The 240,004-nt window shown below is 41.1% G+C and overlaps 7 protein-coding genes across 20 annotated transcripts; 4 read left to right on the top strand and 3 right to left on the bottom strand.

Moving 5' to 3' along the window:
- Positions 1-2,780: 2,780 nt before the first annotated feature.
- LOC124119630 (ras-related protein Rab-3) lies at positions 2,781-74,998 on the top strand. 8 transcript variants are annotated; one of them, XM_046482208.2, is made up of 5 exons: positions 2,781-2,890; positions 46,690-46,914; positions 62,885-63,003; positions 66,624-66,748; positions 71,339-74,998. In XM_046482208.2, the coding sequence occupies exons 2-5, from the start codon at positions 46,690-46,692 to the stop codon at positions 71,527-71,529; spliced, it is 660 nt and encodes a 219-aa protein (XP_046338164.1). In that variant the 5' UTR covers positions 2,781-2,890; the 3' UTR covers positions 71,530-74,998. The 8 variants fall into 8 exon arrangements, with proteins under 8 accessions (XP_046338164.1, XP_046338160.1, XP_046338161.1 ...); XM_046482204.2 differs by lacking the exon at positions 2,781-2,890 and adding an exon at positions 3,696-3,730; XM_046482205.2 differs by lacking the exon at positions 2,781-2,890 and adding an exon at positions 17,276-17,442.
- Positions 74,999-79,030: 4,032 nt separating this feature from the next.
- LOC124119638 lies at positions 79,031-101,254 on the bottom strand. The gene is made up of 10 exons (XM_046482230.2): positions 101,187-101,254; positions 99,380-100,771; positions 98,502-98,687; positions 97,293-97,439; positions 96,880-96,984; positions 93,055-93,170; positions 92,183-92,253; positions 89,971-90,140; positions 83,714-83,860; positions 79,031-81,954 (listed from the first exon to the last, which is right to left on the bottom strand). Exons 2-10 carry the CDS (start codon positions 100,728-100,730, stop codon positions 81,755-81,757), a joined length of 2,493 nt encoding a protein of 830 aa, XP_046338186.2. The 5' UTR covers positions 100,731-100,771; positions 101,187-101,254; the 3' UTR covers positions 79,031-81,754.
- A 21-nt stretch (positions 101,255-101,275) lies between these two features.
- On the top strand, positions 101,276-108,084 carry LOC124119639 (putative hydroxypyruvate isomerase). Of its 2 annotated transcripts, XM_046482231.2 has the most exons (8): positions 101,277-101,574; positions 101,963-102,074; positions 102,496-102,595; positions 103,122-103,200; positions 103,570-103,619; positions 104,791-104,860; positions 105,920-106,054; positions 107,226-108,084. In XM_046482231.2, the coding sequence occupies exons 1-8, from the start codon at positions 101,307-101,309 to the stop codon at positions 107,273-107,275; spliced, it is 864 nt and encodes a 287-aa protein (XP_046338187.1). In that variant the 5' UTR covers positions 101,277-101,306; the 3' UTR covers positions 107,276-108,084. The 2 variants fall into 2 exon arrangements, with proteins under 2 accessions (XP_046338188.1, XP_046338187.1); XM_046482232.2 differs by lacking the exons at positions 105,920-106,054; positions 107,226-108,084 and adding an exon at positions 105,467-105,913 and having other exon boundaries at positions 101,276-101,574.
- A 3,740-nt stretch (positions 108,085-111,824) lies between these two features.
- Positions 111,825-113,369, top strand: LOC124119625 (uncharacterized protein K02A2.6-like). The gene has a single exon (XM_046482195.2). It carries the CDS (start codon positions 111,825-111,827, stop codon positions 113,367-113,369), a length of 1,545 nt encoding a protein of 514 aa, XP_046338151.2.
- A 4,113-nt stretch (positions 113,370-117,482) lies between these two features.
- Positions 117,483-146,868, bottom strand: LOC124119641 (E3 ubiquitin-protein ligase UHRF1-like). Its single transcript, XM_048399452.1, has 17 exons — positions 146,614-146,868; positions 145,096-145,269; positions 140,907-140,984; positions 138,994-139,508; positions 136,288-136,500; positions 135,195-135,322; positions 133,736-133,922; positions 131,420-131,543; positions 131,022-131,129; positions 129,648-129,752; positions 128,495-128,601; positions 126,224-126,389; positions 125,375-125,512; positions 124,801-124,906; positions 121,537-121,676; positions 120,929-121,027; positions 117,483-119,794 (listed from the first exon to the last, which is right to left on the bottom strand). The coding sequence occupies exons 1-17, from the start codon at positions 146,764-146,766 to the stop codon at positions 119,648-119,650; spliced, it is 2,688 nt and encodes an 895-aa protein (XP_048255409.1). The 5' UTR covers positions 146,767-146,868; the 3' UTR covers positions 117,483-119,647.
- A 7,200-nt stretch (positions 146,869-154,068) lies between these two features.
- Positions 154,069-201,697, top strand: LOC124119621 (delta(24)-sterol reductase-like). Of its 6 annotated transcripts, none has more exons than XM_048399450.1 (10): positions 154,075-154,391; positions 174,657-174,918; positions 186,482-186,600; positions 188,817-189,083; positions 191,233-191,373; positions 192,389-192,586; positions 195,365-195,543; positions 197,104-199,370; positions 200,723-200,845; positions 200,900-201,697. In XM_048399450.1, the coding sequence occupies exons 1-8, from the start codon at positions 154,149-154,151 to the stop codon at positions 197,255-197,257; spliced, it is 1,563 nt and encodes a 520-aa protein (XP_048255407.1). In that variant the 5' UTR covers positions 154,075-154,148; the 3' UTR covers positions 197,258-199,370; positions 200,723-200,845; positions 200,900-201,697. The 6 variants fall into 6 exon arrangements, with proteins under 6 accessions (XP_048255408.1, XP_048255407.1, XP_048255406.1 ...); XM_048399449.1 differs by having other exon boundaries at positions 197,104-200,467; positions 200,711-200,845; XM_046482184.2 differs by having other exon boundaries at positions 200,723-201,697.
- LOC125381853 (proline-rich protein 36-like) lies at positions 198,531-204,701 on the bottom strand. Its single transcript, XM_048399170.1, has 4 exons — positions 204,681-204,701; positions 204,063-204,084; positions 199,313-200,950; positions 198,531-198,535 (listed from the first exon to the last, which is right to left on the bottom strand). Exons 1-4 carry the CDS (start codon positions 204,699-204,701, stop codon positions 198,531-198,533), a joined length of 1,686 nt encoding a protein of 561 aa, XP_048255127.1.
- Positions 204,702-240,004: the final 35,303 nt, after the last annotated feature.

Genomic DNA, 240,004 nt, shown 5'->3' with positions numbered 1-240,004 from the left:
TGTACTTCACTTGCTTGATAACGGTGTTAGAACCTACACCGAAGCCATCGCTCTTAATTGTAATAAAAAAGTTGTTCGTCCATATGTCTCATCCTTACTCATTACAAATACAATTACATATTCTATCATAAACTGCAGATAGCAAAACAACACCAGTAATAACTTTTTTTAGTGCTGCAATTAGGCCATTTACAAAAAGGCCAAGTGAACTTAGTTGACAGGAGCTAATGCATTGCACACAACCGGACATGTCATATTGGCGGGGGATATGAGTATTTCATGCTTGTTATGTTTGTTTATTGGTATTTCATATGAGCTATTCTTGTAATGAATACAGATGAGCTATTTGTAGACTGCCATGGCGCTGTAACCCAAAACCTTAACTAAGCTTAACAGTAACCACTAAGGATAGAATTAAAGTTAACATAGTCTGGGGTTAGCCTGAAGGCAACGGAAGCTAGATATCAATACGGTGTGCTAATTTTGCGCTCGTAAGTCTATGGCATCACCTTCTGAAAACGTTACTCAATATGATGTTACAAACACAACAGTTTGGGGTTTCTCTCCCTATTTCCAAGAAATTCAGAGTGCCAATGTTTTAGACCGATAATCTTCAAATGTAATATCTAACCATGAACAGAATATTGCTAACATCCACGTCATTGTCACCTACCTTCCTTAATTGCATAATATAGGACTATATTATTCAGCCGTGTGAAACAATACTCACTCACTCGGACCGTTGACTGGAGGTTCACAGATCCAGCTCTACCTCAATTAACGGGTCTGCCATAATGACAAGACCCGCTAATGACGATTGAGGAATCCCTTGCATAAATCTCCTGCCGTAGCAGTTCCAAACAAAGCAATGGATAATATCATACAGTCCAAAAGAAATTATCAGAAATATGACGCAACCCTAAGTTAACATGTAAAATCTTCACGAAACACCTCCTCGGAGGTTCATAAACACACTCTACAGCTGTTCCTGTACAGCTGGTGTCGGTAGTACAGTTGTGACAGAGTGATCTCCCTCTATTTTAACCTGACCATGACCTTTGAAAACTGGAATCTTGACTGATTGGACTGGCTGGCGAACTCAACTTTCTTTTACGAGAAACTGATAATCTTAATTTGTACGGGTAAACAGCCCGAGGCTAGTACTATTCATCATCCTCTGACCTTTGAACCGATAATTATTGATTAATTTGACTGATTATCGAACTTAACCTAGAAGATATGACTACAGATCCATCAGTACTTTCGCCTCTTCAAGTAATAACCCGGAAACCACTCTCGCGTAAAATTATAATGCTTTAAATCACGTGTGATCAAATTTGAACTGCAATCTGGCGTGAAGGACTGTTCAGACACGTTTTGTTGTTGAATTACATCCACATTTGTTAAAGTTATACTGAGACAAGTAGTATGCCAGTTTAAGGCTTTATCAAGTGACCCTTGACCTCTTTAAGTTCGATTGATATGACTGACAATGTAACCTGGCCTGTGTTTATCTATATGACTTCATCTAAAATTAGCTTCAATTCCGCCAATACTGTTCGAAGTTGTTACAAACCACTTTTAGACTTTCTCTCTTGGCCTGCACATGATCATGTGACCCGACCTTTTCTAAATAGTGATTCAGCTTACTATCGACATAATTATGTCTTTCATCAAGCTTACTATATCTGTGTCATTGCATTTGCGTTTACCTGACATATGGCGTTTGTTTAATACCCTGGATTTAATGTGCACCCATTAAAAAACAACAGTTCTACACGTCATGAACATGATAAAGTTCACTTGCTCAAACACGTCGTTTCCTGGCTGGACATGTTCCAATAAAAAGGGGAAAGGCCCTTTAAATAATGGACCACTGGAAATGTTGAATTGGAAACTTACAGAAAACTTTGTAAGAAGGGTGTGCACTTTATCAGACATGTCCGAATGGTTGACCACTTTAGACTGTTTTATTTCTTACATTGTAATATAGTTGAACTGTTGGCGAGTTCAAGAAAGGTCAATGTTTCAATTGTCAGAGAAAAACTGTCAGCAAGTCCGTGACCCAAGACCTTTTAACCATATGTTTGTACTGTCTTATCTACAGCTCGGACGAAAATCGGCTTGAGTTAAAGACTTTCTCGTGTTCAAATATTTATATGAAATAAAAGCGACAAGAACCATTCCATTATAAGAAATCTCTGGTAAATGCAGAGTCGATTGTACAATTCCGACTGTCATTAGCATGTGTTTATGAATAATTATATCGTGATGATTATTATTATATTATACCAGGTGTTCGTGAAAATGTGGGCGTAATCAGCCCCACCTGTGGCACGTGGCACAAACACATGCAAAGACGTTTACATACATGCATGCATCCATCCATCCATGCATGCATGCATGCATGCACGCATGCACGCATGCACGCACGCACGCACGCACGCACATACATACATACATACATACATACATACATACATACATACATACATACATACATACATACATACATACATACATACATAAGAGAGGTCTTCAGCAACCCATGCTTGTCGTAAGAGGCAGCTTATGAATTTAAAATACCATAAGTCTGATCTGCACATAAAATAATTTATTGTACACGCTAATTGTTTTTTGTTAGCAACTGCATTTTCCTACAGCTAAATACTTCATAGATATGCACAGAATATTACCCACACTTCGTATGCATTAATTTAGTTGTTATAACAGATACTTTGATACATTGTCAGCTCCGATTCCCGATAGTTGTTTACAGACACTATCAACATTCAAAACACGTGGGCTGGACTTGAGAGAAGACCACGCCTACTTGCCACGATCATCCGGGTACCTGCTCGTGCAATCGATAAGCGACCAACTGCAGAAGGTAAGATGGCGTGGAAGTTATTAGATTTCGTAAATTATTAAACGTAATTCAATCATAATTGTACATTTCAGAGTTCCAGATCACATACCTGTTGCTTCATGCCACAAGGAACTATATATCAGTGAAAAGTTCGTCTCTCTGCCTTGTCGAATCGTCCCACACGCGTTATTGTTTACATTCGTAAAACTGCGTGGCAGAGTGAAATTATCAAAACAAACACGACTCTTGTCAAACACGATCAGTAGTGTTGTTAGCAAAACGACACACTAATTAAAACTGTTTATGTCCAAGTTACTTACAAGGAGTGTACTCGCATGCACGTATCCTGTATGTAATCACTTATTAATCTGTGAAGCATGCGAATATTGACGAACTGGCGAAGTCGACGAAGAGAAGTGTGACATGGACGATAAAATGTAGCCTAATATGTCGGTATCCTACGATGAGAAAAAACATGAATGGATGTTTCAAATCACAAATGAACAACGCGTTGTAGATCTGAATATATGTTGTGATGATTCGACTACCTTCTGGCCCCCTGAGTGAGAGATGCCCGAGTGAACAGATGTAGGCCTAGATCAAATTCACACATTTGCAATTACCCTACCGGCTTTCTATGAATATATTCGACACCTATCCACAAATTAACCAGCATAGTGAAATTGCAATAAACTTCATATTAGCTGGATAGTGATTCATTATTAGGCTTAACACACAGTTATTCTGGATCTTTGTCCAAGCAGACTCAAAGAATACTGCTGGATACAGTAACATCAAATTTTGGGAGTCTGTGTATTATTTTCAGCCACCACTGCTATGAGACAGGACGGTTTAATGCAGGTATTTAGCTGTTGTACATGTACAGCTTTATGTGTATTGTTTTGTTACCACACTACCACACACGCATGACTCTAGAGCCATTTTTTCACATCTGTGTTGTGATGTCGATACTTTTTGTGTGGATATTTAGTCACTTTTTAAACTTTCACGTTCCATTACAAAGTTCTACAACTAAATTGTTTGTGGACTCTTGTTAAGGTATCATAATGTTTAACTCTTAGATTGCAAAGTGTATCAGATTGTTGGTAATGGCATTTGCCAGTACATGACAAATGAAGTGTGTGTCCTAAAGTGTATGGTAAAAGTGGCTTTAGAAATGGGAAAACCATATTTATGTTTTATAATGCAGTGATAATTAACCCATTTTTGCTCTTAACCATCCCAATTCAAGTCAAAGGTTAATGTTCTAAATGTAAATGGACACTGGAGATAGGCTGCCAATCATCAGTTAAAATGTTTTGTATGATCTGTAAAGTGAAAAAGTTCAGTTTAATATCTTAAACTTTAAGCATGAGGAAACCAAGGTACCTATGATCAAGATAATTTTGAGAATGCAAAGAAATTGATATATTTTGAAAACAGTGGTATTGGGGAACAGAGTTTGTTCCAAGTACTGAAGTAGGCAGTATATCATGCTTGCATTTGAGCCAACTCAAACAGCTTACATTGTGTGAACACACTGATTGTGTGATATCATGTCCTGACACTGAGGTTATGATCTTTCCTTATGCTATCAACCACTACTTTGGCCAGTAGACTGAGTTATTTACAAGATTGAGCCCCAGTTATATCAATCTTCACTTTATCACTAATGCTCCTTATACTACTAATGCTTACTTGTATCTACACTCTGACTCTAACCCATGAAGATCCAGGTTAGATTCGATCGTCACGCCGAAGACCTGGGTTTGATTCCCGACACGGGTACAATGTGTGAAGCCCATTTCTGGTGTCCCCCGCAGTGATATTGCTAAAAGCGGCCTAAAACCAAACTCACTCACTCACTCCAGGTTAGAAATGGTCTTCAGCAACCCATGCTTGTAGTACGCGGCGACTTTGCTTGTCAGAAGACGTAACTAACAGGATAGGTTGATCAGACTCACTGACTTTATTGATGCATGTCATCATATTCCAAATGCTGTTTTAGCGTGTATGGTAAGAACTGTTAATAGATGCACATGAAAGAACAAGATAGCATTCAACCAGACATAATACATCTAAAATTGAACTGGTGAAGTTATACCCCCTGTTGATGGGGTATCAGTAGGAAACGCTCCGTGGCATACAAATTGTATGTATTTGTGATTATGGCCTGCTAATAGCAAGTTTAGTTTGCTATTGTTTGGGTCTGTTTGAAGATAAAGCATGTTGTGAATCTTTACTGTGGGTGTCCAGTTTTTTATCCAATTGATTTATTGCAGTGTTTTTATGTGATGTATTGCAATATAGAACTTTTTGTTTCTGCCAACCCATATTTCCAATGTCAAATTGATTCTGAATGAACTAACATCATTTGTATGTTGCACAAATATTGCTTGCAATGTTTTTATCTCTGCACATTCTTTCATGTCAAAGTTTAAAGGAGAGAACCATTATATACCATATTTGCCATATCTTATCACCCTGGGTGCTTACAAAATTAATAAAAGGGGTCACTTATTGAAACATAGCGAGTTGAAGTGTCAGAGATTCAGGTAGAACCAATGTATTCACACAAGGATGTAACAAAAAAATAACAGGCATTTTTGACATCCGTATGAGATGTATGGGCTATTTAAGGCTATTTAAGGCTATTTATCAGCCGTTGTTTTTCAAAATATATTGACATTTTTCATTGGTGTAGTTAGCACATCTAGTCATAATATATATGTTCCAATGTTTTGCAGTATTATGAAGTTTAGAAGTGATTCAACCTCTACAGCATAAGAGTTGTGTCACTAAAGTGACACTGGACAACAGTGTCGTAGTAGACCCCACACGTGTGTACGTTGAGGAGCAATGGCAAGAAGTAGGTTTTTGGATACTAGCCATGGAAACCAAATTTGACTTTGAAAATAAATGGTTCTAGCAACATTAGGACAGACTGTTGTTAGGATGATCGTGGTAGAGTTTCCAGACCCTACACCTTTTGATATCGGAGAAAAGTCAAACAGACTTCAAAGAGGGGTGACAGGCTACAATATCTTTTGACTGACTATTTATATTCTAAATGACTGTGTAACCCCTAGTAACCCTGACCCTATCCTTTACAGTTGAAAGATCTGTGCACTTTAACCATGCTCTTAAATGTCTTCACCTTTGAACCAGCTTACACTAAACTTAAACTTTGTGTGAACAGACATGACCATAAGAAGATCGTTTGTTCAAGACAACACTATTTGCACTCAACATTATTGTCCTAAACAATGTTGCATTTTCTCCCCTTTTCCCAGAATCTTTTAAACCAATTTTCCTTTAATGCACTATATGTTTTTGTACCCAAATAAGGTTGAAGTGTAATAAAAAATGTACTTCTTATGTCAGGTGAGCTACAAAGCCTTGAGTTTTGAAAGGCATAACAATTGTCATCGTATGTGATTTTCTCTTTGATAACCCGGAAATAGTGATCAGATTGTTTTACCTCTGCTTCCTGGATCTGTGGTGAGCTGGAATATTGCTGAGTGCTGCGTTAAACAACAAACAAACAAACAAAGTTAGCAATGCTCTTTATCATTACTTTATTGACTTTAAGCGTAAATAAGATTTTAAAGAAATCAAATCTGTAACTATAATTGTGCCATTGGCTGTTACAGGATGTCATCAAGAATTGCAGGATAAGTACAGAGCTCTGATAAACATTATTTTTATTTTCATGTAGTTGGTGAGGGCCTGGTTATTGCTTTAGGGTGCTTATTCAGCGATCATGGTCCTGATGCCATAGAGCATTCAGAATTAAGCCTTAAGATCCCTGTAATGACCATAATGGTTAATGATAACTCTGGGCTGCTGGTCAGAGTCTAGTGTATTTTCCCAAAGACCAATAAAACTAAATAAATGTTGGTCTGTTGGTCTAGTGTTATTTTGCTGACGAACAAAGTAATTATAGTTTGTACGACTTTTGAAATCAGTGATAGATCGAGTCTAAACTCTTAAGCACCATTGTGTCTAGTAGACATCCAAGAGGACCAGTAAAGTTTTTTGGGAGCTGGTCCTTTGGATCACTGACAAATTTTGGTCAGTGCTAAGCACTTAAACGCTGGATGCACACACTACTTACTGTGCTTGCTACACATATCCCCATTAACATGAGTGAAATATTCATTTATGACGAGGCTGGTGTATTTTGGTCTGGATGGTTTAAAGATTCAGGTATGAGGAAAGCTTCAGGAAAAGGACACTGTTGAGATATCTTTGATCACTGATAACATACCAATGCTTAAAAACATTAAACATTGACTAGGTTTGTGTGGCCACAGTATGTGGCCTGTCTGAGTGGCTCTAAACGTACCCTGATAGAGTGGATCGTTTCAGATGCACTCAGCCACTGGTTTGACTGGCCAAGACTTCATTATTTACAGAACGATGTGATATGGCCAACATATTCCTGACTGCAGCATCAAACAGCATTCGTTCCACTATTCATTAAACATGTGGAAATTGATACCTACTAACTAGCAACCTTCTACTTGAATACATCACACAGACTGGTAGCATTAGTGGTGGTACCATTTTTCTTTGCACAGGTTTCATATGATAAAACGTAATCTATAATTCTATGTGTCACCGATTTCAAAATGCAGAAAATCTGCAACCCTGCAATTTCTGTGCATAATTACAATGTGTTATTGTGTTAGTGTGTGTGTGTTTTTGTCAAGCAGGTCATTGTTTTTTTTATACAGTTGTGTATGGTCAGACTGTTAAATCGGAGTTGATACATCGTAGGACTTAACAGTTTAGGCCAGCATGACTCCCAGCTTTTGTTGTTACAATGATTTCCATGCAGGCGTGAACATCTGGCAGCATACTGGCCTCCCTTGTGTTATTAGCGGCTGTATTGGTAACACAAATGAAGGACAGCTGGCCTTGGGATTAGCATACTGTGAAAGTTAGGACCTAATCATGTCATAGATTTACAAGATGTTGTCATGTTTCATGCTTTGGTAACAGTCAATGTTTGTTAAGATGTTTGGACTGAGAAAGTGTACAAGGTGTTCAATGTACTTAGCAGGTTGTTAATTTGACCTTTTCTCCCAAATGTATGATTTTCCAACAGTGCAATGTTAGAAAACATAAATAAACTGAAAAATAAACATGTTAGGGCCCATATCTTTTTGTGTTATGATGTTGTTGTTCAGACACTTGATGATACTAGTCCCATGGTTGTCCGGGATTAGTCTGGGCTTCTTTTTTTGTCCAAAGGCCTTAATTCTTTAGCTTGAAGATATTGGATCGGACCCCTCAACTTTGGCTGAGTTTCAAATGCAATATAATGTATGGTCTCTGTTTTAATTGTAAAGGTATTGTCTAACATACAATTTTGTTCATTCAAATTTACTCAAGTTGAAAGGATCCCTTCAGTAGTTTAGCCAAACGCAATATTGAGTTTTCTTCGTATAGGCTATATTTCCCAGAGATAGAATTGACACTATCCAGCTGTCCAAGAGCCCTCTGGGGATTATGGAGAAGGATGGGTTCCAAGTAGTCCATGCTTGATGCAAGAGCCAACAAAAGAAAATTGAGTGGTGAGGTTTGATGAATTTGGTGGGAAGACTTGGTGGATTGGGTGGTGAGGTTTGATGGACTGGGTGGGAAGACTTGGTGGATTGGGTGGTGAGACTTGATGGACTGGTGGGAAGACTTGGTGGATTGGGTGGTGAGATTTGATGGACTGGGTGGGAAGACTTGGTGGATTGGGTGGTGAAACTTGGTGGATTGGGGAGTGAGGTTTGATGGACTGGGTGGTGAGACTTGGTGGATTGGGTGGTAAGACTTGATGGATTGGGTGGTGAGACTTGGTGGATTGGGTGGTTAGACTTGATGGATTGGGTGGTGAGACTTGGTGGATTGGGTGGTGAGACTTGGTGGATTGTATGGTGTGACTTGGTGGATTGGGTGGTGAGACTTGCTGGATTAGGTGGGAAGACTTGGTGGATTGGGTTGGAAGACTTGGTAGATTGGTTAGTGAGATTTTGTGGTTTGTATGGTGTGACTTGGTAGATTGGGTAGTAAGATTTTGTGGATTGTATGGTGTGGCTTAGTGGACTTGGTAGATTGAGTAGTGAGACTTGGTGGATTGTCTGGTGTGACTTGGTGGATTGTATTGTGTGACTTGGTGGATTGGGTGGTGGGACTTGGTGGATTGTATGGTGTGACTTGGTGGATTGTATTGTGTGACTTGGTGGATTGGGTGGTGGAACTTGGTGGATTGTATGGTGTGGCTTAGTGGACTTGGTAGATTGAGTAGTGAGACTTGGTGGATTGTATGGTGTGACTTGGTGGATTGGGTGGTGAGACTTGCTGGATTAGGTGGGAAGACTTGGTGGATTGGGTTGGAAGACTTGGTAGATCGGTTAGTGAGATTTTGTGGTTTGTATGGTGTGACTTGGTGGATTGGGTGGTGAGACTTGGTGGATTGGGTGGGAAGACTTGGTGGATTGTGTGGTGAGACTTGGTGGATTGGGTAGTGAGACTTGGTGGATTGTATGGTGTGACTTGGTGGATTGGGTGGGAAGACTTGGTGGATTGTATGGTGGGACTTGGTGGATTGTATTGCGTGACATGGTGGATTGGGTAGTGAGACTTGGTTGATTGGGTGGGAAGACTTGGTGGATTGTCTGGTGTGACTTGGTGGATTGTATTGTGTGACTTGGTGGATTGGGTGGTGGGACTTGGTGGATTGTATGGTGTGACTTGGTGGATTGTATTGTGTGACTTGGTGGATTGGGTGGTGGAACTTGGTGGATTGTATGGTGTGGCTTAGTGGACTTGGTAGATTGAGTAGTGAGACTTGGTGGATTGTATGGTGTGACTTGGTGGATTGGGTGGTGAGACTTGCTGGATTAGGTGGGAAGACTTGGTGGATTGGGTTGGAAGACTTGGTAGATCGGTTAGTGAGATTTTGTGGTTTGTATGGTGTGACTTGGTGGATTGGGTGGTGAGACTTGGTGGATTGGGTGGGAAGACTTGGTGGATTGTGTGGTGAGACTTGGTGGATTGGGTAGTGAGACTTGGTGGATTGTATGGTGTGACTTGGTGGATTGGGTGGGAAGACTTGGTGGATTGTATGGTGGGACTTGGTGGATTGTATTGCGTGACATGGTGGATTGGGTAGTGAGACTTGGTTGATTGGGTGGGAAGACTTGGTGGATTGTATGGTGTGACTTGGCGGATTGTATTGTGTGACTTGGTGGATTGGGTAATGAGACTTGGTGGATTGTATGGTGTGACTTGGTTGATTGTATTGTGTGACTTGGTGGATTGGGTGGTGTGACTTGGTGGATTGTATGGTGTGACTTGGTGGATTGTATGGTGTGACTTGGTGGATTGGGTAGTGGGACTTGGTGGATTGTATGGTGTGACTTGGTGGATTGGGTAGTGGGACTTGGTGGATTGTATGGTGTGACTTGGTGGATTGGGTGGTGTGACTTGGTGGATTGGGTGGTGAGACTTGGTGGATTGGGTGGTGAGACTTAGTGGATTGTATGGTGTGACTTGGTGGATTGTATGGTGTGACTTGGTGGATTGGGTAGTGGGACTTGGTGGATTGTATGGTGTGACTTGGTGGATTGGGTGGTGGGACTTGGTGGATTGTATTGTGTGACTTGGTGGATTGGGTGGTGGGACTTGTCATGTCATTGTAACATACCCAGTCACATTGATGATTGCTCGTACTTTATGTGCATAGCTTGCCCGTCCAGACCAGGACTACTTACGAAAATGAAATATCTCATAAACTTGGAGACATTCATGAGTGGCTTAGAGTAGAGTAAGAGGTCCAGGTTTATCCTAGTCTATTCCTATTATGTCAGAAAGAAGATTTTAGCTCATGTTTTTTATGGGGTTGGATCATCACGTGATTTATTAGTACATGTAACTGATATTATTGATTTGCAGAGCACCAAAATGTTTTGCTTCGCAACTCAGACCACTCACCAATTGCATTATAATGTTCAAGAGGTGATACATCAGATTCATTTACTCATTAATAATCTGAGACAAAATAACAAAACAAAAGTCATTTCTCATTATCTAGTAATACTGGACTTTTCATTGTTACTAGTTCGTAAGCCCACACATTGGTTGATTTCAATGTTGTTTCATAAATGCCACACAAACTGCAGCTTAGGAAAAATGTTTCACCCTTATTTTTTCCATTCCGTGGTTGTATATTTACTAACACCGGTTTGTCATTTTTTTCTGTCCGTGCACATTGTCAATAACTTCTGTCAAAATAGCATATTTTGTTCTTGCTACCAGTATGTAGAAAGCTTACCGTATTTGACGTAATAAGCGCTCAGGGTGCTCTCAAAATTAGAAATAGGGGGCTCTTATTAAATAATAATTTGGGTGATAAAAAAAACCCCAGAGTTGAAAGATTTTGTTTGTGCTGACAGCCTGAAATGTTCCAAAAGAAACATCAGTGCGTATTATACACGACAGATATATTTTCCAGAATTGAATTGCCCATAATTAAGGGTGTGTATAACACACAAGTGCGTATTATATAGAATAAATAAGTCTTGTGTACATTGATCAATCAGAAGGGGTGATAATTGGGATTGTTCACTAGCCAATATATTAGCAAATATTGCCGTGAGCACTTATTAGAGCGAGCCGCTTTTTAAGTTGAATACGGTAATTTGTAACCTCATATTTTGGCGCCTGTTTCTGAAAAAAAAATCACTGTCTGAGATTCTGAAAAGCATGAAAATTATTTGTTAAAGCCTTAATACTGGTCAGTGAGGCTTATCATAAGTAGCTGCAAGGCTGCTGATGTGACATCTAAGAAACACGAAGATGGAGAAGGCATAAAGTACATAAATAAACATCATTATATTTATATTTATTATAAGCTTCATAGTTAATTTTTCTCACAGTCACCTGGCTCCTGTTGTTTGTTTTTTTGGTAGCCAAAGCAGTATTGTAGCACCTGTTCTATCTCTCAACAGCTCAAGGTGCCAATTTCAAAATGAAAAATAACCCAGTATAAATCATTCCTCCGATTCATGCTTCACTCATACAAGTGACCTGTGCACCCTAGTCATACTTGTTATTTTGTTGGTCATAAGACCCGTGAACATCCGGGTAGAGAATAGGTCTTCAGCAACCCATGTTTGCCGTAATTATGCAACTATGCTTGTCGTAGAAGGCGACTTTTGGGATCGTGTGGTCAGGCTCACTGACTCGGTTTATGCATGTCATCGTATTCCAATTGCGTAGATCGATGCTCATGATGTCAATCACTACAGGATTGATTATCTATAGACTGCCGGCATATAGCTGGAATATTGCTGAGTGTAGCGTTAAACAATAAACATACAAACAAACAAATATTGGTCATAAGTAAAGTTTTGAAGACTAAATTCCAAAGTTGAGTTTGTATGGTCAGACTCACAATTATTCCAGCCTTATGATGGTGGCCTGAAAAAAATCATGTCTAGAGTTCGCATTTTATTTAGTTATGGTAGAAACGAGATAAACATGCTGTTTTTCAATGTAGAGCTAAGTTACCTGTAGACAATGGTAGATTTAACAGTCCTAAAATTAACATATGAAACCTTTCACTGCGTGTTCGGTTAAATCAACAGCAAACATAGCTCTATATTGAAAACACAGTACCATATGTGTAACGCCTAATTACTAAAAACACCATGTATGGCATCAATTTCAGATGAGCCCTGTGAGATAATACCACATGAATACATGAATTCTCAACAATGAGGAATTTGCTAATGTGTAATTTGTGTCAATCCATTCTGAAAAGGAGCTTCCTAGCTTTCTTTACAATGTGTCCTTTCACCATGACTAAACTGGTTCAACTGATTCATATGTAGATGTGTGTGATAGGCAAATGTGTGGAAGAACATTTGTTTTGGGATTGCAGCAAAGTAAGAACGATCTGGACAGTGCTGGAACTTTGGCTAAATACCAGCGCTCAAATCAAAGGAAATATCACCAAACGACATGTTTGGCTTTGATACCAATTCAGAAGTAATGACCCATTAAATCTTATAATTATTCTTTGCAAAATACTTATTTTCTCATATAAAGCCACAAAGCATATTCCATCATTCCAGATCTTCCAGAATGAACTGAAGCAGTAGTAGTTCATCTCCAAATGTACAGCACTTATGAGTGGGAATTTAGACAGATTCTATAAATATTGGTCATCATGCCATACACATTTTTTGTAACATGGAAGTCATTGTTTTCTGTTTTGTAAAAACAATATGAAATGCAACAAATAAAAATATATGTAGAAGAATTTGGCTTGAAATATTGACAAGTTCTAAAGCTGTTGCATATGTTTTCAACCTGTTGACAGATTTGACAGTTCATACTTCCTGAATGAGTCACAAACACACACTATACATTCCAGAGCTCAAACCATTTTCACCTATGAATTAAGAGCCTAGGATTGAGTGATTGCAATGTGTGACCAGAGTTGACTGTGTGTCATTGTAACCCAGTGATGTGGATCATTGCCCTTGCTGTCAACCAGTGGTGCCAGACTGGAATATTCAGACAAGAGGCCATGATGATATTGATATACTGGAATATTGCTGACTGCAGAATACAGGAATATTCATTCACTCACTACTTCTAACCCATTTGTATCCATGTTTTACCAAGGCATTACCCAGTTTCTGATCTACACATTTCATTTAGATTAGAAAACACAAGAGAGCCTTAGAGTTAGAAAACAACTAACAATGATGTTTTTCATTCAAAGTTAAACCAGTGTTCAGACTCTCGGAGTCCTCTCCTGTTCATCTGTCTGTTGTCTGCCAACACTTCATTTTCATGCTTTACCGAGTCTAGCCTTTTTTGTGCATTGAACTGGGCAATAAAGTTCATTTATTAATGGGGTCAGAAGGAGGCAATATACAAATCATCTAAATTATATGAACGTAAAGAGGGACTGAAATCGTGGCAATTGGCTTAAGGTCAAATCCTGTTTACTCCTTTATAGAAACCTCAGTAGTATGTGCTCTACTTTACTTTGTGAACTGATTCAGCAGCAGCACTATGCTGTTAACAAGGACGGGAACGGTTGACAAATCAGGATCATTTGTCTTCCCATTTACCCACTTGCTTTAAAGAGTTATGTCCCTTGGTGCTGTTAGCTGCAGGATGGACTGTCACATATTCACGCTGTCAAGATGCTTGGCTTGACAAGACACTGCCAAAGCTCAAGTGTTTCACATAGATAGCTTACATCAAAGACCTTCAGCACTTACCTCCGTCGTTTAACAAGTGACCATCATTATATAACTGTGATTTGGTTAATTACAATTTGAAGCTTCCCAAACTTCCTATACTTCAAATATTTGCATTTTTCCTAAACAACTCATATAAGTCTAGTCTCTTGTGAGTTTGTTTGTGAAGCTTCAATGAAAATGTATCACATAGAGGTATCAACAAAACAATTATGATCAATTTCTTTCTTTGTAAATTAGTAATTATTTTGCACATCTACCCAGCAAGGTTGAATCCCCCTGCTATCAGCTGAGGATATTGATGTCCACATTCTATCCACTCAACCTTACTTACTATTTCTGGAATCATTACTTATTGACCAACACCTCTAATTACCCACAGCAAATAACAGATACAGATTGCTAAAGAAACAAAATAATTGATCGGTTTTGCACGTGATCTCCCCCCACCTTCAGCCTCCCCCAATCCTGCGGCTGCCCGAGCAACTTATTCTAAATAGTGGTTGTCAGTATCCTTACATTCAATGCAGGATCCTCTAATTGGTTTGATTTATTCTGTGGGTGTTATTGATTTTTTAAAGTTAGAATTTCTCCTGTAGCACACCACCTTGCTGTAGGTTCCAATTACGGTGGAAGTGCGGACGGGGAATTATCATGGTTATCATTAAAAATGCCAGTGAACAATGATCAAGTAGGTTCAGTTTCATTATGTATGAAAATAGTGGTGATTAAAGAACAGGTTTCCCCTGGGATTTGGTTGCGAGGGCAAAGTGGATGTTTGTGGAGAGGGAGGTTGGTAGTTGTGGCCAGGGAGTTACTCAATGACATGTGCGTTAAGTTAAACTTCCTGTGATCCTGAACACTTGATAATAAAGAGACCATTACTGGAATAGAGATAGTAATGTTTGTAATTGAGAAGCAACATAAGGAATTATGTCTATGTCCAAACTGTGTAGGTCCCAAAGGCCGAACTTGCCATTTTGAATCTCATGGACTTGTATATGCGGATCTTACTAGAAAAGAAGAAATAATACTAAACTCTGTATTTGGACTCATGAGTACCGTATTTTCTTGAGTATAGTGTGCACCCAAGTATAATGCACACACCCCTCTAGCGGAGTCAGTATTTTGGAAAAATCTTTTTTTCAAATATTATGCGCAGAAAACAATTACACTGCACCACTTCAGCGAATTCTAGTAAAGGCATGGGTGATAATAAACTTGGTCAGTACAAATTTGAAATTTGAGATAAAAAATCACCAGACATGTCTATTTACCGTTTAAATTGTATTTTTTGTTCTGCTAGGGATTGTTTTACAACCAGGGATTAAGATTACCTTGTATATTTTCTCATAAACTAAGCTGGAAACAGCAATCAGCTGTACACATTTTCTTGGAATCTACCGGTGATTCAGTAAAAACTTTCCCAATGATATAACTTTTACAGGATTTTAATGCAAGGATCGGAAAAAATTGTATCTGAAACTATTTTTTTCTCAGGAATAATATATTCCAATATCTTGTTATTTTAGTTGCAGCTTTTATTAAATATATTTAAAATGATAATAACCCGAAGTGGAGCAAATATTGCCGGTTATTTGTTTTTCACATGGAACAATTTGACCAGTCACCGTCAAGGCTCCCGCGCATGTGATTGCGAGAACTACGTGTTGACATAGAATCATCGAATTGCAACAAATATGACTTTTAACGAGTCAAAGTATGGCATTTATGATATATGTATCCATGATCTGTCATGTTTCAAGGCGTCAATAACGGTAATCTGACCATGGTTGCTGTTAATAACGGCGAGTTGTGCCTTCTTCTGATCGCTTCACACATGATTTCACAATATTAAAAGGAATTTTAAATAAAATTATTGAAATAAGTTACATATTCAATGAACACTTTTTATAGCCAGACAGTGTGATTACATGATTAATTTACATATTTTAGTGTGCATTTGTTGATATGTTTTTTCCGGTGTTACCGGTGTTACGTGCTCACGGTAATGTCTTTGCGTTGGGGGGAAAAAACATCAAAATTCATTATGGCGTGTATAATGCGCACTTCCTTCTACACAGCTGTGTTTTGGGGAAAAAAAGTGAGCACAATACTCAAGAAAATACGGTAGATTGACAATTGAGGTGATTTCTATTTGAGAATCATTTTAATTAATTCCTGCATTAAGAGGGGTTTAGTGCATAAAGCAAGATTTGTGCCATGATTGAAACCCAATACAACATTGACCTTCATTAGTTGAAGATCAAATAACTCTTTGTGCAACAGTACTTCATGTGCCTGCAGTCAATTTTTTCAACAAGGTGAGATGTAAAGCTACAACCTGAGTTCTTTCAGAAGCATGTATTTCCATATATTGCATGGGATATCTTGCATCTAGGTTATGATTGATCATTAGATTATTTGTAACTGTTAATAATTCTGTAAATCAGATCTTGTGCCTGTGTATCTTGATCTGTCAGTAAAACCACTGAAAACTCTAGCCTCTAGTTGCATGCATCAGTGTCCTCCACCACCAGTTTATTGAAGAAGATGAATGGCTGAGAATCATTAGGAAGTAAGACCTACAGGAAATGCTTCCCTCATTTTCTGTCATTGCCCATTATACTCACTGGTTCCTTCATCATGGCAATGGAGAGCAACACCCACAGCCATGTTGACTTGCACCGACATGGCCTGGCCGGCACAAGGGGTAGGCAGCAGTGCCGGGCTGGGACCAGAATACACCATGAATGGTGTCAGAGGATCAATACTCTCATGAATTGCCCAGCTATTTAGATAAAAGCCATCCTCAGATCCATTAATCACATTCTATACTGACACACCTCTAAATGCCTCTATTTACTATATCTCTTTCAGGCTATTTTAAAATTCATTTAGTTAATAACTTCATGTTTGAACTTTTATTCTTCGCATCCTAACTATGGTCTGTTGTCGCATTGGCCCCTTCTGGTCCCTAGTCCTTTCTCATATGTGCCATTCTTTTACCATGTTATGGAATTCAGCCTGAAGAGAAGCTGCGTTAACGTTCCCATGGCAACACCCTCCTTCCAATGAAGGAAATTGATCAGCATTTGCTTCTCTGAGCGTGCTCAGTACCACACGGCTCTCTGGCAGCGCACTTCTCCCTATTCCTCCACCATCCAATAATGCTGGTAGTAGTGCTGCAGTGAAGTTGGGAGTCTTGTCGGCCAATGAGCAGTGGTGTCGCCAGCTTCAGGAGTCCCCATATTCTACCCTCACTGACGTGTATTTCCTTTGCTCTACAGAATGGTAAACATTTTCTAATCGTTTTTTTTGACTACTTGTTTCTGTGATTTTCAGCAATTGTATCTTGATTTTCTCCAAGTTGCCGTTATTGATTAGCTCAAGCGACTTGGAGTCTCCAACCATCCTAGTGTTTTCTTCTCATCAATGGGGTCTCCGTTGCCAATCTTGATAAGTAGCTCTGGGACGGATTTCGAATCTCATCTTCAAGACAAGATTATGGTGTGAATTGTATGAGTATGTGCTATGGAAAATAAGATTATCTGACTTTCCCTCACAGGAATACTATGGATTTAGGATTTTAAACCATTACACTGGAATATTTGAGAGAGTGAAAATGTAATAAATTATGAATCTTGGCTCTTTGGCTTCAAAAGCTTTCAAGATGACTTACATGTTTCAACTCTGGTATGTGGGCTGTTCAAAAATCTGTGGGGAGTTGTTACTTGAATACGTATTTGATGTTGAAAATATCGGAATGGATTATTCATTTTTTTTATCTTGTAGTTTGTGTGCTTGAATTATAACAGGGGCAGTGGTTATTGTCTGGAACCCTGTATAGCATAATGAAGTCAGGAAATCATTACATTTTCATTCTTTTCAGGTCATAACCATAGAGATATTGACAGATGTGCATGTAATGTTTGCTGGTTGACAGGTGGGGTATTTATGGGATCAATTGATCTGATTGTAACAGTAGGAAGCAAACTCCAATGTAGAAATGTTGAGGCAGGAATGTGATTTCATGTGTGTCATGGTCATAATTAGGCACGAATAGCAAGGGGTCCTTTTCCCAACCACAATGTTTAAAGCTTAAGGATCAAGTGGGTCCCTAGATTCAACTACCATAGAAGACTTCAAGGACCCTGGGACCCCCTTCATTTCGAACATTTCGATTTCATTGGAGAAACTCCATATGATATGGTATAGAATACGACCAACGCAAAGGCATGTATAGGTGTGCAAGAACCTTCATGGCTAATAATATGGTGAAGTAAGAACAAGGGCCAATGGAACTGAAATGAATTCTGTGTGTTTCAAATTTAGAATAATCCTTGGTCTTGCAAAAAGTGTTCAAGTGTTAAATGCACTAGTTATTGGGAAAAGTGCACTATAGAGTGGTCTTGCTGCTCAGAGTAGAGGCTTCGAACAGTGGTGCGAAGGGATGATGTACTTTTCATAGCAAAGCTGTCTGTTCATTACTAGAAGTGTTTATTGTATAATTGTGGTTTATTTCTACAACAAAGTAGCTATGGCAATGTCCTGATAGTAAATATCCATAGCAGGGAACAGATACCATCTAAATGCGAAAATGGATGATTGGTTATCAGAAAGATCTATAATATATCCGGCTGGTAGCCACTCGCTCTTGGTGTACACAGAGTCCAGGAATCAATGGAGGCCTCAAGCCTGGTCCATGGGTAATCATGGCTGCTTGCTGGAGCGAAACCATTAATCACATAATACACAGCAGCCGTTCAGTTGCTATTGATTTGTGTTTGATTGAGCCCAGTGCAGCTTCTATCACTCAATGCTATGTGATGTCCACTGATGTTTCACTTGACCAGGCTTCGCATTGAAAATTGCTGCTGACATTCTGTTTGTGTTGTTAAATGTCTGAGCATCACACACAGTTGAGCAGGAGAGTGGTAAATCCTGAGAGAGCTTTTGCCCTTGTGTTTACTATTGTGTTTGTGTTCTCTCTCTGACATTGACTGACAGACCAGTATAGGTTAAATCTTTTCCAGTGTTGCAGCAGCAACAAGCCTGAATGACTGCTTCTATCCTAAACAATGTATCCACTTCGCTAGCTCTGACTACCAATAGTGACTCAAAAAGATATTGAATATACAGACTTTGCCAAAAACTTAGTCTGCTAGCCCCAATTTCTATTTTGGCATTATTTTACGGATGTTATAGTAGGGTAACTAGTGTAGGCTGTTCTTACTAGCTAAAGAACTGTGCTAGACCAGGGCTTCATACTAGTGCCTCAAGTAGCAGACTAGATATATGTTTGTGTCACAATATTCTGATACTGATTTGTCTTTGTTTAACTTGTATAAGACCATTATGATGATGTCACGCTATTGTTCTTGCAGTTGCCTCTGTGCCAGGAATCTATTGGCCATTGTGAACCTGTAGTTTGTGCGAGTAAAACTGACACAACAATAGGTCAATGTGCAATATTATTGAGAAACTATATTTCAAGATGGTCAACCATAACATGGTTCAAGTCAGAGAAGTTGTTTGAATGTGTTGATTTTGCTCCTGGAATAAACAGTTTCTCACAATTTCTCCATTAAGATACATTATACGTGATAACATTTAAGTCTGAATACCTTTTATTAGACACAGCCTTTGAAGTAGTGGTTATAGATGCAGACTGATGACAAGATCTGTACATGAGTGGAAGACCATAAACATTTGGTTTGTGTCTTGGATATCAATGTGAATATTCCTCCTTCCTTCCAAGTTCATGTTCACAAGCAGCATGTAGTGACTCTTGTACATGACCATAGCAATATGTAGGGTTGTTGTCACTGTTCTTTGGTCTGGTGTTCGATTCTGCAGAGAATAGCCAAATATTACAAGTAATATTGTTGTTTTATTGTCATATTCATTACTTAGAAATAATGCAAGATTTAGGGTTTAATTTTCTTAGATCTGTGCCAGTGTATTGTGAAAACATGAATAGAAAGTGAATCCTTCATCTGTAAGTAATGCCTATCAAACAATTCACCCTTCATCTGATAGTCGGAAATATTGAACATAATCAGTTATCTTGTTTGTGTGGCAGGTTTTATGGAGAACAAGTTTATTTTAATTTGATTATATTCATTGGATTTTGTAGAATCCCACAAGTTCGGTTATATGTTTTGGTGAAGCAGCTGCACGTGTTGTAGTTCGTCTTCTTGGCAGTGCTATAATAAAGGCAGTCATCAATCCGTACATTTCAATTCTTCAATGCAGGGTAGACAGGAAACAATTGTTTGGCTAATTGAGGCTTTACTTGATCTGCAAGTGATGTTTGGAGCAGGCTGCCTGCAAGGGATGAAGGCTGGGCACAATCAATACCTGCTGTCTGAGACGTCCTTAGTCAGGTACCAGTCTCCCTTATCCACTGCTGCATCCATGGTGGATATTAATATGGCTTGGACCAACTTAGTATTAGTCAGGGAGTCCCAATCGGGACAGACATCACAGAGGGAGACATAATTGCTGAATCCTTTAGCTGACTTTTACAGGTATTATACTTACAGTAATTCCTATTAGATCTCAAAGGTACCATTACATAGACTTTGTTAGAGACGTATTTAGGACATGAAAGTTATTTCTATGTATCATTGGAGCTGGTAATTTAATGTTTTCATGACAAGAGGGTGGTACATAAACTACAAGTGAACTATATGTCATGAGACCCGTGAAGATCCAGGTTGAGAATAGGTCTTCAGCAACCAATGCTTGCTGAAAGAGGCGACTATGTTTATCGTAGGAGGCGACTAACAGGATCGGGTAGTCAGGAACTCTGACTAGGATGATGCATGTCATCGTATCCAATTTGCGTAGATCTATGCTCATGATGTCAATAACTGAATTGTCTGGTCCAGACTCGAATATTTACAGACCACCGTCATATAGCTGGAATAGAGCTGAATGCAGTGTTAAGCAACAAACAAATATGTCATGAATAAATAAATATGTTTACTGAACAGTCATGTCAAGTTAAGTTATTTTGACAGAGACTGCTTCTGTGGTCTAGTGGTCGAGAGTCCGCCCAGACAGTGAAAGGTCCAGGGTTCCTTCCCCGGACGTGTCATACCAAAAGAAGTTAAAAGATGGTACTTGTAGTTACCCTGTCTGGCCCTCAGCATTAAGGGACCAAAACAAGGACTGGTCGGCGCAGAGTCGGCATACTGTGTCTGAGTGGGGTATTCATGTTAAACTGAGGCATGGTATCTAAGTGGGCTAGCGCTATAAATGGGCATCAGTCCGAATTAGTACCAGCAGCCACACACACACACATGGGCATGCACGTCGCTATATAAGTGCAATAATCTTGGACGCGACGTTTAACCCCATTTCACCTCACCTATTTTGACAGAAATTCTGCTACATGCAAGTTGAGTTAAAGTGGGATGACTCTTCATTTTCAAAGAGTCACTTTGAGCATGCACCGCTTTCACAAGTTTCAGAGTATAAAGCATGGGCTGCAAACTGATTATGGGATACACTTTTCTTAAATTTTAGCCTTAAATGAGCAAATATGAGGTACACCTAATTTTATCTCAACATTTGATACCAGTTGCTAAGCTAGTCCAATATTCAGACTTTCCCCAAAAATCTATAAACAGGGTTGTGCTCCACTGTTTTTAGTCCAAGTTTTGTCTGGAGTCATGTTTGATACTGAGACATTGAAGTTTTGTAAAAAAAAGTATTGTTAAAATTGAGTAAACAGACACCGAAAGTGGTGTCAGAACAACTTTGGACTGCCAATTTGCCCAAGCATGTTTGTTATAAGGGGCAAAAGTGGAGCAATGTATTGATATAGTTCATCAATGGCATAAAGCTGTTTAATAAAGATGAACAATTTACTAAGTGATGAATGTAGAATCTTTGGTACCCAGATGTTTTTTTTACGGTTGTCTTGCATGTGGACAAGTGACTTGCCCAGATGAAGCTTGCACTAACGGTGCTATTTTTAGTGTCATGTGATTTCTCCACTCATCACTCGTACATGTCATTGCACAAGCTAATTGTGACGAGCATCCCAGTAATTTGCTCCATCATTTCAGTTACAAGCTGAGTAAATGATGGTTGGCACACACAGCGTGCTGATCAGTCAAGACAAGGATGGAAGCTGAGAAAGTAGAGCCTGCTTATGTAAATGGAATGGCACCATTGTTTGGTTTGTGCATTTGTTGACATTGTACTATCCAGCGTTAGAAATTGGCACTACAGTCATTGCCAAACTGCCTAATTGTTATGGTATCATAAAGACTAGTAGAAACTTGCCATTTTTAAGGGTTTAGCTGTATGGTACCATTATAAGGATTTCTTATCGCTTCTATCGTTCCAATTTACTGGTAGATCTGTGTATTGCAATATATGAAAATGTGATGTTTGTACGTAAATAGTTCAGTTGCCAATGGTATCTTCTAAAATGTGTGTGGGCTGTTGTGTTCACCCGAATTTCATTGTTATGTGTTTAGTTGTGATACTTTACGTTGTGAAGCTTTTTATGGCACCGATGACCTTTCAGTGCTCAGCGATACCTGGTGATTTGTTTCATTCCTGGTTTCTTAAGTGTTGGTTATGTTTTTATCAATTTTCTTGATGAGACAATAAACTTGGTATTGGTTTAATATCGTGTTTCATACAGATATTGGCAGCATTTGTATTTCTTGGTGTAGAAAGTAAAGGCTCTTAGAGACTAGACTACTGCAAGGTTATGGTGTTTCCGCTAATAACAGCGATAGAAACTAACAGTTTTAGTCCACTTGTCCTTATAATGATAACATATAGCCAAACCCTTAAAAATGGCAAATTGCTACTGGTCCTTATGATACCTTAACTTTTGGACAGTTTGGCAAGGACTAGTGACAATTTCTGATGCTGGTAGACATGCTGACACTAAAAGACTAAATGTTATTTTAATACTGTGGTGAAAACTGAAATGTTTTGCAAATGTTCATGATAAGTCTTCAAAATGACATCCGTTCTGCCCTGTGAGACATTGGCTGTACTCCAGTTGCAATTCCCTTCTTTGAAAGTTGATCAGATAACGGTGCCAGGAAATATTCATACAAGATGCTATCTCCCTCCCTGCTGGTTTTGTAAGAGGGGACTGGTGCAAATGGTCTTCTGCTGAGCAGACTTTGAATAATGAATAAATGTTGATGATTACTGCTGTGGAGCTGAGGCTCTCCGTCACTTCTAGTTCATGTCTATTTTAGTGTTGTCTGAATGATTAAATTGTGCAGACTGTGGAGTGGTACTCTTGTTGGCCCTGAGTTTTGATCTTGAATGTACTGTTTGAAATTGAGTCTGCCTGCTAGTCCGAGACTGGCAACAAAACTGGCTGTTTTGTAAATATAAGTTTTATTGCCAAGTACTAATATTAAAATGTCATTGCAGAGGTTTTGAAAGATGTGTGCAGGCATTATTCACTGTGATATTAGTTTATGGCCAAAGATGGTAGCATCACACATTCGTTGTCACTTTTTCGGTTTTTCTTGTAATTTAAAAATTCCACTCAGTCTATCTCGCTTTAGTGGACATCTTTTTTTTTGTGCCAGCATTGATTGGAGTTGTGCAAAACATAGTACCGGGTAATTATTTTGCATGAAGTAATTTTGAATATTGTTATGAAAGACAAGTTGAATATTCAAGACATAAAGTATTACATTTGTGTTGACTGGTTTTATCAAATATTTCAATACATCTCTTCAATTCAGTTCAATTTTGATCTACAATTGACTTGTCTGTTTGAAAGTAATATGTTGGTAAATTATTTTTTTAAATGAAAATCCACAGATTATATTTGTGCTTGTGGTGTGAACAAGTTCAGAGAGAAACTGCCAAGACAGCTTCTGACCGATACTGTCTGTGCCCAAAACAGCCTACTGGCCCTAACTGGCTCTTAACATCATTAGATGTTAGTGCTGTATGGACTATTATTAGCTGGACTAACTAGACCAAACAGAATTTTACTATACTCGGGCTTCGGTTTAGGCAGTACTGGCTGATGGACCTCAGACTATGCAATACTGACTGATGGACCTCAGACTAGGCAATACTGACTGATGGACCTCAGACTAGGCAATACCGACTGTTGGACCTCAGACTAGGCTATACTGACTGATGGACCTCAGACTAGGCAATACTGACTGATGGACCTCAGACTAGGCAATACCAACTGATGGACCTCAGACTAGGCAATACTGACTGATGGACCTCAGACTATGCAATACTGACTGATGGACCTCAGACTATGCAATACCGACTGATGGACCTCAGGCTATGCAATACCGACTGATGGACCTCAGACTAGGCAGTTCTGGCTGATGGACCTCAGATTATGCAGTACTGACTGATGACCTCAGACTAGGCAGTACTGGCTGATGGACCTCAGACTATGCAATACCGACTGATGGACCTCAGACTATGCAATACCGACTGATGGACCTCAGACTAGGCAGTTCTGGCTGATGGACCTCAGATTATGCAGTACTGACTGATGACCTCAGACTAGGCAGTACTGACTGATGGACCTCAGACTATGCAATACCGACTGATGGACCTCAGACTATGCAATACCAACTGATGGACCTCAGACTAGGCAGTACTGGCTGATGGACCTCAGACTATGCAGTACCGACTGATGGACCTCAGACTATGCAATACCGACTGATGGACCTCAGACTAGGCAGTACTGACTGATGGACCTCAGACTAGGCAGTACTGACTGATGGACCTCAGACTATGCAGTACTGACTGATGGACCTCAGACTAGGCAGTACTGACTGATGACTTCAGACTATGCAGTACTGACTGATGACCTCAGACTAGGCAGTACTTGCTGATGGACCTCAGACTATGCAGTACTGGCTGATGGACCTCAGACTATGCAGTACTGACTGATGACTTCAGACTATGCAGTACTGACTGATGGACCTCAGACTATGCAATACTGACTGATGGACCTCAGACTATGCAATACTGACTGATGGACCTCAGACTATGCAGTACTGACTGATGACTTCAGACTATGCAGTACTGACTGATGGACCTCAGACTATGCAGTACTGACTGATGACTTCAGACTATGCAGTACTGATTGATGGACCTCAGACTAGGCAGTACTGGTTGATAGCCCTAAGACTAGGCAATACCGACTGATGGACCTAATATACTGAAAAACATGACATGTACTGTTAAAGTATAGTTGTTCAAACTATATTTGAAACAATTGATAAAACTGGATTAGTGTTTAGATAAGGTCACAATATTAATAAGATCAGTTATGTTTATTCATATATTCTGTGAAACCTTCTGGAACTTTGGAAAGATATATTTGCTAAGGACATTAATAATTGGTTATGGCCGCAATTAACTGAAACTGATGTGGATTGCTGTTTAATCATTAAACCAATGTTTGTGTCAAACAGTCGTATCATTCTACATTCAGTCCATTAGGACATTAGACCTGTTATAGATACTCAATAAATTTGTCATGCCCATTCACGTCTGTTTTCTGGAACATTTTATGGGGCTGTTATTATGGTGAGACTCACTGATATAGATTTATTCCAGCAGAGTAAATGGAAGTGCATGAATATCAAATATATAAATGATTGATTAGCCCAAACTACAACTAATATTAGATGCAGACCTTAGGTTGATTATCAGAAAGGATTTCCAGCCTGTTTCATACAGAAATGTTGGCATATCACTGGCCCAGGATATAAAAGTTTTGTTCTATTTTGGGGAAGAAATGTTGCTATATTTAAACACTATTGGGATTTCAGGTTAGAATAGGTCCCCAGCAACCAATGCTGGTTTGCAAGAGGTGACCAAATGGATTATGGCGTAGTGACTTGGTTGCTAGGGCGTCATTGTACCCCATAGACGTGGATCATTGCTCACAATATCAACACTGGATAATCACTGGATTGTCTGGTCAAGATTTGATACATTACAGGCCACTGGGATATAGCTAGACTATTGCTGAGTGCGCTGTTAACCAACAAACATTACGTCCGCCTGACAAGAAATAGATAGATTCATAGTTCCCTACCATATTGTTTGACCCCACTGATTACTACATCTACACTTGAAGTAATATATATATATGTATAATATCTGTGACATACTTGGTCAAGAGGTCGAAGGCCAAGATCCAGGTCATAGTGTGGAGTTGCGTCCCTTAATCATGCATGGATCTGCTTATCATGGTGTTAATCCCAGATTCACCTGGATGATGATCTTTTCAGCAGCATCTCTGGCTTTTCAAGTTGAACATGTTGAAATAGTTTATCTTTGTCGCTTTTTTTTTTTGCCTGCATTAAACTAACAAATATAAATGAAAGATTTAACAATATTAACAAGCAGTAGTATAACTTATAACCTTTTATCATTACTATATTACTTGAAGTGAAGATTAACATGCCTAAGTTCCATGCCCAAATGGCATCCTATTCTTATACCAACATCTCCCCAATTGCGTGGATCGATGCTCATGATTTCAATCTCTGGATTGTCGTGTCCAGACTCGATTATTTACAGACCGCTGTCATATAGCTGGAATATTGCTGAGTGTGGCGTAAAACAACAAACAAACATCTCCAAACATCCAGTCAGATTTATACCTCATCTGGACACTCGGAATATCGCTATCAAATGTTTAGTAGTATGTGATATCACGATATTAAACAACTTAACATACCTAAAACCTCTTGTATGTACTCAGATATGTCGTATAAAAATAAGATGTACATGCTTCAAAGTTAATGATTAAAATTGATTTCTGTCAACTGACCATTCCCTGAAAAATTTGAATCTAAAGTATCCTGATAAATGATCAGTAGAATCTAGTAGATTTTATGGTACATCAGTTAGGCAATGTGAATTGGATAATACTATGAGAATGATAGGACCCGTCGTCATCCCAATCTGCTCATAAATAGAGTTGATGTCTATCCTGGTCTTTGTGGGAAGAGTCGGAGGAACAGTGATGTATTTGTGTGGGCTGAGTGGGAGTTATGACGAACAAGTCTTTGGGAGTGAACTGGCCATTCCGGGACACCAGCTACACGTGACCAGGCAGAGTCAATTTACTATCGATAAGGGAATTGATCAGTTTCGTATAAGCACATTGTTCTATATTGATCTTGTGAGGTGTTGAACATAAAAATAAACTGTAGAATGAATTGCTAAGGTAGCTATTGTGTAATTTCATCTCTTACTTATGTATTACTGTAGTTGAGTAAGTTCAGAATTGCAGTTCCTTTGCTGCTGTTATCAGAGGTGTTGTTTGCTGTCAGTAGACAGGACAAAAACACTCAAAATATTTATTCCATAAAGTACATGGAATGTCTGATTCTTTTTGCTGTTATGTTTGACAGTATCATGGTTATTATAAGAAATATAATTAGGGAATTGTTGAGAGTGTGAAGAAACTGTTGATCTTTTTGAACTCTCCATTTCTGCATAACAGTTCATCATACAAAAGGTTAGAAATAATAATCAAATTGGTGTTTTGCATAATTCAGTGAAAACATTTGATATTGCTCACTATCCTTGAAGTAGATTTTTCACAAGCTGTATTTCAAATCAATTGACATCACTAACCACCTTTCTCCTACCAATGTCAAGGATACTTTATGAATGTGATACCACAAGTATGAATATCTTGAATCTCATTGAGTATTTTGTGATGTGGGCGGGCGGGGGCCTTGTCTTTTTGTGGGAAAATCTTTTACCCAGTTACCATGTTTCTGTCGTTAACGTTGTGTCGGATGCGTTCATGCAGCTGGGGTCCTGGTGAAAATGAGTTGATTTTCTCAGCGCTCACCTGAATAATTATAAACAAAGCAAACTGTTCAAACACGAACTGTCTACAAAGTTACAGGAATAGATATGCACTAGCTTCCTAGTACCATCTGTTGTTAAAGGTGTGCTAAGTTCTGGTTGAGTTTCAGGCTTCTTAGAGGGTGTCCTAAGATCTTATCACTATTTGGGCCAGAATATGTTTTAGGTTAATGCCTACTGTTGCTCTACATGGGGAAGAATGCTTTAGCAATTGGGTGAGAGGTAATATTCTCCCAGGAAATAGTACATGCAATTTTTATCATGTTATGTCCTAAAGTACCATTGTACTAATTTATAATAGATACTATTGGTGAAAGAGTTTTCAATGTAGAATGTAAATTCATAATGACAAGGATGACTTGTGATCAGAAACCTGTTTTCTATCATGATTATTCAAATCTTGGACCCCAAGGCACAACTGTAAACTGCAGTCTGTTTGACTTTTTGTGAAGTGATTAGGATTGACGAGGTGGTTGTTTTCATTGATTTTCTTGTTGTGAGGCAGGTGCTGGACCCCAGGTACCGTTATTTAACATTAGATGTTGAATAAGATCTTCACTGTGGCCTAATTTAGCCATGGATTTAATACGGATATAGAAGAGAGCGAGGTCTTTAGCTGGGCATCATTATGCAGACAGGAATAGAGTTGATTGTACAGCATGGAAGTCTGTAGTTGACATGTTTTGTACAGGAGCATTGTGCTATAGGATTACTGTTTTTAATAAGAGTCTTAGTGATGTACGAGTAAGTTCAGCTTTACCAATTGTCACATCAGGGATGACATTTCTGTGAAAAATATTTTAAGTATCTTTTCAGGATTTGGTTTTATCAAAGGAGGATAATGAAGGAAAGAAGCTTACTTGTCAGCTGAAGGTCAGGGCTTGTGTTGAGGGCAGAGCATGTAGCTTCACCCTTCAGACATGTACGAGGGATTGGAAGATTATGAACATGATGAAAAAGAATTTTTTATAAAAGTCCACATAAATGTTTGTGTGGGTTTATGTCCTTACTTTAGCCATAATATATGTTAATAAGTTTAAAACAGTTTGCTTGTTTAAGTATTAAGAATTATTCATGAGTCAAGAACCCATCCTGGCTATAAGTCCCTCGTGTTCACTGTAATTGAACATGAAAAATCTGGACATAGTGTCTTAATACTACCCATAGGAAGTGAAAATTCAGATGCTGAAGCAGCATGCTCTTCAACATGTAATACCTTGTGTTAATAATAAATGAAGCCTAGAGTAAGCTGTTAATTAGGCTCCACTGTGAGCAAGGTTGCAGGTGTGATTTCCCATTTCTGCAAGGCAGTAACACAAAAGACTATTACTTATGGTAAATGCAGTGTTTGATGAACACAATATCCACTGATTAAAGCCTAGGGGAGTGCGAGATGTCAATTAGGTCAGGAGTTACCTCCCTTGTTTCTCCAGCCATCTCTGATACACATGGATCAATATCTGGTATAGATTCAACCAGTTTCTGCCAAGCCTCCCTACATTCTATGAATATTGAATGCAACCTCAGCCTCATTGTAATGGCGGCCATGTTTAATTAACTGACATTGGTGCGTTGGTGGAAGTCAGGTTTTCAGCCATTTGTGACAGATCGACATCCAGTGCTACAGACTGAAGGATTCTAACATATTTCACCTACTCTAACATATTTCAGAGGTGCCAAACTAAAGAGGAAAGCAAGCTTAAAGGTATGGACATAATTTATTCCTGACTATAGCCAGGAGGGAGATATATATGATGTGTTTGCTGTATTGCCATATGTCTGTATATTATTTGGCATGGTGGCAATGTGTCTAGATCTTGTATATGTATTAAATATGGCACTGAAGTAAGTCTGAATGTTCAGTCACTATTATAATATGATTGTGTTATAGGTATGTTTCAAAGTGATACTTGATTCAAGAATTTCAAATATGTAGACAAGGTGATTGAAAGTAAGTAGTTATTAAAAATGAAATATGACATTTGATTCAGTATGTAGTATGTATAGAATATGCTTTGACATTTTTGGTCATGTATGTACAAGTTGTTTTCTAGACCCATGGTTTTAGTTAATAAATACATGTAATTGAGCAACAAATTGAGTGTTAAATGTTCTCTGAAATTGATACTTAATGTTATATCTGTGGAAAGTCACTGTCAAATGGGGGCAGTGGGGTAGCCAAGTGGTTAAAGCATATGCTTGTCCCACCGAAAGGCTGGGTTTGATTCCCGACATGGGTACAATGTGTAAAGCCCATTTGGGTAGTCTCCGGCCATGATATTGCTGAAAGCGACAAGAAAACAACATTCACTACCCACTCACTCATTCACTACTGCCAAATAAACACTAAGATATTCCAGAATTGGCTCCTGGTTCCTTCTGCTTGTTTGAGGAGCTAACCTTAGGATCACAGGGTTATTATGTGTATCCTGGCTGCCTTTGTGTCATCATAAATATCATCGAGTCCTAAATACCCTCAAAATAGACCCCGAACCCTGTGTACCCAAAGGGTATTGTCAGCCTCAGTAAAGAAACTATGAAACCATAGTACCATGAATGTTTGAGTGAATGCGTTTGGTACAATGCTACTTTGAACAGTATTTCAGTTATGTCATGGTGTGTCAGCTTGATGTGTAAAGAAAAGCCTAAAGTGATGCAGGTCTTATATGTTTATATGTGTTTGGGTGAAACCCACAGACTGGGAATAGTGGATGACAAACGTAGAAACAAACTCGCGGAAAGTCTGGGATGACTAGGGGACTCAGCTATGGTGAATGTGAGGGGACCTGAGAATGTATATAGGCCTTAAAAAATATTTATCATGACACCAGAAGTAGTGTGAAAAACACTACACAGAACTGCTGTGATGAGTTGACTCACCAAAGTTGTGAGAAAAGGTGCGGTAAACAAGCTAGTATGGAATTTCCTTTTACTAGCTTGTCTTATGATGAGTAAACTGTAAGTTTGACAGGATGTTCCTATAGTTTTACCAGCATCATACAACCAATATCGTGTAACCAGAGAAGTGGATGGCTTGAAGCAAAGATCCAGGACACAGTTCAGGTTTAAACATATTTTATTCACAAAGCGAAATTATAATAGAAAAACCTCTATAAGAATTTACAAAATATAACTTACATAGTTAGAAATGTTGATTGAAATAGATAAGGGATGGGAAAGGACAGACAAGATGTATGTATGATATAGTGTAAAGCGGGGACCATCTACCACTTTCACATTTATCTTCTGTGGTGCCAAGTTGGAAAACATGTTCACTGTGAGGACACTGTTTATTCCATCTGGATTTTGTTAGGTACAGGAGTTCTACATAACATATTACTACACTGAAGGAGTATTTAACCTTTATACAATATATAAGCCCTAGATTATAACATGGGATTACCTCAGATTATTGCAAGTAATTGAGGTGAAGTTATTTTACAGTGAACATCAAATTATGATGTGTGCAATTAGCACAACAGGTGTTCTGAAAATAATACAAGTTATTGTATTTTTCAATTTCTGATTACAATGTGAAAAGGAAAAACAAACTCATGAAAGGATTGTTTTTTTGTCCATAATCCACTTCACATGAGAAAACGTTCTAGATAAGAAAACAATGCCTGTCGTCTGATCCCATATGTTGGCTTGACCAAGGTATTGACTCTGAGAAACTATTTCCCATGAGAAAGTCTTGATGAGCCGGTTGTGAACATGTCTGCACTTCAAAGTGGAACATTTTACATCATCTATCAATTAACACTAAAACCTCTATAATCACACATGTTGGACTGTAAAGTCTGTATCTGGAACTGTCCCTACACCAAGTAATGACTTTGCTTCTCTGAGGGGACAGAAATATGGTTTCAGCTGGTTGAGATATGTGACTACTTGTCATGGTCAGCTATCAGAGAGTACGTGTTTTTCTAAACTTGTCAGATCGTTGATTTATTCGTAAAATGGTTCGAGATTACTCAAGGAAGATTATTCAATATCTATTTCAAGAGTGTATTAGTTAAAGAGTATGTTGTACCTCATGTCTCTTACATATGTTATTGAAGGTCCACTGATTATTTTTCTACAGGAGCATCTACTGCTTATGCTGTTCCAGGTGTTTTACATGGATACTGTCTGCTCTTGATGTGCAGGTGCCCCTTGTTTAATACTCTACATGGGCACCTTTTAACTGCTCTTGATGTGCAGGACCTCCCCCGTCTCAGTACTCAACAGCAGCGATAGAAACTGACAGTTTCAGTCAACAAATCTGTATAATGATATATATATATATTTAATGATAATGCATTTATAACTACATTAAGTTAGTTTTAAATAAAAAGTGTAAGCTAGAGCACTCATTGCATCCAGATTATGCACCAAGGATACTGGGAAATACCTCTCTTTTTTTAAGCTTTGCATAAAAAATGTGTTGATTCTTTCGACTTCAATAATATGACAGTAACCTCCCCAGAACTATTTTCGTAGCTGTAACATGTGATTTTATTGGATAGAAATTGGTTTCTAATGACGCTTTCTTGTCGAAATCTGCTACAAGGATCGTGATTTGTCAAATTCAAGCACATCACGTAAGGCAGCCAATCAAATTAATGGATACCGTCCTTGTATAGGATACATTCAGAATAAGACAAAATATTTGGGTTAAATCGTGTTAAATGATCTCTCATGCATATATTTTGCCGAGCCTAGAAATTGAGGTGATGAAAGCCGAGATGTAATTTGACTTACAATACACCCATTCGCACAAAAAGATTGAAATAATAAGCTTGGGTGTAAGTTTGATAACTTTCAGATATATTTTTGTTCATTTTATTTAGTACTTTATATAATTTATTTAAAGATTTGCATTAAACGTTGTTGTTTTTACTCTTTGATATGTTCGATACGGACCAGTTGTTAAGCATGTGTCTGGGATTATTATTTTTCAATTGATAAAAGATAATAAACTGAAATATATATACGTACTTCAGTGCCAATTTCTAACACTGAACAGGGTCTTTTCTTATGTGCAGGTACCACCTTTTTAGTTCTCAAAAAGGTCACCTTCAGCTCTTCACTCCATGAAGATTCTGGGTTTGAATTAGTATCAACTTTTGCTTCTCACAAGAGGCGCCTTTATGAATTGAGTACGCTGATTTGACTTATTGCATATCATCTTGCCCAAACAGTATGGATCATTGCTCCCAATATCAATCACTGTTTTGTCTCGTTAAGACTTGACTAATGGGTCACCTGCCAGTCTTCATGTCCCCAGATCTGCCCTCTACAGGGTCATTCCTAGCCTCCTTATACATAGGATGTCAGAGTTCAGTATGTCACATGTGTGTAGGACAAGTTTTCCATATCAGATGACATCATATGAAATTCCTATATCATGGAGACATCATGTCATGTATATGTAATGACATAATTCAGTCGTCACTGATTTTGTAATAACTGCATATTCTGCAAATCTGCAGGTTCTGTTAACTGTAGTTATTTGTTGACTTCAAAAATTATTTGTGTGTTTGTGCTTGCAGAGGTAAATTGTCAAAATTTGGGATGTCCCATGTTTGAAACTATACATGGAAAGGATCAAAGTAAGGCTTAGATATATTCAAGATATGTTTAGTTCATGTGTTTCATTAGTGTTTGTATGTAAAAGTACCTTCAGGTTCTTATGTACTAATCCCCCGCTGAGTTATGACAGCTGAAGGTAACAATTACAATGTAGGCTGCACCTACTCTTCTCATAACCCCAACCCTCCCACATTAGTCGGTGCTATCATATCCTTGACGCCATTTGAGGTCCTACCTGTGCTGAACTCACTCCTGTATCCTCCAATGTAACAAAGGGCTCAGAAAGCGAATCAAAACATTGACTTTTGTGCCGAGGTACAGTATGTCCCAATGAAGTGACTTCAGTTCAGGTGCCAACTGTCTGTCAATGTAACTACATGCCTTTTACCTTCTCAATATGGAAAGACAATTGTGATAGACACTTTGACATGCTATTATGGCTGTTCAAGACCAAATCCCTGCATGAATAGGTTAATATAATGAAACTTTCTATCATGAATGAATACAGTATATTTAAGTTTTATTCCTTCTATTACTGGATAAAATGTAACTTTGATTTCTCCAGTGCAGTCATGAATGGTTAAGACCACAAGTGATGTGTGTCATGATGAGTCATTGGTGTTAGACAATAGCCTCCCAACAAGAGGAGGTCAATCATTTTTTTTCATGGCACGCATGACTAGAGAGGTTTTTGGTGACTGAATTACAACAGGAGTGTGTTCAGTATTGGGATATTTTTTAGGTGCTCTGAATTCATTTTTCAAATGTGTTTTATAGTGACTTAACTTGTTACTTCTGTTTTGTTGATGTTAATCTTGCACATAATCTTGACAGAAAAGGTTAAGAGCGATCCGTTGTTGGCACTACATAAGAATTATGACCTGATAAAATTAACATAGCGGAAGACATCAACACAGTCCTACAAGCTAAGCATTTTTGATAAACGCTCACTTTACTTTAAATGAAAAATCAATGGTTAAGTTCTTCATGGATGATAAATTGTCCGAGTTCTGACGTTTAAAACCACATTAATCTGGCATACAGGCTTAGTGTTATCTTTCTATGTGTCTACAAGATGAAAAGCTGGCGCTGTTTGGGGCAACAGCTGGTGAACTTATATACAGCAACTCTCACATGATGGTGACCATAAACGGGGAAAATCAATGGTTTGTCATTGCCCTGCTATTTCAGAATACCTATGTGGTATCTACATACTGTATTGGAGTTGCGAGCTAACCTCGTTCCCAGATCGTGCAGTGAGCTCACTCCACCTGGGACTGCCCATGCATAGCTTCACAGTTTTCCCTCCACCTGCATAGCTGGCAGTCTGGGATTGGTATCATTGTAATTTGTATTGAGATATTTGGATCATAATTTCCACAATTGAGGTAAGCTACGATTATTCATGTATTGGAATATCACTTTGACATCTTGTAGCTCCATTTTTTTCATGTTGTTGATGACTATATCAGATTGTTGTAGTTGTGTTGAGATATTTGATCCATATTATACGGGATATTTTAAGGGTTGTTCATGCATCCAAATGTACATGTTATCGTGTACTGACATTCCAGTGTGAATATTGTGTACTGACACTCCAGTGTGAATAGAGATCTGTCTTGTTGGATAATATTTGTAGGTTGTCCCACTGTTCATTCTTCACACTGTATAGTTTTACTGTAATCAATTGGTCAGGTGTGATTGAGTTGTTATTTATGCTGATTTTATTTGAAAAATTATAAAACTTGATTTAAGGTAATCTGATAGTACGATACTTTAAATGATCCAAATAAACATTACAGAACAAGCTGTTAAGAGTCAGACCTGTAGGTGGTTGATTTATTATTGAAGCAATTTTGCTACATTGTTTTTGATCTCCTCCCATGAGTAGTAATACATAGTGAAGTTCATCTTGTCAAGCAGCTGTTGTTTATCACAGTTACAACTATGTGTGAAAAAATGTGTAGGTGTAGACTATGGAAACCGCATTGAGTGGGAGTTCACCCTTTACATGTGGAAAGAATAACCGTTACCTTTCAACCGTTTCCATTCATCTGGAGTATGTCTAACATTTTTCGAAAGATTTACTTTAATCATGGGTTATGATGCCATGTTTATTTAGCCATGTGGATGTTTCAAAATGATTCCATTAGTATACAGTAACTTGCAAACCTTATTACATATTTCCTATGTTCCTTAAATATAAGGGGGCCGCTGGGTAGCCTAGTGGTTAAAGCGTTCACTCTTCACGCCGAAGACCCAGGTTCGATTCCCGACATGGGTACAATGTGTGAAGCCCATTTCTGGGGTCCCCCTTCATGATATTGCTGGAATAGTGCTAAAAACAGCGTAAAATCAAACACACACTCACTCACCTTAAATATGACTTCTGTACCTTGCTGAACAATGAGATGACAGGTCTTACAACTTACAAGCAGCATTTGGTTAGATCCGCGCCCTTGACACTTGATTTACTTTAAAGTAAGCAATATAGGCCAGGATTATTTATAAACAAATGTTTCTATGTCTTGTCATCAAAAGGGACATGATGTAAGATGTAATGTGGCAGCCATGTAAGACGACAGACTGTAGGCAAGTTGGCATGTTCTTCACTAATCTGTAGACTAAACAGTTTCTTTGTTCCTTCAATCACGTCAATTCAAGGTATTTGGATAAAAGTTTATGTTTCACTTTGACCCCATTGTCCACAATAACTTCAGTAAGTCATGCATGGATGCAACAGCTGAAAAGGAAATGGGGAAGCTGAGTCCGAGAAGTTAGGCTTGTTACCCAAATACCATGCATTCACCCATGGGGATTCAGGGTAAGAATATATGCTCGTTAGAGGCAACTAAATGAGGTGCCATGACTTGGTTGATATCATATCATCATATCTCAATTACATGGATCAATGCTTATGATGTCAATCAGTGGTATGTCTGGTCCAGACTTGATTACAGACTGCCCTCATATAGCTGGAATATTTCTTCATGTGATGTTTAACAAAAGCCATAAACCAAACTAAACCACAGAATAATGCTGGACTATTTACTGTATATTTGAGAAATTATTGCTAACATAAGACATTTTGATTTACCTGTTATTGTACAAGTGTTCATTATTATATTTCAAATCCATCCAAAATAGGGCTATTTTGCAAATAAATATAAAATGAAAATATTTCAGATTTAATATATTTGTTGCTTTTTAGATAAGATAACACTTTATTGTCCAAGGGTAACATCAGAACAAGGTCTCAACTTGATAAACACTTGACGAAATGAATAAAAACATTAAAATTGTAACTAACATAAGATGACACACTGCTAGCAAGTAAAATAACGCTCAACAATTATTTGTCGGTACAGACTTGTGTTGCCACTGAGCAGCGCCACCTCAGCTGCTCTGTTAACATGCCTTGTCATGCCTACTGACACCTGCAGATGGACATTTTTCATATCTAGTTATAGTTTGAATAGTTAGGTGATCATTGTGTTTTCCGTTAGCTTCTGAGTAAGGCACTGGCCATTTGTACTCATCCCTGTGATATTTCATTTGCTGTAAGCATGTTGTGTACTTAATGACATATGTTGCACTTTATTGAATATTTAGATTTTTGACCCTACCGTGGTCTTTCACCTTCATGTGCTCTCATAAATCTAGTAATATTGAATTTGTGACATGTCCTCAGAAAATACTAATACAATTTTAGAAATGTCATTTTGGCCCATTATTTAATCATGCATCAGTGTTTAATTCAGTATGAGGTGAGCATGTCTATTGTGCTAACCTAAATGGTTTGACATTTTGTTGTGTATTTTGATGTTTGCCCTATTATGTCCTCTGGCCTTTATGTAGGCCTTGACTCTAGTGATGACGCATGTTTTTCATCTCCCTATATATATACTGGTATGTTAATATATTTGATAAAATGAGTTTAGCTTGCTAGACAGGTTTTTTTTATAGACTCCGGATTACTAGTCACTAAGTTTGCAGATTGTAGATGATCTTAGTTTCAAATGTTTTGTCAGGCCAAAATTTCAGAACATTCAGGGTAGTTGTGCTTTTTATCATGATACAGTCATTTGAAGCCTCATAATGCAGTCATCAGATAATCCTTTCCTTGTTATACCTCAACCTGAGGTAACCTTGTATTTTCAGTATTTTGTAATCAAAATACAAGTGCTTGTTATCAACATGCTTGTTTGACATGTTGACGTGTCGCTGATTTGGGTCATCAATCTCATTGACCCTGTCTGCAAAGACAGTTATTGAGTTGCCTACTATTTCATTGCAGATGACCAAATTTGTGAGATAAGTAGATTTGGGGACATTCTCCATGCTCAGTGGAGATTGAATTTGTAGCAACAGGGTCTGTTGCCATGGCATCTAACAAAGTTCCACCACTCACAACAACTGGCTGCCAGATGAGCATTTCTTCTGCCATTTCTGCCACTGAGAAAACAAGTCAGCTTGGGAAGTGTGAACAAATTTGTCTGTCTTGGATACCGTGGATTTTTTGAGGGGGCAGACTTTAGATGATCTGCATCAGGCTGCATGTAATGCTATCAACTGAACAGGGATGAATATGTTGCTTCCAAGTTTGCGCGTAAGTGTAGCCCAATAGTCTTCCATTACAAGAGCCAAAACTGCAACAACTGACAGAGCATTATCTTGAAGGAGGTTCTCAAGATGCCTAACATATTTGTATGATGACTTCAAATGCAGCCCACCTTGTGTTGTTACGCTATATGACTTAGCCCTAGGTATGTTATCCAAGCGTGTAGGTTAAGCACAGGACGTGTTGCTGAAGCTGGGCGGGTGGGTCGCCTGTGTTGATAGGTTTGGCTTGAATGTTCTTATCCTCCGCTCTAGGACAGTGTCCTGAGATGCCATTGCAGGAATGTAGCTTTGATCATATTTGCCTCACTTTACGTAGTACTATTAAAGAGGGGACTGATAGAAAATGGTTTTTGACTCTTGGTGCCGTTTTGTTTCACTGGCTAAGGCACTGTCAGGTCACTGGTTTGCATATGCAACTTGTGACCAAAAGATTGGAATCTACTGGTACTAGCATGAATTTGAAGATTTAAGTGTTAGCTGAGGTTGCTACACCAAGCACAATTTTACTAGGCTCAACTCTTGGTAGAGTGGATACTGGCATGAACAGTGTTACAACAGTGTTTCTGTTTACTGATAATGACTGTTCTTGTATCAGTAAGATATGATGTAGATTTGGAATGTCAGATGCTGGCATAAATGGTGCTGAAGTAATTATGATTTCAATATAGCTGAGTATTCTCATAACATTACGCCAGAAAACATGATGACAGAAGTACAAACAACTTTCATGATGTTTGGTGTCTTTTCCTTAAAAGATATGGGAGCTACTTCCTGTTTCTGTTTTTAGCTTATTCATCCCTCTCTGAATATACACTTTTGTTTCACTGGCTATGGAACTATCAGGTCATTTATGAGATCTGGTTTGCATATGCAACCTGTGACAAAAAGGTTGGAATCTACTATCATGGACTTGGCCTTTCTAATCTTTTTCATTTTTTTAGTGTTTTATCACATGTTTCATAGCTGAGGTTGCTAGACCAAGCACAATTTTACAAGATTCAGGGCTTTGGACTCATTGCAAAACCCACAGACTGCACATGAATGCAAAATGTGACCTTGTGACTTTGAAAACAAAAAACAACAAAAATTGTCGATCTTGAAAAAAAAGAATGCAATCCAGGGGTTCAATCCAGTTAGTCCTCAATTGTGTCCGGAGTTGTGCATATAACATGACTGTATTTAAAAATCTAACAACCTTTTTCTACCATTTGGGTCGCCAAGGAACAATGTTTGTAGGCAGTCTGATAAATCAGTGTTTGAATCTTGGCCATCAAGGACATTTGCTCCTTTTATTTCAGTAGTTTGTTACTAGATGTCTGCCACTGAAGCCTGAAAGATACCAGATTTGGCTAATTATATCTTGGCCACAAGCATAGCCCTGTTGTTAAGCAGGCTTAGAGAGACTGCCATTTTCACAACAACGGAGGATAGGCTTTCTTGCTCTGCACGGTCACATTCCTTCAAAGGAAATTTCAAAGAATTAGACGTTCAAGAAAACATTTGGCACCTTATCAGTCACTAAGTATCGCCATCAATACTGCATATGGTTAATTGCTTCTTTGTTGCCTTTCAGGCAAGGATGATAAATCACGTTCAGATGAATCTGTGTTCTTTATGGATGGTATTTAATGTATTAAGAACAGTATATTATGCATATCAAGTTTATGTGCAGTTTAGAATAGGATGTGTGTTAATGGTGTAATGTCAGCTGTGGAAGTTCAGTGATATGGAAGGAGGAAGATAAAACACGACCACTATAACATGATAAATGGTGATTGTACTGAAAAGAGAATTACAGCTTGATCAGGCCTACAGGGACTGGTGTGGTTATTTAAGTAGGCAGTATCTTGTTGTTGAGACATGAGTCTATTTCTTGGGTCACTGAAGTGGGAAGCTGGTACGGCAATGCCTCAGGGTAATGGTTTCACAGAAGCTTCACACTTTCAGAGCATAAGTTGATTAACACTCTCGACACTGACATACATATCAGCTGTTGTCCTTGACTTGTTCATTGAAACCCATATTTTCTCAAAGTGTTTTTTTCCTAGGGTGTTATCTTGTTGTGTAGTAAACTTTTTGTTCACATTTTGTGGTTTTATGTTATTAGTGAAGCTGATGCATTGGAGATACCGTAAGAATGAAAGTGATAGAATTTCTCAAATGAGTTGATGAGTTGTTTTGTATTTACATAATATTTTTAACAAGTTAAATATAATCATTATGCAGCAGTACTAATATGTACGTGTCAACTTTTGAAGGGCATATCCAAGACTTGCTTGGAGAATACTTTTCAATATTGCCATGTTTGGCTAATTTTTGTATTAAGATAAACATGAGTACACTCTGCAATAAGTGGAGTTTCATAACAATATTTATATTTTTATTTTAAGAAGTGGGGCACGGGATATAGGAAAGGAGTTCGTCCGTCGTTCTTTCTTACATCTTTTAGTTTTTCCATCTGTCAGTCCGCTTCTCAAGGGGGACAAATTTACTCAAAATGGCAAATTCAATTCAAGACTAGGCTTTTTATACTGTAGTGACAAAGTTCTCATTTCAAAATTTGAAAACTGAACAAAAAGAATGTCTAAAAGATGGCCCAGATTGTAGGGCAGTACTTCCCAAGTGTTATGGAATGCTTCTTCTGTTTCAAATGTTTGTTCCATTGAAGTGAGAGATAGACAATGATTTGACGGAATCAGTTGTACAGCCCGTAATTATCATTCAGAATGGATCGTGTTCACCTTTTCGAAAAACATTCCAACTGTCACTTCCCAATCTGGTAAGCAACGCTCTGATTGCTCAGATGAAAGGTCGTTCTGATGTGACCTGTAATGGGATGTCCTCAGATTTTTGTTTAGCTGTAGCAAGAATCAAGATTTGATTTTAATGAGATTGATTTTGACCTTGATTCAACCATTACAACATTAGCTGCTTTCATCTAAGTGATAAGGTCGACGTTGACAATAATAATCAAAGTAGGTGTATAATTTTAAAACCATATCTTTGTCCGCCACTGCACACAAGCCTGCCACCATATTTCATCAAATTATCTTCATACATTGGGGATCAATGGCATGTTGTAGCCATGGAAACCAAACTTGACTTTGAAAGAAAAAGTTCGAAATTTTTCTAGCAACATTGAGGGAGACTGTCTGGAAGATAGTTTTACCATCCTACACCCATCGAAAAAGGAAAAAATAGTGAAACAAGTTCAAGCAGCCCCAAAATGGCAACAGCAGGCCAGTGCTTTTGCAAATTTGACTATTCCTTGCTTAGGCTACCTAGGCTAGATCTATGGACCTACTGTATTTCAGACTTCTTAAAAGGGTACATGATCCTGTTAACACTGACACTGAACCTTTTAGTGAAACTTGGGGATTTCAGCATGCTCTTAAATTCCTATATGATACTGCTTGACTGATAAATTTGGCAGCTTTTCTGTATGAAAACGTCTTATCTTGTTTAGATTCGGTGTGATTTGGTTGTATTTTGTTTTAGTATTTAAAAAATCCAATTTTACAAAAGGATTAGAATTTAGGTTCTTACGGACTCCTGGCCGCAGGACTTAAACTTTGTGTGAATGTAATGACCATATCAGATCCAAGGTCATCATAATATCACTATTTGCACTCAACATCCAGAATCTTTGCACCAATTTTACTCGAAGATATTTGTACGAGAATATGGATGAAGTGTTACCAGATAATAGCTTCATAAGTCAGGTGAGCTGCAGGGCATTGTGGTGCTGAGCTGTGCATTATGCAGTTTAGTTTAAACATATTTTATTCACAAATAGAAAAGGGTTAGGAACATGTTATCCAACTTAGGACACCCTCTCCTCAGTATTTGGATACATTATTTACAAATGTACGAAAGATGACTAAGGATGACAAGTACAATGAGGATTAGTGAGCAGTTTCACAGACCTCACAGAATATGGTAGCAGGCAGTGATCATACTGTTCACCCATGTGTTATTTATTTTGATTTCATTACCTGTAGCGTTATTTATGTTTCAATTACACAGAAATATGCTGAATTTATGGAGATATCTTAAAATAATAATTGTTTCCAATATTTCAATGTTCAACGCATTGAAAAACCATCTGGATAATTGCCTAGGTCACCAGACCATTGCTTTTTCAATTACCATAGTATTCCGCCATTGTGATCATGATAATCGTTGCGTTAGAATGACCTTCACATTTTTCAAGGTTATATTGTATGTGAATATTCTGATCCATTATCACTTAGCCATGTTAACTGTGTCTGCCCCTGTTCAAGTTTCTCATCATCTACTCACATTAGCTGTAGTCGCATAGTCTGAAAGCCATGTTTGGACTCTGATCTGTGGATCTCATGTGTGGCTTGCTTCATTTCTATGGTACATTGATAGATCTTACTATGGCTTAGCCATAAATGTAATGGAACTGTTATGTTTGTTTGTTGTTTTACGCTTCAGTATTCCAGCTATATCCCAGGTGCCTGTAAATAAAGTGAGTCTGGACCCGACAATCCAGTGGTTAATATGATAAATGTCCAACGGCATCAGGGCATATTGACAGTCAATCAACCAAGTCACAGGGCCTTATAACCTGATCCATTTTAATCACCTCTTACAACAAGCATAGGTTACTGTAGAGCTATTAAGTAATGTTTTATTTGTTTGTTTGTTGTTTGAAGCCACACTCAGTAATATTCCAGCTATACGATGCCGGTCTGTTAATAATTGAGTCTGGACCAGACAATCCAGTGATTGATATCATGAGCATTGATCTTAGCATTTAGGATACAATGACACACATCAACCAAGTCAACGAGCCTCAGTACCCGAAACGGTTTGTCACCTCTGACGGCAAGCATGTCATATGACAATTTTACATTTCTTCCATAAATTTGACAATAAGACCTGCCATAGATTTTGAAACCATCATTATGTGCTGACTAAAGATTGTTTCTACCCATCTGTGGGGATTATCTAACCAGAATATACCTGGAATACTGTTCAAAGCTGTGTTAAACCCAACTCACTCACTCACTGAAGGGATTACCATTTGGGTTATATGTGAGAGATATTTCCCCATTTTTAAAACACTTGCTATTGTCATGATTGTGTAGAACATAAAATGAAATTTCCATCCCCTTTTTCTTCTTCAGATGATCGCACATTTTTTTATAATTATGAGTAAACATGAAATATCAAGTTCTGATTATGTACATTATTACATTTGGCAGTTTTTGATGAAGATGCAAGCTGTTAATAGGTGGTGACACTAAATAGGCCTTCATCGTAAACTAAGTCATGCCACCTCAAACATGTGTCATGTTTTATTGACAAGTAAATAATTTACTGCCTTTATTGAAGTATTTTTTATTTCACCAGATTTATTTTAGTCAGAATATTCCTCCTGTTAGAGTGAACACTACGTAATACTGCATTAGTAATATTGTGGTCATTTATGGCAAGTTAAGATATTTTAGGAATGAAAAAGGAATTTGTGAAAAATCATCTGAAACTGGCTGCTGTGCCTTCTATTATGTTGGACGGCCTCTGTGGTCTAGTGGATAGAGCATCTGACCGTAGAGTGGAAGATTGGTGGTTTGACAGAAAACTCATTCCACCCTCTTTGACTGACTTTGTATGACACAATTTAACATCAAGGATGTATGTGTCTGACTCTGGTATAATGTCAAGGCTTCAGTAGACAGTTGTGAGCCTCATTGGGGATCAGTTACCTGATTTCAGTGCTGATGTCTACATGCCACTCCTTTTATATGGAACGATAAATAGAACATAGGGTTTGCAGCTGAAAAGACAGTGTGTTGTTGGGGTACATTCTAGTGGAGCAGGTTTGAGAAATGATGAAATGTTTCTCGTCTCAGACACGTGGCCTGTTAATCAGTGTTAACTCTTTCATATCTTAAATCTTTCCTGCTAAGTATGGATGTATTGTTGAGATTGAAAATACGAAAGTCAAGTTTCTTCTGCATCAGAAGTACAACCTCTATTATGGTATTGAAAATAAATATGTTATAAATGTTGTTTTTTTTCATTCTTCTGTTATTAGCTCAACTGCTCAATTTTGCAGGGACGTAAACATTTGCAGTTTCCAGGCAACCTTGATAAATATGGTTGAATCTTTGCCAAATTGTCTATTTGAATATTCCCTCATGAAAGAGAGGTCAGGTGCAATAGCTACCGGTACACTGATTTAGTAGGTCAAATATCGTTACTTTTGTGATTTTTTTTTCTGTGGATATTTTGTCAGAAATTTAAACTTAAACAGAGATGAAATTCCATATTCAGACAAATTGTTCAATTTTATGAAGTTAAGTGTCCAATTATCGTGACTAAAATGATAATCTCAGCAAACAAGGATAGACTTCAACCAAATTCAGTTTTCACATATAAACTTAAGTTAAGCTTGATAGCTCCAACACTTAACTCTATTATATAAAGTGGAAATAAATCCAAAGGATTTCTTGTTGAAAAGTGTATAGTAGTAAACATTTTTTGTCCATGATTGTGATCTTTAAGTTTATTAAGAAAGGATGATACAATACAACTCACATCTGTCGTTACTAATCTTAGTTATCTTTGTTTTCAACCAAATAAAAATTTGACATTAATATTTTTGACAACTTTGTAAATCCAGATAGTGTACTAAAATGCTGTAGTGCCTCATATCTGTATGGTATTGTACCAAGCCCTCCCTATTGTCCATGCTTCAGTGTGACTGGTGAGTAATGTGCTGATTGTAGTGTACAGACACTTGGATCAGAGCAGTCTGTGGAGGCGTATATTATTACTTCCCCAGCTTGCTCACCGACTGATGACCATTCAGGCTCGGGACTTGGAGCTGTGCCAGTTTTCTTAACGATGTTACCATTGACTTCACTTAGATAGGGTTAAAGTGGGCACAGAGAGAATTCAAGACATTCACACTACATATGTGACATCAAGTTTTAAAAACAAACCTTGTTACTATATTTAAGAGATTATATTCCTGATTTTGTTTTTGAGGTAGTTCATTCCTGGCTATGAAGAGAAATTGCTGCATTAAGTTCCCCATCATGGTTTGTGGTTGACATAAGATGAGATGACAGTACATCAAGTTTCATTAGTGTTCTCCATTGGTTTTCTCTTAATCAGATATGTGAAGTAATTCCTCCATAGCAGGACTTTCTTGACTAAAACAAACATATTTGATTAAGAAACTGACACTTGTTGTGCTGTTGGGATGGTAGGACATCAACATCAGGGAAAAGTGTAGTGAAATAGTGTAGGTAGGTTGTGATGACGCCAGCCCTGCGGTGTCATTTCCTCCTCTAGCAGCAGGGCACAAGTCAGTGCTGCAATAGCAGTCAAAGCTCTGTATGAAGTTCCAGCCAATTTACAAATGATCCAGCAATCATTTTCTGTGCCAAAGTGTTTTCACATGGTCATTTCTAAAACAAGCAGATGTTGTGATGAACATGTAAGCCTGAGTGACAAGTTCAGGTTTTATTTAATGGACATTTAGAATACATACGTGACAAAACAGACTTCAGATCTTAGTCATTTCATTATTATTTTCTATTTCTTTGATGGCTTTTGGTGTAATATTTTAATGCATTGTTCATGTTTATACCATTTTGTGAGAAACACTACATTAAATATTCAGATGCATTAGCGTCAGAAAATAAAAGGGCTCCTTTTCCTCAGTATTTGTGAAGTTAGTGACAACAAATATGTACTCTGTTAAAAAAAAACACATTTTTACTCTCTTTTGATTAGTCGGATTGCTTCAGGCAAACAAGCAAATGCTAATTTCAGAATGCTGATACGAACATCACTCTCTACTTTTCAAGCATGTAACCTTGATGTGCACAAGTGGCCAATAATGGTATTTATGGAATAATGACAACGTGGCATATGGGCCATGTATAAATCAGGTGGTAGAATAGTCAAGCAGGTACCATAGTGGCGAGTCCCAGATGGATGACCGCAGAATAACATATTGGGAAACTGATTCTGTGCATGGTGTTAGCATTTCTCACATGAATCATCAATAATTCTCTGTCGTGTTATGTGTGAGTTGAGGCTACACTCTGTTTCCTGCATCTGTATCACAGGATAGGCCTGTAAGCATGTTAGTTTCTTGTAAGAAGTGACAGAAAAGATGGGGTTCGTGTAGATGTTATTTGGAGGGGATGGGATGTTCCTTTCTTAGTTTTGTTTATAAGCTGATGTGATGTGTTATCAGTGAGGATGGGTACGGTAGAGCAGTTTCCTTCCAACTTACACAGTTGCATTTTCCTGGTCTTCAATTGGGTACACAGATGCCATGGCCACTATGACCCTTTCACACTGCCTAACACATGGCATTCTTGACCTCTGTACAACTGATCATTGTTTTGTAAAACTTGGTTTAGTCCATTGAAGTCACTCTGAGTATGTCATTAATGTGTAACATTTCAATTTCAGATGGCCTCAGCAAATGACTCCAAGTGGCAGAAAGATGCAGCCGATCAGAACTTTGATTATATGTTTAAATTGTTAATCATCGGCAACAGTTCTGTTGGAAAAACCTCCTTCCTCTTCCGATATGCAGACGACTCCTTTACGTCTGCCTTTGTCAGTACAGTCGGAATTGACTTCAAAGTCAAGACAGTATTCAGACAAGACAAGAGGGTCAAATTACAAATATGGGTAAGTTTTAGAACAGTAGAATCTTGTACTGAGTATTACATCGTCTACGTCATCCTGGGAACATATGACACTTCATTCTGTTCCACACCTACCTGTAGGAAATGAGTTCCATGACGCCTAGAATAATACAATGGCTGCCAGTTGGGGAATCGTACAGATATTGGACTCAGGGACACAGATTGGACGCAGCATGGGATGTATGTTCTCATGTGAATCTACCAGACTGTTTGCAGCGAAGCGGGGGATATAGTATTCACGACCGTCCGTACGTCCGTCCGTCCGTCCGTCCGTACGTCCCACCTGTTTGTTGCCGCGATATCTCAAGAACTAAACACTGGATTGTCTTCATATTTGGAACTATGGTGTATATACAGACTCCGCAGACACCAGTCGGTTTTGGTGACCTTGATCCCATTTTCAAGGTCACAGCAGACAAATCTGCTTTTAGAGTTGGAAAACGGTGTTGCCGCGATATCTCAAGAACTAAACACTGGATTGTCTTCATATTTGGAACTATGGTGTATATACAGACTCTGCAGACACCAGTCGGTTTTGGTGACCTTGATCCCATTTTCAAGGTCACAGCAGACAAATCTGCTTTTAGAGTTGGAAAACGGTGTGGCCGCGATATCTCAAGAACTAAACACTGGATTGTCTTCATATTTGGAACTATGGTGTATATACAGACACCGCAGACACCAGTCGGTTTTGGTGACCTTGACCCCATTTTCAAGGTCACAGCAGGCAAATCTGCTTTTGGAGTTGGAAAACGGTGTTGCCGCGATATCTCAAGAACTAAACACTGGATTGTCTTCATATTTGGAACTATAGTGTATATACAGACACCGCATACACCTGTCAGATTTGGTGACCTTGACCCCATTTTCAAGGTCACAGCAGGCAAATCTGTTTTTAGAGTTGGAAAACGGTGTTGCCACAATATCTCAAGAACTAATCGCTGGATTGTCTTCATATTTGGTACTATGGTGTATATGGCGGGGGATATTTCGTCACTCTGTGACAAATACTTGTTAGCATTTGTGTTCATATACTCCTGGGTGCCGCTGTACAAAACAACCTTAGCACTACGACTGTCGTAAGTCTGTGTTAAGGTTTGGGAGCCACGACCACTTAAGTTCTACGATCGCTTCATACAACTGAACCCCGAACTGTTGCATGCCTCACCACACAAACACAATCAATAGTACCTGACTGAGTTGGCTTGATGCGGCGGTCCAAGTTGTCTGTGTAGGAGTGCATCCCTTTGTTTTCCCCTTTTCATAGGTTCAAATCCCAGGCTGCTTGGCTTGTCAGCACCAAATTTGTAGTAAATATCTACAACCTAACACAGGATTTTTTCCCTACATTTTAAAAACCTTTAACAGAATAACACTGAAATACTATTCAAGGTAACAATGAACCCAGCTCAATCACTAGGTTTGATGAAATATATTTACACTGTATATTCGAAACAAGACCTATTTAATCATGAGCAGTTATTTCAGGACAAGACCGATATCACTGTTGATGCATTAAAAGGATCAGGTTGGATACTTTTTGGCTCACTGGAAATGTGGAATTGTGGAAAGCCTTAAAATATGGTATGAAAATTATCCGGCCTGGGTTTGATTCCCCACATGGGTACAATGTGTGAAGCCCATTTGGGGTGTCCCTTCCATGATGTTGCTGGAATATTGCTAAAAGCGGTGTAAAACTATACTTACCCACTCACTTTTAGATTACACTGACCAAAAAAGGGCTTTTGTCCCACCATGTCCTTAGTTCCTCTGAAATGGAAATGGAAATTTTGAATCACTATCCATCTTTTGATCTAATCTGGTCATGGGGCCAAAGATGTGTAAGTTTGTGAAAGGGTGTGGCTGCAGCAACCAAAATCAAGGGCAACAAATTGGAAAAGGAAGTCATGTATTTTACAGCTCCCTGACTTTTCCCATTACGTTACTTACTGTCCAAGTGAGGTAGTGGATCTGAGATCAACAGAGTGGAGGGAAATGGATGCCAGAAAGTAGATGCATGGATTTTCCTGTTTCTTCCTTAGATAGATATTGACTATTCCTACTGAAGTTTCTGTGCCTACATGTCACTAAATTATTGATGACACGGTCTCTGTAACCTTACCAGGGTGTGTTATGAGTTTAATTCAGTATTGATTAATGTCAGTGGATAGGACTTTTATCAGTGTAATGCTCCCACACACAGTAAACGTGGTGAGTAGCATCTGGCCTAGCCACATACACTGGGGAATACTACAAGCCGTTACAGGTTTATTGTAATCAGGATATAGATCTTTCCAATTCTCGCAGAGGGAGGAAATAGAATAAGTGGAATCATTTTTGGAACCAATCTTTGCCCAGAAGATTCTGTGAGACTAAAGACATATTTTTGGAAAGATTGTCAGTGACAAATAGATCCAATGGTTATTATGAGCAGAAATAGATCCCCAGTACCCTTTGAAAATAGGGACGATGATTCACGTTATAGAAGGATTTTTAAGGGTATCAAATGAGCCAATCAGCCGAGGATGTGGGCAGATAGGGGGCAGGGAGGGGGTTTGTTGGAGGCAATGTGGGGGTTTGTTGGGGGCAGGGTGGGGGTCTGCTGGGGACAGGGTGGGGGTTTGTTGGGGGCAGGGTGGGGGTTTGCTTGGAGCAGGGTGGGGGGTTTGCTGGGGACAGGGCAGAGGCAGGGCAGGGTGGGGATTCTAGTCTTTTATTCATGTCGTTGGGTGCAAAGGTTCAAAACTGCCCTTCTTCCCCCTCCCCCCCCCTTCTTCAACACATTTTATTGGGTTATTTTTTTTAAATTTCAGAAGCCTCTTTGTGTAAGATAGTCATCCTGTCCAATATTGTGCAACATCATGTAATGTTGACGAGGTCATACATTTTAATGGAAGTAAGATCTTTGTTTAGAATTCTAAATGTGTTAACTGGATGATCACAACCGTTTTTAGTGTCATTAGTGTCAGGGATGTTAGAGATGTCACCAAAATCAATAATTAGCTCATTAAATCGATGCAGTATTCATAACTTTGGCTGAGCCAATTGACGTCAATGGTGTAGTATTCATGTGATATGAGAAGGTTTCTAAAAAAGGAATCTTTAATTCATGATAAATATATGAACATGTACGGTAAAAGCAATATATTTCATCTTGGGTGTTTCTGGAATATGATGTGGGTGGAGGTACCAGTTTTTCATTACTTAAATGCCTATGATGATAGTGGAATAACGATTTAGATATTGATTTCAGCTCACCATGAGCCTACATAGCTCCAGGGTACACTAGGAGATTAAACTAAGAGAAATTAACTCTGTAAAATCTGATTAGTTTTAATGCAGCCAAATCCTAGTTATTCAGAGATATTGATTTCAACAAGTGGGAAGGGAAGGGCAGCTTCTGATTTTGTGGCTGCTTGAAGGTGCATGATAACACACTTTGTCTTCACCATTTTATTCCAGTTAAACACCACTGTTTCTGTCAAACTATGTAGCATAACAAGCCATTACCAATGTCATCTTTGATTAGGAATATAAGCTGAATTAGATAAAGGAAAGTCAGTGTATGACTTCATAATCGTAACGATCTGCTTTATGGCATCGAAATATAGCTGGCATCATTCACCTGATGAAGGAGTAAGCCTGACTCCGAAACGTTGTGTTCCTCATAATAAAGAAGTTGACATCCATATATTCTCTTCCTTAAAATATTGCTGCTAATGCTAATATAATATGCTAACATGGTCAGGAAATTGTATTATGTTGCGGCATGTATATTGATTGGGATAATTTCTTGACATGTATTTGTAGCATTCAGATCGTAATCCATAGTGGCAAATCTTCTAGCTCCAAATGAGATGATTAAGTGTCTTATTAATGGATACATTACAAGAACAGTGCTCGGTAACACTAATAAGTACCATAATTGAGTTGGCATGGCAACATGGCCACCTTTGTCATTTATACTCAATTAATGAAATCAATGTTGGTTCTTTCTCATCCAGTGTTGTAGACTTGTTTATGATAGGCTGGATCATGTGTAATGGAAGATGTAGATAATTGTGTTAACTGAAAACAAGATCAGTTACTATCAAATACCATAAAGACAATTGAGTCCCTATTTGTCAATAACTGTCATGTTAACCTTAGTTTATATCACTGAAGCAAGGTCGGAAATGTAGGTCTTCGTGTTCATTTAGAAGAGTCTGCAGAAAGAATGTCTTTTTTGTAGATGTTGCAATTGGGTTGCGACTTTTGTTTCTTTGTTGCAGTCTTGTTTATTTCATGATAATTGTTTTCCGTGCTTGTTTAGTGTCACTGTTGAATAATTTTCTTCAAGACACAGTATTAACCATGTGAATTCTGTTTCATATTGAATCAGTCCTTGCCTTGTGAGAAAAACATGGTGGGAAATGATTCAGAGTTAGACACTTAATTACTCAGCAAGTCTTCTTGTTAGGTTTGTCATGAGTCTTTCCTGATTAGTAATACTGTATGGTCTATTTATGTTGCCTGGTTAGGAATAGGTACATTTGACTAGTCATTCCTGGCTAGTTATTATTAACATTCTGCTCGTCTACCCAGGCCCTGTTCCATAAAGCGATCTTAACACTACAACTGTCGTAAGCCTATGTTAACTCTTTCATCACTGGCTGCCCCAGAGTTATGTCCCTTGAGACCCTGCAGTCCCTGACACTGACAAGGCCTGTACACTGGCCTCCCTGGCAGTATTATTGGAAAATCACACTATCATTTTTGATGCACTTTTTCTACCAGAAACTTGCTTTTAATATACATTTATCATATACCATTGTAAAGAGGATTAAGTATACTTTAATATTCTTTGTTGTTATTGTCTCTAACCTTTGTTATTTTCTAATTACAGGTGTTTACAAGTGAAATAAAACTTGAAAACACTGAAAAAATGAAAACAGACAATGAATTTTGGCTCAAATTGTATTACAAATCACAAAAATAAATCACAGATACAAGGTAAACATAACACAGTGGTCTTGTCATCTTGGACGGCACAGGTAATCCCAGGTGTTACAGGTAAATTCTCTTCATGCACATCTGTAAACAAATAAACAAGTTTACAACTCTTGGTACTGACTTTGTTTTCTATACTGATGTCACATATTACTTATGATACACTTACAGCCTCTTAGGTAAACTCGTTAACACAGGTAAACTTGTTAACGCAGGTAAACTCGTTAACACAGGTAAAAACACAAATATTTGATTTATTTTGTTCTTTTTCAGGATTTGAAACAAAAATTAAGTATTTAAGTTTTTAAAAAGTTATTTATCACATTATCTGAACATTGAACCACAGCTACTATAAGAATGACATCACAGGGAAGATAACACAGATTGATCTGAAGAGGGAAACATTGTAAAAGGACGGAAAGATCGTAAATTCAAGTTCTGCAAATATACAAGTTGTGATAACATATTTACAATACACTGCTATTTACAATTGCATAATAAATTAAATCAGTACTTTATTAAATCAATTAATAAATAAATAATCATTACAGTTACTAAAATTTAAATTAAGATGTAAAAAACAAGAAAACAAACATGAATATGGAAATAAATTTTATTCAAATTGAGCGAAATATAAGGACATACGACAAACCGGCAAACTACATTTCGGATTGCGATCAGAAAAATAAATTTTTAAAAAAAGAAACAGATACGTCATGCCACTCACCTTTGTTGTTGTTGTGATCGCTCGTTCACGTGTAGGCTGCATTCTCATTCGTCGCACTGATAATCTGTTCAAACACAGAATCATTGTAAAACAGTTGGAAAAAATCAATAGCACGACTCTTCACTCACCGTGTCAATATATATTCTTGAATCCGGTCGCCTCTTCAAAATCCCTCATGTCTCCACTGTCGTGTGTCCCTCTGCCACTCCCATTCTCGAAAGTTGGCAGGGGGGGGACACCTCGTCGAAACCGTCAAAATCTTCACGAAAATATTCGCGAAATTCCCTCTCCCCTTCGCGTAAATTATTCAATTCAAACACATTATTATTCCCGATATAGTCGTTGTTAATCATCTGATCGCTATCCGAATCGTAGTTGGCCGCCATTACGCATGATTTACGATTCAAGCGAGAAAAATACCTGTCGCGAAAACAGGTGACATACCCGCGATTTTCGCGCCAAAAAGACGGGGAAATTCCATCGAATGACGTGTCAATACGTGTAGATCTCGTTTCCATATTTAGAACGAGATTACACACGAGAAAGGAAGTAGAAAGAGCGATTTTGTAAACACGCTCGCGCCGCCCGATTTATCGGGCAGCCGGGTTCTGGGCCTCGGCTTATGCTGCCCGATTTTTCGGGCAGCCGGGTCCTGGGACACGGTTTATCCTGCCCGATAAATCGGGCAGTCGGGGCGAAAGGGTTAAAGTATGGGAGTTACGATCATCTTAACACAACAACTGTCGTAAGCCTATGTTGAAATATGGGAGTTACGATCATCTTAACACTACAACTGTCGTAAGCCTATGTTGAAATATGGGAGTTACGATCATCTTAGCACTACAACTGTCGTAAGCCTATGTTGAAATATGGGAGTTACGATCATCTAAGCACTACGATTGTTTTGTGGAATGGGGCCCAGGCTTAGTAAAAATTAGTTTTCTGCTAGTCTTCCCTGGTGTGTTATGTTGTGTCTTCTACTAGATTTTCCCATAATCACTGTTAGAAATTAGTGGCCCTATATGGTATTCTAATCTAAAATCCCCTAAATGTATTTTCTGTTCCGTGAAACTTTTACAAGGACTATTCATTTTCATATTTAGTTTTAAAATCCTGCTTTTTTGTGAGGTAGACAATCTAACTTTTTATCATGGTGATTCCTAAAGAAAGCTAAACCTAAGTTATTCACATCCAACTTGCTTCTTTGCTTATCACACTGAGGCAAGATTACTGATGAGTGCATGCATAAAACCGAAAGGCCAACTTTTGAATGAAGGCTAACGGTATTAAAACCTATATGACAATCGAGTGATAAATCATCCAAACTTGATATGGCAGTGGAGGGAGCTGTGTATTGATTCTGTCTGCCTGTGTGGGAATGGTGGGGAGAGGCACATCAATGTCTGCCTGGCAAGATACACCACCGAGCACACTCCTGCATGACAACCTGGTTCTTGCAGCAGGGAAGCAGATCTTGATCATGACAGGGAAATGAAATTAACAGTCTATAGCACACACTTTATCACTGGACTGAAAGTGACATAGGATTCGCATTGCGAAAGTTTCTACTGGACATGTTACTGAAAGACTCTTACACTCAGAGTTGTCATGAAAAAATCTAACTGCTGAATCTATCTGAGGGCAAAATTGTGTTTTCATTCAGAATATTCATTTTGGGTACAGTTTGTAATACAGCACTATTCAGTGATGTAGTCAACGCATTATCTAATGTCATTCTGGGGAAGAAAATATTCCAAATACCCCAAATGTGCCATGAGAAGAGACTAAAGAGGAGATTTTCTGCAAACAATGGCTGCTGAATATGGGTATCCCTTGGAAGGGGGACCACCAATCAGATATGTCATGTTGTATGAAGAATATAATTTCATATCTATGGACTTCCTATAACGATAGTTCTCATTTTCAAGTCATCAGAAACAAGGATGCATCAGTTACCATGTTCTTTGAGCACTTACCAAGTATAAATCAGATATGACATGAAAGTGCTGGTTCTTGTATATTTGTCTGGTCAGGGTATAATACCTCTTATGTGTTGCTCTACATGGCGAGATGAGATATCGATCTGCCTCCACAGAACTGACAAGATGAAACACGAGGAAGCCATATTTAGAGTAAAGGAAAATGTTATTACTGAACTCCAACTTAGATTGTCACTTTTACTCTATGCACATTTCTTGATGAATGGATGTTGATTGCTCGAAATTGTATGGTTATATAAATTTAAATTTGGTTGAAAAACCAAGGAATTCAGTGATTAGGTGAATCCCTAGTGTCAATGTATATTTTCAACAACACAGGATGATTACTTGATCTGAGACAACTTTTGAATTTTATTATTAATGTAAACCTCAAATCTGTGTTGCATTTTTCATTGCAAATAAGTTTGACTATATTGATGTCATTGATCTTGCACCTGGTGTCAATCATTTTTGTCAAATACAAGAAGATAGCAGAGTTGGCCCATTTTGATATGAAATACTTCACCTTGGAACTTCAACACCACATCTACTTGTGTCTGCTACAAACAGATTCCCTAATGATGTTAGTGAGATGATGGTGAGTTGACGTCTGCTGCTTGGCTTAACTCTTCTGATTGGTTATCTTCTCAACCAACAATTCCTCTACAAGTAATTGCTGACATGTATCTCACCATAGTCTAACCACGATTCCAGGCCGCTCGAGCCAGTTTAAACATCCAAACACTTTGCTTCTAAATAATGGCAATCAGTCCTATGAAGGAATCTCCAGTCATACAGTTGGCTCCAGCTATTGATTTTCATGTCTCAGAATATCACATAAATTCTTGTTCATTGCCAGATAAATTTTTGTTCATTGCTGCCGATGTAATATGTCAGATAGGTTTTCGTATTCTGTGGAATCGATCATTGGTGTATAGAATTGTCCTTATGGGTCATATCCATGCAAACAGTGTGTGGCATGAGTGTCTTGACAGGATGCTCCGTCATAAGCGGAAGTACTGTTTTTCATCTTGTCAGCTCTTCACAATCCTTGAGCCACCTCACAAGCCTGGTTAATTTTAGCTGGTTCCTATCTGTACATGTCTGACGAGTATGGTGGCTAGCAGAGAGAACTGGAAGGTGCAGTACCACAACCGGAGACTTGCATGTCGTCATTTAATTTCCTGAGGGCTCGATATTCAAAGGTTCCTCATTAAATATTCACTGTAGCTATTTTCATTAAAAGTGCATGACATCTTCCCAGAGAATATATTCTAGTTTGGGTCACAAGACAGGAGCAAGAATATTTCGATTGATTCGAGACAACCATGGTGTATTTGTAGACAATGTCTTTCAAGGGCATCAGGGGCAGTGGGGGCCAAGTGGTTAAAGTGTTTGTTCATTATACAATCTTACATTGTCTGAAGTCAATTTTGGGTCAACTGCTGAAATATTGATGTAAGTGGCATAAAACAATAATCACTCTGATGGACACTCAAGGGCATCACATTTTGTTTGCACACATTTGTTTAATACCGTTTTCACTTTGAGAGACAAGAGGAATCTCTCACCCCATTTGTGCATCAATGGTAATGGTCACTTTGCATTCAGTTAAATTGTCTGGCTCTATCAAGGCATATTCTCAAAGAACAAAAAAACAAAACAAGTTTTTACTCAAAGGTTTAAAAAGCATTTAAAAATAATGTATCCAGAAAGGCGGAGACAAAACATATTTATTTACTAGTTAGCAGTTAGTTTACACCTACAACATGAAATCTATATCTAAAACCTGATTCTAATTTTTTAGAAGCAAGACAATGTGATTTAAATAACTGTCAACTGATCAATGCAATCAATGTAGAGATCAGTAGGTATACATCTAAGGTGAACAAGTACACATGATGGTTTCGCTTGTGGAAGTCTCTGGTATTGTATGTTCCTGAGTACACTAGAACAAGTGCACATGATGATTCCATTGTGTCCAGGCGTACAGGAGAACATTTCAGTGACTGTCCTCGAGATGAATGGCTCTCCTGGGACGGTGATACAACCCTGAATGCCAAGTATTGATGTGAGTGTTAGTTCAGTGTCAGCCAGGCGTTCAGGGGGCTCTGGAGAGCATTGTAGATTAAGTGCTTGTGTTAAAAATGTTAAAGAGATTTGATGAGAAATAGATTATTATCTCTTTCAATTTAGAATTCAAACAACATCTGATGCCAGTTTTAAAATTGACTGGTTAAAAGGTTTTGTGGAAAACATTTTTTCAACAGTTTGAGGACATTTTCAAGACATTCTCCCTGTTTATGACTTTACAATACATGTTAAGCCTAACAGTGTTAGAAATTGGTACTATTCCTGTAGTCCTTGGCGAAGTGCCCAATGATTAAAGTATCATAAGGACTAGTAGAAATTTGCCAGTTTTAAGGGTTTTACTGTATGTTATCATTTTAAGGACTAGTGGACTAAAATTAATTGTTTCTACCGCTGCCTTACTTGATGTAGGATGTTACCAGTGCTAATCACTGACATTCTCAGTAACCATTCTAAAATATGTCCTTCTGGCATGTTAGAAATATCAAGTTGAAATTAGAGCTGTGCTGTGTAAATCAATAAAGATTAACACGCATTATGACAGTGACTGCCTGCCATGAGCCTAAAGTAAACATTAAGAAGTACACAAATTTCTTTTGTTGGCAAAACAGTGTTTGACCTGGATTGACAAGCCTGAGAAGTCATCATCTAGATAAATACTTACAGGTATTTTAGGGAAAGTCTGATTTGTCAAGCATCACAGTGAAAGACATGTGGTATCCATGGTGATACAATGATAAAATCAATTTCCTGGATTCAGCAGGAGATGTCTAGATTGATCATGTTGATTTGCTTTGAGGGATCCTTTTGGACAAGGAGCTGCTGTAGGGGCTGGAGAGTATAGGTGGGTGGGGCGAGGAGGAGGGTATCGATACACGTGGAGACATGCAAATATTTCAGTGAAGTGAGAGTAGTTTCATATTGTATACATACACTAGTATATTGAGAGGCAAAGGCCAGAAGATACCAATTTGTTCATATATAAGTATTCAAAATCTTTAATATATGCAGTCTGTGACTTTAGCCACTAGTCCTAAGCCTGAGTTGTGTAAAATCCTGTTCGTTCTAGTGCATTGCATTAAGCTCAGCTACAAATAGTCCATGTAGGAACACTTAATTCTTCTCAAATGAAGCTCAGAGTCATATTCTTGCTAGTATACTCAAATGTTTTTGGTACAGACTGTGAATGTCTATATGGCCAATCTTCAACCCAAATAAACTCAGTTAAAGCTTTAAGGACAAAATGAGGTTTGAGTTGTATTCTTTTGATAAGCAAAGACAGTTGCTCACTTGGTTGCTGCTAGTTTAATGCAAATCGTTTTAAAACATTTCGAAATAGATGCTGCAGTGTTATAGTTTGTTTACATGAATAAATAATCTGATCAATAATTAAGACACAGTAGACTCAAAATCAGCTATTCTGTTGTACTGGAAGTGTTACAAGAAGAATTAGCATGAACCAAATTAATAATTTCATTATATTGAGTCCTTAGTTTATACTTTTTCAAAGATAACTGTTTGCAAGTTAATTCAACTATGTAATGTATTAGGAAATAAATTGACCTTTAAGTTACTATTATTTGCAAATGTTCATGTAATTTCTTGAGTGACCCTGTTGCAACTGTGCATCACTTGCACCATAAGAATGCCTAACTGGCATCACTTGCACCATGAGAATGCCTAATTGGCATCACTTGCACCATGAGAATGCCTAACTGGCATCACTTGCACCATGAGAATGCCTTATTGGCATCCCTCCACAACATAGGAAATCTGTGGCTTGATTCTGCTTTGGATGCCATCCTAGTCCAAGGTCCACAGGGCCGGCATTGACCCTCAGCCTGATATTGACCACCAACTGTGCAGAGTGTCCAGAAGTCAATTAGTCTAGCCTCCCAGCCTTTCTGCTAACAGACTCATCTGAGGTGTTGAGTGATGGATACAGACAGACAAAGTATTAGATTGACCTTCTTTTGTCTGTGCCATGTCTCCTCCAGGCAACACTTCAATATCATCTGTAGTTCCTTGTCGAAGAAGCTAGGGCATTCTCTGGAATTTCAATTTTTTACATGGTTGTATCGGGTGATAATGTCTTAAAGTTATGATTTTGTGTACTGATAATGTGACAGAAGCAATACCATTGGCCGACCTAGTATCAATTCCTACAAATGTGAACTTCCGACAGACTTTTCCATTTTGATTGAAGAGATAATTTCTTCCATTATCATCATGTGTTATCTGTAATGGGGTCAGATTTAGGTTAGTGTTTCCATCAAGCAAGGAAGTTTTCTGGGGGAAATCCCAACTGTAGCATGGCATTCCATGCTCAATAATACCATCTCTTTGAATCAATAATAGGAATTGTGCATTTTTGTATGCAGAACAAAATGGAATTCATTTCATATTTCTGGTATAAAGTTTTGCTATGGTTATTCATTAACATCGTGAAGTAATAAATTGCAGAATTCTTTCACAATGCTGCTTGTCTGCTGACAATATGCGGCAAAAGGTTAAAGGTAGCCATTTCAGGAAATTGCACCCTGTCTGTGTCCAAATCACTATCTAATACCCAGTAAGCGTCTTGCATTGATGTAGATGACACGTTGATGTCCGTGTAAATAAGGCAAAGGTTACCGGTATGTGAGAAGGACTGAAGGTGTTGTCAGTCCAGAAAGTCAGTCAAGCAGACTGATAAAACAAATGATGACACCAGTACAGATTACAAGTCGATGAGATCTCACTTGCACGCATTGCTGCAATAATCTGTCTTTGGATGCCGATTATGCAGGGGAGAGATGAGAGCACATGTAAAATATCACCTGGAATAAAAATTGTGGAAATTGTTGACTATCCAGTGAAATATTTATTTACATGACACAGTGCTTTACACAAACTGCCATTTGGAAGACGTGGTATAGAATTGCTGTTTGAATTTTCCAGATGCCAGATGAATTATGTTACTTTTTCATCATACGCTACAAATGGATATGTCTGATTCCTTCCAAATGAAGAGCTGGACAGGTATTATCAATATCCCCATCATTGTCCCCTCCCATTGTCTGTTTTAGTCCCTCTTTAAAGCATAGGCAGCTGGAGCTCACTTCTTTTTTGGAATATCATGGGGTCTATATTTCTTTGAATAAATACAACCTTGATTGTTTGCATAAAGTCAGCATGACATATACTGGTATAAGTGGACTGTCCCCAATACCACATCCAATACATTTTATAAGTATGACAGTAGTATGATAGAGCCAAGTCATTGTTATCTAGACATTTTTGGTAATGTTAATTGGTGCTATTCTCACCAGTCATTTATAACATCTGGGACCCGTGAAGATCAGGGATAAAATAGGTCTTCCGCAACCCATGCTTGGTGTAAAAAGCGAAAAACGGGATCGGGTGGTCAGGCTCGCTGACTTGGTTGATGCATGTCATCGTATCCCAATTGCGTGGATCGATGCTCGTGATGTCAATCACTGGATTGTCTGGTCCAGGCTCAATTATTTACAGACCGCCATCATATAGCTGGAATATTGCTGAGTGCAGTGTTAAACAACAAACAAACAAAATATAACATCTGGTCCTCTTTCTGTTAAGAAGCCTGGTACTTCTGATAATAATAACAACATCCCGAGGAGATTCTGGGTAAACTTGTTGCCCAGCAACCTATGCATGCTGTTAGGGGCAACTTAATGGATTAGTTGGTCAAGCTCTGTGCCTGTGTGCCATCGTCCAGACTTGATTATATACAGATCAACGTCATATAGCTTGCATTGAGCTGAGTGTGGTATTGACAACAAACAAACAAATTATGATAAGCAAGTAATCAGTTTGTAGTGGCCTTAGCACATATGTACATACATTTAGGTAATATAGATTGGAAGAAAGTTCGCCTCATGCAAACAGATTAATGTCTCATGCATTGCTATCTATCTTGAAAGCTGTGGATGTATCATTGTCTGTTTAATATTTCACACATGGAGCTAAGCATTCCTGTGATGCTATTAGAGGTATAAATGATTCTCTCTGATCCTAGTGGGGATTCCATAACAATTGCTAGCCAGTGTTTTGTACAAGAATCCGGATGTGTTATGTTCCTGTATGAAATTAATCAGTGTGCAGGGATGATCCATCTTGGTACTGAAGAAATCTGGGAAAATTCTCTGACATATAGTGCATCAGCGCAATGCCACATTCTTAATTATGCAAATAGATAATTATATATAAAGCACAATGATGTTTCATCCTAATTTTCAAGTTTGTAATCCAAAGGTTGATTGGAGATTTGAACAGCCATCTTAAAGAGCAGGTTAAGCAGGAACTTAGCTGACTTTCTGAAACTACAACTCAATACTCTTCAGTCAAATAATCCAAAGAAACTAGAAACTGCTGACACAGCACAATTTTTGTACGTGTGACTGTGTAACTGAATATTTATGTATATGCTCTTCTATACTGTCAGAGATGAGTATTGATTACCAATCCAGCGGGCATTACAGGCTAGAATTGATTCCGAGTAGCCTGTGCTTGTTGTAAAATGTATCGGGTGGTCAAGTTCAGTGGGTTGGTCGTTATAACACATTACTTCTAATGTCAGTCACTGGTTTTCTGGTCTAGACATGATTCTTTACAGGCTGATGGGATATTGCTGGAATATTTCTAACTGGCTTTTACTAACAACACATTATTGGTAACCATCAGTGACCTAGTAGTGGAGGTTTGGAATTCAAATGATTAATCCATCCCAAATCCATGAATGTGATGATATATGTTTCAGATTCTGAATTGTAAAATTATGATATATTGCTTCATGTAGTTTGAGAATGATTATACTATTCAGGCGAGTGAGTGACTCATTTATCATTTATGAAGTTTTTAACTCGTGTGTTTACTCTCTTCCGATATGAAATGATGATACAGATCATCTAAAGCATTTGTTAATGTTTCTAGTGGTCTTGGAGATGGTGATTGAATTTCTGGTAATATTAAACAGGAAATAGTAATGGAAGACCAGAAAATCAATTTCAACTCAGATCTTTTAAGTGGAGTGTGAGTGAAGTGCTAGTTTGAGCTGCCCCTTGTTAGGACATAAGAAATTGTCAGCTATTTTCTTTCAGCCAAACAAACAGTTTGCTTTCTTCATGAGCCATTTTTTACACCATTAGGTTCTTGCAAGACACCGAAAGAAGTCAAAATATTTCACACTTGCAGTTTTGACAATGCTACAAGACACATTAGTTTTGTCCATGGTCTAATAGAATTGTTTACCACTGAGAATAGAATCGATTCTTGCCTGTAATTGTTGAGTGTGCTGTCCTGTATTAAGTGGAAAGGTGTTTGTACAAAGTCAGCACATGCTGACTATGGTGCTGAAACTTGGAAAACTGACTGAAGTGTTGATATTTACGTGTCAGCTTATACAGCACAATACATTGACAAAACCTTTTATTGGTTTGAATGCAGAAACTACTTAAGACATGTTGGTAATAAACGTTTTAGGACCGACTGTTTCTTAATGTCATACTCATAGTCAGCATTGTTGCAGCTATATTATGGTAGCTTGTACCGGGTATACGATCCTCCAGAAAAGATCTGGGTTAGCATTGTTCTTCAGCAACCCAAGATGGTCTTATGAGACAACTAAGGGAATAGGGTGATAAGACTCACTGACTTGGTTGATGTATGTCATCGTATCCCAATTGCATAGACTTGATGGTTCAGACTCAGTTATTTACAGTCCACTGTCATGTAGCTGGAATATTGCTGAGTGTGGCGTTAAACAACAAACAAGCAAAACTGTATATGATCAAGTCTGGGACAGGGAGAGATCAACGCCACCAGGTTTCGATGATACACAGTCAGCCAGCTCAGACAGTTTAGTTGGCACTTGTGTCAAGGATTGGGGTCTTTCTGCATCCGGTTCCCAAAGGAAAATATTGAAAGAAGCAATGTTTTTAAAACTTTTATAAATTGTTTAAAATTTAGCATTTGAATGTTAATAACTGTTTCTCAAGTGTGCCCACATTGACAGATATGAATATACAGGGTAGATATGTCCTATACTTTGTAGCTGCCACAGAGTTAGTGACCTGATCACTGGCAAATTTTAACCATTTGTTATATATATATTTCATTGTTTTTAACATACATTCTTTGTATTCCAGGACACAGCAGGTCAGGAGAGATATAGAACAATAACAACAGCTTATTACCGTGGTGCTATGGGATTTATACTCATGTATGATGTCACCAATGAAGAGTCCTTCAATGCAGTACAAGATTGGTGAGTACTTACACTGTACTGATGATGTACATGTCATGCCACCTATGCAGTCTGTGCCAGAACCTTAAGGCCTATGAGGCTGACATTATCATTGGTAGATTTAAATCATAAATATGGATAATTATTAGCTGATCGTACTTGACTCAGACTTAGCTGTCCAGTGTTGCAGACTGTTACTGATATGTTGGATACAGACTATAATGTATATAGCAGCTATATCATACCAGACGGTGTAATTGTGTTCCAGCGATCCACGTTGATCAATATCACAGTCAAACCAAGACTCAAATCCCCAATGGTCAGTTACATAATTACAATCATGTTCGGCTTCTAAATCATTGGGATGTTCTTAACAAAACGTCTGTACTACAGATCTATTTCCCTCAAAATCGATACAAAATGGAAATAAAATGAATCTTCTCTTGGATATTATGGTTGAAATGGTATCATTTGTTGTTGATGCTATCAAGTAGTAGTACACAGAAAAATCTCTCTGAATGAAATAAATTCGGTCCAATCTTCCAGACACTTTGGCAAGTTGGCTCACAAGAAGACGTGCAACTTTATGAATAACAACTTCTGTTGTGCTATATGTCATGGGCTTTCTGCTACCCTGGGCAGAAGCCCATTTTATGTAACAGGTACTTCTTTTCATAAACAATAAAAGAAAAAACAACAACAAAACAACCAATAATAAAAATGCATTATTATGGATAATTGCATTTAGCAATGTTTCCGTGTAGATTCTTACACTTTGGCAAGTAAACTCATGTTTGATTATGAACAATTCTTCAGTAAAACTGACCTGGATGTAAACAATGTTGAACTATGGTGGGAGCTTGTGAACCTGCATGGACCACAGCACAAGTATGACCATGCGCAGTACAGTATGACCATGCGCAGTACAGTATGACCATGCGCAGTACAGTATGACCATGTGCAGTACAGTATGACCATGCGCAGTACAGTATGACCATGCGCAGTACAGTATGACCATGCGCAGTACAGTATGACCATGTGCAGTACAGTATGACCATGCGCAGTACAGTATGACCATGCGCAGTACAGTATGACCATGCGCAGTACAGTATGACCATGCGCAGTACAGTATGACCATGCGCAGTACAGTATGACCATGTGCAGTACAGTATGACCATGCGCAGTACAGTATGACCATGCGCAGTACAGTATGACCATGTGCAGTACAGTATGACCATGTGCAGTACAGTATGACCATGCGCAGTACAGTATGACCATGCGCAGTACAGTATGACCATGTGCAGTACAGTATGACCATGCGCAGTACAGTATGACCATGTGCAGTACAGTATGACCATGCGCAGTACAGTATGACCATGCGCAGTACAGTATGACCATGCGCAGTACAGTATGACCATGCGCAGTACAGTATAGTATGACCATGCGCAGTACAGTATGACCATGCGCAGTACAGTATGACCATGTGCAGTACAGTATGACCATGTGCAGTACAGTATGACCATGTGCAGTACAGTATGACCATGCACAGTACAGTATGACCATGCGCAGTACAGTATGACCATGCGCAGTACAGTATGACCATGCGCAGTACAGTATGACCATGTGCAGTACAGTATGACCATGTGCAGTATAGTATGACCATGCGCAGTACAGTATGACCATGCGCAGTACAGTATGACCATGCGCAGTACAGTATGACCATGCGCAGTACAGTATGACCATGTGCAGTACAGTATAGCCATGCGCAGTACAGTATGACCATGCGCAGTACAGTATGACCATGTGCAGTACAGTATGACAGTCTATTGCAGCCAGCCGTGGCATGAACATCTGTGTTGAGTAACAGATCAGGATAAATACTAACTAAAAACCTGGTCCATCTTCCATTAGCTCAAATAGGAATGGAGAAAATTGCCTTCATTATGATCATATCAATGACAAATGATATCCATTTCTGATTATTGTGCACATTCTTGCCAGAACAGTACTAATTACTTGTAATTGTATTTAACATTTTGATTGTGTGGTACAATACTGGTCTCATTCATCTAAGTAATTCAAGTATGATATTTCATTTAATGAGACAAGGTGTGGATTTTGAGAATTGGTTTGTTCTTTATGTACCGGACACATACAAGTATAATATGTCTGGAAAAAAGTTCACCATTCTAGATAAAACAGATGTAGCCTAGAATCTCTAATGTATGTGTTGTATTTACATGTTGATGTAGTGAGAGTCTAAAGTAAACATGCTTTTCATCACCATGTGACCCCATTATTCTGGTTACTATTGTATAATGTCAATATCTATGTCATAATACATGCTACACTTTCATCATATATATTCCTCTAGTTGTATGATTCAGTTGATCTTGTAGATTTTTGTTTTGTTTTATTGTCTTTCCATCATAATCTTGTCAGCTGAAGAAATTATTTCATATATATTTAAAGGACAATTTGACTTTCCTATTGGTTTGGGATATACCAGTTGAAAAATATGTTGAAGTTAAGATAGGTAGAATGGTAAAAAATGTTACTGGACTTGTTTTTCTGCAACTGTCTGGATGCAACCCATGCAGCTTCTAATGGGATAATGGGTTTGATGGAAAAACTTGATTTGATTATCAGCAAGTAATCAACACAAACATTTTGTATAACAGGGGCTATAGGTGTAATTAACATGGCTATTTCTTCAGCTGACTCTATACTTCCACTATGTTTAGTTCTCCTTTCCGTTTCCTGCATGCCTGGTCTGTCTCAATTCACAGGTGCACACAAATCAAGACACACGCGTGGAGTAATGCTTGTGTATTACTAGTAGGTAACAAATGTGACCTCGAGGAGTCCCGGGTTGTCGATAGTAAGGAAGGGGAGGACTTGTCCAAAGACCTAGGTAGGACTCAATTCCTATCGCCTGACTGCTGGGTTTGGGTTTGGGTTTGTGTTCTGTTTTTGTTTTGTTTGCTTTCCTTTGTTTCACTAATTTCTGAACGTGACGTTTGGCAGTGCAGCAATGTCATGTTCAGATATAGCCAGACCCTGAAGCAGCATCTCTGTAACTCAAAAGGTCAAGGGCATTGATCTTCTTCTGAACCAATCATATGGTCCACCCTGAATCCACTTGTCCCAGAGATTGTTAAGTTGACACTCATCTGGAGCACATTAGAAAACCTGTATTTCCTGCCAGGAGGCAAAGTTGATCAGTGAACCTGGGAAAGAAATCAAAAATGTAAATATCACGTCAACATGGATCATCATGGTTAATCGTGCCTGTTGGCTACAACTAAAGACTGCACGTTCCTAAGTACGTCGAGCCTTTGATGGTACATGAGATGTTACTTCCTCCCTGCCTTGTGTATATTCTGGGTGAGGTAGGTACCGTCCTGGTGCCCAAATGCTGACACTGCTCTTTGTGTCACCATGGCATCATAACTCAATATCTCCCCCATTTTCCAGGTGTACTCAAATCAAGATGTACTCTTGGGATAACAGTCAGGTAATTTTAGTTGGTAACAAATGTGACCAAGAGGACCAGCGTGTTGTCTCCGAGCAGAGAGGCCAGCAGCTAGCAGATAACCTAGGTATGTTTTAACGCAGACACATTTCTTGCTTTCTTCCAGGTGCACCCAGATCAAGACATATTCCTGGGACAATGCTCAGGTTGTTTTAGTTGGCAACAAGTGTGACTTGGAGGATGAACGGGTGGTTTCAACTGAGAGGGGAAAACAGCTAGCAGACCAATTAGGTACCCAGAGCATGACTTGTAGTGTTTCATCACTCCATGTTGCCGTCATCAGTGCCTGAAGGCCTGACACTTTGTGTGTAGAGTAACTCGTGTAGCAAGATTGTGACTGCACCCTGTCCATGATGTAACTCTGTTTAGTGAAATTATATGTTACTTAATCAAACTGTGTGTTGTAGTCTAGATTCCTGATATAGTGTTTATTCGTTCTCACGCTAAACAAGCATGTCCTTGTATTTGTCTCCGGTATGTAGACAGTGTAACTTGCACATTGTTGGGATAATTGACATTTGTACCCAATGTTTCATAAGAGTTGCTGGGAAATGAAGATTGGGTGGTCATGTCATTCCTAGCTGTTTGTGTGTCATCGTATCCTATCTACCACTTGGGAGTGAGTGAGTGAATGTTGTTTAATGCCACAGTCAGTGATCTGCCATATTCATGGCAGCCTGTAAACAATCGAGTCTGGACCAGACATGTTTATTTACAGGCCGATGTAAATATTGCTGATTGTGGCATGCAAAATTGACTGACTAAAATAATCTAATAACATTCAGTCAAGTCTACCATATAAGCACTGTATGTATGACACTGCACATTAATCACTAGACGAAGCCAGTATTTCCTCTTGGAATGCAAGGTAGCCAGTGTCAAGGCCTTACAGTGGATGAATAGATTAATCCAAAACCTTTTGTCATGAGTGAATACCATACCTTAATTACATGAGTGAATACCGTACCTCTATTACATGATTGCCTTAATCCTGTATTTTGGATGTCATCATGCCATAAAAATTCCAACAGAAGTCCTCCTCTAGCATCAGCTGACCCTAATTAGTTGTGTGGATAATAGTCATTAGCCATATTCTTAATGGGAACTGATCAAGGTTCACAATGAAGTTTTGAATGTGCAGTAAAACAAAAGACGAACTACAAAACACCTTAACTTAATGACCAGCTGTTCAGCCTAACACTTATTTGTTAATCTCACAACATTACAAATTATCAGACCTATGATAATGCTGAAAAGAAAAAGGGCATATGAATTTTGTCCACATTTATCATATAATGTCTTACTGTCACACTAGGACATGCAACAAATTAATGCATTGTGAGACACATCAGCATCTTGACCTATTATCCTTTTAGTTGCATTGTAACCATATTTGAACTACTCAAGGTTCTTCAATAAGCACCAGATTTTCTTTATTGTGGAAGATAATTCGACCCATGTATTTTTAAGCATGCAGGTTTTTTCAGTTGTTTCCAATGAATCTTCTAAATGTTTTGCAAGTGTCAAAGGGGCAGATCAAAAGTTTTTGGGGTTTTTTTTTCAATAAAACGTAAATCCTTTTAGTCATTTCGCCCCGCCCACATTAAAACTTAATGCCTTTCATTTATGTGAGGCAGGCATTTGTTTCCTTCGGTGTGTCGATTGACAGTGTTTATTTAAGGCGGGCATTTATTGAATTTTTACAGTATATAACATCCTGCCTGGCCCTTCATGCAGAGGGACCAAGGTTGTTAGTACAGCTCAGTACTTTGGTGTCAAGAGACATTTTGCACTGGAGAAAATAGGCAAATGGCTGTCGTTAGCTTTTGACAGTTTACCCAACTCTGTTTCAAGCATCAATTATGAACATTTTTATTTTTCTGTTCCCTAACCTGCATTTCCAAAGCTACTACATGCAGTGTGCAGTCTGTACATAGATTAGTGACCAATGGCTCTTTTCCTGATTAGCCATGTATTTGCCAGGAGGTAATTAGCTGTGTGTATATGTACGTGGGATGATATGTGTAGAGTTCATGACAATCAAGCTAACTGTGGATGACAGACAAGGCTAACGTACTTAGGGCATACCACAGTCAGAGCTTAAGCTCTTCTCTAGTATTTTCCTGTCTCTAAGTATGAGGCTATACAATAACTGTTTTATATGCCCTTGACAAGGATGGATTTGGAGGAAGGATCTTTATGAAATAAATAAAAATAAACTGTTCATCTTAAATGATGGATTCCCATTCTTTCCCAACTCAACTTCAAGATAACAAATTTGGTTTGCAAGTTAAAAGATGGATCAGTTTGGATATTTGAAACATGTGGACAATAACCTACATGCTATGGGGGAGATATGGACTGCCTGTCCCTAGTGAGTTAATGCCAAAAGTCTGACGCCTTGGGAACATTACTTCTTGAATGCAGATAATTGATAATTCAGTTGTAGTGAACTAGTCAATCATTGTAATAACCTCACTATTGCTATATGGGTAATGTTACTATTTAGGGGAGGGGCCCAATCACATACATGATTGTAAACAAGATCAACGAAAGTACAACATTAAACTAGTGTGTGGATAGTGTTCTTATACCTCACATTGGAGTGACTGGGCTATGAGTTTTGCACACATTGGAGTGTGTTTGTTTCACTGTATGATAGCTACGTGAGATAGAGGTACAGCCATGGTTGTTGTTTTGTGAAGCAGTCTGGTGGAGACTATTATTGAGTGGATGGTGGACATCTGCACAGGGATGTCCTGCAACACAATTATAATGTTATATTTATGTATTACTGTAATGTATTATGCACAGTACTAACCAGCTGTATGTTGCCTATATATCTGCTTGCTAGTCCCAGTGTTCCTTGTCACAGCCTGTGTACTAACTCATGTTCCTACTAACATCGTGTCTCCCTCCTGTGATTTATCCTATTACCATTGTGATGTGTAATTTCCACCCAGCTTGCAACATACTGCATTGATGCAACATTTATTGCCTTCTGTTCCAGGTTTTCAGCACATGTTATTACAGATGTGATACATTATGAATGTAAATTTTTTATTTCTATGTGACAGATATTTCTTTTCAAATGAGTAAAACTAAAAGTAAAATTGCTGGGTATTAACTAAAATGGTAACATCTTGATGCCAGAATAAATCATACTCATGTTTTGCAGTAAATCAGGACATTATTTTGTTGTACATGTGCCTAAAACAATTTAACAGTGTCAGATATTTGTAATGAATCACAATGCATTAATGCCAGGAAATAATGTTTTAATAGAGAGAAATAGATGGAATATGTATTGTATTTCCAACCATGGTTGCAGTGCCATTAAGGAGAGTTCATGCTGACCTTATCCAGTGTGCTGAATATGTTATCATGTAATAAAAGCAAATATCCACATCTTCAGATGACCACATTAAATATCCATGCCATTTGCATGTCACCTGACTTTACCAGTCAGATTCATGTGTGTGAGTTAAGTGCTTAGGTTTCAACGGTAATGTCAGAGCTAATGTGACCTTCAAGTGGATAAGGACATCTCGCAGTGGAGACTCCATTTTAACAACACATTAAGCCACAAGCTGTCCTATCATTGAAAGTTGTTTTAACATGTGAAATCATTGCTGTTGCCATTAGTGTTAGTGCTAGCACATCAAACTCAGAAGCTCTTGTAACTTACTGTGGAAATATATTGATGAAATGGTAGAAAAACTTAAGAGGATTGTCTTTCTCAGCGTGTCCAAAAAAGGATTTCAGTGAAATGTTATTGGGATTTATTGCATGTTGCGAGAATAGTATTACATTGGAGACCTGTTTATAAAAGTTTCAGTAGATCACCCTTTCCCAGCCAGACACAAAACACATTATTGTGGCTAGTTATAGGAGCAATGAAATTTGTCACTTGTATGTTTGTGGATTATGACACTTGTTTTATTCAGTAGGGAAAGCTTCACTCCTGTCCCATTAATCAGATCAACAACTGGAAATAACTCAAGGGATATGCCCCTGTTTAAAACATTTAGGATTTTTTCTCCTTAGAAACAGGACAGTGTGTGCGACTTACATTTACTGAGGAAATCATCAAAGCACTCATCAGTTCCATGTGTATGAGTCCCAAAATATTTCAAACTCATACCATATCACCCATCTGGTAGAAAACTGTTTGTATTTTCCAGTATAGATATGATTTGGAAAAAACATATACAGTGTTAACTACAGTCACACACACACAGGCACACACACGCACATTATGTGTGGCAGCGGTGCTCTGTTAGCAAGGTCAATAAGTTTAGGTTTTGTAGTCTCTGTAACACCATTATACCTCATGATTGAACATCTTGGGTTGTGGAGAGTCTTACAAGGTTGGTCAGATCAAGGGGACTGTTGTTAAACTTCAACATCAACATAATTTGACAAAGCTTTGCCCTTTAGCATTTCCTCAGTTTTGCCAATATATTGTTAACCTTTGATCGTTGCTGTATTCCATCTTATATAGTCTTGCTCTGTTGAGAATAGTCCATAAAAATATTTAGTTTCTTTCCAATACAAGAAGAGGATGTAGGCATGATACCAGTAATAAATTAATTCTATCACTCACATTAAGAATTTATGACCAAAATTGTTTTGGAAGGCATATCATGTAACTTTCTTTTATGTTTGCTTTTCTGGTTTTTTTCTATTTGAGTAGAAATATGATAACAAAGTTTCAATTGAAACCGTTTGGTAGGCAAAATGTTTCAATCCATGTCAATAGAATGTTTCATGTCAACTAGCCACTTTTCCTGTTATCGGTACCCTACTTGTTTGTTTCAGGTTTGGAATTTTTCGAGACATCAGCAAAAGAAAACATCAATGTGAAAGCTGTATTCGAGCGCCTGGTTGACATTATCTGTGACAAGATGTCGGAGAGCCTCGATTCTGATCCCACTCTCGCCAACAGCCAGACAAAGGCCACCAGGCTGACGGAGAACACAAACCCACAAGGCAGTGGCTGCCAGTGCTGATCAGCGACACCTACCAACAAATGGTTGTATCAAGGGGAATAACTCAAGTCTCACATCTGGCTTGTAGTGGTTTTAGACTGCTGATTGATGCATTCATCTTTCTATAAATTCTGTGACTATTATGGGAGATATTTAAATCCAAATGAAAAGGACAAGAATGTCTTTGGATTTTGTATGTACAGGGAATGGTTGGAAATCTATACCTCCTTTGAGGATTTATGTCGGTTTGGGCATACTTCAGCTTAATGTTTTCTATTCCATTTTGACCTCATTGGGAGTAGAGACTCAATATTCACTTTTTCCCCTTTGATACAGTTATTTGGTATGCGAACCAACTTGCCCGACAATTAACATACTTGGGTCAGTCTGTCATTAATGACAAGTCCAGGAATGAGGATTCAAGATATTCACTAAACTATTCAGTCCTGTAGAGAATGTCTGTTGATCAATACTTTAACATCTGCAATTCCATGTATTTAGACAGCTCAAGTAGGGCATCTTCTGTTTTCATTGTTAACATAGCTGGATATGGGACCAAGTATTCTGACCAGGACTGTCCGAGTGTTTATTGCTCATACTTAGTGGTTAGGAAAACATTGTATAGACAAACGAAGTGGGGATTCTTGCGGCAGGTCCAGCTCACGCCCACTGTTCAGACAAGCAAGTATTAACAGTGACGATGAAAACATCACTTGTAATCAGTTTGTCTGGAAGTAGCCAGAGTGGCAGCCATATTAGATTGATCTAGCTTAGAATCTCAGGAACAGTCAGCAAGAAAGACGACGTCAGGGATGTAACATCATGCCAAAATAGCGTGAACGTAACATTGTTTCATGCTTTTATGCTGTTGTGATCCGTTAACATGTTATTGCTTGACAGCACATTCTGCTAATTCCTATTTAGCTGTATGTATATAAAGCCAGCTCAAGTTTTCTGTGGCAGGATGATCCCGTACCGTTTTTCTTGCCGATTGTTATCTAGAGGAGTGTACTTCAAATAGAAATCCACTTACATTTTATGACTTTTGTGTGGTTAACCTTCCTGTTCCTTTTTATATTGAAGATATTTATTTCTACTTTGGCATATCTGCCAATATTTATATTTGGTTTCGGTAATATTTGACATTTTGTTATTTGTTCATTTTGTTCTTCTCTGGAGGATTCTTAATATCAACATACGAATGGAATGACATTGAATGATCTCCTTCTGTCTCATCTGTCTTTAGTTTCAACAGTCTAGCACATTCCAGTCTGTCATCAACAGCATGTACATTCATTCAGTTCTCGGACATTCCATTTCTGGTTTCTGTAATCTGGGGTGAAATGGGATGACTTTCATTGTAGAAGATCTTGACATGTGATATGTATCAACCACAATGATCTGGCGTATAACTGTAATATGCAACATGAGGAGTTAAGCATGTTAACACCTTGTTGTTATGAATGGTGAGTTGCCATGGTAACCAAACCTTGTGTAGTGTTGTGTGTAAGGATTTCTCAGATGTAAGGTTTAGCTAGGACCAATTCTTCTACATACAGTTACGAAAAATGTATCATCACTCTTGAAGTGGTTTCTGTTCACATAAAACTGTCAAGTTTCTGATTCACTGCCCAAAGAGTACTCTGGTATACTAGAAAAAAAGAGGTTCTTGGTAATTGTCGTTTCAATCATTTCTGTAAGGGTTTCTAAATTGTAACAGTTTGTCAACCTGGTTGACAGAGCAAGTATCACAGTTTACTAAAACGGCAACTCTCTTGTCCCTTTCATTGCATTACTCACCATTAACACCCAGTTTCTAAGTCTATCTTGATAAATTTGTGTATAGTGTAGAAAATTTGTGAGACATTAACTCTTGTTGTTGTAAAAATTACTTGAATATACATCTGTTAGAAATGTTGGAGAGCACATTGTTGATATACCTAGTCATCAGCATGCCATTACCAACTCTATCACCATGGCAGCCTACTGTATCTCATGGCAACTGTTGCCTTGGTGAGAGAGTAGGCTGTTGTTTCTGAGAGCATTTTATCTGTACATAGCTCTAGCTTATTGTTGCTGGATGTACAGTGTGTCCCACTGCCTGAATGAGTCTGATTACCTGTCTGTTTAGTTTACGATGAGTAGACAGTGTAGTGATGATAATTCCCACAGTTTGAGACAAAGCGGCAACACACTCATTTGACCAAAGTACGGTGTTAACAGACCTACTGAAGGCATACACAACCAACTTACCCTTTGAAACCACAGAATCTAGGATTCAAAATGCAGTAAGTTTTGAGGCTTTAAACTTCTCCAAATACACACACATATATTTAGTTTCCTCTAATTCGATTAAAGGTAATTTGGCTTTTGATGGAGGAACTATAACAGATATATCAAGAGTGAACATTTACCAAACAATATTGCTGCTTTGCCCCAATGTGTGGAATGGTTGTTAAAGTGCAAGATTTGTGTATTAACAATCACTTTGATGTGCAATCATTCTGACTTAATATCTCAAGGAGCTTGACCGCCCCCAACATGTGCAATTTCCTGCTGTGTTGAGTTAGCTGTGTATCTCTGCTCAGTGCTAGGTTCTTCTCGGCATGCAGTACTGGAGTCTAACAGTTGGTTGATGTACATGTGGGTTCCCTACAATCATAATACTTGTTTTACCCTTGTAATAATAAGCTTTTTGTGAGAGACAAACATATATGCTGTGATTTTCTTGTTAATTGTTAAAATCTGTAGACTTTTATTTGTCCTGTAGTATCATAATGATTTCTGTACATGTGTATGATACAAGAACCACTCTAGACTTGTCTAGCTCTCCTTCAGTCATTGCCAGCAATAATGCCCTCGTTCTACAGTAGCCACTGCATGTTGGCATTGCAGGCTCATTGCATCATGTATTCAACACCTACAGCGTCACATCACCCAGTGTTGTCATGACAATCGAGCAGCGAAAAAGGGTATTCCACAAAAAGTGATTTTGATGAGATTTGTTTGAATTGTTTACATTTCAAGAACCATGCTGGAAAATGCTTTTCATGAGATTAATGTTGAATGTCCAAGACTGGTATGAAAAATTAAGTTAGGAGCTATTTAACAGAAAATACCCAGAGTTTCATGTGAACATAGGAAGGTTTAAACACGTTTACTTACTGGCGTGAGTAACCTAAACATTTTAAGCATTTTCTCTCATATTATACCTACATAACCATCATGCTTGGCGTTCCTAGGAACACATGCGATCCTCTGGGTATGATGGGTGATGTGATGGCTACACTGGACAGGATCCTGTGGAGGGGGGACCTCGGGGACTAGTAGACTAGTCATCGCATGGAAGTACTCCCCCCCCACAGTATCACAGTCTTCATCTTGTATCATCTGTTGGTCTCTCCCTGATGAAGCTAGTCTAGTAACTCCACGGTAGCAACTGTCCACTGTCAGTTATAGCTGCAAGTACAAATAAAGTCATTAACATCAACTACTTTTGCTGTTATCTTTTACCACCTTGAAAAGTTTGTTGTTGAATGCCACAGTCAGCAATAATCCTTGTATAGAACAGGGGGATGTCGGGACAGACCAGTGATTGATATTTGTGCAATATCCCATGCCTTTGGGGTATGACGCCACGCTATCAACCAAGTCACTGAGCCTGTCCAACCAATCCATTCAGACACCTCTTACGACAAGCACAGGTTGCTCGTGACCAGGGCCCCATTTCTCAAAGCAATCATAGGGCTTCGACTATCGTAACTCCCATAGCTTAGCGTTGCCTTTACAACAGTCTTAACGGTACACTCGCTTTGTGAAACGGGGCCCTGTTGTAACCTGGGATACCCACAGGTTCCCGGGGTATGTGGATTGTGGAAACATTGACATGAGTAGATCGCTAAAAGGTCTACTAGTAACTTGACATGAACTTACTGCTTTGTCATACATACTCTAACACAGACTACAATATACTTCATGCTAAGATCTTTCTTGTATTAAGTCCCTGGTTATCAAATTTTGTAGTCAATCAGTCATGACTATTGCTTTAAATAAAAATATACATTTTCAAGATATTTTAGCCTGAGTGACCCAACTTTTAACATCACAGCTATATCCTAACTGGGAACACTTGGGTTATAGTCTATTAGTTGATGATGGGATTTGACCAACAGGAGCATCAACCATAGGCCTATTTCATCACCCTAATTTTTTATTCAGAATCTATGTCCAGAAATTCATAGAAATTTAATATTCAAACACTAAAGAACAGAAATAATATTGCTCATGTTTATGTCAGATATACATAAACAAATATAACCAAAACCAAATTATATATGTATCTTGAATTCCTTCACACGCATTCTCATTATGTGATCGTGAGGAAATCAATGTATGCAGCAACCTGTCAGTGGCTGTTATTGTCAACATGCTATTGTCCACACCACCTGTCACAAGGTAGACATTGCAGAATTTATGGCCGATATTCTAGGAAAATAGTTTTTAATGTTTGCGTACATCACACTTACCTGCACTTGTTAGTGGTCCCGCCTACTCTTGTGATCAATAGCCTTTGTTGACACTTGAGAAAGTGTGGTACATTCCAACTTACACCATAACAGGCAATTTGATTGGTTGACTGGGATCGTGAGGCTATCGCTCGACCCAAGCAGTGCAGCTGTGTCAAACGTAAACATGATAATGTTCCGATGGAATTTGTGCATCCCACACCTGTGGAATGTCATCCTGACTGGCACCAAACCCCAACTGGGTGAGGTTGTTGAACTTTTCATTCAGATTTATTGCTGGAGAGTTTGCGAAAATTATTGTATTCCCAAACCAGATTGTTCAGGTTCAGGAGTTTGCCATGCAGCTTATGAATATATATAATTCAGATAATTAAAGGAAAAATAGAACATTCTCGTCTTTCTACTCTCAGTAATAGATGGGATGAAGTTTCCTTGTATTTGAGCATGAATTTCGCCCAAAAAAAGTCCACATGACAAAATCAAAAACAGAAATGTAAAAGAAAAACATCTGTCTCGGTAAAAGCATGTATTTGGATGTGGCACCAACAGACATATCACCAGTACCCCTAGAGGTAGGATATATTTAGTCACCCACACAATCAAACCTGGAAGATGAAGCAGATGGCTGACAGAAATTCTGCAGTTTACAAAATAAAACACGGCCACAATGCTTAGTGGCTCACCTGACTTATGAAGTAATAATTTGATGACAATTCAACCTCATTTTGGTACAGATATATAGATTCTTAGAAAAAGTGAGTGAGTGAGTATGGTTTTATGCTGCTTTTAGCAATATTTCAGCAATATCACGGCAGGGGACACCAGATTTGGCTTCACACATTGTACCCATGTGGGGAATCAAACCAGGGTCATTGGCGTGATGGGTGAATGCTTTAACCACTAGGCTATCCAACCACCCTTCCTGGGAAAAAGAACAAAAATGTTTTGTTTCGATGTTGAGTACACATAGTGATGCTATAAACAAACTTTGATCTGACGGTCATTACATTCACACAAAGTTTGAGCCCTGGGCCAAGTGGTTCTAAAGATAACGATTTTTAAACCTTTTTGTGCAATGTCATTTTTTCAATATTTAGAAAAGAAAACAAAAAGAATCACTGATTTGAACAAGATAAGATACCATCCTAAGAAGGCTGCACGCCAAATATAAGCTTCATTACTCAATTGGTTTCGGGGAAAAGATATTTAGAAATTGCTAAAGGTCAAAGGTCTTTCCACTGAAGAGGTCAGTGTCAGGGTTTCCAGGGATCACAGGATATTTCGAAGTCAAATTTGGTTTCCATGGCAACCATATGCGAAAAACTACTTTTGACATTGTTCCCCTATGCACACATGTGTGCAGATAATTTGATGAAATATGGTAGCTACGTTTTTTCCAATTTTGCACCAACGTTGATGTTTATTGCCCATGACAGCATTTAGCTTTGTTGACAAGCTATTATGCTGTAAAGGTAAAACTTCTTCATAAAATGGAACAACCATGTTAGGCTCCACTACTAACTACACCTATACCAAATTTCAATACATTTTGAAGAAAAATGTCAGATTAATAGCCCTTAACAGGTTTCTTAATATGGCCACTTCTTACAGTTTCCTCTTCATAAGTCCAGTAACACCAGCACAAAGGGGGGAAGTGAAAGTCAAAGGTTGTAACTGGATAAAAAAATCCCCCTAAAAAACGTGCGAAAAAAACCCTGCAATAGTGATATAAGATGTATATTTATATATCATATAAATAATCAACAGATTGAAATTATTTCTTCATAATTGGCACACATCATTGACATTGATCCAGGCTCTATATGGCACACATGGCACAAAAGATGTTCAAGGTGAAGGTCATCTGTTCTAAAGATCTTCTATGGCAGCGTTGTTGTCAAAATGACATTTGACATGTTTAATATTGCATTGGAATTCTGGTAGAACTTTTAGAGACACCATATATCATTAATAGTTTCAGACAGATAAGCGGAAATTTGGAGGAATCTGAAATGATACATGAAATCCCATGTACTACTTGTCGACATTATCTCTCGTAGTTGGCACGGACTAACTTTACAAGGCTAGTCTTGCTCCATCATTAAATAAAAGGAGAGTCCATTGAACAATTCCGACTGTTATAAGCATGTGTTTATGAATCATTATCAAATAGTGATGACACCAGGTGTCGTGAAAAGGTGAGCTGTCACAAACACATGGAAAGGCAAGACAATTGTTCACCTGAAAAAACATGGTATTAGAATTTTGTAGTTGAAGCCGAGACATCACATTATGCACTCTGGAAAATCTACTGGTGGCATTAGGGACAATGGGGTAGTGTAGTGGTCAAGTACCGGCTAATGCCAATCACTGTGCTGGTATATGTCAATGTCATTGTGCACTGTGGACTTTCCTCCAATATGTGGGTCTCTTGTTTACGGTAGTCAACAACAGTCCAGCTATATCACTGGGCCTGTGAATCAAGTCCGGTCCAGGCAAACCAGTGTTTGATAACATGATTAATCTCCCTCAAAATCAGTCAAGACTCACGCAGATCCTCATTTTAGTAAGCTTCCACAACAACAAGAAGTACTCAGGACGTATTATGCCCTGGAATCCCAACTCGGCCCTCCTAACAAGAATGATGTACTGAGGACGTATTCCGCCCTGGAATCCCAACTCGGCCCTCCTAACAAGAATGATGTACTGAGGATGTATTCCGCCCTGGAATCCCAACATATCCCTCCTTACAAGAATGATGTACTGAGGACGTATTCCGCCCTGGAATCCCAACACGGCCCTCCTAACAAGAATGATGTACTGAGGATGTATTCCGCCCTGGAATCCCAACACGGCCCTCCTAACAAGAATGATGTACTGAGGACGTATTCCGCCCTGGAATCCCAACATGGCCCTCCAACAAGACGCAGATGTGACTTAAGTTGTTTAAACCTTTCGTAACAATCCCAAATAAAATAAAACAAAACACAGTTACATGAGTGTAAAAGATGTATAAATTTTATTTCACATGCTGATAATTTTGTGAATGATCCAGCTGATCAACTGATCTTGGAATACTAGATGTAACATGTACCATGTGCCTGTGACTGCTCCTGTAGCAAGTATGAAGCCAGACTCTGCCAGAGCTCCAGGTAGGCTGTACATTTGTGTAAAACACACAAAATATACCACCATTACCCAATTACTTTTGAGCTGATTGCACAATGAAAATTTAGAAAAAGCCAATAGTGTAAAAAAAACTGTATTATATATATTGAATTATTCAGTATAGCCTTTTCAGTATTTCTTTACAGATCTAGTAAAATCCCCAGATAATGTTTATATTTGTGAACTTAACTTACATTACTACTGATTATTTACATTATTATTTACTCCCTCAATGCAGGTGTCACCCATAGCAACTCTACTGCATAATGCAAAACAAAATTGCTACGTCTAGCTTAAAGTTAATTACACATGTTGTTCCCTGTTGTAAGTTTCTATGACTTGTGACACACTTGGGGCAGCAAAGAAACAGACCAATGTCTGGAGCCCTGTCTGAGGCCGGCGCCCACACTGACAACAGTCTTGTGCACGACGACTCTTGGGGTTATGAAACTTTCCAGTGGAAAACTTTGGACAAATACAAAACCTTGGTACAAATTACATCAATTGCATAAATGCCAATTATCACATAAGTATGAAATGCTGTCTTGTAAAAGTCGTATAAATTGCATATATTCAAAGCATAAAAAATATTAATGATAAAAAGGGTGAATGACTTAAGCCTGTGGAAGAAAACCAGTTTTCCCAAAGTAACAAAAAACAAAACACTAAACATACATTTAAAACAAGTGTGAAACAAAGTGAAGATCCTGCTTCGACTGAAACCACAACCATTCCTTGTTCTACTGCACGTCAACTTTAGATGTCCCTGGTATACCAAAGATGGGAACCTCTGTCTGACTAACCTGTCTTCATTCACCTGGAACTGTGTGTGAAACTGGAGATGTTTATCCGGACAGGGAAACATTCCCTCAGAATATCCAGGCCCAAGGTCATGTGACTTTGTCGATGTCTTTGTCTGATATAACCGCTTGTTTTAACCGCTATGTACGCTACATAATGTAACATGACATAAAGGAATATTAATCTATTTTTGATTAATGTGTTTAATTAGGAATACTACACCATCAAAGTAAACATTAGAACCTTCAATCAACAACGCATTACCGAGTCACCACCGTAGGCAAACATCTCTGGTTCTGAATTAATCTTAACATTATAATATTGCCAAGAAAATCCTGCAAACATGTTCTGCTTTGTCTGGCATCCATCCTTGCAGGTCTCACAAACCACAACCAAGCTGCAGTTATGACTTAAAATTAACAAATGAAATATCAGCCCTCCAGAAATGATGTGTTCCAGTTGTCATGACTACCCGACCAACCTAACTTGAAGGTGCAGACCGTAACTGTCCAGTGGCACTAAATGACAAAACCACAGAGAACACATGGCACAATGGCACCAAAAACAGCAGAACATTAAGGTGCCGTATATCGCTGTGCATAAGGCGAGTTTTTCGTACCTAGAATGAGGAGGTTAAGAAGGGGGGTCGTCTTATACACGGAGTCGAAGATCTCACATTTTTTTCCCAGTTGTTTCACTTTAGTTCAGCTTCCACTGGCGATGTCAACCGGCGTTCGATAGCCAGCCCAGCATTCGACAATAAAGCTTCGCATTTCGTCCTAAATAACTGTTCCAATAACTATTTCCATACATAAACATGATTTGTATCTGTTTTCCTTGAATAAAGTTGAATATTTTCTGCAAATAAAGTTGAAACGACCCTCGCCTCAATCCAGCTGACACGGTAAAACAATCAACATCCGTGAGTAGAGAGTCGGAGACATTTAAAGAAGAATGGCACAAGAGGAAGAAACAAAAGACCTCCTACCTACCCTATCATGAGTGAACCCCATTATCACGATTAGGCCTGCTCTATTGCTATAGCTATCAGAGTTTTTGTCACACCGACTGAATCAAACGTCCACAGTTTTACCTGATAATTTCACACACTGGGTGATCAGATACAACATTTAACTTGATCAACTTTCATAAAACATCATGAAAACTATTTCAAGTACAATGCCAGAATATATAAATGTTTGTTTCTTTATATTCTACATTAAGTTCAGAACATGCATACACGATTAAGTTGAAGGATGTCATTGTCAGTGTTAAGATATACATACACAACCGATCTTAAATAAGCTAATATGACAAAATGTACAAAGACAATCCCTTGTAACCAAATGAAAGATGAAAATACTGCATGGAAACAATAGCATCACAGCTGCATCCGTCTACATAAAAAACCCACTGCCTCTAGTATGTGTATAGCTGGACTGTTTCCTACTTGTGTGTGCATCTAACACGGCTACTAATCATTGCTAATGAGCCAGACGTCGAAGTGTTTCCACTCCTGGGAGGAAGGTAAACCATTTATATTTTGATCTGTAATGTAAAAGTTACCAATAAAGTTTTGATTTTGATTTTGATTTCATAAGCAACAAGCTTCCGCTGTTTGAGACATGAAGTAGAAGCTAATGTTCCATTTGTTTAATGTTGACATTTGCACTTCTAAATAAACTGGATCTTATTGGATGCTCGTTAGATGGACGGATTGTCAACAATAATAACACCAAGAGACGAGGTGTCTAGTAGTCGGTACTGTCGCCTGGGTCTTCCGTGCTCCACTTCTTCCTCGACAACTTCTTCTTCTTCTTCAGTTTTTTCTCCTTTACTGGCAGCTTCTGGTCCGGACTGGTTGTGACCACTGGTAAACTGGTGGAGACAGGCTGTAACTGGGACTGACTGGTTGTGTATGTGTTGTCCTCAGATTCAGGTCCTGCTGAGTCTACAGAAAGAAACACAGATGTAGAAACCTTGAAGATGGTTGAAGAAAAAGGTTATAAACACTCTCATCGTCTATGTTAATCACATGCAATCTGTCTGACTAGACACAGGAAGGAACACACCAGTAATGTGTGTCATGCTGTTCCCCCATCCCTCCCACCCCCAACTAGACACTGTGAGGCACTCACCAGTTATGTGTGTCATGCTTTTCCCCCATCCCTCCCACCCCCAACTAGACACTGTGAGGCACTCACCAGTAATGTGTGTCATGCTTTTCCCCCATCCCTCCCACCCCCAACTAGACACTGTGAGGCACTCACCAGTAATGTGTGTCATGCTTTTCCCCCATCCCTCCCACCCCCAACTAGACACTGTGAGGCACTCACCAGTAATGTGTGTCATGCTTTTCCCCCATCCCTCCCACCCCCAACTAGACACTGTGAGGCACTCACCAGTTATGTGTGTCATGCTTTTCCCCCATCCCTCCCACCCCCAACTAGACACTGTGAGGCACTCACCAGTAATGTGTGTCATGCTTTTCCCCCATCCCTCCCACCCCCAACTAGACACTGTGAGGCACTCACCAGTAATGTGTGTCATGCTTTTCCCCCATCCCTCCCACCCCCAACTAGACACTGTGAGGCACTCACCAGTAATGTGTGTCATGCTTTTCCCCCATCCCTCCCACCCCCAACTAGACACTGTGAGGCACTCACCAGTAATGTGTGTCATGCTTTTCCCCCATCCCTCCCACCCCCAACTAGACACTGTGAGGCACTCACCAGTAATGTGTGTCATGCTTTTCCTCCATCCCTCCCACCCCCAACTAGACACTGTGAGGCACTCACCAGTAATGTGTGTCATGCTTTTCCCCCATCCCTCCCACCCCCAACTAGACACTGTGAGGCACTCACCAGTTATGTGTGTCATGCTTTTCCCCCATCCCTCCCACCCCCAACTAGACACTGTGAGGCACTCACCAGTAATGTGTGGCATGCTGTTCCCCCATCCTAACTAGACACTGTGAGGCACTCACCAGTAATGTGTGTCATGCTGTTCCCCCATCCTAACTAGACACTGTGAGGCACTCACCAATAAGGTGTGTCATGCTGTTCCCCCATCCTAACTAGACACTGTGAGTCACTCACCAGTAATGTGTGTCAAGCTTTTCCCCCATCCCTCCCACCCCCAACTAGACACTGTGAGTCACTCACCAGTAATGTGTGTCATGCCGTTCCCCTCCACCCCACCCCACCACCAGTAATGTGACATGCCATTCCCACCCCCAACTAGACACTATGAGGCACTCACCAGTAATGTGTTTCATGCCGTTCCCCTCCACCCCACCCGACCACCAGTAATGTGACATGCCATTCCCACCCCAACTAGACACTATGAGGCACTCACCAGTAATGTGTGTCATGCCGTTCCATTCCACCCCACCCCACCACCAGTAATGTGACATGCCATTCCCACCCCCAACTAGACACTGTGAGGCACTCACCAGTAATGTGGGTTATGCCGTTCCCCTCCACCCCACCCTACCACCAGTAATGTGACATGCCATTCCCACCCCCAACTAGACACTGTGAGTCACTCACCAGTAATGTGTGTCATGCCGTTCCCCTCCACCCCACCCTACCACCAGTAATGTGACATGCCATTCCCACCCCCAACTAGACACTGTGAGTCACTCACCAGTAATGTGTGTCATGCCGTTCCCCTCCCCCTACCCCAACTAGACACTGTGAGGCACTCACCAGTAATATGCGTTGTGCTAACTGTTCTCTTCAGGTGCCCCTTCTGTTCAGACATGTCCTTGTCCCGTGTGGCTTTGTCCAGGTCATCAGATATAGTTGTGCCACTGGCCTTAGATGGGCTTGAATCTCGGCTGTGTTCACCAGGATCTGTTTTAACCAATGAGACATATTTGTAGAATTTTCCTATTCGGAATATTCTATAAGTAATACGTTACCACTGTTATACCGAGGCTGTTGTCTCCCACAACTGCTGCTATAGCGAAATCTACCACAGAGATCTCAATTACCTCATGCAGCACGTGCGTAGCCACCTAGCTGCCATGTGACACCCTTCACTCTTGTCTCCTGCGAGAGCAAGTGCTCGGGGGACGGACGGGCGGGCAGCAGCCCAGTGGTAACGTATTACTTATAGAATATTCCGAATAGGAAAATTCTACAAATTACATTAAGTTATACGTTACCACTGTTATACCGAGGCTGACTACCACAGTAGGTGGTGGGGAGCACCTACAACCCGAATCCTGACTGCTAGCGTTCCTTCTGACCAGCGGAAGTAAACACCAAGGCGGAAGCACTCGATGCGCATGCACCTAGCTAGGCGTTACCCTATAGGAATACCAAAGCACTGTCAAGCGCATACCGTAAGGCTCAATCGTCATTGCCAAAACGATTGGTGACTCCAAACGGCCCCACTGGATAGGTATTTCATCGCCGCAGCGGATGAGAACACTGTATCCGCGTGAGCTTAATCTTAGATCAGGTTAAACAGTCGAAAAGAGGGAAATTAATTTCATTCAGACCGTATATCCCAGAGCAAGCCTACTTAAAGTATGCATTAGGCGCGTGACCTAATTCCAGTATTTGTAAGCATGCATCACAAGGTTGGGATACACGACAGACAATTAAAGACATAATTGTCAAAATACAAATAAGGACAAAGCACACAAAAAGCCGCCCTCACCTGTGGTGTGAGTGCGCTGGTTTGCGGGACCCCAACTCCTGTACCCACGGCAGTGGGAACATTGGAGTCGACCCAGATTGACCACCGTGCAAGGTCAGACGCCTGAGGAGTTCGGAATTGCGCTGGGCACACCCCTTAGGTGCCCGCTTGCGCCGCGATCCGCGGGCCAAGACGGTGCACACGCTCCACGACGGCATCAGCGACCTGTTTGAGGTAATGATTGGCAAAAACCGAGTCAGAACGCCAGTAACAACCTCGTAATATTCTGCGAACAGAGATATTCGAGTGTAGGGCAAATGTTGCCACTAGCGCCCTGATCTCGTGCGGGTTTGACCCCGCTACCGGTAACCCCCGAGACCGGTACGCCAGATTGATGACAGAACGAAGCCACAACGCAATCGAGTTGCGAGTTATGTCAACCGTGCGATTAGGGTTACACGATATGAACAGACGGTCACGCCCTTGTCTACGTTCATTTGAAGCCTTAAGATAATACTTAAGGGCCCTAACCGGACACAGCGCTCTGTCCTCAGTATCAGCAGGATGTAAGATTTCTTTGAGTGATCTTACAGTGAATTCTCTCTCCGTTTGCCCGACTCTCTGATTCTTGGCGACGAAGCCCATGAGCAGGCCCAGGCGGACCGCTCCTTCGTCACCCCTATCGAATCGTACCGTGGCGACATCGAGTGCATGAATTTCGGATACACGTGCCGCCGTGGCAAAGGAGAGGAGAAATGCTGTTTTCCAAGTCACATGCCGGAATGAAGCACTATGCAAGGGTTCATACAGAGCTTCCGTAAGTGATTGCAACACTAGGGAAAGATCCCAGGCCGGTGCCCGAAGGCGGCCCTTCTTAAGATCGTGCTGTTTGAAACCCTTGATAATACCCCGTATCACCGGCTCTTTGGAGAGACTGGTACCCATAGCAACGTCCCGTACCGTAGCAACGGACGAGACATAGTTGGCAATGGAACCCCCGGAGAGTTTCCGGGTCTCTCGCAAGTGAGACATGAAACGAGCAATATCCTGCACAGATACCTTATCTGGCGAATGAATGTGATGTTTACAACACCACTTCGTGAAAATAACCCAACGTGCATTATACACCTTCTGGGTAGAATCACGATGCATACTAACGTATGCCCGAGACGCCCGGCGAGAAAAACCTTTACTCCTCAGACGCTCGGTGACAACATCCACGCGTGCAGATTGAACTGCCCTGCGTTTGGATGAAGCTGACGGGTGTGAGGGTGGATCAAGAGATCCGGTCTCACAGGCAGTGGAAGTGGCGACTGCGTGACCTGGGTCAGCAAGTCGGGGTACCACGATCTGTTCGGCCACATGGGCGCGATCAGTAACATTCGACAGCGAACTCCTCGGAGCCGGCTTAGAATGTGTGGTATCAACGCTGTCGGCGGGTAAGCATAAGCGACCAAGCCCGTCCAGTCTAACGCGAGAGCATCGTGATCGATGGCCCTCGGGTCCGGGACTGGTGATACAAACAACGGGAGTTGATTGTTGAACCGCGTTGCGAACAGGTTGACCATCGGACGACCCAAACGTTCGCACAGCCACTGAAACACTACTGGGTTCAGCATCCACTCTGTGGGGCTTGGATCCTGAGGCCTCGATAGAGCATCGGCCAGTACGTTCCGCACACCTGGGATGTGACGGGCGCGTATCTGGCACGGGACACTGTCCACCAGAGCGTAAAACTCGAACGTGAGATCGAGTAGCGAGTGACTGTGGGTTCCCCCCAGTTTGTTCACATAGGACACTACCGTCGTGTTGTCGGTTGCCAGCATGAGCCGGGCGTCGACGAGACGATGCTTCCAGTGATTGACTGCGTTGATCACTGCCTTGAACTCGAGCCAAGTGATGTGAAGACCTAGTTCGTCTACGCACCACAGCCCCGAGCTCACCTCCCCCTTTAGATGGGCGCCCCAGCCCACTAGAGAGGCGTCTGTATACAGGGTCAACGTGGCCCGGTAGGGCCGCATAGAGACTCCTGATAAGACAAAGTAAGGGACCGTCCACCACTCCAGATGCGGTCGGAGCCGATCCGGGAGGGCGACGGTCGCACTGTTCACCTCCGTTGCTAACAACTGGATTAAAAACCGTTGCAGCGGGCGGAGTTGGAGACGACCCCGTGCGGTGCAGTCCTGGGCTGATACAAGTAGCCCTAACAGCTGTTCCCAAAAGTGAACAGTCTGTTACACCGCTAAGACTTTGGCAATCATCGCCTGAATTTTGTGCCACCGGTCTGGGGGGACAAAGAGGCGATGGGACACCGTGTTGAACCGACCTCCGATGAACAGCAAGTTCTGAGAAGGGGTTAACTCGCTCTTGGGGAGATTGATAATCCACCCAAATTGCTCCAAGAGCCGACGTGCGAAATCGAGATGGCGTGACAGGGTGTCCGTCATTCGATTTGCTACTAGCGAGTCGTCCAGGTACGCGAGGTACCGGACACCCCTCCTGTGGAGGAACCCCACTATGGGGGTGGTTAACCGGGTGAACAGCCAGGGAGCGGACGTGTGAATCATTCTGAGTTCGGCACTGTCCTACTTGGGAACGAGAAATATCCTGGAGTAAAACCCCGGTGTTATTTCTGGTAGAGCTAACTCCCGTACTGCCCCTTCTCCACCAACCTGCCGATGGCATCGGCGAGGATGGGAAGATCGGTTTCCGAATCGAAACCTGCCAACGGGGCAACGGTGAGCGGCGGATTCGCTTTGAGATCAAGCCGATAGCCGTACCGAATCGTGTTGACCACCCACGGGTCGTCGAACACTTGTTCCCAATTCTCCCAGTAAGTCTGGAGTCTGGCTCCCACTGGGGAAGGAGAGGGGGCCCTGACAGGTTGCGGCAGGCACAACTGTCCAGGGCCAAGTGACTCGGGTTCGCCTAAGGGCCAACCGAAGTTGGCGCTGTCGGCATACGAACCCCTCCAATGAGAGTCACCTGGAGGGGCCCTTGCCGTCCGTCGACGACTTGGGCTTCCCCCAGTTCCCCGTCTTCCCGCGAAAGGGCAGCTGATTGCCCATACCGGAGCCCTCAGGGCGGGGCTACTTCCCAGAGGAAGAAGAACCCGACCCCTTAGACCTACCGGCCGCAGCAGCCTGGGGCGCGCTCCGGTTAGGAGCGGCACCCAGGCGCCTATGCAGGGACCCAACAAGAGCAAGTGTGTGCCGAGAGTCCTCGGCAACGTACTCCAGGGAAGCATTTAAACTGAGCAGGCAGTTGTAAATGCGCTGGTCACGGTCCGTGGGAGAACCTTCGACCAGACGGGCCGCTTCAGCCAAGTAAGTGTCTCCGTGAGACATGGAGTGCCGAGCGAGGGCGTCCAGCTGGTGCAAGGTAGCTTGCGTTACCGTAGCAGCCGGTGGGGCACGGACACCCAACCGCTCAACATGGGCCTCCGCGGTAGGACCAGCCTCGGGAAAGGCAAGGTCATGTACCGGGAAGAAACCCTTTCTCCACGACGTCGGAGGCAACGGGAGACCCCGACCGGAGGCCGCCGCGAAGGCGTTCTCCAAGGAAGGCTTGAAACCGCGCAGCAAGGTTGATGCGGGGAAAGCCGTGTCGGAAGACTCATCGTATACCTCGGAGGAACCCACAGTCGTGGATTCCCCGCGGTACCGGCCGGGGCATGTCCTCAAAGAGGTCATAAACCATGGCCACGCGGTCCTAAACCGATAGCGGGAGCAACGGTTCGGGGGAAGGACCGGTGACCACGGGAGCCGCCGCCGTACCGGTGGACCCCGCGTCCGACCCCGCGGCCACCGAAGTGGCCGGGGACGGAACAGCCAGCGGCCTATCCTGAGATAAGGCCGCCAGCTTGGAGTCCACAAGTTATGCAAGTAATGCAGCGACGGAATCCCCGGACAGCACACGGGCCGCCAAGAGATCCGCCGCTTTACCGGTGGACCCCGCGTCCGACCCCGCGGCCACCGAAGAGGCCGGGGACGGAACAGCCAGCGGCCTATCTTGCGATAAGGCCTCCAGCTTGGAGACCACAAGTTTCGACAACAATGCGGCGACGGAATCCCCAGACAGCCCGAGGGCCGCAAGGGGATCCGCCGCAGCCGAGGAGGTGGTACCCGCACGGGGACCCCGACCGGACGAACCGGCCACCACAGGGGTGGAGACGGACTGTACGTACAGCCGGTACCGCTCAAACTCCGCAGGCCCCAGACCTTCGCACAGGATGCACCGGGTGTCCCCGCAAGGAACCCTGCACCGCGGGCAACGATCGTGGGGATCCCGGGACGACAAAAACTTTCTGCACACCCCACAACTCCGAGGAGCAGGGGTAGAGGGGGTGGATACTGGGGACATATCCATGTCAGACATTGATTGTTTGCTATAAACAAAGAACAAAACATGGTTACAACGCACGCACCACAATGATTCACAAACGAACATTTTCACAAGAAAATAAACGAGCAATGTGAACATATAACATACACATATAACTTTTATTAAAGAAATAAGTGATGTTAACCCCCAAAACATACAAGAACAGGGGAAACGTAAAACACAACGTGCATACGCGAACCCCGCAAGTATATAGAAAAAAGGGCGGAAAAATTTTCCGTTTGGCGGGAAAATTATAACCAAGCGTAGCTACCGCAACGCCCCATAAAAGCACAGTTTATTAGAGAATGAACTATAATACATATCAACAAATCTTCAAGGAGCGCTTCAGCAGGAGAAAACACGTCTTGCTAAGCAGACGAAGGAGACAAGAGTGAAGGGTGTCACATGGCAGCTAGGTGGCTACGCACGTGCTGCATGAGGTAATTGAGATCTCTGTGGTAGATTTCGCTATAGCAGCAGTTGTGGGAGACAACAGCCTCGGTATAACAGTGGTAACGTATTACTTAATGTAATTATATCACACAACATGAAAAACATTACCAAATTAGAATAATTAGTAAACACTTGAATTGGAAGGTAGAAATATATATACCTCCATCATCAAGTTAGTTTGGTTTATGGTAAAAGGAAAATGTATCAGAATCATGCTTTTTTATATGTATCTATTAAGGTGTATTTATAATTCACATAGATATTTTGTGCTTGGGGCTCATTTACCTTGAATTAAGTTCAAGATCAAAATATTTCATGATTCAATGGTCTAAAAAACACCCAAAAATCTCTATCTGGTTCTTTGAAGAAATTCTTTAAAAACGTGATATTTGTAGGAATGTTGGCCTACTTCTCAGCAGCAATACAACAAAGACCTACATCATCATTTTAATTGAACAGATGTTGGGGATGTCAGCCAAACCTTGTTTACTGGTGTGCAGCTGAATCAAGTCCTCCGTGGTTGTCTCCCCTGGATTGTAGTCCTCCAGATCCACGACCGTGTCAGTCTGACCTCCAGAGTCACCTTCAAAGCCTGGATTGTCCTCTCCTCTCAAAGTCACTCGGCTGTGGCGGGACAGACTCAAACTTGGCCTGACGTGTTAATTCAAACAAATATTGATCATAATTACTCAATTCAATAATTCAGTAAATCACATTGTTGAAAATGAATACAAGCCTCCATGTACATTTCAAATCAATATTTAATGTAATAGCTTGTAGATAATGAACAGAGATAAACTATGTCAGTGTTTTACATATGTCACATATTTTTACAGCATGCAGTCATGCAATTATTTAGTAAAATGTAATTTTTTTTCCATTTGTATACTTATCCTGCATTACTCCTTAATGCATTCACTGCTTACCTTGAGACAAAAAAACTGGGACAGCGTACTGGCGATGGTCCTGGGTGAAGATAAATATACTGTTCCTGAGTCCCACTTTTATACCACTCCATCCACGTCCCACCTCCTCACATCACTGCCTGTCGCCAGAGCTTAAAAAACATACTTTTGAGGTTTCTGAAGCCAAAGTGGGGACGGGTGGGGCTTAAACGTAGTAATGCAGGATAAGTATACAAATGTAAAAAATATTTAGATTTTACTAAATTGTTTACTTATCCTGCATTACTCCTTAATGCATCTGTATCGGACGGTTTGGAGGTGGGTAAACCTTCAGAATACAGAAACCTCAATAATTCACACCCTGAAAGTACGACACTGATTGGTCGATAAACCGTGAAGCGGAAAAGTTCAGAAAAATGCTGTTACAGTAGGGTTCTATCAATGTGAAAAAAACATTGAACATCGGAATTAAAGAGTAGTTCCCTATACAGCTATAGTAATAAAGACAAATAGCTCATCAGCCAAATCTTTACTTACTAGAAAAATGGAGCCCTGTGGACAATTGCTTGTCTAATATTCTTCCATTGGCGAAATTTGATCGACTGCACCGGAAAGAGAACGGCTCTGTGAGTTCATTATTTGCATCGAGGGTTGGTAACTTGCTGAGCTACAACCAACAGCCCAAAACTCAATACACCTTCGACGTCCTCGAGTCACACCACGACGATAATGACTAGCGAAAACTGTTTCGGACCTCCAAAAACATCCTTCCATGAATGTCTTAATAGTACAATTGCTGTGTAAGGCCATGGTAGAGGCTAGTGCCCTGATCTCATGAGGATTATTCACTCTTGGCGGATCCAAATCGGCAATCGAATAGGCCTGAAGGATGACTGTGCGTAACCAAAGAGATATGGTGTTGCGACTGACTTCAGTCGTGGACGTAGTAGATACGGGTATAAATAACTGGTTCCTCGAACCATGCCTAGTCTTGGAACGGCGGATGAAAATTCACAGTGCCCGTACAGGACATAATAGAAGTTCACCCTCATCTTCACTACCCACAATGGTTGATATTGGTGGAATGGTGAAGGAACGATCGGGTTGGCCTGGTAATTGATTCTTAGCAATGAAATCCCAGCACAACCCGAGATGCACCGCTCCGTGCGTCCCATGCTCAAAACGGACCCGGGTGAAGAACCGCCAAAGCTAGTAGTATTGAAACACACATAAAATATGTTATACATACATAGCTGAGAATTGTAATCACATTGACTACCCTGGAAGGCAAACAATTGTAACACAATTCAAAATGGCGGGGAACAGATAGCATATGGAGGGAAAAAAAGACAAAGTCTTTTTACGCCTAAATAAATCATATACAACTTCACAACATGTTGAAAGTAATATGAAAGGAATACATCACCCATCACAGATGAATTTTAGAATAGTAGACAAAACCTGAAGGTCTAAATAAATCCAAAACGAGAGCTCCGCTGGTACACGCCCTAGCTGAAGCACAACAGGCAGTGATGTGAAGAGGTGACCTAGGTCACGTGAGGTCACAGGGACGGCGAAAGTGTGGTATAACAGTGGGACTCAGGAACAGTATATTTATCTTCACCCAGGACCATCGCCGGTAGCTGTCCCAGTTTTTTTTGTCTCAAGGTAAGCAGTGAATGCATTAAGGAGAAATGCAGGATAAGTAACAAATTGAACTTTTTATGTGGTCAATAATGGACTCCCGGCAGAAACAGATGATACAGCGAGACATGCACTGAGCCGAACCTGGAGGGCGGTGGGGACAAGAGCTGAATCTCAGGAGCTCCCTTCAAAATGGAGGACACACTCTTCTCATCCTAAAACACAGATGTTGTGGATTTATGCCAAGCAGACACACCGGTTTCACATTTATATGTCCATAAACACACAAAAAAACATATTGAAGTCACAGTCAAGGTGCATCTGATTCAGAGGAACTGACAGATGTAACATCTAGGCATCTTGGGAGCAATGAGGTCAAAGGTGCCAATGGAAGATGTTCTCAAAGACTACAGTTGTTGTACACAGGGACAATACTGACAGGCATACCAAGACCTAATGTTTCTATTGTGTATGGCTTCAGTCAGCAGTATAACAGTTATATCATGACACTGTGTTATACACCAAGACCTAATGTTTCTATTGTGTATGGCTTCAGTCAGCAGTATAACAGTTATATCATGACACTGTGTTATACACCAAGACCTAATGTTTCTATTGTGTATGGCTTCAGTCAGCAATATAACAGTTATATCATGACACTGTGTTATACACCATGTCTGGACCAGACAACCAATGGTCGACAGCATGAGCACCTGCCAGTCAAACAGGACACAGTGACATATGATAAGCCAGATAACATATTATAGCTTGTTGCCACAATCGGCAATTTTCCAGCAATAGCACAACAGCTTGTAAATAATCAGGTCTGGACCAGACAAACCAATGGTTGATAATATGAGCAGCGTTGTGTGCCATCAGGGTACTTGGTCCCACAATCAGCCAGGTCAGAGCCTGACCACCAGATACTGCACGTATTGTCTAATGACAAGCATAGGTTGCTGGGGAACTTTTTACACCAGGAAACATGAACTCTTGAGAACTGTTATCAATAGTACCTCATCAATATCGACCAGTTGAAGTGGGAAGCAGAGAGACTCAGACAGGTACATCTGCTCCTGCTCTGGGCCCTGGGGTGGGGAGGGCATCAGGTCCTCGTAATACTCCATCTTGTCTGGGGACACAAATATATACATTGTAGCATTGTTCCACCTGTATGTACATTGAAGCATGTTGTAAGTAACAGTGTTCCACCTGTATGTACATTGAAGCATGTTGTTAGTAACAGTGTTCCACCTGTATGTACATTGAAGCATGTTGTAAGTAACAGTGTTCCACCTGTATGTACATTGAAGCATGTTGTAAGTAACAGTGTTCCACCTGTACATACATTGTAGCATGTTGTAAGTAACAGTGTTCCACCTGTACATACATTGTAGCATGTTGTAAGTAACAGTGTTCCACCTGTACATACATTGTAGCATGTTGTAAGTAACAGTGTTCCACCTGTATGTACATTGAAGCATGTTGTAAGTAACAGTGTTCCACCTGTATGTACATTGAAGCATGTTGTAAGTAACAGTGTTCCACCTGTACATACATTGTAGCATGTTGTAAGTAACAGTGTTCCACCGGACATACATTGTAGCATGTTGTATGTAACAGTGTTCCACCTGTATGTACATTGTAGCATGTTGTAAGTAACAGTGTTCCACCTGTACATACATTGTAGCATGTTGTATGTAACAGTGTTCCACTTGTATGTACATTGTAGCATGTTGTAAGTAACAGTGTTCCACCTGTACATACATTGTAGCATGTTGTAAGTAACAGTGTTCCACCGGTATGTACATTGTAGCATGTTGTAAGTAACAGTGTTCCACCTGTATGTACATTGTAGCATGTTGTAAGTAACAGTGTTCCACCTGTACATACATTGTAGCATGTTGTAAGTAACAGTGTTCCACCTGTACATACATTGTAGCATGTTGTAAGTAACAGTGTTCCACCGGTATGTACATTGTAGCATGTTGTAAGTAACAGTGTTCCACCTGTATGTACATTGTAGCATGTTGTAAGTAACAGTGTTCCACCTGTACATACATTGTAGCATGTTGTAAGTAACAGTGTTCCACCTGTATGTACATTGAATTATGTTGTAAGTAACAGTGTTCCACCTGTATGTACATTGTAGCATGTTGTAAGTAACAGTGTTCCACCTGTATGTACATTGTAGCATGTTGTAAGTAACAGTGTTCCACCTGTATGTACATTGTAGCATGTTGTTAGTAACAGTGTTCCACCTGTACATACATTGTAGCATGTTGTAAGTAACAGTGTTCCACCTGTACATACATTGTAGCATGTTGTAAGTAACAGTGTTCCACCTGTATGTACATTGTAGCATGTTGTAAGTAACAGTGTTCCACCTGTATGTACATTGTAGCATGTTGTTAGTAACAGTGTTCCACCTGTATGTACATTAGAGCATGTTGTAAGTAACAGTGTTCCACCTGTACATACATTGTAGCATGTTGTATGTAACAGTGTTCCACCTGTATGTACATTGTAGCATGTTGTAAGTAACAGTGTTCCACCTGTATGTACATTGTAGCATGTTGTATGTAACAGTGTTCCACCTGTACATACATTGTAGCATGTTGTAAGTAACAGTGTTCCACCTGTACATACATTGTAGCATGTTGTATGTAACAGTGTTCCACCTGTATGTACATTGTAGCATGTTGTAAGTAACAGTGTTCCACCTGTATGTACATTGTAGCATGTTGTATGTAACAGTGTTCCACCTGTACATACATTGTAGCATGTTGTAAGTAACAGTGTTCCACCTGTATGTACATTGTAGCATGTTGTTAGTAACAGTGTTCCACCTGTACATACATTGTAGCATGTTGTAAGTAACAGTGTTCCAACTGTACATACATTGTAGCATGTTGTAAGTAACAGTGTTCCACCTGTACATACATTGTAGCATGTTGTAAGTAACAGTGTTCCACCTGTATGTACATTGTAGCATGTTGTTAGTAACAGTGTTCCACCTGTACATACATTGTAGCATGTTGTAAGTAACAGTGTTCCACCTGTACATACATTGTAGCATGTTGTAAGTAACAGTGTTCCACCTGTACATACATTGTAGCATGTTGTAAGTAACAGTGTTCCACCTGTACATACATTGTAGCATGTTGTAAGTAACAGTGTTCCACCTGTACATACATTGTAGCATGTTGTAAGTAACAGTGTTCCACCTGTACATACATTGTAGCATGTTGTAAGTAACAGTGTTCCACCTGTACATACATTGTAGCATGTTGTAAGTAACAGTGTTCCACCTGTATGTACATTGTAGCATGTTGTTAGTAACAGTGTTCCACCTGTACATACATTGTAGCATGTTGTAAGTAACAGTGTTCCACCTGTACATACATTGTAGCATGTTGTAAGTAACAGTGTTCCACCTGTACATACATTGTAGCATGTTGTAAGTAACAGTGTTCCACCTGTACATACATTGTAGCATGTTGTAAGTAACAGTGTTCCACCTGTATGTACATTGTAGCATGTTGTAAGTAACAGTGTTCCACCTGTACATACATTGTAGCATGTTGTAAGTAACAGTGTTCCACCTGTATGTACATTGTAGCATGTTGTAAGTAACAGTGTTCCACCGGTATGTACATTGTAGCATGTTGTAAGTAACAGTGTTCCACCTTTACATACATTGTAGCATGTTGTAAGTAACAGTGTTCCACCTGTATGTACATTGTAGCATGTTGTAAGTAACAGTGTTCCACCTGTATGTACATTGTAGCATGTTGTTAGTAACAGTGTTCCACCTGTACATACATTGTAGCATGTTGTAAGTAACAGTGTTCCACCTGTATGTACATTGTAGCATGTTGTAAGTAACAGTGTTCCACCTGTACATACATTGTAGCATGTTGTAAGTAACAGTGTTCCACCTGTATGTACATTGTAGCATGTTGTTAGTAACAGTGTTCCACCTGTACATACATTGTAGCATGTTGTAAGTAACAGTGTTCCACCTGTACATACATTGTAGCATGTTGTAAGTAACAGTGTTCCACCTGTACATACATTGTAGCATGTTGTAAGTAACAGTGTTCCACCTGTATGTACATTGTAGCATGTTGTTAGTAACAGTGTTCCACCTGTACATACATTGTAGCATGTTGTAAGTAACAGTGTTCCACCTGTACATACATTGTAGCATGTTGTAAGTAACAGTGTTCCACCTGTACATACATTGTAGCATGTTGTAAGTAACAGTGTTCCACCTGTACATACATTGTAGCATGTTGTAAGTAACAGTGTTCCACCTGTACATACATTGTAGCATGTTGTAAGTAACAGTGTTCCACCTGTACATACATTGTAGCATGTTGTAAGTAACAGTGTTCCACCTGTATGTACATTGTAGCATGTTGTAAGTAACAGTGTTCCACCTGTACATACATTGTAGCATGTTGTAAGTAACAGTGTTCCACCTGTATGTACATTGTAGCATGTTGTAAGTAACAGTGTTCCACCTGTATGTACATTGTAGCATGTTGTAAGTAACAGTGTTCCACCTTTACATACATTGTAGCATGTTGTAAGTAACAGTGTTCCACCTGTATGTACATTGTAGCATGTTGTAAGTAACAGTGTTCCACCTGTATGTACATTGTAGCATGTTGTTAGTAACAGTGTTCCACCTGTACATACATTGTAGCATGTTGTAAGTAACAGTGTTCCACCTGTATGTACATTGTAGCATGTTGTAAGTAACAGTGTTCCACCTGTACATACATTGTAGCATGTTGTAAGTAACAGTGTTCCATTGCTTCACCAAAACTGACCTTCAACTCGAGGGTTGGTCTCTGACTCAGGCCAGATTCTCGTCATCTCTGGTCCAGTTATCTGTTTCTTAGCAACACCACTTGATCGTCCATTTAGTAAAAAGCCTGTTTATGATGAAAAACAAACAATTAATGAACACATCCATTGGGCATAAAGCATTGATAGTGTATTGAACAGAGGCATGCGACGATGTTAATGTTTTGAATTAATTTCTTTTCCCCTTGGATTCAGTGAGTGAGTGAGTGAGTATGGTTTTACGCCACTTTTAGCAATATTCCAGCAACATCACGGCAGGGGACACCAGACATATACTTCACACATTGTACCCATGTCGGGAATCGAACCCGACTTTAACCACTAGGCTACCCGACCATGAATGCTTCAAGAATGAAGCACCGCCTGATGAACCTACCCATGACGGTCATCTTCAGCAACATCCTACGTTTGAGCGGAGAGACGAGGATCAAGTCGTAGTCTCTCTGAGCAAGTCGACGTGTGAACATCGGCATCAGCTTCATCAACTCCTCTGCTGTCTCACGGATTGAGTCCTTCACGCTATCTATATACAAATAGAGACTGTTGTGGGATAAACTGTTATTTATTTCTACAAGTATAAAAACCACAGTTCTATTAACATCAATGACACAGAGATCTTATTGGCACAAGATATGTGTGATTTCTTCTCTCAGAAAAGTATTTTCTGGGAGAGGAAATGTCACTATATCAATAAATTTGTTTGTTTGTCTGTTGTTTTATACCGCACTCAGCAATATTCCTGTAAATAATTGAGTCTGGACTGGACAATCCAGTGATTGATATTGTGAGCATCGATCCACGCAATTGTGATACAATTTCATGCATCAACCAAGTCAGCGAGCCTGACCACTTGATCCTGCTAGTCGCCTCTTACGACAAGCAACTGATGGACAGCACACACAAGAGATCACCCATGAATTCAACACACAAAGCTTAGAAGAGGTGACCCTGGAAGCTATGACAGAGCTTTCTGACGCATCATTATTCAACATTCTTTGCCTCATTGTGATCACTGTGTTTCAGTCTGGACTCAAAATGTACCTTTTTGAACACTGCAACTGAATGTATATATTTTTCTTATCTTACTGCCCCCTCTCTGTTGTATATATATATGTACATATGCTGTGTTTGCACATTGAGCATGTCCCTAAGTGAGGTAAAATGTTGCACTATTGAAATAGCCTTATTATGATTATGTACAGATTAAAATAAAAAATGCACCAAAGAGGGTTTGGTTGATCCTGGCACAGTCAGGCTGATTAGGCTCATCATCAGCTCAGGGCCCTTGCCCCCTCTACACGCAGCCTAGACAGCGAATGGGACTTCTCCCAGGTAGCGCTGCCTAGTCAAACCCACCCAGAACTTTTCAGAGAATGTAAATACTCCCCAACACTGCAGCCTTCTGCATTACCCAGATTGTCAGAAGGGCTGTATTCCTGGTAGCAAACCCAGGTACTCTCCCACAGTCAGTCAACAGACTGGGAGGTACCAAACCTAAGGCACCGAGATCATTGGGAGTCAGACAACTTATTATTGTTATTACTGTATTATTATTATTAACAGCATATATCTGCATAAACCTCACCTCCGAAAAGTGACTTCGGCTCAAGCTTCTCGTGTAGCTGAATCATCTCATCCAGGAGATCCCACAGAGTGTCATGGAGACCGTCTCCCAGTTTCTCCGCCTCCCGGAAGTAGGCATTGATCACCTGGATATGCTGGGACAGCTCATGAACCGGGGCAAACATGGGGGTGGTGCTGCGGCACTTCTCTACAGCAACGCAATCAAACAAAGTCCGTCAGAAATATTTTGCAATGGCAGAGATAGTATTCAAATAATGATAGAGAGAAATTATCTTTCTGCTGCTACCTCAAACCAGTTTGTATGTTGACAATACCCCAAGGGTGTTTTGCTCTGAGAATTTCATTTGTGAAATTTGTGGTATTTGAAACAAAACAAACATAGTAATGACCATGCATTGTTTCATCACGTAACAGATGCACACAAAGAAGTAAGTCATGGGTGGACAATAGTAAATACTGGATGATCTAAACAATATCAGTTTTGTAAACCATTTTTGGGCATCAAGTGGGATTTTATCATCAGTCATTGTTCATAATAGGTTTGTTCCAACCAGTCATAATAATAATAATAGATTTCTGTATTTCTTTTGCCATGATCTTAGAATCATTTTCAATAATTAAAATACTTGATTGTCTGTGTATTCATAATGAATATTTTTCTGTGTAATCATATACAGATCAAAGGAAGGGTCCAACATCTTGAATAAAAGTTTGATAGAAAATAGCATTTTCTCCAAACTGATCATTGCAGCAGAAAAGGGAACCAGTCATAATGGGCAATAATCATACATTGGAACATAGCTACTGTAAACATTGTTCAGTCTAAATATTAACTCGCCAAGAACTTATCTTCTGTAAACATTCTATGTATTAACTCACCAAGTATAGCTCTAGCCTTGAGCACAGACACCATGTACTTCTTGGTCTCCATGCTGACTCTCTCCGCTCCATGGTTGGCCATGTCTGGCCAGAGTGGTGAGTGTCCCTTCTGCCGGTGCCAGTAGAAGTTATACACCAGCAGGTGCACCAGGAACACAAGCATACCCAGGAACAAGGCGCCATTGACCCCCACCAGGATCCATGTGGAGTACGGCTGCACCAGCCAGGGAGACAGGACTTCAGACGGGGGCACACTAGCCACGCAGCTTCCCATGATGCAATCTCCCAACAGGCACAGGTAACCAAATATCAGGAACACATTGAAGCTGGTAATTCGGAACGGCCTGATGATGGCGACAGCGAGCAACAGAATTAACAGGGTTCCAGTTGTGGCTAAAGCCTGAGCAAATATGTCCTGGACTGCAGCCGCATATATGCACAGCAAGGCAAACTTAAAGAAGTGTAGGAAAGGTCTGAAGTAAGCTGATCTCAGTCTAAAGGATGAAAATATGTGAAACCCCTTTACAATCCAGAGGACATCAAGGCCAGACATGTACTCCATTTCTTTGAGCTGGAGGTAGGACTCATGGTGTTGAGGTGTCGCTGCCAGGATTTCCTGCCGGGTTCTATAGATCATCCAAGCAGGAACTAGGAAGTAGAACCCAATGATGACAAATATCGCCAGTGTTACATATGCCCAGTGTAAATCAGTGAAGCAGGTAAGGTCATTCAAAGGGTCAACCCTGGAAAATATGCTTGTGCACTGAAATAGCTTGGCAATGGCTATTCCAATTGGAATGGCTATGACCTGTGCGATGATGATTCCAGCTCTCTCCATCCTGGCAACATGGACCAACAGGTATGGTCGCTTCCTGTATCGAAGGATGGCATAAGTTCCTACAAATCCTCCAATCAAACACAACAAGAGAAGGACCCATCCCAAAACAATGTAGTTATAGCTGAATGGTAGGAAGGAACTTGGTGTGAAATAGTCCTGCACTCCATAGAATGCTCCACTTGAAACCTTAACCAGCTCCCAGATGTCAAGGTTGAAGATAAATAGAAAATAGGCGTAGTTAATCCATGTCTTGGGCCACACCCACCGAAGTGACATCGCCTGGATCAGAGCCAAGATCTGTAACATCTCCAGAATGACAATGAACACATCAAACCAGATGAGGGATGTTTTTCGTTTTCTCTTCATCATGAAGATTGGTCCATCCTCTGTATCCAGTGGTGAAGGACCTGGTTGTGTACGCAGGTAGTACTTCCCGGTCTTCACTCGGCCTTGTGACAGCAGAGGCTTGGATGCCTTCTGTCGCCACAGATTAGTAGTTTCACGGCGCATCATCTTTGCGTAAAGTTGTTACAGCTCTTAAAAATAATAATAGTCTGGAACAGAAATTAAAAGAATGTAATTAATCTAAGAAGGATTTTGAAAGTAAAATTTATTGTTTACAAATGATATTTTCACGTCTAAAGATTATATTGATTTGGAGTAGATATAACTTTCACAATACATACACTATATTATGCGTCAATTGAATTGTGTCCATAATAGATATAACGTCATTACCATTTCCGAATTCTTGGCTTGTTAGAAACCAGCAACACATTATTTACGACTGTCTAGACCATAGAACTAGTTCGATCTGTTATCTAATTTATCGACGAAGATTTGACAGTCCAAGATTCACGTCGTTATTCATGTCTTAGATTTTAATATTCATTAAACCTTTTGTAAACGAGGTGTGACAGTCAAACTGTCATGCAATGTACTGTTTTTAACTTGTTTACAAACACGCACCTGCTATGTTTCCGCCATCTTGTTTAAGTACGTCACACACGTTACCATGACAACAAACGAATCTCGCGAGAAGTTAAGCGTCCTTGACCTATATGAATACAACCTTTGACCCAGAAACACATGCTGCCTGCTAAGATTACGTTTGGCTTTGCCGTGGCTGCAGTAAGAACATTGCACCGTACGACAAGCAGTATGCCGCTGAAAATCGCAGCCAATGTTTCCCTCATGTTTAAGGAAACGCCAAATTTAGCTGACAGGTATCAGGTTGCAAAAGATGCAGGTTTCAAGTTTGTGGAGTGCACGTTCCCGTATGACGTCCCAGCAGATCAGATGGCGGCTGCTAGAAAAGGGGCGGGGCTAGAGCAAGTGCTTATCAATGCCTACCCAGGTAGATCCATTTGTGACAATTAATATGTCAACATTCTCAACTGGGATTTGGAACAGATTTGTCTTTCAAATTTATGAAGTGCTTATTAATGAATGAAAATATATATGAATAATCATATATAAATGTTACATTGATATTAGTTAATATTGCTTATATTTTAAAAATTGGCAAACCAAAAGTTTCATATTCTTATTGAAACTAACGTAAATGGAAGATTTGAGAGTAATGAACAGTTGAGATGGTTTTTAAAAGAGAGTATTTAAGACAAGTTAAAAAATACAACTAATGAGCTTAATTCTCACAGCCATTGGCAAAACTCTAAACGAACTGTCAGGGACTTTTCCAATGACTTGACATTTATTCTGTATGTGAATGTTTTCTCCTGCAGGTGACTTAGCAAAGGGTGACCTTGGAATAGCTGCACTTCCAAGCAGAAAAGAAGAATTCAGAGAGAAACTGGAATTATCAATACAATATGCAAATGCTTTGGAGTGTAAAAGGTATATATATATATATAGTTGACTTTTGAGTATTGTACGTACAAGAAGACTTTATGGACATTCTAATACTAGATTTCAGTTGCTCCAGTGAAGTTATTGTAGAGCCTCATCTATCTGTACTGTTCTGATACGTCAGATCACACTTTCATCTGTTGAAATATTGGATTGTGATCTTCAATTAGTTAACTACCAGTTTTTACTGGAAAAAGGGTAGTAAATTTAGACTCATCCCAGCCCTACATTGATATTATTTTCAGTATAAAGAACTTTGGCAGTATTGTATCCTCGAGGAGGGCCATGAAAGAAGACGCACCCGGGGAGTGCCATCTTGAATTTAAGAGTTTTGTCAGAGATATTTGAACATTAAGAATAATAATTTGAGATCTGATAACAAGATGGCATGGTTTGTGTGTTTTTACAGAATGCACTTGATGGCTGGCAAGAGAGGTCAAGTTGATGATAAGGTCATGGAGGAGACATTCCTAGACAATCTCCAATATGCAGCGGACAGGTTACAGAAGGTAGGTGTCGTAGTCAGCACTAAGCTGTAAAGCTGAACACCCATAGTTGATACCAGATGCTGCATGTGTCACTGTATGTGCTGCATGTGTCACTGTATGTGCTGCATGTGTCACTGTATGTGCTGCATGTGTCAATGTATGTGCTGCATGTGTCACTGTATGTGCTGCATGTGTCACTGTATGTGCTGCATGTGTCACTGTATGTGCTGGATGTGTCACTGTATGTGCTGCATGTGTCACTGTCTGTGCTGCATGTGTCACTGTATGTGCTGCATGTGTCACTGTATGTGCTGCATGTGTCACTGTATGTGCTGCATGTGTCACTGTATGTGCTGCATGTGTCACTGTATGTGCTGCATGTGTCACTGTATGTGCTGCATGTGTCACTGTCTGTGCTGCTTGTTTACAGTGTATGTTGTTGAATGTACAACCAGGTAAAGACAGTGCACTGTTCGTATCATCACCTCATCGTACGCCCAAGTCTAGCCACTCAACTCGTCTATGCTCAGTTGTCTTGTGTTTCCAGGAAGGAATCCTGGCTGTGATAGAGCCGGTCAACAACAGAATCTCGGTCCCCGACTACTTCCTGTACGACCCTCACAAAGGTGTGTTGACACAACCCTCTTGTTGACAAAACTCTCTTGTTGACACAACTCTCTTGTTGACACAACTCTCTTGTTGACACCAGGACATATCTGCAACATCAGCTGCAAAAGTAGTGGGATATTTTGGCAGTTAGGTTTAGAAGTCAGTGGTAAAAAATAGTTGCTGAATAATAATAATAACAACAATAATAAAAGTAGTAACAACAACAATAATAAAAGTAATAGTGATGATGATGATGATAAAAAATAATAATAATTTGAATAGAGTTTACAAGTTGCACATTAAACAGTTTTGTGTCAATATTGTTAGACTGCATGATATGTTGAGAACCTGAATGAAATGCTGTAAACCTGATCTTCGCTCCCTAGGGCTGGAATACGTGAAGCGACTAAACCACCCCAACTTAAAACTTCAGTTTGTAAGTATCTAAGTGCGTCCTGGAACATCTTCCCGAGGCAAGTGAACTAACTGACTATAAAAGTCCAGTTTCCACCCTTGCTGAACTAGGCTGTATTGTGGAGTTACTGACGAGTCTATGCATAGTCCAATCAAAATCGAGCAACGAAATCGAAATCCGGTTCGTAAACTGTCATGTAGCTTCTGATCGATTGCAGGATTTGCAAACCATTTGTACCACCAACTCGTTTTAACAGATATTTTCCAAATCTTTTCATGTTTTTAATCAAGGTGCTCATGTGATTTGATGCACTTTGCGATGTAATACTCGTTTTATCACAATATAGATCTTGATTATCGATCAGATCATCTTGACTGGACGCAGCCATTTTGTTTGAAGCAAATGCAAGTGATACGAGAGGTGGAATCTGATTTGTCCATAGGAGAGGCATAGAAGGGACATAACTCGTAATAGCCACTGGTGGCGCTACGATCGAGCCCAGGAATTCTTGCCTTGTTCTGCAAGGGTGGAAACTGGACTTTTAAAGTTAGTTAACTCTCTTGCCTCGGGAAGGTGGTCCTGGGAGTACTACTTTAAAGTCATGTGGCCAGCATAGTACAACTCATAGTATGGATAATTCAATATATATACAACTCAAAACAAGTTAAGGAACAACCGTCTCTTTCACATAACTAAAGTAATATAAAAGAGTTGGGTGTTCTTAACTTCTTTTGAATAGTATGTATCAATGGTGGTCAGGAATTAACTTCTCCTTATGTTTCAATGCTTTCATGCTGCATTAATTGATTGAGTATGGTTTTACGCCGCTTTTAGCGATATTCCAGCAATATCACGGTGGGGGACACCAGAAATGGGCTTCACACATTGTACCCATGTGGGGAGTCAAACCTAGGTCTTCGGCGAGATGAGTGAACGCTTTAACCACTAGGCTACCCCACTTTCACTCTGCATCAGTGTACAGGCATAACAAGTCTGAACAAAAAGTAATTTGGCACAGAGTAACAAGCAGGTAGCATGTTCAAACAGGTGTTAATTTTGTCATTTGTTCAGCAATCAGTATTCCAAGGTCTCTTCCCAATTCTTGATCACATATTGTCCTGTCTTCTGTCTTGCATGGCATTTAGTTGTTTGGGAAAAGCAGGATCGTTATGTTTTTTCACTTTCTGTCCAGGACGTGTTTCATGTACAGATCATGGACGGAAACCTGACGAAGAACCTGCAGGAAATGTTCCCATACATCGGTAAGTGGGTCTACCTATGGAGGACTGGTGATCTGTGTGAGGATCATCTGGTTATAGAGAAGAACTGGTGATCTGTGTGAGGATCACACTGGCTTAACTTGAATGTGAATGTTGTTTAAAAGGGATGGAAATTAGCCCGGACCAGTTCTGTTCATGTTAGAGGTATCATAAAGGCTAGTATAATTTCAAACATTTTCGGCTAAATGTTATCACTCTTCGGGCTAGTAGATGTTCTTTTGTTAGTTTCCATCCCACAATATTCCAGCTCCATCACAGAAACTGAGTCTGAGTGAGTCAGTAATCTTGTTTACCTGTAGCATCAGTACATGGAGTTATATTTTGGCTAGACTAACGAGTCTGTGCAAAGTCCAATCAAAATCGCGTAACAAAATCGACATCCGCTTTGTAAACTGCATGTAGATTTCGGTAGATTGCAGGATCTGCAAAGCATGTGTACCGTGTCAACAGATATTTTCCCAATCTTTTCATGTTTTTAATCACGGTGATCATAATTTGATGCACGACATGAAGTAAGACCTGTTTTATTACAAAATAGATCTTGATCGATCAGATCGTCTTCACTCAGTGCCGCTGTTTTGTTTGAAGCAAGTGCAAGTGATATGAGAGGTGGAATCTGATTGGTCAATAGGAGGGACAAAGAAGGGCCATAACTCGTTTAAGCCACAAAGATCGAGCCCAGAAATTCCAGCCTCGTTCGGCAAGGGTGGAAACAGGACTTTTACAGCCAGTTAAGTCTCTTGCCTGGGGAAGATTGCATGTGCATGTCATGGGTTCGACTCCCTGATTCTGTCTGCACCATACCTGTGCTCATCAGGTTCACCAGTGAGTTCAACGTTCAAGGCCATCTCTTTGGTTTCCTTCCACATTGAACTGACATGCCAATATACGAAATACTGTTGAAAGCGGCATCAAACACAACTCTGATCAATCCATGTTACCATGACAACTGACACGCCAATATACGAAATACTGTTGAAGGCGGCATCAAACACAACTCTGATCAATCCATGTTACCATGACAACTGACATGGTTTCCAGGTCACATACAGATCTCCCAGGTGCCGGACCGCCATGAGCCGGACAGTCCGGGCGAGATCAACTACCCATATGTGTTCCAAGTCCTGGAGAGTCTCGGATACCAGGGCTACATCGGCTTAGAGTACAATCCTAAAGGTAGATACTGTACACTGTGAGATGTATACCACCGATTAGCTTGTGTCAGCAGCAGCTTTTAAGTTGATCCGTCACTGCTTGTCTATGTCCAAATCATTGGATTGCTGGGAACAGTGAGATCGGTCTTCAGGTATCTGTAGACCTCATCTAGGGTACCCTGGGCAGTTAAAATTTGTTTGTTTTTTGTTTAACACCGCACTCAGCAATATTCCATCTAAATGACGCAGTCCGTTAATAAATAATCGAGTCTGGACCATGTGGACCAGACAATCCAGTGATTGACATCATGAGCATCGACCCACACAATTGGGATACAATGACATGCATCAAGCAAGTCAGCGAACCTGACCACCCGATTCCGTTAGTCACCCCTTCTGGCAGCTCTTGTTAATGATGTGATGAGGTAGTGCAGACCAAAGACGTATATAGATAGGATGGGAAGCCTGCAGCGGTAGCCTTTGGTGATGTGGGCTGCACAAGCAGGCCGAGTCAATCGACAACACATGTGAAAGACGCCCTGCCTTGAGGAGAGAGTGGTCGATGTTTGGCCATCTGGCGCTTGCGCAATGCCTAGTTTATCGACTTCTTTAGTTACCCAAACACCTGGAAAATAGCGCGTGTCAGAATTTTACTCCACGAGAACGTCATGTGCATTTCATGTTCCGCTGATGTATTGCCGATTTTATCATGTATGTAATAAAAACACGACCGTTCTAATTGTCTACTATGTGTATATACGTCTTTGCATTGACAGATCTCCATTATATGCACTTGGAGCACAAGATGTTTGTAGTTGTGTTTATTGTTTTCATGTTTGATGAGTTACTGGGTTGGAATTGAATATGTTTACAAAAAAAAATGTATCTGTAATATTTCCTTGTTAGTTTCATAATGATTTCGGTTTCTATAGATCAAATGTATCAGCAAATTATTTTTCCGCCAGTAAGTAGTGATACTTCTAATTAGTGATAGCTGAAGTTATTTACATTAATTTTCACTGTACGATGGCCCAGGTGGTCTTAGGAAGTGAAAGAAAAGGTCTGATCGTCTCTATTAGTGGATTGTAAGTCCTTATTTGATTGTCACTTTGTTTTACAACTCAGGGGATGGATTCAGATTGGTGTACATCTGTAACTGTATACTCCAGTTACCTTACTTCCGGTGTTTACAGGCGACACACTGGCTGGACTCGAGGGCTTGCGGAAACTTGGTCTCCTGTAACACCTCAAGTCTTCGTGAAGATGTTCACCAAACACAGGAAGTGGGCTCTGGGACGTTATTCTGGTTGTCATAGAAACCTGGAAATATTGTGTTTTGCAATATGGAAGAGACAGATGTGTCCTGTGTTAAATCGATCAGATAAAACACAGGGAAAATGTAGGTGTTATAAAGATTTTCTGTGACCTTACCATAAAGGTCGGCCAATCAAATGCTGGAAAATATTTCAAGAGGCTTTCATTTCTTGGGTTAGCTTGCTGGGGGTTTGGAATAAACCAGACTGAGGTCCTTGGTCTTGTCCGGGCTTCACTGAAATTGTCAACATAGATACCCTACATTATACTTTCAGCTTTCTCCATTGAACTGTTGCGAAATAAACTCAATAAGTTTACTCATTTTGGTCATAGAAATTAGCAAGAGATCCATGCATTAAAACTTAATGAATATTGTTGAAACTGATTGATGGAAGTAAGAGGACTTTGAATCTGGCCAGGAAGGTTTTGATCACTCTTTGACCTCCACTGAGAGATTCACACCAGGAACAAGCTGGGGGAAGGAAGATGGGTCAGGGGACTTCTGTGAGCAATTCAAATAAAGTGACCTTGACATTCAGTCAGCCAATCATAGGCCAGTATATTTCCCCAGAGTGATTCGATGCATCAACTGGTGTAGTAGTGAATCTGGTGTATGTTAAGCAGAAACAGATATATATAATTTGATTCACCATGACCATGTGCAATCAATACAGAATGAAATCCTTGCGTTTTGCACTTGTAAAATGTATGTTCAACCAAATACAAATATTTTGTTAACTGTTGTTCCTTCCTCTATCAGTAGTCCATCTGTAGACAGTGTGCGACTCATTCTACTTAAGACTCAAGTCTACTACTCTCAAATTGACCCTTGAAGATCCGGGGTAGGTCTTCAGCAACCTATGTTTGCCATAAAAGCAACTATGCTTGTCGTAAGAGGCGACTAATGGGATCGGGTGGTCAGGCTCGTTGACTTTGTTGATGCATGTCATCGTATCTGTAATATCTGTAATTGAAACGCAGTAGTTTTAAACTAGCTAGTGTATAATATTATGACAGGCCAACAGATGTCCGCTCTTGTAATGCGATTAGTTGCAGGTAAGCGCAATCACGTGCTGTTCTGTAACATGCGACAGTCTGAACAAGTATTTGTCACAGAGTGACGAAATATCCCCCGCCTGTACACCATAGTATAGTTGAGATATTGTGGCAACACCGTTTTCCAACTCCAAAAGCAGATTTGTCTGCTGTGACCTTGAACACAGAGTGACGAAATATCCCCCGCCTGTACACCATAGTACCAAATATGAAGACAATCCAGCGATTAGTTCTTGAGATATTGTGGCAACACCGTTTTCCAACTCTAAAAGCAGATTTGCCTGCTTTGACCTTGAAAATGGGGTCAAGGTCACCAAATCTGACAGGTGTATGCGGTGTCTGTATATACACTATAGTTCCAAATATGAAGACAATCCAGCAATTAGTTCTTGAGATATCGTGGCAACACCGTTTTCTAACTCCAAAAGCAGATTTGCCTGCTGTGACCTTGACAATAGGGTCAAGGTCACCAAAACCGACTGGTGTCTGCGGTGTCTGTATATACACCATAGTTCCAAATATGAAGACAATCCAGTGTTTAGTTCTTGAGATATCGCGGCAACACCGTTTTCCAACTCCAAAAGCAGATTTGCCTGCTGTGACCTTGAAAATGGGATCAAGGTCACCAAAACCGACTGGTGTCTGCGGAGTCTGTATATACACCATAGTTCCAAATATGAAGACAATCCAGTGTTTAGTTCTTGAGATATCGCGGCAACACCGTTTTCCAACTCTAAAAGCAGATTTGTCTGCTGTGACCTTGAACACAGAGTGACGAAATATCCCCCGCCTGTACACCATAGTACCAAATATGAAGACAATCCAGCGATTAGTTCTTGAGATATTGTGGCAACACCGTTTTCCAACTCCAAAAACAGATTTGCCTGCTGTGACCTTGAAAATGGGGTCAAGGTCACCAAAACCGACTGGTGTATGCGGTGTCTGTATATACACTATAGTTCCAAATATGAAGACAATCCAGCAATTAGTTTTTGAGATATCGTGGCAACACCGTTTTCTAACTCCAAAAGCAGATTTGCCTGCTGTGACCTTGACAATGGGGTCAAGGTCACCAAAACCGACTGGTGTCTGCGGTGTCTGTATATACACCATAGTTCCAAATATGAAGACAATCCAGTGTTTAGTTCTTGAGATATCGCGGCAACACCGTTTTCCAACTCCAAAAGCAGATTTGCCTGCTGTGACCTTGAAAATGGGATCAAGGTCACCAAAACCGACTGGTGTCTGCGGAGTCTGTATATACACCATAGTTCCAAATATGAAGACAATCCAGTGTTTAGTTCTTGAGATATCGCGGCAACACCGTTTTCCAACTCTAAAAGCAGATTTGTCTGCTGTGACCTTGAACACAGAGTGACGAAATATCCCCCGCCTGTACACCATAGTACCAAATATGAAGACAATCCAGCGATTAGTTCTTGAGATATTGTGGCAACACCGTTTTCCAACTCCAAAAACAGATTTGCCTGCTGTGACCTTGAAAATGGGGTCAAGGTCACCAAAACCGACTGGTGTATGCGGTGTCTGTATATACACTATAGTTCCAAATATGAAGACAATCCAGCAATTAGTTTTTGAGATATCGTGGCAACACCGTTTTCTAACTCCAAAAGCAGATTTGCCTGCTGTGACCTTGACAATGGGGTCAAGGTCACCAAAACCGACTGGTGTCTGCGGTGTCTGTATATACACCATAGTTCCAAATATGAAGACAATCCAGTGTTTAGTTCTTGAGATATCGCGGCAACACCGTTTTCCAACTCCAAAAGCAGATTTGCCTGCTGTGACCTTGACAATGGGGTCAAGGTCACCAAAACCGACTGGTGTCTGCGGTGTCTGTATATACACCATAGTTTCAAATATGAAGACAATCCAGCGATTAGTTCTTGAGATATCGCGGCACACCGTTTTCCAACTCCAAAAGCAGATTTGCCTGCTGTGACCTTGAAAATGGGATCAAGGTCACCAAAACCGACTGGTGTCTGTGGTGTCTGTATATACACCATAGTTCCAAATATGAAGACAATCCAGTGTTTAGTTCTTGAGATATCGCGGCAACACCGTTTTCCAACTCCAAAAGCAGATTTGCCTGCTGTGACCTTGACAATGGGGTCAAGGTCACCAAAACCGACTGGTGTCTGCGGTGTCTGTATATACACCATAGTTTCAAATATGAAGACAATCCAGTGTTTAGTTCTTGAGATATCGCGGCAACACCGTTTTCCAACTCCAAAAGCAGATTTGCCTGCTGTGACCTTGAAAATGGGATCAAGGTCACCAAAACTGACTGGTGTCTGCGGAGTCTGTATATACACCATAGTTCCAAATATGAAGACAATCCAGTGTTTAGTTCTTGAGATATCGCAGCAACAAACAGGTGGGATGTACGGACGGACGTACGGACGTACGTACGGACGGTCGTGAATACTATATCCCCCGCTTCGCGCTTTCGCGCGGCGGGGGATAATAAACAGACAGTCAAGTGGCAGGCTCGTCTCCCTGCTCCCGCGTTTGTCGTTCCTCCCTGAGAACCCAACATTTTGGCGACGAGGATGGGATCCCAGGTAGCTATGAAGAATATGTAAAGGAATATTAGTACGTTTATCTGGCTGTTTGACGGTACATTGACGAGGTGTGTTCGTTGCGACGAGTGTGTTAGCCAAGAGCATGTGGTCTGCTGAACTTTGTTTCACCCGTCAGTGTGAAGTAGGAGAAGCGGTATAGATGAACATTGACTTTTGTTTCGCTCTTCTTGAGGCATTATAACCGTCACTATCTTCAGCTCAGAGATTATGGCTACCACGGTTTTGTTTGTGGATTGTTTGAATTTAATCCAAAGAAGTCGACATGGGAGGAATGGTGTGAGATACTGACACATGTTTTCGTGGCAAATGGAATTACAGACGAAGACAAACAGAAAAGCATACTGTTAGCGTCATGTGGAACTGAAACTTACCAGTTGATAAGAGCATTGGTTCAGCCCGTGAAACCTAGCGAGAAAACGTTTGACCAGCTGGTGGTTTTATTGAAAGAACATTTCACGCCTAAACCATCGGAAATTGTACAGAGATTTAAATTTCATTCACGGAATAGGAAGGCTGGTGAAAGTGTAGCTGCTTATGTTGCCGAATTGAGAAAGTTGACTGACGGGTGTGATTTTGGAACGTCTTTACAGGCCATGTTGAGAGACAGGTTAGTGTGTGGTATTTGTGATGACAATATTCAGAAAAAGTTGTTGTCAGAGACTGCTCTAACATTTAGTAGTGCATTGAAAATTGCTAACGCAATTGAGGCGGCAGACAAGAATCTACAGGATCTTCAGGGTGATAAAACTGTGGGACATTCAGTACACAAGTTTCGCAGTAAACCATCAGCGCAATCTACAAAAGACCAGAGGCCTCATGTTGGATCTGGAAATAACAAACCTTGTTTTAGATGTGGAAAAACTACTCATGCTCCACACGTGTTTTTATAAGAATGAGAAGTGTCATAAGTGTGGAAAACGTGGCCATATTGTGAGAGTCTGCAGGTCAGAAGAATCAATTCCGCAGAAACAGAATTCTAAGGCTAAATTTAAGAGAAGAGGGAAAGTGAATGCTGTAGTGAGTGAGGTGAACTCGTGTGGCCCAGGTAACAGCAGTGCTAGTGTGGAAGACTTGTTTGAGAACTCACTATTTCATGTTAGTACTCAGCCTTCAGCTAAAGGTGATCCAAACTACCCAAACCCCTACTACATTACAGTGGATGTTAATGGCACACCAGTGACGTTTGAGGTTGACACGGGTTGCCCAGTGACCATTGTGAATGAGCAGACGGCTCAAAGAATTGGCCTTCAGTCATCGACATTGTACACGTCACAAGTACCCCTGCGAAGTTATACAGGACAGGAAGTAGATTTGAACGGTTATACTACTGTGGAAGTATCTTACGAGGAGAGATCTTACTCCTTACCGATTTCCATAGCCAAGGGTAACGGTTCCAATCTTCTAGCTCGTACATGGGTACAGCCTTTGAACTTTGACCTGAGGGATGTTTCGGTGAACCTTATGAAATCTACAGATTTGACACTTAATTATGTTCTTGAACGACACTCAGCTGTTTTTGAGGAAGGTCTTGGAACACTTAAGGGATTCCAAGCTCACATCTACGTGGATAAAGATGCAACTCCGAAGTTTTTCAAACCTAGATCTGTGCCGTATGCATTACGTCAGAAGATAGAAGTTGAACTTGATCGCTTGCTGAGTGAAGGCATTATTGAGCCAGTCAAGCATTCTGAGTGGGCGTGTCCCATTGTGCCAGTCATTAAACCTGATTCTTCTGTCAGGATTTGTGGAGATTTTAAACTGACAGTGAATCAGTTTTCAAAATTGGAGCAATATCCAATACCGACGTTGGAAGATTTGTGCACGAAGCTATCTGGGGGTGTAAAGTTCACCAAACTTGACATGAGTCATGCGTATCAACAGTTAGTCTTGGATGAAGAATCGCAAAAATTTATCGTGATTAACACCCACAAAGGACTCTTTAGGTACACAAGATTGCCATTTGGAGTATCTTCGGCACCCGCTATCTTTCAACGGATGATTGAAAGTATTCTACAGGGACTCGATTACTCAGCGGGTTATCTCGACGATATCATAAACTCTGGAATTGACGACCGTGAGCATCTTCGTATTCTGGATGAAGTACTTCATCGATTGTCAGAAGCAGGATTACGTTTGAGAAGAAACAAGTGTGTCTTTATGGCTGATGAAGTTGAATATCTTGGATATAGACTTGACAGTGAAGGTTTGCATCCAGTGGATAAAAAGATTGCTGCAATTCAGGAAGCTAAGGTCCCTGAAAATGTGAAAGAATTGAGAGCTTATCTTGGTATTCTGAACTACTACCATAGAGTTCTACCAAATCTGCCTGACACTCTCTCCCCCTTGTACAAGTTGCTATAAAATGAAGTGAAATGGTCATGGAGTACATCTCAACAACAAGCGTTTGAGAAGTCGAAGAACTTGCTTCAGTCTTCGGATGTCTTGATTCATTTTGACAGCTCCAAACCACTTTTACTGCAGTGTGATGCATCCCCCTACGGAGTAGGTGTTGTGTTGGCTCACCAACTGCCTGATGGTTTGGAGAGACCTATAAGTTTTGCTTCAAGGACACTGACTAAGGCGGAGCAGAATTATTCTCAACTTGATCGTGAAGGACTGAGTGTGATCTTTGGACTGCGAAAGTTTCATAAGTATGTTTATGGACGTCATTTCAAGATCGTGACAGATCACAAGCCGTTGGTGTCATTATTCAATGAGAATAATCCAGTGCCACAGATGGTGTCTCCAAGAGTTCAGAGATGGTCAGTGTTGTTGACTGCATATGACTATAAAATTGTACACAGGAAAGGTACACAGCATACCAATGCAGACGCATTGAGCAGGTTGCCACCGCCTCAGGGAAGCCTATGGAAGACATGACAGTCTTAATGCTTCAGGAATTGGACACATGCCCTCTGAAGTCGACAGACATAAGTATCCAGACTGGCAAGGACCGAACATTGTCTATTGTTCGAGAATTTGTGATCCGAGGTTGGCCGCAGCGTGACAAGTTGGATGACCACTATGAGCCGTACTACAGAGTTCGTTCTGAACTCAGTGTGATGGGTGGATGCTTATTGAGAGGTTCGAGGGTCATCATTCCATTGAAACTCAGATCTGTCATATTGTCAGAGTTGCATCAGTCCCACCCAGGAATCACCAGGATGAAGGGCTTGGCCCGAAGCTATGTTTGGTGGCCGCATCTAGATGCTGACATAGAAACAACAGTAAACAGTTGTGATTCCTGCCAGGAAGACAGGAATTGTCCGAGTGTAGCTCCCCTACACCCTTGGGAGTATCCTTCTCAACCTTGGCAAAGACTGCATATGGATTATGCTGGTCCATTCATGGGTAACATGTTTCTTATAGTGATTGACGCCTACTCCAAGTGGATCGAATGTGCACCTATGTCGTCGTCAAATGCAAAGGCTACCATAAACCAGCTGCGTTGGATGTTTGCAGCTTATGGCATACCAGAAATTATTGTAACCGATAATGCTACAGCTTTTGTTGGGGAAGAATTTGCTACATTTATGTCCAGAAATGGAGTTGAACATGTGACAACATCCCCTCATCACCCGGCTGGGAATGGCTTAGCAGAAAGGGCGGTTCAAATAATAAAAGATGGATTAAAGAAGACAACTGGTGACACAGTTGCAACTCAACTACATAGGTTACTATTTTCTTATAGAATTACACCACAGTCTACAACTGGTGTATCACCTTCAATGTTGTTTCTTGGACGCAGATTGCGTTCGCGATTGGACTTGATGTTTCCAAACCTTGCCTCAAAGGTGAAAAAGAACCAGAGAAAACTTGTGGATCAGTCAGCTCTAACGAAATGTAGGGCATTCCAAGTGAATGACTCGGTGTGGGTTAAGAACTTTGCTTCAGGTCCAAAGTGGATTAGTGGACAAGTTGATAGTGTAACTGGTCCATTGTCGTACATCATCAAGTTAACGGATGGAAGATTGGTCAGAAGGCATGTGGATCATGTCAGACGCAGGATGTCTTTATCTTCACCCCAATGGGACGTGACTCAATGTTCAGACACTCCTTCTTCACGAAGGAAGGAGTATGAATCAGACTTACCTGACACATCACAGGTAGATTCCCATGAGGAAAGTGTCCAAGGGGATGTTTCAAGTGTACCAGATATGTCTGAACCGGGGGAGGAAACGCCAGTAGTGACATCGCCTGTAGCACCCATACTTCGTCGTTCAACAAGAGTGAAGCAGCAACCGTCTTATCTGAGGGACTTTGTGTCAAAGTGACATTTGAGTGAACTGTGATTGTCATTTGCAGTGAACTATGTGTCAAGGTGGCATTTGATTTAGCTGTGAATTACAGTTACTTGTATCAGGACTATAATACTTCAGCAGGTTTTCAGTATTATTATGTGTCGAAAAAAAGCTCAGTTTAGTTGAATTTCACTTTCTACTTTAACAATGTTTTCATTATGACTGACTTGTCAAGTTCTCAGGGTTATTAGTACTTTACAAGAGTCAGTGTACATTGTTAAGTTACTTATACTTTATGAAGTTCCTTATTTTGGTTTCAAAGTAACTTAAATTTAGGAGGGGCGGATGTAATATCTGTAATTGAAACGCAGTAGTTTTAAACTAGCTAGTGTATAATATAATATAAGATGTCCGCTCTTGTAATGCGATTAGTTGCAGGTAAGCGCAATCACGTGCTGTTATGTAACATGCGACAGTCTGAATAAACAGACGGTCAAGTGGCAGGCTCGTCTCCCGACTCCCGCGTTTGTCGTTCCTCCCTGAGAACCCAACAGTATCCCAATTGTGTAGATCGATGCTCATGATGTTAATCACTGGATTGTCTGGTCCAGACTTGATTATGGACCGCCGTCATATAGCTTGAATATTGCTGAGTGCGGCGTTAAACAACAAACAAACAAAACTCTGATATATTCCTGGATTGGCAGCACAACACCCCACTGTTGGTCTCACCCAAGTGGTAAACGTCCAGCACTTGCTTCCTATAGGGCTTCCTCCACATGAAGCTGACACACACTGACATCACTGTAATAGTCTCCAAAGCTTTATCTAGCCCTACCTATTGTTTCACTTTTCAAGATCCATCTCCCGGTCTGCTACCTGCGGTCTTGGCACAGCGCTGACAACTGGGTGTCATGGTATTTCCCATCTCCATGACTTGATCTTAAGATCGCCATGATTATTTTTAGATCGAAGTCACAACTGATAATGAATTCTACAGTACAGGATTGTCAAAATACGCAACCATATTCTGCTTCAGTAATTCGTGCCGTGCCCTTCACCTGAGGCATCCTGAATACCTGAACGGTAATGAGTGAGTGTGTTTGTTCTTTAATGCATTGCTCCGCAATATTCCATCTGTACAATGGCAGCCTGCAAATAATCTAGACCGGACAGACCATAGACTGATATTCCAGGGAACTATCCCGCCCTCTGTGGGGCAATGACACATCAGCAAAGTCACCAAGCCTGACCACCTGATCTATTCAGTCGTCCCTGGCAACCAGCATAGGTTGCTGGGCATCAATTCAAAGGCCACACTTTTTCTTAAACTTGCTCTAAGGATATTTACTGGACAATACCCGTTGTAGGTTTGAAAAAAAGAGAAAAAAATCGTTAAATTTTTATTTTAGTTTTCTCCTCCACTTCAGGTGAGGTGGTAAAAGAAATGGTTTACTGTGGGAGGAGAGCCTACAACACGGCTGTATCTTTATCAAGCGGAAATACTGTTGTGATCTATACATACTATCAGTTCCCTAACAAAAATGACTTGACTTCCATGCTTAATTTGGGGTCACAGGTGGCCCGCTTGTCTTAGGTGTCGCGATTCCCTGTGCAGAGTTGTGTCCCTTGGGCACGCCAGAAACCTATGATTGTGGGTTCGAATCCTGATTCACCTGTTTTCTTGTTTCTGGCTTTGTCAGCACCATACATGTGCTTGTGCGTTTCACCGAAGTGGTAAACGTCCAAGACCTGCATCACTTCGGGCTTTCCTCCCACTTTAAGCTGACATGCCGCAATATAACTGGAATGTTAAAATTGGCATTAAACCCAACTCACTCACTAACTCACCCTATGCTTAATATATGTTAACTTATATGGGTCCTTGCTTAGAAAATATTTATTGGTGCAATATGCTATCAGTGGGATAAACTAGACAGCAAATTAAGAAGAAAAAAATATATCCCATTTCAACAAAATTTACAGTTGGTGGATCTTTTAAGAAAGTTAAAAAAGAAGAGTGACCTCACCTAACAGCAACACTTCCTGTTGGAGATAATGGGATGCAATGGTGGACGAGATTGTCCTGGAAATGCAATTTTATACATAGTAACAGACTTCAAGTTCACAGTGAAAAGTACTTATTCAGCAATTCAGCGCATAGAGTACTCCCAAAACGAGCCACAAGTATGGAAAATTCAACAGCAAACCTGATGAAAACAGAGATGTGACAGCTGTTTGAAGAGTTTATTTAACACAAACTAGCATAAAAAATATGCACTTTTAATTAAAGGATCATACATTCCATATACCTCTATAAAATGTTGAGCACATCATCACCAAGACTTGACCTGAAAACCCCACAAACACAAGGCATGTGATGTCAGAAGCAGGAACGTGGTTCACAAAACTCAAAATAAATGAGGTCAAAATTGGGAAATAATAATAACTAACAGCTTCATGATCCAGATTTGAGATTCAAGACGCAAAAATAGCTTCTCCGAACTTCAAGTTTACCTTTAAGCATAGGAAAACATACGACGTAATAGATAACAGTTTCTGGTTCACAACATTTAGCAATGTTTCGCTATGTATTCCACCATTGTCAAGCTGGAGTGCCAGATAACGGTGAAACAATCTACATCGAAACATTGCTAAATGCAATAAACAAGAGGTTGTTATCCTTTTAGTTGTACGTTTTCTTATTTACTCACCAACTTCTAGAATGCCAATACCTTTAAGTACCCGATTCAAGAAATATATATTGGTTGAATACAAAATAAACCATGCTCCTCTGAAAATGCTATCACCTGTTTAGAAGTATTTATTAAAGAAATTGATTCAAAACGATTTGAACAAAAAGCACCAGATACTTGTCAAAAATTCAATCTCCTTCATAGCAATATCTAATGTGACAAATTGATTCTAATAGTTCTAAAAATACTCTCAAGATGACATAAACCAAAACCAACCAAAAACATGTAGCAGGTGTATATATTTGTATTTTATTAATCCAGACATTAATTTTCCTATTTTTAATTCATACATTTGTAGTGGTACAGAATATTACTCAACAGAGTTTAGGGACATGTTCACCATGGCAATATGAACGAAACAGGTGGCCCTTAACTTCTTTTGAGTAGAATATCTAAAGAAGTCAATTGTAATTCTACTAGAACTCCCTGACAAAAAGAATGATACATTTGTAGTATACAATGAGAAAGTCATGTAAATGCTATTGAACATTACCGGCCATTACGCTCAAGGGAGACAACTCAGTAAAAACACTACAGATGAAACCACCGAGTATGAGACTAATTTGAATATATGTACTATTATATAGAATGAAAAATAATGGGATAAAAGTTACAAAATACAGAAATTATGTACATCTGTGCGTTTCAGGAATAAAATCAATGCATGCAAATGAAAGTGAATTCTATAAACAAAAAACATGAGGAGTTTCCCACTTGATATGGAGGTTCCTTTATCTGAATAAAACAGGTATAAGTTTATGGACTAGTTGACAAGCACCATCTTTTAACTTCATTAGTACTGTTCACGAACATTTAACATTTCACATTTCAACTCTTGAAAGATCAATTCAATTCCTCACAGCAAACAACCCGTCATTATCGGAGGTTGTAGGTTCCATACTTAGATGTCAATAAAAATTCCATTTAATAAATCAAGTTTGTGAATTTATCTCTTTCCTAGATGGCTACTTTCAAGATATATGCCTTAAACATGTCAATAAAAACATAAAACACATAAACTTTGGAGGTAAATATGGCATGTGATCCAATAGGAATGTCAATAAAATCTAAATTCAATACAACGTGATAAAACCAGGATTATGTAAATATATACATTCTTCCATTTCATTCTTAATTTAAGCTGCCTAACTATTCTAAAACATGGAACTAATAAGCACTTTTGACTGACACGACTACCACAATACTTCAACCAATGAATACCATTATTTAATTCATTCATTAGAACAAAACAGATGAGGAATAACATTCGGAATATCATTGGATACTATTGTTTATCTGAAATAAGACCTATATAAATGTAGATATATTTGACTTCAGTTTGTATTATTAATAAATGCATCTCTAAGCTTGACACAAATTGTGTAAAACAATATAGTTATAGCAGCTGTATAGCAGCTGTATACTACCAGTAAGGGATGGACACCATCATGTTCAATAGGCCTGTAAATGCTGCATGATTAAGTGCAATATATTGGCACGGTGCTATGACTCCTGATCAGCTGAAAACACCTTACTCCACCATATAATGCCTAATTCTACTCCATTCTTCCTGATCAGTTGGGTTCTGACATAGAGAGGGTTCACATGTTCGTGTTCATCCTTAAAAGGGTTAACCCTGATCTCATCGTCCAGCTTCGTAGCCAGGGAAGTAGTGGTTGAGGACGGTGGAGAGGCTGGTGTTGATGGGCATGTTGTATTTCTGAGGGAGCTCGAAGCGACACGCGGGGCAGGAGTAGACCTCCGCCTTGAATGATCTCTGAAGACAGGACTGGAAGAGAGGACAGCAGAAGGCATCAACACCCACAATGGCAGCGCAAGACAAACCTAACACCCTAGAAGTGGCCTCTTAGTTGAAATACAATGACCTATATTATAGCCTTGTAAGACGGAGACAAAGAATGAAATAATGGCTTTGCAATTGAATGATGCCCTGATAATTTCCACTAAATTTGTCACATGTTGGCAAGACTTCAAATAATTACGACCTTCTCTCGTAGCAGCTGCCCCCTTTACAACACCAGAATATATATAGGGAGGGCCTTTACAACGTCCACTAACCAGTATCATGGTAGGTGCATGATTCAACCGCGACCACCAGCCAGTGTCATGGTAGGGGCATGATTCAACCGCGACCACCAGCCAGTGTCATGGTAGGGGCATGATTCAACCGCGACCACCAGCCAGTGTCATGGTAGGGGCATGATTCAACCGCGACCACCAGCCAGTGTCATGGTAGGTGCATGATTCAACAGCGACCACCAGCCAGTGTCATGGCAGGGGCATGATTCAACCGCGACCACCAGCCAGTGTCATGGCAGGGGCATGATTCAACCGCGACCACCAGCCAGTGTCATGATTCAACCGCGACCACCAGCCAGTGTCATGATTCAACCGCGACCACCAGCCAGTGTCATGCTTGATAACCAGCCACCTACCTTAAAGACATTATGACAGCACTCGAGCGTGACAGGGACGTTGACGACCTACCTTGCAGACATTGTGACAGCACTCGAGCGTGACAGGGACGTTGACAACCTACCTTACAGACATTGTGACAGCACTCGAGCGTGACAGGGACGTTGACGACCTACCTTACAGTCATTGTGACAGCACTCGAGCGTGACAGGGACGTTGACGACCTACCTTGCAGACATTGTGACAGCACTCGAGCGTGACAGGGACGTTGACAACCTACCTTACAGTCATTGTGACAGCACTCGAGCGTGACAGGGACGTTGACAACCTACCTTACAGACATTATGACAGCACTCGAGCGTGACAGGGACGTTGACAACCTACCTTGCAGACATTGTGACAGCACTCCGAGTGACAGGGACGTTGACAACCTACCTTACAGACATTGTGACAGCACTCAAGCGTGACAGGGACGTTGACGACCTACCTTACAGACATTGTGACAGCACTCGAGCGTGACAGGTTTGACAACCACGTCCTGGCAGCAGATGCAAATGAAGGTCTCTTCAATTTTCTGGATGAATTTCTGGAAGAACATGTCGTGAGTGAGAGAAGGGTTTCACACCTCTTTTTTCAATATGATGGCACTGGACACTAAAGCTTCACACACTCTCTACCTGTGGGGAATGTAAATGTTCTAACCACCAGCATAGTCTCCACTCATCTTTCCCCAGAATTCAGAACAGATAACACCCACCCTAAGTGGACAGATGTCCACAAGCTCTCAGGACACATTCAACATGAAGCAGTGAGTATGGTCTTACTGTAATACACCGCTCTTAGCAATATTCCAGCAATGTCACAGAGGAACATTCAGGAAACTTCTTCAGGTAACTAATCTCCCTTCCTGGGCCTAGTTGCACAAAGCGATCTTAGCTCTATGATTATCAAAAGTCTTGGTTAAAGTATGGGAGTTACAAAGGACTTAATGCTAAGATTGCCTTGTGGAACGGGGCCCTGGTCCTATGGCCGTGTTATACAGTATGGAGTTTGGGCTGTAAGTGTTGGCTGTGTGCCAAGATGTGACCAACGTACCGGCCGCCCCTCCTTGGCGGACTCCATCACTTCTTTCCACAGCTTCTCGTTGAGCTTGTCCTCCTTGATGTGGTCCATCTGCTCCGACTCGATCTTGAACTCTGACACCTTCGACTTCTTAGGAGTATTGACAGGGGAGTCTAAAAATAGATCAGCTGTTTAATACAGGGAGTCGAAACATAGATCAGCTGTTTAATACAGGGAGTCTAAACATAGATCAGCTGTTTAATAGAGGGAGTCAAAACATAGATCGGTTGTTTAATAGGGGGAAGTAAACATAGATCAGCTGTTTAATAGGGGGAAGTAAACATAGATCAGCTGTTTAATAGGGGAAAGTAAACATAGATCAGCTGTTTAATAGGGGGAAGTAAACATAGATCAGCTGTTTAATAGGGGGAAGTAAACATAGATCAGCTGTTTAATAGGGGGAAGTAAACATAGATCAGCTGTTTAATAGGGGGAAGTAAACATAGATCAGCTGTTTAATAGGGGAAAGTAAACATAGATCAGCTGTTTAATAGGGGGAAGTAAACATAGATCAGCTGTTTAATAGGGGAAAGTAAACATAGATCAGCTGTTTAAAAGGGGGAAGTAAACATAGATCAGCTGTTTAATAGGGGGAAGTAAACATAGATCAGCTGTTTAATAGGGGAAAGTAAACATAGATCAGCTGTTTAATAGGGGAAGCAAACATAGATCAGCTGTTTAATAGGGGAAGTAAACAGATCAGCTGTTTAATAGGGGAAATTAAACAAAGATCAGCTGTTTAATAGAGGGAAGTAAACATAGATCAGCTGTTTAATAGGGGGAAGTAAACATAGATCAGCTGTTTAATAGAGGGAAGTAAACATAGATCAGCTGTTTAATAGGGGGAAGTAAACAGATCAGCTGTTTAATAGGGGGAAGTAAACATAGATCAGCTGTTTAATAGGGGAAGTAAACATAGATCGGTTGTTTAATAGGGGTAAGTAAACAAAGATCAGCTGTTTAATAGGGGGAAGTAAACATAGATCAGCTGTTTAATAGAGGGAAGTAAACATAGATCAGCTGTTTAATAGGGGAAAGTAAACATAGATCAGCTGTTTAATAGGGGAAAATAAACATAGATCGGTTGTTTAATAGGGGGAAGTAAACATAGATCAGCTGTTTAATAGGGGGAAGTAAACATAGATCGGTTGTTTAATAGGGGGAAGTAAACAAAGATCAGCTGTTTAATAGGGGGAAGTAAACATAGATCAGCTGTTTAATAGGGGGAAGTAAACATAGATCAGCTGTTTAATAGGGGGAAGTAAACATAGATCAGCTGTTTAATAGGGGGAAGTAAACATAGATCAGCTGTTTAATAGGGGAAGTAAACATAGATCGGTTGTTTAATAGGGGTAAGTAAACAAAGATCAGCTGTTTAATAGGGGGAAGTAAACATAGATCAGCTGTTTAATAGAGGGAAGTAAACATAGATCAGCTGTTTAATAGGGGAAAGTAAACATAGATCAGCTGTTTAATAGGGGAAATTAAACATAGATCGGTTGTTTAATAGGAGGAAGTAAACAAAGATCAGCTGTTTAATAGGGGGAAGTAAACATAGATCACCTGTGTAATAGGGGAAATTAAACAGATCGGTTGTTTAATAGGGGGAAGTAAACAAAGATCAGCTGTTTAATAGGGGGAAGTAAACATAGATCAGCTGTTTAATAGGGGGAAGTAAACATAGATCAGCTGTTTAATAGGGGGAAGTAAACATAGATCAGCTGTTTAATAGGGGGAAGTAAACATAGATCAGCTGTTTAATAGGGGGAAGTAAACATAGATCAGCTGTTTAATAGGGGGAAGTAAACATAGATCAGCTGTTTAATAGGGGGAAGTAAACATAGATCAGCTGTTTAATAGGGGAAGTAAACATAGATCGGTTGTTTAATAGGGGTAAGTAAACAAAGATCAGCTGTTTAATAGGGGGAAGTAAACATAGATCAGCTGTTTAATAGAGGGAAGTAAACAGATCAGCTGTTTAATAGGGGAAAGTAAACATAGATCAGCTGTTTAATAGGGGAAATTAAACATAGATCGGTTGTTTAATAGGAGGAAGTAAACAAAGATCAGCTGTTTAATAGGGGGAAGTAAACATAGATCACCTGTGTAATAGGGGAAATTAAACAGATCGGTTGTTTAATAGGGGGAAGTAAACAAAGATCAGCTGTTTAATAGGGGGAAGTAAACATAGATCAGCTGTTTAATAGGGGGAAGTAAACATAGATCAGCTGTTTAATAGGGGGAAGTAAACATAGATCAGCTGTTTAATAGGGGGAAGTAAACATAGATCAGCTGTTTAATAGGGGAAGTAAACATAGATCGGTTGTTTAATAGGGGTAAGTAAACAAAGATCAGCTGTTTAATAGGGGGAAGTAAACATAGATCAGCTGTTTAACAGAGGGAAGTAAACATAGATCAGCTGTTTAATAGGGGAAAGTAAACATAGATCAGCTGTTTAATAGGGGAAATTAAACATAGATCGGTTGTTTAATAGGAGGAAGTAAACATAGATCAGCTGTTTAATAGGGGGAAGTAAACATAGATCACCTGTGTAATAGGGGAAATTAAACATAGATCGGTTGTTTAATAGGGGGAAGTAAACAAAGATCAGCTGTTTAATAGGGGGAAGTAAACATAGATCAGCTGTTTAATAGGGGGAAGTAAACATAGATCAGCTGTTTAATAGGGGGAAGTAAACATAGATCAGCTGTTTAATAGGGGGAAGTAAACATAGAAGTAAACATAGATCAGCTGTTAATAGGGGGAAGTAAACATAGATCAGCTGTTTAATAGGGGGAAGTAAACATAGAAGTAAACATAGATCAGCTGTTTAATAGGGGGAAGTAAACATAGATCAGCTGTTCAATAGGGGGAAGTAAACATAGATCAGCTGTTTAATAGGGGAAAATCTAAACATAGATCAGCTGTTCAATAGCCCTGGGGAACCTAAACATTAGATCAGCTCCAATACAAAGGTTTCACTATTTCTAATAAACGGCTAGGTTAACACTACCTTCAGTGAGTGAATGTTGTTTTACGCCAGTCAGCAAAAGTTCAGCTGTATCACAGTAGCTTATTAACTCGTAATCAAGTTTGGGCCAGACATATGAGAGGGTGTTAGCATGAGGACGGCCATTAGTGTACAATGACCAGCCTGTCCCACGCGCTGCTCATCCGTCTGTCTGTCTGTCTGTACAACATTGGGGCACTGTTCTCAAACTTAGTTCTGTATTTTACCCTCTGCCTTCCTCTTCTTGCGACCTCTGCCCTTGGGCGTGGCCTCGGCAGCCTCCTCCTTCTCTTTCTCCTTCAGAGCCTGAGCCTCCTGGTAACCATCCGGGTACTGAAATGAATCAGAACAGCAAGTTTATTTTTGGTATCTTGCAATACGATTGGTATCACAATACGGACTGATGATACTAGGTACCAAGTATCAGGTGTACCTAACATGCCTAAGTATCGATGAATCGTTACCATGGTTACAGCCCTATTTATTTTATAGTAAAATGTCATTCCCCCTTGACTTTGAAAGCTTTGTTACGGTAGCGAGGAAGACATCAGTCCTGGGACGGCTCGTGTGTAATGCAGGATAAGTATGCTTTTCACAGTTCTATTTTTCGGCAGATTCGTAAACCAAGTCTTAACAAAGGTCTGGCCTTGCATGCAAGATGTTGACTTCGTCCACATGGGGTCTCTGATTTCACCCATATCTTTGTAGAAACTACCACTACATTCGGACTCAACTTCACAGATGCTGACATTTCACAAACATACATCAAGGAAATGCATCATGATGTTGCCAAGCTCTCACCTGCATCTCAAATCCCATCTGCTTGATGCGTTTCTTGCCGGCGGCAGACCAGGGTGGCGGTGTGGGGTCGTCTCGACGCAGCAGGTAGCGCCACACCAAGAAACCTGACTTGCCAGACTCCGACCAGTACTTCACAATCTGCAGACAACATGGTCGATACATCATTTAACGTGCACTCGCCACAAGCAGTCACTTAAACGTACGTCACAATCTGCAGACAACATGATCGACACATTAGTCAACCTTCACCAGACACAAGCAATCTTCTAAACGCCATTTACTTCTGCTATGAATAGTAACTTAGTAAATCATCATAGTCACAAATCTTGAAACTATAGTACATGTTTGAGGCGATTCTTTCATAACAAGATGTCAACCCGCCTTATTTCATTTTGGTAATAGCAGGGATGTGAGCAGGTTTTCTTGAAAATACAGGAAAAGTCTAGGGGGGTCTGGAGGCAAGCTGAAGAAACATAGTTTTCTCGCTAATCACATTAACAACTGTAAAACATCTCATTTACGTATAGGCTAAAAGACAGCTTTATCTTGAAAACGAGCCATCATCTGAGTATTTAAAATTTATGTGTGATGCCATACCCCCCTGTTACAGTGCAAGTATTCGTGATTGAAAACGTATGATGTCCGAAAACCTAAGACGATTGTCCGGATTTCGATAATATTTTTCGGATTGTTTTTTATATATTTTTACGAGGAAGATGATTTTTTCCCCAAGGACTACAGTTTTAAAAAATGCGATTTTCCGCGTTTCCGCAGAGATTTCACATCCCTGTAATAGCCTTAGGTCCACGAACACCTGACAACGAATAATATTTGAACATGCGCACCCACCTTGTAAATACCGTCGTAACGATTGCCATCTAGCGGTGCATACTTGGAGTGTCTGCTTCCCTTGCAGTTGCGGACAACTCTCACTGGCTTCCCGTCTCGCCAACCCTCCTTGGAATCTCCACCTGTCTTCGTGTTGATGGGTGCGTTGCAGTTCTTGGCCAAGGCTCTGCACATACAGCATACTGAGTGCATAAGCATTCAGCGGACATCAAATTAACATCAACATAAAATGACTGAAAAGATGGGATGTTGAAGTTTCAAGTCAACGCTATCACAATGAAAAGACGGGATGTTGAAGTTTCAAGTCGACGCTATCAACAATGAAAAGATGGGATGTTGAAGTTTCAAGTCGACGCTATCACAATGAAAAGACGGGATGTTGAAGTTTCAAGTCGACGCTATCAACAATGAAAAGATGGGATGTTGAAGTTTCAAGTCGACGCTATCACAATGAAAAGACGGGATGTTGAAGTTTCAAGTCGACGCTGTCACAATGAAAAGACGGGATGTTGAAGTTTCAAGTCGAAGCTGTCAACAATGAAAAGATGGGATGTTGAAGTTTCAAGTCGACGCTATCAACATAGCACCAAGCAGAGATGCCTCAAAGTAACAGTATATAAACTTTAACAGGTGTTTGCATCCTGCAGTAATAGAACAGCCCTTTGCCACTATCTCCAGAATCCTGACATACCACCATGCATTTCCAGCTATGTCCTGTTACCTTTGGGGAAATACATGGCTTCTTCAACCACAACCAGATCCAGTACCTCAGACAGTTAACATAATGACAGACAGAGCTCTCTGCTTCAAGTTAACGTTATTTGTTAGAATTCATTATACAACTGACAAACAATCACCTCCACACAATCATTTCGATAACACTATGACAACACAACACAAAGTAACATTCTATACTTACAACTGTCAACTTCCCCGATATGATTCACATGCTATCAGAACACAAGTACATCCAGAATGAGAATTATCTCCCTTACGCCAATCATAAAGAATCTATATGCATTTCCAATCTAACGACATAACTCCTCCTATTGTCAAAAGATTCTCATATCTTGTCCAAATGAAGTAAAAAACAAAAAAACACTACTTTCATTGGATCAAAACTTATCTGCAGAGATTTAAGCAAGTTGGTCCGCAAAACAACAACAAACAACAGTATAACTACCTACCACCTTGACAGGAAATGCCAGCCAACTACAACTGGCTGCTTGGGGGGAATACAGTCAAGTCCTGTTAATCCAACACTTGTTAATCCGACAATCGTCTTTATCCGCCACTAATGATGGGAACTGACTAATTCAGTGCTATTTAGACCCACGAATCCGACAGTCTCGCACTCCGACTCTGACACACCTAATTTGCAATGAATTACCGAAATCACTCATTAATCAGTCTTGTTCATCCAACACAGTGATCAGTGTACTCCATGGTCATCTGCCCGAGAGTACACAGCCCGTGTTTTGATGTGAGACAAGTCGGTTAGCAGCTGCATATTACAACGGCTGCAGAGACAAACTTGCTTAACAATAAACAATTAATGCTTTAAATAAACAAAACTGGATTAATCACATGCTTAGATTACCAAACTACAGGAAGTTGTCATTAGCCACTAAGAAAGCAGCTTTCTTGAGCTTTGCGGTACCAATTTCAAACTGGCGACTTCCATTCCAGGCCATGCTTTTCCCGTAACATTTGTTTTGTGTTTTGTGGTAAGCCTTAGAGGTTGCGTGATTAGAAAACATATATCGCTGACAACGTAACATAACCATGCGCATGTTTCATTATTTTATTACTTGTTTGTATTATTATCTATCATGTAGTTGTCCATATGCAACCAACCATGTTGGATTAACGGGACTTGTTTGTAATGAGTCTTGACCAGAACGCCAATGACTGATACTGCGAGCAGCGATCCCTGGCAATGGGGTAGGGTGACATGCAACTTACAAGTTGCTGAGACTCACCAGCCGATCCACTAGTCCCCCCTAAGACCAGCACAGATGGCTGGGGACCAACGCCAACCTGGCATCCCATCAGTGTTGTCTTACATCATCACATCCAGTTAAACTCTCTGTGCAAATAAAGTGACCTTAAGGATGACCTTGACATTTCCAACTTATCAAAATAATTCCCCAGGGCTATAAAGAGATTAACTGTAGTTTACTATCTCGGTAACAGAATCCCAACAGATGAACTTGGTCCATATGCTACATGTGTGAGCAGACAGGAACGTTTCAAACGCATTGAACTTACTTGTTCATCCTCGTTAGAACTTGATCACACGACTGTTCTGCTGTGCGCTTATTGCCAGAAAGGTCACGACCTCCACTTCCTGTGTACGTAAACTGATCTCCATCATCCTGCAACAGCATCACACACGTGACATCAGCATCCCACACGTGACATCAGCATCCCACACGTGACATCAGCATCCCACACGTGACATCAGCATCCCACACGTGACATCAGCATCACACACGTGACATCAGCATCACACACATTACAACAGCATCACACACATTACAACAGCATCACACACATTACATCAGCATCACACACATTACAACAGCATCACACACATTACAACAGCATCACACACATTACAACAGCATCACACACATTACATGAGCATCACTCACATTACATTAGCATCACACACATTACATCAGCATCACACACATTACATCAGCATCACACACATTACAACAGCATCACACACATTACAACAGCATCACACACATTACAACAGCATCACACACGTGACATCAGCATCACACACATTACAACGGCATCACACACATTACATCAGCATCACACACATTACAACAGCATCACACACATTACATCAGCATCACACACGTGACATCAGCATCACACACGTGACATCAGCATCACACACATTACAACAGCATCACACACATTACAACAGCATCACACACGTGACATCAGCATCACACACATTACATCAGCATCACACACATTACATCAGCATCACACACATTACAACAGCATCACACACATTACAACAGCATCACACACATTACATCAGCATCACACACATTACAACAGCATCACACACATTACAACAGCATCACACACATTACAACAGCATCACACACATTACATCAGCATCACACACATTACATTAGCATCACATTGCTAGTGTTATCATCATAAGGACTAGTGGACTAAAGATGTTAGTTTCTACTGCTGCATGTTACATTAGCATGACACGTTACATTATCATCCCACACGTGACGTTACATAAGAATCACACACGTTACATTAGCATCACTCTCGATCCCCCATCTTAATCAAGTCAGTGTGGGATATAAAAACATGAATATAACTCTTGTATAAAATATTAGTGTTTGGGATTCTTGAGCACACTGACAGACATACATACCTTATCATCCTCGTAGCCTCCCGACAACACAATGGAGTACGCTCCCTCATCTTCGCGGCCATGGATGCCAGCAACATGGGGACGATGACAGCCTGCTTCGCTCACCTGACAGACGCAACAATCTTATACTATACAGATACAGCCTGCTTTGCTCACCTGACAGACGCAACAATCTTATACTATACAGATACAGCCTGCTTCGCTCACCTGACAGACGCAACAATCTTATACTATACAGATACAGCCTGCTTTGCTCACCTGACAGACGCAACATCTTATACTATACAGATACAGCCTGCTTTGCTCACCTGACAGACGCAACAATCTTATACTATACAGATACAGCCTGCTTTGCTCACCTGACAGACGCAACATCTTATACTATACAGATACAGCCTGCTTTGCTCACCTGACAGACGCAACAATCTTATACTATACAGATACAGCCTGCTTTGCTCACCTGACAGACGCAACAATCTTATACTATACAGATACAGCCTGCTTTGCTCACCTGACAGACGCAACATCTTATACTATACAGATACAGCCTGCTTTGCTCACCTGACAGACGCAACATCTTATACTTTACAGATACAGCCTGCTTCGCTCACCTGACAGACGCAACATCTTATACTTTACAGATACAGCCTGCTTCGCTCACCTGACAGACGCAACATGTTATACTATACAGATACAGCCTGCTTCGCTCACCTGACAGACGCAACATCTTATACTTTACAGATACAGCCTGCTTCGCTCACCTGACAGACGCAACATCTTATACTATACAGATACAGCCTGCTTCGCTCACCTGACAGACGCAACATCTTATACTTTACAGATACAGCCTGCTTCGCTCACCTGACAGACGCAACATCTTATACTATACAGATACAGCCTGCTTCGCTCACCTGACAGACGCAACATCTTATACTTTACAGATACAGCCTGCTTCGCTCACCTGACAGACGCAACATCTTATACTATACAGATACAGCCTCAGAAATGCTCTGAATTAAGCAACATTTCAAGATGTAACTAACCTCAATTGTGGAACAATTCAAGTCTATGCACATATCACCGAAGGGTTCATATTGATGTTGAATTTGAAGGGTTCATTTTATCAACATTGTATTTGAAGGGTGTCATCCTTGTATTTGAGAACTGTTCAATTCTATGAACATTTTGTTTAAAAGGGTTCAAAACGATGCAGATATCATTTCAATGGTTCCATTCTATCAATGTTGTAATCTAAGGCTTCAATTCCATGTACATTATGTGTAAAGGGTTGAATGCTATAGTTTAAACAGTTCCAACTTGTCACTTGTGTTCCGGGGACCATGAGAAGCCACGGACACTTCAGTCAAGACATACCTGTACCCTGAACTTCCACATCATGCCGACCTCCACACCGGGCACAGGGCCGAAGTGGTTTGGCGGGACAAGAGTACACATCTTTGTCCGTCCCACACACGCCATACCCTGAAACAAAAACAGTTCAATCAACATCGGAACAACACTTCGAGATAATGACTTTAGCAAGTGGACATTTGTCTCTCTGCTGGGTATGTTAGTAAGGACATGTTTTCAGAGTTACTTTTCCAGCCTACAGACAAACCCCATACACCCTCTTACAGGTGTACTCCTGCAAGATCATAAAACTAACACAGGTGTTCCGCATCCCACATATATACAAATACAAAAATATGAATGCAATTTTCCACCTGTAACTGGAGCACGTCAGTGGGGAAATATTATTAAGTTTATCATACCTTTCCCCAGTCACGACTGCTTTTAGAAGTAGCAGATGCCATCTTGGATTTCTTCTTGCTCTCCTTCAGTTTCTCGCCGGCCTTGACCACGCTGCTGGTGTCCACCTTGCACGACGGACAGTACCTGGTGGACCAAGACATCAGCCAGTCACTTCTAGGGCTGTTTATTTACCAACCTAGAAAGCTAATGCTTCTCCCTCCTATCTCAAGTGTACAACATGCACAAAGCTGGCAAGTATCGCCGGATAATAGGTTTTAAGACATCATACGTTTTTGGACGCCCAGGTTTATCGCGATTACTCGCGCTATAACAAGGGGTGTCGCGTCACAGACAGTGTAAATACTCAGATGATGCCTGTTTCAAAGATAAAGTCGTCTTTTATAAGTGGGGAGGATGTTTTACAGTTGTTCTTTTGAGTAATGAGAAAATAACAAAAGTTTCTTTTAACATGTGAAACCCATAACACGGGGAAAATTGTTGCACCTTCTAGTCTGTTGATATTTCGCTAGTAAAGAAATATTTTCTAATCATCCATGTTATATTCACAGGATGAAATGACATCGCTTACATTCAGGTTCGAACTACTGATGAATAAAGCCAAAGGTTACTCAATGACAAAGATACAGTATTGTGAACCAGATCCACTAAAGCCTAACATACTGGGAACAAGGCCCACTAAAGCCTAACATACTGTGAACCAGGCCCACTAAAGCCTAACATACTGAGAACCAGGCCCACTAAAGCCTAACATACTGTGAACAAGGCCCACTAAAGCCTAACATACTGTGAACAGGGCCCACTAAAGCCTAACATACTGTGAACAAGGCCCACTAAAGCCTAACATACTGAGAACCAGGCCCACTAAAGCCTAACATACTGTGAAGCAGGCCCACTAAAGCCTAACATACTGTGAACAAGGCCCACTAAAGCCTAACATACTGTGAACAAGGCCCACTAAAGCCTAACATACTGAGAACCAGGCCCACTAAAGCCTAACATACTGTGAACAAGGCCCACTAAAGCCTAACATACTGTGAACAAGGCCCACTAAAGCCTAACATACTGTGAACAAGGCCCACTAAAGCCTAACATACTGTGAAGCAGGCCCACTAAAGCTTACATACTGAGAACCAGGCCCACTAAAGCCTAACATACTGTGAACAAGGCCCACTAAAGCCTAACATACTGTGAACAGGGCCCACTAAAGCCTAACATACTGTGAACAAGGCCCACTAAAGCCTAACATACTGAGAACCAGGCCCACTAAAGCCTAACATACTGTGAAGCAGGCCCACTAAAGCCTAACATACTGTGAACAAGGCCCACTAAAGCCTAACATACTGTGAACAAGGCCCACTAAAGCCTAACATACTGAGAACCAGGCCCACTAAAGCCTAACATACTGTGAACAAGGCCCACTAAAGCCTAACATACTGTGAACAAGGCCCACTAAAGCCTAACATACTGTGAACAAGGCCCACTAAAGCCTAACATACTGTGAAGCAGGCCCACTAAAGCTTACATACTGAGAACCAGGCCCACTAAAGCCTAACATACTGTGAACAGGGCCCACTAAAGCCTAACATACTGTGAACAAGGCCCACTAAAGCCTAACATACTGTGAAGCAGGCCCACTAAAGCCTAACATACTGTGAACAAGGCCCACTAAAGCCTAACATACTGTGAACAAGGCCCACTAAAGCCTAACATACTGAGAACCAGGCCCACTAAAGCCTAACATACTGTGAACAAGGCCCACTAAAGCCTAACATACTGTGAACAAGGCCCACTAAAGCCTAACATACTGAGAACCAGGCCCACTAAAGCCTAACATACTGTGAAGCAGGCCCACTAAAGCCTAACATACTGTGAAGCAGGCCCACTAAAGCCTAACATACTGTGAACAAGGCCCACTAAAGCCTAACATACTGAGAACCAGGCCCACTAAAGCCTAACATACTGTGAACAAGGCCCACTAAAGCCTAACATACTGTGAACAAGGCCCACTAAAGCCTAACATACTGTGAAGCAGGCCCACTAAAGCCTAACATACTGTGAACAAGGCCCACTAAAGCCTAACATACTGTGAACAAGGCCCACTAAAGCCTAACATACTGTGAACAAGGCCCACTAAAGCCTAACATACTGTGAACAAGGCCCACTAAAGCCTAACATACTGTGAAGCAGGCCCACTAAAGCCTAACATACTGTGAACAAGGCCCACTAAAGCCTAACATACTGTGAACAAGGCCCACTAACGCCTAACATACTGTGAAGCAGGCCCACTACCATCCCGAGATCAGCCCATTCCTCACCATTCATCATCATCCGGCACGGTCTGGAGGGGTGGATTGAGGCAGTCGAGGTGATACGCCTGGTCGCACTCGTCACACAGGATCTGCCGGTCTGGGTTGTCCTTCCCCCCACACACGCAACACGCGCAGTGTTTACACTTCCTGCGGGGGTTGTCATGGCAATGGTCACACTCCGGCTTGTTCTTACCTGCCAAACATTCGTCTCATTACAAAAATGTGACGAACTTCACCCTTCACCATTTCTCTGTTCCACGTTATTCAACAAGAAAGGTGTTTGATTATATGCAAAGACAGAGGCAGACCCATACTCAATGCCAAACACCGCTTCCACCAGAAATCATGAAACATTTTGACCAAATCAGGTGGCAGCTGACCTCACCAATACCATGTCAAGTCATCTTGTAATCCTAATGCTGTCAAAAGCAGCACAAATCAGTGCTGTGCCTCAAGCTACACTAACATATTAAAGCACTTCAGGTTTAATGACATCACTTCTGGTCAGGGAAAACACTCCTAATGCAAGACAGCTTAAGAGGAGAAAATCCCATGTCTGTAGTTACACAAAAAGAAAGGCATATGCACCTCAGGTTTAATAGTATCACTAACGGTTTTGGAAAACACAAGTTTAATACAAGATAACTTTAAACAGAACCTCTGATGCATCTAGCTACCTCAATGAGAACATTTCTATGCACTTTCGGCTCAATGACCTTGACCTCAATCTGAGCCAATCACATGCTTGATTCTATTTTTGTTGAAAACAAAGGCATAGGCTCTTACAAACTATATCCTACAAGCACAGGGATTGTTTCACTAAACAAGCAGAGCTACCTTAAAAATGACCACATCAGTGACCTTGACCTTCACTCAAGGTCACCCCAAGTTGTACCACTTCAATGCCGCACATATAGGATGATATGTATCAAATTTAATCAAAATACAATGAACACTTCCAGAATTATTGTGAAGATAATACATGTTTGAGACTATGGTCTTGAAAGTGAATTTGACCTTGAATATCAGTTGCAAGTATTTCAAGAACATTACAAAGGAACATCCGGCATATAAAGCAAGTATGAATTATATGGGCATGGAATTTACTATACCAATGAAACTATTGCAGTTGTGAAGACATTGAAAGCAGGTCACCGTGAACTGTCATTTATAATACATACATATTCATACAAGACACCTACATGCATTAGACATGTTAGAGTTTGTGACAACACATTTTAATTCAATTATTCTAGACAGCTCTTATGACTAGCAGTATATGCCATGATGTTTTCTGACAAGGGGGCCTCTATCTAGAGTGTATTGATTGATAGAGGGTGTATGTACTACCGTTTCACAAAAGCCAGTCTGGCTCAAGGAGACATCTATATATAGCACACACATGGAAGACAGCTTCCGCCATGCACAATGTCTGGAACTGAATGCAGGTCTAATGTGGACATACGTTTAGCAGGTGATATCGCTGGATTGTCAGCATCCCGGGTCTCGTTGAGTTGAGTGCCTGGCTTCTCGATACTGAAGATCTCATCCACGAATAGAACCTTGCAATCCTCAAGGGGCATGAGGTCAGCACTGAAACAAGTCATCAACATGAGGTCAGCGCTGAAACAAGTCATCAACATGAGGTCAGCGCTGAAACAAGTCAATCAACATGAGGTCAGCACTGAAACAAGTCATCAACATGAGGTCAGCACTGAAACAAGTCATCAACATGAGGTCAGCACTGAAACAAGTCATCAACATGAGGTCAGCGCTGAAACAAGTCATCAACATGAGGTCAGCACTGAAACAAGTCCATCAACATGAGGTCAGCGCTGAAACAAGTCCAACATGAGGTCAGCACTGAAACAAGTCATCAACATGAGGTCAGCACTGAAACAAGTCCAACATGAGGTTAGCACTGAAACAAGTCCAACATGAGGTCAGCACTGAAACAAGTCCATCAACATGAGGTCAGCACTGAAACAAGTCCATCAACATGAGGTCAGCGCTGAAACAAGTCCAACATGAGGTCAGCACTGAAACAAGTCCAACATGAGGTCAGCACTGAAACAAGTCCATCAACATGAGGTCAGCGCTGAAACAAGTCCATCAACATGAGGTCAGCACAGAAAGGAGTCCATCAACATGAGGTCAGTATTGAAACAAGTCAATCAACATGAGGTCAGCGCTGAAACAAGTCCATCAACATGAGGTCAGCGCTGAAACAAGTCCATCAACATGAGGTCAGGTCTGAAAGAAGTCAATCAACATGAGGTCAGCACTGAAAGAAGTCAATCAACATGAAGAATCCAACTCAGGTCCTTGACATGACAAGCCACTGCATTAACCACAAGGCTGCCTGACTTCCCATAGAGCAGCATGAAAAGCATAATTTAATTTAATGATCTGTAGACTCTGATGCTTTAGCTGCTGTTCAAATCTAGTTGAGAAAATTAATGGACACTGATTTGTCAAGGACTATTCATTATTTACAAATATGAAGCTTAATACATTCACTGTTAAGTGATGGTTTTCACTCTGGCCCTGATCCTCACCCGATGAAAACAGTTCCTAGGAGTTCTTTGACTGTTCGTGTGTCTCGTTTCCCGGAGACGATGCAGTCGTACCAGAACCCCCTCTCTGCGTGGTCATCGTAGTTGTAGTTGACCAGCACGTGATCTCCACACTTGATCTCGCCCAACTTCACCCTTTCCCTGGCCCGGGGTCTGATGTTATTGGAGCTGACCTCGACCACATCTTCCTCATACCTGTATCAACATGAAACACTGTCACTGTGTGGATGTCAATAATACATTAAATGGAAAAGCACAGCAATTGTGGCACCTAAGACGATTGAGCAACACATACTCCTAAAACCACATAAGACCTTTAACACGTTTAAATGGTCCTTTGCCCATGTTGCCCACGCTGACATGACTACTGTTATCCTCGACACTAGATCCTGCATCCTAACCACCTTGCCAACCCTGCCAACCCTGCCAAATGCAAAAACATTTAAACTGACCTTGAAGAAAATACAGAATACATCCACTGGGACCCATATTTAGGATGAATGATGCGGTTTCACAATTTGATACCACTCCAAAGATATATTTCCGTACATGATCATGATGATCTTTCGAAACATTAAATACACTAATACCTTCACTCTCTTCTTTTGCTCACACTTGTAGTTAAAGTTGAGGAATTCCTTTTCTTGATTTTAACTAACATCCTCTGACCATGTGTAATATCTCAGCTGTGGTTTGTTTGTTTGTTGTTTAACGCCGCACTCAGCAATATTCCAGCTAAATGACAGCGATCTGTAAATAATCGAGTCTGGACCAGACAATCCAGTGATTGACATAATGAACATCAATCCATGTATTTGGGATACAATGACATGCATCGACCAAGTCAGCGAGTCTGACACCCCCACCCCCCCACAATCCTTTTTAGTCGCCTCTTATGACAAGCATAGTCGCCTTTTATGGAAGCATGGGTTGCTGAAGACGTATTCTACCCTAGATCTTCTCGGGGCTGTCAGCTGTGGTAGAGTACTGTATCGGTATAGACTAGAGTAGGGTGTATTCCAATGCCGCATGGCATAACAACAAGATTTGAGTCTGTCTTCAGTTCTAAACAAACATTGTATAATTTCTTGTGTATAGTGTGCACACAACATAATGCACATCACCCTCTAGCATGTCTAGGGGATTGTGTATTTTAACTATTTTAAAAAAAAAATCAAGTATTATGAGGAGAGAACGAAGAGTCATCAGAAGATGACAAATCCCCCTGGCCCCCACAAATATGTAAAAACAAATCATCTGGCTGTTACCATGGTTACATAAGTCTAAGTTGAGATACTTTCTATCTAATGTGTCTGTCCGTATATAATGAGCAGTTACTTTTAGCCTAATCATTGTTAATTTTATATATTGAAAACAAGAAGACAAATTCATCAATATTCCCCACAATGGTTATTAACTTGTTGTGAATGTCAACTAGTTGTTTTGTTTATATAAACCCACACTATCAAAAGACACCAATTTACCACTAGACCTATCTAGGTGCCAAGTTTGGTGAAGAAATATTGCATGGTTTGCAAGATCTTCTCCAGAAACAAGCACTACCGCCATTTCCAGCTAAAGCATGTTAAGTCAAAGTGTTTGTCATGGAAACACTAAAACAAAATTCGCGAAAATCACAAACTATCAAAAGGCAGCAGTTCACCACTGGACCTTTCTTTGTGCCAAGTCTGGTGATGAAATATTGAATGTTTTCAAGATCTGGCCCGGAAACATCTTGAATGGATTGACGGACTGATGGTGTCTATTTTAAAACCTCCTGTAAAACGAGTCATGGGAATAATAATAATAATAATAACAATATCAATGGAACAATTAGACCTGTCAGTGTCAACACTCTCGTGGTTGCGGAAACATTGTTGACATGTAATAGTCAATCTACAACAAATATGACTTTCAACTAGTATTAGTTACAATAACTGAGTTTGGCGTGATGTACCGATAACTTCACACGATTTCTAGAAAAATTATGTAAACAATATTGGTAGAAATTTTGAATAAAATTAACAAGAGTGATCATGGTAATCAGAAGATGACAAATCCCCCACAAATTTGAAAAAAATATATAATCTTTGACTGTTACGTAAGTCGAACATTTCTATCTAATGTGTCTGTCTGTATATAATGAGTAGCCATTGAGCTATCAAAACTATACCATGGAATTGGGATTCAGAATTTTGTATTTCTATGTCAGGTACGCACCACTATGAACAGAGTCAAAATCAAACTTGTTGCCATGGAAACAGAAAAAAAATCATAAATTCTAAACACCCCTATATAGCAAAAGGTACCAGTTGACAACCTGGTATTTGAGATATGGTACGGACAAACACACCACTATGAACAGCGTCAAAGTCAAACTTGTTGCTATGGAAACAGGAAAGAATTATGTCTTTTAAAATTCCTTAATAGCTAAGCATGCTAAAGGCACCATTTCAGCCCTTGATTAATACATGTACCAAGTTTGGATGAAAAATGATGAATAGTTTTTTAGTTCTGCTCCCGAAACGACACCTACCACCACACTTTTGAGGCTAAGTTCAATTGTTTCCATGGAAATGGGGAAAAATAAAAATGCCAAAAAACCAGATGATATCTAATCTGAGAGTACCCAATACAGCGTACAACTTGGGAACTTATGACAAAAAAATTGTTTTTCTTGCAACTTACCCTTCAAATATTAGATGATACACGTATCCATCAGTTGTCTTTGGATTGATAATGTCTTTGGAAGATTCCAACTTTTCATTTGCATTTTCATCCACACCTTTCATTTCAACATTTGTGTCATTCTCACTTTTTATACGTTCCTTGGAATTTTCACTAGAGTCTGTTATTCCAGGAGCATCTTCTGTGTTTGTGTCTGTATTTTCCCTCGTTACCTCCCTCCCACCCTCTCCCTCCTGTGAATCAGAGTCGTCTCGTTTTACGGGCGTGGTAGCTCCACCACAATCCATCACTTCATGCTTAGCATTCACTTTTGTCTTGTCTTTTTCCAACATACTTTTGAACTCCGCATTTTCACCCAGAATAGTCCGTGACGTGGATGCGGAGATTTTGCTAGTGTCTGATTTTGATGAACCACCGTCCTCTTCTTTGTCATCTTTCTTTTTTCGAATTTTCAAGATCTTTGCCTCAAACCATGCCCCAATGGTAACGTCTCGAGCATCAACGACATCACCAAGCTGGGAAGAAATGAGATTGAAAATATCACAACGCCAAAACCATATGTTGAAGCTAAAAGCTATATGTGGTCATGTTTCTCAAATCAACACTGGGCCCGATTGTACCATTAATTCAATACCTTTCCTCGTGTTGGTTGACCAGCTAGTGACAAGTCGAGATAAACTGCATGGGGATAGTTTTGATTTTATCTACGTTTGATAGGACATTCTTCTATATCATTACCAAATTTAAAAAATAATCTTCAAAAGGTCATTTTGGTTGCCAATCAATGTCCGAGGTGCCTGATCTGATGTGTTTGTTTTTAACATCACACTCAGCAAAGTTCAAGGTACATGACAGCGGTCTGTAAATCAATCCTGGACCAAACAATCCAGTGATTGACATCAGCATCAATCAACATAACTATGACATACAATCAACCAGGTCACAGAGTCTGATCACCCGATCCATTTAGTAACACTTACGACCAGCAGTGTGCTGGGGACCTATTTTAAACAAGATTCCTCACTGGTGCAATGTCAGCCAATCTGAAACCTGCACAATGTTTGTTTGTTTGTTGTTTAACACAACACTCAGCCATATTCCAGCGGTCTGTAAATAACGGAGTATGTTCCAGACAATACAGTGATTGATGTCATGAGTATCGATCCACGCCATTGGGATACGATGACATGCATCAAGGTCACCGAGTCTGATCCCCTGATCCCGTTAGTTGCCTCTTACAAGCATGGGTTGCTGAAGACCTATTCTACCCCGGATCTTCACGGGGAGCAATATTTGAGATACCATCATTGAGTAGCAGTCAAGGCCCGAGGCAACACTATATTAAACTTCTTGAGTACACTATAAATGGTTATGGTTGAAAACACGCTGAAGACTTATTTGCTGGCCTGCAGCCCCGTAACATGACACTTGATAATTCACCAGTGCACAGACTTCAATATATGCCCCAGTCACAACCACCATCCTTGTACAACACGCACGTCTCACCTCGTACAACACGCACGTCTCACCTTGTACAACACGCACGTCTCACCTCGTACAACACGCACGTCTCACCTTGTACAACACGCACGTTTCACCTCGTACAACACACACGTCTCACCTCGTACAACACACACGTCTCACCTTGTACAACACGCACGTCTCACCTCGTACAACATGCACGTCTCACCTCGTACAACACACGTGTCTCACCTCGTACAACACACGTCTCACCTTGTACAACACACACGTCTCACCTTGTACAACACGCACGTCTCACCTTGTACAACATGCACGTCTCACCTCGTACAACACACGTGTCTCACCTTGTACAACACGCACGTCTCACCTTGTACAACACGCACGTCTCACCTTGTACAACACACACACCTTGTATAACACACACGTCTCACCTTGTACACACTGTCTGAGCAGTCCTCGTCTTCTGCCTCGCAGCTACTAGAAGCGGTCTCTGGCTTGGGGGGTGGAGGCTGAGGAGGGAGAGAGAGAGACGATGTTAGCTCAGTGTCCTCTCAAGTCAACAAGAAAACAGCATTAGCCCTGTTACCCACCACGGGGCAGATTAGAATTTTGTGTCTCCACATAGTACTTGTAGTTTCCCATTGAAGGCAGGATGAAAAAATAAACATGCGTACAGTCAACAAAGTCATCTATATCCCCCGCCCATTTTAACACGTTATGGTCCCAAACCTGGTAACTGACCCAACATTTCTCTTAGCCCATGTCAAAATAGCTGCAATGGAAATTCTAAAATAAACATTTCTAAAACTCTTTAATATCAAATGGCCCCAGTTCAGTATGTGCTTTATATATAGACATGCAATGTTTGGCAAGGAAATATTTCTCGAAATAATGCCCAGTAATATAAATTTCTAAAATTCATAAATAGCAAAAGGCAACAATTCAGCACGTGTCTAAAGATGTGGAAAATTTCAACCGGAATCGAACCCTACCCTTATTGTTTTCAAAGTCCAACTTGTTGCCATGGAAACGTAAAAAAAATTAAAAAATTCTAAAAGTGCTAAGTATCAAAAGGCACCAGTTCAGTATGTGTCTAGTAAACATGCAAAGTTTTGTTAGAAAGTATTGAATGGGTTTTGAGTTATGCTCCGGAAACAAACTCTACCCTACAGAACCAAAGTCCAACTTGTTGCCATGAAAACATAAAAAATAAAAATGTCTAAAATTCCTAAATAGCAAAAGGCACCAGTTCAGCATGAGTCTGAAAGACATGCAAAGTTTCGTAGAGAAATATTTAACGGTTTCTGGGTTATGCTCTGGAAACGATTTCGGGATGGGTGCGCACCAACACACACACACGGAACCCATTTCTATATCCCCTGCCAACTTCGCTTGGGCGGGGGATAAAATGAAACATCTAGCAAGGGATGTAACTCTGGAAAGAAATCATTGAAGGGACCAACTTTTGGAACTCAGTCTTGATAAGTATCTCTCAGATAAGCTTGCAAAGTTTCATTAATCATGTTAATAGAACTTCAGTTTCTGAGAAAAAATGTCTCCATTGCAGACACTTCACTAAGTACAAAAACATGAACCAAAGGCTGTTACTGTGAACAAAAATAATGTATGGCACCAATTTCCGAAACTCAGTCTCTTAGAAGCTGAAGAGTATGGAGCAAGGGCCCTAACTCTGTAAAAATGAATTTTAGACGCCAATTATCAAATTCATTTCAGATCAAAACCAATAACATCATGGTGTAAATATTCACTTCTCCAACCTAAATAGTTTTTGAGAAAATTTGTCCCCATTGAAAACGGAGGACGGATTGTAAGAGGGATGGACAAACTCTGTCCCCATAACAAAAAAAGAAATGAAGTGCCAGCTGGCCAACAAGTGACAAAAAATGTGGGTTTATTTTCAAAAGGGCAGCCAAACAAATTGATGATCCTTTCTCTTAGCAAGGCAAGTCAGGATGCTAGTTTGGAATATTACAATTTATGCCAGTACTGAAATTGATTTTTTTTTTCACTGTCTAAACATGCTAAATGCAAATTCAAAGTCATTAAAAAACTTCCCACTTCGGTTGAAAAAAACCCAAAGAAATTCAGGCAATCACTACTCTTGGCAAATGTAGTCGGTCGGGGCCGATATCTCAACCATTGAGCTCGCTCTTTCACTTTATTTGCTGATCTCAAAATTCATGAATTGACTGTAGCATCGCAAGATTGTCTCTCTTTTCCATGCTTTGTTTTGGTAAAAGACTAAATATCATCTGTAAACACAACATGCTACAACCAAACATTGGTAACCTGAAATCATTAATCTAATATACTGGTTAAGACATACCGTATTTGATGTAATAAGCCCCCAGGGCGCTCTCAAAATTAGAAATAGGGGGCCCTTATTAGAATAAAATTTTGATGAAAAGAAACAGTTGAAAGATCATGAATTTCGTGGTTTATGCTGTCAGCCTGAAATTATACAAAAGAAAAGTCTGTGTATATTATACACGACAGATATATTTTTCAAGAATTTAATTGCCCATAATTAAGGGAGCATATAACACACGTGTGCGTATTATACACGAATAAATCTTGTGTTTATTGATCAATCAATAGGGGTGCTAATTGGGATTGTTCACTAGCCAATATCGCTGTGGGTGCTTATTACGTCGAATATGGTAGTAACCATGGTAACTTGGTCCCTGAAAAAGCTTTGACCATGATCATACAGTGGGAGTCAACTTGCCTCAACCAGAGCTCCAGATAAGCTTTTGGTGTTGTGGGTATTTTACCCATGCATTTTAAAATCATTGGGTATCAGTAATTCTATCTGGGTATTCAAATTTCTGTTTCCCACTTGTTTTTACACATGTGGGTTTTTAAGTTAAATATTTAAAAACACAATTCATCTAGTCCCTGTAAACTGGTGTCGTGTAGGTTCGAGATCTTTATAGGACTCAAAAATACCACGATACTTCCACAAGAAAGTGTGATGGCAAATGGTCATGATGTAACTGTCATCGTGGAGTTTGGCAAGGTTGACGGAATGCCCGTTTATAATTTCAAAACAAGTATTTGTCACAGAGTGACGAAATATCCCCCGCCATATACACCATAGTACCAAATATGAAGACAATCCAGCGATTAGTTCTTGAGATATTGTGGCAACACCGTTTTCCAACTCCAAAAACAGATTTGCCTGCTGTGACCTTGAAAATGGGGTCAAGGTCACCAAATCTGACAGGTGTATGCGGTGTCTGTATATACACTATAGTTCCAAATATGAAGACAATCCAGTGTTTAGTTCTTGAGATATCGCGGCAACACCGTTTTCTAACTCCAAAAGCAGATTTGCCTGCTGTGACCTTGAAAATGGGGTCAAGGTCACCAAAACCGACTGGTGTCTGCGGTGTCTGTATATACACCATAGTTCCAAATATGAAGACAATCGAGAGGTTTAGTTCTTGAGATATCGCGGCAACACCGTTTTCCAACTCTAAAAGCAGATTTGCCTGCTGTGACCTTGAAAATGGGATCAAGGTCACCAAAACCGACTGGTGTCTGCGGAGTCTGTATATACACTATAGTTCCAAATATGAAGACAATCCAGTGTTTAGTTCTTGAGATATCGCGGCAACACCGTTTTCCAACTCCAAAAGCAGATTTGCCTGCTGTGACCTTGAAAATGGGGTCAAGGTCACCAAAACCGACTGGTGCCTGCGGTGTCTGTATATACACCATAGTTCCAAATATGAAGACAATCCAGTGTTTAGTTCTTGAGATATCACGGCAACACCGTTTTCCAACTCTAAAAGCAGATTTGTCTGCTGTGACCTTGAAAATGGGATCAAGGTCACCAAAACCGACTGGTGTCTGCGGAGTCTGTATATACACCATAGTTCCAAATATGAAGACAATCCAGTGTTTAGTTCTTGAGATATCGCGGCAACACCGTTTTCCAACTCTAAAAGCAGATTTGTCTGCTGTGACCTTGAAAATGGGATCAAGGTCACCAAAACCGACTGGTGTCTGCGGAGTCTGTATATACACCATAGTTCCAAATATGAAGACAATCCAGTGTTTAGTTCTTGAGATATCGCGGCAACAAACAGGTGCGACGTACGGACGGACGGTCGTGAATACTATATCCCCCGCTTCGCGCTTTCGCGCGGCGGGGGATAATAAGTTGCTGATTTGCTAATCGAATACGCAGGGTTGCTTCACAATATTTTGATGATACGCACAAGTTTTATTTTTGTAGCGTATCTGTAATGTTCGTTTCATATTTGATATGCTTGGATTTTATTTTACTGTGTATTTCTGCATTTCTGATGCGTATTTTACGCAGATACGCAGCTTATCTGGAGCTCTGCTCAATACTAGATAACTGAATCTATGATGCTCCCAGGAGTAAATGTGGAACTACTTTGGGCCCTGTGCCCATTCACTGGCCTTACACATTGTACCCATTGGAACGTCACGGGGGCCATCAGTGTGACTAATGCAAAAACAACTTGGCGCATCACTGTCATGGGCTTAATGAGGTTTCAACTAATTGTTACATGTCAGTTGTAAGTAACCATGGTAACACAAAATGCATGGTTTCTTTTATCTCACCTTCTGGTTTTCCTTATCCGAGCTGTTTCCATCTTCTCCGGCGCTCGAGTAGCCAGAGCTCTGACTGTGTTTGTCCGCGGGATCTGACGCCGCTTTGATCCCTGGAGTAACCAGCAACTGGATCAAGTCGTTCACATTCACGCCATAGTCGAACAGGGTGTGGGCATCAACAAGCTGAAGCAACAAAGTGTTGGCAGTTTGAAAACATGCACTTTGCAGGAATCTTGTAACAGTGGCACGGCACTGTAGCTCAACTGACGCTACATTTTTTGTTTGTTTGTTGTTTTACGCTGCACTCAGCAATATTCCAGCTATATGACGGCGGTCCGTAAAATAATCGAGTCTGGACCAGACAATCCAGTGATTGACATCATGAGCATCAATCCACGCAATTGGGATCGATGACAAGTATTGACCAAGTCAGCGAGCCTGACCACCCGATCCCGTTAGTCGCCTTTTACGACAAGTATAGTCGCCTTTTACAGCAAGCATGGGTTGCTGAAGACCTATTCTACCCTGGAAGACACTACATCCAACAGATAAAATTAAGATAGTTTAAGAAAATTTTATCTGTTGGACGCTACATGATAAGCTCGTTCAGTCTTGTCAGCATTGAAGCCATTCTGGTGGTCACATTATATGTCAGTGTTCAGGTACACATAGCATGGATAAAACAAATGGCATCAGGACATTTTTCATGATTTTATCACATTTTTTATAGGGCATTCTTCTTCCATCATTACTAAGTTTAAAAAGAATCTTTGCATTGAGGATGACAATCAGTATGATCAGTCAATGTTTTGGGAAATGAACCCATAAAAATAATTAATGCTTTTGTTCACATAAATGATGACAAAAACTTTGACAGGGCATCCCAATTAAAAAACACCTTAAGATCCTTCAGTATACCCTCAAGGCAACGTGGACCCGTTAAACCGCCTGCCACCCACAGAGCAATGATCCCCCATTGTGTGGACTGTAGCAGTAAACTGGTTCTTGTCTAAAGTAGGCATATCCTGATCAACCATTGTCCAGGACAAGTAGATCTAGGCTTACAGCAGAATAACATTAGCATGTTTTAAGGAATAAATGATTCTCAGTAGTGAAGAAATCTTTCAAAAACCTGTTTTATTCTGATGATGTAGGCGACAATTTCCCTCAAAGGAATTGTCACAGTCAGCATCAAAATAAAATGTTTTCAAAATGACCTGAGGTCATGACGCTCCCAAGGGCAGTGCGACCTGACACTCGAGTCCTGAAGCGCTTGTTTTCCCCATGATTTTCACATATCCACATAAACCTACAATTGGGTAGCTCTAACGTAAAAAACTTTGTTTGACCAGAACATATTTATTAATAATCTGATCTCGATAATTCTAATGACTTAACAATAAAGTTTCCAGAAGGAAATTAGCAATACTCGTTTTGCATACGCGCAAAGTCAATAAAAGTAGATCAACAGTTATTTTGCAAAGAAAACAATTGCAATCAAGTCAATTCTGAAGCAAATTTAGCAACCTGTTTTCCTCGAAAAAAAAGACGCTGTGTTTCCACGGGGGCTTCGAATGGATCCACTAATTTTTGACGCAGCTCCTCTATTTTAGTCAATTTTGACAGGTCATCCACACGAACAGTCTTCTTCCCATCTATGCTTCGGACCTGGATCCACATCGTGGCTTGTCTTTTCAGATTTAAACCACTTGTGCTATTACTTAGCCCGAGCACACAGTGTTGACAAACCCTTTCCTGCCTCACATGGAATACTGGCGGGAAAATCTGTCACATGGTACAACAATGTTCTATTTATAGATATTCATTCAAAAGGTGGAATTGTAACACCGAAATTGGAATGTGTATATTTATATATATTCACCCAGGTACTCATTATATTCACCCAGGTACTCATTGTTCACGATAACTAGATCATCATATTGCTGTAGTGTACTTCTATCAACTTCAGAGAATGCAAAACCGGTTATAAATCTAATCAGTCGACTTTGCATGTTATTCTGGAAATGAGAAGTGGCAGTAAAATATATCAGGGTCGTAAGTCGCCCAAAGTTCGTTGAAGATAACCCTGCCAACCTTTTGTATCATTACGTGAGCATGGAACTATATTTGGATATAAGGAAGTTGGGTTATAATTATGGACGGGATGCGGGTGCAAGAGTATTACATCAATGTATGTAGCTGCAGGGTGCCTGGTAAACTGAAGTTTTCTATGTTTATTTTTTATATTTCAGGTTCGTGTTATTACTGCGGATACGCTGGTCATGTTACACTTAGATAACAATTCATAACATTTGCAATGCTACTGACGAGTATTGTGGTTAATTCCAATGTGTACATCACAGAACTGTGTTATTATATAATCCAGACATTGTTTGTGTCAAACAGTATTTTGTTTTCAATAGTTGAAAGTAATGTACCAATGAAGATCCGGGTTAGAATAGGTCTTCCACAACCCATGTTTGCTGTAAAAGGCGACTATGCTTGTGGTACGAGGCGACTAACGGGATCGGGTCGTCAGGCTCGCTGACTTGGTTGATGCATGTCATCGTATTCAAATTGCGTGGATCGATGCTTATGATGTCAATCACTACATTGTCTGGTCCAGACTCGATTATTTACAGACCGCCTTCATTTAGTTGGAATTTTGTTGAGTGCGGCGTTAAACAAGAAAGAAAGAAAGTACATAATTTCAAACGTCAAATATTTCATCGGGCCTTTCTGTAAGGCTCTTTCGGACATACACTATTTTTGTACTTATGTTTAGGAGACTTGGGAAGAAATCCTGAATTGAACAGGTAATGACAAGTAAAACCAGTGGACCCTGTTTTATATGACACGATGTCACAGACCTATAGTCTAGTGTAGGGTGTCATGCCTTGTTAAAAGATTTAATGCAAAGTTATGTTTTTTTACCAAATCTGAAACAATTTCGGTTTGCAACAGACAAAAGACTCCTGTTAGTGTTCAAATGGGTTAATTTGCCATACTGACTTCAGAAAATGTGTAATTTCATTAAAAAAAAATGAACATGCCAAAATGTCAATTTACAAATCAATAGCGTGTGTGTCCACCTCTGGTTGCGATGCAAGCAACACATCTTCGTCTCATGGAATGGACCAGGCGTCGCACAGAGTCCTGTGGGTAATCTGTCCATATCTGCTGGAGCATGTTTCGAAGTTCCTGGAGTGTCTGTGGAACACGTGGTTGACGTCGAAGGCGCCGATCCATCTCATCCCACATGTGCTCGGTTGGTGAGAGATCAGGGGAGCGAGCCGGCCAGGGGATGACATTCACGTTGTTTTGTTGAAGAGATACCTGAACAAGTCGAGCAATATGAGGCCGGGCGTGGTCATGTTGAAAGGTAATGCCTGGGCCATGACGACGCAAAAACGGTAGAACAACAGGGCTGATGATCTCGTCGCGGTAGAGATTTCCCTCTACCACTATCAAACGGGTCCTCTGTCTTGCTGTAATCCCACCCCATACCATAACGCTGCCGCCCCCGAATCGATCTTCTTCCATGACACAATGATTGACGTAACGTTCACCTCGGCGTCGGTACACTCGAATCCGTCCATCGCTGTGGCTGAGGTGAAAACAAGACTTGTCAGTGAATAGAACTTGTCCCCACTGCATGGCCGTCCAGCGTAGACGCTGCTTGACGGTGGTTTCCTGTCAAAATGGGACGTCTGGCGGGTCTTCTGGCGACAATCCCTGCACATCTGAGGCGACGACGTACGGTTTGTGAAGATATTCGTCGAAGGCCAGGGATGCTTCTTGCAGTCACTGTTGCTGGCTGGAATCGATTTCGTAGGTGTGTTGTTCGAATCTAGTTGATTTTTCGATTATTGGTTACGCGTGGCCTGTCACTCCGAGGGTGGTCTCTGACTGCATTCGTCTGTTGCCAACGTTGCCATAAATACCAAATGGTGTTTCTGTGGACGTTAAATTGTCTTGCAACATCCCGTTGACTCGATCCCGCTTCAAGCATACCAATGGCTCGCAGACGCTCATTTTCGGACAGGCGTGGCATTTCGTAATGTTGAATAATTGCGTAATTTTGTTGTTTTTCTGAGTGGTTGTTGTCAGCACGATGCTAAAGAATGCATATGGAATCCCGTTAACGCACATGTTTTTATACCCATTCTTGGGTCGTGAAATACATGGGGCGTGCATAAAAGTCAACTTTTGCATGGAATGCATGCTTTTCTGTAGCAGTTGCATTTTAGTGACTTTTTTCCATACATGTACTACAATATTGAAAACCAAACTTTACTTGTTTAAAAAATACACTAAAATATTGGTGTCACAGGATCTTTTGTTGTTGAGTATATCAGAAAGGAAACCTGGTGCACCGATTCAACACATATACAGGGGGCCCAGTCGTCTAAGGCGCCGCGATTCTCTGTGCAGAGTTGCGTCCTTTTGGCACGCGAGAAACCTATGATTGTGGTTTCGAATCCCGGTTCACTCCGATTATGTTTCTAGGTTTGTCAGCATCATACCCGTGCTCTCGGGTTTCACCGAAGTGGTAAACGTCGAATAATGTTAAAAGCGGCGTTCAATCCAACTCATTCAACACACAGGAAAAACAAAAGACCCTTGGCAAATTGTCTTCTTATCGTACGTCTTATCAGAATTATGGATGAACAGAACCCTTTCTCGGATGTTAGACAGACAGGAGAATGTGGCAGTAGAAAAATCAATGCATTCCCTATATTATTGTTTTATAGTCCACAACATAAATGTCAATTCCTTCTTATAATGCAGATGTTTTCTGTTTATAAATATAGGAAGAGGAGCGCAGCTATGCTTACTTGGACTGTGGCCGAAGTTAGAGATTTTACGTGCGCCTCAATTGGATGTTGAATGTAACTGTTTCGAAAATATTCAGATATTTGATTTTCCGCTAATGCAAGACACCAGTAACATAATGTTTGTCTATTGTTAAACGTCATACTCGGCAAATATTCCAGCGGCAAAACACAAAAGATATATGCATGGAGTAAAATGTATTGAAAAGATCAAAATCTCAACGAAATCAACATTTAAACAGCATCCGATATTGGCACGACAGTTGCCAGAATTGAGGTGGGCGCCAAAACAAGTTTTCACCGTTATGGACAAAGGGCACACATATATCTAAAAATCAGTCAGGTTCAATTACCACCATCTGCAACAAGATACCCATAAAGTCAGACGCCTGATGACGTCACGTGGGACACGTCGCCATTCTTCTTGGAGGGCCTGGATCAGTTCTTGTAGGCTGGCTGTAGGATGTGGTCGCTGTCGAACACGGCGATCCATGACATCAAAGAGGTGTTCCTTAGGGGACAGGGCTGAGGAGTGTGCAAACCACGGCAACACGTTGACGTTGTTGGCTGCAAGGTAGTTCTGTACGATTCGGGTTGTATGGGGTCTGGCGTCGTCATGCTGATAAAGGACACCACGTGGAAAAAGTAGCACAATCGGACGAAGAATGTCATCCATGCAACACTGAGCTGTCAAATTTCCGTTAACGATGACAGGGGTGTTCTCTCCTGCCTACAAATTCCTCCCCACACCATAATACCCCTTCCACCATACGGCACGACCTCCTGAACGCAACATGGCGCCGTTCGTCCTCCCCTTCGGTGGTAAACACGCTGTCTTCCATCAGCTCTGATTAGACAGAACCGGATTTCATCAGTGAAGACGACCCTCTGCCAGTCACGGCGCAGTCAACGAAGTACAATTCTATCTGAATCACTGACGACAATGTTGCATTGTCGGTAACTGTCCTCTGTAAGGTTTGTCTGCCCAAATTCACTGAGCTCCGAGTCGCCTGGCCACTGTCTGTCGACTAACCATATGCCCTAAGGCATTCGTCGCTGATGACGTCACTGTCAGGACTCGATTCCGGAGATGCAAAGTACGCAAGTACCGGTCTTCATTGAACGTAGTTACCCTGGGTCTGCCTATTTTTGGCCTGTCTGATGTCTGCCCGGTCTGTCTGTAACGTTGCATCAGGTTAGTTACAGCAACACGGAAGCAACCAAAAGTTCTAGCAATGTGGGCATGGGCAGCTCCCATGTGTATCATATATACCCAGGGTCCGTTCGCGTTGCCCGGGTGTCAACCGTGGTTCTTCTGTGCTTAGTTGTTGTTTTGTTTGTATTTATCAATGTGAGTGTCTGAAATGCCGTCCGTATCATTTATGTTCCTTTATTGCACGTGTAGTTTCGGCTGCCGGAGCGGCACGTGTTTTTCACTTTTTCAAACCAAAAAATACAACAACTGCCGTGCGTACATGTATCGCTTTCTGCACATAGCATTGCTGTGTCTGGACGATGTGTTTTGCATTGATTTAGTTTGAACTTGTGTTTTTGAATTTTTGCAATTTCATTTTTGAAGTGGTAAAGTTTCTTTTGGCTGTCAGTTTAGTTATTGTAATTTATGTTTAGGAGATGTCAAATCAGATGATACATACGTCTATTCATTTATATAATTCGTCACTCCTGCGAATACTATCTGTTGATGAATATGCAGTCTTGACTTATATATTGTTAAAATACCTTACTTAAAAAAGGACGTAAACATTCTTTCACACATTCTTGATAATCTAGCAACACAATGTAACCTAATGACAACTTCTCTCACAACCATACTTGTATACTATGCAAAAAAAGAAACGCAAAAGTAGTAAAATCGTAAATATCTGACAGAGTGTTGCTGACATCCATACACAATTAATGTAAAAAATGAACTGGTCATTTCTGCATGGGTTGGGATTGATTTGTGTGGAAAAAATGGGGTACAGCGGTTTGTTGAAAAGATAGGAAAATCGCAAAACGACAACCACGTGACAGCCTGGAGCCAGAGTACACATCGCATCCTAATTGCTTAGATCGATGCACACGCTGTCAATCCCTGAATTGTCTGGTCTAGACTCGATTATTTACAGACCGCCGTTAAAAGCTAGAATTTTGCTGAGAGTGGCGTTAAACAGCAAACACCCCCCCCCCCCCCCAAAAAAAAATCTCTCACAGACGCTGTGTTAAAATATAAATATTCAACTAGTCATAATCAATATTGGTTGCGTATTTTAGCTAGACTTTAAGGTCGCTGTGTTGGTGTTTACGCGATTCGTAGTGACGACGTACACATTACCTTATGGCTACATAGTCAACGTGGTTAATGATAAGATACACCGTGTTAACATGCATATTGTCATCGCCACTTGAAATAGAATCACGAAATATCGCGATTATTAATTAACGAAGACAGCCGCATGTATTTTAATACTTTTAAAATATTAACATGTTCTTTCCGGCTTTACTTATCAGTGTGTGCATCTCAGCTTTGAATACTACATTTGCATGTTTTTTCTTTCAGTTCATGTGGTAATGAACGTCCGCCGCACACGCTACTACATATAGTAGGCCGACCTTTACCCGGATTGTGACTACGTGATCAAAGCTCAATGATGGTGTTGATCGCCAGCAAATTGATATTTCTTGAAAAGCTCACTTTGCAGTATCTTTACTGTAAGTCTCAGTCCTTAATGGCTTGTTTTCACTTTATACCTGTTAGAACACACGCAGCTATCTTCGTTTATTAATAATCGCGGTATTTCCGGTTTCTATTTCAAGTGGCGACGACAATTTTGAAAGGTTTTCCGATAACATACTAGTTACATAAAGCGCACGTAAAATCTAAAGGGTAGTGTTCACTTGATTACACTAAAACACAGAAACACCCCTTTGTACAGAGACCATATAACGATATATGGCCTCTGGGCTGTGCCATGTATTGAAAACTTACGGTGGCCCATAACCCCCCATTGGTCAGAACATTTTTCACTGTATGCCTCTATATTTTTAGTAGAAAAGTATTTGGCGGCCGTCAGATAAATTATAGAGGTATACAGGGAAAAATGATCTGACCAATGGGTGGTATGGGCCACCGTAAAAACTCTTTATATTTGTGTGCAAAGTAATTAATGGTCGTATCGCGCGAAAACTACGTACTACTCATGGCCTTGGTCGTATTCGACAACAGTACATGTATGACTTAATAATGTACCTCCGGGTGGCCCAGTCGTCTAAGGCGCTGTGCAGACTTGCGTCCCTTGGGCATCACAGAAACCTATGATCCTGGGTTCGAATCCCGGTTCGCACCGATTATGTTTCTAGGTTTGTCAGCACCATACCAGTCCGTGCTCATGGGTTTCACCAAAGTGGTAAATGTCTGAGACCTGCGTCACATTAAGCTGTCACGTCGTAATATCTGTTGGCACACCAAGGATTTGAACTCAGGTCTAGCTGATCCTGACATGCTGCTAAGGAAAACAACTCCGCATAGCCAGGTGCGACAATATTAGTATAGACAACTGGGGCTCAGTACATTAAAGGTTTGTGACCAGCCCCAGACATACACGTGACACACACCGTATATATGGTGTAAATACAAGCCCGCGAGGGGCTGACGGTTAGGTTTCGTGATAATTATATGGTTTATAAATATTTAATATAGTTAAGTATTCTCACACATTAAAGATATACGGATTATACGAGGCGCATCCCGGCATATATACTGTGCCATTTTTGCCGCCTCCGCTAATCATTAGCTCTATATTATTTATATCCATGCCACTTTTAACACGGCGAATACATCCTGTGATATAGATAATGATAATGTGTGTACTTATATTGTGCTACACTCCATACGCAAGGTAAATGATAAAAGTGATGACATCTGTATATATGTCAAACCATTTTTTGGAAAAACCTTCCAAAAAGAAAACAAAGGGTAATACAAATCGCATACACGACTATAATTCGTTTCAAAATATTACTTTTATACAAAACCCATTACGCGCCTAATAGGGGACATAACTCCGTCGATCAAACCTATTCTGGTTTCACAAATCCAGAATAGGTTCATACTGCTGCTGTGTGATTGGCAGGTCAAGCCATCGTCAGATAAGCACCGGCATTTGTGACCTCTGACCTCACTCATTTCACTGGTCTGGCTGTACGGGGTGCTGGGAAGAAGCAGTCATGGATTTACCCCTAAACTTCATCATGTATTTGGCGGTTCCTGCCTTGCTGTCATTGTCTTGGATTAAATACAGAGGGCTAGAATATATTTTGATTCACTACCGATGGGTGTTCGTTTGCCTATTCCTCCTGCCTGTCTCGGTGATCTACGATGTTTTCATGTTCGGAAGGAATTGGCTCGTCTTCCAGTTTAACTCGGCGCCGAAGAAGCATGATCAAAAGGTTCAGCATGTGCAGAGACAGGTATGTACAGTTTGCACGTGCGCACGTGAAATTAAACACCGCACCGCTATAATGACGTTTATGCTTTGTGCTGTAAATAACAACAGTGTTAGCCGCCGGTACCAGACCTGTCAATCGCGCTGTCAAGTTTGACATTCGATATGTGCAGCAAGGTTTGAAATGGAAAGGTCGTTAAATATATTAAATATAATCGATAACAGTTTAATTAATTATTAATACATGTTCTTAACGTATTATATATGTACATCTTTTTCCCGTTAAAAGCGTAGCGCTGTCAGGGAAGATTTACCGTTGTAAAATTACGGCGCCTTCAGCCGATTTGTTAGTCAGGCGTGCATCGCTTGTATAATGAAGGAGAGTCCAGGCGCGTACCTAGACTTAACTTTGTTTTGCGTTAATGTCAGTAGCTACAAGTTTTGGATAGTGCGTTATGGTATTTACATACGGTAATGGTTTTTTTAATAAATAAAACCCACATGTGCTATTTCAGTGTTAATGAAACTAGATAGCTTCTTATCAGCTGAAGTCCAATAATGTTCGGTTATTTTCCGCTGTCATTTACAAATTGCAACGGAAATTCTCTTGACGATTTTTTGGTTATATTTTTCATAAAATATTTTTAGGATATTAAAAAGGACATGAATTCGTTTTTAATTATAGAGGTCTCAAATGACAGATTCACAAAAAAAGAAGTTTTTTACTTAAATTATATGAATGTATTGAACCATTAATTTGATAAAATACAAAGAAATTACATAGTATTGTTCAGTCTATATGTGATGATGTACTTCCTCCCCCACCCTGACTTTTTCAGCTCTTTTCTGAAAATACATTTTACTTTTATAGCTTGCACCAGATATTTCTGTTTTAGATTTAATCACAAAATCAAGTTCTACTGACATTTACAGGACTATTATGTGAGTTCAAGAAGCAGTGATTGCCATTCCTGTAAGCCTGCCTTTGATGTATGGGAGATGGACTTCAGGTTTAATTCCTGTCAAGCTAACTTGACAGATGTTCATAATTATGCCATCCCTTAAACAATGCTATTCTCTGCATATACAGACAAAGTGGTTGCTAGGCTTTCTAATCAACAACTCTATAACTGTGCTGTGTATTTATAGATCTTTCTCGCACAAAGAAAATGTCCACAGTAAACAGGAGATACTGATATATTTGCCACAACTCTACATTCTGACTTTGCCTCAAGTTTGGCACTGCAATGCATTCCACCCCTGACTAGACCATGCAGACAGGGCGTTGTGGTGTACTTGTTGGGCAACAGTTGCACCTGCAGAAATGACACACCGTATTTACTGAAATAAGCACCCAGGGCGCTTAGAAAATTGACAAAGTAGGTTGATTATTAAAAGATCAAGCAGTAGTGAAAAAAGTTAGTTTAAACATCCATGAAACTCAAACTTTCTGAATAATAGATACTAGGCAATTAAATAGCCCTTCTATACTGCCGTTGTCCATAAACATATCTGTAAAATACACTAGAAAATACAGACTGTCTTGTTGATTTTCTGTCATTGTAGGAGGCACTGATTAAGATTAATGACATACTTGTCTTTGGATATCAGCTAACCCGTTACAAGTTATAGGTCTACAATTGTTTATTTTGGGTTTACGGATTCCACTGACCATTGCTAAAACCACAATAAGAAATACATACTGTATTTGCTGTAATAAACTGCCAGGGTTCTTAGAAAATTGACAAGTTTAGGGCGCTTATGAAAACGATACACAGCAAGTTAATTTTATTGGTCAGAGATCGAGAAATAGTGAATGTAGTTCAAGCATCAATGAAACTACATTCAATCATAGTTACTAGGCAATTATTATATCCCAGCACTTCTGTTTTCTGTATAAATATCTGGAAAATACACAAGAGAATGCAGACTGCCATACAACATTTCTGTCGTAGTTATTAGGGGGCGCTTATAAAGATTACTTACATATTGGTCTTGGGAATTCAGCTAGCACTATATACAAGTAATTATATGGCGTGAGAATACCTTAAACATTGGATCGTCTGTCAGGTGTTAATTTCACCCCCCTGTGAAGCAATACAGATTGCACAATGGTGGGGGATAAAATATATCTTTCATAGTCACGGTTGTCTGATTAATCCTGCAGCTATTCCCCAAACAGTGTGTGTTAACTTAGGTATATCACCAGCTGATGTTAGCCTGCAGTCCCCTGTGTTGTATGTAAACGTGTGTATTTACACAATGTTACTAAGTTGCAACATGTTTCAAGTGTCTCCTGCTGGATTGTCCTCCTTGTAAGACATGTTTTTGTGGCTTGAAATATAACTGTAGTTTCAAGAAAGTAGTAGTCTCATAGAAATCTGTGAATAGTGAGAATTAAACATGTTTTACAGTTTAAAGCATGTTTCAATGTTAAGGATGACCTAATGTAAAGTGTGACCCAGTGTAATGTATGACCCAATTTAAAGTATGACCTTATTTAAAATATGACCTAATGTAAAGTATGACCCTGTGACCTTATTTAAAGTATGACCTAATGTAAAGTGTGACTCAATGTAAAGTATGACCCATTGTAAAGTATGACCCAATGTAAAGTATGATCTAATGTAAAGTGTGACCCAATGTAAAGTATGACCCAATGTAAAGTATGATCCTATGTAAAGTATTACCAAAGGTAAAGTATGGCCTTATGTAAAGTATAACCCAATGTAAAGTAAGACACTATGACCCAATGTAAAGTATGACCTTATGTAAAGTATGACCTAAAGTAAAGTATGACCCTATTATCCAATGTAAAGTATGACCCAATGTAAAGTATGACCTTATGTAAAGTATGGTCTTATGTAAAGTATGACCTAATGTAAAGTATGACACTATGACCCAATGTAAAGTATGACCGAATGTAAAGTATGACCCTCTTACCCAATGTAAAGTATGACCTTATGTAAAGTATGACCCTATTACCCAATATAAAGTATTACCCAATGTAAAGTATTACTCAATATAAAGTATGACCTTATGTAAAGTATGACCTAATGTAAAGTATGACCTAATGTAAAGTATGACCCAATGTAAAGTATTACCCAATGTGAAGTATGACCTCATGTAAACTATGACCCAATGTAAAGAATGACCCATTGTAAAGTATTTACCCTATGACCCAATGTAAAGTATGACCGAATGTAAAGTATGACCCTATTACCCAATGTAAAGTATGACCCAATGTAAAGTATGTCACTATGACCCAATGTAAAGTATGACCGAATGTAAAGTATGACCCTATTACCCAATGTAAAGTATGACCCTATTACCCAATGTAAAGTATGACCCAATGTAAAGTATTTCCCAATATAAAGTATGACCTTATGTAAATTATGACCTAATGTAAAGTATGACCGAATGTAAAATTTGACCCAATGTAAAGTATTACCCAATGTGAAGTATGTTCCATGTAAAGTATGACCCATTGTAAAGTATGACCCTATGACCCAATGACCCAATGTAAAGTATGACCCAATGTAAAGTATGACCCATTGTAAAGTATGACCCTATGACCCAATGTAAAGTATGATATGATGTTAAGTGTGACTCAATGTAAAGTATGACCTTATGTAAAGTATGACCTAATGTAAAGTATGACCCTATTAACCAAAGATAAGTATGACCCAATGTAAAGTATGACCCATTGTACAGTATGACCCTATGACCCAATGTAAAGTATGATATGATGTAAAGTGTGACTCAGTGTAAAGTATGACCCTATGACCTTAAGAAAAGTATGACCTAATGTAAAGTATGACCTTATGAAAAGTATGACCCAACGTAAAGTGTGACTCAATGTAGAGTATAACCTAATGTAAAGTATGACTCAAAGTAAGGTATGACACAATGTTAAGTAGAACAACAACAAGAGAACATGCATAGAAAAACATAAACAGAACATGAATAGAAAAACATAAACAGAACATGAATAGAAAAACATAAACAGAACATGAATAGAAAAACATAAACAACATGAATAGAACAACATGAATAGAACATGCACAGAACAACATGAATAGAACATGCACAGAACAACATGAATAGAACATGCACAGAACAACATGAATAGAACATGCACAGAACAACATGAATAGAACATGCACAGAACAACATGAATAGAACATGCGCAGAACAACATGAATAGAACATGCACAGAACAACATGAATAGAACATGCACAGAACAACATGAATAGAACATGCACAGAACAACATGAATAGGACATGCACAGAACAACATGAATAGGACATGCAGAGAACAACATGAATAGAACATGCACATAACAACATGAATAGAACATGCACAGAACAACATGAATAGAACATGCACAGAACATGAATAGAACATGCACAGAACAACATGAATAGGACATGCACAGAACAACATGAATAGGACATGCAGAGAACAACATGAATAGAACATGCGCAGAACAACATGAATAGAACATGCACATAACATGAATAGGACATGCAGAGAACAACATGAACAGAACATGCACAGAACAACATGAACAGAACATGCACATAACAACATGAATAGAACATGCACAGAACAACATGAATAGAACATGCACAGAACAACATGAATAGAACATGCACAGAACAACATGAATAGAACATGCACAGAATAACATGAATAGAACATGCACAGAACAACATGAATAGAACATGCACAGAACAACATGAATAGGACATGCTTTGAACAACATTAATAGAACATGCAGAGAACAACATGAATAGAACATGCACAGAACAACATGAATAGGACATGCAGAGAACAACATGAATAGGACATGCAGAGAACATGAATAGAACATGCATGGACTTTGTGACTTGGAAAAGAAATCTGGGATCTATCTCTGATAACGAAATTTCAAAAGGATTATTGTTTGATAACCAGATACCCTTTGGTGGGTTTATGATGAGAAACTAGAGATAGATGTGACTGAACGATCCAAGTCATACACTGCAATCTGAGAAGTGCTGCATGTATCAAGTAGAAATCTCGACATGAGATGTAAATAGCTTCAGTCTTCCTTCTTGTGTCTTTGTTACGATAACATATCAGGACAATAACAACTTGGCATGCCCTTGTTATCATGGAGTGTTATTAGGGGGGTTATTCAGGGACTGGCCATGCTAATGTAGCATGATGTTTTGTTTAGATCTTGTTGACAAACATAGAGAGTTAGAGGAATCTGTCTCTATTTCCATTTTGTTTTCTGTTTAAGTATGATTTTTTTTATAAATTAGACAAGTGATGATTCTTTGCCAGGAGGCCTGACTAATGTTTTATGGGCAAGACCTCCATATGTTTTACAAATTTCAAATTAAACATGTTAATGGAAGACAAGATGTTTTTGATTTGGAAAACCATGGTTCACCTTCTGTTTTGATAGACTGTTTGCTTCAGCTTTGAAAATCAATACTTTTATGTTAAAAAATAAATACTTATTAAATACTTGAACTACATAGATATGGAACAGTAAACCCATCTTGATGAAGCTTGGTCAAACTGACCAATGACTACACTGCTTGCAACTCAACCAATAAATACCCAAAATCGGATACAGGGGCCCCTGACTGTCCTTTATCTGGGACATATCCAGGTGACCTCCGACCACAAACCAGGTCAACAGTTCAGCACTGCCGCTCACCGTGGGAGGTGGGTATACCTGGGGGAGGCCTGAGTCTGGCTGCTGTTGCTTCGAAATGGGTGTTGCTTACAAGACTGATAAGTTCGGGGTTAACCTTGTGACAGTATACGATTACATCGGGATCTTATCGTGGCTGAAGTACACCTGAACTCATTGTCCCCTGTTTTGTTTATTGAAAAATATTTCTGTTTTTTAACTGTACAGAATTAAATGGCATTTTCATTTATGCTAGTTGTTTTTAATTCGAACATATTTTATCAATATTGTACATAATTAGTCATTGATTCATGACACTTCACAAAATGTTTATTTCATAATTAAACTAAACCACAGAAAACAAAACATTTAAAAGGCATGTTACGCTACACGTTTGATGAACATTCATTAGCTTTAGCCTTATACTTGCACAATGTTTTCACTTGTATCTGTCACATTCATGAGGAAAAACCCATCAAAAACCTACATCGAAATAAACAAATGATAAAAAATATTAAAATGAACTAAGCTACCTTTGTATGTACCTACCAAGCTGTATGTGTTGATGACATGATACACTGATGAGACTTGCATCCTTGTATCAAACAGGTTTTTCAACCCGAAAAGGAAGGTATTTCTGTAGCCTGTGTATTGAATTACAAATACAAAGACAGTCTGTGTCTGTCCCGTCTCTGTGGGCGGCATGGAGGATGTCCTGCTACCAGCCTCAGCCTCAGCCTCCTCAGATGTTGTAGATAAAACAGATAAAAGTATTTATGTTGAATATAAACTTTGGGAGATGTGTGTCCTGGGTGCCTGTGTACAAAACAACCTTAGCACTGCGACTGTCATAAGTCTATGCTAAGGAATGGGAGTTATGATCACCTAAGCGCTAAGATCGCTTTGTACCACGGCACCCTGTACACAAAGATTAAAATGGTTGTGGCCTTATGAGATTTTACACCTGCCCAACTGACTTTGACCCTGTTGAGAGTGTTAATGTAAATTCACACAGGCTTTTAAATATGCCCTCAACTAAACATATTTCAAAATGTTACCTCAACCTTTTGGGAAAACACTAAGTTTTTCATCATTCACCCAAATAATAAAAACATAAGGAAACCTATCTCAAATATTAAATTTTACTCCTGGACACACAAAGAAGTGCTGTAATATCTCACCCTCTAAGAACTGACTCTATCAGGCCAAGAGTTCAATGGTGTCCCGGACACACAAAGAAGTGCTGGTATATGGTGTAATTTCTCACCCTCTAAGAACTGACACCATCAGGCCAAGAGTTCAATGGTGTCCCGGACACACAAAGAAGTGTTGGTATATGGTGTAATTTCCCACCCTCTAAACACTGACTCCATCAGGCCAAGAGTTCAATGGTGTCCCGGACACACAAAGAAGTGCTGGTATATGGTGTAATTTCTCACCCTCTAAGCACTGACCATCAGGCCAAGAATTCAATGGTGTCCCGGACACACAAAGAAGTGCTGGTATATGGTGTAATTTCCCACCCTCTAAGAACTGACTCCATCAGGCCAAGAGTTCAATGGTGTCCCGGACACACAAAGAAGTGTTGGTATATGGTGTAATTTCCCACCCTCTAAACACTGACTCCATCAGGCCAAGAGTTCAATGGTGTCCCGGACACACAAAGAAGTGCTGGTATATGGTGTAATTTCTCACCCTCTAAGAACTGACTCCATCAGGCCAAGAGTTCAATGGTGTCCCGGACACAAAAAGAAGTGTTGGTATATGGTGTAATTTCTCACCCTCTAAGAACTGACTCCATCAGGCCAAGAGTTCAATGGTGTCCCGGACACACAAAGAAGTGTTGGTATATGGTGTAATTTCTCACCCTCTTAGAACTGACCATCAGGCCAAGAGTTCAATGGTGTCCCGGACACACAAAGAAGTGTCGGTATATGGTGTAATTTCTCACCCTCTAAGAACTGACTCCATCAGGCCAAGAGTTCAATGGTGTCCCGGACACACAAAGAAGTGTTGGTATATGGTGTAATTTCTCACCCTCTAAGAACTGACTCCATCAGGCCAAGAGTTTATGGTGTCCCGGACACACAAAGAAGTGTTGGTTTATTGTGTAATTTCTCACCCTCTAAGAACTGACTCCATCAGGCCAAGAGTTCAATGGTGTCCCGGACACACAAAGAAGTGCTGGTATATGGTGTAATTTCTCACCCTCTAAGAACTGACTCCATCAGGCCAAGAGTTTATGGTGTCCCGGACACACAAAGAAGTGCTGGTATATGGTGTAATTTCTCACCCTCTAAGAACTGACTCCATCAGGCCAAGAGTTCAATGGTGTCCCGGACACAAAAAGAAGTGCTGGTATATGGTGTAATTTCTCACCCTCTAAGAACTGACTCCATCAGGCCAAGAGTTCAATGGTGTCCCGGACACACAAAGAAGTGTTGGTATATGGTGTAATTTCTCACCCTCTAAGAACTGACTCCATCAGGCCAAGAGTTCAATGGTGTCCCGGACACACAAAGAAGTGCTGGTATATGGTGTAATTTCTCACCCTCTTAGAACTGACCATCAGGCCAAGAGTTCAATGGTGTCCCGGACACACAAAGAAGTGTTGGTATATGGTGTAATTTCTCACCCTCTTAGAACTGACCATCAGGCCAAGAGTTCAATGGTGTCCCGGACACACAAAGAAGTGTTGGTATATGGTGTAATTTCTCACCCACTAAGAACTGACTCCATCAGGCCAAGAGTTCAATGGTGTCCCGGACACACAAAGAAGTGCTGGTATATGGTGTAATTTCTCACCCTCTAAGAACTGACTCCATCAGGCCAAGAGTTCAATGGTGTCCCGGACACACAAAGAAGTGTTGGTATATGGTGTAATTTCTCACCCTCTAAGAACTGACTCCATCAGGCCAAGAGTTCAATGGTGTCCCGGACACACAAAGAAGTGTTGGTATATGGTGTAATTTCTCACCCTCTAAGAACTGACTCCATCAGGCCAAGAGTTCAATGGTGTCCCGGACACACAAAGGAGTGTTGGTATATGGTGTAATTTCTCACCCTCTAAGAACTGACTCCATCAGGCCAAGAGTTCAATGGTGTCCCGGACACACAAAGAAGTGTTGGTATATGGTGTAATTTCTCACCCTCTAAGAACTGACTCCATCAGGCCAAGAGTTCAATGGTGTCCCGGACACACAAAGAAGTGCTGGTATATGGTGTAATTTCTCACCCTCTAAGAGCTGACTCCATCAGGCCAAGAGTTCAATGGTGTCCCGGACACACAAAGAAGTGCTGGTATATGGTGTAATTTCTCACCCTCTAAGAACTGACTCCATCAGGCCAAGAGTTCAATGGTTTCCCGGACACACAAAGAAGTGCTGGTATATGGTGTAATTTCTCACCCCAGTGTCTGCTCTGGCTTAAATTTTCTTGGGGTCACTTGGACCCCTTCATCATAAAATTAGGGGTCCCAAACAAAAATGGAGGGGTCTAATTTATAGCATTATAACATAACATTAACAACAGAACACAGTGGTTGTGAAAAATAAGAAATCTTTTCGCAACTGCAAAATATCAACAAACAGGCAAAGTGAGAGAAAGGTTCACATCAGGGCACATCCTGCTCTCATAACCAAGAGGTTTACATTAAGGACAAACAATTTCTTAAAAGGGACATTTGATATTAATGAATATTATAACACAAAATTATCCATGTTAATATCTAACTTCGTATATGAAAAGGCAGTACACGGGTCAGCCATTGGTAAGGGGTCATTGTGACAGACATTTGTGAATGTTTTTACCGAGATCTACCAATGATTTGAAGTTTTGGATTCAGTTAAGTTCAATGGCTGTTCTGATGCTACTGTACTGAGTATTGAGTTCATGTTGTAACTATGACAATGATCAATGAGTCATAAAATATAATTGGCATATCAAACGTTTTTTTAGTAAGAGCATGTTCAGGATCCAGCATTTCCTTGATAAATCTAGTCAACATGTTTCAGGTGCTATAAATGTTTAAACATGTCAGTTACACCAATAACGGTCCTGGCAAAATGTGTTTTGCAATTCTTAATATGACTCACAAGATATTGAATTATTATCAGCTTGATAAGTCTGTTGTAGAATAACTAAATATTCAGAGTCCGCTAAATAAAAACAATGCTTACATCATTGTACATTCAAGTGTTCGCATTCATTCTTTATCATATACAGTATCGCGGTATTGATAAATCTCGTAATCCACACAACCTGTCGACTGTTTACTTATGCAAATCTAAGCACGATATATTTCATCGCATGATCGAATACAGGACTCGTTGCGGTATGTCACGGCTACTTGTACATACGTTAACTTTTTTATGACAGTTCCTGGGATGTTTTTGAAGTGGAATTACCCCTTCCTCCATTCAAAATTGATTAGAAAAAGAACCCATTTGTTCAAACGAAGTCCCTTGACCAAACCTCGGTCGTATGCAAAATTCAAAACAGGAAGTGATATACCATATAATCCACACAGCCTTACTTACTGCGGTAAGATTCACCAATGACAGGTACTTTGTTTACCGAACTCGGTAAAGAAAATCAGCATCAATCAATCCAATGAACAACAAACATTTTGTGAATCACATATTTAATAAGTTTGTACGATCCATTATAAATTAACTACCGCGATAACATAGCGTATCATCCTACGCGGTCGCTCGATTTCGCGGGTCACTGTTACCACGTTCTGAAGTATACCCTGGCTATTTTTAGTTTGACACAAGGTCAGGATATTTTCGACCAATCAGCAAGCTAAATTAATTACGACTATATCCGACTTGCTTAATATGTGGCACCTGATTGGCTGAAGCAAAGCTACGGACCATACCGAAAATTAATACATGCAAAACCGACAATAGATATAGGTCAAGAAACCGGTTTGGGTATTTGTCATAAAAAGGGAGAGAATAATGAAACTGGTTTGGTTTAGCAAACGGAAGTGTTAATCAACATGCTTCGCTGTCTTGTTTGGCAACAAATACCTTTACGCAAAGACGTACGTCTTTGATTTACGATAACAGTGTCAATTCAATATGGAATTAATATAGCCCCAGTCACTGCGTCCACGAGACCAACACATGTTACGCAGGTGCGTTCAAACTTATTTTTGTGCGTCCAAGACGCAAAAACGCGCTCTTCAGCCAACACTGTCACCCTCTAAGCACTGACTCCATCAGGCCAAGAGTTCAATGGTGTCCCGGACACACAAAGAAGTGCTGGTATATGGTGTAATTTCTCACCCTCTGAGAGCTGACTCCATCAGGCCAAGAGTTCAATGGTGTCCCGGACACACAAAGAAGTGCTGGTATATGGTGTAATTTCTCACCCTCTAAGAACTGACTCCATCAGGCCAAGAGTTCAATGGTGTCCCGGACACACAAAGAAGTGCTGGTATATGGTGTAATTTCTCACCCTCTAAGAACTGACTCCATCAGGCCAAGAGTTCAATGGTGTCCCGGACACACAAAGAAGTGCTGGTATATGGTGTAATTTCTCACCCTCTAAGAACTGACCATCAGGCCAAGAGTTCAATGGTTTCCCGGACACACAAAGAAGTGCTGGTATATGGTGTAATTTCTCACCCTCTAAGAACTGACCATCAGGCCAAGAGTTCAATGGTTTCCCGGACACACAAAGAAGTGCTGGTATATGGTGTAATTTCTCACCCTCTAAGAACTGACCATCAGGCCAAGAGTTCAATGGTGTCCCGGACACACAAAGAAGTGCTGGTATATGGTGTAATTTCTCACCCACTAAGAACTGACTCCATCAGGCCAAGAGTTCAATGGTGTCCCGGACACACAAAGAAGTGCTGGTATATGGTGTAATTTCTCACCCTCTAAGAACTGACTCCATCAGGCCAAGAGTTCAATGGTGTCCCGGACACAAAAAGAAGTGTTGGTATATGGTGTAATTTCTCACCCTCTAAGAACTGACTCCATCAGGCCAAGAGTTCAATGGTGTCCCGGACACACAAAGAAGTGTTGGTATATGGTGTAATTTCTCACCCTCTTAGAACTGACCATCAGGCCAAGAGTTCAATGGTGTCCCGGACACACAAAGAAGTGTCGGTATATGGTGTAATTTCTCACCCTCTAAGAACTGACTCCATCAGGCCAAGAGTTCAATGGTGTCCCGGACACACAAAGAAGTGTTGGTATATGGTGTAATTTCCCACCCTCTAAGCACTGACTCCATCAGGCCAAGAGTTCAATGGTGTCCCGGACACACAAAGAAGTGCTGGTATATGGTGTAATTTCTCACCCTCTAAGAACTGACTCCATCAGGCCAAGAGTTCAATGGTGTCCCGGACACACAAAGAAGTGTTGGTATATGGTGTAATTTCTCACCCTCTAAGAACTGACTCCATCAGGTCAAGAGTTCAATGGTGTCCCGGACACACAAAGAAGTGTTGGTATATGGTGTAATTTCTCACCCTCTAAGAACTGACTCCATCAGGCCAAGAGTGATAACCTACCCACCTTTGTCATCATGCTGGAAATAGATGTAAACGCCATTAGTACGTGAACTACTTGTTCATGTCACGGAAAACATTATTGTATTGTACAAATTGCTTAGCTGGAGAGGACATAATCATCGTGTATGTAGGAATAAGTCACAGTCAGTCATTTCTGCTGCTGACACTTTCTGCTCTAATTTCTAGAGCTTCACTAGGCCTGGGTTGTCCAACCATGCGTGAGTGGTTTCTCCATGGCTCAGTGTAGTCACATGGCTGTAGTCACGGATTGGTACAATCTGTTTGGGAGAGACATTTGAGAATGATCATGATATAACACTACTGAGATTGCAGTAAATTTGTTTGTTTGTTTAACACCGCACTCAGCAATATTCCAGCTATGTGACGACGGTCTGTAATTAATCAAGTCTGGACCAGACAATCCAGTGATTGACATCATGAGCACCGATCCAAGCAATTGGGATACGATGACATGCATAAATCAAGTCAGGGAGTCTGACCACCTGATCCTGTTAGTAGCCTGTTACAGCAAGCATGGTTTGCTGAAGATCTATTCTAACCAAATCTTCACGGGTCTTACAAAAGTGACAAGTCAAAAAGAAATTATGTAATTATGAAATCAGTATTAGTATTAGTATGTTATACATTTATGTATTGAAGGAATCCAGGTTCTAGTATCTGCTCAAATGTGGTTTTATTTGTTCCCCGACCAGTGGATCTGTTTGCATTTCAGTCATTACTCTCAACTCCCTGGGGAGTATACAACCCAAGCTGCCTCGAGGCGCTAGAAGGTTTTTACATCCACCTCACATATCGGGTACCCATTCCCTGCTGGGTGAACAGAGGCACTTTCGAACCAAGTCACTTGCCCAGGGTGACACTTAAAGTTTTGACACTTAGCAACTGATTCCTGTAATCAAAAAGTGAAACTATTCAAAACCAGCTTCCTGTATATGATGATATATTATTCATGTGTCGTGACCATAGCAACATCCAACAAAATGGAGGATCGGTTTAAAGGTATAAAAAATGTGATGGGGAAGACTGATGTATGGGTCCATTGTTGTTCAGGTTCATAACACACTACAGATGAAAGAACACGGACAATACAACACTCAGAACATACCAATCACTACCTGTCACCACCAACTGGGGTGGTTCATGACCAGCACACACTGATAGAAGCTCCGGGAACAAACAACTTAATATGCCAGACTGAATTTTTGATAGGGTGTTGAAACGTGAGTGAAATATTGATAGTGTCTGGAAATCTGAGAGAAATATTGATGTGCCTGGAAATGTGAGAGGCATGACAGAGTATTGCTTTATGCCACATCAGCAAGTTAGCAGATATTCTCGACTGTGAAATATGAACTGAAACAGTTAATTGTGTAAGGGAGCTGTGATACCGTTACCTGAGAAACTGTTATGAAATATCAAATATCAAGTTATCATTTACAGAACTTGGTACACCTGTAAATGCACGGCATGCGAATTTATGTGACTTCTCATTTCATCAATATGACTTCTTTTTAAATCTATGACTTCTCATTTATCTATCTATCATGTCTATGACTTCTCATTAAATCTATGACTTCACATTTCATCTATATGACTTCTCATTGAATCTATGACTTCTCGGTCTATGACTTCTCATTTATCTATCATGTCTATGACTTCTCATTTATCTGTCATGTCTATGACTTCTCATTTATCTATCATGTCTATGACTTCTCATTTATCTATCATGTCTATTACTTCTCATTTCATCTATATGACTTCTCATTAAATAATAATCATTGAATAATAATTGATATGTTTGAAATTGGATTCTACGTATTTCCCTGATCCCAACATTCAGCGCCAGTGTGGTTGGCGACCGTTGTTTATGTTTAGCGGCAGACTGCCTAGGTAGTGGGAGAGTTACCTCCCTTGGCTTGTGTCGTCTTCTCCTCACATGTTGTTTGACCATTACTGAGAAGTAAAGCTACAAGTATATTGGAATACCTGTGTTGGGTTGTGAATTGCGAGGGTCCAAGCTGGCGTGGTGGCAGCGGAGACGATCATCCGCATCTCTGAACACGGCACTTAACCTGACTTTCGCAGTTACTACACGAATAAGTGTGCAATCTACCTGGTCGACATCGCCACGATAGCGCGGGTATTTCAAGTAGGCCTACTAGCATAACATCATGGCAAACACTCACAGAGCACCGAAACAGTGGTCTCTCACGAAACATGAAACTGTTAATTCGTTTGAGAATTGGAAACAAAACCTACTATATACGTTATCACTGGACACGAATTTTGCAACATTTCTTGCTGACGGCGCCACGTGGGGAAAACGTACACGTGCAACCCCGTTACGAGGATTTGAAAATGATGGGGAAGACGTTGCTGGAGCTCAACGCAAGACGGCAGCGCAAAAGGTAACATCACTCGAGTTAATGTTGGGCCAAATCGCCAATTATTGTCCTGTAATTGCCAGGAACACCATTGTGAAAAGTTCAGTATCGATTTCAAGTATCTGGCAGACTATCAGACTACTCTACGGCTTCCAGTCATCTGGTGCACATTTTCTTGATTTGTGTGACATACATCTCCAACCTGAGGAGCGACCAGAGGATCTTTACCAGCGCCTGTCTGCATTTATGGAAGATAATCTGCTCAGACAAAATGGCGGAATCACTCATCATGGAGAGGCGATTGGCGAGGATGAGGAATTAACACCTACGTTAGAGAACATTATTATCCTGACTTGGTTGCGCCTTATCCATCCTGATTTGCCCAAGCTGGTGAAGCAACGATATGGAACGGAACTGAGATCCCGTACTCTAGCGTCAATTAAACCTGAGATATCACAGGCACTCAATTCCCTGTTAGATGAAATACATTCATCTGAGGATGCCAAGGTCATGAGGACTGCTACCACTAGAGCAAACAACTTCAGTCAAAGATCTAATTTTAGACCTCGCATACAGCAGACATCCAATAAACGTCGTTACCAGTCAACCTCAAAAATGTGTCCCCTCTGTCACACAGCTGGTCGTCCTAATGACAATCACTTTCTCAGTGAATGTTCATACTTACCTGATCAAGACAGAAAATACATGGCTAAGGCACGTCAAATAGCTAGCATCCTGGATGAGTCAGAGGATGAAGATGGACAGTCCCCTCATACAGACACAGTATCTACACCTCCCGTTACTGCCTCAAGTGTAAACAATGCTTCAGTCAATAGAGTCAGTGTACGTCAGTCTCCATATATGAACGCATTTTATGGTCATAATGTCATATGTCTTACCCTCGACAGTGGAGCTACAGGTAATATGATCAGTCAGACTACTGCCAGGAGACTCGGCATTGAAGTCACCAAAAGTTCACAATCTGCCCATCAGGCTGATGGTTCTTCCCCACTCCATATTGTTGGTGAAACACGAGTAACTCTCAGCCGTGACAATAAGGATTTTATTTTCGAGGGCCTTGTTGTGGAGAACCTTGATGTCGAGTTGCTTGCAGGAACACCGTTCATGGAAATAAATGATGTTGCCGTTCGCCCAGCTAAGCGCCAAATTACACTTGGAGATGGAACCACCTTCCAGTACGGCAACCAAGAAACCCACTCGTCACACCATACAGTAAGACGTGCACATGTCTTACGAGCGCCTAAGTCCCCTACAACAATCTGGCCTGGCGATTTCATAGAGTTATCACTCCCGGATGACCTGATCCACTCAGATGACACATTCGCAGTGGAACCACGTCTAACAGGTGATTTCTTCAAAGACCACAAAGAATGGCCAACACCAGATATAGTGTCCAGCGTTTCAGGGAAGATTAGAATTCCTAATGACACCAAAGAGCCTCTTGTCCTCAAGAAGCATGAGCACTTTTGCCAGGTTCAACAAGTATTCACCATCCCAAACTCTGGGACCGAGATGGTCGATAGTCAATCAGAAAGCATTCCTCTCAGACAGTCCACTACTACATGCAAGGTCAATTGTTCAGAACAGGTACGCATTGATCCAGATAACCAGTTCACACCAGACACTCGCAACAGTTTCCACGCCCTCATAAAGGAGTACGATGATGTGTTTAATCCACAAGTCCATGGATATAATGGAAAATCTGGCCCGTTCAAGGCAGTTGTCAACATGGGTCCTGTCCAACCCCCTCAACGCAAGGGACGAGTCCCACAATACTCACGTGACAAACTTGTAGAGTTGCAAGACAAATTCGATGAGCTTGAGGACATTGGTGTCTTCGTCAAGCCTGAAGATGTGGGGATATCAGTGGAATATTTAAATCCATCCTTCCTTGTCAAGAAGTCAAATGGTGGATTTCGTCTGGTTACAGCATTCACAGATGTGGGGCGGTATAGTAAACCACAACCATCACTCATGCCTGATGTTGATTCTACATTACGCCAGATAGCTGCATGGAAGTACATCATAACCACAGATTTGACAAATGCTTTTTACCAAATACCCCTGTCACGTGGATCAATGAAATATTGTGGTGTGGCCACTCCCTTCCGTGGAGTCCGTGTTTATGCCCGATCAGCCATGGGCATGCCGGGCTCTGAAACTGCGTTAGAAGAATTGATGTGTCGTGTGCTTGGGCACTTGCTCAAGGAAGGATCAGTGGCCAAGTTGGCAGATGACTTATATTGTGGAGGTAATACCGTAGACGAGCTTCTGAACAACTGGCGACGTGTTCTACAGGCCTTGCAATTCAATGGATTAAAGCTTTCAGCTGCCAAGACTACTGTCGGCCCTTCTAGTGTGACCATCTTAGGATGGATTTGGAAAAATGGCTCAATTCAAGCAAGTCCTCACAGAATTTCCACCCTCTCTAGTTGCACCCGTCCATCTACGGTCAAGGGTTTGAGGTCGTTTATTGGAGCCTACAAAGTGTTAGCCCGGGTAATACCAGGTTGTGCTGGACTATTGGGTCCATTGGACACTCTTCAAGCTGGACGTCCTTCAGCAGAGAGAATAGTTTGGTCAGAGGTACTTATCTGTGCCTTTGGAAATGCTCAATCTGCACTATCCTCACATAAAACCATTGTTCTTCCTCGAAAGGATGACCAGCTATGGATCGTTACAGATGGAGCAGTGAAAAACCATGGCATAGGTGCTACTCTCTACATTACAAGGAACAACAGTACTCTCCTCGCTGGTTTCTTCAGTGCCAAACTGCGCCAGCGTCAAATGACATGGCTACCGTGTGAAATAGAAGCACTATCTATAGCTGTTGCCACCAAGCACTTTAGTCCTTACCTTGTACAGTCAAGCCTACAAGCATGTATCCTGACTGACAGTAAACCATGTGTTCAAGCATATGAGAAGTTGTGTCGTGGAGAGTTTTCAGCAAGCCCCAGAGTGTCTACCTTTTTGTCGACAGTGAGTAGATACCAGGCCTCTGTTCGCCATCTCAGTGGTTCTGCAAATATTCCATCTGATTTTGCCAGTAGAAATGCATCCAAGTGTGACGAGCCCCTGTGTCAGATTTGCTCATTCATTCGTCAAACTGAGGACTGTACGGTACGTGGTACTTCTGTTCAGGACATCATGTCAGGGAAATCTAAACTGCCATACACCAACAGGAATGCATGGCTCGCCATCCAGTCAGAGTGTTCTGATCTCAGACGCACACATGCTCATCTCATACAGGGCACTCGCCCATCCAAGAAACAAACTGATGTTAAAGACATAAAACGTTATCTACAGTCTGTGACCATCGCCAAAGATGGTGTGTTGGTGATTCAAAGAAATGAGCCCCTTGTTACCATCAGAGAGTGCATCGTCATTCCACGACAAGTCTTGGATGGATTACTGACTGCAATGCACATCCAGTTAAATCATCCTTCTGCCCACCAGTTGAAACTCGTTGTGAACCGCTACTTCTATGCTTTGGACATGGATCAAGCAATAACTAAAGTTTCAAGCGGATGTTATCACTGTACATCTCTTCAACAGGTTCCCCACACAGTTGTGGCTCAGTCATCTACTGATCCCCCAGAGATCATTGGAGCCGCGTTTGCTGCAGATGTAATAAAAAGAGAACGACAACTCATACTTGTGTTGAGAGAATGTGTCACATCTTTCACCTGTACATGTGCCATTGAAAATGAACAAATGGGAACCCTACGTGAGGCTTTGATTCGCCTGAGTGTTGAGATGAGACCATTAGATGGACCCCCGGCGGTCATCAGAACTGACCCAGCTCCAGGGTTTAAGGCCTTAGTTCAAGATGACCTTCTCCGAAGTCAACGTCTTTGCATTGAAATTGGTCGAATAAAGAACAAGAACAAGAATCCCGTAGCCGAGCGAGCTATTCAAGAGCTGGAGCTGGAATTGTTAAAAATTGATCCTTTGGGGGGGTCGGTCACACCTATAACCCTAGCTATAGCCACTGCTCAACTAAATTCTCGCATCAGATCCAGAGGGTTATCCGCCAGGGAAATGTGGACACAAAGAGATCAATTTAACAACCACCAAATACCCGTTGGAGACAGAAAATTGATCCTTGACCAACATCACCGGCGAACTACCAATCACCTACACAGTGAGATGTCTAAAGCCCATATCCCAAGCCTGCCCACCCCTAACATCAGCATTGGTGACCTGGTATATCTACATGCAGATCGTAATAAATCACGGTCACGAGATCGATACCTTGTGGTTGTTAACGATGGTGAATGGTGCAACATTCAGAAGTTTGTTGGTTCCCAACTTCGAAGCACATCATATAGAGTAAAAAAATCAGAGTGCTTCAGAGTTCCATGTCAACATGAACGGTCAAGTGGACTTCCTCGGCAATATGTGTGCGATGAGTCTTCTGATGGTGAGATAGATACTGTTCCCCAAAGGACTGAACCACCTACCCTTCCCATCGTTCCCCCAGTGCTAAATGAACCATACCATGACCAAGACATTTTAGTCAACCCACCAGAACATCCTCCTCTTGATAATCAGGACTCCTTGCGTGAAAATGTTAGTGACAATGACATTGTGAATACAGATGACACTGATGATGCCGTGTATTCAACTCCAGTCAGTGCACAAAGGAGGTCAATCCGTGCACGGCGACCACCTCAACACCTCAATGACTATGTAACCGATTTCTAACATGTTTATGTTGCTATGTCCATCAACTGTGTCTGGATACCTTTTCGCATTTAGACTATAGTTATGGTGTCGTATCAGCTTATATCACGTGATGTCAAGGATATCTACATCAGGTTTTAAGTTTTATTGTGACCAGTTATTTTGGGTATTGTTTATGACAGTATGAGTCTTTAATAGTAACCCATATCAGGTAATGTGTTACAAAGAAAAAAGGAGGTTGCGCCAGTGTGGTTGGCGACCGTTGTTTATGTTTAGCGGCAGACTGCCTAGGTAGTGGGAGAGTTACCTCCCTTGGCTTGTGTCGTCTTCTCCTCACATGTTGTTTGACCATTACTGAGAAGTAAAGCTACAAGTATATTGGAATACCTGTGTTGGGTTGTGAATTGCGAGGGTCCAAGCTGGCGCAGTTTCTTGTTTTCCAATCTTCGTGAATATGCCAGGGTTTATTCACAAGAATTTTAGCTGCAACAAATTAGATTGTTAAAAGGTATATTTTCAATAAAATGTTTTTCCCTAATGTTATTGATTTTTCACAATCTCAATAACTGGTTTGATGTTACTATGTTTATCTTATCATCCCCCGCCATGGAAGGGGGACATAGGAATTGGTGCTGTCTGTCCGTCCTTCCGTCACGTTTCGTTTCTGGAGCAGAAACTAAAGAAATCATGAGAGATATTTTAACCACACTTGGAACATAGATAGGTCTTGTGGTTAACAGTTGCCTTTTGATAGTTTGGGCTTTTTAAAAAAAATATTTTTCTAGTTTCCATAGCAATGACCTTGACTTTGACTGAATATGGCGGTAGTGGTCGTTTCCAGAACAGATCTTGAAAACTGTACCATGTTTCTTGCCTTGCACACATCTGGTCATGTCATGTTGACGGGGATATGAGTACTTCATGTTTATTGGCCTATATTTTGTGTTTTCAGGTGAGGAAGTGGCGTGATGACGGTGCTCACACCCCAATGTGTACAGCCAGACCGGGCTGGTCCAATGTCAGCTTCAGACGTGGCCTATACAAGAAAAAGCTCCGCAACATCGAAGTCAACCTCATTGACATCCTCAATGTTGATACCGAACGTCAGGTGGTTCGAGTTGAGCCATTGGCTACAATGGGTCAGGTGACCGCCTTCCTCAACCCCCTTGGATGGACTCTTCCAGTTCTACCTGAGCTTGATGACCTCACTGTGGGTAAGTCATTAACAGGTAGATGATGTGATAGAGAGACTCCTCGGATGAGTCAACTACAAGCCAGGCTACACCTGAAGGAGTTCTTTGTCCCGAGATTTTCTAAGCTACAATTTCATGGCTCTCAGTATAGAATTTTTAGGAACAGTTGCATAATTCATGTGGGAATAGAGCTGATCTCACCTGTAATAACAAATAACTTGAACTGTTGATTTTGAATTTTAAGATTTGTTAAGGTTTATTTGTCATACTGCCTCCATCTTGAATAACAATTGCGGTAGATTAGTCATTTAATTGACTAAGACATCTTTTTCACGTAAACTTATTAATTAAATTCACTGCTCATTCATTATTTGGGGAAAACATTTTCATTAATTAACCAAATAGACAGAAGGGATGTGTGCTGAACTCTTGACATGTTCATGAACACCTGTCTTGCTCAGCAGGAGATTGTGCACCAGACAGGAAGTGACATCACTTAGGGCTCACCATTTAATATTCTAGGGGAGGGTCTTTGATGTTTGTGTGAGAAAGAACCTGATTTTGCCGAAGACACACAAAAAATGTCTGTAAAGAGGAGCCATACAACTACTTACTCACCACAAGCTTGTATTTTTCAAACATCCATCATGTCCAGTGATAAGTTATTTTATGTGTGGAAAAGTCAAGGACAAATTGTATCCCCCTCATACCAAATGGTTGGCACCATATTTACGTATGTTGTGTAGCTGCAAGTGTGGAGCTCTTACCATGGTAACCCACTTGGCAGATTGATATCATTCTTCTAAAGATCAAGCAAATCTTCTGAGCTTCGAGACGGAAACACTTTTGGCTCAGATTCAAACTGTGTGATTTATATTCCCTGTTGTCAAGATGACACCATGGAGCTCATACAATTTACGCTTCTGACGAGATAAAAGTATATTTCTCAGGGAGATGAAACTACCATCTATTTCTTATTCTGGAATAAATCTTTCTTCCTGTATAAATTACATCTCTAAAGTGTTGAATAGTGATCATGTTTTTGTAAGAGAGGTTTGGCTGTGGAGTAGCCTAGTGGTTAAGCTTTTGCTAGTCACTATGAAAGTCTGGGTTTGATTCCCAACATGGCTACAGTGTGTTAAGCCCATTTCTAGAGTCCCTCTGCCATGATGTTGCTGGAATATCCCTAAAATTAGTGTAAAACCATACTCACACATTCGTAAGAGAGGTTTCTTGATGACAGTTGTCATGAGTTTGTGAGTGAGTGAGTAGGGTTTTCCGCCACTTTTAGCAATATTCCAGCAATATCACGGCAGGGGATGCCAGAAATGGGCTTCACATATTGTAACCATGTCGGGAATCGAACCCGGGTCTTGGGCCTGACGAGCGAATGACTAAACCACTAGGCTACCCGACCGCCATGATGCCATGGGGGGATGACATGCTTGTGAAGATTGGTGGATTCTGGGACAGAATAGGTTCCTGGTGCTGATTCTTTCAGGTAGGAGCAGGCTGGCCCCAGAGTGAGTGAGTGAGCAAGTTCAGTTCTTCATGACGTGGGTTGTTGTTCGCACTATCAAATACTGGTTTTACTGCTTCAGGCCTGACAACAGATCTCTCATCGCCATGAAACTGTATACAAAAGACAGTGGGGACAATGGTTGAAATCCATCCAGGTTATTGCTCCACTTTTGCTAAAAGCACTAAGATCAGGCCTCCTTTTTGTCCTACTTTAAAGCACAGGTAATCAGAATAGACTCACATACTGCTATGATATGTTTGTGAAAAAAGGCCTTTTATATTTCTTGGAAAGTTGCTGGACTCCTCACCTGCTGATTGATTATGGATATTGTATGGGTAGATGTAGGACAACAAACTCGAAGTGGGCGGAGAATGGGCAGGAATAGGTTCAGTCTTTGAAGCCTAGGTAAAAATCAATGGCGTTTCATGTTGTACATGAAAAAATAGCTGCATTGATTGTGTGTTCCATCAATACAACCTGAAGGGAGACTACACTGTCACGTTACCTGCTGTGGAGGCCAATCATCTGGGGCAGCCTTGATGATCAATATAGTGTTACTCTGTTGCAACACACGTATTGACTCACTCCGTAATGGCCGAGTAGAAAGACTTACAGGCAGTATACTCCATAATGGCCCAGTAGAAAGACTTACAGGCAGTATACTCCGTAATGGCCCAGTAGAAAGACTTACAGGCAGTATACTCCATAATGGCCGAGTAGAAAGACTTACAGACAGTATACTCAGTAATGGCCGAGTACAAAGACTTACAGGCAGTATACTTCATAATGGCCGAGTAGAAAGACTTACAGGCAGTATACTCCGTAATGGCCGAGTAGAAAGACTTACAGGCAGTATACTCCATAATGGCCGAGTAGAAAGACTTACAGGCAATATACTCCATAATGGCCGAGTAGAAAGACTTACAGGCAATATACTCCATAATGGCCGAGTAGAAAGACTTACAGGCAATATACTCCATAATGGCCCAGTAGAAAGACTTACAGGCAATATACTTCATAATGGCCAAGTAGAAAGACTTGCAGGCAATATACTTCATAATGGCCGAGTAGAAAGACTTACAGGCAATATACTCCATAATGGCCCAGTAGAAAGACTTACAGGCAATATACTTCATAATGGCCCAGTAGAAAGACTTACAGGCAATATACTTCATAATGGCCTAGTAGAAAGACTTACAGGCAATATACTCCATAATGGCCGAGTAGAAAGACTTACAGGCAATATACTTCATAATGGCCAAGTAGAAAGACTTGCAGGCAGTATACTTCATAATGGCCGAGTAGAAAGACTTACAGGCAATATACTCCATAATGGCCGAGTAGAAAGACTTACAGGCAATATACTTCATAATGGCCCAGTAGAAAGACTTACAGGCAATATACTTCATAATGGCCCAGTAGAAAGACTTACTGGCAATATACTTCATAATGGCCCAGTAGAAAGACTTACAGGCAATATACTTCATAATGGCCCAGTAGAAAGACTTACTGGCAATATACTTCATAATGGCCGAGTTTAAAGACTTACAGGCAATATACTCCATAATGGCCGAGTAGAAAGACTTACAGGCAATATACTTCATAATGGCCGAGTAGAAAGACTTACAGGCAATATACTTCATAATGGCCAAGTAGAAAGACTTACAGGCAATATACTCCATAATGGCCGAGTAGAAAGACTTACAGGCAATATACTTCATAATGGCCGAGTAGAAAGACTTATAGGCAGTATACTTCATAATGGCCCAGTAGAAAGACTTACAGGCAATATACTCCATAATGGCCGAGTAGGAAGACTTACAGGCAGTAACTCTGTAATGGCCGAGTAGAAAGACTTACAGGCAATATACTCCATAATGGCCTAGTAGAAAGACTTACAGGCAATATACTTCATAATGGCCGAGTAGAAAGACTTATAGGCAGTATACTTCATAATGGCCCAGTAGAAAGACTTACAGGCAATATACTCCATAATGGCCGAGTAGAAAGACTTACAGGCAGTATACTCAATGGCCGAGTAGAAAGGCTTACAGGCAGTATACTCCATAATGGCCAAGTAGAAAGACTTGCAGGCAGTATACTTCATAATGGCCGAGTAGAAAGACTTACAAGCAATATACTCCATTATGGCCCAGTAGAAAGGCTTACAGGCAATATACTCAATGGCCGAGTAGAAAGGCTTACAGGCAGAATACTCCATAATGGCTGAGTAGAAAGACTTGCAGGCAATATACTCCGTAATGGCCGAGTACAAAGACTTGCAGGCAGTATACTCAATGGCCGAGTAGAAAGACTTACAGGCAGTATACTCCATAATGGCCGAGTAGAAAGACTTACAGGCAGTATACTTCATAATGGCCGAGTAGAAAGACTTACAGGCAGTATACTCCGTAATGGCCGAGTACAAAGACTTGCAGGCAGTATACTCCATAATGGCCGTGTAGAAAGACTTACAGGCATTAATTTCATAATGGCCAAGTAGAAAGACTTACAGGCAGTATACTCCATAATGGCCAAGTAGAAAGACTTACAGGCAATATATTCCATAATGGCCGAGTAGAAAGACTTACAGGCAGTGTACTCCATAATGGCCGAGTAGAAAGACTTACAGGCAGTATACTCCATAATGGCCAAGTAGAAAGACTTGCAGGCAGTATACTCCATAATGGCCAAGTAGAAAGACTTACAGGCAGTATACTCCATAATGGCCAAGTAGAAAGACTTACAGGCAATATATTCCATAATGGCCGAGTAGAAAGACTTACAGGCAATATACTCCATAATGGCCAAGTAGAAAGACTTGCAGGCAGTATACTCCATAATGGCCAAGTAGAAAGACTTGCAGGCAGTATACTCCATAATGGCCAAGTAGAAAGACTTACAGGCAGTATACTCCATAATGGCCAAGTAGAAAGACTTACAGGCAATATATTCCATAATGGCCGAGTAGAAAGACTTACAGGCAATATACTCCATAATGGCCAAGTAGAAAGACTTGCAGGCAGTATACTCCATAATGGCCGAGTAGAAAGACTTACAGGCAGTATACTCCATAATGGCCAAGTAGAAAGACTTACAGGCAGTATACTCCATAATGGCCAAGTAGAAAGACTTACAGGCAGTATACTCCATAATGGCCGAGTAGAAAGACTTACAGGCAGTATACTCCATAATGGCCGAGTAGAAAGACTTACAGGCAGTTTACTCCATAATGGCCAAGTAGAAAGACTTACAGGCAATATACTCAATGGCCGAGTAGAAAGACTTACAGGCAGTATACTCCATAATGGCCAAGTAGAAAGACTTACAGGCAGTATACTCCATAATGGCCAAGTAGAAAGACTTACAGGCAGTATACTCCATAATGGCCAAGTAGAAAGACTTGCAGGCAGTATACTCCATAATGGCCGAGTAGAAAGACTTACAGGCAGTATACTCCATAATGGCCGAGTAGAAAGACTTACAGGCAGTTTACTCCATAATGGCCGAGTAGAAAGACTTACAGGCAGTTTACTCCATAATGGCCAAGTAGAAAGACTTACAGGCAATATACTCAATGGCCGAGTAGAAAGACTTACAGGCAGTATACTCCATAATGGCCAAGTAGAAAGACTTACAGGCAGTATACTCCATAATGGCCAAGTAGAAAGACTTACAGGCAGTATACTCCATAATGGCCGAGTAGAAAGACTTACAGGCAGTATACTCCATAATGGCCGAGTAGAAAGACTTACAGGCAGTTTACTCCATAATGGCCGAGTAGAAAGACTTACAGGCAGTATACTCCATAATGGCCAAGTAGAAAGACTTACAGGCAGTATACTTCATAATGGCCGAGTAGAAAGACTTACAGGCAGTATACTCCATAATGGCCGAGTAGAAAGGCTTACAGGCAATATACTTAGGATACTTTTAATACATGAATTGAATTAGGATTCGGGAGATTTGCTCAGTTTAGTAGCCATGTGATATCATCTTGGTTCAGTAGCCATGTGATATCATCTTGGTTCTGTAGCCATGTGATATCATCTTGGATCAGTAGCCATGTGATATCTCCTCAGTTAAGTGGCAATGTAGTATCATCTTGGTTCAGTAGCCATGTGATATCACCTTGGTTTAGTAGCTACTCACTCACTCACTCAGTAGCCATGTGATATCTTGGTTAGGTAGCCATGTGATATCACCTTGGTTCAGTAGCCATATGAGATCTTAGTTCAGTAGCCATGTGATATCATCTTGGTTCAGTAGCCATGTGATATCACCTTGGTTTAGTAGCCGTGTGATACCACCTTGGTTTAGTAGCCATGTGATATCACCTTGGTTTAGTAGCCATGTGATATCACCTTGGTTTAGTAGCCATGTGATATCATCTTGGTTCTGTAGCCATGTGATATCATCTTGGTTTGTGATATCTTGCTTCAGTAGCCATGTTATATTACTTCAGTTAGCCATGAACCTTGGTCCACTGACTGACTGACTCACCCTGAGATAGTGGGCCAGTATGTCCGTGAGGTGTTATTCCGTGCTGATTGGTTGTTGCTGCTGTACCAGGACAACATGGCCACAGTGTGTGCAGTCGTGCAGTGTCTCTATATGCTTTTTATATGCCATTTATCCTGTGCTGCACAATGAGGGGATCCGGGGTAGAATAGATATTCAGCAACCCATGCTGCACAATGAGGGGATCCGGGGTAGAATAGATATTCAGCAACCCATGCTTGCCATAAAAGGCACCTATGCTTGTTGTAAGAGGCGACTAATGGGATCGGGTGGTTAGGCTCACTGACTTGGTTGATGCATGTCATCGTGTCCCAATTGCGTGGATGGAGGTTTATGATGTCAATCACTAGATTGTCTGGCTCAGACTCAATTACATACAGACCGCCGTCAAATAGCTGGAATATTGCTGAGTGCGCGTTAAACAACAAACAAACAAATAATGAGGTCATCTCATGGGAGTGTCCTTATTTCTCTATTTGTCAACAGAGCATGCATCACCTCCGTGCTTCTGCAGCCAATGTTGCAGTGACCAGGTGCCTACTCCTGTTTTGTTCCCTTTCTCTTTGCTGGTGGTGTGCTAGACTCACACAAGTCTCTAAGACAATAATCATAAGTTTAAATCATAATTTCTAGGTTATGTAAATAATAAAAACAAGATGTCCCTATAAGAGACTGTCCACATATGTAGACTTGCCTCTTAGGAGGATAGAATTACTACATATCCATGGACTTTTCTTTCAGTACAGCCTTGGAGCAAGGCTAGTGGTGTGTGTGTACGATATTCAGTTTTAATAGGTTCGGGGAAGGGCTGCTGCAGAGTGCGAATGTACTGACAGATGAACGTGCTGCTGAGAAGCAAGCCATGAACTTCCACTCATTCTCTGAAACAATAAGTTATGACATAAACTACTTTGGCCATTGCATGTGACTCTTCGTGTTTCTCTTCCAAAGCTGGCAGAGAGATCAAAGTAAACGTTGTTCTTTGTAGGTGACAATAAGAGAGCATGTGTTTGAATAAATTATCAAAATAATGAATTAACGATAATATTTTTTCAAATTGAAAAGTGAAATTTAATTTGTTTTGTCACATTGGTCACAAAGTTAAGAAGCAGTGATGTTGAAACTCTGCATCTCTCACACAACATTGTATAAATACTAAAAGTTAAGATGTGTTTCCATGACAACAGCTCTCCTGGGCCTTTGTAGCCTCATCAATGTTGGCAATGTGTTGCAATTGGGTGTGTATTTTTCACATTCGACTAGTATGCAGTGTTATCTTTTGGCTAAAAAAGTAATAGTCTTGGTTCTCAGGCACTGGCCACATCATCATAAAGTTTATTGCCCTTTTCGTTTTTGTTTCCATTTTCATATTTTGTGTGCATTGTGTTTAAGTATTAGGATTTTTATATTTTTTTGACAAAATGTGCGGCAGACTTTATAATGATGCGTGTGGTGCCTGAGAACCAAGACTGCCAGGTTTTGAGCCTTATGTGTGTGAATACATCAATACTTGTAGCATATTTTCTGAATATTTCGATATTAAAGTGTGTATATCTTGCTTCCTTGGTAAATATGTGCAGTAAGACAGGGTGAGTGAGTTCTTGATGAGCTAATAAATGAAGAGCTCAGGTGTGGTTCCAACAAGGGTCATATTGGACGAGAGCTCTAGGGTTTTGGTGTTTAAAAATCTGTGTTGTTTAAAAAGCTGTTGAAGCAGTGATTGTCCCTGTATTGGCATTGTGAATGTCAATATGTGTTGATAGGATAGCTCTACACATTGGAGTTGACCTTTACTGAAAGTCCACAAGCACTGCTATCTCCGATCTCTGGTGTTGCCACAGTGAAGGTAGAGGGGAATCCCCAGCTCAGCTTGTAGTCGCGTGACATTCAGTATTCCCTGTAATCCAGAGGCCAAGAAAAATCAAAAGGGTCGCTTATTCAAACCACACACACGTTAAATTCATTGTTCTAAATTTAGTGTTAGAGAACACACTGAGGTCAAAAGTTGATGAAACTAAACCTTTTTTAATAATAGTTAGGACGCAATAATTGTTGTTTCTGTATAAAAAATGTGTATTTTACACAAATTTTGCAAATTGTTTAGCTTAGCTTTTTGATTTTAACTTAGCCATTATGAGGATTACTTACAGATTGGTCTAGAAATTGATCGGGCAGTTGGGTAGCCTAGTGGTTAAAGCGTTCGCTCGTCACACTGAAGACCCGGGTTCGATTCCGACATGGGTACAATGTGTGAAGCCCATTTCTGGTGTCCCCGGCCGTGATATTGCTGGATTAGCTAAAGGCTGCGTAAAATCAAACTCACTCACTCATTCACCAGAAATTGATGAGTAGGTGCTTACTGGAGCAATACCATCCTCAAATGGTTCCTATACCAGCATCGCCTATCAGGACCTTCGTATCAACAGACCAACAATCTCATTAAAATCAGATCTTAGGTCTCGCTTCCCGCTAAACAAAGATCTGAGGACATCCCATTACAGGTCACGTCAGACCGACTTTGTGCGAACTTTGGCCGACCGATAGAAGGACTGACAAGAAGTTGACATTAGCCAATTAGAAGGCAGCTTTCTCCTGCATTACGGCACTCATTTCAAATTGGCAACTACCCTTCGAAACATATTTTGACAAATTCTCAATTACAAATTTGAAACCTGAACAAAAGAACATTCTGGAATGGCTAATAGATGGTCTACATTGTAGGGATTTAGTCATTAAACCCGTAACTATCGTTCGAAATATCCCGTGTTAAAGTTTTCGAGGTTGCATTATCAGAATTCACATTCCGAATGTTACTTTAATGATCTGGTAAACGACGCTCTGGTTGGTCAGATGAAAGGTAGTTCTGACGTGACCCCTAATTTGATGTCCTCAGATCTTTGTTTGGCGGTAGCGAGAATTAAGATCTTATTTTAATGAGATTGACAGACCAACTACCACCAACTTAGGACCAACAATTGACAAAGTAGATTGCCTCAGCAAGTATCACACAGAAATGATCAGAATTATTAATATATCAATTAAAAAAATCAGTGACTCTATTTTCATGACCAACTCCCACCTAGTTTTCACAACCTTTGGTATGTAGTCATTTTTTATTGGAGTGTCACCTGATCTGTTGTGCGAGCCCTGTGATAAATACCTGGTGTCTATCCAAACAGAAACGTGTACCCTACCTCCCTGAAATGTGGTGTGTTGTGTACACATACCTGTGTCGTGCTGGGCCACTGACACACATTCACCAGCATGGGTTGCTGGGTACTTCCCCTGATAAGCAGGACCGTTAGTGTACTTCATCATAATCTACAGGAGAGGAGATGAATGAAATTCTCGTTAGAGTGTAAGGTTCTAGTCTACACAACTAATCATGGTTATCAAGCTGCTGTGCAGTAAATCTGTTATGGTGGTCTTCGAGTTCATTTGTCTCAACACACTGCCATGATTTCATGTATATTGTTGAAGGGGATGCAGGGGTTGAAGGAGATGCAGGGGTTGAAGGGGTTGAAGGGGATGCAGGGCTGAAGGGGATGCAGGGGTTGAAGGGGATGCAGGAGTTGAAGGGGATGCATGGTTGAAGGAGATGCAGGGGTTGAAGGGGTTGAAGGGGATGCAGGGCTGAAGGGGATGCAGGGGTTGAAGGGGATGCATGGTTGAAGAAGATGCAGGAGTTGAAGGGGATGCAGGAGTTGAAGGAGATGCAGGGGTTGAAGGGGATGCAGGGCTGAAGGAGATGCAGGAGTTGAAGGAGATGCAGGGGTTGAAGGGGATGCAGGAGTTGAAGGAGATACAGGAGTTGAAGGAGATGCAGGGGTTGAAGGGGATGCAGGGATGAAGGGGATGCAGGGGGTTGAAGGGGATGCAGGAGTTGAAGGAGATGCAGGAGTTGAAGGAGATGCAGGGGTTGAAGGGGATGCAGGGCTGAAGGGGATGCAGGGGTTGAAGGGGATGCATGGTTGAAGGAGATGCAGGAGTTGAAGGGGATGCAGGGCTGAAGGGGATGCAGGGGTTGAAGGGGATGCATGGTTGAAGGAGATGCAGGAGTTGAAGGGGATGCAGGGGCTTAAGGGGATGCAGGGGTTGAAGGGGATGCATGGTTGAAGGAGATGCAGGAGTTGAAGGGGATGCAGGGCTGAAGGGGATGCAGGGGTTGAAGGGGATGCAGGGCTGAAGGGGATGCAGGAGTTGAAGGGGATGCATGGTTGAAGGAGATGCAGGGGTTGAAGGGGATGCAGGGCTGAAGGGGATGCAGGGGTTGAAGGGGATGCATGGTTGAAGGAGATGCAGGAGTTGAAGGGGATGCAGGGCTGAAGGGGATGCAGGGGTTGAAGGGGATGCATGGTTGAAGGAGATGCAGGAGTTGAAGGGGATGCAGGGGCTTAAGGGGATGCAGGGGTTGAAGGGGATGCATGGTTGAAGGGGATGCAGGGGTTGAAGGGGATGAATGGGTTGAAGGGGGTTCAGGTTTGAAGGGAATGCAGGGGTTGAAGGGGATGCAGTTTGAAGGGGTTGAAGGGGATGAATGGGTTGAAGGGGGTTCAGGGTTGAAGGGGATGCAGGGGTTGAAGGGGATGCGGGGAATATAAGGGGTGCTCACCAACCAACCCCTAACAATCGTCTCAGTCGTCTATCATGTATTTTTGTTCACACAGTGTGACTCCCTGCTTCAAAGTCTTATATTCCTCTCTGTAGCCTGCTTTGATGATTCAGTCTGTTGCAACTGTATTTCAGATTTGACATTTTCCCAACCACATCTTATTGAGAGTAATGCTTGTGAAAGGAGATCATTCAGTTTGACTTCAGTGGTTGGAATTTAGAATACAAGTCGAGGGTCCTTGTAATGACGAGAGTAGGGGGTTGTAGTTTCAGATTCTGTGGAATGAAAACCTCAAGGACCTTGAAGTCCATGACCTTTCTTTTTTCATCTTCCAGAGGCAAGATGCCTCTTTTAAATGACTTTTCTTATCTGCTAACCATTGCAATGTTTCATCAAGGTGTCGCCAATGACAATAGATTCCGATTGATAGCGCAGACAATCTGCTGAAAACACATTGATGAGTCTGATAGATGGGTCTGACATTAACTAGCAAGAACATAGGTATTGCGGTGCAGGCTCTCATCATTCCACTTACAGACATCACCTGGCTCCATGTTGTCCATGTTGTATGGAGAAGCCTGTGATACAATTTGCAAAACTTATGTAATAATTCTGTGTACAAGTGAAACCATCATTGAAATGTTTGTTTACGTTTTTGAATCAAAATTTTATACAGCAAAATAGATATATTTTTTATCCCAAAACATGTTCAAATTTGATATTTGTTCTTCCATTATTCAACCACATCCCATATCTATTTTGTCCTTGCATTTGGACTGGATCCGGACTTTTAGTGTTTTGTTGGAAACAAGTTTACGTTGATAATTTACATCTAGTGTAAATCTGCACATAGTTACGTTACACACACGCGCACACGCGCACGCACGCACACGCACACACACTATGACCACTTCCATGTGTTGATGTAGGAGGCCTCATCATGGGCGTCGGCATCGAGACGTCTTCCCACAAGTACGGCCTGTTCCAGCACTGCTGCGAGTCCTTTCAACTGGTCGTGGCGGATGGGAGCATCGTCAAATGCTCAAAGGTAATGAACAAAACATAGCAAACAGAATAAGGATAAGTCTTTGAAAGCCATTTCAAACTCATACACATCAGGAAGAGAATTTATGGATGTCAACTTCTTTATTATGAGGACAACACGGTTTTGGAGTATATTCTTACTACTTCATCAGGTGGATGAATGCCATGAGGCAGAGACCATATATATATGTACCTGTAAGGATGCTCTCTGCCTCATAGCATTCATTCACCTGATGAAAGAGTAAGTATATACTCCTAAACCATCGTGTCGTGTCGTGTTCCTCATAATAAAGAAGTTGACATCCATAAAGTGTACGGTTAGTTAGTGAATAATATACTTCAAAGATCATATATATTTCATTTTGAAAAATTAAGTATTGAAAAAAAAATTGATATGAAATGTTCAAATACATTATATTGACAAGTTAACAGAGAAATTCTTGATGATATACAAAGCTGACAAGATGGGGTAGTGTAGTGTTGGGTTGGTTGGTTGGATTGTTGTTTAATGCCGCACTCAGTAATATTCCAGCTAATGACGGCGGCTGTAAATAATCGAGTCTGGACCAGACAACTGAATCGTTGACATGCATCAACCTGGTCAGTGAGCCTGACCACCCGATCCTGTTAGTCACCTTTTACGACAAGCATGGGTTGCTGAAAACCTATTCCACCCCGAATCTTCACGGGTCAGTAGTGTTGGGAGTGTGTGTTTGCATGTCACAGGGACATCGAGATGGAATGTGCTCTTTACCTTGGTTACAGTGACCTGTGTAATCACATTACTTAGAGGAGCATTTATATCCTGAATGTGAAGTGTCTAGTGATGATACGATCTGTATTTCCCTCCTGTGTGTAACATGTATGTAAATACTACAATGTACTACATGTACATATTTATCATGTGTTTAGGTCTGTTTTATTTTTACCACATTAACTGACAGCTGATTCATGGATAAATGATGGGATAAAAGTTTTGATATTTGTTTTTAATATTTGCCTTTTCAGCTATCAAACCTGCATGAAGAGTTAGTAGCTCTCACTCGTGCTAACAGATACTGTTCACTTTTAGCTCACCTGACATTACATCCTTAATTACAAGAGTAAACAATCATGTCAAAATGTCAAAAGTTTGCTTTTGGTGATAGAAATTATATGAAACTGCTCTGTTGAGATTATTTTGATTTGAGTGATTTACTGCTGTTTGGTTCATTTCAAATCTAGGACCAATGAATGTCATGCGTAGTGTCATCCAATATCAACCTACGATAAAATGCCACCACCTGTCAACTCACTTCAAAATCTCTTGTGACTTGCCCTTAATAACTTGTCATGATTGAATGTTAGACTGTGGAAGTAACTAACCTGAACATATAGCTTGTAGGCAAGTTGTCCCGTTGTCAGGTAACTGCAAATTACATCAGCAGTCAATTGCAGTATAGTATAATTGAAATGAAAGATTGTTTGTTTGTTTGTTGTTTAACACTGTACTCAGCAATATTCCAGTTGTATGACAGCAGTCTGTAAATAGTCTGGACCAGACAATCTAGTGATTGACATCATGAGCATTGATCCACGCAACTGGAATACGCAATAGGGATATGATGACATACATCAACCCAGTTAGCGAGTCTGACCACCCGATCATGTTAGTCGCCTCTTACAACTAGCAAGAATGGGTTGCTGAACAGCTGAAGACCTATTCCACCCCGGATCTTCACGGGTCGGAAATGAATGAAGATATTGTTATGAAGATAGAGTTTTGATGTTCATGATGTACACCTGAACCTGGTATTATTCTAGCGTTACAATGGCAGCGAGTAATGGATCTGTTTGAGTGTCTCGTCAGCTGTCTCCTGATTGGTTAAATTACCATATATTTGAACCAAATAGGATTAAACATCTGTCACTGCTTATTAATGTTCAATCCGGTGTGTGAGGTTCCAATCTTTAGCAGTTGAATATATATTGACAAGGCGAGAGCGGGTCAGAATTTGCCAACATCACGCTGGAACCTTGTCCTTCGCAACATTCATACCTTTCCAGTAATTGCTGGTCTTAGTAGCAGACAGAGTTATCTTCCCATTTCTCTGTTATTTCGGTAGCACACAATTCCAAATAAACAAATTCCAATCACTCCAATATTGAACTTTAGAATTCTATTTTAATAATAAACATGTGCCCAATGTTTCTAACAAAATAATTTGATCATATTTCCAGACAGAGAACACTGATTTGTTTTATGCTGTGCCCTGGTCGTATGGAACCTTGGGATTTCTTGTTTCTGCGGAGATAAAGATTATCCCGGCCAAGAAGTTCGTGAAGATAGAGTACTATCCAGTCCACACCAAGAGGGAGATGCTGCGCAAGTTCGAGGAAGAAATCAAGAAGAAGTCTGGCAATGAGTTTGTGGAGGGTTTGGCGTACTCTCGAGAGAAGGGGGTCATCATGACCGCCAACATGACCGACGAGGCGGAACATGACAAGGTGGGGACTTCAAGTGGTGCATTATGGGAGGTTATTGCAAGAAATATGTCATATAGAAAAGAAATTGGCCTCTAGTGAGTGAGTATGGTTTTACGCCGCTTTTAGCAATATTCCAGCAATATCACGGCGGGGGACACCAGAAATGGGCTTCACACATTGTACCCATGTCGAGAATCGAACCCGGGTCTTCGGCGTGAAAAGTGAACGCTTTAACCAGTAGGCTACCCGACCGACCCAATTGGCCTCTAGACAAATATTTAAGGATGTTTTCATTCATGGTAATAGTGAGTCTATAAATGGTATTATTGTGCTGAAAACATAGAGCATCTCTCAGTATTATGATTGTGAAAAATATGTGTCAGCTGGCTGGCTTGACGGAGGGGATGAGGGAGAGGGGTGGGGCAGTGGGGGTGAGGGAGAGGGCTGTGGGGTGGGGAAACTCACATGTATAAACATTGCAAAATACAATTTGGTCACCCCTACTACTTTCCTACTTCCTGTAATCTGACAGGTGCCCTTCTAGATGGGGTATAAATGACTGTATTGTGTATGTGGTTACAATGAATGACTGTATAGTGTATGTGTTTACAGTGAATGACTTAATGTGTATGTGTTTACAGTGAATGACTGTATTGTGTATGTGTTTACAGTGAATGACTGTATTGTGTATGTGTTTACAGTGAATGACTGTATTGTGTATGTGTTTACAGTGAATGACTGTATTGTGTATGTGTTTAAAGTGAATGACTGTATTGTGTATGTGTTAACAGTGAATGACCGTGTTGTGTATGTGTTAACAGTGAATGACTGTATTGTGTATGTGTTTACAATGAATGACTGTATTGTGTATGTGTTTACAGTGAATGACTGTATTGTGTATGTGTTTAAAGTGAATGACTGTATTGTGTATGTGTTTAAAGTGAATGACTGTATTGTGTATGTGTTTAAAATGAATGACTGTATTGTGTATGTGTTTACAGTGAATGACTGTATTGTGTATGTGTTTACAGTGAATGACTGTATTGTGTATGTGTTTACAGTGAATGACTTAATGTGTATGTGTTTACAGTGAATGACTGTATTGTGTATGTGTTTACAGTGAATGACTGTATAGTGTATGTGTTTAAAGTGAATGACTGTATTGTGTATGTTTTTACAATGAATGACTGTATTGTGTATGTGTTTAAAGTGAATGACTGTATTGTGTATGTGTTTACAGTGAATGACTGTATTGTGTATGTGTTTAAAGGGAATGACTGTATTGTGTATGTGTTTAAAGTGAATGACTGTATTGTGTATGTGTTTACAGTGAATGACTGTATTGTGTATGTGTTTACAGTTAATGACTGTATTGTGTATGTGTTTACAGTGAATGACTGTATTGTGTATGTGTTTACAGTGAATGACTGTATTGTGTATGTGTTTAAAGTGAATGACTGTATTGTGTATGTGTTTACAGTGAATGACTGTATTGTGTACGTGTTTACAGTGAATGACTGTATTGTGTATGTGTTTACAATGAATGACTGTATTGTGTATGTGTTTAAAGTGAATGACTGTATGGTGTATGTGTTTAAAGTGAATGACTGTGTTGTGTATGTGTTTACAGTGAATGACTGTATTGTGTATGTGTTTACAGTGAATGACTGTATTGTGTATGTGTTTAAAGTGAATGACTGTATTGTGTATGTGTTTACAGTTAATGACTGTATTGTGTATGTGTTTACAGTGAATGACTGTATTGTGTATGTGTTTAAAGTGAATGACTGTATTGTGTATGTGTTTACATTAAATGACTGTATTGTGTATGTGTTTAAAGTGAATGACTGTATTGTGTATGTGTTTACAGTGAATGACTGTATTGTGTATGTGTTTACAATGAATGACTGTATTGTGTATGTGTTTAAAGTGAATGACTGTATTGTGTATGTGTTTACATTAAATGACTGTATAGTGTATGTGTTTAAAGTGAATGATTGTATTGTGTATGTGTTTATGGTGAATGATTGTATGGTGTATGTGGTTACAATGAATGACTGTATGGTGTATGTGTTTAAAGTGAATGACTGTATGGTGTATGTGGTTACAGTGAATGACTATATTGTGTATGTGTTACATTAAAAGACTGAAATGGTGTATCTGGTTTCAGATCAACTCCATCGGAAACTTTTGGAAGCCCTGGTTCTACAAACACGTGGAGGAGTTTCTCCGTACAGGCCCTGCTGTGGAGTACATCCCCCTCCGCCACTACTACCACCGCCACACTCGCAGCATCTTCTGGGAACTCGAGGTACTCGGAAGTGTTGCCATTTCCTTCATTGATATTAGTTGGCATCAGAATATGCATTTTCTCCTGACATAGTTGTGAAATGAGTATATACGATCCAGTATTTGAGAAATCCTACTTCATTAGTGCACACTGGGAGTGTCATGATTCACGGATTTATCATCCACCTGTCACTATGATATGGGACTCACCTACCTGTGTAACGATTCATGGTTTTGTTCTGAATCTATTATGAGTATGTATATGTGAGTTTTTTATTGTGCAGTTTATTCTCCCTGTAGTGTTATATTGTATGGTAAACGACCTTGGGTCGTTTATTTCTTATATGAGATTCTGTACAGCCTCTTTAAGGATGTCAATAAAATGTACAAGATTTAAAAATATTTACCAGTATTTGAATACTGATGACTCCCTGAATACAATCCTACTTTGGCAATGTTCGACGAGTCCATTTTATGAATAGGGGGTTAAGTTTGGCATTTGCCGGATATTCTCACTCCTTTCATGTCGAGTATCTGTACCTTTTCTCCCTTTACCATTTGTCATATCTCTACCACTTTTGGGTGCGATTGTTCGCCCATGGCGTTGATCTATGTTGCCTAGCTACATCAATGGGGAACAACTCACTAGACACTTCCCTCTCAAAAATAACATTGTCCAATTTACGACGTCGTCATGTTGGGAACTCATGTTCAAATCTCAAAAATGATGTCATGATAGAACAGTGTTTTATCGTGAAATAAACCACACTTTGTCCTTCATTGATCTTAGCGATTTATTGTACAAATATCTTTTACGATAAAATAATATTTACAAAGTCCGGCCTTGTAGGGGCATAAATTATATTGCATAATACTAACCGAGTCAGCCTACATCAACAAGTAGTACCCAAACTGGATGATAGCAACAATGTCATGTCACACGTTGTAATTACTAAGCACATTATATGTATAACCATGTGACAGTATGTATGAGATGTGACACATAGTGGTAGTTAACATGGTGCCTTTCCTCTCAGGATATCATCCCCTTCGGCAACAACCCCGTGTTTCGATACCTCCTGGGTTGGATGGTGCCCCCCAAGATCTCTCTACTGAAGCTCACCCAAGGGGAGACAATCAAGAGGATGTACGAGAAGTACCAGATCATCCAGGACATGCTCATCCCTCTGAAGGACCTCAGTGACGCACTCTCGGTCTTCCACCAGGAACTCGACGTACGTACACATGAAACACAGGGTTTTGTTTGTTTGTTTGTTTGTTTGTTTGTTCGATGTTTCATGCTGCACTCAGCAATGTCCCAGCTAGATGATGGTTGTCTGTAAATAGTTGAGTCAGGACCGATAATCCAGTGACTGACATCATGAGCATCAATCTACGTGGTCAGTGAGAATGACCACCTGATCCGGTTAGTCACCTCTGCTGACAAGCATAGTTGCCTCTTATGGCATGGGTTGTTGAAGACCTATTTTACCAGATCTTCACGGGTACATTGCTGGGTGCAGCCATTATGGTTAGAATCGAGTTTATTGTGTCCGCTATCAGAGTTAGTTTATGTAGGGCAGCCTGAATACCGGACCATGGTGTGGGAGGTTTATCTGCTGTGTATGAGGTGAGATAGTGTCAGTGGGGTGACATGGACTTCCATCCTAGTTTGTCATGTCTCAGCAATTTATCAATGTCGTGGTGTTATCAGCCTGATATCTGCCAGTCCTGACGGAACCAGCCAATCAGCAGACAGTCCAAATCCCACTGTTTCTTGGGTCAACCTAACTGCCCTGTGCAAAACATTTGAACCACCTGAAAAGTTGATATTTTAAAAAAAAATAATGAAGATATTTGATAGCCATAAAGAGCCTCCGTATTAAGATGAATGTTTCTTTTTTATGGAGACATACGAGACGATTTAGATTCGCACACACACACTATTTAGGATGAGACAATTGTATAATATAGCTTCCCTATTGACAGCTGTACACACTGTGGTATATTGACTATATCCTCTCTATTGACAGCTGTACACACTGTGGTATATTGACTATATCTTCTCTATTGACAGCTGTATCCACTGTGGTATATTAACTATATCCTCCCTATTGACAGCTGTATCCACTGTGGTATATTAACTATATCGTCTCTATTGACAGCTGTACCCACTGTGGTATATTAACTATATCCTCCCTATTGACAGCTGTACCCACTGTGGTATATTAACTACATCGTCTCTATTGACAGCTGTACCCACTGTGGTATATTAACTACATCCTCCCTATTGACAGCTGTACCCAGTGTGGTATATTAACTATATCCTCCCTATTGACAGCTGTACCCACTGTGGTATATTAACTACATCCTCCCTATTGACAGCTGTACCCACTGTGGTATATTAACTACATCCTCCCTATTGACAGCTGTACCCACTGTGGTATATTAACTATATCCTCCCTATTGACAGCTGTACCCACTGTGGTATATTAACTATATCCTCCCTATTGACAGCTGTACCCACTGTGGTATATTAACTATATCCTCCCAATTGACAGCTGTATCCACTGTGGTATATTAACTATATCATCTCTATTGACAGCTGTACCCACTGTGGTATATTAACTATATCCTCCCTATTGACAGCTGTACCCACTGTGGTATATTAACTATATCATCTCTATTGACAGCTGTATCCACTGTGGTATATTAACTATATCGTTTCTATTGACAGCTGTACCCACTGTGGTATATTAACTACATCCTCCCTATTGACAGCTGTACCCAGTGTGGTATATTAACTATATCCTCCCTATTGACAGCTGTACCCACTGTGGTATATTAACTATATCCTCCCAATTGACAGCTGTATCCACTGTGGTATATTAACTATATCATCTCTATTGACAGCTGTACCCACTGTGGTATATTAACTATATCCTCCCTATTGACAGCTGTACCCACTGTGGTATATTAACTATATGATCTCTATTGACAGCTGTATCCACTGTGGTATATTAACTATATCGTTTCTATTGACAGCTGTACCCACTGTGGTATATTAACTACATCCTCCCTATTGACAGCTGTACCCACTGTGGTATATTAACTACATCCTCCCTATTGACAGCTGTACCCACTGTGGTATATTAACTATATCCTCCCTATTGACAGCTGTACCCACTGTGGTATATTAACTACATCCTCCCTATTGACAGCTGTACCCACTGTGGTATATTAACTACATCCTCCCTATTGACAGCTGTACCCACTGTGGTATATTAACTATATCCTCCCTATTGACAGCTGTACCCACTGTGGTATATTAACTACATCCTCCCTATTGACAGCTGTACCCACTGTGGTATATTAACTATATCCTCCCTATTGACAGCTGTACCCACTGTGGTATATTAACTATATCCTCCCTATTGACAGCTGTACCCACTGTGGTATATTAACTATATCCTCCCAATTGACAGCTGTATCCACTGTGGTATATTAACTATATCATCTCTATTGACAGCTGTACCCACTGTGGTATATTAACTATATCCTCCCTATTGACAGCTGTACCCACTGTGGTATATTAACTATATCATCTCTATTGACAGCTGTATCCACTGTGGTATATTAACTATATCGTTTCTATTGACAGCTGTACCCACTGTGGTATATTAACTATATCCTCCCTATTGACAGCTGTACCCACTGTGGTATATTAACTATATCATCTCTATTGACAGCTGTATCCACTGTGGTATATTAACTATATCGTCTCTATTGACAGCTGTACCCACTGTGGTATATTAACTATATCCTCCCTATTGACAGCTGTACACACTGTGGTATATTAACTATATCATCTCTATTGACAGCTGTATCCACTGTGGTATATTAACTATATCGTCTCTATTGACAGCTGTACCCACTGTGGTATATTAACTATATCGTCTCTATTGACAGCTGTACCCACTGTGGTATATTAACTATATCATCTCTATTGACAGCTGTACCCACTGTGGCTATGCCCCTTCATGCTGTACAATAACCCTGGAATGGTGCACCCTGCCAGTGGTGAGGACGAACTGTATGTTGACATCGGTGCCTACGGAGCACCCAAGAACCCGAGCTTCAACACCATCCCGTCCACCAGAAGAATCGAGTCCTATGTCAAGAAAGTCCATGGGTAGGTAGACAAACATCAACTATTATCCATGGTCAGGGTAGATAGACAAACTGCTTTTTCGTCATTTTTATAAATAACATGGTGAGACATTAATTATTATTTACAGTGGTCTGCAAGAATGAGCTGCTACAGAGTTGCCTCTTCTTATCATGGCGAAAACAAGAATAGATAATTATATAAGTTCACAGATCAGGGATATTGCATTGAAGATTCACAAACTCTTAGATTCTTCTGACTGGGTTTATGACATTTGAGTGCTTGTAGCTGCTTGTTGTGACAGCCAACAAACCTCGACCCTGTGAAGATCCGGGTTAGAGTTGGTCTTCAGCAACCCATGCTTGTCGTAAGAGGTGACTAATGGGATCAGGTGGTCAGGCTTGCTGACATGGTTGATGCATGTTATCATATCCCAGTTGCATAGATCAATGCTCATGATGTCAATCACTGGATTGTCTCATCCTGACTCGATTACTTACAGACCGACATCATATAGCTGGAATATTGCTGAGTGATCCGTTAAACAACAAACAATAAAACTAAGGGAGGGATAAATGTCCCTCTGTGTACCAGCATGGCGCAGATTTATGCTCATGGTATCGATCTCTGGTTTCAGACTTCATGTGTTACATGTGTTTATGATGGGATTGTACAAACTAAATTTACATTTAGAGACCTATGAAGGTCATGAGATCTACATGACCATTTAAATTGTAAATGCACATCGCATTATTGTGTCATATAACAGATTGATCAATTATGTACTGCCCTCCACAAATACATCCTCCTTGCAGGAACACATAGCTTTCAGGAACACATTGCTTGCAGGAACACATTGCTTGTATGAAGTCATTGCTTGTATGAAGTCATTGCTTGCAGGAACACATTGCTTGCAGGAACACATTGCTTGTATGAAGTCATTGCTTGTATGAAGTCATTGCTTGTATGAAGTCATTGCTTGTATGAACACATTGCTTGCAGGAACACATTGCTTGTATGAAGTCATTGCTTGTATGAAGTCATTGCTTGTATGAAGTCATTGCTTGTATGAACACATTGCTTGCAGGAACACATTGCTTGTATGAAGTCATTGCTTGTATGAAGTCATTGCTTGTATGAAGTCATTGCTTGCAGGAACACATTGCTTGTATGAAGTCATTGCTTGTATGAAGTCATTGCTTGTATGAAGTCATTGCTTGTATGAAGTCATTGCTTGAATAGTGTTGAAACCCAACAAGACAGTCGGCAGGTGACCCATAAGTGTTGCCTCCCATCTTCCAAGTTACCTGCCTGCACATTATAAATATTTAAAAAAATCGAAAAAATGAGAGACAATTAGTGTCTTGATTCGGTTGAAATAATGCAAACAATTTCTTGAGAATCTACAAGAATTTATAATAAAACTGAATATGTTATTATTCAAAAACCTATCTGCCTGACAGTTGAGCAGGTAGAGGAGAATTCATGCAGCCCGACGGGAAAGTTCCCAGCCATGGGCCGGCAGGCAGGCAGTTATTTCGTGTGATACATGTATGTCCTACAATGTGCATCTGTCTGTTCCAGCTTCCAGATGCTGTATGCAGATTCCTACCTCACCCGCGAAGAGTTCTACGACATGTTCGACCACTCCCTGTACGACAAGATGCGCCTGAAGTTGGACTGCTGGAAGGCTTTCCCTGAAGTCTATGACAAAGTCAACCGCAAAGTCCGCGACTAGTCCTAGGGTCAACCAATCATTCTTTCGATGGAAACAAATATTGTGGCTCTGTTTACCCAACAATTCTTGTTTCAATCCTGATTCTGCCATTTTGTTGACAATTTTACATGTAGGTTGTTGATGAGTTACAAATTGATTTGACTAATAATAAGCAGTGGTTTGGAAAGCAGTGTTTTGTCTCCACTGACAGTGCTGGTGTATAAATCGACAATTCCACAAAGTGTGAGTAAGAAGTTGTAGTACATACCATGGATAAAAAATCTAGTCTGTCTCAACTTGATGTCACTTTGTATGATTTAGAAAAGAAAGATTTATATTACCTATAAGCTTACCACCTTGAAGTGCCACAACATTTATTTTCAAGGATTTATCTGGCAGAGCTCCATCAGGATGATATTGATTTGCTCAAATCTGATGAATCGACTCAGATGACGGGTAGAAAACCAACATATTTTCATTGGGCACGACAAGGATTCTGATGTGACCAATGATATAGAGGAAATGTTGAACAATCTAAAACGTCAGATTATGAAGAGTAGGTCCATATATGGGGAAGCTAGTCTAGTATGTCGTGTTATAGTCAACGCCTGTGGACGTCATACTGACACAAGATGTATTTTTAACCCTATCAGTGCACATTTTGTGAAAACATTGACATAAATATGACTGTGTCAGTTAGTGTATGTCTTACGTATGAGAAGTTGAGTGACTGTGCTAGCTATAGGTGGAGAGAGAACACACGTTAAGGGAGGGACATAAAAAGAACTGTTCCTTTGTTGTTTAAATATCAATATCATTTTGGTGTTTTTTTTTATAACAAAATGTTTTGATGATGTGTGCTCTGCAAACAATCCTGGGGCAATATACTGTAGTCCAAATATACTGTGGAATCAATATATGAGAACAGTAAATAATACTTCGTTACAAGACAATTTGGGGGAAATGTGTAGCATACTCCAGTTACTACATTTCTGTCTTGTTAACATGAAGCAGAATTATGGCAACAGTAAACACTACATGTTGCTGTCGTAGAGATAGGGTTAATACTGTCACAGATAGGGTTAATACTGTCATAGATAGGGTTAATACTGTCACAGATAGGGTTAATACTGTCATAGATAGGGTTCATACTGTCACAGATAGGGTTAATACTGTTATAGATAGGGTTGAATGCCGTCACAGATAGGGTTAATACTGTCATAGATAGGGTTAATACTGTCACAGATAGGGTTAATACTGTCACAGATAGGGTTAATACTGTCATAGATAGGGTTCATACTGTCACAGATAGGGTTAATACTGTTATAGATAGGGTTGAATGCCGTCACAGATAGGGTTGAATACAGGTGGTTTAAATACATGATTGAATGTCAGTTGGAATAGTTCTGCATTTATTTAAGATTAGAATCACGTGTTGTTAGTTAGTTGAAATAATCTCACAACTGCGTGCTCCTTCCGGTGATGTGATGTCGAAGATGACGTCCAGGTGTGCTTGAGTTAATTTTATTGTAACAGTGTTTCAAATGGCATCAATTATTTTGACCATTCATTGCAGAGGATCCTTCTTAGTTTCCGCAATGATGACAGGCCAGTTTTTCCAAATCCTTTTCATGTGTCAAAGAGACATTATCAAAATGTTGTACTACATCACAATGTGACTTTTTTGCTCTGTGGTTTGTGGTTATACTTGTTAAACTGTCTTTCATTTGTTTTATGGTTTGCCAGTATATATACAAGTCCATGTGTCGTCAGTGGTTGTTGTGTTGTGATATCCACAATCGTTGTTCGTGCTGTGCAGACATAGTTCAGGAGGTCAGAGGATTTGTCTTACAGTATCACTGTATCACGCTGTATCACATAGTGAGTGAGTGAGTTGGGTTTAACGCCGCTTTTAACAGTATTCAAGTTATATCACGGCGTGTCAGCTTAATGTGGGAGGAAAGCCCAAAGTGATGTAGGTCTTAGACGTTTATCACTTCGGTGAAACCCACGAGCACGGGTATGGTGCTGACAAACCTAGAAACATAATTGGGGCGAACCGGGATTCGAACCCACAATCATAGTGTATCACATAGGGAGAGGGTGGGTGAAGTGGGGAGAGGCCCCAGGATGGGTGAAGGGGGGGAGAGGCCCCAGGGTGGGTGAAGGGGGGGAGAGGCCCCAGGGTGGGTGAAGTAGGGAGAGGCCCCAGGGTGGGTAAAGTGGAGAGAGGCCCCAGGGTGGACAAAGTCGGGAGAGGCCCCAGGATGGGTGAAGTGGAGAGAGGCCCCAGGGTGGACAAAGTCGGGAGAGGCCCAAGGGCTGGTGAAGTGGGGAGAGGCCCCAGGGTGGGTGAAGTAGGGAGAGGCCCCAGGGTGGGTAAAGTGGAGAGAGGCCCCAGGGTGGGTGAAGTGGGGAGAGGCCCCAGGGCAGGTGAAGTAGGGAGAGGCCCCAGGGCAGGTGAAGTAGGGAGAGGCCCCAGGGTGGGTAAAGTGGGGAGAGGCCCCAGGGTGGGTAAAGTGGAGAGAGGCGTCAGGGCAGGTGAAGTGGAGAGAGGCCCCAGGGCAGGTGAAGTGGAGAGAGGCCCCAGGGCGGGTAAAGTGGAGAGAGGCCCCAGGGCGGGTAAAGTGGAGAGAGGCCCCAGGGCAGGTGAAGTAGGGAGAGGCCCCAGGGTGGGTGAAGTGGAGAGAGGCCCCAGGGCAGGTGAAGTGGAGAGAGGCCCCAGGGCAGGTGAAGTGGAGAGAGGCCCCAGGGCGGGTAAAGTGGAGAGAGGCCCCAGGGCGGGTAAAGTGGAGAGAGGCCCCAGGGCAGGTGAAGTGGAGAGAGGCCCCAGGGCGGGTAAAGTGGAGAGAGGCCCCAGGGTGGGTGAAGTGGAGAGAGGCCCCAGGGCAGGTAAAGTGGAGAGAGGCCCCAGGGTGGGTGAAGTGGAGAGAGGCCCCAGGGTGGGTGAAGTGGGGAGAGGCCCCAGGGCGGGTAAAGTGGAGAGAGGCGTCAGGGCAGGTGAAGTGGAGAGAGGTGTCAGGGCAGGTGAAGTAGGGAGAGGCCCCAGGGTGGGTGAAGTGGGGAGAGGCCCCAGGGCGGGTGAAGTGGAGAGAGGCGTCAGGGCGGGTGAAGTGGAGAGAGGCCCCAGGGTGGGTGAAGTGGGGAGAGGCCCCAGGGTGGGTGAAGTGGAGAGAGGCCCCAGGGTGGGTGAAGTGGGGAGAGGCCCCAGGGTGGGTGAAGTGGAGAGAGGTGTCAGGGTGGGTGAAGTGGAGAGAGGCCCCAGGGTGGGTGAAGTGGAGAGAGGCCCCAGGGTGGGTGAAGTAGGGAGAGGCCCCAGGGTGGGTGAAGTGGGGAGAGGCCCCAGGGTGGGTGAAGTGGAGAGAGGCCCCAGGGTGGGTGAAGTGGGGAGAGGCCCCAGGGTGGGTGAAGTGGAGAGAGGCGTCAGGGCGGGTAAAGTGGAGAGAGGTGTCAGGGCAGGTGAAGTGGGGAGAGGTGTCAGGGCAGGTGAAGTGGGGAGAGGCCCCAGGGTGGGTGAAGTGGGGAGAGGCCCCAGGGTGGGTGAAGTGGAGAGAGGCCCCAGGGTGGGTGAAGTGGGGAGAGGCCCCAGGGTGGGTGAAGTGGAGAGAGGTGTCAGGGAAGGTGAAGTGGAGAGAGGCCCCAGGGCGGGTGAAGTGGGGAGAGGCCCCAGGGTGGACAAAGTAGGGAGGGAATGGGCAAAGTAGGGAGAGGGAACTGAGAATTTAGTGGTATAATCAGAAGACACTCCTGAACTGTTGCTGCTGCCTTGTCCTATGAAGATGTCCGATCTCCTCCAGACAGCTGGTGATGTTCACAGCCCTGCCCATCATGTTTCCTGTATGATCTGCTAGATTCTCTCAACACAGAAGTACTTTCAATCCAAATTTTACTGATATAACACAATGTCTATCATTCAGAAATCCCACATCTTATTCTAGATACAAAATCAAATTTCATATCTTCAATTTTCTTAAACCTTTTTACCTTTTAGGACAGGATAAAATACAAATTCATACATATGGCTTTACATCAATACAAGTATGAATGACAAACAGCAGGACTTATTCCCCTAGGAATGTGTAGGCATGGTGTAGGCATGGTGTAGGCATGGTGGGGGCTGATGCTGTCCGGGCACCATAGGAGTAGGAATCTGAGGGCAAACAACGCAGGACTGTTTTTGTTATGATCTATATACATTTATATAATCATATCTAAGGATCATTGTCCATGTCTGCCTTTCCTGCCACTCATGAAGCTGGTCTCCATCTCTGCTTATAGAGGTTGTCTGTCCATCAGTCTACAAGGTTACCATGGTTACAGTGCTCATAGCTTTTCAGCCATTGTTTTATATATACAATTGGTTTTGTCCTTCCCAGACTTATTGTGGATAATGTTTTCATATACAAATAATAGTTGTCAGAAGCTGTATTTTGAAGTCAAGTAAACAAGCATATGTATAAACAATGTCCTTTGTTGTTTTTAGCTCACCTGGCTGTAAGTCAAGTGATTTTATACATTGCCGAAGTAGCGGTCATAAAATTTCCGAGTCCCGTGATGGGATTCGAACCACAGACCTTGATCAGAGGTTGGACGCCTTGTCCACATGACCAAAGAGGCAAGCTGACAAGGTAAGGATGTCATCTGTGGGATGACTCCACGCCCTGCTACACCTGCATATAATATCAGTTGTCCATGGATGTCAGGGTTGGTGGTATCTGCAAACATGTCCTCAGAAACCACTGGACCAATGAAGGTGAAACTTGCCAGGCTATTTCCCTCCAGACACCATGAAGGTGAAACTTGCCAGGCTATTTCCCTCCAGACACCATGAAGGTGAAACTTGCCAGGCTGTTTCCCTCCAGACACCATGAAGGTGAAACTTGCCAGGCTATTTCCCTCCAGACACCATGAAGGTGAAACTTGCCAGGCTATTTCCCTCCAGACACCATGAAGGTGAAACTTGCCAGGCTATTTCCCTCCAGACACCATGAAGGTGAAACTTGCCAGGCTATTTCCCTCCAGACACCATGAAGGTGAGACTTGCCAGGCTGTTTCCCTCCAGACACCATGAAGGTGAAACTTGCCAGGCTATTTCCCTCCAGACACCATGAAGGTGAAACTTGCCAAGCTATTTCCCTCCAGACACCATGAAGGTGAAACTTGCCAGGCTGTTTCCCTCCAGACACCATGAAGGTGAAACTTGCCAGGCTATTTCCCTCCAGACACCATGAAGGTGAAACTTGCCAGGCTGTTTCCCTCCAGACACCATGAAGGTGAAACTTGCCAGGCTATTTCCCTCCAGACACCATGAAGGTGAAACTTGCCAGGCTATTTCCCTCCAGACACCATGAAGGTGAGACTTGCCAGGCTGTTTCCCTCCAGACACCATGAAGCTGAAACTTGCCAGGCTATTTCCCTCCAGACACCATGAAGGTGAAACTTGCCAAGCTATTTCCCTCCAGACACCATGAAGGTGAAACTTGCCAGGCTGTTTCCCTCCAGACACCATGAAGGTGAAACTTGCCAGGCTATTTCCCTCCAGACACCATGAAGGTGAAACTTGCCAGGCTATTTCCCTCCAGACACCATGAAGGTGAAACTTGCCAGGCTGTTTCCCTCCAGACACCATGAAGGTGAAACTTGCCAGGCTATTTTCTTCCAGACACCATGAAGGTGAAACTTGCCAAGCTATTTCCCTCCAGACACCATGAAGGTGAAACTTGCCAGGCTGTTTACCTCCAGACACCATGAAGGTGAAACTTGCCAGGCTATTTCCCTCCAGACACCATGAAGCTGAAACTAGCCAGGCTATTTCCCTCCAGACACCATGAAGCTGAAACTAGCCAGGCTGTTTCCGTCCAGACACCATTAAGCTGAAACTTGCCAGGTTGTTTCCCTCCAGACACCATGAAGGTGAAACATGCCAGGCTATTTCCCTCCAGACACCATGAAGGTGAAACTTGCCAGGCTATTTCCCTCCAGACACCATGAAGCTGAAACTTGCCAGGCTTTGTGCTTTGACCCTCCCTTTATTCTCTTAAAGTTCATTTGTGCAAACTGTTCGATAGATGAAACTGCCAGACTGATGGAACTGTTAGATTGATGAAATGAAAAATTGTGTGTTTGTGGTAAGGTCTGTGGTTGTTTGTGGAACAAAGCGTTCCTGCAATGTTTAAAATCTCATGTACAATGAGATGTCATGCCTGTACAGATGAAATGAGATACCTGTACAGATGAGATGAGATACCTGTATAGATGAGATGAGATACCTGTACAGATGTGATGACATACCTGTACAGATGAGATGACATACCTGTACAGATGAGATGAGATACCTGTACAGATGAGATGACATACCTGTACAGATGAGATGAGATACCTGCACAGATGTGATGACATACCTGTACAGATGAGATGTCATGCCTGTACAGATGAAATGAGATACCTGTACAGATGAGATGACATACCTGTACAGATGAGATGAGATACCTGTACAGATGAGATGACATACCTGTACAGATGAGATGAGATACCTGCACAGATGACATACCTGTACAGATGAGATGACATACCTGTACAGATGAGATGACATACCTGTACAGATGAGATGACATACCTGTACAGATGAGATGAGATACCTGTATAGATGAGATGAGATACCTGCACAAATGAGATGACATACCTGTACCTGTACAGATGAGATGACATACCTGTACAGATGAGATGACATACCTGTACAGATGAGATGACATACCTGTACAGATGAGATGAGATACCTGCACAGATGAGATGATATACCTGCACCTGCACAGATGCTATTACATACCTGTACAGATGAGATGAGATACCTGCACAGATGAGATGACATACCTGAACCTGTACAGATGAGATGACATACCTGTACCTGTACAGATGAGATGACATGCCTGTACCTGTACAGATGAGATGACATACCTGTACAGATGAGATGATATACCTGTACAGATGAGATGACATACCTGTACAGATGAGATGATATACCTGTACAGATGAGATGACTTACCTGTACAGATGAGATGACATACCTGTACAGGTGAGATGACATACCTGTACAGATGAGATGACTTACCTGTACAGGTGAGATGACATACCTGTACAGATGAGATGACATACCTGTACAGATGAGATGACATACCTGTACAGATGAGATGACATACCTGTACAGATGAGATGAGATACCTGCACAGATGAGATGACATACCTGCACAGATGAGATGACATACCTGTACCTGTACTGATGAGATGACATACCTGTACAGATGAGATGAGATACCTGTACAGATGAGATGACATACCTGTACAGATGAGATCACATACCTGTACAGATGTGATGAGATACCTGTACAGATGAGATGACATACCTGTACAGATGAGATGACATACCTGTACAGATGAGATGACATACCTGCACAGATGAGATGATCATCTTCCCGAGGCAAGTGGGATAACTAACTTTAAAAGCCTGGATGGAAACTGGCCTTTTCCCGTCAGTTACCAACCTTGCCGAGGGAAGATGTGAGATGATATACCTGTACCTAATAATAATCTCCGAAAACAGTTAATGGTGTAATGTAATAACCCCTGCTCTTGGCCCAACAGACAAAAATATATAATCAACTTGTGGTCTTGGGTTCAAGTTATTTAAATTAAAAAATCAATGTGTAACATCAGCTGAGTTTATTGGTGAGGCTGTAACCCAAGTATTGTGTAACCACGAGCTGAAGCGTATCTCGTGGCATGAGCCAGATCGTGCACACGACGCTGACATTGTATATCACCGGACTATACATCTCGTGGCATGAGCCAGATCGTGCACACAACGCTGACATTGTATATCACTGGACTATAAATCTCTGGCATGTGGCTGGGGGAACTGATGAATCACTGAACGAGCAAACAATCTACAAGTCTGATATCCCCAGGAGACAGGCTGAAGGCTTTTACACAAATACTCCTTTATGCAGTAAGGCTATCGTTATTTTTCCGTGCCATAAAACAAGCACAACTTTACGTGTGACCGCCACACACACTATTATAGAGCCATTTCCACACATATCATTATAAAATTTGATATGCAGCAATTTAGCCGCCGGATAAAGATCTACGAAAAGGCACACGTACTATTAAATTCAGCTCTCTTGAACAACGAGATGATACCCTAAATTTATCTAATGTACACTCACTATTGTCATCATGTCAGATGAAGTGCAATAACAATCTGAAATCAGAAATCTGATATGCTCTCAGGATTTTACAGACATACATATTTTCTGCTATGTTAACCCCGTTTCACTTCAGGCTTTCCTCCCACATCAAGCTTCCACGCCGTGATGTAACTATAAAATAATGTTTAAAGCGGCGTTAAACTAAACTCACTCACTTCATCTTAGTATGCTGACAAGAATGGCAACGTATGCAAAATACATTCAGCTTCTTAATTGAAACTATTGATCGTCTTAATCAATTTTAGTCAATCTGTTAAAGAAATGGACAGATTTTTCAGTCAAAATGACTGAAATATTTACGCATTTTAGAAATTGCCTGAGAGAATCACATTTTACAAATTGACTATAATATATACACGCTTACAAAGGAAAAGACTTGTGAAAACAACGTCAAGAGGAACAAGAATGAATCTGTCCAGTGCTACAGCAAATGAAGGAAAAGAAAATGCAAATATCATTATTACAACCAACCAAATTTATGTGTATAATTTTAGGCACCTTCCTTGTTCGAGGAATGTATCCGTGAATATCCACACAAAGGAACAATATCCCCCACGTTTGCAGCTGTACAAAGAAACTTATTCGATGTCACGTGTTTCTGTAACAATCAAATATTTTAAAATATATATACTTTCAAAAAAAAAGAAACTTGACACTGACTTTCAAAATGTAATATAATGCGATTGTTTCAAAATAGGACACAGAAACCATAATTGAAACACTGTTTGAAGATCAATGTACACAATGTTCAAAACATTAATCGTGTCACCTAGACAGACACACGTACACGATACAGTTAATGTCACAGGGGTACAGAAAATGGCAGTATCGGTTGTGCCCACCACGTGCATCAATCACCGCTTGACACCGACGACCCATAGATGCAATCAAGTTGTCAATAACACGCTGTTGGATGTGCTGCCATTCATGCTGAAGTGCATCAAGAAGCGCCGGAAGTGTTTGGGGCGGTGGATTCCTTCTGCGAACGCGTCGATCCAACTCGTCCCACAGATGCTCAATCGGGGACAAATCTGGTGACCGGGCTGGCCAAGGTAATGTCTGGATGTTGTTGTGCTGTAAGAAGTCCTGACAAACACGTGCAATATGCGGTCGAGCGTTGTCCTGCTGGAACCGTCCGCCATGAACGTTGACGTGAGGAAGAACGTAAAGCTGTAGGATCAAGTCTCTGTAACGCACATCTGTCAATGCACCTGCCACATGCACGAGAGGCGTCCTACCACCGTGATGAATTCCGGCCCATACCATGACACTCCCGCCGCCAAATGGGACAACCTGCTGCACACAGTTGGGGGCGTAACATTCACCCCTACGTCTGTAGACACGTGCGCGCCCATCAGCACGTGTGAGTAGGAAACGGGACTCGTCAGTAAACAGTACATTTCTCCACCTTGCACGTGCCCATCTAACCCTCTGTTGGCACCAAAGCAGACGGTCCGCCAGATGACGTGGGGGTCAATACATGACGTCGAACAGGTCTTCGTGCAAAAAGTCCAGCCTCCCTCAGTCTGTTGCGTACCGTTTGATCTGATATTCTGCGTACCCCAGGGATCTGTGTGGTTGTAGACGTGGCTGTGGTAGTGCGGTCTCGGAGGTGTCGCAGTCGGATGTATCGATCTTGTGCTTGGGTTGTCACCCTTGGTCTTCCTGACCTTGGTCTGTCGTCAACTCTGTTGGTGTTGTTGTATCGGGTCCACAGTGCGGAGATTGTCTGTCTGGATACGCCAAAGTGCCTGGCCACTTCTTGCTGAGTTCCTCCAGCTTGTAATCTCCCAATGGCGTTGTTCCGTTGAGCTGCATTCAGTCTTGGCATTCTGTCACTGCCTCTACTGTCGTTATAAGGACTGTATGAACAGCCGTTGATGTGGATTTTTATACCCATTCAGCAGGGGGGCCTGCATGCCTAAATGCAGGATCCTGTGCTGCACGTTTTTTTTACAGGCGGGTGCGTTTGGATGAAGCTGTAAAATTGACCCCCAAACGCTACGTTTATGTGCTTTGTATGTGTTTTGCGAATTATAGACACATCATCTTTCTGTTTGACTTATTTGGTTCTCATTTAATGTAATTATTTTAGATATTTGGCAAAAAGTGGTTTTACATCTATGTCAAGTTTCTTTTTTTGAAGAGTATATATCGTTTTGGGGTATTATAACCCGTGTTCGTTTCTCAACTGATCACTTAGATTGTTTCAGGTGTTTCACATAGGTGTCAAGTCTCAAGGGTCGGCTGAGAAAGCCCAATTGACAACTATTTTCAAAACGTCCACGGTTCCTAAAAACTCCATTGAGTGAGATAGCAATGAGCAGTCAATCAACGTAGTATCGGTTAACCCTTTGGACAAAGTATGTTGTTTTTACATTGGCACCTCACGCCATGATATGAGTGTATTCCCTTTGTTTTAGTAAACCTAGACATGTAAACACTCACTTTTGACATATCCACTGTGCAAGATAACAGTGATTTATCAATCAATGTATTTTCTGTTAATCCTTTGATGACTAAGAACGATCCGTTGATTTACAAAAAAGTAAATCAACTGATCATTCATCTCTTGCGGGGCTGCCACGTGCATATTACATAACACACATTTCACCTCGCTTCAAAACTGGATTTAGATTGAATAATTACCACAAACACAATAAATACCAAATGGGAACCTTCGTCAGGTATTCTGAGTGGTGCTACCACTAATCATACCTGTATTAAATTCATTAACTGAGCATCAAGTGAATGACGACAAATACACAAGTGTAGCAATATACCAGAAAACGTGGATGACAACAAGGGAGTAGTAATCGTATTATCGACGCAATCCGAAATCCGAAAATGCTTTCACTGCATGGATACATTTTTTCATTATTAAACTATACTGAACCGCAAAAGAAACGTCACCATGAATATATATATATGAGAAACCTTATTTGTCCAAACACTGTAAACATTCTTTGAGACATATTAAAAAGATGAAACTTGGCAAAACTGATCATGAAGTTTGAAATTAGTGTCAAATGTTCTTAAAGTGAAACTCAACACTAGTCGCTGAGAAAATGGCATCACAAGTCAGTATCCCGTGGGTCCGCCATGTTCATTGATGACTGCCGTGCAACGTCGATACATGGGATGGATGAGGCGGTTGGTGAAGGCCACACGCACTTGAGCCCACACTCTGAGGAACGCCTGACGTAGTTCAGCTGCAGTTGTCGGCCTTGGTCGGACGTCATTCAGCCGTCTTTGAATCTCGTCCCACATGTGCTCAATGGGATTTAAATCGGGACTCAGGGCAGGCCACTGCATGGTTCTGATGCCATTCTGCTGGAGGAAGTGTCTTGTTGCTCTCGTAGTGTGGGCACGGGCGTTATCATGCTGAAACTCGTGGTTGCGGCGACGTGCCAAATGAGGTATGGCGTGTGGTCTCAAGACTTGATCAATGTACCAAACTGCAGTGACACCATTGCCTCTCCCTGGACCGATGTTCTGGAAGACCACAGGACCGACCCACTGTGCAAGACCAATTCCACCCCTCACCATGATGCTCGGACCACCCCACGAGTCTATCTCAACAACACAAGCATCCGAATAATGTTCCCCACGGCGTCGTCTGACTCTCTCTCTCTGCCATCTGCTGTTGAGATACAGTAACGGCTCTCGTCTGAAAAGAGGAGTTTTCTCCACTGCTGGTGGAGAAAATGCTGGTGCTGTGTTGCCCACTGAAGACGGTCCTGGCGATGAAGTGGTGTCAGAATGGGTCCTTGGTGTGGCCTGTGACAGTGGAGGTGTCTGTTCGTCAATCGTCGACGCACGGTGTCCGCACTTATGTGTGGCTGGTGTGTCCCCATGGTCTGTCGAGTAGTTTCCGCAGCTGTAACAAAGCGATCTTAAAGATGCTGTCGCACAATCTGACGATCCTGGCGTCGGGTGGTGACCCTTGGTCTACCACTACGTGGCCGGTCATCTGTAGTGTTGGTGGTCTGGTACCGTTGCTGGAGCCTGTATATGGTCCTTACGTGGACTTGAAATGTATTTGCTACTTGTCGGGAGGTTTGTCCAGTTTGCAGTCGACCAAGGGCTTGGTGTCGCTGATTTCTTGTCAATCTTGGCATGTGGTAGCAATTCAATAACGAATGAATGTTATCCGATCTGGGTGGATTTTGAGAGGGCAAGACACGGGGGAACGCATGTGCATTTCAATTTGCACGGAACTCACGTGCATTGGATTACCATGGCCGTTGCTGTGATGCCTTTGTGCGATCGGTTTTATTGTCACCCGCTTTGTTTTTTTATCATCAAATTTCGTTTTTCCGGACAAGGTAATGTTAAATTTAAGAAAGTTTGACAAAAATTACCCAGATATTTAAATGACAACTTTTCATGCAATGTTACTTGGGGTGACGCTTCTTTTGCCGTTCAGTATAGAACAATCAGGGGTATTTCCAAAAGACGACATCCGATGAGCTCCGCCGTTCTTTTTGTCTGTTTGTTTAGGCTGAAGAAATTAATTAACATGCGCCCTTTGTCGAAATCTTTATAGATCACGGTTAACTAATCAGTGTTCAAAAATGAGTAAAACAAATATTGCCTCCAAGTTAATTTAGCTGTCCTTGCAGACGGTAGCCCAGTCTCTTGTCACGCTCAGTTGCGTTGCGTATGATCCGGGTACTCACGGGAAAAACAAAACAATAACAAAGGCAAGAACCAGTCCCGGGGAATTGTTTTAGATCAGCGCCCCTGTGTTATAAGGTTAAACATCTGGGTTATACAGATGTGATCAGGTGTTTTCAGATAAAAGTAAATGTGTTCTGATTAAATTGTCTCTGGTCCCATATTTCCAGCTGTGACCTGATTGAAGAGCTTATCTGTAATCGCGATACTGATCTCAAGAACGTGTGTGAAGGGGTGCTGTACGAGTACACGTATCTCTCTCACCATCGGTTTATTAATATCATATTCCCCGTTGGGATTCCCAGGTTAGAATTAATCCCCAGCAACGTATATTTGTGGTACGAAGAAGCGTCATCATGAATAGATCATAGACAGGCAGCAGTAGTATAGGTAATGGGGGTTCTGCCGCAACTCCACTGGAGCAGGATTCGTATACCTATACTGCTACTACAGGAGGAATTTTTTATGCCAAAATGATGATGCGATTTAATGATAGTCATAAGATTAAGTTAAATTGGCTCTAGCTCACCAATACCTGGGACCAATCATTGCTTCTATTAGTGATGTGATTCAACGAAAGTCGTTTTAAAAGAAATATCAATATTAATTAATAATGGATAAAATTTACTATAGCCCACGAGGATATTGGAAAGGTGTAGGAGCAATAAAAAAATTAGCCACCACGGCTAAGGTATCTCAAGATGTGGCCAAGGATTGGTTAAAGAAACAAGCGATGTGGCAGATATACTTACCGGCACCATGTTATATACCGAGGAAGAAGTTTGATATTTTTACAACGAATGAAGTTCATCAGGCTGACCTCTTGTTTCTTCCCCACGATAAGGTAAAACGCAAAACGTACAAATACGCTTTAACCGTTGTGGATATGGCTAGTCGATACAAAGAGGCTGAGCCATTAACATCGAAAGAATCAACAGAGGTAGCTAATGCACTGAGTCGCATATATAAACGCGGACCACTAAAATGGCCTAAGCTATTTCAAGTAGATCCCGGTCGCGAGTTTATGGGATCGGTAACTAAACTGTTAACAAAGAACGATGTCAAAATCGTCCGTGGTGAAAGAGAGGCCCACCGCAGTCAAGCTATCGTCGAAAGATTTAACAGGACATTAGCGGAACGTTTGTTTGGCTATCAGTATGGGATCGAAATGAAATCCGAGCGATTGAGATCAACCGAATGGGTGACACGATTATCAGCCGTTGTATCAGCGCTGAATAATGAAGTAACGAGATTAATAGGGAAGAAACCATCCCATGCTATTAAAATGAAATCCGTGACTTCCGAATCTTCAGCACCGAGGAGAGGCAAAGAACGAAAACTTCCGGATAGAGTAAGGGTAAGATATTTATACCAGGCCGGTGAACTCGAAGGAGGCCTACGTCGCGCAACCGATCCCATATGGTCCCTTAAGACGTATAACATTAGTAGATTGGTTACGAAAGAAGGAGAGCCCATTCTTTATTATCTTCAAGATGGACCGGGTAGGGCATTTGTACGAGAAGAGTTGTTCATAGTTCCCGATGGTACGGTATTACCACCATAACCATAAGCATAGGTATTTACACCATCATTATCAATCCATCTCTTTGTATCTAAGGGGGATAATGATGTCTTGTTCATTCTTAATCCATATATCCTATGATCGTAACTTCTTAAAGAGTTCATCTCGTGTTTGAACGTTCTACCGTTGAATAATGATTCTTTATACTGTTCGTGTTTGATATGCTTTTTTACAACGTACTTCTTAACGCCCTTAGCTTTTCTTATCTCTCCATTATCGGACTTCTTTATAGAATACATCTTAGGTCTTAATCCCACATACTCCGCTATAGGGGTCCCAGCACATTCATCCTTCATCTTACCTAACACCTTTTTATTTACTACGCTGTGCAGTGGATTATCTTTTGGGTAATCGCTCGTGTCGTACATATCTATTTTTTCTGCCATATCTTTATACACATCCTCGGTTTGTATTTCCATCAACAAAGAATCTGTGTCGGTATATAACACCTCGCATCTATCGCCGTATTGCTTCTTAAGTTCGTTGTAATAAAAGTCATACATTAGTGTTTTGACAAGTCGAGAATACTCATACCGACGTACACCGGTCTGTTGAATTTTATATTACTCTTCTGCATATGCAACGCGGCTAAGTCGTTATCAAATATCTTGCTTCTGTTAAAAGCCGGACTGGCTATAAGTTTCCTGAGTCTTTCTTCCTCATTAGATCTGACTAATTTAACATCAACACGCTTCCTTAGATTCTCCATAGTTTTACCAAATACCGAGTTATTCATGAGCTTATATAGATTCTTTTCGAAATCGCTGGTAGCTATCTTTCTTAAATCTGTGTTCAACCTTATATAGGGCTCCATCCAAGGGCTTTGATCGAACTTTAGAACTCTGTGTATTTTCTTAAGTTTCATACCTAACGATAGATACAACTGGAGATTTCTGTAGTGAACTATATATTTTGTTTTATCCATCAAATTTGGTACGAGTTTTTCTACGTTAGCTAACCTACTATTACCCATCAAGGAGCGTTGATATTCCGACATCCAATCTTTATTAACCATTAATCTTTCGGGAGCTAGCGGATAACTGTTATGATCTTTATGTAACGAACTTGGATATTCCAAGTCAACTTCTAGTATGTACCCTTTATTCACTTCGATATTATGGATATTATTCACATTGATATCATTGACCCATTCAAAACCACCCGTGGGTAAAGGTTGACTCATAGCCCATCCGTACAAATTGTTAGCGTTGAGATATAATATGTGGGTGTCGGGTTTACTGGGATCGTATCCTTCCACTAATTTATTATTAGCCTTAGAATACCTTTTAGCTGCCATCGATATACCACCTCTTAATCCTTTCTCAATAAACAAGTGCATATCGTAATCTGTGAGTAATTTTAGTTCTACGCCGGTCTTCTTCAACAATGCATCCCACGATAGTCCGGGACTGGAATAGTACCATGCCGGATCCAAGCCATATTGTTTGAAACATGTCTTTCTAAATATCTCGAATATATCGGCGAGTAACAGTACATCTGTTTTTAAGTACAGATCGTGATAATCGCCTAAATTCTTACAACCTAATTTATCCCACACCGTCAGAGCGTGTTCATAATCGGCATCTGTTATTCTAGATTCTGTTAAGTTACTATAGAATGATTCGAGGGGTGGTAATTCAGTTTCTTCGAATCTAGACCAATCATCCATATATTCGTAAGGATATACACCTTTTCTCAGCAACAAATGACGTGTTATCTTATCGGTATATTTATTTGTTATCGCGAAGTCATCGGGATTGTTCGGATTAGCTAAATTGTCCAGGGAAGATAACAGAAACTGTACGGAGTCTATGAATCTAAGCCCATTACTTTGCTTTGTTCTAGATTTCCCATCCTTGTCCCTATAATGTATAGGTTTAGTCAACGAGAACGATATGTATTTTTCCATATTGTTAGGAATGCACGTTAAACCGCCGTCGGTCTTCGAGATAGCTTGCATAATGAGATGTGAATCGTATCCCCTAAGGTTGTGAAACACAACGGGGATGGGTATTGTTTGAGAGTTCATTTTTAGTTTCAAGTTACACTCGTTATGAGCGGCTCCCCGATAATTACCCGTGACGTGACAATGATCTCTTACGGAATCCCCATCCAGGGGTTTATTACAAACGTGACAACTCGTTGACCTCTTATGGGCCCTCCAATCATCCCTCGTCATACGCATGGGTATCTTACACGATAATTCTTCCCTGATTATTCTCTCTTCATTTTGTAGATATTCTAGGAACTTTCCCGCTGCATCGGGACCTCTGTAAATCACGGGAGTGTTTGTTTTCCCATCATACCTTACAACTATATATCCAAACCCACAAGGAATATGTTCTTGAGTTTTGTACGTAAAACTATTATCAGTATTGCTATGGTTGGTATTTTCTATGGGTTTGATAAGCGCTTCGAAGTCGGCGTAAATTACGTACGGTACTGGCATTTGATTACAATAATGTTCAAATTTTAATATATTTTTTCCCTCTTTAGGCATATCGATCCTGATAGCATTCTGTCCAACACCTCTACAGTCTTCTTTATGCGCTTCTAATAGATCTTGTCTGCTGTACCCATGCAGGCATCTTTCGCAGAAATATTTCTTTTCTTTATGTTTTGTTTGATCGTATAATAGCCTGTTTAAACTCTTTATCCACGTATAATGATATTTACCATCTTTTTCGATCAGAAATGAATTGATTCTGGGGATATTTTCCGGAGCGGAGCTTATCCTGTGTACAACAATTCCTTTAGAATGTCCGAAAACATTTATAGCTAAATTATTTTGCTTTTCCACCTTATCAATTTGTGATATTGGTGTAGGTTCGTCTATACCATCGAAGTTGAGTCCATCGTTTTTAGGATAGCTAGAAGGTCTATTTGCAATTTTAGAATCTACGGGGAACAATGCAGATCTTATCATCATTCTTAAACAGTCATCGGATTTATTTTTTACGTTAATTATGGCTTTTTTCTTCTTATAATACGGGGGTAAATCTATATAAGATCCACCTTTGAAGGGCATATAATTTGCTATATCTAAATATAAACTATCGATTTTATCCACACCCCAACCAGAACCTCTATTAGTCCAGCGTTCTAAAGTTTCCTGTATTCTCTGAATTGATGTATCTAATGATGAGTTTATAGTATCGGATTCGGTTATAACTTCTTGATTGCTACGGAAATATGGTTCGGTATATTCGGTGCTATCATCTGTGTTACTTTTACTCAATGTCATTTTAATCGTCAGCTGGTATTTTATACTATGTAAATCATCTAATTCCTCGTTAATTTTACTCGATATGATGGGCTTAATATCGTTAACATCCATGTTGGAATTAATATCCATCTTCCAACCTCTTAGATATTTACCAACGCCGGCGGATGTGGGTACAAATATTAATTCTTGTTGTTGATTATCATCATCATTATTATGTTGATTATCATCATTATCAATAGGTTGATTATTATCTAGTAAAGCGATCAATTCAGCTCTTCTCATTCGAGAATAACCTCTCAGCCCACCGTTTCTCGCTCGAGCTTTGAGTTCTCTAACAGTCTCGGGTTTGTTGTATTCCAAACCGAGTAAATCAATCAATTCAGCTTTTCTCATACGAGAATATCCACACAGTCCACTTTGCTTTGCCATAGCTTTTAATTCTCTGACAAAAACCATTGTGGTTGAATGGTATATGCAAAATGAGACAAATGTCTAATTGGTTGTTTTCATATATCTAAATACATATTCTCCCCAACCTATTCCTCTCATTGATGTAATCTCTCTTCCTAGCATAAATAATCTGGTTCCTGACCCTATCAGCACCGTGTTCCTTGCATAAACAATAACGACCTTTGACCCCTATCCCGCATACAGAACACGTATAGTTGATGTTTCCGCGCCTGATGTAATAGTTGTGTATCCCGCAGTAAAAAAAATCAACACAGCGTCGGTTACAAAGGGTAGTCTTTCCCATGAGTGTAAACTTGCAGTTATTCATGGTATATACATCTATCATATCATTTGTCTAAATGCAAATCACAGCTACACTGCGAGATATTGATTATGCTATTTATAGATCGCTCTAAACTAGGTCATGGCTTATACATATCCACAGCTGTCACTCCGACTTATGCATGGTATAGCTGAAAATCAATACAGAAGTCAATCCCAACATGATAAATGTGATCTCTCGGTTCTTTTGTTCCTCTGACGGTGTATAAAACTGACTCATTGTTGGTCTCGGTATTGGGTCTAGTTTTTTCCCATAAACGAGGAAGTATTCGTGCATGGCAGATTCAACATCCTTAAACGTTTGAATTGAATGTCCTTCCTTAATCAGTTGTTCATGAATAAAGTCTAATCTCTTCATTCTCTGCTGTGTATATTGTAACTGGGCTGCTTGGTATTGTTCTAAAGCTTTATTATGTCTTTTCTGCTCCGAACCTCTCATACTAGAAAATAAAAAATTACTCCCCGAAAAAGCTAGAGCATTAACAATAGCTCCACCGACCATCATCGCAATTGATGCCATATAAAATATTCAAATGTTTATATGAATATAAATATTCAAATGTTTAATTACTTCATTATGTCTTCCGGGATAAGTCCTTGTTTGATGAGCATATCCTTCGTTGCCATAGCTAATCCAATATCCAGAACCATCATTGGTATGTCATATCCATTAAAATCTAGCTTGGGAGGTGTGGCTTTAGTAATCATTTTAGCCATACGGGCATAGCCAATGGCCAAGCCGGTGACCACCGCTGAATGATACGTCGCGTTTACCAACATTTTACCGTCTGTAGCTGGAGTAGTCATGCTTCTTATAGCATTATATGAGGACTAACCTCTAATTGAACTTGTTGTTGCGGCGGGGGTGACGTTTTCTCTTCTCCGGACTTATAAAAGAACCATACAACCGCTATACCAGCAACTCCTACTAGTGCCCATGTTTTAATCGGATTAATATTTGAATTATTTATTAATTTTGCTTTGCGCGCCAGCCCACCCTTTCTTCCTGCGGCTATTTTCAAAGGATTCTTAGTAACTCTGGGTTGTTTTTTTGTTTGTGGTGCATTCACATTCACTGGTGGTGGTTCCTCATTCACTTGTTGTTCTGCAATCTGTTGTTGCGTTTCCACAATCTGTGGTTCCTCGTTCACAATCTGTGGTGTCACCTGTTGTGATTGTGTCTCCATTTATATTATTAAGTGGGCACGTATGTTTAAATTGACAATACCTAGCCGTTATTAAAGCTGTGGTGAACGGAGCTAAGAACATTCCGTATCTATGATAAAACTCACAGCTCACTGCGCTTATAGCATGTTCGATGAATGGGTCTTTCTCTAGAGATTCGCATAAATACAGGCGATGTTCTGCCGGGATAGGGAGAAACGTACTAGCTACGGCTGTGTATAGTTGTAATATAGAAGACCCTATCGTTTTAGTCATGGTAGCTCCCAGTCTAGACTCGTAACGAGCGTACAGTTTTTTAATCTCTTCGTCGGTCATGTTATCAATTTTTTCGATGGTATAATTTTCTCCCAAATATTGGGAACATTTTCCACCGGCTACCAAAGCGGCAAGTCTTTCTCTATGTTTATCTAAAGATTTATCAGCATGTTGATCTGCATCAGATTCTTTGAGCATTTGTTCGATGAGTTCGTCGCATTCCATAATGTAATACCTAAGGAGATATTTAAGTCTAACATAATATAATATGACATATCCAATACATCCCGTAATAATGAACTGTTGTGAAAGAATGAGGATTCGAACCACATTTTATGTAATATTAACCGCTAATGTTCAATTTGCTACATTTTTGCTACATTTTTGCTATAATTTGCTATAATTTTGCTACAATTTGCTATGATTTGCTAAGCAATTGCATAAGCAGCTGGTTGATCGGTTTTTAATACGAGTTTACAGTGCTTCGTTGCCGCTAACACTTTTCTGACTTTGTCTCGTTCGCCCTTGGTATAAATGACATCATTTTCGCGTAAACATTCCTCGAATGAATCTCGATCTTTGCAATGAAAAAGCGCTACCCATTTGGTCTGCTCTCTGAGATCTTTCAGGACAGAGTTGTATTTTTGAGTAAGTACCCAAACGCTATGTTGAGTATGCCGACCGGAGAATGCTAAATACGAAAGCATATCTTTCTTTTTTGTGAGTTCTTTACTCGCGCTGCAGTCGTCTATTACGAAAAGGGTTGATTCTCCTTTGTATTTTTCGTGACATACTCGGAGGCAGTCTTGTAAACGATCGCCAGGATCGACTCTGTGTACCCCGTCGTCATTCATTACCCAATCTCTCGATAGGTATGTTTTATTAACGCTTATAGTCGGGCACAGAATAATGATATGATAGAAAACGTCCTGATAATGACTTTCTAAAATATCTAGAATAAAGGCTGTTTTTCCGCAGCCCGTTTGCCCGCATATGATAGCGCAGTGCGGATCTTTAGGTAAAAGATTATCAATAGATTGCTTGCACGAATCTCCCATTCTGTATATTAAGTTGCGCATCCATAATCACGTACAAATATATGTTTAATTTACCAGCCGCTTCCTGAAGCTTCGTTATCTGTATGGTGGCACCCTCGCTAGCATTTTCTATTCTCCTCCCACTGCCGTGTAATTGGTCATCGTCCGTTGTTCGCATGTCGAGCCATAGCGCGTACTTCGTGGTGAGGTATTCACCCATCGATACACTCCCGAGAGACAGATCTTTCACGACCGCGTTAACTTCCGGAGAACGTTTTATAGAAGGAAGTTTTTTAATCTCATCCCACTGGTGATACGCTAGCATTCCTTGGCTATATAGTTGATTAGGAACGCCCTCGATAGTCAATTCTACTTTTGTAATCTTGGGATTGTAAAACTTCTCGGTATTTCTTTTAAACGCATCGGAGGGGTCCTCGAACAACATTAAAATACCCTTCAACGACCTCGTGGGAACGTTTAGATTGATATTCCACATCGTATCTTTTTTGTCCCTCGTGATCTTTCGGTGTCGCAGCACGCGATCGTACAAAATGGCTAAACTTCCCGTATACTGGTTACGAATTTGTCTGGCTAATTCGGGATCCGTTATCATATCGTACTCCAGCGATATATTGTCAATAGAATAGCTAGCATCTTCATTAGCAGATCTGATTACTCTACCGTAGTCATTAAAAGTGAGTTCGTATTCTAACCTGTCGCCTAGGGATGCTTGATAAAAGGGCATGTGGGAATCTAGTAATTCAAAGTCTAGGGGAACATAGAATCTGTTACCTAATGCGTCGGCAACGGCCTTATCTTTTTCGTTGGTATCAACACCATTTTCAGCACCCACGCGCAGTCTCAATGTGTTCTTATTACAAATACCTTGGTACTGTAAGTTTTCCCGCTCTTTATCCGTTCTCCAGAGATCCATGTAACAATAGTATACATCGCTATCGTCGATACTCAAAACCTCATTACCGCTAATTTTAATAGCGATTTTCTTTACGATAGCACGACCTATGTTCTGAACGGGCTCCCTGTTAACGTCTGTTGAAGTCAAACTAATCGTAAATGCTAGTCGGACAGTTCCCGGAACTAACACATCGTGTGTGCGCCGAGATTAGGAAAGCGAACCAGAAGCGTTTGATTCTGATCGATGGTACTAGGGTTATTAGTTATAGTTACAGACTGACGAATTGCTTTGACCCCTAATGGATCTCGAAGTCTACGTTGTGGGTTTAACTTGCGTCCGTATTGCGAAGACATTGTTTATATTGAAATTATGTACCCTATGTTTAATATAAAAATGGCTAATTTTGATATTGATGAATATGATCTAAGTACCTTTGATGATCCGAATCCAATCGAAGAGGGTACTGATGAAACCAGGTTTAGTAGTCTTAACGATGAACTTTTACAATCGTCCGTCAATGATTATTACGATGCCTTAAAAGATGATACCCCAATAGGTCGTGACTATTCAAAGTTTGAGATAGATAGTAAAGGAATATTGCGACTGCGTGACTCTCCGGATATTGATCTTATGCATTCTCGTACTCGTAAGCCCCTAGCCTTGTCTACGATAGCTGCTAAACACGGCATCAGCACTGTTCGTGATAAATTAGGTTTTGTGGACTACCGACGACTTTCCGCGAAGACTACTAAGGTTCTTCGAACCGTGCGTGATGAACTCGTTAATACAGATGATTTGGAAGCAGCCTCTAACGTGGCCTCGAACGGACTCGGAGAAATCTTAGATACCTATTACGATAATTCCACGGTCAGTGTATCACCATATTCGGAGTTTAGTATTAGGGAATTACGAGGTCTTGACAAGGCAATGCGAACAATGCGGGGAGAACTCATCAATAATACAGCCAAGATATCCGAAATCGACAAGCATATAGCTAAAGAGAAAACAAAACTCGAACAGGCGGGCGATGAGTTCAGTAGACGCCGCGTAGCAGAAAGATTGCGTAGCTTAGAAGACGAAAGATCGGCCCGCCTCGAAGCAGCTTCCAGTAATAGAAAGGCACTTCGTTCGCAAATCAGTCGTATTCGAGAAACTATCGATCAAGTCCTCAACGATGACACTACACTGGCCGATAAAATTAAAACATTGTTCAGAGAACAGGGAATAACCATTGCCAGTATTTTAACCGCGTTGGGATTTATTATATCGACTTTGACTCTCTCGTTAACAGGTGGTAGTACAGGTGGAGGTTCACCGCCCAACGATAAAAATGGTATAAAAGAGTGGATAAAAAAGCATTTAAAAGCATTAGGTTCAGCACTGGGAAAGCTCGCTGAGAAAGCCGCGGTCGCACTTCCCGGTATAATAGGGAGTGTTGTTTCCTGGCTATTGAATTTATTAGCTAAGACCACCACTTGGCTTAGTCAAAACTTGTGGGGGTTGATCGTAGCAATTGCAGGGCTGTTGTACGTGTTCGCTAAGAACTATTTAACCACCAAATCAGTTCGCTAACCAAATCATGAGTAAGCCAACCGAGACTCCACCCACTACGAGTGCTGATTTTTCATCGATATGTTGTTGATTTTTAGCCTCAATATGCGGTGGTACTTGAGCATTAGTAGATGGTTGAGCGATAGTTGGTGTTTGTGGCTTGACTATTCCCTTTTCGCCCGTGATCGTTTGCGTTATTAATTCGACGTTAATATCTGAATTTATACCTGGTTTTTGTTGATCGGTAGCGATAACAATTTTATTATTATAACCTATCACTTGACCGATCTTAAGTTCCATATTACTCGGGGACATGTATAGTCCCGGCGCATAAACGAAGTCCACTTTGGATTGAGCGTACTGTAATGCATCTTGAAAATGCTTTATAGACGATGGTATGTCAACTGGTGAATTAATGGCGTCCTCCACGTTTGCGACAAACTGTTTTTGTGCATCGAGCGCCGTCCCAGTACCGATAATGGATGTTCGTGTTTGCGATTGTGCACCGAGAATTGCCCATACATAAGTTCTTATCGATTCATTAAATCTTACAAATCCTGGGTTAGTAAAATTATTTTCCGTTTTATCATTAAGAAATTCATTCCAAGCGTTTGCGGTATCGTTCATTTGTATAAATTTTGTAACAATATAAGCCAAACCACCCTTAAAACTCATAAGGGAACCTCTCCAATCGTTACTCGAAAGTTCCCAGCCATGATTAAGATTATGCAATCTTACAAAAAGATTGTCTTTCTGTAAGAATTTAAATGGATCGAATGGTTGATGAGTTTTTTTAACTAAATCATCGCTGACTTCTTTAACAGTTCTTTGTCCGCTGTACGGAACACCTAGACCATGGTTTGCTCCTTTAATGCGCCAATCTTTACTCGTAGAAACATTAAATTCATTACAAATACGCTCATACGCGGACCTATCATAATTATTATTTGTGGAATTCCACGCTCGATCCTGCGGTAATGGAGCACTAATTTCTTTAAGTATACGTCTAATCTGATAATACACATGAAATAATAAAACAGACTTATTTAGCATAAATCCTGGGGCATTAACAGATACGCCAAATCCCGTTGTGGCACACCATATGGCAAAGTTTAACTGATTCTGCCAAAATTGCATCGGATTGTGAAACCAATCGTGCACCATTTTATCGCTAGTTGCCGTGACCCTGTACTTTTCAAAGATATCTGGGAATTTAACGAAAAATTCAGCACCAGAGGCAGTTACTATAATCGATTGATTAGTAATGTATCTCGATTTCATATTTAAGTTATGATATAGTATCATTGTATATTTAATATGTATGTTACACTACCTGGAATAACAAATGGTCAGTCTATTGAACTGCTTCATACTATCGATAACTCGGATGGACAACTCGAAGTAGCTCCATGCGATGTAACGTATTACCAACGGTGGACCAATATAAGTGCTGCGAGAGGTAATAATAAGATATGGATATTAGATGACCAAAATAGAATTAATAGAATTTTTACTATACCTGATGGGTATTACAGCATAAGCTCACTCAATGATTATTTTAAGGCTGATATGGAATTTTCATTTTTAAATACTATTAAATTTAGTATCACACAAAATGAGTCGAATCGGACAATGAAAATCATCAATGGAAACGAAAAAATACTTATTGGTGAGAACTTAGCATACACACTTGGATTGGGAAAAGAAACAACATTATCTCCCGACGTAAGAATGTTTTTACCTAGTACATTATCCGATTTAGTTCCCTATAAAGAGTTGTTCATTCATCTTGATCAAATAAGCATGACGGATAATATTCAACAAGAAAGTCCTTCAACTCTTCTCAGAAGTGTTCCAGTTAAAAATGAAAAATATAATAGCGGTAGAACGGAATCTTTCTCGTTATTACAATATAAAAAAATGAAGCGGGGTATTATTTCAGATCTTAAAATTTCTGTATTAGATGTAAAACATCAACCTGTACATATAGGATACTTAAGTGTAACACTCCATATTAAAAATAATGGTTAATTCCATATTTAAGTTATGATATAGTATCATTGTATATTTGATATGTATGTTACACTCCTGGGAATAACAAATGGTCAGTCTATTCAACTGCTTCGTACTATCGATAACTCGGATGGACAACTTGAAGTCGCTCTATGCGATGTAACGTATTACCCACTGTGGACCAATATAAGTGCTGCGAAAATTAATAATAGGATACATATATTAGATGAAGATGCTCCTGACAAATACATTACTATACCTGATGGGTATTACAGCGTATGCTCACTCAATGATGAAATTTTTAAGCCTAATGGAATTAGTCTCTCACAAAATGAATCTAATGGGATGCTGAAAATCGACACTGGAGAAAATGGTGTAATTCTTATCCCATACTTAGGAATTACACTTGGATTTGAGCTTAAAATTATAAGTTCTAACGAAACACAACATGGAAATACATTGCCCGATTTAGTTCCCTATAAAGAGTTGTGCATCCATCTTGATCAAATCAGTACGACAGATAATATCCAACAAGAAAGTCCTTCAACTCTGCTCAGAAGTGTTCCAGTTAAAAATGAAAAATATAATAGCGGTAGAACGGAATCTTTCTCGTCATTACAATATAAAAAATTGAAGCGTGGTATTATTTCAGACCTCAAAATTTCTGTATTAGATGTAAAACATCAACCTGTACATATAGGATACTTAAGTGTAACACTCCATATTAAAAATAATGGTTGATGCATCAGGCCCTGGAACAGTAAGACAATGTAATACAATTGCGCTTTCCGATCTCGGAGACACGGAAGGATTTGATAAACCCGGTTACAATGGTAAGTTATACGCTTTACACTTACACGATAATGTATACAAGCGGAAAGAAGTCACATTCACGGGTAATCTAGGAGATTTAAGTGATGTCGATGTTAGTAGACTCATTAAAAACACTTCGTACAATATTACTCGCAACGATGATAATAAATGGACTATGGTCGAAGCAAACATCGAGTGGCTACTGAATATCGTCATTATCCCACCTTATGCGATGATGGGTAAGGGACATAATTTAACTAAGATAATAAATAGTGGCATCGTACTCGCGGCTTATATCCCGTCAAAACGAAAAAGTGTGTTGGTCACTCCCCTGCCAGAAAACCCAGGTCATATGATATATAGTCGTCCGGCCTTAAAAAACATTAGTTTAAATTTGGTTACTGAATTCGAAGATATTAAAGTTAACCTGAGTGCAATACCTAATATTTCTACGCTTATTATTGAAGTCTTGTTCGGAGATGCACCGGTAGATGCCTTCGAAATATTACCAGGTCTATCGATTAAATGGTTCAAGAATCACGAGCGTCAACGTTGCAGTATTATTCATATCGGAGCATCGCCCGTTGCAACCCTCGAGGGGGTCCAAATTATTAAAAGTGACAGTATTTCTCTTACTAAGATATTCTTGCCGTATAATATACATTTGATAAGGTTGATGTATAGTCTCAAAACATTTAAGCAAGACCAATTAAAGACTATTATATGATCGTTATATACACTATGAGTTTATATCCGACGCTCGGTGAAGCATTTGAAAAGATGGATACCGTTGATGGATTTCGATTACATCAAATAAGCGACATAAAACATCGAATAGGGAAGGAGAGGGAGTTGAGACTTGGATTGTATAAAAAGTATCGCAGAGCCGTGAATGCTCTGGACGGAGTTAACACCGCTCTTGTAGTATCTGGCATGGGACTCGGTGTAGCGGGTATCGGTTTACTATCAACTATAATCGCTGCGCCTATCGTGCTCGGCATGGAAATAACCGCTGGAGTCTCGGGACTGGCAGGAATAGCGATAAAATTCATTTCTCGTAGGTTACAAAAGAAAGCATTAAAACACGATAGTATTCGGATACTCGCCGAAGCAAAGTTGAACAGCATTGAGGATCATATTTCGACAGCAATGGCTGATTGTAAGATATCCGAGGATGAGTTTCGTTTAGTGCTGTCGGAACTCACCAAATACAATAAAATGAAGCAGGAGATTCGATCAAAATCTCGTAAGACCAGTGGTATTAGCGAAGACGAGAAAAAAAAGTTCATAGAAGAGGGGAGGCAACAAGCGCGTCAATTATTCCGTGCCAAAACCAAAGAACTGGTTGGAGATTAAAAATAGATTGTTTACTATCGTGTGATTACATTTAGACAAATGCTAACATAAATATATAATAATGGAGAAAGCTATTCAATGGAAAGAATTACCACAAGGTTTTTATTATATCAGTGATGCCAAACCAACCAAATACGGTTATCAATTGTTTCTTATCAATTTACAAAAAGAGTGTAGTTATATAGTCTGGTCTCCTAGTAAAATGAACGAAGAACTTAATAAAAATGTTGAATATCGCTTTATCGATAAAAATAATAAAGAATATTTTTATTACCATTTAGACTCATCTAAAGCAATGATTGGCCCCAGGTATTGGTAGTGGTCCAGAACCATCATTACCTATAAAAATTTATATCATTGACTCCAGCTAGAGCCAATTTAACTTAATCTTATGACTATCATTAAATCGCATCATCATTTTGGCATAAAAAATTCCTCCTGTAGTAGCAGTATAGGTATACGAATCCTGCTCCAGTGGAGTTGCGGCAGAACCCCCATTACCTATACTACTGCAGCTATGAGACCACACCACACTTCACACACACACACACACACACACACACACACACACACACACACACACACACACACACACACACACACACCACACCACACCACACCACACCACACACTATACACACACGCCACACCACATCACACATACACACACACGTCACACACAGAGACACGTCACACTCACACACACACACACACGCCACACCACACCTCACACATACACGCCACAGACCATACACACACACACTATACACACACGCCACACCACATCACACATACACACACACGTCACACACAACACACAGACACACGTCACACACAGACACAGACGCGCCTAATCACATACACACACCCACACACCACGCCAGCACCCACCCACAACGGCCACACCACACGTCACACCACACCACACGACACACACGCACGCACGCACGCGCGCGCCACACCAGACGCCACGACACACACACACACACACACACCACGAGGCCACTGCGTCATTGCACCTACTTGTACCTACAGGTTCAGGATCGCTACACCTGAGTCAGCTGACAACACGTGTGTACGGGCGCACCTGAGAGCACACGACACATGCGTGTCATTGAACCTCCGAGCATATTTGTGTTCTGTAAAAAAATATCCACACGGCAAGATAGATTTCATTTGTACTGATGCCAAGTCAACGTGTTCTGTGGCTGGACAACGTATGCATGTTTTATCTTACAATAGGTTAATCATACGATCTCTAGCTGTAGTCTATTGTTGAATAAAGTAACCAAATGAAATGGAAATACACACTATGTTTATCAATCACGACATATCTATGTAAGTATAGTGTACTCGTTAACACACACATGATAAATATTTCAAGCTCTCTTGGTATAAAACTAGAGAAGTCCTAATAATAGGAAGTAAGCCAATGATGATCCAGCAAGAAATCTACCTCCCAACACGAGTACAACAGCAATTGAATAATGGCAGATCACAAACACTGTACGTTGAAAACGGTTAAATCTTAATGACACATTACACACATTGCATATTGCACAGTTCACACATTGCATATTGCACAGTACACATATTGCATATTGCACAGTTCACACATTGCATATTACACAGTTCACACATTGCATATTGCACAGTACACACATTGCACAGTTCACACATTGCATATTGCACAGTACACACATTGCATATCACACACTGCATATTACACAGTACACACATTGCATATTACACACTACACACATTGCATATTACACACTACACACATGGCATATTACACACTACACACAGAGCATATCACACACTGCACACATTGCATATTGCACAGTTCACACATTGCATATTACACACTACACACATTGCATATTGCACGGTACACACATTGCATATTGCACAGTACACACATTGCATATTGCACAGTTCGCACATTGCATATTACACAGTTCACACATTGCATATTACACACTACACACATTGCATATCACACACTGCATATTACACAGTACACACATTGCATATTACACACTACACACATTGCATATTACACACTACACACATGGCATATTACACACTACACACAGAGCATATCACACACTGCACACATTGCATATTGCACAGTTCACACATTGCATTTGACACACTACGCACATGACATATGACACACTACACACATGGCATATGACACACTACACACATTGCATATAACACACTACACATGGTTAAATCTTAATGACATACTACACACATGGCATATGACACACTACACACATGGCATATGACACACTACACACATGGTTAAATCTTAATGGCACATTACACATATGGCATATGACACACTACACACATGGCATATGACACACTACACACATGGTTTAATCTTAATGTGAGTGAGTGATGTTGGTTTAACGCCGCTTTTAGCAATATTCTAGCAATATCACGGCGGGGGACACCACAAATGGGCTTCACACATTGTACCCATGTCGGGAATCGAACCCCTTTTCGGCGTGACGAGCGAACGCTTTAACCACTAGGCTACCCGACCGCCCCTTAATCTTAATGACGCATTACGCACATGGCATATTAAACACAACACACATGGCATAATACATACAACACACATGGCATAATACACACTACATACATGGCATTTTCACACTACATACATTGTCTCTGTAGGTGCCAAACCAAGTAGGCCAAGCAGGCTTGGTATATGTTATGGCTGTCTTTCAGTAAGTTGTATTAATGAACATAACATATTGATACAGTGCGAGCAAAAAGAACGTATACACTTAAAAATTGGATTGCACCCAAAAATAAAAAAACGTTATAAAACGTCAATATGCAGAAAACAGTCGCCGAAACACTGCAAACATAAGGTTCAAAACAGAACTATGATACCCGTGTCAAATACATCAGCATGTTTGTTTCATTTGTAGACACCAACTGGGGTGTATACTTTCTTTTGCCCGGCAGTTTATGTATTAGTTATTTACCAGAAAATCAAACACTACCCTGACACTTTGACTGGTAACCCGGAAGTGGAGGACGCTAGAAGGTTCTGCAGCAGCCCTGAGCATCTCGCCACGATCCGATTGTCGCAGCTTACCATGCTGGGAGAGGGCTAATCAGGGCACGGTGATCTGCTCTCAAGTCTTAAGCCTTGTGATCGAAAAGTATTCAGCGAGGTGACAAGATTTAGTTTAGAATTGCAGGAAAGGTTCAAACATTCAACGGATTAAATATATAATTCGGAAGCTTATTTAATTGCTGAGTTGACATTATGTAACTTCCTCTGAGATAATGCCATGAACAGCTGCAGTTTTGCTGAGGAAGCATATTAATCAGAGATACAATATTCGTCTCAGAGTCAGTGTGAAATTACCTACGATTGTATTAAATTGACATGACCATTTTTCAAAATGACGCTTCCATGGCAAAATAGTTCCCCATTGTATATTTCATGAAAACCAAATATATTTGGGTGATAGCGGGGCGTGCGTGATTTTACGAGCCAATGTGTTTGTACACCACCAGTTCACAAGTTACACAACTTATTTTTGTGGAAACATTTAAACATTTATGTGTGACAGTCGTTATGGCATCTCGAAGTTCAAACAGGTCTATTGTGATGTGACAAGCAAGTGACGTCACATCAAACAATATGACGTCATGATACCCGTACAGGCCGGCCCGCCGACTTGTATATAGATATTATTTCATTACCTACGAGGACAAACATCGGGGTTCGTAAAAATCGCCCGTCATCTGGGCGTTATGGACGTCAATCGAATCTTATTGTGACGTAAAGTCAGAATGACGTCACAATTAGAAACGATGTCATAATGAGGATTGTTGACGTCATTCGACAAGTTGTGGTTCCGCTGCTGTTTCAACTTGCTGTTCTATACTTAAACTCGTCTCTGTATGTGGACATAGTCTTCTGTAATAAATAGAACACTATATTCCTGTTTATGACATACTATGTTTACGTCACTCGTGCCTTAATTCCAGTATTTCCCTCGCTCTCGTGTTGACATGAACACTTATATATAATCCTCAATATAAGAGTATGTGTGTCTTCAATATGACTCTCATGCGAGTGTAATAGTTTCTGTATTAACCATTATTTATTATTTCTTTGGAGCTCCCCTTTAGAAAAAAAATGCGCTGATCAAGACCGCCGTCTTAGAAAAAGCGCAATTGTCGAAGTACATCAACAATCTTCAGTTTTGACGTCGTTTCGAACGTGACGTCATCCCAGACTTACGTCACGATAAGAATCGAATGTCGTCAACAATGTGATCCGGATGACACTACACACACTGGTTCGCGTGAAATTGATATTTTCACAAATGCACAAACGATCGTTATGAACTCGGTTACAGAGCTGTTTCTCATTACTCGGTAAAGAAGCCAGTAGCCGTTTGGGAAAAACCCATACAAACCATACGATTTGTCATACAAATATGTGATAAATCATGTATAAAGAAGATATTGAATCGCTGAAAAGTGAAGCGAAAATGTCAAAAACTCAAAGGAAATTGTCCAAAACTAAAATGAAAATACAGAAAACTATTTCCACCGCGGTGGAAATAGTTTTCTGTATTTTCATTTTAGTTTTTGACATTTTCGCTTTTGTTTTTGACATTTTCGTTTTTGTTTTTGACATTTCCATTTTAGTTTTTGACATTTTCGCTTCACATTTCAGCGATTCAATAGCTACATGAAAGTACATTTTCCATGTTTTCGGTTGTTTTTATACATGATTAATCACATATTGAATGACAAATTCAATTTGCAAAAGGTTATGATAAAAGTAACTATCAAAATATTGAAAAACAGACTCCATGTCCCTTATGGGCCACCGTAGGTTTGTAACTTAATACTTGAAATGATAAATTCGTCACATGCGTCACAAGCAGGGTGTAGAGGACCGCCACTCATGTCACAATATGGCGACTGGCCAATCAGATAGTTGAACTATTTAACGAGTAATAATATCATGTCTGTAAAGTTCCACTCGCGAGGTCTACTGAAGATGCCCTTTTAGTTGTATACATATCACAAGGCGATATCAGGGCTACCACGGTGGACGTTCGATGAACAAGTCCACAGTGGAGGTGGCATGTCGAGGCGCAATATGTGATGAGCTGGGGCGACTGATGCAGATAGTGGCGCGACACAGTGAGACACTAACCCCATAGACTCTGATCCCTTTATCTGTCACCTGGCGGTACGTGTGTCCGACAATCAAACCGAGGGCGAGCTGTGTTGTACTGTTAGCACAAGTACAGCTTGACAACCGTGACCTGAAACAACGTACTTGGACCAGGCCACCCAGAGAGTGATAGTGTGAGCATCGATTCATGCAGTCTGGGCACATTGTCACAGTAAGTCAGATCACAGCAGACTGTGGGAGAGACTGACCTTATGGCTGTAACATTTTTCACCGACTACCCCCCCCCCCCCTCCACGCACGCACGCACGCACACACGCACACACACACACACCCATATAATAGTTTTACTGACTCCTCGCCGACCAGTCCTTTTTTTTAGCCCCTTAATGCCGAGCGCCAGACAGGGTAACAACAAGTACCATATTTTAACGTCGCTTGGTGTGAGGCCGGGGATCGAACCACTGACGTTCCGCTCTCCAGGTAGATGCTCTATCCTCTAGACCACGGATGCGGTTAGCTACGATTACAGAATTGTATGGCCAAGGTGTGTGTTATCTTGAAGAAGTACGCATGTTCCTGTATAACCTGGCGTGTGTATGGGGGCGGTGGTGACACGACGCGCCAGTGGTGGGACGTATGTATGCTGATTACAGCGTCCACAAGTGGTATGATTCTGAGTCATGGAGAAACCGCTGAATGGCAATCACGATGTAGATAAAGAAAGTGTCAATGTTTACATGTAATGTTGACAGCCGAGGTGTGTGGGTTGATGGCTGGTCGTGTCGCAGGGTCTCAGGACGTTGGGTGCTGTCATCTTCTCACCATCATGGTGACCATCAAGCAGGAGTTTCACATGTTCAGTAGCAGGTGCCGGTCTTTTACAGTTTCAATAAAGCCATACCATTGCATGATGCATGCTTGGGGGCAGATAAACCATTAATCGGTGGTAACAGTCCTGAGCTGATATCACGAAGTTCCTGGTGTTTCCGGGCCCAAAACCCCATGCTTATCTCCTTGTGGGATTCCATGACAGACTATGTCCCCAGTACCCCATGCTTGTCTCCCCGTGAAGAATCTATGAAAGACTATGTCCCCAGTACCCCATGCTTATCTCCTTGTGGGATTCCATGACGGACTATGTCCCCAGTACCCCAGGCTTATCTCCTTGTGGGATTCCATTACAGACTATGTCCCCAGTACCCCATGCTTGTCTCCTTGTGGGATTCTATGACAGACTATGTCCCCAGTACCCCATGCTTGTCTCCTTGTGGGATTCTATGACAGACTATGTCCCAGTACCCCATGCTTATCTCCTTGTGGGATTCTATGACAGACTATGTCCCAAGTACCCCATGCTTGTCTCCTTGTGGGATTCTATGACAGACTATGTCCCCAGTACCCCATGCTTGTCTCCCCGTGGGAATCCATGACAGACTATGTCCCCAGTACCCCATGCTTGTCTCCCCGTGAAGAATCTATAAAAGACTATGTCCCCAGTACCCCATGCTTGTCTCCTTGTGGGATTCTATGACAGACTATGTCCCGAGTACCCCATGCTTGTCTCATTGTGGGATTCTATGACAGACTATGTCCCAAGTACCCCATGCTTGTCTCCTTGTGGGATTCTATGACAGACTATGTCCCGAGTACCCCATGCTTGTCTCCCCGTGGGATTCTATGACAGACTATGTCCCCAGTACCCCATGCTTGTCTCCCCGTGGGAATCCATGACAGACTATGTCCCCAGTACCCCATGCTTATCTCCTTGTGGGATTCTATGACAGACTATGTCCCCAGTACCCCATGCTTATCTCCTTGTGGGATTCTATGACAGACTATGTCCCCAGTACCCAATGCTTATCTCCCTGTGGGATTCCATGACAGACTATGTCCCCAGTACCCCATGCTTGTCTCCCTGTGGGATTCCATGACAGACTATGTCCCCAGTACCCCATGCTTATCTCCCTGTGGGATTCTATGACAGACTATGTCCCCAGTACCCCATGCTTATCTCCCTGTGGGAATACATGACGGACTATGTCCCCAGTACCCCATGCTTGTCTCCCTGTGGGATTCCATGACAGACTATGTCCCCAGTACCCCATGCTTGTCTCCCTGTGGGATTCCATGACAGACTATGTCCCCTGTACCCCATGCTTATCTCCATGTGGGATTCTATGACAGACTATGTCCCCAGTACCCCATGCTTATCTCCATGTGGGATTCTATGAAAGACTATGTCCCCTGTACCCCATGCTTGTTTCCCTGTGGGATTCCATGAGAGACTATGTCCCCAGTACCCCATGCTTGTCTCCCTGTGGGATTCCATGAAAGACTATGTCCCGAGTACCCCATGCTTATCTCCTTGTGGGATTCCATGATAGACTATGTCCCCAGTACCCCATGCTTGTCTCCCCGTGAAGAATCCATGACAGACTATGTCCCCAGTACCCAATGCTTGTCTCCCCGTGAAGAATCTATAAAAGACTATGTCCCCAGTACCCCATGCTTGTCTCCCCGTGGGAATCCATGATAGACTATGTCTACCCCATGCTTGTCGGTCGCTGATTCCATGAGACACAGCGTCCCCAGTACCCCATGCTTGTCGGTCCCTGGATTCCATGAGACACAGTCTATGGTACCCCATTCTTTTCTACTCTTTGGTATTGCATGACAGAATATGTTACACTGCTAAAAGAAGAAAACGGTGGTCTCAATGCGTGATCTGGCTGATTGTGTGTCACTGTATCGTATTCACGGGCTGCCACAATGCATGCAGACTCACTCATTCCGTATTGTCGGTACTTAGTGGAAGTACAGTTTTAAGAAGAAACAGCGAGTCTATCTAAAGTTTGGTGAGTGAGGGTGAAATTCTAATAATTATCCAAAATCATACTTCCAACTTGACACTTAACACAACGAAGCGTGAGCTTCAGCGTACACGCATACACATTTCAGTCAGTGAACATGATAGAACCGGGATTCGAACCCACAATCAAAGGTTTCTGGCGTGCCCAAGGGACGCCACTCTGCACAGCATATCGCGGCGCCTTAGACGACTGGGACACCCGTGCCCCCAAAACAACGAACAAACAGACGACAAAAACATGGACTTCAACCAATGCAATGTCAACATCTCCTGCACATCTATCCGACTCACTCAACAGCCAGAGCATCCGCCGCATCCTCAGCTCCAAGAGGATTATAAACGTGGATGAATTTCTGAACAGCCTAAGGAGGATTGATTAAGCCCTTGGGGAGCAAGGTTTAAGTCATCAGTTTACTCAGTTGTAGAAACAGCTGTTTATCGGGACAGTACATCATAGACCAGCAGCAAGCTAATAAATATATGTTACGTATAATTTCTAATTGTAAATTTCATCACATGATACTGGTAATAACGTCATGTACAATTGTGTAATTTCGGTCCAAATAGCAGCACTTTCAGGGTTAAACATCGGAAAGTGATGAACGAGTTGGGTTTAAAACGGCTCTGAGCAGCATTTCAGTCATATCCTGGTGTGTCAGTGTGTGTTTGAGGAATTAGTGCTGATTGTGCCCCGTGGACCCGGACAAATCCCTGGCATGCTGTGGAGAGGGAATGGGTGTTGATTGTGCCCCGTAGACCCGGACAAATCCCTGGCATGCTGTGGAGAGGGAATGGGTGCTGATTGTGCCCCGTAGACCCGGACAAATCCCTGGCATGCTGTGGAGAGGGAATTGATGTTGATTGTGCCCCGTAGACCCGGACAAATCCCTGGCATGCTGTGGAGAGGGAATGGGTGTTGATTGTGCCCCGTGGACCCGGACAAGTCCCTGGCATGCTGTGGAGAGGGAGTGGGTGCTGATTGTGCCCCGTGGGCCCGGACAAATCCCTGGCATGCTGTAGGAGAGGGAGTGGGTGCTGATTGTGCCCCGAAGACCCGGACAAATCCCTGAGTCCGGACCCATTCTTCTTGCAGATCTGCAGAGAGTGACTGGTACAGAATGCGAGACGCTGCAGAGAGTGACTGGTACAGAATGCGAGGGGCTGCAGAGAGTGACTGGTACAGAATGTGAGGGGCTGCAGGGGGTGACTGGTACAGAATGTGAGGGGCTGCAGAGAGTGACTGGTACAGAATGTGAGGGGCTGCAGAGAGTGACTGGTACAGAATGTGAGGGGCTGCAGAGAGTGACTGGTACAGAATGTGAGGGGCTGCAGAGAGTGACTGGTACAGAATGTGAGGGGCTGCAGAGAGTGACTGGTACAGAATGTGAGGGGCTGCAGAGAGTGACTGGTACAGAATGTGAGGGGCTGCAGGGGGGGGGGGGGGGAGGGGCTGCAGAGAGTGACTGGTACAGAATGTGAGGGGCTGCAGAGAGTGACTGGTACAGAATGTGAGGGGCTGCAGGGGGGGGGGGGGGGGGGGGGAAGGGGCTGCAGAGAGTGACTGGTACAGAATGTGAGGGGCTGCAGAGAGTGACTGGTACAGAATGTGAGGGGCTGCAGGGGGGGGGGGGGGGGGGCTGCAGAGAGTGGCTGGTACAGAATGTGAGGGGCTGCAGGGGGGGGGGGGGGGGAGGGGCTGCAGAGAGTGACTGGTACAGAATGCGAGGGGCTGCAGAGAGTGACTGGTACAGAATGTGAGGGGCTGCAGAGAGTGAATGGTACAGAATGTGAGGGGCTGCAGGGGGGGGGGGGGGGGGGAGGGGCTGCAGACAGTGACTGGTACAGAATGTGAGGGGCTGCAGAGAGTGACTGGTACAGAATGTGAGGGGCTGCAGAGAGTGACTGGTACAGAATGTGAGGGGCTGCAGAGAGTGACTGGTACAGAATGTGAGGGGCTGCAGAGAGTGACTGGTACAGAATGTGAGGGGCTGCAGAGAGTGACTGGTACAGAATGTGAGGGGCTGCAGAGAGTGACTGGTACAGAATGTGAGGGTCTGCAGGGGGTGACTGGTACAGAATGTGAGGGGCTGCAGAGAGTGACTGGTACAGAATGTGAGGGGCTGCATGGGGGGGGGGGGGGGGGGGGGAGGGGCTGCAGACAGTGACTGGTACAGAATGTGAGGGGCTGCAGAGAGTGACTGGTACAGAATGTGAGGGGCTGCATGGGGGGGGGGGGGGGGGGGGGGGCTGCAGACAGTGACTGGTACAGAATGTGAGGGGCTGCAGAGAGTGACTGGTACAGAATGTGAGGGGCTGCATAGAGTGACTGGTACAGAATGTGAGGGGCTGCATAGAGTGACTGGTACAGAATGTGAGGGGCTGCAGGGGGTGACTGGTACAGAATGTGAGGGGCTGCAGGGGGTGACTGGTACAGAATGTGAGGGGCTGCAGGGGGGGGGGAGGGGCTGCAGGGAGTGACTGGTACAGAATGTGAGGGGCTGCAGAGAGTGACTGGTACAGAATGTGAGGGGCTGCAGGGGGGGGGGGGGGGGGGGGCTGCAGAGAGTGACTGGTACAGAATGTGAGGGGCTGCAGAGAGTGACTGGTACAGAATGCGAGGGGCTGCAGGGGGTGACTGGTACAGAATGTGAGGGGCTGCAGAGAGTGACTGGTACAGAATGTGAGGGGCTGCAGGGGGTGACTGGTACAGAATGTGAGGGGCTGCAGAGAGTGACTGGTACAGAATGTGAGGGGCTGCAGGGGGGGAGGGGCTGCAGGGAGTGACTGGTACAGAATGTGAGGGGCTGCATGGGGGGGGGGGGGGGGGCTGCAGAGAGTGACTGGTACAGAATGTGAGGGGCTGCAGAGAGTGACTGGTACAGAATGTGAGGGGCTGCAGGGGGGGGGGGGGGGGGCTGCAGGGAGTGACTGGTACAGAATGTGAGGGGCTGCAGAGAGTGACTGGTACAGAATGTGAGGGGCTGCAGGGGGGGGGGAGGGGCTGCAGGGAGTGACTGGTACAGAATGTGAGGGGCTGCAGGGGGGGGGAGGGGCTGCAGGGAGTGACTGGTACAGAATGTGAGGGGCTGCAGGGGGGGGGGGAGGGGCTGCAGGGAGTGACTGGTACAGAATGTGAGGGGCTGCATGGGGGGGGGGGGGGGGGGGCTGCAGAGAGTGACTGGTACAGAATGTGAGGGGCTGCAGGGGGTGACTGGTACAGAATGTGAGGGGCTGCAGAGAGTGACTGGTACAGAATGTGAGGGGCTGCAGGGGGTGACTGGTACAGAATGTGAGGGGCTGCAGGGGGTGACTGGTACAGAATGTGAGGGGCTGCAGAGAGTGACTGGTACAGAATGTGAGGGGCTGCAGGGGGGGGGGGACTGCAGAGAGTGACTGGTACAGAATGTGAGGGGCTGCAGGGGGGGGGGGGAGGGGCTGCAGGGAGTGACTGGTACAGAATGCGAGGGGCTGCAGGGGGGGGGGAGGGGCTGCAGGGAGTGACTGGTACAGAATGTGAGGGGCTGCAGGGGGGGGGGAGGGGCTGCAGGGAGTGACTGGTACAGAATGTGAGGGGCTGCAGAGAGTGACTGGTACAGAATGTGAGGGGCTGCAGGGGGGGGGGGGAGGGGCTGCAGGGAGTGACTGGTACAGAATGTGAGGGGCTGCAGGGGGGGGGGAGGGGCTGCAGAGAGTGACTGGTACAGAATGTGAGGGGCTGCAGGGGGGGAGGGGCTGCAGGGAGTGACTGGTACAGAATGTGAGGGGCTGCAGGGGGGGGGGGGAGGGGCTGCAGGGAGTGACTGGTACAGAATGTGAGGGGCTGCAGGGGGGGAGGAGGGGCTGCAGGGAGTGACTGGTACAGAATGTGAGGGGCTGCATGGGGGGGGGGGGGGGGGGGGCTGCAGAGAGTGACTGGTACAGAATGTGAGGGGCTGCAGAGAGTGACTGGTACAGAATGTGAGGGGCTGCAGAGAGTGACTGGTACAGAATGTGATGGGCTGCAGAGAGTGACTGGTACAGAATGTGAGGGGCTGCAGGGAGTGACTGGTACAGAATGTGAGGGGCTGCAGGGGGGGAGGGGCTGCAGAGAGTGACTGGTACAGAATGTGAGGGGCTGCAGAGAGTGACTGGTACAGAATGTGAGGGGCTGCAGGGGGTGACTGGTACAGAATGTGAGGGGCTGCAGAGAGTGACTGGTACAGAATGTCAGGGGCTGCAGGTACAGAATGTGAGGGGCTGCAGGAGGGGGGGGGGCTGCAGGAGGGGGGGGGTCGGATAGGACGTCCATGATCGTTGCACGGATGTCCAATGTGGTGAAATCAGGACTTTTGTCTAGGAAAGGCGGTAGCCGGATGTTCCCATTCCTAAAGAAACCCGATGCATGATTGATACACACACCCTTTGTTTGGGATGGTGTTATCCTGTTTAAATTCTGACGTCCAATCCTCCGCGAAAAGGCTATTTTTATTAACTACTGGCCTCAAAACCTTATCAGGGACCCCTCACAGTCGTGCGTCAAGAGGGAAGGGGTGTGTCGTATAGATGTACAGGTGATGTCAGCCAAGATCATCCCCGAGCCACAAACCACGTCGGTCGTCTCATGATACATTGCAGGTAGCGCCCGCGAGCCTCCGAACAGTCAAGTCAAGATACAACCTCGATTCGTCGCTGAACAGTGGTGACGCTCTCTGACGCCATAACGCCGTACCGAGTCTGCCGACGTCCTATATACATCATACGTCACTTTCTTTGAACGGTGCAGCTTTCAGCGATTGCTCACGGTTCGATCGTATGATCATCTGCAGGTGATGGCCCTAAAATCAGTGTATTTTTATAGTTTCTAGCATTTTACTCCAGGAGTGGTATATCACGGGATTCCCTGTCTGTCGTAAAAGGCGACTGACGGATTGATGAATGTCATCGTATCTCAAGTGCGTAGACCGATGCTCATGATGTCAAACACTAGATTGTCTCAAGACTCGATTATTTACAGACCGCTGGAATATTGCTGCGTGCGATATTTTGTGTTGAACAAGTCTTCCTCTGCCAATTCCATAACCTTGAAATCACCCTGATTTGTTGAGATCATTAGAACCTGTCGCAGAGAGTTTCTTGACCTCACCATGCATGTGCTTGCCATTCGTGCGCTACTGTCATGTATTTTCTCGCCACGAGACTACGGTCAAATCAAACAATTCCTAATCTCACTTGACACACGTCCCCATGAGCTGCACGCAATCACTCCCCACGTGACCCATCATTGTGTCCGTACGCGTTGCTTATTACTGGAACTGTTGCAGGTTGTACGGACATAAGTAGGTACAACATGATACACCAGAGATCAGATATATAGGATAGACGTCATATTTCGGTCAAATGTAGTCTATGGTTGTCGCAAGAGCTGACTAGTGAGAGTCAAGTGGTCAGATCGCCGTTATCATTCGTTTTCTCGAACTTGTCACAGATATACGTAAGATCCCACTGTAAGAGGTCAGATTTATATAATATGGAGACGAGGTCAGCGAAGAGACGGGACGTGCATGTATTGCCGTTCTGGTTTTACCAAGACCTTGGGTGCATATATTATTTGTGTCAGGTTTACATGTATGACTAAAGTGTAACATGTATACAACATCAAGGTTACGTTGTTTGTAAATAAAGTTGTTACAGAATAATCCTTTTGTTGTCATTACGTAGCGTACTCATGTTAATCTCTCGTTTGCAACTTACTTACTATTGATATTTAACGTGCACTTTCCGACATTATGCGTATTTTGCACGGTTTAACCTCACTGTGCCCTCACCCAAAATGTTGTTATTGTGGATTATAGGGGATTAAGAGACACAGATCACTTCATCGCTTGGTATTGTCTGTGTCATTAAAGTGAACTCTCTTCTGAGGGTGAACTCTGTTCAATTAGTGCCTAACTGTTATTTGATGATAATAGGTGAACAATTTTCTCATGTACATTATTGGTACAGTACCAAGGTGGACAGAACTTAGTTTTCAACGGACACAGATTCCGAATTAAGAACAGAAGAAACACCACCATACATTGGCGTCGCTGCAGGAAGGACTGTCCGGCGACAGGAGAGACGTGTGGAACCAGTGTGGGACCCTGGGTTCCAGGACAACCAATCACTTAGAAGGCTGGCACTCCAAGCTGAAGAAATCGGGCCCAAGTTATCCAAACATCTTTAAATTTATTGACATCATCAAGAATGAACAATTACGTTCAGAGACATTATTGATGCAAATTCACGCCGGAGGACGACTGCCACCAAAGTGAAGGAAATATCTCCAAATTGACGACAACATCCTGATAGAGGACAACTTGTTGACTGGCAGACTGACACCAATTGAATATGTTGACGCTGTGGCTGAATATGTTGGATTGTGAACTGAATATTTCTGCTGTAAAGTGAATTTGAAATGTATATTTATTTATGCAATACGTAATCTATCAATATGAAGTATATGAAATTTTATGAAATATATGCCTCTGTAAAGTGATTGTACTGTTGAAATGTATATGAAATTTTATGAATCTGACAGTTATTTTCTCTATATAGACATGCAACAGACTATAGGTGATCCCCTATTGTTACCCACTTAACCACGACTGACTACACCTGTACCCTTTAACAATAGGTGAGGGCACAGTGAGGTGTTCCCATTTCGCACACGGGGTTAACTGTTAATCCCCCACCTACTGTATAAACTCTGTACCATGTTAATTATTCAGCCTTGCTTGACAACGTTATGAGGATCTATACCAAAACGTCACCTTTACAGTAAATAAAGAAGTTGATATCTATAAATAGTGTCTACTTTGATAGTTTATGAGGGCGACAAAATGCTTCTACTCGCCCCACGACACAGATATTTATGGGGTGCTTCATACACACTCTCACCCCATTTCACAGCCTGTGTGGTATTTGTCCGTCATTAGTCAGTTATTACAAATCTCCCAACTCATTAATGTTCAGAAACAATGAATAAAACAGCATCTTCATATGCATTTCTCACGG

This window comes from Haliotis rufescens, unplaced genomic scaffold, assembly GCF_023055435.1.
Source record: "Haliotis rufescens isolate VD_foot unplaced genomic scaffold, xgHalRufe1.0.p SCAF_2, whole genome shotgun sequence".
NCBI classification, from domain to species: domain Eukaryota; kingdom Metazoa; phylum Mollusca; class Gastropoda; order Lepetellida; family Haliotidae; genus Haliotis; species Haliotis rufescens.
The sequence above is the reverse complement of the archived record's forward strand: the minus strand, read 5'-3'. Positions and strand labels throughout refer to the sequence as shown.

Coding starts and splice junctions, on each gene's coding strand:
- LOC124119630 (XM_046482201.2), top strand. CDS start 38,183: ATGAATATGTTGCTTCCAAGTTTGCGC. Junction 38,210..46,689: donor TGTTGCTTCCAAGTTTGCGC/GTAAGTGTAGCC, acceptor TTTCAATTTCAG/ATGGCCTCAGCAAATGACTC. Junction 46,915..62,884: donor GGGTCAAATTACAAATATGG/GTAAGTTTTAGA, acceptor TTTGTATTCCAG/GACACAGCAGGTCAGGAGAG.
- LOC124119638 (XM_046482230.2), bottom strand. CDS start 100,730: ATGATGCGCCGTGAAACTACTAATCTGTGGCGACAGAAGGCATCCAAG. Junction 98,688..99,379: donor CAAGGCTAGAGCTATACTTG/GTGAGTTAATAC, acceptor GCGTTGCTGTAG/AGAAGTGCCGCAGCACCACC. Junction 97,440..98,501: donor GCCGAAGTCACTTTTCGGAG/GTGAGGTTTATG, acceptor ATTTGTATATAG/ATAGCGTGAAGGACTCAATC.
- LOC124119639 (XM_046482231.2), top strand. CDS start 101,307: ATGCTGCCTGCTAAGATTACGTTTGGCTTTGCCGTGGCTGCAGTAAGA. Junction 101,575..101,962: donor GCTTATCAATGCCTACCCAG/GTAGATCCATTT, acceptor TTTCTCCTGCAG/GTGACTTAGCAAAGGGTGAC. Junction 102,596..103,121: donor CAGCGGACAGGTTACAGAAG/GTAGGTGTCGTA, acceptor TTGTGTTTCCAG/GAAGGAATCCTGGCTGTGAT.
- LOC124119625 (XM_046482195.2), top strand. CDS start 111,825: ATGTTGGATCTGGAAATAACAAACCTTGTTTTAGATGTGGAAAAACTA.
- LOC124119641 (XM_048399452.1), bottom strand. CDS start 146,766: ATGTGGATCCAGGTCCGAAGCATAGATGGGAAGAAGACTGTTCGTGTG. Junction 135,323..136,287: donor CTAGGAACTGTTTTCATCGG/GTGAGGATCAGG, acceptor GACTTGTTTCAG/TGCTGACCTCATGCCCCTTG. Junction 126,390..128,494: donor GTTCTAACGAGGATGAACAA/GTAAGTTCAATG, acceptor CTGTATGTGCAG/AGCCTTGGCCAAGAACTGCA.
- LOC124119621 (XM_048399450.1), top strand. CDS start 154,149: ATGGATTTACCCCTAAACTTCATCATGTATTTGGCGGTTCCTGCCTTG. Junction 189,084..191,232: donor ACGAGGCGGAACATGACAAG/GTGGGGACTTCA, acceptor ATCTGGTTTCAG/ATCAACTCCATCGGAAACTT. Junction 192,587..195,364: donor TCTTCCACCAGGAACTCGAC/GTACGTACACAT, acceptor CTCTATTGACAG/CTGTACCCACTGTGGCTATG.
- LOC125381853 (XM_048399170.1), bottom strand. CDS start 204,701: ATGATCATCTCATCTGTGCAG. Junction 204,085..204,680: donor TGATCATCTCATCTGTGCAG/GTATGTCATCTC, acceptor TCATCTGTGCAG/GTATCTCATCTCATCTGTAC. Junction 200,951..204,062: donor ATCTCATCTCATCTGTACAG/GTATGTAATAGC, acceptor CTAAATTCTCAG/TTCCCTCTCCCTACTTTGCC.